The sequence below is a fragment of the Callithrix jacchus genome, chromosome 12 (genome assembly GCF_049354715.1).
Source record: "Callithrix jacchus isolate 240 chromosome 12, calJac240_pri, whole genome shotgun sequence".
Classification (NCBI taxonomy): Eukaryota; Metazoa; Chordata; class Mammalia; order Primates; family Cebidae; genus Callithrix; species Callithrix jacchus.
This window is the reverse complement of record NC_133513.1, coordinates 92260754-92549111: the sequence shown is the minus strand read 5'-3', so window position 1 is coordinate 92549111 and position 288358 is coordinate 92260754. Positions and strand designations below refer to the sequence as shown.

At 43.1% G+C, this 288358-nt stretch overlaps 5 protein-coding genes and 1 non-coding gene across 12 annotated transcripts; 2 read left to right on the top strand and 4 right to left on the bottom strand.

The window, feature by feature from the left end:
* Positions 1–25009: 25009 nt before the first annotated feature.
* On the bottom strand, positions 25010–25116 carry LOC118146470 (U6 spliceosomal RNA). Its single transcript, XR_004732332.1, has one exon. It is a non-coding gene; the product is annotated as a U6 spliceosomal RNA (small nuclear RNA).
* Positions 25117–61915: 36799 nt separating this feature from the next.
* Positions 61916–65492, bottom strand: NKX2-3 (NK2 homeobox 3). Its single transcript, XM_035268746.3, has 2 exons — positions 64945–65492; positions 61916–63454 (listed from the first exon to the last, which is right to left on the bottom strand). The coding sequence occupies exons 1-2, from the start codon at positions 65300–65302 to the stop codon at positions 62721–62723; spliced, it is 1092 nt and encodes a 363-aa protein (XP_035124637.1). The 5' UTR covers positions 65303–65492; the 3' UTR covers positions 61916–62720.
* Positions 65493–65652: 160 nt separating this feature from the next.
* On the top strand, positions 65653–74571 carry LOC118146363 (uncharacterized). The gene is made up of 4 exons (XM_035268747.3): positions 65653–66996; positions 67397–67496; positions 70176–70251; positions 70332–74571. Exons 1-4 carry the CDS (start codon positions 66956–66958, stop codon positions 70808–70810), a joined length of 696 nt encoding a protein of 231 aa, XP_035124638.1. The 5' UTR covers positions 65653–66955; the 3' UTR covers positions 70811–74571.
* Positions 74572–156062: 81491 nt separating this feature from the next.
* Positions 156063–162762, bottom strand: LOC128929323 (uncharacterized). The gene is made up of 4 exons (XM_078346860.1): positions 162719–162762; positions 162207–162574; positions 157897–158013; positions 156063–157820 (listed from the first exon to the last, which is right to left on the bottom strand). The coding sequence occupies exons 1-4, from the start codon at positions 162760–162762 to the stop codon at positions 157801–157803; spliced, it is 549 nt and encodes a 182-aa protein (XP_078202986.1). The 3' UTR covers positions 156063–157800.
* Positions 162763–162827: 65 nt separating this feature from the next.
* On the top strand, positions 162828–186671 carry GOT1 (glutamic-oxaloacetic transaminase 1). The gene is made up of 9 exons (XM_002756511.6): positions 162828–163004; positions 172274–172455; positions 177062–177185; positions 177660–177772; positions 178054–178158; positions 179986–180136; positions 180226–180391; positions 181126–181268; positions 185865–186671. Exons 1-9 carry the CDS (start codon positions 162887–162889, stop codon positions 186002–186004), a joined length of 1242 nt encoding a protein of 413 aa, XP_002756557.3. The 5' UTR covers positions 162828–162886; the 3' UTR covers positions 186005–186671.
* Positions 186672–189165: 2494 nt separating this feature from the next.
* Positions 189166–264039, bottom strand: CNNM1 (cyclin and CBS domain divalent metal cation transport mediator 1). 7 transcript variants are annotated; one of them, XM_035268744.3, is made up of 12 exons: positions 262437–264039; positions 226247–226390; positions 223496–223636; positions 221551–221720; positions 219554–219653; positions 219079–219126; positions 215693–215755; positions 204460–204623; positions 195134–195317; positions 194836–194985; positions 192982–193128; positions 189166–191993 (listed from the first exon to the last, which is right to left on the bottom strand). In XM_035268744.3, the coding sequence occupies exons 1-11, from the start codon at positions 264007–264009 to the stop codon at positions 193019–193021; spliced, it is 2847 nt and encodes a 948-aa protein (XP_035124635.1). In that variant the 5' UTR covers positions 264010–264039; the 3' UTR covers positions 189166–191993; positions 192982–193018. The 7 variants fall into 7 exon arrangements, with proteins under 7 accessions (XP_035124635.1, XP_003734555.1, XP_078202364.1 ...); XM_003734507.7 differs by having other exon boundaries at positions 193027–193128; XM_078346238.1 differs by lacking the exon at positions 194836–194985.
* Between the last annotated feature and the right edge of the window lie 24319 nt (positions 264040–288358).

The window sequence follows — 288358 nt, the reverse complement described above, 5'->3', positions numbered from 1 at the left end:
ACATCTCAGCCTCCCAAGTAGCTGAGAATACAGATGTGTGTCACTAGGCCCAGCTAATTTTGTATTTTTTTCTAGAGTCAGGGTTTCTCCATGTTGCCCAGGCTAGTCTCAAACTCCTGAGCTCAAGCAATCCTACTCACCTCAGCCTCCTAAAGTGCTGGGATTATAGGCATGAGCCACCGTGCCTGGTCTAACAAGATAATTTTTAAAAGGAGAAAAGTCCCTCCAGTCTACTGAAATGATGGGAGTAATCTAGAATATCACTTTTTGGTCTTGTTCCTGCACTCCAGGTATTTGTTGTGTGATAATGCACCAGATGCACTTTGTACCCTGCTTTCCTCCGGTTATGTTGTGAGCCTTTTTCACACTATCTGCCTGTCTTCTTGCCCCTCTGAGTTAATGGCTGGGTAATGGGGTTAATCGAGATGCAGAGTTTGCTTAATCCTTCTCCTTTTGCTGAACATTTATTTTTTTATTTTTCGAGATAGAGTCTTGCTTTGTCACCCAGGCTGCAGTGTCATCGTGCAAACTTGGTTCACTGCAACCTCCATCTGCTGGGTTCAAGTGATTCTCCTGCCTCATCCCCACAAGTAGCTGGGACTGCAGGTGTGCACCACCATGCCTTACTAATTTTTGTATTTTTAGCAGAGAGGGGGTTTCACCATGTTGGCCAGTCTGGTCTTGAACTACTGACTTCAGGTGATCCACCCACCTAGGCCTCCCAAAGTGCTGGGATTACAGGCGTGAGCCACCATGCCCTCTTTTTGCTGAACATTTAGATTGTTTCTAGTTATTTGCTATCATAAAGTCTGTTGTTATTGAGTTCTCCATGCATTTTATTTCCTTTCCCTGGTTTGGACTATTTCCCTAGCATTCCCACAAGTAGGATTACTGGGTCAAGGGTGTGAACATTCTTAAGACTCTTGATCCATAGTTATCAGACTGTTTTATGAAAAGATTGAACCAATTTTCATTATTTGGAAGCTTGCTACTTTCATGTGAAAAGTTCTGGGGAAAGACTTTGTTTAAGGCTTTTCTGCAGCTGCTGCTTAGTTGAAATCATTGCTTTAATTTTGTTGTTTCACAAGGCCTCTTTCAAGTCTGTTGACAATGTCTGACCATCTGATTACTGGGTGGAAGATTTATACTGGTCTCCCTGTCTCCAGTCTCTTCCTGCCTTCAGTCTGTTTTGCACCCGGCAGCAGATAAATTCCTCTGAAAACATCATTTGCCTTATGTCATTGCTCTGCTCAGAAGCTCATAGTGTCTCTCTATTTCTTCCAGAATCAAGTCCAAACTCCTCTACTAGGCCTTGAAGACCCTCCGTATTAGGCTCACCCACTTTCCAATTCAATCTCATCTCCTGCCGCCCTCAAAAGAAACCCTCAGCCACTCCCCTTTTAGTGCCCACATTATGCCCCATCTGTGTTCTCTTTTGCTTATTTTTTTCATCCACTTGGAAAGCTCCCACTTCCTTTCTACTTAGGCCAAATTTTCTGCTTTCAGGGTGGTTCTGTCCCACCCAGTTAGTGTGAGAATTCTGCAAACAATAGCCAAGGAAAGCAGAAAAAGACTTGGAATGGGAAATGCAGAGAGGAAGAAACAAAGGAGAGAACGCAGAGGGGGATGGCATGCATGTCACCAGGGCCAGGAGGACACGGCTGCACCAGAGTAAGGTCATGGATGGACTGGCAACAGAGATCAGAACCAAGGTATGGTTCTTTGTTGTCAATGACATTTAGGCTGCTTCTAATGGTGAAAAGAGGGGATCTGTGAGACAGTAGGATTGTGGGCCAGGACTAACAAAATAATGAGGAAAATAATAATTATAGTATATTAGTTGTGATTAGCTTCACTTTGAGAAACTAAGACCTGAAAAATAATGGCTTAAATATGAGGAAAAAAGTATATTTTATGAAAAGAAATCCCCTGGAAATTCAGGGCTGGAATGGCAGGTCCCTGCTTATCAAGGACCAAGCTCTTTAGCTGTCTGCAATGCCATCCACTGGCTGTGGTCCCCTTCCTCATGCTCCAAAAGAGCAGCTGGGGCACCAGCCATCACTTCCAGCATCCAGATCAATAACAGGCAAAGGATGATAGAGTGTCTTTTACATTTAGGGAGACTTTCTGGAAGTCTCATGCAATACTTTCGCTCAGAGCTCAATGGCCTCATCACATAGCTGCACCTAGCTGCAAGGAATTTCTACAACCAAAATAAGCATCAGTGTTCTTTAATGTAAAGAAAAAAAAGAATGGATTTGGGAGTATGTGTCTACCAGCCTGCTATCATTTATTGAGGTTCTGTGGTAATTAATTTATATCTATTATCTCTTTTCATTTTTATACCAGTTCTACGAGCTGGTACACATAGGAGAGAGCTGGACTCCTTTATTTTTCTTTTTACAATTCATGAAAAATAATTTTTCGGTGGGCGTGGTGGCTCACGCCTGTAATCCCAGCACTTTGGGAGGCCGAGGTGGGTGGATCACGAGGTCAAAAGATCAAGACCATCCTGGTCAACATGGTGAAACCCCGGCTCTACTAAAAACACAAAAAATTAGCTGGGCATGGTGGTGCGTGCCTGTAATCCCAGCTACTTGGGAGGCTGAGGCAGGAGAATTGTCTGAACCCAGGAGGCGGAGGTTGTGGTGAGCTGAGATGGTGCCATTGCACTCCAGCCTGGGTAACAAAAGCGAAACTCCGTCTCAAAAAAAAAAAGAAAAAGAATTTTTCATAATACAAAACACAAAATAATTGATGTCTCTTTTTATTGACAGCATGCATACACACACACATACACACACAGTTCACTTTTCTGAGACTCTTACACTTAGATACCGCACCGTGTGATACTCACTCAGGTCCCTCTAATATATGTTCAGTTAAATATTTTGCTATACTGTTGGTCTTATCTGTGAGGAACATATTTGACTTTCTCTATAGGTTGTAAAACAGAAGTAGTTAATAATATTGAAGTGAGGGTCTAAAGGGAAAAAAATAGCAATTTATTTTTAATGAGAGTATCTAAGGTCAAATAGTTTTCACAAGTGAAAGGTTAACTAAGAGTTGTGAATATGAAAGAGGGTGAGAAAGATGAAGTTCTTCATTCCTTAACTTGTACTTTGTGTAGTTACTCCAGTTTTTCCATAAAACAAATGAATAAAAAATTGCCACATTCAGGTTAAGTGTGGTGGCTCATGCCTGTAATCACAGTGCTTTGGGAGGCTGAGGCAGGAGGATCGTTTGAGGCCAGGAGTTTGAGACCAGCCTGGGCAACACAGTGAGACTCCATTTCTACCGAAAATTGAAAAGAGAAATTAGCCAAATGTGGTGGTGCACATCTGCACTTCTAGCTGCTTGGGAAGCAGAGGCAGAAGCATCACTTGAGCCCAGGAGCTCAAGGCTGCAGTGAGCTATAATTGCGCCACTGCCCTACTGCTTGGGTGACAGAGTGAGACCTTGTCTCTTAACTAAAAAAAAATTGCCACATAGAGAGGTTGGGTAGGTTTGGTAATGCTAATTGTAACTGGTATCTAATGCTAGGAAGTAAGCACTCTTGGTGGAGCTGGACAAGTATCATAAGCACAGTCAGAGAGGCAGGGTGAGGGTGAGGCAGGTTAATGGGAGCAGGGGGCATATTTGGTTTAAAAAGCAGAGCTGTTTAGAAAGGGGGTTTTGACTTATGTGGATTGCAGACAGTGAAGGAAGTCTAGGGCAGAGACTAGTTTAGAAAATACAGTGGGCATGGAAAAGGATTGTGGGTGCCAATTGGAGTGGAAGGATTTGCAGATAAGGCAGTTTCAGCTTTGAACCACTGGGTACCATCAGTTCCTCCCAAGGCCAAATTTTACCCAAGGATAGCTGCTAAAAAATGATCAGGCCAGGAGTGGTAGCTCACACCTATAATCCCAGCACTTTGGGAGGCCAAGGCGGGTGGATCACGTGAGGTCAGGAGTTCGAGACCAGCCTGACCAACATGGAGAAACCCAGTCTCTACTAAAAATACAAAATTGGCCGGGTGTAGTGGTGCATTCCTGTAATCCCAACTACTTGGGAGGCTGAGGCAGGAGAATCGCTTGAACCCAGGAGGTGGAGGTTGTGGTGAGCCGAGATCACACCATTGCACTCCAGCCTGGGCAACAAGAGTGAAACTCCATCTCAAAAAAAAGAACAGAAAAGAAAAAGAATGATCAGGACACAGTCACTTCCAACATCTTGCTATGTGCCCCGCCTTCTGTGACTGTGTATGCGTGGCCCTGAGCCATCAGCATGCTGCAGGAAAGGGGTTTCTGTACTCTGGAAGAATGAACAAGGTTGGATGTTGCAGAGGGAGGGAATCAGGAGAAAACCATAGTGAAAGACTAGTTCCTAGAATGCGAGCACCCAAGGGCAAGCCAGGTTAGTTTTGGAAGAAAGGAAGGAATTAAGGAGGAAGGAGGGAGGGAGGGAGGAATTAAGGAGGAAGGAGGGAGGGAGGGAGGGAGGAAGGAAGGAAGGGAGGAAGCAAGGAAGGAAGGAAGGATGGAAGGAAGGATAGAAGGAAGGACGGATGGACTGTGGCCCCTAAGGTCACAAGCTGAGAAGTATTCATAAGTACCTTCCTGTTGGCCCTTTAAGATAATTGGTTGAGAATGTCAGGAAACATTGCATGGGCAGCAGCCCTGGCCCATTCTCTGCATATTTCATAAGGGCAACAGGGTAAAAGTCAGGGACTGGTTATGGAAGCCTGGTGAGTCCCTGGTATAGGATCTTAATGGCAAAGACAAAAAAGTCATAGGGATTGGCTAAGGGGAGGACTTTGTCCTTTCTGTGTCTCTCTCTCTCTCTTTTTTTTTTTTAGAAAAGTTTCACTCTTGTTGCATAGGCTGGAGTGCAATGGCGCGATCTCAGCTCACTACAACCTCTGCCTCCTGGGTTCAAGCAATTCTCTCACCTCAGCCTCCCAAGTAGGTGGGATCACAGGCATGTACCATCACGCCTGGCTAATTTTGTATTTTTAGTAGAGACAGGGTTTCTCCATGTAGGTCAGGCTGGTCTCGAACTCCTGACCTCAGGTGATCCTCTTGCCTCAGCCTCCCAAAGTGCTGGGATTACAGGTGTGAGCCACTGCACCCGGCCCTTTTGTGTCTCTTTTTGCCCTCTTCTCACCATTTGGGGAGCCCTCACTATGCCCCAGGGCTTGTCCTGAAGTGCTGCACATGCACTGTTGCATTAACCTCCAGTAGGCCATTATCATTCCCATTTTCCAGATGAAGAAACTGGAAGTGAAAGAGGTTAAGGGGCCAGGTGCAGTGGCTCATGCCTGTAATCCCATCACTTTGGGAGGCAGAAGATGGGTGGATCTCTTGTGGTCAGGAGTTTGAGACTAGTCTGGCCAACATGGCAAAACCCCATCTCTACTAAACACACACACACACACACACACACACACACACACACACACACTTAGCTGGGAGTGGTGGTGGGCACCTATAATCCCAGCTACTCAGGAGGCTGAGGCAGGAGAATCGCTTGAACCTCGGGGAGGTGGAGGTTGCAGTGAGCCGAGATTGCACCATTGCACTCCAGCCTGGGCGACAGAGCAAGGCTCCATCTCGGAAAAAAAAAAAACAAGAAAGAAAGAGGTTAAGGAACCCTCCCAAGGTGTGACAGCTCTGAAGTGGGAAAGCAGGATGTCAGCCCAGTTGTCCCAACCCTAACTACTCCACTCCCCCCTCCGTCTGCTCTAAGCTGTACCTCCTATTCTCACTCACTCACTCACTCACCTGGTCACAAAACATGCTTTTTCTATCTACCTAATATTTTATTTGAAATAATTTCAGATGAACAGAAATTGTGTAAAAATAGTATTAAAAATTCCCATATACTCCTCATTCACATTCTCCACGTTGGCATTTTACTGATGGGAGTAAATATTTGATTACATTTTCCGACTACAGTTTTATATTCTTTTGGACTTACATTTTCATTTGTTTTTCACTGACCACAGAGATTTGCTGAGGGTGAGAAGTGATATGGCCCTGGCTGGTGGGCTGCAGGCTCCACTCACCATGTGGGAACCCCGAGCTACTGACACAGCTGTGCCAACTGCCAGCACTCCCCCAAAGGACAACATGGTCATCCACTAACTTGCCTCATGGGGAGGCTTCTGAAGAATGTCTCGGACACCCAGCCTTGCGAGATTCACTAGCTACAAAAGATGTCCGAAAGAGGGAGACATTAGCCACGGCTGACCCTCAGAAGAACTCTACCTCTTCCTCTCTTGTGCTGTCAACTCAGGGCAGAAAGACTCACTGTGACCCTACTATGTGTCAGGTGCTGGAGCAAGTGGTAATATTATCAATGATGCTGCCTCTATCAGAAAAACATGTGGGCTGACTAGAAAAGGTAAGAGTGTTGGTAGGAATTTCCCCACCAATAGTCAATCAGGGACCCTCATGTGGAGAAAGCACCTCACAAGTATTTTGGAAACAAAAGTTGGGAGAGGGAGGGAGGGAAGAGGGAGGGAGGGAGGCAGGAGAAGACGAGACAAGTTCTTTCATGAAAACAAGGCAATTCAGCTGTGTTTCCTTCCTCATGCTGGTGGTCTTTGGAAGGGGTGGGGTAGAGCTCCGGGGGAAGGAGGCCCTGTTAGGTGTGGCCCGGAAAGCAAGGGGCAGAACCCAACCACAACACAGGTAGAGCCCTAGTTCAACCCCGAAGCAAATCTACAGACTGCAGAGAAAAAGCAGGGATTTGGCTAATGCTTTGGGAACAATATTTGCACTCACAGCAGAGGAAAGAGCCGAGGGAGGTTGAGTAAGAGGCTCTGCACCTCCAGGATCAGTCATTGTGCCTCAAAGTCTTCCAGGTCCTTTTCCCTTGCAACGTTGTCTGTGCCTCGCTCTTGCCCAATATCATCCTACAGACTTTCACTGACCTAAAAAGCCCCCGTGGAGACCTGCGGAGGCTCTCAAGTTGGACCAATTTGGATTCAGGTCCACAACTCTGCTACTAACTAGCCGGCGACCACTTAGCCTCTCCTAGCTTCAGTGAAAAAATCACTTTCATGAGTTTGCGGCAATGATTCAAGAGAGTTACGCATGGAAAGTGCCCTGCATGGCTCCGGGAAGATGGTCCTCCTCTTGACTTCTCAGGCTGTGTTTCCCTCATACCTGCCTGCCCTGGAGCTCTGATACACTGGTAACCAGCGTGCTGCTCTCTCCTTCCCCATCTTTTCCAGATGATGGTGAAGACAGCTTTAGACCAAGGAGCCGAAGATCTGGGCTTGACTCCTTGTTCTGCCACTAAGGAACACTGTGACCTTGGACAAGTCACTTACCCTCTCTGAGACCCAGGTCCCCTACTTGCAAAATGGAAATTATACCTACCTTGAATGAGAAACAGTAGGAAAGCGCTTTGTGTTAAAGCACTTTATGAGAATCAGCTGATGTTTTGCAACGCTTCCTCCTCCTCTACCCATTCATCTCCTTCACCTGTCTCCCACCGAACGCAGCTAAGGTAGGGAGAGTGCTGGTCAGGGAGTTGGGAGCTCTGAGTTTGGTCCTAGCCCCTTCATTCATTCTGGGTCCTTAGGCAAATCGTTCTCCTCCCAGAGCCTCAGTTTCCTCATGCATAAACTGAAGTGTTTAAACAGAGTATCTTTCGTGGCCTTTTCCACTGTGAGGTTTCACACAGTCATTGTTGAAGGGGTCAGAAGTTTATTTTCCAACAGGAATACGGTTGAGCTTTGAAGACGTCACTGCCTCTGTTCTCAGATATGCTCTTGCTGCATTCTATTAATATGGCTGGGATCATGCGCTTCTCAGTCACAGAGCCTGTGGGTGTCTCCAATACTCGGTTTAGGGTAATTAGTCTTTTTGACCCTTAGCAGGGGAAATGTCTCCAGTTGGGGGAAATGAAGTTGTCAAACATAGTCCTTAAGGAGAGGAAGATTTATAGGGGATCACATACAAAAACGCAGGAATTAAACAAACAAACAGGGAAAGAGCACTTAAAAGCTCAGACCAAACAATATATATCGCACGCTATGTTCAGCAGGTCAACCAGTGGTCCTCGGTCTCCCCAAGCACCACCCAGGCATAACAAGCCTGGACAATTGTTCATCTTCCAAGAAGCCCTTCCCAGAAACCATAGGGTTGCAGGAAGGTAAAGCCCATGATTTCACCAAGGGGAAGAAACAGCAGCGGTCAGTCCAGTCCCTTGGAGACTATTTTATTTTTCAAACTTGTTTTTCTGTAGTCCAAGATGTGGGCCCTGCTCTATCTTTTATGCTCACGGCACTCCTGCTTCCTGACTATCCCAGGGACACTGCTCCTCATGTCCCTCCAGCCACTCCCCTACTTGGTCCTTTTGCAGGGTCCCAATAAAATATAGGACAATCAGTTACTTTGTTTTTTTTTGGAGACAGGGTCTCAGGGTCTCAATCCGTTACCCAGGCTGGAGTGCAGTGGCACTATCACACCTCACTGCAACCTCAACCTCCTGGGCTCAAACAATTCTCCCACTTCCTCAAGTAGCTGGGACTAAAGACTCACTACCACTCTCAGCTAATTTTTTTGGTATTTTTTTGTAGATACAGGGTTTCACCGTGTTACCCAGGTTGATAGTTAAATTTGAATGTCAACTAAACAACAAATCTTTTTAGTGTAACTATCCCATGCTGTATCTGGGATATGCTTGCACTAACAAATACTGATGGTTTAGCTGACATTTAAAGATAACTGAGCATTCTGTATTTTTATTTGCTAAACCAGCAACCTTGTTTCAGGGCATTTTTACTTGCTGCTACTCCTGCCCAGAAAATACCACCTCCACTTCCTTCCTTGGCCAGCTCCTTGTCACTCAGACTCTACTCAGCATCTCCTTTTCAGAGAGACACTCAATTGCCACCGCTTCCCAGCTTAAAGTAGCCATCCCTCCACGTAGTGCCTCTCTAGCACATTCCCTTGTCCTACTTTCTTACTCTGAAATGAGTTTGCTGTCTTGCTTACTGTCTGTTTCCTGAAGCCGGAATGACAGACTGTGCTGTTTTTCCCTGATCACTCTCCATCACCTGTGTATACCCGGCACACACCAGTTATTTAATAAATAATTGGTTGAATGAATTGAATGTATGTTTTAGAGCAGCACTTCACAAACTGTAATGAAAGCCCTAGAGATTTTGTTCAATTTTATTAAAATTCAGATTCTGATTCTGTGGGTTGGGCCTGAGCTGGAGATTTGCATTTCTGGCCAGCTCCCAGTGCTACTGATGCTACTGGTCCATGGACTGCACTTTAAGAGGCAATAGAATTCTCTGTGATGATGGAAATGTTCTACACCTGCATTGTTCAGTACAGCAACCACTAGTCATCTGCAGCTATTGAGCACTTGAAGTGTAGCTAGTGTGGCTGAGGAAGTGAATTTTTAATTTTAGTTGATTTTAATTAATCTAAGTTTAAATAGGCACTTGTGGCTAGTGGCTGCCATATGGGACAGCACAGCCCTAGAGCAGGGGTTCCCAGCCTTGGCAGCATGTTACAATCACCAGAAGCATACTTAAAAATACAGATGCCAGGCTGGGCATGGTGGCTCATGCCTGTAAACCCAGCATTTTGGGAGGCCGAGGCAGGTGGATCACTTCAGGTCAGGAGTTCAAACCCAGCCTGACCAACGTGGTGAAACCCCGTCTCTACTAAAAATACAAAATTAACTGGGCATGGTGGCACACGCCTGTAATCCCAGCTACTTGGGAGACTGAGGCAGGAGAATCGCTTGAATCCGGGAGGAAGAGGTTGCAGTGAGCCAAGATAGTGCCAGCCCACTCCGGCCTGGGCAACAAGAGCAAAACACCATATCAAAACAAAACAAACAAGCAAACAGAAAAAAACAAAACAAAAAATGCCTAGGACTCACTCTTGGCCTCAAATTAAATCAGAATCCCTGGGTTTGGGTCTTAGAGTGTTGGTTGTTGTGTGGCTGTTTTAAGCTCTCCTAGCTTGTCCCAAAGTACCTCCAGAATTGAGGATCCTGCCTTAGAGTTTTCAGAGCAGCAATACTTTCTTTTGTTCATTCAATCCTTACCATAACCTGGACAGCAGATAAGACAAGTGTGACTAAATAGCATCAATCCCATTTTGCTGAGGGTAAGTGAGGTTCATGAAGGTAAAGGAATTTGCCCCAGGTTATACAGATAGTAATTGAAGGAGCCAGGATCCTACACAGCCCTTACATTTCCCCATCCATCCAGTGCCTCAAGTCCTTTGTGAAGAGGCAGATCTGTCCTCTACTCAGTTGGGCAAGGCCATCCTCTCTCCACAGCTGCCTCCAGCTTCCATCTGCCTCTGATGCCCCCTTTCCCAAGCTGCTGTCCGGCCTCATCATTCCCTAGGAAGGAGAACTGAGTAGAATTCTTACCCCGTTTTCAACACTGATCAATTAAAAAAACAGGCCTCCCTCTAGCAGACAGGAAGGAAATCCAAGTGTGAGTAGAAGAAGGTAGCTCACCATGGAACTCAGCACTACAGGGGTGGGGCCTCCCAGTGGAATGGGCCAGCTCTTTACAGCCACCCTTGCCTTCAGTGTGCAGACTGAGGAGTATTAGTGAGAGGCAACAATGACGAGATGGTGACCTGGGAGACCCTCCACAAGTACGGACAGGGCTTGCCAGGGCTTCCCAGGGAGTGGTCTGGATACCACTCGTGATTTTAGGTAATTTGGGGGAAATTTTTAAATGTTTAATATCTATGTATTTTAATGTGTCTTAAGAAACACCCATCTGGGCCCGGTGGCTCATGCCTGTAATCTCAGTACTTTGGAAGGCTGAGGCAGGCAGATCACCTGAGGTCAGGGGTTCGAGATCAGCCTGACAACATTGAGAAACCCCATCTCTACTAAAATTACAAAATTAGCTGGGCATGATGGTTTGCACCTATAATCCCAGCTATTTGGGAGGCAGAGGTTGCAGTGAGCCAAGATCATGCTGTTGCACTCCAGCCTGGGTGACAAGAGTGAAACTCCATCTCAAAATAGAAAGAAAAAACAAAAGAAACATGTAGGTCATTAAATTTGTAATTCCATGGATATTACTGATATAATGTTTCTGTCAATATTAACTGACCGAAAGAAAAAGAAAGAAAGAGAGAAAGAGAGAGAGAAGAAAGGAAGGAAGGAAGAAAGGAAGGAAGGAAGGAAGGAAAAGAAAGAAAGAAAGAAAGAAAGAAGAAAGAAAGAAAGAAAGAAAGAAAGAAAAGGGACACCATTTAAAGCAAAATATTAAGGAACTATCAAGGAAATAACAGTACATCAGGACTCTGATATGCCAAACATGGTGAGGATGGCCTGGGTGTGCCCTTGAGGGCCGTGATGGGAGCAGGTGGACAGTATGCTTTGTACAAAAGGTCGGGGTGAAAGGGAAGGCTTATGTGAGACTATTTTTGTCCGAAGCACCTCTTTAAATAAGAAAGAATGACTGCTGCTGTAAGAAATCCGTTGTCTTGGAATAATGGCTAGGAATGAAGTAGCACAGCCTCATCCTCCCCAGGCCTACAGTAAGGTCCAGGGAAGGGACTAGCAGCTTCTCCAACCCTTTCAAGCCCAACAAGTCGGAGCCTCAGCTACTGTTACAAACTTCCCCCAGGTCTCAGGGCAGGTCCTAGAGGAGGCCAGAGAGCCTGGCTCCAGCTGTCCAGGGACAGGATGTCCTCAGCCTCACCAGCCCCTGCTTCTGCCCAGAGCACAGGGGGACTTCACTCAGAGTGGTAACTGCCTAAAGGGGCACATGGGTATCTATGGGCAAACCCCACATACACTCACTTTACACCTTTATTTGTCATTTAAGACTCAGAACTCCCTGGGGAATGGATGATCTGAGAACCTGGGATTGGGGAAAGATGTGTGGACAGTATAATTGCCTGGCAGTCACTCTGAGAGAATGAAATGGGGTTGCATCTAGTTGTTAGTTATGAGAGTTGCTAGCTCTAAAGTGTCCCAAGAGAACACTCCTGATCCATTCAAGGTGACCTGGGGATACCAGGGGGAGGGGAGGAGTTGGTGCTTCACTTCAGGGAGACCTAAGTCGATTGTAAATGTAACTGAGGAAGCTTAAACTGATTATATTTTATGGGGCTCTACTAAAAGAAAGTGCTTAGAACTGGGATAGTGCATATGAGGCAGCCATGAAGGCGTAGAGAGCGGTTTGCCATTGCATCTTCAGCGTGACATAGGGACAAAGTGCCCATGTTACTGGTGGAGGGTGTCCAGGTTTAGTGTCTTAAACAAAGAATTGGGCCTGGCACGGTGGCTCACTCCTATAATCTCAGCACTTTGGGTGGCAGAGGTACCCTGAGGTTAGGAGTTCGAGACCAGCCTGGCCAACATGGTGAAACCCTGTCTTTACTAAAAATAAACAAAGAATTGGATAAAATGCACAAACAAAGCAAGGAAGGAATTAAGGGGTTTACTGAAAATGGAAGTACACTCCACAGAGTGGGAGCGGCCCGAGCTTAGGGGCTCAAGTGCCCTGTTACAGAATTTTTGGGAGCTTAAATACCCTCTAGAGGATTCCATCCATTACTTTAATACCCTCTAGAGGATTCCATCATACGGCCTATGTACATGAAGCTGATGAAGTAAAGTTACAAAGTCATTTACTCAGCATATGTCCTATGGAAAGGATATTTCCTGTCATTGCTGAAGTCTGAATGGGTCTCATGTTCCCTGCCTCCAGACCCTATTTTCCTGTCTCACCCAGACCTACAATTTGGAGATGAGCTTTGGAGGCAGTAGCAATCAGTCACAATCATGACATCAGTGACTAACATTAATTGAATACTGAGTGCCAGGTACCATTTTAAAAGCATTTAATCCTGGCCGGCATGGTAGCTTGTACCTGTAATCCCAGCACTTTGGAAGGCTAAGGTGAGAGGATCTCTTGAATCCAGGAGTTCAATAACAGTCTGGGCAACATAGCGAGACCTTGTCTTTACTAAAAATAAAAGATTAGCCGGGTACAGTGGTCCACACTTGTGGTCTCAGTTACCTGGGAGACTGAGGCAGGACAATCGCTTAAGCCCAGGAGTTTGAGGCCACGATAGCACCACTGCATTCTAGCCTGGGTGACAGAGCAAGACCCTGTCTCAAAAAAAAAAGCATTTAGTTCTTAAATGAGGTAGGCACTAATATCACCCTCATTTTACAGATGAGGAAATGGAGGCAGGGAGAGAATAAGTGACCAACCCAAAGCCACATTTGGACCAGGGACATGGAGTTATCTGGGATTCAGGGCTGCATGAACTGCAATGATAGCAGCTTAAGTTCATGGTCATCAAGCTGTCCCCAGAGGCACTGCTGGTTATGAATCAGCCAAGTAGCTTTCAGATCTTGGCTCTGTCTCAATTAAAGTTCTTAACTGCTTTATGCCCCAGTCCCTCATCTTTACAATGCGGATAATACCACCTGCGCTGCTTAAGTATGAAGATGAAATGAGCGGATATACTCAAAGCAGGAAGCAGAGTGTGACACCAGGGAGCCTCAAGGTTACTCATGGCTACTAATCAGTTAGTCTCCCCTGCAGGTAAGTCTTCGGAAGCCTGATAACAACAATGGCCCCTGCCCTGTTTCCCGAGGGCTTCCCAAGGGCTGAGCAGCTTTGAGCCCATCCTTTCATCTGTAAGGCAGGCAGAGTTATCATCCTAATTCAAAACGCTTGAATCAAGGTTTATGCATTTGTTTCTTGTGAGTTTAATCATATTTCCCCAGAGGCAAATCTTTTCCAGGTTTAGAAACCAAATAGCACCTTCAACCCTGCAAAGCTGAAGCCCAACTCCCCAGGGATCCATCCCAGCCGGCTCCCTGAGACACCAACCACCGGCCACATGAAGTCACCTCTATAGGCTGCCACAGGATATACCTGGAACACCCTGAAGCTGCTAATCCTAACGTCAACACTGTGCTTTTCCTTGAAGGATTTCCTTTCCTTTAACAAAATTGGTATTGAATAATAGTAACTAACATAATCACAAACTATTAAAACACTGATGTCTGTTTCATGTCTGGCCTTTTAGGTATTTTCACATGTATATAGTGCTTTTTTAAAAGCAAAATGGGATTCTATTTTATGTACTGTTCTTGCTTGCTTGCTTTTTTTTCTTTTATTTTCTTTCTTTCTTTTATTTATTTAGAGAAAGGGTCTTGCTCTGTTGCCTAGGCTGGAGTGCAATGGCGCAATCATGGCTCACAGCAGACTTGATCTCCTCCCTCAAGCAATCCTTCTGCTTCATCTTCCCAAGTATCTGGGATACAGATGCACACCACCACATGCAGCAATTTTTTTTCAAGATGGAGTATTGGCCGGGTGCGGTGGCTCACGCCTGTAATCCCAGCACTTTGAGAGGTCGAGGCGGGTGGATCACGAGATCAAGAGATCGAGACCATCCTGGTCAATATGGTGAAACCCCGTCTCTACTAAAGATACAAAAAATTAGCTGGGCATGTGGTGCGTGCCTGTAATCCCAGCTACTCAGGAGGCTGAGGCAGGAGAATTGCCTGAACCCAGGAGGCAGAGGTTGCGGTGAGCCGAGATCGCGCCATTGCACTCCAGCCTGGGTAACAAGAGCGAAACTCTGTCTCAAAAAAAAAAAAAAAAAGGTGGAGTATTGCTCTGTCACCCAGGCTGGAGTGCAGTGGCATGACCTCAGCTCACTGCAACCTCTGCCTCCCAGGTTCAAGCAATTCTCGGGCCTCAGCCTCCCGAGTAGCTGGGATTACAGGTACCCACCACCACACCCAGCTAGTTTTCATATTTTTAGTAGAGATGGGGTTTCACCATATTGGCCAGGCTGCTCTTGAATTCCTGAACTTGTGATCCACCTGCCTTGGCCTCCCAAAGTGCTGGCATTACAGGTGTGAGCCACTGCTCCCGGCCACAATTTTTTTTTTAATGATTTTTAGAGATGGGATCTCTCTATGTTGCCCAGACTGGTCTTGAACTTCTGCGCTCAAGCAATTCTCCCACCTCAGCCTCCTAAAATGCTGGGATTATAGGCATGATGTTCTTACTTTCTAACTTAACAGAAAATAGAACTCTTCCCATGTCAGAATACATGGCTTTACATCATTTTTTAAAAGCCTGCATAGAATGCAGAATGATTTTTTTTCTTAACTGGTAATGGAAGATTGAATATTTTTCCTTTTTACTCACTTGTACTTTGTAATTCCTCACAATAGAGATATATTAGTCTGGGCATGGTAACTCTTGCCTGTAATCCTAGTACTCTGGGAGGCTGAGGTGGGACAATCACTTGAGCCCAGGAGGTTGAGGTTGCAGTGAGCCATGATTGTGCCACTGCACTCCAGTCTGGAAGACAGAGCAAGACCCTGTCTCAAAAAAAAAAAAAAAAAGAAAGAAAGAAAAGAAAAGAAAAAAGAAAGAAAGAAAGGAAAAAGTAGAAAAAAGATTTATTGCCTATGTAAAAAAAGAGATCATAAATGATTTTTAAACTGCTATTGAAAGGGAAAGGGTAATATAATAACACTGTAAAAGTAAATACAGCATTTCATTTTTGTTAATAACTTTCCTGTTCTTGTTCATATACAAAAACCACAGATATTTGTACCTACTTAAAAACCATGCTTAAATCCTCCCTTATCGCATCGTGTCTGAAACATCTGTCCATGTTTATACAGAGTTCTCTTAAAGGCTTGTCTAAAGGAGTGGAAGGCATGGGGTAGAGCAGGGAGCTAGGCTATTCCACTGGCAGTTTCTAGAACAGAGCTCTAGGGACAGACCTCTTAGTAGTCTGGTGGAGCCCCTGGACCCCTTCTCTTTTAACTGCATAAAATAAAATTTGTAGCATTACAAAAGAAACTAGTTACCTTGAAATACAGTTATCAAAATAAAAATATATAAAAAAGCAAAAATATATATACTTTGTACATAAAGTAACAAGGTTCTAACAGTGGATCTAATTTCTATCTTAAACTCAAAGTGACATTTCATGGTACCTACAACACAATAATGTGATTTGAAAATATCTGTGATTTCTTTTAGCGACAAGTCTCAGGTTCATTCATACAATTGTGTTGCTAACTGAAGGAAATGCTATACATTTCATTTGCAGTTAGTGAAGATATCATTTTTCTCTCTGCCCAAGTTCATAGACTTCCTGAATTCTACGTGGGTCAGTGGGTTCTAGGTCAACAGAGTCCCACTCCAGAGAATTTCTATGTGTATTATCCTGGGAAAGGTGAAGGCAGCAAATTATCTCCAAATCTCCTTTCCCCCTTTCACCTAAACCACTAGCTTCTCCTTCAGCTTCCATGACTATGGGATCATTCAGAATTAATTTTGGGGTTTCTCCCAACTCTAGCCATTTTCCCAGCCCCCAACCACTTCCACCACCTGGTTATTCTCTGCACATACATAGAAAGAAGTCCATTTTGCCAGCTTCCAACTCAGCACGCTTCATATTTGCACTAGATTTAACATACACACCCCTCCTTCCTTCCTGATAGTTATGAAGTCGTTGAACAAGTCCAGTCAGTTCTGAACAAAGGAAGCTGGATAATCCACCTACTTATTGGAGGCTGCCTAATCCAAATAGATGTTTTTCATCAGTGAAGGTATTTTCCAGGACTCTGCAAATCCAGAGGATCAGTCTCCTTCCTTCACACAAGCATTGGCCCTGGATTCATTTCTGAAATCACCGGCACCAATCAGGCTCTGGTTCTTGGCCGAGGCTTCAGAAATCTGAAATTGTACTCTTTTCCTTCCACCAATAATTATAAGCACATTGCATTTGTGTGGAACTTTATGCTTCTCAGAAGTAACGTTCACATGCAAAATACAGTTATCCCAGAGCCAGGATGTGGATACAGAGCCTGGATTCCTAACCCGACGTGTGTTTCATGATGCCACAAATCAATTTTTTACTACTTCCATTACAAAACAGGATTCCTTAAATGTAGCAAATTTATGTTCCCTTTAGCTAAACATAAAAATCTCATGCTCTCCTTTAATATTGTTTGAATATTTACAATACTTAAAATATTGTGGCTAAAACCAAATTGGATCAATGGGGATTTAAAGAAAACTCTTCATTTGATTTTTAATAATGACATTATTAAATGTCATTTTATAATGACACAGTGGCACACGCTTATAATCCCAACACTTTGGGAGGCGGAGGTGGGCAGATCACCTGAGGTTGAAAGTTTGAGACCAGCCTGACCAACATAGAGAAACCCTATCTCTACTAAAAATACAAAATTAGCTGGGCATGGTGGCACATACCTGTAATCCCAGCTACTCAGGAGGCTGAAGCAGGAGAATTCACTTGAACCTGGGAGGTGGAGGTTGTGGTGAGCTAAGATCACACCATTGCACTCCAGCCTGGGCAACAAGAGCAGAACTCTGTTTCAAAAATAATAACAATAATAATGACACATATTTAACTTCAATCATACAATATCCTGTAGTGATCAAGTTGTGTCAATTTGCCTGGGACAGTCCCCATTTTAAAACTTAAAATCCTGCATTCCACAAAATCCTCAGTCCCAGGAATCTGTCAGTCTTGGGCAAAGCCTCCCGTCTGGGGTAAAGGGGGATGGTTGGACATACTAGATGTCCGCATGAGCTTCCAGCTGGATTCATTGACACAATTTTCAAAAATCCTGCTGAGGGTCAAAGACAGAACACAGCATTTTGTGTTGATTCCTTTGCCACATCTGTGCTGCCCCCCAGAGATTTGAATCCTCCCGTCAGTGCTTTACTAAATGGTCACATTTAGCCAGATACCATAAAAAAATCAAATACCATTTCTCTAAATGATTTTAAAAATTAAATCAGACATTGAATGTATTTTTCTTTTTTGAGGTAGCTTGGGGACCTAACCATTATTTACAATAGAATTACTATGAAAAAATATGTTAAAGTGCTAAAAAGTTAGGCTTCATTGGTTGTAAACAATATAAACCGACTCACTCTAACTTAAGCAAAAATGGAATTTATCAGAAAAATATGGAGTAGCTCACAGAATCCAAGGAAATTTTGAAGAAGCACGCTTTGAAATAGGAACCAGGAGAGCTCCTGAGACCTAAGTAACAGGAATAAACTTTTTCTATAAAGGTCCAGATAGTAAATATTGTAGGTTTTATACGATAGACATTCTCTCTCATAACTACTCAATTTTGTCATTGTAGCACAAAAGCAGCCATAGACCATACATAAAAAAATGATGTGACTGTGTTCTGATAAAACTTTATTTACAAGGCCAGATACAGTGGTTTATGCCTGTAATCCCAGCACTTTGGGAGGCCAAGGTGGATGGATCATGAGGTCAGGAACTTGAGACCAGCCTGACCAACATGGTGAAACCCTGTCTCTACTAAAAATACAAAAATTAGCCAGGTGTGGTGGCGCATGCCTGTAATCCCAGCTCTTCAGGAGGCTGAGGTGGGAGAATCACTTGAACCTGAGAGGTGGAGGTTGCAGTGAGCCAAGATAATGCCACTGCACTCCAGCCTGTGCAACAGAGCAAGACTTATGTCTCAAAACAACAAACAAACAAAAACACCTTTATTTACAAAAAAGAACCAGAGGGCCAGAGTTCATCCACAACTATAGTTAGACGACTTCACTTTAGGGTATTTCCTTTGGCATGGATTTGCTCTATTTTCAATCCTCACATTACTTGGCTCAATTCAAATTCAAGGGAGAGAGCCTTTGGCTGTGTGTGTGTGTGTGTGTGTGTGTGTGTGTGTGTGTGTCTGTGTTTTGAGACAGAGTTGCACTCTGTTGCCCAGGCTGGAGTGCAAATGGCATGATCTTGGCTCACTACAACCTCTGCCTCCTGGGTTCAAGTGATTCTCCTTCCTCAGCCTCCTGAGTAGCTGAGATTGCACGTGCCCACCACCATGCCCAGTTAATCTTTGTATTTTGAGTAAAGATGAGGTTTCACCAGGTTGGCCAAGCTGGTCTCAAACTCCTAACCTCAAGTGATCCACCCACCTTGGCTTCCCAAAGTGCTGGGATTATAGGCATGAGCCACCCCTCTGAGCCGAATTTTTTTTTTAATATCTTAAATGTTTTAAAAAATGTCTGTGGGTACATAGTAGGTATATATATATATATATATATATATATATATATATATATATGGAATACATGTTTTGTTTGTTTATTTGTTTTTGAGACAGAGTTGCACTCTATTGCCCAGGCTGGAGTGCAACGGTGTGATCTTGGCTCACTGAAACCTCCACCTCCCAGGTTGAAGCAATCTTACCACCTCAGCCTCCTGAGTAGCTGGGATTATAGGCACCTGCCACCACACCCAGCTAATTTTTGTATTTTTAGTAGAGACAGGGTTTCACAATGTTGGCCAGGCTGGTCTCGAACTCCTGACCTCAGGTGATCTGCCTACCTTGGGCTCCCAAAGTGCCGGAATTACAGGCGTGAGACACCATGCCCAGGCACATGTGATATTTTGGTACAGGCATGCAATGCACAAAAAATCACATTATAAAAAATGGGGTATCCATCCCCTCAAGCATTTGTTCTTTGTGTTATAAACAATCCGATTATATCCTTTTAGTTACCTTAAAATGTACCATTAATTTATTATTGACTATAGTCACCCTGCTGTGCTATCAAATAATAGGCCTCATTCATTCTTTCTTACTATTTTTTGTACCCATTAACCATCCCCACCTCCCCCTAGCACTCCATTATTACCCTTCCCAGCCTCTGGTAACCTTCCTTCTACTCTGTATCTCCATGGGTTCAATTGTTTTGATTTTTAGATTTTACAAATGAGTGAGAATATGTGATGTTTGTCTTTTTGTGCCTGACTTATTTCACTTAACATAATAATTTCTGGCAGGGCACGGTGGCTATGCCTATAATCCCAGCACTTTGGGAGGCTGAGGCAGGCAGATCACCTGAGGTCAAGAGCTCGAGACCAGCCTGTCAACGTGATGAAACCCCATCTCTACTAAAAATACAAAAATTAGCTGGACGTGTAGCATGTGCCTGTAATCCCAGCTACTCAGGGGGATGAGGCTGGAAAATCACTTGAACCTGGGAAGTGGAGGTTGCAGTGAGCTGAGACTGGGTCACTGCACTCCAGCCTGGGCAATGGAGCAAGACTCTGTCTCAAAAACAAAAACAAAAACAAACACACACACAGACACACATAAACATAATAATTTCCAGTTCTATCCATGTTGTTGCAAATGACTGAACCTTATTTTTTTATGGCTGAGAAGTACTCCATTGTGTATAAGTACCACATATTCCTTATCCATTCATCTGTTGATGGACACTTAGGTTGTTTCCAAATCTTAGCTATTATAAATAGTGCTGCAACAAACATGGGAGTGCAGATATACTGATTTCCTTTGTTTTTCATATACACTCAGCAGTGGGATTGCTGGATCATATGGCAGCTCTGTTTTTAATTGTTTGAGGAACCTCCAAACTGTTCTCCATAGTGGCTGCATTAATTTACATGCCCACCATCAAGGGAGGGAGCATCTGATTGGCAGAAAGAACTTGGGGTGCTCAATCACTCTTTGGCCAGGGGAGGGTGGGATCCATTGACTGGCCAGATTTTCTCTAATCTAGGATTTGCTTTCCAAAGCCAAAACCAACGACAGTCACCAGAAGAGCGAATGGATGCAGGTGAAGCTGAAATACTGATGTTTACATCATCTTCTGACTTCCTCATATTGTTAGTTTCTACTACTTTATTCTCTAGGGAAGAAGTCAAAGAAAGCCCGCTGGTACTAGCATCAGAACCAGTGCTTTTTCCACCGATACTAAGTGAGCCTTGTATGCTATTACCCGATTTCTCTTGGTTTGGTGACTTGACCCACAAAGAATGTTGGCCAAATGATAAAGACTATCATCAAATTTAGTCTTTCATTTTACAGAGGAGAAGAAATGGACGTCTGGAGACAATATGGGTTCCCTATATTGCCACCTGCAAGGGGGCAAGTGGTTAGGATTCGGGGCTGTCACTGCTATAGCCTGGTCCTGGTCAGGGAAAACTTTCTTCTTTGGCTCTGCCTACCAATCTGCCCCGCGCCTTCACACCTTCCCTTTTGGCCACAGGCTCTCTCGCTTCTCCAATGCCCCAGCCACAACCCCTAGCAGCCTCCATGTCTCTGTGAGTGACATGTACTACTCCCTGAAGTTATGCAGGAAGGCTGACTTGGGGTACAGAGTTAGTTCTGGAAAGGAATGGAATGAGAACTTTGTCTTCTAACTTTCAGACCAGGCCTCTCTCCGTTGCATCATTAAATCAAATCTAATTAAGGCCCAAGGCCTTGACTTCTCCAACAGATAATTCTCCCTCTTCTCTCCTCCAACCAGCCAGGACTTGGTACTTTTGTCCTTGTGGATTTGGAGTCTGCGACGTACCTGGGCAGAGTAGGCACTGCTTTGGGGGTAGGATTTGAGACTTGCATGAGGCACTACCTCCCCAGTGATGTGTCCTCAGGCTACTACACTGCCTAAAGTTAGAATGATTCATGAGTGAGCAAATGAGTCCTGGGGAGACTACTCTCTCTCTCCCTCTGTGTGTGTGTGTGTGTGTATGTGTGTGCTTAATTCAGTCTCCAATGTCATGGAGACACTCTGCCTGTTTTTTCTTCTAGCCCTACTTTGACCCCCACCCCCACTCATCCTCTCCTAACATCCCCTCCCCTCACTCTTCTTGAGGATTGGGCGCTTTGATCTTGGCTCAGGTGGAAACCTGAGGAAATCCTAGATTAGGCTCTGATGGCCAAAGAATGACTCCCATTCCCGGGGAGGGGCACACAATTGGAAGGAGATAAGAGCATGGGTTTTAAGTTTAGAAAAAAACTTACATTTTGTGATATTTCTGTAAAACTTGACTTAGTCAATGTAGAAACTGAGTAGTATGATTTTGATAGAGGATAGAAGAAAACAAACACAGATTTTTTTTTTCCCAGAGTTTCACTCTCGATGCCCAGGCTAAAGTGCATTGTGTGATCTTGTCTCACCGCAACCTCTGCCTCCCAGGTTCAAGCAATTCTCCTGCTTCAGCCTCCCAAGTAGCTGAAATTACAGGCATGCGCCACCACGCCTGGCTATTTTTGTATTTTTAGTAGAGGTGGGGTTTCTCCATGTTGGTCAGGCTGGTCTTGAACTCCCGATCTCAGGTGATCTGCCCCTTTCGGCCTCCCAAAGTGCTGCAATTACAGGCATGAACCACTGAACCTGGCCACAGACACAGATTCTTAATCATTGCACATGACAATAGGGTTTAGGGTGACTAAACATCTTGATTTGCTCAGGACTTGGGACTTTCAGTGATAAAATGGGGAAAGTCTGGGAAAATGGGGATCAGATGGTCACACTAGGGGTAAATCATAAAAACGACAATCATAATTTACTATGTGTTAGGCACTGTTCTAAGCATTTTATATTCATTTACTTCCTGACCAATTCAATGAGAGAGGTTCTAGTTTTATTTCAGTTTTATAAATGAGGAACCTGAGAATCAGTAAGACAGTTAACCCACCCTGGGTCACACAGTCCTGAAGAGTGGAGGTGAGATTGCAGCCCAGGTCAGTCTGACACCCCAATCCATGTTCTTAAACATCATAATCTTTTTCCTTGAAATATATATGAAAGTAAACATATATTGGGACTGGTCTCTCAAAAATTCTTGTCTTGAATTGGGTGACTCCGGATAAGGCATATTTACAACCACTCCCCAAACTGGAAAGAGGTTTAGAAAATTCTTTATTATTATTATTATTATTATTCGAGATGGAGTCTCCTGAGTTCAGGCAATTCTCCTGCCTCAGCCTCCTGAGTAGCTGGGATTACAGGCACGCGCCACCATGCCCAGCTAATTTTTTGTATTTTTAGTAGAGACGGGGTTTCACCATGTTGACCAGGATGGTCTCGATCTCTTGACCTCGTGATCCACCTGCCTTGGCCTCCCAAAGTGTTGGGATTACAGGCTTGAGCCACTGCACCCGGCCAATTCTTTATTATTATTTGTTGACACATCATGTATAATCACTCTTATAAATGAAACAATGTTCAGAAATAGACACAAATACAAGTAGGAATTTCATTATTTGATAAAGACAATTTCAGGTAAGTGGGGGAAAGGTGAATTATTCGATAGATAGTGTTGGAACATTTAGGTAGTCAGCTGGAAAAAAATAAAGCTGGATCCCTATTCACACTTTACACTACAATAAATTCCAAATGGATCAAAGGTTTATTTCTGAGAATTAAACTAGAAATGGTTAATACTAAAAGGAAACATGAGAGTGAAGAAGATCTTTCTGAGAATGATACAAAATTCAGAAGCCGTTAAAAAACTGATGAATTCAAGTACATTAAAAAAAAATCTGCATGGCAAAACCAACAAAGTTAAAAAGATAAAACAAACTAGGGGCAGTATTTCCAAAGCTCACAAACCAAGAACTAATTTCCTTAATAGCTTAAGCATTTATACAAATCGTGAGAAAAAGACTAATCATAAAAAGTCTAATAACACAACAAAGAAATAACAGTCTTTGTAAACAGTCAGTTCACAGAAGAGATTGACTGTTAGCCATTTGAAAAGATGTTTAGCTCCACTGATAACAAGAGAAATGAAAATTAAAACTATAAGGCTGGGCGTGGTGCCTCACACCTGTAATCCAAGCACTTTGGGAGGATGAGATGGGAGGATTGCTTGACCCAAGGATTTTGGGACCAGCCTGGGCAACAGTGAGACCTTGTCTTTACAAAAAAATAAAACAACTAGCCAGGCATGGTGGTGCATGCCTGTAGTCCCAGCTACTTGGGTGGCTGAGGCAGAAGGATCACTTGAGCCTGGGAGATCAAGGCTACGATGAGCCATGATCATGCCATTTCACTCCACCCTGGGTAACAGAGTGAGACCCCATCAAAAGAAAAGAAAAGAAACTAAGACTACAATAGATCAGTGTCCTACCATTAGATTGGCAAAGATAAAAAAAGTTGATAACTCTTTATTGGTGGGGATGTAAATTGGTACAATTTCTTTAGAGAGTAATTGACAATATCTATCACAATTTAAAACAAATGATAATCTTTGACTTGACAATTCCACAGGAACACTCAGGCACATAGAAAAATGATCTGCAGTAACTTTTGTTGCAGCATTTTTGGTAATTGGAAGCAATCTACACATCCTTGTGTTATGTCTATATAGCAGAGTAGAATATTATGCAGCCATGGGAAAGAATGAGGAGACATTGTCTGCAGGGATAAGGAATTATCTCCAAGATATATTGTTAAGAAAACAAAATATAAAACAATGTGTAATGTATGATAGCATTTGTATGTGTGTGTCTGGAAGGAAGGTAATCTGGAGGCTGAGGTGGGACGATCACTTGAGTCTGAGAGGTTGAAGCTACAGTGAGCCATGATCGTGCCTTTGCACTGCAGCCTGGGTGATAGAGCAATTACCTGTCTCAAAAGAAAGGAAAAAAAAAATACATCAACTAGTAACAGTGGTACCTGTATGGAAAAGAGCTAGGGATTTATTTTTGTATCTTTTAAAATTTGTAATGTGTTAATGCCCTACCCCAATCAAACAATTGATAAACAAACAAATAGAAAATTTAAATGTAAGAGAGGCCTAGGACTGGCATGGTGGCATGGTAGATGTAGACTTGCAAAGGGCCCTGCTCTGGGCTTAATTCTTTTTTTTTTTTTTTTTTGAGACAGAGTCTCCTTCTGTCCCCCAGGCTGGGGTGCAGTGCTGTAATCTCGGCTCACTGCAACCTCTGCCTCCCAGGTTCACGCAATTCACTCTTCTGCCTCAGCCTCCTGAGTAGCTGGGACTACAGTCGCATACCACCATGCCTGGCTAATTTTTTGTATTTTTAGTAAAGATGGGGTTTCATCATGTTAGCCAGGATGGTCTCGATCCCCTGACCTCGTGATCTGCCCGCCTCAGCCTCCCAAAGTGGTGGGATTATAGGCATGAGCCTGAAATTCTTTTTTTTTTTTTTTTTTAATATGGAACGCTTCACGAATTTGCGTGTCATCCTTGCGCAGGGGCCATGCTAATCTTCTCTGTATCGTTCCAATTTTAGTATATGTGCTGCCGAAGCGAGCACGAGCCTGAAATTCTTAATAACTTTCAAACAAGGTGTTTTTCACTTTCATCTTGCATTGGATCCTGTAAATTATTTAGCTAGGGCCGGACGTGGTGGCTCACGCCTGTAATCCAAGCACTTTGGAGGCCAAGGCGGGCAGATCACCTGAGGTCGGGAGTTCAAGACCAGCCTGACCAACATGGTGAAACCCCATCTTTATTTAAAAAAAAAAAAATTATTTAGCCAGTTCCAGAGAGACTTTTGGTTTACAAGTGCCCTCCTGATTTAAAAGGATATACTTGTGGAGCTCAAACACATTTTCATTTTCTTGTGTCCATTAATGACTACAATTAAAAAATAAATATATAAGTAAATATTTGCAATTGCAGTGTGAGCAGGCAAAATCATCTCTATTTGCCTCATCAGTAAAAGCCACACATTTGCTGGCAGGAATATCAAATGATGAGTTGTACCCTGCCCACACTGTAACAGCTACTTATAACTCTCCAAAAACTACCTGACATTTCAGCTTTCTGTGAATGGAAGCTCTGCACAATAAAGATCTTATGTGGTGGCTGGGTGCAGTGGCTCAAGCCTATAATCTCAGTGCTTTGGGAGGCCAAGGTGGGCAGATCACTTGAGGTCAAGAGTTTGAGACCAGCCTGGCCAACATGGTGAAACCCCATCTCTACTTAAAAAAAAAAAAAATCAGCCAGGTATGGTGGTGTGCACCTATAATCCCAGCTATTCAGGTTGCTGAGGCACAAGAATGGCTTTAACCTGGGAGGCAGAGGTTGCAGTGATTGGAGATTGTGTCACTGCACTCTAGCCTGGGCGACAGAGAGACTCTGTCTCCAAAAAAAAAAAAAAAAATCTTATGTGGTTTCCACCTGCCTGCTAATTAGACTACACAAAATCACATTCCCATTAAAGAAATATGCATGAGGTATTTTGCTTTTTTGGAACTTTGTTATGATAACTTTGGGAGGCAAACACACACAGTAGCCCTAACTCCTTCCTACCTGGTCAAGGTTGCCTTGGTCTGGCCATCTCAAATCCAAATAGTTCTTTCAATCTGGGCAGTTGCAGCTAATGATGCTTATGCTCAACTGAATAGATCAAAGATATATTTTATTATATACCTAAAATAAGTGCTCAAACTACCACAGCAGAGTGAACCAAAGTCAACCCTCAAAGGATAAGAAGGTAAGAAAGATACAGCTTTCTTACACAACCGTGATACACATTTCTTGTGCATTTATCAGCTGTAAAAGTGTAAAACAGTTCCTGCTTCACAAAACCATGCCATGGATTAAGTGAGATAATTGCTGTGAGCATGCTCTGTACATTGTTAATTTCTAAGGTGGCATCATCTGTATTAATATGTGAGGATATTAATTTAAATGGGTATTTGTGTTTATACTGCTGGTGCTATCCTGAATGGGTAAAGACAGCCACATTTAGAAAAAACAAACACCTTTTTTTCAAAGTTACAAAATAATATGGGGCATCACGTTGTAAAATAAACAAACAGCCCAGAAGGACACAGGGTGAAAAATGGAAGTCCCCTTTCACCTGCTACAAATCCTACTCCTCTATGAACATAGTGTGAATTCTTCCAGAGGTTTTTTAAACAAACCAACCAACCAACCAACAAACAAACAAACAAAAAGAAACATATGGGTAATTTAAAGTAAAACCATTAGAACACTATGAGATACATCACAACCCCCTGCACTGGCTCCCCCCATAAACCTTAAAGAATGTCACTTGTGTCTCATGGGATAAGATCCTTACCACTAAACCCTTTGCAGAAGCAGAGATGCCTCTAACTCCTAATCCTGCTTCATTAAATTAGTTATCCAATGCAATCTGCTTATGAGCCATTGAGAATATTAACAAGCAGTCATTTTAATTGATATTTTTTAAGACAGGGTCTTGCTCTGTCGCCTAGGCTGGAGTATGGTGGCATGACCATGGCTCACTGCAGCCTTAAATTCCTGGGCTCAAGTGATCCTCCTGCGTCAGCCTCCAAAGTAGCTGTGATATGGTTTGACTGTGCCCCCTCACAAAATCTCATCTTGAATGGTAATCCCCATAATCCCTATGTGTCAAGGGAGAGCCAAGTGGAAGTAATTGAATCATAGGGATGGTTTCCCCCATGCTGTTCTCATGATAGTGAGTTCTCATGAGATCTGATAGTTTTATAAGGGGCTCTTTCCCTACCTTTGCTTAGCATGTCTTCCTGGTGCTTTGTGAAAAAGGTATCCTACTTCTTCTTTGCACTCTGCCATGATTGTAAGGTTCCTGAGGCTTTCCCAGCCATGCTGAAATGCAAGTCAGTTAAACCTCTTTCCTTTATAATTACCTAGTCTTGGGCAGTTCTTTATAACAATATGAAAATGGACTCATACACTGGGATTACAGACACAAACCACTGTGCCCCGCTAATTTTAATTTTTTTGTAATGATGAGGTCTCACTATGTTACCCAGGCTACAAGCAGTCATTTAAAAAAATAGGCTTTGGGTTTGGCATGATGGCTCACACCTGTAATCCCAGCATTTTGGGAGACTGAGGCAGGAGGACTGCTTGAGTGCAGGAGTTTGAGACAAGCCTGGGCATCATAGTGAGACCTTGTCTCTATTAAAAAAAAAATTAGCTGGGCATGGTGGCATGTGCCTGTAGTCCCAGCTACTTGGAAGGCTGAGGTGGGAGATCCGTTGAGCATGGGAAGTTGAAGCTACAGTGAGCTGCGATTGTGCCACTGCACTCCAGCCTGGATGAGACAGTGGGACCCTGTCTCGAAAAAAAAAAAAGTAGACACTGCAGTTAGTATAATCCTGGATGGATTACTGGTTATATTGTTAAAGCATAAAGTCTCAGGGAGCAAACAGTATATAACCCTAATCACTAAAGGAAGGCGTAATCTTGAGTCACCTGCTATAATAATTATATTTTTATTTTTATTTATTTATTTATTTTTGAGACGGAGTTTTGCTCTTGTTACCCAGGCTGGAGTGCAATGGCGCGATCTCGGCTCACCGCAACCTCCGCCTCCTGAGTTCAGGCAATTCTCCTGCCTCAGCCTCCTGAGTAGCTGGGATTACAGGCACACACCACCATGCCCAGCCAATTTTTTTTTTGGTATTTTTAGTAGAGACGGGGTTTCACCACATTGACCAGGATGGTCTCAATCTCTTGACCTCCTGATCCATCCGCCTCGGCCTCCCAAAGTGCTGGGATTACAGGCGTGAGCCGCCGCGCTCAGCCAATAATTATATTTTTAAAAAGCACTTTACATATATCACTTCTTCAATTTTCACAAAGACCCTACTAGGTAGGTAACTCTCAGTTCTACTTCAGAGATGAAGGATCAGAAGCACAGAGAGGCTCAGTGGCTTGTCACACACTGGAAGTGGCAGTCAGTCCTTTAAAGCCCATATGGTAGATGCTCCTCAAGCAGGGCTTGTAGAAAGTATAAACAGCTCCCATAACAGAAGGCTGATGTTTCTCCAAGATCACCTGCATCAAATCCCCCAGGGTCGTAAAAGTGCAGATTCCTGGGCCTTATCACAAACCTATGGAATTAGTAGTGTGGGATCTAGGAACCTACACTTGAATTTTTTTTTTTTTTTTACTTTCTACATTGTGGTAAAATACACAGAACATAAAAATGTACAATTTTAATTATTTCCTGGGTGCAATTCAGTGGCATTAAGTATATTCGCAATGCTGCAAAGACATCATCATCATCTATTGCTGGAATGTTTTCGTCTTCCCAGACTGAAACTGTGCACCCATTAAGCAGTAACTCCTCATTGCTCTGTCTCCCAGCCCTTGGTAATCATTATTCTACTTTCCTTCTTTATGAATTTGGCTCAAGTTCATAGGTACTTCAAAAAGTAGAATCATGGGCCCGGCACAGTGGCTCATGCCTGCAATCCCAACACTTGGGGAGCTGAGGTGGGAGGATCGTTTGAGGCCAGGAGTTTAAGACCAGCCTAGGCAACATAGCAAGACCCCCTACCATACCAAAACAAAAATTATCTGGGCGTAATGGTGTGTGCCTATAATCCTAGCTACTTGGGAGGCTGAGGCAGGAGGATCACTTGAGCCCAGGAGTTAAAGGCTGCAGTAAGCCACCATCATGCTGTACACTCCAGCTTGAATGACAGAGCAAGACCTTATCCCTAAAAATAAAAACAAAAACAAAAATTTAGAAATAAAAAAGTAGAATCATACAATATTTGTCCTTTTGAGTCTGGCTTACTTCACCTAGCATAATATTTTCAAGGTTCATTCATGGTGTAGCACATATTGGAATTCCATTCCTTTTCAAGGCTTAATAATATTCTATTGTATGCATGCACCACATTCTGCTTATCTGTCCAGTTGTTGGTAGACATTGGGTTGCTTCTGCCTTTTGGCTATTGTAAATAATGCTGCTATGAACACAGATATACAAATACCTGTTCAAGTCCCTTCCTTCCCGCCTTCCTGTCTTCCTTCCTCTCTCTCTTTCTTCCTTTCTCTCTCTTTCTTTATTGGACTCTCACTCTGTTGCCCGGGATGGAGTGCAGTAATGTAGTGGCATGATCTTGGCTCACTGCAACCTCTACCTTCCAGGTTTTCAAGCAGTTCTCCTGCCTCAGCCTCCCCAGTACCTGGCACTACAGGTGTGTGCCACCATGCCTGGATAATTTTTTGTATATATTTTTTTTTAGTAGAAATGGGGTTTCACCAGGATAGCCAGGATGGTGTTGATCTCCTGACCTTGTGATCTGTCTGTCTCAGCCTCCCAAAGTGCTGGGATTACAAGTGTGAGCCACTATGCCCAGCCTCAAGTTTCAATCCTTTTGGGTATATACCTAGAAATGGAATTGCTAGATCATATGGTGATTATGTTTGTTTGAGGAACCACCATACTGCTTTCCTCAGTGGCTGCATCATTTTACATTCCCATCAGCAATGCACGACAGTTCAATTTCTCTATACCCTAACCAATACTTGTTATTTTCTGTGTTTTTTCTTTTTTAAAATATACAGTAGCCATCCTGATGGGTATGAAGTGGCAGAATCTGCTCTTTTGACATAAACTCCCACATTATTCTTATTTATACTAAAATTTGAGAATTGTTACTCTTTAGAAGTCTTTGCAGGAAGAGAAGGAGTGGAGAGCCTTCTCCGTCTGAGAGGCAAAGCAAGGATTTGGCTACAAGTATCATCCATAGAGGACTGAGAAAGTTTGACATACACCCCACACCTCCAGATGAAAAGCTTTTAAAAAAGGAATGGTCTTAAACCACCAAAGTCAATGGTCTTAAGTCTACCAACTAGGAAGCTGGTAGATGGAGAAAGAGAAACAAGGAGATTGCTTCTGATGTTGGGAGCCACTTGGAGTTGGGTCAAAGCAAGGAAAACGGTCCTTCTAACCAAAGAGTTCTCCACAGCAGCCTGGTCAATAGTTTGAAACAACCAACACCATTTATCTGCACAGTCCACAAAGGAAAAAAAGAGTTATTTTCTGGAAATGTCTGGCTAAGTTTAGTGAAGCTCTGCTACCACAAGAGGGGTGAGCTCATGCCAGGTAAGACAGAGAGAAGGGAAGGAGGCAAGTGAAAGGAGGTCCATGAAAGGGTGGAACTGTGAGCCTGTGACCGTGGGCTTCTCTCCACCTGCAAGCTTCCCTTAGGTTTGGTGGGAAAATGAACTGGTAAGAAACCGGGGAAATGGTAGTTTAGGCATTCAAGTGATGAAAGTGTGCCCCCTAGTGGTTGTTCTCTACAATGTTCAAGTCATTAAGGATTCCCAGAAAAAGTGAGGTTATGGACAGGTGGAGGGGTCAGTGCTCAGCTCTTACTAATTCGTGACATTTGGCTAGAATACAGAGAATTTTGAAAATATTCGCATCAACCCTATTTCTCGTGATAATCTGGATGTTGGCAGTACTTTCCTTCACGAAGAGTGAGAGCTGCACTTCTTGAACGCTTACGTATCATACTGTGTTCCTCCGTACAACACTGACAATTAGGTTTTATTATCGTTGGTGTTATTATTACTATTCTCATTTAATGGGTGAAGGAATAGGGGCTCAGAGAAATTAAGTGACTTTTCCAAGGCCATGGGCTCTTAAACCGTAGTTCCTCTCAATATGTAAGCATATAATGACATAATGGAAAAGAAATAGTAAGATTATTGGAAAGAAAATTCCACACGATCTTACTTGAGTTCTCTGCAGCAAGCGGGAAGCTGAGATATATATTAAAAAATAAATAACTGTGGGGCCAGAATGGTGGCTCACACTTGTAATCCCTCTACTTTGGGAGGCTATGGTGGGAGGATCCCTTGAGGCCAGGAGTACAGGACCAGCCTGGGCAATATAGTGAGACCCCGACTGTACAAAAAATAAAAATAAAACAATTGGCTAGGCAGAGTGGAGCACATCTGTAATGCTCCCAGCTACTCAGGAGGCTGAGTTGAGAGGCTCACTGGGGCCCAGGAATTCAGGGCTGCTGTGAGCCATGATCTGGCCGCTACTGCACTTCAGCTTTGATGAAAGAGTGAGACTCTGTCTCAAAAATAAATAAATAAATAAAAATAAAGGGAAAAAAAGTAGATTCATGGTTGCCAGGAGGCTGGGGAAAGGGTGAATGGGGAGTAACTGTTAATGCATATGGGGTTTCTTTTTGGAGTTATGGAAATGTTCTGGGCTGGGCGTGGTGGCTCATACCTGTAATCCAACACTTTGGAAGCCCAAAGTAGGCAGATTGCTTGAGCTCAGGAGTTCAAGACCAGCCTGGCCAAAAGAATTTTTTGTAATTCTCTACAAAAAATTAGCTGGGTGTGGTGGTTCATGCCTGTGGTCTCTGCTACTCAAGAGGCTGCGTTGGGAGGATCACCTAAGTGTGGGAGGCAGAGGTTGCAGTGAGCTGAGATCGCACCACTGCATTCAGCCTGGGTGACAGAGTGAGACCTTGTCTTAAAAACAAAAGTCATAAAAGGAAATATTCTGAAATTATGTAGTAGTAATGGTTGTACAACTCTATAAATATACTAAAAATCACTGAATTACATAGTTTACACCCTTTTAAGGGTGAATTTTATGGTATGTAAACTGTATTTCGAAGATGTTTAAAGACAAAAAAAGAACTTTATAAATAATTCTGTTTAAGTTACACTTCAATAAAGATAATAAGAAAAGGGGAGAAGGCTTCATCAGCTTCCTCCTTGCCTCTGGAAAGCTAGTCAGGAAACACCTGTTTGCCTGGAGGATGAGACAAATTCCTACAAAGCCAGAGTCTCAGCTTCCAAAGCTGCCAGTGGGGAGACCTGTAGGGACTGGGGAGAGCCCATGTGACACCTCACGGCACCGGACACCCTAGGTCCTTCCTAAGGGAGCACAAATAGGGACACATGGATCCATGTTAACACACCTGGAGGGCTGTCGTAGGACAGAGGGACTGGGCTTCTGAGCGACCCCAGTGGGTAGAAGTAGGTCCTGTGAAGGAAGTGACAAGACAGCATAGTCTGGTCAATGAGAAGATAGAGTCTTGAGGGACTGGAGCCATCTAGATATGGTGTGTGTCACCCCCTGTGTGAGAGCCCAACCTGGGTTGCACTCAAACCACACCTGAGACCTTGTATGTTGATGCAGTCTCCTGGCAGGAGACTGGACCCTTCAACTCAGAGATCCTCAGAGACAACATGAAGGATGAAGGAGGAAACAAGGAATAAGAAACTGATGAGAAGGGAGAGTCCAGAGGGGACTGTTGGCAGAATCCGTGAGTGAGACATCTCCGTGGGCTTCCTCTCAGTGTAAAGATGGCTGTTTCTTAGCAGATGCGCCTTGAGATAGTGACAGTATAGCTATTAGCAGAGCTAGACTATAGACAAACCCTGAGGAGAAACATTACTCACATTTATGTTTATATTTATTTTAAACAGAGTCTTGCTTTGTCACCCAGGCTGGAGTGCAGTGGCATGATCTTGGCTCACAGCAACCTCCACCTCCTGGGTTCAAGTGATTCTTGTGCCTCAGCCTCCTGAGTAGCTGGGATTACAGGTGCCAGCCATCATGGCTGGCTAATTTTTGTATTATTTGCAGAGCCGGAGTTTCACCATGTTGGCCACACTGGTCTTGAACTCCTGACCTCAGGTGTTCCGCCTGCCTTGGCCTCCCAAGTGCTGGGATTATAGGAGTGAGCCACTGTGCCCAGCCTCAAATTTAAACCCTCAAATGCTCTCAGGCATTTGTAGTAGGTAGTGATTAAGCTAAAGGATCTGGGGTTTTGCCAGTCCTGGGTTCAAATGCTGACCCACTACTTAGAGGCTGTGTGATGCTTTATGATTTCTGAGCCACCTTTTCCCTGGTTAAAAAAAAAAAAAAAAGGATGGGTGTGGTGGCTAACACCTGTAATCCCAGCACTTTAGGAAGCCAAGGCAGGCAGATCACTTGAGGTCAGGAGTTTGAGACCAGCCTGGCCAACATAGTAGAACCGCATTTTTAGTAAAAATACAAAAATTAGCTGGCGCCTGTAGTCCCAGCTATTTGGGAGGCTGAGGCAAGAGAACTGCTTGAACCTGGGAGGCAGAGGGTGCAGTGAGCTGAGACTGTGCCACTGCACTCCAGCCTAGGCTCTCCAGTCCACGTTAAAAAAAAAAAATAAAGAATAATAAAAGGAACTACCTGACAGATTGGTTCTGATGATTAAATCAAATACTGTAAATAAAGCATTTAGCCTATCACATATTAATGGTAGTTGTTTTCAATTGAGCTAAACACATTTAATTATGTCCAAACCATTAGGTTAGTTTTGGTAGATACAGGTAGCCTGCAAACATTAGGGATTGTTGAAAGCTAGCTACTCCTCCTGCAACTTCACATCACACAAGTTTTGAGTCAAATTCTGCCACATCTTGGACATAAAAGACCCATTTTATCAGCCAATTTACACAAAAATAATGTTTTGAAAGCTGATTACAGCTCTGTCCTTCCAGCTGCTCTAAACCTGCCCTGCATGAAAGGTCGGCTTGAGGGGTACTCGACAATCTAGAGGCAGGATTAGGTTAACCTAAGGCTTTGGGCAACTTGACTCCCTTGACATCATGGCCGGACATAGAACCATTTCAGAATCTAGCCTCAGGTACTGCCCAGAAAGGTGAAATGGATACAGACCAGCAGATTCTTTTTACTTATCATGCAAGAACAGACAGTGACTGTAAACTATTCCAGCCAACCTACATATCTTGGGTACCACTGAGTTGTGGGGCTTTTTTTTTTTTCAGATGGAGTCTCACTCTGTCACCAGGCTGGAATGCAGTGGTGCAATCTTAGCTCACTGCAACCTCTGCTTCCAGGTTCAAGCAATTCTGCCTCAGCCTCCTGAGTAGCTGGGACTACAGGCAGGTGCCACCATGCCTGGCTAAGTTTTTGTATTTTTAGTAGAGATGGGGTTTCACTTTGTTAGCCAAGATGGTCTCGATCTCCTGACCCCATGATCCGCCCACCTTGGCTTCCCAAAGTGCTGGGGTTACAAGCATAAGCCACTGCACCCAGCCTGTTTGTTTTTGAGACAGGGCTTCACTCTGTCACCCAGGCTGAAGTGCAGTGACAAGACCACATTTCACTGCAGCCCCAACTTCCTGGGCTCATGTGATTCTTCCACTCTAGCCTCCCGAGGAGCTGGGACCACAAGTGTTCGCCACCATGCCCAGCTAGTTTTTAAATATTTTGTAGAGTCAGGATCTCACTATGTTGCTCAGGCTGGTCTCAAAATTTTGGGCTCAAGCAATCCTCTGACCTTGGCTTTCCAAAGTGCTGGGATTACAAGTGCGAGCTACCAGGCCCTGTCTGGATACCACTGATTTTAACAATGAGCACTCATTTCTAACTGGGCTTATTAACAAGCCACATCTTTTGCCCAGTGAATCCCTATTCAATATCTTTTTTTTTAAATTTTTTATTGCATTTTAGGTTTTGGGGTACATGTGCAGAACATGCAAGACAGTTGCATAGGTACACACATGGCAGTGTGTTTTGCTTCCTTTCTCCCCTTCACCCACATTTAGCATTTCTCCCCAGGATATCCCTCCCCACCTCCCCCTCCCACTGGCCCTCCCCTTTTCCCCCCAATAGACCCCGGTGTTTAGTACTCCCCTCTCTGTGTCCATGTGTTCTCATTTTTCATCACCCGCCTATGAGTGAGAATACGCGGTATTTCATTTTCTGTTCTTGTGTCAGTTTGCTGAGGATGATGTTCTCCAGATTCATCCATGTCCCTACAAACGACACAAACTCATCATTTCTGATTGCTGCATTATATTCCATGGTGTATATGTGCCACATTTTCCCAATCCAGTCTATCATCAATGGGCATTTGGGTTGATTCCAGGTCTTTGCTATTGTAAACAGTGCTGCAATGAACATTAGTGTGCATGTGTCCTTATAGTAGAATGATTTATAGTCCTTTGGATATATACCCAGTAATGGGATTGCTGGGTCAAATGGAATTTCTATTTCTAAGGCCTTGAGGAATCGCCACACTGTCTTCCACAATGGTTGAACTAATTTACACTCCCACCAACAGTGTAAAAGTGTTCCTTTTTCTCCACATCCTCTCCAGCATCTGTTGTCTCCAGATTTTTTAATGATCGCCATTCTAACTGGCGTGAGATGGTATCTCAATGTGGTTTTGATTTGCATCTCTCTGATGACCAGTGACGATGAGCATTTTTTCATATGATTGTTGGCCTCATATATGTCTTCTTTCGTAAAGTGTCTGTTCATATCCTTTGCCCAATTTTGAATGGGCTTGTTTTTTTCCTGTAAATCTGTTTGAGTTCTTTGTAAATTCTGGATATCAGCTCTTTGTCAGATGGGTAAACTGCACAAATTTTTTCCCATTCTGTTGGTTGCCGATTCACTCTAGTGACTGTTCCTTTTGCCGTACAGAAGCTGTGGAGTTTCATTAGGTCCCATTTGTCTATTTTGGCTTTTGTTGCCAATGCTTTTGGTGTTTTGGTCATGAAGTCCTTGCCTACTCCTATGTCCTGGATAGTTTTGCCTAGATTTTCTTCTAGGGTTTTTATGGTGCCAGGTCTTATGTTTAAGTCTTTAATCCATCTGGAGTTAATTTTAGTGTAAGGTGCCAGGAAGGGGTCCAGTTTCTGCTTTCTGCACATGGCTAGCCAGTTTTCCCAACACCATTTGTTAAATAGGGAATCCTTTCCCCATTGCTTGTTTTTGTCAGATTTATCAAAGATTGTATAGTTGTAGATATGTTGTGTTGCCTCCGGTGCCTCAGTTTTGTTCCATTGGTCTATATCTCTGTTTTGATACCAGTACCATGCTGTTTTGATTACTGTAGCCTTGTAGTATAGTTTGAAATCCAGTAGTGTGATGCCCCCCGCTGTGTTCTTTTTGCTTAGAATTGACTTGGCTATGCGGACTCTCTTTTGGTTCCATATGAAGTTCATGGTGGGTTTTTCCAGTTCTGTGAAGAAAGTCAATGGTAGCTTGATGGGGATAGCGTTGATTCTGTAAATTACTTTGGGCAGTATAGCCATTTTCATGATATTAATTCTTCCTAACCATGAACATGGAATGTTTCTCCATCTGTTTGTGTCCTCTCTGATTTCGTTGAGCAGTGGTTTGTAGTTTTCCTTGAAGAGGTCCCTTACGTTCCTTGTGAGTTGTATTCCAAGGTATTTTATTCTTTTTGTAGCAATTGTGAATGGCAGTTTGTTCTTGATTTGGCTTTCTTTAAGTCTGTTATTGGTGTAGACAAATGCCTGTGATTTTTGCATATTTATTTTATATCCTGAGACTTTGCTGAAGTTGCTTATCAGTTTTAGGAGTTTTTGGGCTGAGGCAATGGGGTCTTCTAGGTATACTATCATGTCGTCTGCAAATAGAGACAATTTGGCTTCCACCTTTCCTATTTGAATACCCTTTATTTCTTGTTCTTGCCTGATTGCTCTGGCTAGAACTTCCAGTACTATGTTGAATAGGAGTGGTGAGAGAGGGCATCCTTGTCTAGTGCTGGATTTCAAAGGGAATGCTTTCAGTTTTTGCCCATTCAGTATGATATTGGCTGTTCGTTTGTCATCAATAGCTTTTATTACTTTGAGATACGTTCCATCAATACCGAGTTTATTGAGGGTTTTTATCATAAAGGGCTGTTGAATATGGTCGAATGCCTTCTCTGCGTCAATTGAGATAATCATGTGGTTTTGTTTTGGTTCTGTTTATGTGGTGAATTACATTTATTGACTTGCGTATGTTGAACCAGCCCTGCATCCCTGGGCTGAATCCTACTTGATCATGATGGATAAGTTTTTTGATTTGCTGTTGCAATCGACTTGCCAATATTTTATTAAAGATTTTTGCATCTATGTTCATCATGGATATTGGCCTGAAGTTTTCTTTTCTTGTTGGGTCTCTGCCGGGTTTTGGTATCAGGATGATATTGGTCTCATAAAATGATTTGGGAAGGATTCCCTGTTTTTGGATTATTTGGAATAGTTTCAGAAGGAATGGTACCAGCTCCTCTTTGTGTGTCTGGTAGAATTCGGCTGTGAACCCATCTGGACCTGGGCTTTTTTTGTGTGGTAGGCTCTTAATTGTTGCCTCGACTTCTGATCTTGTTATTGGTCTATTCATAGTTTCAGCTTCCTCCTGGTTTAGGCTTGGGAGGACACAGGAGTCCAGGAATTTATCCATTTCTTCCAGGTTTACTAGTTTATGTGCATAGAGTTGTTTGTAATATTCTCGGATGATGGTTTGAATTTCTGTGGAATCTGTGGTGATTTCCCCTTTATCATTTTTTATTGCATCTATTTGGTTGTTCTCTCTTTTCTTTTTAATCAATCTGGCTAGTGGTCTGTCTATTTTGTTGATCTTTTCAAAAAACCAGCTCTTGGATTTATTGATTTTTTGAAGGGTTTTTCATGTCTCTATCTCCTTCAGTTCAGCTCTGATCTTAGTTATTTCTTGTCTTCTGCTGGGTTTTGAGTTTTTTTGATCTTGCTCCTCTAGCTGTTTCAATTTTGACAATAGGGTGTCAATTTTGGATCTCTCCATTCTCCTCATATGGGCACTTATTGCTATACATTTTCCTCTAGAGACTGCTTTAAATGTGTCCCAGAGATTCTGGCATGTTGTGTCTTCGTTCTCATTGGTTTCAAAGAACTTCTTTATTTCTGCCTTCATTTCATTGTTTATCCAGTCAACATTCAAGAGCCAGTTGTTCAGTTCCCATGAAGCTGTGCGGTTCTGGGTTGGTTTCTGAATTCTGAGTTCTAACTTGATTGCACTATGGTCTGAGAGACTGTTTGTTATGATTTCAGTTGTTTTGCATTTGCTGAGGAGTGCTTTACTTCCAATTATGTGGTCAATTTTAGAGTAGGTGTGATGTGGTGCTGAGAAGAATGTATATTCTGTGGATTTGGGGTGGAGAGTTCTGTAAATGTCTATCAGGTTTGCTTGCTCCAGGTCTGAGTTCAAGCCCTGGATATCCTTGTTAATTTTCTGTCTGGTTGATCTGTCTAATATTGACAGTGGAGTGTTAAAGTCTCCCACTATTATTGTGTGGGAGTCTAAGTCTCTTTGTAAGTCATTAAAAACTTGCCTTATGTATCTGGGGCTTTTGTATTGGGTCCATATATGTTTAGGATAGTTAGCTCTTCTTGTTTTATCGATCCTTTTACCATTATGTAATGGCCTTCTTTGTCTCTTTTGATCTTTATTGCTTTAAAGTCTATTTTATCAGAGATGAGAATTGCAACTCCTGCTTTTTTTTGCTCTCCATTTGCTTGGTAAATCTTCCTCCATCCCTTTATTTTGAGCCTTTGTGTATCCTTGCATGTGAGATGGGTTTCCTGGATACAGCACACTGATGGGTTTTGGCTTTTTATCCAATTTTCCAGTCTGTTTCTTTTGATTGGTGCATTTAGTCCATTTACATTTAGGGTTAATATTGTTATGTGTGAATTTGATACTGCCATTTTGATGCTAGCTGGCTGTTTTGCCCATTAGTTGTTGTAGATTCTTCATTATGTTGATGCTCTTTAGCATTCAGTGTGATTTTGGAATGGCTGGTACTGGTTGTTCCTTTCTATGTGTAGTGCCTCTTTCAGGAGCTCTTGTAAAGCAGGCCTGGTGGTGACAAAATCTCTGAGTACTTGCTTGTTCGCAAAGGCTTTTATTTTTCCTTCACTTCTGAAGCTCAGTTTGGCTGGATATGAAATTCTGGGTTGAAAGTTCTTTTCTTTAAGGATGTTGAATATTGGCCCCCACTCTCTTCTGGCTTGTAGGGTTTCTGCCGAGAGATCTGCTGTGAGTCTGATGGGCTTCCCTTTGTGGGTGACCCGACCTTTCTCTCTGGCTGCCCTTAGTATTTTCTCCTTTATTTCAACCTTGTTGAATCTGACGATTATGTGCCTTGGGGTTGCTCTTGTTGCGGAATATCTTTGTGGTGTTCTCTGTATTTCCTGCATTTGAGTGTTGGCCTGTCTTGCTAGGTGGGGGAAATTTTCCAGGATAATGTCCTGAAGAGTATTTTCCAGCTTGGATTCATTCTCTTCGTCACATTCTGGTACACCTATCAAACGTAGGTTAGGTCTCTTCACATAGTCCCACATTTCTTGGAGACTTTGTTCATTCCTTTTTGTGCTTTTTTCTCTGATCTTGGTTTCTTGTTTTATTTCATTGAGTTGATCTTCGACTTCTGATATTCTTTCTTCTGCTTGGTCAATTCGGCTGTTGAAACTTGTGCATGCTTCGCGAAGTTCTCGTATTGTGTTTTTCAGCTCCTTTAATTCATTCATATTTCTCTGTAAGGTATCCATTCTTGTTATCATTTCCTCAAATCTTTTTTCAAGGTTCTTAGTTTCTTTGCATTGATTTAAAACATGTTCTTTTAGCTCACAAAAGTTTCTCATTATCCACCTTCTGAAGTCTAAGTCCATTATTTCATCACAGTCATTCTCGGTCCAGTTTTGTTCCCTTGCCGGTGAGGAGTTTTGGTCCTTTCTAGGAGGCAAGGTGTTCTGGTTTTGGGTGTTTTCCTCCTTTTTGCGCTGGTTTCTTCCTATCTTTGTGGATTTATCCACCTGTCTTCTGTGTAGTTGCTGACTTTTCGATTGGGTCTCTGAGTGGACGCCCAGATTGTTGATGATGAAGTATTTCTGTTACTTGGTTTTCCTTCTACCAGTCTAGCCCCTCCACTGTACGACTGCTGAGGTCCACTCCAGGCCCTACTTGTCTGGGGTGCACCTATAGCAGCTGCAGAACAGTGAGGGATGCTACCAGTTTCTTTTTCTGCTATCTTTGTCCCAGAATGATGCCTGCCAAATGTCAGTGTTCTGGATATAGAGGGGTCAGGGAGCTGCTTGAGGAGATGGACTGTACTTTATAGGAGCTCAAGTGCTGAGCTGTGAGCCCTGTTGTTCATTCAGGGCTGTTAGGCTGCTACATTTAATTCTGCTGCAACAGAACTCATTAAAAAACCCTTTTTTTCTCAGATGCTCTGTCTCCAGGGGGTTGGGGCTTTCTTTGTGAGTGTTCATTGTGCTGTCCTGCCCAGCTAGGAGGCAGTCTAGTCACTATTTGTCTGCTGAGGCTCCGCCCTGCTGGTGTGAGGTTTGCCCTGTTGCTGCAGGCTCTGCCCTTCTGCTGCGGTCTCTGCCCTGCTGCCATGGGCTACGCCCTGTGGTGGAGTCTCTCTGTTGTAGCAGGTTGCCTCGGCAACAGCAGGCTGCGTCAGCAATGGGCGTGTACCTCAGTAGGGGTGGATTGCCTCAGTAATGGCAGACGACACTCCCCCACGGAGCTGCACTGCACTGGGTTCAGCTGTGCCCTAAGGGAACCTCTCCACCGGGAGCGTTTGGAATCTCTGTTTTGTTTGTCCCACTGCGCTACCCCAAACGCTGTTTTCCTGGAATCTTCTGTTCTGGCTCACTGTCCAAGTCCCATTCAGTCTCAAGTTAAGCCCTCTCAAGTCTCAGATTGCCGGTTCAACAGGGCACCCGGACCAGTGTGCTTTGTGCGGAGTGCTGTGCAGCGCCACTGTGCTACAGTGCCGGCTGCCGGCTTCACCGGCTACCGGCCGCACCAGCCAAAACCTCTGCCTGGCATCCCGCATCTCTTTTATACCTGGGAATTTCCCCATTCTGTGGGCAACAAAGATCCGTGTGGAAATGCGGCCCTGACTCACCCTCTCCGCGCATTCACCGAGAGCTTCAATCCTGGGTTGTTCTCACTGCGCCATCTTGAGTCCCTCCCTCTACTCTTACTAAATTTTACAGAGCAAAAACAAAATAAAGAAGTTGTAGATTCTAAGGCTCATGATAAAAAAATTACTATTCAAAGAATTAAACTAGATTACTAATCCAATTTCTAGACATCGATTCTTAAGCAATATAACCCTTCAAGACAACACAAAATATAGTTTCCAACAACCATTATTTAATGCTTTTTTTTTTTTTTTCGGAGACAGGGTCTTGCTCCTCAATATCTTTATTATGCTCATTACAATGCTCTGGTGCTAACGGGAGACAACAAAAACCCATGTAGTAGCAGTGAATGTTTGATTAAATGCCAGCTGATCATTTCTGTATTATATACAGTCTTAGATTACAGGGCTGACCTCCTCTAGAGCACAGTTTAAATGAACACATATTTGCTATTATACTGTAGACCACAGACATCTGAGAGCTGACTGCATTTCTCCAGTGCCTCATACTTCTCAAATAGAAACTTGCTTTTAGTCGGAGCAAAACACTTAGATTCAGAGTCCATTAACATTACAGAAGGCCTCCTATGAACCAGGCAATTTTTTAAATCCTTCAGCTCATTTCCGTCTCACCACAGCCCTTTGAGGTACAGAGTATGACTCACTTTATCAATGAGGAAACTGAGAGGTTAAGTTACTTGTCCAAAGCTGTAGGATATTAGGCAGAGGACAAGGAAAAAAAAAAGATTAAGAATTTCTCTATAAAAGTGGCATCTCACTAGGTGAGAATCAAAAAGGAGACTAAGTGTGGCCACCAAACCTGCCTCCCATTTCCTGCAGACAGCCTGCCCTTAGTAAGGAATGCATTTGTCCTCTGGTGTCATTTCAGTGCATCTAATTTACCTCCATTTGGGCATTAATTTCATGCTTTTGATTGACTGCAGAGAGGTACTCTTTTCGCTCAGTCCGGCTGAGGATTTCTAGGCCTGTTCATGCTTCCTGGGCCATGCCCAGTCCCAGGCCACCCCCATCTAGAGTTACAGTGAGCCAAGGGCTAGGGTTACTGCACTTAACACTGAAAGGCCCCCTCATTTCAGCCTTTTAGAGCCAGGAGGCTCATCACTCATCACTTGCCAGTTGGCCGTTGTATTTGGGGCTTGCTTTGTTTCTGCCAGAGCTGAAAACAAGCACTGGGCGAGGGGTCACTGAGAATGGAACAGGCTGAGCAGGGCTGGAGGATGTGAGTGACAGGGAATTAGGAGAGACGACATTCCCAGGGTGTTGATCTCGTGGACACATGCAAGGATTTCCACAGTCGACACTGTGCTTGTGACGAAGGACCTACAGGCACCATCCCCAAATGGGATGACTGAGGGCCTACTATGTGCAAAGCATTTTTAAATGGGAACTTCAACACAGACCCTGTCTTTCAGGGGAGGCTTACAGTAAGAGGATAGGGCAGATGTCCCCCAAATTTACCCCCAACACACACAAGCCATCTGTTCCTCCTCCTCTCCCCTTCACATATCTCCAGTCTCCATTTAAGACAGTTGCCTAAAGCTGTAGGGTATTTTGCAGAAAGGTGAAGAAAAAAGAATACGAATCTCTCTGTAAATGCGGCATTTCATTTTAGGTGAGGAACAAGTATGAGAACAAGTGTGGACACTAAGCCTGCCTCCCATCTGCAGAGAGCCTGCCCTTAGTAAGAAGATTCATTTATCCTCTCATGTCACTTACCTTCTCACCTAGTCCAGGAATCAGGGCATCATCCTAGTCTCCCCTCTCCTGCACCTCTTACATCTGATCAACTGCCACATCCTCCAAATGCTATCTCCGTTTCTTTCCCATTTCCATGACCCTGCTTCAGTGCTTCCTTGTCTCTTGCTTAGACTATTGCAATAGCTCCCCACTATTTTCCCTGATCCAGGATCAGCCCCTTAGCCTGCCCACCTCCACTGCAGCCACAGTGATCTCTCTAATGTGCACAGTTGCTGGGCATGGTGGCTGATGCCTCTAATCCTAGCACTTTGGGAGGCTGAGGTGGGCGGATCACCTGAGGTCAGGAGTTGGAGACCAGCCTGGCCAACATGGTGAAACCCCGTCTTTAAAAATAAAAAAATAAAAAATAAAATAAAGTGCACAGCTAAACACAGTGGAAATTCACCCGTAGCTTTCCCATCACCTACAGCATAAAGCCCAAGCTCCTCATTCATTCCGTCTCTCTCTCAGTAAGTATTTGATGAGCACGTTATCTGTCCTAGGATCAAGTATACTATGCCAGGATCCAGAATACAGGAGCGAAGGAAAGGGACAGAGTCTTTGTCCTCAGGAAGTTTTCAGTCTACCGAGGGAGACAAAACAAACAAGGAAACATAATATCAAGTTGTGACACAAGCTGCCAAGTAAAGGAACTGGGGGCTGGGATAGAGAATAACTGTGGATATTAGAATCCCAGATAGCTATGGGTGGGGCGGGGGGTGGAGAGACAGAGAGAGAGAGAGAAGGAGGAGGAGGAAGAAATAGAAGAAAAAGAAGAAAAGAGAAGAGGAGAGAAGAGAATGAATAATAGTGGGCACCTACTTATGACCAATACTCGGGGGGCATCTCTGAGAACTGAAGAATGAGTAGGAGGTGGCTGGAGGAAGAATGGGAGTAGCACAAAGGAGCTTAATGCATCTGAGAAGCGGAAGGCAGTGATGTGGCGGCACAGTGCTGAGCAGGGGGGAGGCACCGAGAGTGTGGGGGAGGGTAGATCAGGTTGGACAGTGCCTTGTAGGCCATGGTGAAGAGTCTGGATTTCATTGTAAGGACACGGGGAAGTCACTGAAGGCTTTTAAGCAGGTAAGTCACTCAATCCGACTTCTATTCTTAGCACATAACTTTGGTGACTGCCTGAAGATTGACTCAGAGGGATGCAAGAGTAGAAAGAAAGAAGTCACATTATGCGCTGAATTGAGTCCCCCAAAATTCATGTTTTAAAGTCCAAATGCCCAAAACCTTAGAATGTGACTGTATTTGAAGACAGTCTTTAAAAAGGCAATTAAGTCAAAGTTAGGTCATTAGGGTGGGCCCTGATTAATAGGACTGGTGTCCTTATAAGAAGAAGTAATGGGGACACAGACACACACAGAGGGAAGAGCACAGGGAAGACACAGGGAGAAGATGGCTGTCTAGAAAGTAAGGAGAGAGGCTTCAGGAGAAAGCAACCTGGCGGACACTTTGACCTTAGACATCTAGTCTCCAGATGGGTGAGAAAATAAATTTCTGTTGTTTCAGCCCCCCAGTCTGTGGCACTCTGTTATGGCAGCTCTGGCAAATGAACATCAGAGGGCCATCCAGTTAAGAGCCCACTGAAGGGGCGGGGCTGGGCTGGGGAAAAGATGAGAGTGGCCTTTTCTGGAGGAGAGGAAACGGAGATGGACTCCAGCAAGAGCAGAGAGTCCAATCTACAGCACTCAGTGACAGGCTAAGGTGAAGAGGATAGAAGGACTGAGGGAGATATCTGGGTTTCTAACCTGTGCGAAGCGGTGATGGTGGGGCCCTTCCCTGATGTGGCAGAGACTAGGGAGAAATAGGGATGGGAAGGGAAGGGAGACACCTGATCATGACCTCCATGGATTTCCATGTTTTCTATGACAACTGAGATAACTTCGGCTGTGCTCTAAAATAAATAAATAAATAAATTAACCCAACCTAAGGTTTTTTTTTTTTTTTTTAATTAACAGACTTTATTTTGGGGAACATTTTTAGATTCATCAAAAATTTAAGCAGAAAGTATGATAATTCTCTTTTTTCGACCTTATATATATTTTTTTATTTTTGAGACAGGGTCTCAGCTCTGTCACCCAGTCTGGAACGCTGTGGCACAATCACAGCTCACTGTAGCCTCAACCTTTCAGGCTCAAGTGATCCTCCCCACTCAGCCTCCTCAGTTCCTGGACTACAGGGGTGTGCCACCACATCTGGCTAATTTTTTAATTTTTGTAGAGACAGGGGTTCTGCTATGTTGCCCATGCTGGTCTACAACTCTTGGGCTCAAGCAGTCCACCCACATCAGCTTCCCAAAGTACTGGGATTACAGACGTGAGCCACTGCACTCAGCTGAGAATTCTTATATGCTCCTCTCCTGGGCATGATTTCCCTTATTATTCCAACATAAATTCTTTAAAATTATTTTTAATTGGCAAATAAAAATTGTGCATATTTATAGTGTACAACATGATGTTTTAATGTGTGTACACATTGTGCAACAGCTAAATCAAACTAATTAACAATCTGTTACCTCCCATACTTATAATTTATTTGTAGTAAGAATACTTAAAAGCTATCCTCTTAGCAATCTTTACGTGTACAATATATTGTTATTAACTATTATCATCATGTTGTATAACAGGTCTCTTGAATTTATTCCTCGTTTAGCTGAAATTTTGTAGCTTTGTGTATCCCCCCAACCCCCATCCACTGATAACCACTGTTGAACTCTCAGCTTCTGAGTTCAACCTTTTTAGACTTCACATGTAAGTGAGATCATATAGTAGTTGTGTTTCTGTCCAACACAAGTTTTTTTTGTTTTTTTAAGAGATGGAGTTTCTCTGTGTTGGCCAGGCTGGTCTCAAACTCCTGACCTTGTGATCCTCCCACCTCAGCCCCCCAAAGTCCTGGTATTACAGGCTTGAGCCACCACACTTGTCCTCATCCAACACAAGTTTTAAAGCCAAAGGAAATTGTTGTTAGGGTCAAAATAAAACATACGCATTTCTACCTGTTTCTCAACATGGACAGATGATGCCTATGTGGGAAGCTTGGTAGTGATGCAGCAAGTGAGGACAATTGCCCCCTATTTCCCCCTTCAAACCCCTCTCCTCTAACTTCCCACTTTCCCTTTTACAGAACAAGTTTTACTTTCCTTCACTCTGCCTGGCAAATGCCTTTCTATTTATGCCTCAAGTCTTGGCTCAAGTGTCATCTCCCTGACATCTGTCCTGACCCCTCCTATTGGACCAGTAATACCCTGTGCAACCCCCAGGTTATCACTTCTTTTTGCAGAGGGAGGGAGATGTTCTTTATGAGTCTCTTCTCCCTCCTACCCCACCATGAAACTGAACTCATGGGAGGGTGGGGAGCCTGGCTTATTCCTAGTGCTCAGCACAGTGCTTGGCTGTAGTCAATACCGCATAAATATTTTTCAACTGAACAGAAAGTGATGGGTGCCACTGAAAAAGAAAAAAAAAGGAAGGAAGAAAAAGCAAAATGCTCTGGGAATTTAGGACTTCACAAACTCAAAGTTAGTTGACAAGACTGCTTGCTAATTGCGAATCACAGCCTACCCGGGAAGAGGAGTCACGTGGCTTATTGCAGGAGAAGGTACTTAGAGGAGGTGGAAAGCTGCTAGCAACAGGAGCAGCTGTTTGCGGTGAGCTGTTGTCTGACATGTCAGTGAGCTAGGCCCTGGGTATATGCCAAGTGCTGAAAGGAAAACAGATCATCATCTATGTGGATGGCCCATATCCCTGACCCTCCATTAGCGTGACCTATTGTGTGCAAATGTAATTTGACATGTAATCTATAGACTTTTGGGTTAAATTTGATTTTGTCCACCTGGTAAATCAGTGTTGGTTCAATGATCTAGCTTCTCCCTGGAGGCAGTAAATTTCATTTAAGAGGTGACTGGGTCTTATTAAGCTGTGTGAATTCTTGTAGCTTCCAGAGAAGAGGATATTACATATCCCATGTCACATATTTGTTGTGTTCGACAAATAGGTTCTGCTGGAGGTTTTGCCATGAGTTGTCTGTGTGATTGAAATCATGTAACTATTCTAGACCTCCAGGGGATAGGTAAGGTAGGGGGAGAGCCTGGAAATAAAGCAAGGAGCTAGATTTGAAAATTTCCTTCCACATTCTGAGATCCAAAACCTTCCTTGATGCTGCTGTCCTGAGCAGGATTGATGCTCATCAGACAAGGCCCTCCCTGCAGGCTTGCCTCCTTCCTACAGGCATGCACCACAGTTTATTGTACAAATCATGGTGGGGGAGATTTTTCCTACAAAGATTACTGATGTGCAGAAAAGAGCACTTACAATTTATATACAAATAAAAAAGCCACTTAACATAGCTACTATTTTTGTGGGAGAATTATGACTGGTTCAAGTTGTCTAATTTTAAAATATAAATTACAGAATGTATAAAACTATTGAATATTCTTTTTTTTCCCCCCCAAAATGAAGTCTTGCTCTGTCGCCCAGAGCTGGAGTGCAATGGTGCCATCTCGGCTCACTGCAACCTCCACCTACCAGGTTCAAGCAATTCTTGTACCTCCACCTCCCAAGTAGCTGGGATTATAGGCATGCACCACCACGCCTGGTTAATTTTTGTATTTTTAGTAGAGATGGGGTTCCACCATATTGGCCAGGCTGGTCTCGAACTCCTGACCTTGTGATCCACCCATCTTGGCCTCCCAAAGTGTTGGGACTACAGGCATGAGCCACTGCGCCAGTCTATTTTTAAATTATTTTTTTATGTGCAGCTCAATGGTGTCATTCTCCTCCAACTCACTGACTTTATAATATGGAATTAAAGTAGTGGCACCAAGGTCACTGAGTGGTGAGCTGAGATCATGCCACTGCACGTGCAAGTGGCAAGACTCCATTTCCAAAAAAAAGGGGAAGGGAAAAGGAGAGAGACAGGGGAATGACAATCAGAGGTTTTCAGAGGAATACAGTTTCCAGAGGAATATGGATACACAGAAAGAAAAAAGGAGAGAAGAGAAGAGAGGGAGGAAAAAGAGGAAGAGGAAAATAGAGGAGCAGAGAGAAGTGGAAGGAGAAAGAGATTAATATCAGGGAGACAGAAAACAACAGAGTCTATAGTGTCCTGACAAGGTCAGGCGTGGTGGCTCACACCTGTAGACTTTGGGAGGCTGAAGCAGGAGGACTGCCTGAGTGAGGGACAACATGAGTGACATGGTGTAACCTGGTCTCCACAAAAGATAAAGAAATTAGTTGGACATGGTGGTGCATGCCTGTAGTCCCAGCTACTCAGGAGGCTGAGGGTGGGAGGATGGCTTGAGCCCAGGAAGTGTAGGTTGCAGTGAGCCAAGATTGTGCCATTACACCCCAGTCCAGACAACAGAGTGAGAACCTGTCTCAAAACAAACACAAATAAAATGTCCTGACAGAACTTGCTACTCACAGGACCATTGGTTTCCATCAGAGGGTCATTTATTCTCATTTGCCTTCAAAGTACAAGTCTTAAGTTCGTCATTGCCCACAATCACTGTAGGATTATGGTCAGTTACAGGAGGAATTCTTCTTTAGGCTCTAGGGCCAGTGACAAGAACACTGCCCCATGCCTGAGGAAATCAAGCAACCTGCAGTCAGAGGGCTGGGAATTTCCTCCCCCAGAGGCCATACCACCTAGTTATGGCTGACTTTTTCCTAATGTAATGACTTAGTGTCCTCTAAATGTGATCAGCATATCCATTTGGTTATTCAGGGAATAGAGAGAGGGATAAACAGATACCAGTGACATCAAAACCATGATGTTTGGTTGTGTGAGTTGTTCACTGAATGAGAACACCTGCCCTAAGAGAAACCCATTTCCATCCACCAAGCTGAGCACCTGGCAAAAGCCATGTCCACTCAGAGGAAATGACATCTTTCTCTAATCCGCCCAAAGGCACCAATGGTCCTGAGTAACCCAGCATCCAATCAGAGCAGTGAGCTTATTTATCTGGAGGAACACTGAGATGGTGGACAGCTCTGGAGAATTGGTCTGCACACAGGCTCCACTGCCCTGAGATGACAACGGAAGAGGAGGGGGAGCTACCTTAAACCCCACCCCATTTTACACTGGCTCTCTGGTTCCATCTGCATCATGTCCCTATAGGGTAGATGAGGCAAGAAGATTTTCATTCCCTTTTCAGATGAGGATGCCACTGCTCTGAGAGATTAAGAGACTGGCCCAAAGTCACATAAAATAAGTACATTTTGGAACTCATGACAATACCAGGCCTAGGTGTGCATCAGTAAACAAAGGGCTATGGAAGCTAAGAACAGACATCTGTTCTCTGGGCTCTGAGTCAGATGCTTTCACTGACTCCCTGAAAAGGAATTTGGGGCTATCACCAAGTCCCTTTCTTATTCAATTTTGGTCATTGTCAGGAATGGGTGGGTCTTCCTTAAATGACCAGCAGGAGTAGGGGAACCCAGAGAACCCAAGACTTCCCCCAAGGAACAGTCCAAGAGGGAAGCCTGGGAGACTTGAACCTTTCTGTAGCCTTAGCCTATGTGGGCTCTAGTCCCTGGCAACACCAGAAGGCACTGACAGGTCACTCAGAGACAGTGCCAGTAGGAGTTGTGCATCCCATAGTGATCACTAGAGGGCAGAGGTAGGGCACTTGACTGCCTCTCAGCACTCAGGAGATGCTAAACTGATGGGATCATTGATAGAGCCAAGGTATAGGTGCAGTTCTTGGCAGAGAGACATCACCAAGAGCAGCTATTGAGGAGAAAATAAACATCCACTTGAAGCAGCCAACAATTGGTCAATGTGTCTCCAAGAGTTTTCTGGAGAAGGCAAACAGATCAGCTTTATCTCCTGCTCTGATACTAGCTGTGTGACCTTGAGCAAGTTGCTTAACCTCTCTGAGTCCCTCAGTTTTCTCATCTGTAAAATGAAGTGACTATGATTTGGGTGTTTCATGTCCTTAAGGTGCCAATCATCTAGTGAGCAATGTAGGTGCCTCTCTTTAACACATTGTCTGAGAAGCTGAGATGGTGGTGTTAAGGATTAAATAGGAGGAAGAAGAAGAACCCTGGGCCTGTTTTGTTTCTCAAGTCCCTCAAGTTACTTTTGTTTGCTGAACTTGTACACAATTCCAACCAGACAATAAGTTCTGCCAGTGTTTATAACGTTAGCAATATTAAGAATAATATGCTTCATTTATATTGCATTTTATACTTTTCTAATCTTTTTTTCCTAAATTATTTCATTTATATCCATCTCTGTGAGTAACACAAAGGAAGCATAAAAACATGATCCTTGCCTTCAAGGACCTTATTTTCTAATTGAGAATGGAAATAATGAGACCATAAACAAGACTACTTTTTTTTTTAAAGAGATAGAGTCTCACTCTGCTGCCCAGGCTGGAGTGCAGTGGCACAATCATGGCTCACTGCAGCCTTGACCTCCTGGGCTCAGGTGATGCTCCTGGGCTCAGGTGATCAGGTGATGCTCCTAACTCAGCTTCCTGAGTAGCTGGGACTACAGGTGCATGACACCACTCCTGGCTAATTTTTTTTTTTTTTTTTTTTTAGAGATGGGGTTTTGCCATGCTGCCCAGGCTAGACTTGAACTCCTGTACTCAAGCCATCCACCTGTCTCAGCCTCCCAAAGTGCTGGGATTATAGACATGAGCCATTGCACTCGGTCACTATTTCATCTACATTCAGAAAATGTGCAATCACTGTGGGCTGTTCTGGCTGGAAAAGACTTCATAATTAAGAGGCATTTGACTTGAAGTTAGGAGGAGTTTTGGAAGAACTGAGAGGTTTCTCCAGGAATTAGCATGGTCAATAAAGGGGTGGGGGGAGCAGGATGGTAAAGAGATTGTGTAGATCATTAAAAAAATTTTTGGTTGACTAGGTAAAGTAATGGGAGTTCATTAGTGGTCTGTAGTATATATCTGATCATACACACAGTGAGGAGCCCTAGTGTGGTTGAAAAAATGTAGGTACTTTTGAGTAAGCGGCATTGGGGAAAATCAATCAGTGCCTGTATGAGGACCTCGTACATTGCCTGTATGAGGGTTTATCAACAATACACTCACACCAAGGGGCAAGTTAGGAGGTCATTTCAGTAAAGTGCTTAGCCTTTAAAATCAGATAGCCCTTGATTTGAACCCTGGATTCTGTCACTCTAGAGCTGGGTGTCATTGAACAAGGTTCAACATTCTCAAAGTTTGATTTCTTAATCCATAACATGAGGATAATGACACTTACTTTTCAGAATGGTTCTAGTATGAAATGGGTCAGCATGAAAGCCCAGTACCTGAAAGGCATTAGGTGCTCAGTCAATGTTAGGCCTCCCATTCCTTCTGCTTTCAGTGAAGAGAGACTTTTGGGGAAATCATTTGTTGACTGATTGTTTCCAAACAAAGAGAAGAAACAAGGGCAGGTGATGCCATTGGCAGAAGTTGAGATATGAGTACTTTTGGGGAGTGGTGATGAACTTGAGATGACAATGGGATGTACAAGTAGAATTATCCCCTAGCCATTTGGAAATATGATATTAGAGGGAATCCAAGGCTAAAGCTGTAGATTCAGGGGCCCTTAGTATAAAAGTGATAGTTGACACTGTACAATGACTAGCTTTAGGATCAAAAGAGTGTTGAAAAGCCACTAAGCCTTGGAAGGTTCCCTTAAGTGGGGCTGGAGAAGGAAGACTGAGGAGCTATGCTTTGTGCAAGGAAATAATCAGGTATGGTGTCAAAACTATGAGAAGACTTTCCAGGAAAATAATCTTTATGCCAAATGTTAAAGAGAAGTAATAAAGGACAACCCTGAAGAGAAGCCACTGGACCAATGCTGACCTCAAAGAGTGAGTCTCAGATAATTACAGGGAGTGGCAGGACAAAGACCCCTCAGGAATGCTGGAGAGTAGGCACAGGTATCTGGGAAGAGTTGAGCCAGGGGACCACAAAGGCAACTTCCAACCGGGCATCAGTGTCAAACATCAGTTTGGCTAGGGGAAAGGGAAGGAGCTGGTGAAAAAACAGGCAGAAACTACAGAAAAGGGGAGGAAAGATATTTAAGAAAGAGGCACTGGGCCGGGTGTGGTGGCTCACGCCTGTAATCCCAGCACTTTGGGAGGCCAAGACAGGTGGATCACAAGGTCAAGAGATCGAGACCATCCTGGTCAATATGGTGCAACCCCGTCTCTATTAAAAATACAAAAAATTAGCTGGGCATGGTGGCGTGTGCCTATAATCCCAGCTACTCAGGAGGCTGAGGCAGGAGAATTGCCTGAACCCAGGAGGCAGAGGTTGCGGTGAGCTGAGATCGTGCCATTGCACTCCAGCCTGGGTAACAAGAGCAAAACTCCATCTCAAAAAAAAAAAAAGAAAGAAAGAGGCACCAGTATTAAGAGAAGGTAATATGAGAGATGGCTACATGCTTGAGAGGGAAAGGAAGAAAGGTAGTGAATATTAGATTGCAGGGTGGTAGGACCTCAGAACTCAAAATTTAGAATTTCTTATTTCTCTTTTATTTTCTTTCCTCCTCCTCATCTTCTTCCTCCTCCTCCTCCCCTTCCTCCTTTTTCTCAAGACAGGATCTCACTCTGTCATCTAGGCTGGAACCAGGCAGTGGCACCATCTCAGCTCACTGCAGCCTCAGCTTCCCCAGGCTCAGGTGATCCTCCCACCTCAGTCTGCCTAGAAGCTGGGACTACTGGTATGCACCGTCATGCCTGGCTAATTTCTGTATTTTTTGTAGAGATGGGGTTTGGCCATGTTGCCCAGGCTGGTCTCAAACTCCTGGTCTCAAGCAATCCTCCTACTTCGGCCTCCCACAATGCTGGGATTACAGGCATGAGCAACCATGCCTGGCCTCAGAAGCATTATTTCTAGAAATAAGAAAGAAATGATTATCTAGACTTTAAGGGGAAGTGTTACTTATATGGAGAAGAATGGTACTTATTCCTCTGAAGACTAAGGAATAAAAACGGAATTTGAGGAGAGCTGCCCTGTTGTCCTCAGCCTTCTCAGCAGAGTGGGGGAGGATGCATAGATGTGTTAAAAGGCTTAGGAAGGGGGTCCCTGCTGTGGGGAGCACAGCAGAACAGCCCAGGCACAGAAGAAACAAGTGAGCTAGAGAATATCTACTGAAGAATGGCCAGGAGGCTGAGGACAGTCAAAGAAACTGAGGCTATTTACCAGGAGAAGAGAAGGTCTACACAGCATTCAATGGCTGGCTTTAAATATGTGAAGAGCTGACATGTAGAAGTAGATGTCTGTGAAAACAGGAGTTGCTGGTGATGGAAGTTGCAGGAAGGCAGATTCCATGTGAACATAAGACAGAATTTTGTCACACTTACTGAGTAGAGGGGCGAGTGGTTCTCCCATGGGTAGTGTCCAGGAGATATGGGATGGTGCCTTGCCTACGATGCTACAGGCAGAACTGGGCATCAGAAAAGAGTTGGACTTTGGTAATTCTTAGGTGAAATGTATAGCTGAATCTATAGACATATAATAAATTTTGTTTAAAGACTCTCAGGGCTGGAAGGGACTGGAAAGGTGAGATAATATAATAATCCTTTGACTCCTGAGCCCTCTCTGTGAGAGGCTCACCAAGTGATCAGGGAGTGTAAAATATAGCCAAGCTGAGCCTGAATCTACCAGTAGCCATGGGGACAATGGATTTCTAGTTACTCATGATCTGGATTGAGAACAAATCTGTGTACCTCCCAGATAATTCATTCTTAAGATCGTCCCAGTGAGACTTTGAAGATAACCCTTCTCAATGAACCAGGAAATAGGTATGAAATATTCATTAATCTTGCATATAATTTTAAGTTGTTCACTTTTTTATTATTTGAAACCCTCAACTTAAAAAAGAAATTCTCGATTATTACTCATATTTCAAAGGAATCCTTCACTTTACAAAATAATTCAGTTTGGGATACTTTTAAAGAACAAAGTTCAGTGATAAGTTTAAAATGTACTCAGTTTTTCTCCCTATCCATGGCAAAAAAGCTCTTTGCATACAACTTTCCAAGAACTCATTGTGTCACACAAAGTGAATTTCACTGGTATTTTAACATAGCAAACACTTTGCTTAATTTCCAACATATGGGTGGTCAATGGTCAGCTGAGGTCTATCCAAAAGGAGGTGTAATATAGGGCATCTAATTTGATCCAGAATTTCAAGATCTGCACTAGTCAGTTTACCCAGAGGAGAAAAGTAGAAAACAGAAATGTTCTTAGTGGCACTGGGTGAAAAGTCCTATTGAGGTTACTGCCACTGTTTACTTGCTATGGCCTTTTGGGAGAGTGACTTAACCTCTTTGAGCCTCAGTTTCTTCATGTGTAAATAAGGAAACCTCACATGGCTATTCTGAGGATTAAAGAGAATGTCTACAAAGCAACACACACACACACACACACACATACACACACAGCCTGACACATCCCTGACACACACACACTCCACACACACAGCCTGACACATCCCTGACACACACACACACACAGCCTGACACATCCCTGACACACACACAGCCGGACACATCCCTGACACACACACACACACAGCCTGACACATCCCTGACACACACACACACAGAGCCTGACACATCCCTGACACACACACACACAGCCTGACACATCCCTGACACACACGCACACTCCACACACACAGCCCTGTGGAGGCATCTCCCTGCTGCCTCCACAGGGTTGACTTTGCTTTACTTCTCAGAAAGCACACCCAAGGATTGTCTTTTGTTTTTGTTTTTGTTTTGAGACAGCCTCTCTGGGTTGCCCAGGCTGGAGTGCAGTGGCGTGATCTCAGCTCACTGCAACCTTTGCCTCCAGGATTTAAGCAATTCTCCTGCTGCAACCTCCCAAGTAGCTGGGACTACAGGCATGTGCCACCATGCCTGGCTAATTTTTTCTTCTTTTTTGTATTTTTAGGAGACACAGGGTTTCACCATATTGGCCAGGCTGGTCTCAACTCCTGACCTCAAGTGATCCTTCCACCTCAACCTCCCAAAGTGCTGAGGTTACAGGTGTAAGCCACTGTGCCTGGCCTGTTTTTGTTTTTGAGACAATCTCACCCTGTTGTCCCAGCTGGAGTGTAGTGGTGAGATCATAGCTTACTGCAGCCTCAACCTACTGAGCTCAATCAATCCTCCCACCTCAGCCTCCCTAGTAGCTGGGACCACAGGTACACACCACTGCACCCAGCTAATTTTTTTTAATTTTAATTTTTAGTAGAGACAATGTCTCACTGTGTTGCCCAGGCTCCTCTCAAATACCTGACCTCAAGTGATCCTCCCACCTCAGCCTTACAAAGTGCTCAGATTATAGGTGTGAGCCATCGCATCCAGCCCCAAGGATTGTTAATGCTGTTTTATACATGGCAAAGCCAAGCCACAAACTAAAACTGCAACCAGAACAAAACCTGGCTTCTCTACCCTGGTTGCAACCTGCCAAGCAAGCTCACCATCTCCTCTGGTGAGGCATTCTAATAAGTAACAGTAGAAGAGGGGACACTGATTTTGAGAAGGCGTTGAGTAACAAGAGTTATGGGAGATGGAGAACCTCCAGACACACAGTCCCTCCCTCATGTCCTGCTGATGCCTCAGGTCTAGTTCCTAAGGGAGAAGGCTGATGGAGTGGGAAGTCTGACTGCAGGTGGGGTCAGGAAAAGGATAAGCTTTAGACTCTCAGCCTCTCTCAGCCTCCAAGAAACCCCCAACCACCACCACCACCACCACCACCACCATCTTCTTCTTCGCTATGGTTACATGGCAATTTCACAATTTTACATAAAAGTGAACAAACGTGGCTGGGTGCACCTGTAATCTCAGCACTTTTGGAGGCTGAGGTGGGCAGATCACCTGAGGTTGGGCGTTTCAGACCAAACTGACCAACATGGAGAAAAATACCATCTCTACTAAAAATACAAAATTAGCCAGGCATGGTGTTGTGTACCTGTAATCTCAGCTACTCAGGAGGCCCAGGCAAGAGAAGTGCTTGAACCTGGGAGGTGGAGGTTGTGGTGAGCCAAGATTGCACTCCAGCCTGAGCAACAAGAGTGAAACTCACTCTCAAAAAAAAAGGGAACAAAAGCCTCTCTTAACTACATGCTCACCAGAAAGAGAAATGGAATAAAAAAAATACTAAGTATTGGGGACTATGTAGTTTTGACACTGGTAGGAGTGTAAATTGGTTTAACCAACGTAGAAAACTGCTTGGCAGAACCTATTAAGGCTGATATTTATATCTATGACATAGCAATTGCACTCCTAGGCATATACTGAATAGAAATATGTATTATGGTCACCAAAAGACAAGCTAGAACTGTCCTGTCCAATATAGCAGCCCTAGCTATGTTAGCTATTTACATTTAGATTAATTACAATTTAAGAAAATTAAAAATTCAGTTCCTCAGTCACACCTGTCACATTTTAAGTGCTCAAAAGTCACATGTCACTAGTGGGTATCACGTTGGATGGCACAGATATAGAACATTTTTACCATCGCAGAAAGTTTTACTGGACACTGTTCTAGAATATTGTAATGGTGCTATTCACAACAGCCTAAAACTAGAAAGACTCCAAATACCTATAAACAGCAGAATAGATACACCTAATTGTGGTATATTCATTCACACCATGAAACACTCTAAAGTCACTGAAATGAGCGACCCTCAAACACCCGCAGCCGTATGGATAAATCTCACCAACGAATGAAGCAGGCGCACAAGAGTGCCACCTACATGATTGCATTTAGATAGTGTTCCCAAACAGGCAAAACTAACCTGTGCTGTTAGAAGCCAGGACAGTGGTTACCCTTGGTGGCTCCAGGTAGTAATGACAAGAAGGGAGCTTGGGGGGAACTTTCTGGGGACTGATAATGTTCTGCTGTTTCTTCATCTGGGTGTTGGTAACTTGGAAGAGTTCCGTTTATAAGACAGAGCGAGCCGTAAGCTTGGGATTTTCAGAATGTATCTCTCACTCCAGTAAGAAGTTTACTAATCGCCCTTTTCTAAAGGGACGATTATTAGAAAACCTTAGCTGTTATTAATCTGTCATTTACAATCTAGGTGGGGTGGGGGCATATTGTAAAGGAAAGCAGACGTGGTTTAGAGATCAGTGCCCCTGCCTCAGACGCCTACGCAGGACTCCTTGCAGAGGCCTCCTGTCGCCCCCTAAGCCCCACCCAGGCCGTCCTACCTCCGCGAGCAGGTTGCGAACGTCAGGACTGCTGGCGCTTGCAGTTTAAGCTCTCGCCGCAGAGTCGGCTAGGCTCTCCCGGGGCTCGCCGGGGCATTCCTGGCCCAGCTGGCTCTGACCGCGCCGGGCCCGCCTGGGAAGCAGCTGCCGGCCCCTTGCGCCCCGCCACGCCCCGCGGCACCTGAGCTGCCCGCGGCGTTTCGAAGGATCCTTCCCTCTCGCGCGGGGCCAGACTGCGGCTGAGCACTGAACTCTTCTCCAGTCGCGGACAAATCAGCCCTTCCAGGGCTCGGGCCCCTGCAGTTGGGAGAAGGCGCCCGGGAAGTCCCCCATGGCGTCCTGAACCGGAAAGCGAGGTACTCGACGGCTGCGACTGGGGCCTCGGACCTCCAGGTCTCCCTCAGGCGTGAGTCTCCAGGGAAGCGCCCGCCCACCCGGCCCCACCCTGGCAGAGGCGCGGCCCGGAGTCACTCCAGCAGCGCCTGCGGACCGGGAAGAAGCCCTGTGAAGTGTTGGGTTTCCCCTCCTTACCCTTTCTTCCCTGCAGTGATGGGCTAGAGAGGATTTGTGCCTCCTCCTGGAAACGTCCTTTCACCTTCCCCTTCTGTCAAATGTCCCAGTAGCGCCGAAGTCGAAGCCCTTGTCTGGACAAGCAAGACCCCCCCCAGGCGCCACTTGTCCAGGGTATGCCCTATAAGACTCTGCCGGATCTCTGTGGAGAAGCGCTCCGCGGAGCTGGGGTTTTCGGTCCTAGTGACGTCCTGCTTCCCACTCCCCCAACCCTGTCTCCACCTCCTCACGCCGGGGACCTGGGAGTGCCTCAAGGGCAGAATGAAGTCCTAGACAACTTCCTAGAACCTCGATGCAGTGCCTGATCATCTCATTTAACTTTCAAAGCCAAAATGATTGATACATGAATGTTTACTATATAAACATTCACTGAGTTGTATACTTAACTACTTGCATGTTTTACTGTAGGCAAAAAAACCAAAACACACACACACTCACACATACACACACAGAGAGAGAGAAGAGAGAGAGAGAGAGAGAGAGAGAGAGAGAGAGAGAGAGAGAGAGAGAGAGAGGTGCTACAAGCATACCCATTTTATAGAGGAAGAAACGGATTCAGGGTACTTCTAACTTACTCACGGTCTCCACTGCTGGCTGTGGTGGTGCTGAGATAGAATGGATGCAGTCTGACTTTAGAGTTCATCTCTTGACTCCTCAAGGTCAGGCTTGGGGAAAAAGATCTAGCCACCTAAAATCTATCCTACTTCTTCCACCCACCCACCCCGAGCTTAGTGGGTGGGGAGGGGTTACACACTCATCCAAGGGCACCGAGGAGGGTTGAGCCTGAAGTGACCTCTGAAATCATATGGTTCACCCTTCTCTCCACCATAGATCTCAAAAACCAGAGCCCAGAAGAACAACTTACTTGGCCTGTTCCAAGTCTCATGGGTCATTAGGAGGCCTGTGTGGATTTTGATTCCTTCTGGCTCAAAGGACAATTTAATGAAGGAGGAGTTTGTCCTGTAAGGAGGAACTTTCCTCTGGAGATGAAGCCTAAGGAAGAGGTAGAGCATTGGTCAAGGGTTTTCAACCTCCGATGGCCTCGGCCCTGGAACCCTAGCAGTGAGCAGTAGGGAAATCCTCCAGTGAAGTGATGGGAGCTATTTATACCTGGAGACTGCAGGCTCCAGAGCAGGGTAGGGAGTGGACTGGTCTAGGCTGGCTTTAAATATCTAAAGACAAGGAAAGTTGCAGAAGCCAATCCACAGAACCAGTTCTGTTTCCTCTATGAGGATCACAAGCCACTTTTCCAGAACAAGAGGGAATGCAGACTGAAAGAAGACCAACACAGGGCAAGAGGAAGCCCAGCAAGGAAAATGGAGGTGTGGTGTGGGGAGCACTAAGAGGCCAAGGCCCAGGAGGATAGGGGACTGGAGACAAAGTAGTTGCTTACTCAGGAAACCCCCAATGGAGCAAGGTGCAGCTAGCTACTCTGAGAGCTGAGGTGCTGAAATCCCACCTGGGGAGTGAGCTCTCACAGGGCGCTGGCCCAGGTCTTGCTCACCTTTCATTCTCTGCACCTAGTGAACGTAGGGGAAGTTGAATTGGGTCCCAGATGTGGGTCCTGGGTTTCTTACACATCCTAGTTTTCCCCAGTCCCCAAACTTTGTGTCCTGGGGTTCAGGTCTTCACCAAGTTCTTAGCCCATATCCTAGGTATTGAGCTGTAGGGTGAGGTGCAATATTGTGGAGAGGGATGTCCTGAGGCAGCATCATGGGGTACAGAAGAAGGGGGGCCTGCTGCTGGGTTGGGGATGAGTTGCTAGGTGTCCTGCTACTGGGCCCAGGGAAGCCAATATTCCAGTTCCACATTTCCCTCAAAGCCAGCAGCCTAGGCCACAGCTCAACAGCACCAGGGCAATTCATGCACCTCTGGAGCACCGGGAAAGAGGTGTTGAAGGAGCCCCAAGGGCATCCCGCAGCCTCCTACTGTAGTACCTGTCCCAAAGGGAAAAGATGCCAACCTGGTCCTCTACAACCTCCTGGGGAGGGAGAGAGAGAAATAAATCTTTGCATGACACCATGTTAAAATATTGGAAAGTACCTAAGACTCTGGTGGCACAAATGTGAGAGTGATTGCCTCTACTTGGGTGGTTCAGGAAAGAAGCTTGGCCTTGAAGGAGAGGCAAGAGGTCACCAGAAAAATGGGGATGGAAGGGAATTCCAGCTGGACGGGAGGGCCTGTGCAGAGGCAGGGAGGCTGAGATAGCAAAGCACTGTTGGAATGACTTCCTTCTTGTTCTTCAGGTATTGACTTAAATGTAATCTCAACAGGCTTTCCCCATGCCTACTTCAAAGCACCCCTACTCCCAGCGTTTGGTTCTATTTCCTTTTTAGATTTCATCTACTGTTTTTGCATTGTTTGTTGTCTCCCCCTCCTTTCACCCATACCTGCACACCTGAAAATAAAATCCACCAGTCTAGGGACACTTTCTTTTTCATAGTTCCCGTCAACAGTGCTAGTGAATACATAGTAGGTTCTCAGTATACCTGATTGAATGGATGGATGAGTGAATGAATGAATGAAAGTCTGCAGCTGCAGGCTGTGAGAAGCAAGTGAGGAACCAAGAATTCCCTCTCCAGCCCTTTGCCTAAGCAATCCATGGGAAGGTAACGGCTCCAGAAGAGAGAGCGCGGTAGGGAGGAGGATTGGGGCGTCACCGTGGTGGGAGGCTGTGTCTCAGCTCGGGGGCGGCGTGAAAGAGGAGGGACCCGGCCTCGAGGGGCTGCGGAACGGCAGTCGGGCGCACTGGCTCACGCTGGGCTCCGGGGTCTTTCTGCCGCCTGAGAGGCGAGGGGAGGGGAGAGAAGGTCTTCGCCCACCAGCGCCGCTTCTCCAGCCTCCCGCCAGGCCCTTTCGGAAGTGTCCAAGTAGCATCCTGGGCGGTCAGAGGGCTTCGGAGGGCTCCCTTGCCTGCCTGCCTGCCTCCCTCCCTTCCTTCCCTCCTTCTTTTTCTTTCTCCTCCTCGCGTCTCACCAACCCCAGCCGGGCGGCCCCGCCGCAGCCTAGCAGCCCCACCCCCTCCTGTAAGGGAGAAATTGCTAAACTTGTAGCAATAATGACCCAGCATTCAGGCCGCCGACTCCCGCTGAACGTCTCAGCGCCCCGGCCGACCAGGCTTAATCAGTGCTCCCCTCCCTGCTGCCCGCCCAGCCCCCGTTCCCCTGTCCGCCCCCTCCCCCAGCGCACAAAAAGTGGGGAACAAAACCCCGGCGCATTTCTCCGTCCCTCTGTTGAGCAGACTGCTACACAAAGCCCCCGCTCTGAGAAGCAATGGGGAGCTCGGGGGGGACGTCAATCCGACGCGCTGGGGTTTTTGTTCGCGCAAGGGACCTCGCCTTCCTACCACACCTTTTGTTCGGGACTCCAATAAAAAGCCATTCTTTCCGCACCTTCCCGGCCCGGAGCCGCCTTTCAGCGAGGCCCGGCCCCACAATGGCGCGGCGCTCTGAGGCCTCCCCATTCACCCGCCTTGGCACGCTCACAATCGGCCGTGTGGCAGCACAGGCCTCGCACAGGCATTCTCCGCAAGTGACAAGGAGCCACATAAAGCCGAGGCAACCGGGGGAGAAGGGAGGGCGGCCGAGGGGGAGAGCTCGGCCATGGCGGGGCGCAGCGCAGCGTCCCGGGTCTCTCTGGGAGCTCCGGCTGCAGTCAGGGAAGGAGCAGCCTTCGCGCCGCCAATAGCTGGGCCTGGGGGCGAGGCTTCCTTTTTCCTCGCGACCCTTGAGGTGGGGCAGAGTCCAAGACTTGACTGAACGCAGGTCTATACAGCTAGTCCAAGCATCTGGGTAAAATTTGGGGGGACCGCAAAGTCTGGGACTTTAAATGGCCCTGAGCCTTCGACCTGTCCAGCCCGCAAGAGTAAACAGAAATTAATGAACAAAGCCACGAAGAGACCAGACTTGCAGCCTGGGGCCTGGCTCATGGGAGATCAGGCCTAGGATCTTCCAAGGAAGATAGCTTTCCCCCTCGCACCTTTTCCTCCCCTTCCCGCCCTGTCTAAAGGATTCTTCTCCACTCTTTGGGGCTAAGCAAATTCTGTAGCCGGCCAACGGTATGAAAATATTGCACCTTGTTTATTGACTCCTGTAGTGTGTGGCAGCGGGTGTGTATACGGCGTGTGGTTATAGTTATATAGATAGATAATATGTGCTGAATATAGAATACGAAACAGAAAGGAAACCCGGTAACACCTCCCGTGGGCCACCGGGTCCCATTATTTGTTCAGCCTCCCCGCCCCAGCCCCAACTTTTGATCTTATTTGGCTGGTTTTCCTCGAAGAGTCCTGAGTCCCCCGACAGTCCGACAATCCGGAGATCTGGACTGAGGTATCTGCTGCGGAGGGGAGGCAGCTGGGAAATGAAATCGACTGTGCTATGGCGCTCCAGGCCCGCAAAGGTGGCAGAGGTTAGGTAGGGTCTGGGATTTCTCAAGCCACGACCCCTATTTTTCTCTCCTTCATACTTTTAATTTGTTCTCTCCTTGGGCTCCCTGACAACGCTTCGCCAAGTCCGCAGAAAGGCGGAGGGAGAGAAGCCCTTCTCGCTTTGGAATAACCAAACGCGGCCAGGGTTCTAGCCTCCTGCACTCCCCTCGGTGCCAAGATCGGGGCCATCGTCTTCCCCGGCGCCCAGCCCGCGTTTCTGCCTGAGAGACAGTCCTGGCGAATAGACCCGGGCATTCTCCTCGCCCCCGAGCCCCCTTCACTAGGCCTCGAGTGAGCTGCAATCCGAAGTCCTGAGGAGCGAGAAGTATATATATATATTTTAACGAGGGGACCTGACCCTTAGGTCCGGCCCTTCTCGCCCTTCAGTCCCGCGGCGCCAGGCTGCGCTGGGGTGCCTGCCGCGTGACCGCTCAGTCCCTACCAGGCCCGGATGCCCTGCAAGGTGCCCTGAGCGCACGCGGCCCCAGCTGCAGCACCCTGGTGCAAAGGCTGTGCGCTACCGCCGCCGCCGAAGCCTCCTAGATTGCTCACGTTCACAAAGGGGCCGCCTCCGGCTGCGCTGCAGGCGGGCTGCATAGCAGTGCTCGCCGCGGAGGTCCCGCCGCCACCGCCGCCGCCCGCCGGGTACGCACAGCCGTAGCTGCCACTGTAGGCTGCGGCGGCCGCGGCGGCGGCAGCTGCGGCGGCAGCGGCCGCGGCCGAGTTCCCGTAGCCGTAGGCGGGGAAGCTGTTGTAGGAGTAGGCGCTTGCGCCCACGCTGTAGGGCGCGCCATAGGCCTGCGCGCTGGGCGTGACGCACGGCTTGCCGTCCCGCACCAGCACCGGAACCGCCACGCGGCGGGGCGGCGGCGGGGCCGCGTGTGCGCCCAGCTCCAGAGACTTGTCCTGCCGCTGTCTCTTGCACTTGTACCTGCGATTCTGGAACCAGATTTTCACCTGCGTGGACGTGAGCTTCAGGCTGCTGGCGAGGTGCTCGCGCTCGGGCGCCGACAGGTACCGCTGCTGCTTGAACCTGCGTTCCAGCTCGAAGACCTGGGCTTGCGAGAAGAGGACTCGAGGCTTCCGGCGGCTGCGTGGTTTCGGCCTTTCGCTCTCCTCCGCCGCTTTGCAGTCTCCGGCCGCCTCTAGAGGTTTCTTCAGCTGGCAGCTTTCTGCAGAAGAAGCAAACAACAGCGTACTTAACTGTTCCCGGCCGCACCGTGGCTCCTGTCCTGGAGCACTGCGGGCCCCTTTTGGTGGCTGCGCAGAGCGTTCGGTAGTAAATGCCTGGACTTTTTGGAACGTTTGTGGCTCCTGGTGCTGTGGGACCCTGCGACAGCCCCAGTACCCAAAGAACGCCCTCAGCCGGCGGAGGCACGTTTCGTGGGTAGGGGTAGTTAGTGCGTATTTATTTGGATCTTGAGCATCTGCAAGAGAAGAGATTACTCTGTATTAAATGTGCGACTCGACGTGCTAATGACTATTTTCAGGATGAAGGCTTGCAACTACATAGTAACTACAGTATTTGCAAACTCGTTTACCTTCTATTCCACAAGGATAGCTGAAGGTGTGAGTCGTGTTGGTATAAGTGGGGCGGTGTGCATAGATTGCATAAAAATCTGTTCCTAGTGTAACGCTTGTGCATGGCCCAGGGACTTTGTGTGTGTGTGTGTGTGTGCCTTATAAAAAACTACATGCAAGTGTGATAACAATGTCTGTATGCCCTTTGAAAATGAAGTTTGATTGACTAGTTATAGACAGTTTCATGCCGATTTTAGGCCTTGGAAACTGAGCATAGGCCTTGGCCTCTGCCACATTAAATTGCCTCTTGGGGAAAGACTGTGATTCTGTCCTCTCAAATACACTTCCTTGAGGACTTTATTCGATTATCCTATTTCCCTATCAATTCGCTTCCTGTCCGATGTGAGCAGCCAGGATCTAGGACTAAGTTCGGCGCGTTTTCTATTCCTTCCGCAGCCTGAGACACAAAGCAAAACGTTACGGATTTTCAAAAACGGCTGGCGCCTTAGGGGTGTGAGAGCTACGGCCCCTTGGAATAGGCAATGTTCCCACGCACTCTCTGACCGTCTCCTCTCTCTCTGTACTCGGTACCATGGGTTTAGGGAAGCTGAGTTCCAAGCCGAGAAGGGAGGAAACCACCCAGCTGGCCTCCACCAAAGTTCCTGCGCCCTGCGGATGCGAGACACACAGGCTGCTTGGGCTGTCTTTTCGGAGACGAAGGGGTGACTGCCGTGGGCTAAGAGAACTCATCTCACCCTAGACGGAAAGCGAAAAATGTCCAGGCTCCTGCCCTTTTTTGGGGGGGAAAGAGTCTGTTGAGGGGAGAAGAGCAAAAACACTACCAGTTACGAGGACCCAGGCGCTGAGCCAGCGTAGCCTCTCAGCATCAGGGCAGCAGTAACCACCTCCCCTTCCCTTTGGTGGAGAGCAGTTGTCAGGGTCACCTCATCCTTGTCTCTCCGCCCTGGGTCCCTTGCAGGTACCTGCGCTTTGTGGAGCTGTCGGTGACCAGGGCGGAGGCAAGGCCCCAGCCAAAGGGTAAAGGGGTGGGCAGCCGCGCTGGCAAGGTTTGTGGGCGCTTTGCGGGCACTCTGCCATTGTTCCAGGTGTGCGGGTGCGTTTCCTTTTCCCCTCTACTCACTTTGGCTCCGGTCCCTCACGACCTCGGGCTCCTCTTCATGTTCCTTGGGCCGGCTGCACGAGTCTCGCAGGACCGTGTGGACATAGCCCTGGGTACACAGCCCTGAATCCCTGTGGCCGTCGGCTGCAGCTAGTGAGTTCAAATAGGACAATTTCTCGCCCTCTTCTTCCTCGTCCTCCTCCCCTCCGTCAGAAAATTGTGTGCCCTCAGCTGCGGCCAGCATGCAGGGCGCTGAGTGGAAGTGGTGCTCCAAGTCTGCCTGCAAGTGCGCACCATGAAAGTGCTGCTGCTGTTGCTCCAGATTCAAAATGTCTTTGACTGAGAAAGGGGTGGAGGTGACCGGGCTTGGTAACATCATCAGGGCCACTTAATTGTCCAGTCCAAATAATAAATCCCGGCAGGGGCGGGGAGGCAGCGCGGCGGCTCCAGCTCTCCTCTTGGACTCCGCCGCTGCTGCTGAGTCGGGCTTTTGACAGACGCGGTCCCACTCCAGTCTAAATCGCCTCCATTGGCCGGGACCTGGGGGTCTGGGTTTTGTTACAGCCACTGCAGGGACTGGGGCCCGGGCGGCTAAGCCTCTGTCCGGGAGCCTTGCGTCATGTCGGGGGGCGGGGCCGGCGCCCCAGACTCCCTCCCCATTGGTTCCGGTTCATGGAACCACGCCCCCTGCTCTCACCAAATGGGTTGTTGCGGCCCTACCAGAAATTCGCAAGGACTAGTATAGAGTCCTGAAGTCCGAGACGCTGCGGACCGAGGCTGCATGGATCCGGTTCCTGAACCACTGATTCCCCCGTGGCTGCACCTTCCCGATTTAGGCCAGTTCTGGGAGGCTTGCTGTCCACAAACCAACGCCAGGGAAGGGTGCCCCAGGAGTGCGTTTTTTTCAGCTGCTGCGCGGGGCAGGAAAACTTCCTGGCGGGTAAATACCGGGCGCTGGATCCACGAGGAGACGGAGTGTTTTCTCTATCTACGGTGGGCGACACATCTGTTTCCACCTTGTTGACCTTGCTCAAGCTTTCTGTCCGCTTGGAACATCTTTCTTACCCGTATCCTCCACGAGTAAAAAGCTGTTCTCCAAGGAAGAGCTCCTAGATCGTCTAGCCGGAAGTCCCCTCTCTTCAGCCTCTGAACCTGCAGCTCGGGTTAACAAAGGACACGTGTGTCACTTCCCACTTAATTCTATAGCTGTACGTGCCTGTCTGGTCGCCTCCATTAGACTGTAAGCTCCATGAGGGCAGGGTCCCGGGGTTGATTTTGCCCTTGTATCTCTGGCAGCAACCGCACAGAGCAGTATGAAAAGGAAGACAGAATTGTGACTAAACTTTGGTATTCGACAGCTCTTGCTTGGCCTCGTCAGTGTGTATATCTTGGGCATTTCTAAGTCTCAGTTTCCTTATCTATACAACGAAAGCAATAATACCTTTTTCAGGGTTGTTGCTAGGGTTGAATGAGGCAAAACGGCCTCACACATGTTAAGCGCTCAGTACTTGTCAACTACTGCTTTTCTGTATGGGAGGTCAAGCAGTGTTTGTTGACTGCATTAGTGGTGCGTGGCTGGAGTGTGGAACACACTGGGTGGCTTCATACGGTGGTTTTGAGAGCAGGAACTGTCCTCACAAGGGAGGGGACCCAGCCTTGGCGGCCTTCTTTTCCGCCTATTGAAATCAGGAGCCTGAGTCTAGGCCTTGATTCTCCGACAGGCTTCTAAAATTTCTCTACCTACACGCCTTCTGGCACCTTCATGAGGCCCTGGTTGTTTTCTGGGGAAATCTATGCTGTCCCCATAGATTCTGGAAACTTCCGCGCTGGTAGGGACCATTTTCTTCCTGTGCAATAGGCATTTGCTCGCTGCTACCAGGCCTAGCCCAGTGAGGAGCAGTGGGCGCTGCTCTGAGGGCCATAGAAAGACCTGTGTGCAGCGCTAGCCTTGAAAACGTACGGACCGGTTCTAGCTCAACCTTGGCTCTCCTTATCCGGCCCCAGCCGCTCCAAGCATTTTTTGGCAGTCAGGATGGCGGAGCTGGAAGACAGCCGCCTCAGCTGGAAGGGCAGGTGAAAGGTGCAGGGAGGGTGGACATTGCCTCCGAGCGGCGTAAGACACCGTCTGGGAGTGGGTAAGAGGGTGAAGGGCTGCCATGCGGGGCCCGCAACGGCGACAGGAGTGGGTGCCCAAGGCTGAAGGGAGAAAGAACAGCCTGTCAGGAGCGGGGAGAGGCGGGGCTCTTCAGAAGGGAGCGGAAATGTTGTGGAGAGGCAGCCCCTAGGTCCGCGGGGGGCGAGCTGGGATGCCGCGCGGGCCACGTGCGCCCCGGAGTACTTAGGGTGGCGGCGGCCCGCAGGCGGTGGGGAGAGACCCTCTGTGGGCAGGGTCTTGCGCCGGAACCGCCATTCCTCAGCCACAGGGGCGCCCGGTGTCTTTCTGCTTTAAATCCTGAAAGTATTGATGCCTCAGGCGGAGGCCGGTGTCTGCAAACCAGGCGGTGAGTCTGCAGAGGGAGGAATGTGCCTGGTTTTGCCGTGGATCCCGAGCGCTCAGATGCAAAGATTCCGAGGTGGGGGCAGAGGGGTGCAAGGCACTGCAGGGTGGGGTGTTGGACCTCGAGTGTGAGTGCATTACGGTGGCAGCTGAGCACACAGGCAGGAAGCTGAGCTCTAGCCCCACTTCCCCACTCTACCTCCGGGGCAAAACCATTTTGGTGAAGTGTTTCTGCTCTCTTCTAGTCCCGTTTTTCTTCTCCTCTTGGGTGATTTCATGATTCTGGAAAAAGAAAAGGACAAAGGCTATCGAAACAATCTCTCTCACCCCAGTTTCCAACTGAAGCCTGCATTTCTCCTTGCCACATTCCCTTGCTTTTCAGCCTTGCTTCTCTCCTAGGCCTTACCTAAATCTGGCCCCAACAATCCAGGTCTTAGAACTGCGATCGGGACAAAGCGCCCCTCCAGCGCCTGATGGTCGATACATGCCCACAGACGCGCTGCACCCGCCGGAGCCCGTCAGGGCCCCTCTGTCAGGCCTACTCAAGCCTCTCTACCCAAAATTCCACCTCGGCGGCCCCGGGCCAGGCCCAAGCGGTTGTCTCTTGAGAACCCTGGGCAGGTAGGCCACCAGGGCCTGTGAGGACTCCCAGCGTGGGGAACCCAGGAAAAGGGGTCTAGCGGGTGGCATCTAGGCCTTATTGCAGCTTCCTTTCCCCATTTCCAGCCCTGTGCAGGGCTGATCCAGCATGCGGAAAACCTCTATCCGCTACCGCATCCCTAAGGTTGATCTGAGTTTTATGCCCAGAGCAGGGGTTTGGGTTGTCTCCAACTGCCCTCTCAGTGTTGTTCAGGCTTCCGTTAGTTGCTCTGGTTCCCCAGTGGCCAAGCTTCCCCGCAGGGATTCCCGCAAAGCCAGTGCCATCTAGGTGGCCGCCATTTCGCTCGCGCGAAGCCGGTACCCGCGACGGCCGCGGGCCTGAAAGGAGGAGAACTCGAGAGCAGTCGTTGTGCAGCCGCAGTCGCTCTGCACGAGTCACTTATCAGAGGGTGGGATCTGGTTCCAACGCCTATCCAGTTACGATTGCCTTCTGGGGCATTTGCATTCTCTTGTCTGAAAAGGAGATCTTTGAAATCCTCGAGCTGTGCTCTACTAATAATAGCTTTTCGTTCCAGACAGTTTAGCTAATTACTATCAGATAAAGTAAGTGTGGTTGCATCCATGGAAGCGTTTGATTTTATTTTAATCGAGTGTATCTACCTTCCTACTCTTTCATCACCTCATACATTTATACAAGCTCTCTCTCCCACCCTATGATTAAAGATCATCAGTAAATGGTGGCAAATTCCGTGAAGGGGAAGTGCTGTATAGATGCATAAACGTTTGTATCTTTTTTTATTTTTAAAGAAAAACTACATGCGAGCCATTACAATAAATGCATTATCAAATGAAAAATGTGACAATTTTTTGAAAGCTATAAAGTGTTCTCATAACTGTTATCTGCACAAAGATTGCTTAATTAATGTACCTATAAATATAGGCAGATAATGGATAATTTTAGTTATAAATGCCACTCCTTATCCCGTTGTCTCTCAACTATTCAAATAGTCATTTAATTATATAACCAATGCTACAAACAGGTTGAAAGTTATCGTGGTTTCTAATCGAAATGTAACAATGTAACACTATAATCAGAAGTGATTTTTCTATTAAAGCATGAAAAATTATACTGTGATGAACTCAGCCAAAACATTTCAGGTGAATCTTTTCACCATTTTTAATTGCTTTTCTAGAAGTTTCATTTTCAATGACAACTTTTGAGAGAGAAAGAGAGAGGAAAAGAGAGAAGGAGAGAGAGCCACTAAATTGGTTTTTGTTAATTTGTTGGTGGCAGTGGTGGTGGTGGTTGTGGGGTGTGTGTGTGTGTGTGTGTGTGCACACAAGCGCGTGTGTGCTTTGCTTTGGTTTTTAGTTAAGGAATGTTAGAAAGCTATCCAATATTTTTTTTTTTAAAGCAATTCAGAAGCAATAGCATTTTAATTGCCAGACGGGGTGAATACACTTTGCGCTTTTAAAGAAATGTCAACTGGGTTGGTGAGTCCTAGAAGGCATTAAACTGGTCTAATTTTTTGAGAGTTTTTTTCTTGTTGAAGGAATTTCTTAAGAGAGATTTTGAAATGCTGTTTTAAGTATTTAGTTTGTTTTGCATGTGTTTGTAGGAATACCAAATTTTCCTAGATTTTATTTGGAACTGAGTTTTTTAAATTAACCAGTATTTCTCTTTCCTGGGAGGAAATTTGTCCAAAATCAGTAATTTGTGTAGTTCTTTGTAAATTACAGGCCCTTGCTGAGAATGTGACTTTTGATTTCTCAAGGAGATAATTTTACAGCTGTCTTTGTGGATCTGCCCCCTCCAAAAATTTTAAAGATAAAAATGTAAATTACACTTTCTTTAACAAAGCCAGTTCTGTTAATGAAACAGTAATGTCGAAAACACTGTATCTTTGTTGAATGAAATCAATTCAAAATTTTTTCAAACAAAAACACATTTAAAAAAAGGACGCCTGTATACAGACATTTATTTGTACTATTTGCGTGTGCTATTTAGGCGTACAGTGAGCAGTTTTAACTTGAGGATTAAATTGGAATTCTGAATGCATTCCTTAACTTTTTTTTATTGTTGCTAGCGTGCATTTAGCTTTCTGTAGCGAAATTTCAATGTGTATAACCCTTTTAAAATGTAATCTGACTTCAGAAGAGTGGCTGCAGTCTTGGGCAAATTACTTCATTTGAACCAGAACTCCTGCCTGCTCCGTGCGGACTGCTGAGCAGTAAGTAGAGGGGAAAGAGAGATAGAGAAATGTGGTTTCGCGTTCCAAGAAGCAAGAGAGATTCTTTGTGTCTCTTCCAGCGCTATCTCCTCGAAACTGTCTGCTCTCAACCGAACACCCGCTCAGGATCTCGGCCTCCAAGGACATAGAAAGCTTCCTCCAAATTTCCTGGGGGTCACGTTGGCACAAATACCTTCAAACCGTTTGGGAACAAAAAAGACCTTTCTCACTTGGAAAGAAATATTTACTGCAGTCTTTTCTAAGTAACTTAAGTAACGTCTTATCCGGCCCTCACCGCGTCCAGCCTAGAGGTCTGGATCTTTGGTCGGCACTGGGAGAGCGATCTCCAAGGTTCGTCGAGACCTTCGCTGCGTCAGCGGATGGCCGGGTCTGCGGGCCTAACCCCTCATTGCCCTTGGTCCTGAAGTTGCAGGGACCCCCAGCCATCAGCACTGCCTCGGCGAAGTCCCGACTCGGCTCGCCTCACCCTGTGGATATGTGGGGGTTGGCTGGGGCCATGGGCTGCTGGCCTTGCTCAGAATCAGCCAGGGAACCGTAGCGAGGGCCGAGGCACAAAGCCGGCGCGGTGAGTCAGGACGCACGCACGCGACGGGGTCAGGAGTGGCGCGCCCTAGGAGCCAGGTCCAGGCTCTGGACCTCGCAGCCTCGCCTGGGTGTCAGGTTGGAGGTCCCTGGTTTGGTGGCTCCAGGTTGCAGGACTGTCAGGGCTTCAGCCCTCATTGTGCCCTGCCCGCCTCTGGCGCTGCGTCTCTAAGCCCGTGCACTTAGGGCCCGGCAGTGCTGGTCTTTTTCCTGGGCATCTCTCTCCATCCTCCCGCCAACGGCCCAGGGCCCTAGGGAAGAGGGCTAGGGAGACTCGGTTGGCCCGCACAAGCTGAGCCTTTATCCTAGAACGTGCCTCTAGGTTCTCCAACTTCCCTCTGCCTCCCTGTGCTCCTGCCAACCGGAGGCAAGGACCTTCTTACCTCTTAATGCTGGCCACATCCAGAGACCGCGCAAAGCCTCTGAGTCCGGGACCCTGAAACCACTCGTGGTCTTCCCCCTGCAGTCCTCCTCCTCTCCCTCCTGCCAGTCTTTTTCCCCTCGTGGCCCCTTCCTCTCTCACAATCCCATTTTACTCTGCCACCCATTTTCCCTTCTACCCTCCCCCACTTCCTTTCTTCCTCACCTCCTCCCCCATGTCCTCAGCTTCCTTTCTCACTGTCTTCACTCCTCCCCACCCGTTTTCCCTCTTACCCATTTTCTCACTCTTCCCTCATCTTGTTTCATTCCCCCTTTCCCTCCCTTGACCCCTCCACTCTGATGCTCTCAGTTTTTTGATCGTGACCCCTGTAGATGTTTGTTGTGAAGGAAATCAGGGCAGCACAGGAAGGCTGCAGGAGGTGGGGTGAGACTAACTAAACAAGACCCCACTCCTGAGCCCCACACTCCTTCCTCCATCCCACCCCTGTATTTCTGACTCTCAGGGGCTGCTCAGTAAAATGCCCATGCACCTCTGGGGCTGGTGAAAGGGAAGCTACTCTGTGCCCTGCTCCAACTGGTAAGACCTCTCCCACCTCCCAGGCCGTCACTCTCTCATAGCCTCAGCAGTGTGCCCTAGCTGGTCTGTGGGGCTCCAGGTGGTAGGCTTGGTGGCCTTCCCCATGGAAATCCCCACTCCAGGCAGATCATGAGGAGCCTCCGTTTCCTGCAATTGTGGCAGTCTGAAGAGAACCGGAGCAGAGCTGGAGGTGACTATGAGGCCTGGGCTCCAGGCATCCCCTGAGAGCAGATGGGGGCGCCCAGACCAGAATGCCCCACCACCACTACACCACACAGGCGAGAGCAAACTGACCTTCCCTTCTTTCCCCAACCCCACTTTAGACTAGGGGTTGTATCACCTTGAGATCAACCCAACTGGAAGGTGTTTCAGAGATTGCCTTAAAATGCAAGGGCCAAATCTAGAAGAGAGTGGTCCAGGCTTCTCACACCAGCCAAGGATTGAGCACTCTAGCTGCTCTGGGTTTGCCAATAATCTCCTACCTTCTCCCTAACTGGGGCCAGTTGTGGGGGGCACTGAGTCACTGGCCTCTTGAAAGGAGACTAAGTCTCATGCCTTCTCCTCTGGGAGCTGGGCTCCCCAGATGCATGGCAGGCAGTCAGCCACCCTCTACCCTTTACCTTCCAGCTGCAACCGTATTTTTGAGATTGGTGGCAGTTTCATCTCCTGAGAAAGACAGGTTTCCAGTAGGTAGATGGAGAGATGACATAGATGTTTCTATAGACTTGCCTTTCTCTTTGAGTGAGGAAGAAAGTGCTTTCCTGTGTGAACACATGAGTGAATGCACACGTGGATGGGCATGGGAAAGAAGGCACTCGGGACTCCCCATAAATGTAAACTCCACATTAGGGCTCTGATCTTCCATGATCTTTCAGATCATGTGGTCATTACAGCAGGGCTGACCAACACTCATTCTAAATTCCCTCCCTCCTTTTTTCCCCTCACAATAATGTGAATTGCTGGTAGTGACACAAGATGTGGAGATACATGATTATATGATCCAAGATGAAAATTAACTTCCATGACTGTCAGATGCACTATTTCTATAAGACAATTTATGGGATCATTACAATTAGCTTTGTACAAGGTGGTTTCATAAAGGCCTGTCTAAGCTGTAGTCAGAGAAGAGGGAATCGATTATTACCAGAGTTGTAATGACCGTGTGTGTTTTTGAAAGTAATAAAACTACATTGAAATATTCTGTGATTTAGACTTTTAAAAACTCCATGGGTCATGCCCTCAACACTAGTGTAGTAGAGAGGGTGGCCAATGTGTATATAAGTGTATGTATTGTGCCCCCACATGAGTGAGCAGATGTGAACATCTTATACCTCTCACAACCAGTAAGTCAGTAAGCATGTACATGAGTGGCTGTAGACAGACCTCCTGAGCATTCATGTACAAGGGTTGCCTTGGTGACACCCTCCTCTGCAAGGACAGCCCATAGATGAGGAGGTTGAGTTTGCCGTATGGGGTTCAGGGAGATGGTGTTTTCTCTAAGTCATAATCATACCTCATGCCTCTGTCTTGGGCTGGAGCACTGGCCCTGTAGTCCACCAGATCTAGGTGTGGAGTCCTGCTGTTTTTGTAGTCTTGTGACATTGAGCCAGTCCTTCAACCTCATTAAATGGCAGTTTTCTCACTTACAAAAGAAGATAATAACGGTGTGGACTTTTTAGGCCTGGCATAAGGATTAAGGAAATGATGGAAGAAAATCGCTTACAGAGCATTCCACACCTATGCGAGGAGAAATGGTTCTTGTGGTGGTGCTGGGGGTGTGCGTGGTGAGAGGCTATTGTTAGGCACAGAGGGGCCAAGCTTCTCCTCTAGCTGAGCAGAGACGGGAGAGTGAGGTTCCCAGGCACTCTTTTTTCACACTTAGAAAAGCATTAATTGTCCATCAAATTTTGTGCTTTTGTGAGGTCTTCAAACAAGGAGACTCATTCTCTTAATTATTAATTTTAGGAAATACTCTCAAAATGACCAGCAGCCTCCTTTCAGCCTCCCCACTCCCCAGTAGTCACTCTCCACCATCTGAAGCCAAAGAAGCTGCAAACAAAACTGGCGCTCCAGTCCAGCTTCCCACTCCCACAAATGCATCATTTTTAGCTGCTGTAAACAAATCCCTGGTCTCCTGTCATTGTTATCGTGTTGAGATAAAGATCTGCCCAATTAGCGTCCCTGCTGGAAAGCAAATAAATCAGCTGCTGGGGACCTACCCTTACGGTGGGCGGCCTTCTCTTACCCAGTCCTCGCCCTACACCAGGCTGTGCCCTCTTTCCTTTTCCCTCTGCGGTGGGTGAGAGCCTCTGGATTTGCTTGGTTTCTTATCTCTCTGCTTGGCCCCACACCTGCTGTGTGACTTTAGGCAAGTTACTTACCCTCTCTGAGCCTGTTTCCTTTCCATAAAGGAGTTAATGATGACTACCTTTTAGGGTTGTAGTGAGCGGCTATAACAATAGAAATAATATAGCTGACAACAATAACATTAACATTCCCACCACCAACAACCACATGGATAGTACTAGCCACTTTTCGTGGCTGTTCTACAAGCACCAATGGGCTCAGAGGTTAAGAGCCCCTCCTCCCCACCCAGCCCCCACAGAAGCTGGCAGACCATGGTCAAGAGACTTCTACTGGGCTAGGAGAGTTCCCTGACTCATTGGGTATGAAGATCCCAGAACATCGCCAGGCTGCTGCAAACTCTTGCTAAGTGTCCGCCATTGTTACTGCTTCTACTTCTTGCAACAGCTCTTGTGTTTGGCCCTATTAATATAACAATTTCAGAGGAGGGAACCGAGGCTCAGAAGGGTGAGGTAAATTGCCCAAGTTTTTAAAAATTCTTTGCCTTGAACACTCAGCTTCCTCTCTTCCCGCTTCTGCTTGTCCTGCGCGACGTAGGGACTGCCTGTCCAGACGCAGTTTTCTCTACTCTGCGAATTCCTCCTCCCTACTCGACAGCCCTCCCCTTCCTCAAATCTTCCTGCAGAGCCCAGACGGTGGTTCACAGCCCCCAAAAGGAATGTGCCCCTGTGACAGGATTGACTTGAAAATAAACACGACCGGACGGTGGGGCGGAGCCACCTCTAGCCCCCTCCCCTTCCCTCCTACGTGTACCCCCCACCTCCGCCCCCAAGAACAGTTTCCTTTCTCCCCACCTCGGTCCGGTCCTTCGCGTTCTATTCTGTCTGGGGCTGCCAGCCCTCGTCCCCGCATTCTGAGGTGCCTACTGTCAAGTTAACACTGATCATGATACTAAACGTTCCACCGGTGAACAAAGCATTCCACACAAAGGTCTCTTCCGATCGCTACATCCCTAGGAGACAAATATCGCCCCCGCCCCATGTTAGACTTTGAGGCCCCAGAATAAAAGCGTATGTCCAAGGTCACGAAGCAAGTAAGGAGTGGGTGCAGGACGCCTCTGCTCCATGCCTGGGTGGCAACGTCCCGCCCCAGTCAGACTCGGGGAACCATGACTCCCGGCTATCCGACCCCAAGGAGGCGGTTATCCAAGTGCCCCCAACCCCCATCCCGCGACCTCCTCGGGGCTGACCTACTGTCTCCGAGGCCTCGTTTGCCTTCTCCTGGGCGGCCTCTGCAACCCCGACGCAAAAGCAGGGCCCACTGGGATCCCACTGCTGGGTCCCTGGGAATAGGTCACAGGGCTTTCCGAGGAGGCTCCCCTCCTGCCTCTGTCCCGACCCCTCAGACCACTCTGTCCAGGCTCTAGGGACTTCCCACTGGAAAGCAACCCCCTGCAGCCCGGCGGGGCCGAGGATGCGCTGGAGCTAGGCTTCAGACCTCGGCAGCCAGGCACCCTGGAATCTGCGCAAGTGGCTGCATCTCGGGTAGGCACCGCGCGCTTCCTGAAGCAGAGTTGTGGATTCAAATTCTGTCTCCATGAGTCTCCAGGAAAATTTCGTTACCTCTCTGAGGTTTCTGCTTTTCTGATTTGTGGAACTGGGAATACTAGAAACATCTAGCTCTTAGGTCGCCTGATGATTCAAGGAAATTACACCTCTGTGAAGCACTTAGCGTGGTGCCCGGCACAAGAAGCGTCCAAATAAATGTTAATTATTTCGAAGCCCGGGAGAAGTAGAGGCTGACTTTTTCCGTTTGGGGTGTGAGCTCTGTGTTCCTGCGTGCACGGAGGCTGTGGATGTGACCAGGTGGCGCCCTTTAAGGCTGCGTCTGGCCACAGGGGAGCGAGAGTTTTTGAAGAGCCGGGCTCACCCCAGTTCCTCTGTTTGGGGCGGGCCCGGGCAGTTACGTTAATGCGAGCTGCGGCCGCGCGGCGACCTCACTGTGTGCGTCTGTCCTGAGCCGCGTTCGTGTCGCGGGGCCTGTGCGTGTTAGGAGCCGGGTCCCCGTTGACGCGCTTGAGGGGACCTCACCTGCGTTGGGTTTAGATTTCGGCCGGGACAAGAATCTCAGATTCACCTGACGGATGCGTGGCGTCCACGCTGTGTACACAAACCCCAGCGAGGCTGGAGTCCCGGGTTCTCGGCCTCTGGTTCATCAAACAATTTGCGCTATTAATGGTTATTTTATTTATATCGTTAGAATTGTTCCCCCTAGTCTGTTTACACCAAACGTCTGGCCGTTCCAGCCTCAGTGTTTGGACAGAGGATTATACTAATGGATAGCGAGCTAGGAGGGGAGAAGAAGGCGCGGCTGGAAATCGGGCTCCCGGACACCGCGCCGGGTGGGCCTGGAGGGAAGGCGGAGCGGGCCTCTCCCAGGCTCGACCTCTGACCTTAGAAGGGAAGGAAACTTGTCTGCCGCAATTGGAAACCTTGGCCTCCAGCGGGGTGGAGGCTGCCGCTCCCGGGACCCTTACCCCTCTTCTGGAAAGGCGGATACCAAACTCTAGGTCTTCTTGCTTGGGTGAGCACGCGTCAACAAGTAAACAAGACCAGGGGCTACCAGGATGGCGGCCACTTTGATTTCCTCGCTGTCGGCGGCGGGCGGCTTACTGTTTCGGCCTCCAAATCCGGATTAGGGCCAAGCCCCGGGCGCCTGGCGGCCGGCGGAGTTAGAACTGCCGTCAAAGGGCTGCCGCCCAGAAAGTGCGCACCTCAGGGAGCTGGAGAGGCTCTGCAGCGCCCGGCGCAGGATGCCCACACACGCACACACTGCTCGCCCTGGAACAAAACGCGTCCTGAGCATCCACCCAACGCAGTGGAAAGGCCGCCATCTGGCAATGGAAGAGTTGCCCACTGGCGCCCAGGACTAAAGTAGGGTTTCATGGATCTTGGCATCCTGCAGTTTGGAAAGACTAAGCCTGGAATTACTGACTTAGGAGACAAGTGTCTTTGCTACAGGGCTAGGGGCTGATGCGTGAATATAGATAATCATTTAGTTAGCATTTACTATGTGCCAGACACCGTGCCTAGCGCTTTTACTCCCCACAAAATCCTAGATACGATTATCCCTTTTTAACAGAAGAGAAAACAGGAGGCTTCGGTAATGAGCAAGATCTCACAGCTAGTAAGTAGTAGAGCCAGGATTCTAGCCATGTAGTCCGTCTACAGAGATAGGGTTCTCACTGTTTCGTAGTCTGAGCACTCGCTTGGGATCCTCTCCCCATAGGAGTGCGCATGGTACACGTGACCCTTTGCCAACAATTTCAGGGCTTTCAGGGAACCTCCTAGGTCGGGTTATACAACTCTCATTTGATTTCACGTTAATTTTGGACACAGATTAAGAAGGTAGTACTTTTTGTTTTACATCTGAAGGTTCCTGAAACTCAGAAGGGTGAAGTCACTTGCTCGAGATTACACTGATGGTAAACGTGGAGTTAGTCTTTCGAGTTTAGGAGAGGGTTTTGCTTTCGCGAGCACCACTTCTCCAGTCTCTCTAGACCCTGAAGTTCTTTTCCTTCCCGCTTGGCTTCCTATCGCCTCTCTGGCAGGAGGACGTGGGATCAGCCCTTGGGAGGATCTGAGCTTCTTGGGGGGCCTCTAGGAGGTGATCGGCTGGCGGGGGCTCAGCGCCAGACCCGGGTTGCCCTGTGCTCTGCGTACCGCGCTGCCACAACCCGCGCTCCGGTAAACGGTTTATCTAAAGACAACTTCTGTTTCTCGTTCGTGATCTGGAGTTGCCCTGCAGCCAGCAATGAAAAATGCTCCTTTTCCCGAGACTCTGGCGCTGGTGATTTATGTGGGAACCGTGCTGGCCCGCTAGGCCTGGGCTGAGTAGCTGAGTAGCTGAGTACCTACTCAGCCCAGGCCTAGCGTGTGGAGGGCGGGTGCGCCAGCCTGAAGGAGAATCTGGTGCCCCCGCCCTTCCAGAGCCCGCTTTTACGGCGCCCCCTTCCACCCCTACCCTCAGGACATTTTACAGCCGCTCCCCCAGGAAGCCCAGCGCTTTATCGCGGTAAAGTAAACACCATTATCGTAGGTCCATTAACACGGAGATTTTGGCTTTGTAAATAGACTGCGTGAGGGAGAAGGGCAGCCCCTGCGAACTCCCCTTGTAAAACGGTGAAGGTTCTCTAAGATTTATGGCCGCTGATTGGCCCCGCAACCTTCTAAGAAATCCCAGGCTTGCCCAAAGCCAGAAGATGGGGCATTCCCCCCTAACCTAGAAATCTCGCCCCGAGTGTTAGGACTGCGAGGGTAGGGGGTCCTCAGGACGTGTCTGGCCCAGTCATTAATTTTCTTTAAGTCACAAGCCTAGGAATGCCGATTCCTTTCCGGCTGTGGATGCAGAGATAAACTCTTAGCAGGAGCTGCCAGCCCAACCACCAGGATGCTTGTGTTCAGGCTTCTTTCTCATTTGTAAACTGGATAATGCTTTCAGCAGCTACTTGAGGAGTCTATAAAGTGGAGGGACTTGTAATTGGTGGGCACTGCCCAAACACCCATGAACCCAAGGCAGGCGTTTGGCAGGCTTGTTTGGCCTTACTTCTTTAGCCTCTCTTTCCAAAATGATATGGCCACCCTATTTATTCTTGGGCCAGCCTGTAAATATGAAATCAAGCAGGGATGATGGTGCTGGCACAAGAGTGGGCAGTCCTAGAGAAGAGTGAGCACTTCTCTGAGTTTCTATTTCTGAAGAGTATTTTGTGAATGGTTCCAGGAAGTTTCTGCTCATCTATAGAGTGGTTTTCTTAACCCCTCGAGTCAATACTGATATTAAACAGTGGATTTTCAACTAGAAAGGGTGGCTCAGTTTGATTGGGAAAACAAAGGGACAAGTTGTCCAGGCCCAGGGAAGCTACAGGAAAACCCAGCCCCTCCTAACCCTTGCCAAAATCATGTTCAGGACACAGTCCCTGCCTAGCGTGGCTCCCTCTTTATCTCTGAGAACTCTGTAATTCTGGTGCAGTCCACCACCTGGCTGAAAGGTTGGCTTTTAGGGAGAAACAACAGAAAGAAAACAGAGAGCAGGGTTGCCAGAAATTGTTTTCTGGCATAACTGGCCTAGAGCAGGACTCTTTAAACTTTTTTTTTTGTGTGTGTGTATGTGTGCCAAGGACCTCAGTTGGCAGTCTGGTGAAGCCTATTGACACCCCCTAGGATAGTATTTTTAAATGTATAAAATAAAATGCATAGATCAAAAAAGAAATTGATAATATTGAAGTACAATTATAAAAATATTTTTTAAAAAGATATGGTAATATACAAAGTTCTTTATTATTGATTAAATAACAAAATCTAGTAGCAAGTCTATCTAAACAACAACCATAATTTTAAAGCACTGATGAGTGTAAACAGAATTTCAAGGTATCTGCAGTAGCAGTAATGTGCTCTAACAGTGTCAATGATTTCTACTGGTGGCAGAGTCACAGGTACTACTAATACTACCGGGTTTGTTGCCTACATCAAAACACATTTAGAAGAAAGAAATGCTAGGCAGGGTGCAGTGGCTCATGCCACTGCATATAATCCCAGCATTTGGGGAGGCTGAGATGGGAGGATCCTTTGAGCCCAGGAGTTCAAGCCCAGCCTGGGCAACCTAGTAAGATACCATGTGTACAAAAAATAAAAATTAAAAAATTAGCTGGGCATGGTGGCATGTACCTGTTATCCCAGCAATTCAGCAGGCTGAGGTGAAAGGATCATTAGAGCTCAGGAGGTCAAGGCTACAGTGAGCTATGATCACTGCACTCCAGCCTGGGTGAAAGAGTGAGACCCTGTGTCAAAAAAAAAAAAAAAAAAAAGAAAGAAAGAAAGAAAAAAGGAAGGAAGGAAGAAAACAGAAGGAAGGAGGGAAGTAAGGAAGGAAATAAATGTTAACTTCTAGTTACAGCTAATAAAAATAGAAAAGATATACAGATAACCTCATTTTATTACACTTTGTTTTATTTTGCCTCACAGATAATGTGTTTTTAACAAATGGAAGGTTTGTGGCAACCCTGCATTGAGCGAGTCTATTGGTGGCATTTTTCCAAAAGTGTGTGCTTACTTCATGTCTCTGGGTCACATTTTGGTAATTCTTGCAATATTTCAAATCAATAAATGTTGTATGTATTCTGTCCAATCCACTGACAGGCCATTCTGCCCTCCCCTCCTCAAACCTCCCTATTCCCTGAGACACAGCACTATTTAAATTGGGCGAATGAGTAATCCTACCATTGGCCCATAAGTGTTCAAGTGAAAGGAAGAGTCCCATGTCTGTCTTTAAATAAAAAGCTTGAAATTGACTAAGCTTAGTGAGGAAAGCATGTCCAAAACTGAGATAGGCTAAAAGCTAGTCCTCTTGCCCCATTTAGCCGAGCTGTGAATGCAAAGGGAAAGTTCTTGAAGGAAATTAAAAGTGCTACATGACCATACAAATGACAAGAAAACAAACAGCCTTATTGCTGTACGGAGAAATTTTGAGTGGTCTGCATAGAAGATCAAACCAGCTACAACATTCCCTTAGGCCAAAGCCAAATTCAGAGTAAGGCTCTACCTCTTTAATTCCATGAAGGCAGAGAGATGAGGAAGCTGCAGAAGAAAAGTTGGATACTAGCAGAGGTTGGATCATGAGGTTTTTTGTTTGTTTGCTTTGTTTTGTTTTTTTGAGACAAGAGTTTCAGTCTTGTTGCCTAGGCTGAAATGCAGCGGTGTGATCTCAGCTCACTGCAACCTCCACCTGCTGGGTTCAAGCGATTCTTCTGCCTCAGTCTCCTGAGTAGCTGGGATTATAGACACATGCCACCATGTCCAGCTAATTTTTTGTATTTTTAGTAGAGACGGGGTTTCTCCATGTTTGTCAAACTGGTCTCGAACTCCTGACCTCAGGAAATCCACCTGCCTTGGCCTCAGTTGAGATCTGCTGCTCAGAAAAACAACAACAACAACAAAACACATTTCCAGATATTACTGCTCATTAACAGTGACCTCATCACCCAGAGCTCTTATGGAGAGGTACAAGGAGATTAATATTATTTTCATGCCTAACACAGTATCAATTCTGCAGCCCATGGATCAAAGAGTAATTTCCATTTTCAAGTCTTATTTAAGAAATACATTGACTGGGCGTGGTGGCTCATGCCTGTAATCCTAGCACTTTGGGAGGCTGGGGCAGGTGGATCACCTGAGGTCAGGAATTCGAGACCAGCCTGACCAAAATGGTGAAACCTCATCTCTACTAAAAATGCAAAAATTAGCTGGGCATGGTGGCACATGCCTGTAATCCCAACTACTCGGGAGGCTGAGGCAGGAGAATTGCCTGAACCTGGGAGGTGGAGGTTGCAGTGAGCCGAGATCACAACATTGTTCTCCAGCCTGGGCAACAAGAGCAAAATTCTGTCTTGAACAAAAGAAAGAAAGAAAGAAAGAAAAGAATAAATTGTATAAGTCTACAGCTGCCAATATATAGTGATTCCTCTGATGGATCAGAGCCAAGTCAATTGAAAACCTTCTGGAAGGATTCACCATTCTAGATGCTGTTTAAGACATTTGTGATTCATGGGAGGAGGTAAAAATATCAACATTAACAGAAGTTTGGGAGCGGCTGATTCCAAGTCTCATGGATTACTTTGACAGGTTCAAGACTTCAGTGAGGGAAATAACTAGATGTGGAGGAAACAACAAGAGAACTGGAATTAGAAGTGAAGTTATGACAGAACTGCTGCAATCTGAGGATAGAACTTGAATGGATGACAAGTTGGTTCTTATAGATGGGCAAAGGAAGTGGTTTCTTGGGATGAAATCTGTTCCTGGTGAAGATGCTGTGAACATTGTTCAAATGACAACAAAGGATTTAGAATATTCCATAAACTTATTTGACAAAGCAGTGGCAGGATTTGGGAGGACTGAGTCCAGTTTCGAAGGAAGTTACTATGGGTAAAATCTTATCAAACAGCATTGCAGGCTACAGAGAAATCTTTTGCGAGAGGAAGAGTGAATTGATATGGCAAACTTGATTGTTGTCTTCTTCTTCTTTTTTTTTTTTTTGACACGAAGTTTCGCTCTTGTTACCCAGGCTGGAGTGCAATGATGCGATCTCGGCTCACCACAATCTCCGCCTCCTGGGTTCAGGCAATTCTCCTGCTTCAGCCTCCTGAGTAGCTGGGATTACAGGCACGCGCCACCATGCCCAGCTAATTTTTTGTATTTTTAGTTGAGACGGGGTTTCACCATGTTGACCAGGATGGTCTCAATCTCTTGACCTCGTGATCCACCTGCCTCGGCCTCCCAAAGTGCTGGGATTACAGGCTTGAGCCACCGTACCCGGCCAGATTGTTGTCTTCTTTAAAGAAATCCCTACACCCATGCCAGCTTTCAGCAGCTACTGCCTTGATCGGTCAAAAGACCCATCAATGTCAAGGCAAAAGCCTCTTCCACCAAAAAGATTATGACTTGCTGAAGGCTCAGATGATTGTTAGCATTTTTTAAGCAATAAGGTATTTTAAAATTAAGGTATGTACAATCCTCTTGCACACTTAATAGTCTATAATATAATGTAAACATAACTTGTTTAACTCACTTTATTGCACCGTTAGTTTGATTGAAGTGGTCTGGAACAGAATATACAATATCTCTGAGGTATGCCTGTATTTTTTCCTTTTTAAGTTCATGGACTTAACTGAGGACCTGGATTTGGTCCTCTGATCCCTTGGGAATTCATAAACTGTCAGGTTAAGAACCTGTGGTCCAGGGTCAAAACCTAGATCACTTCATCTGAAAGAGTGATCTTTGGATCATCTACATCAGAATCTTCTACGCATGTTTGTTAGAAGATTCTAGAGTCCCTTCTCTTTCTAAGATCTACTCTGTGGGTAGATCCAGAAAGCTGCATTTTCATCTTAATGCTCAGAGGATGTCTTTCACACAAAAGCATAAGAATGCTTGTATCTGATCCTCAGTGATTAGCATCAACACGTTGGTTGGTTGTTTGGATGATGAAAGGAAGATCTCCTTGGAGAGCTGTGAGGTGGGTGGGAAAGCAGGGATTCTGGGCTTTTCTGTGGCATCTGCTTGGAGGTGGTGTACATGACCTTGGTGGGCACAGCAGGTGAGGCATGTGAGAACAGCAGGAAAAGAAGTAGAGATGGGGCATCTTGGTGAAGGTTCCCAAGTGCCGGCAAAGGCTCTGCAAAGACTTCAGAAGTTAACTGAAATTCATCCTGTATTTAATCTGAATCCCCTTTCCCACCTTGACCCTATATTTTACACACAAAAAGAGAAGGTCACATTGTTGGTGGAAGAGGTAGCCCACTAGACTTGTTTTAATTCTTACACTTGGTGGTAGTGAGTTTGGAGTGTAACCACATCAGTGGCAAGCTGGATATAACTTCTTCTTCTTCTTCTTTAAGCACTGTTCTGTGCTCCTTTACAGAGTCTTCCTGAGTTGGCACATTTGGAGCTTTCACTTAATGAGAAATTACTTGCCATGGACCAGGTGTTGACCTAGATGCAATGGAAGCTACAGAAATGAAGAAAAAAAAATGATCACTACTCTTCAGGGATTTTCACAGGTACCCTCTCCAATCCCTATCAGTTTTTGTTTGGATGTACACATCCAAACTATTTTGGATCTACTCTCTTAGCAGATTTCAAGTGTACAATACAGTACACACAGTACCTGACTTATATGATGGTTTAACTTAGGATTTTTCAACTTTATGATTTTTGAACTTAATGTGTACATTAATATTCATCTGGCCATTCTGTTTTTCACTTTCAGTACCATAGTCAATCAATTACATGAGATACTAAATACTTTATTATAAGATAGGCTTTGTGTTTGATGATTTTGCCCAACTGTAGGCTAATGTAAGTGTTCTGAGTGCGTTTAAGGTAGGCTAAGCTAAAGCTATGATGTTTGGTAGGTTAGGTGTATTAAATGCATTTCTGACATGGTATTTTCAATTTATGATGAGTTTATCAGGATGTAACAATATTGTAAGTTGACGAACATCTGTATTATTAACTATACTCATTATGCTGTACATTAAATCCCCAGAACTTATTTATCTTGTAACTAAAGTTCATTTCCTTTCACCAATATCTCCTCATTTCCCCTGGTCCCCAGCCCCTGGCCACCACCATTATTCTCTCTTTTTCTATGAGTTCAGCTTTTTTAGATTCCACATATAAGTGAGATCATACCATATTTGTCTTTCTCTGTCTGACTTATTTCACTTACTATAATGCCCTCAGAGTTCATCCATGTTGTTGCAAATGGCAGAATTTCCTTCTTTTTTAATGGCTGAATAATATTCTATCTATAAATCACAATTTAAAAATTCATTTACAAAATTTGTGTGGGTAAATAGGTGTGTATATTTATGGGACATAAGATATTTTGATACAGGTTCACAATGTGCAATAATCTCACATCAGGCTACATGGGGCATCACCTCCAACATTTATTCTTTTTTTTGTGTTATAAACATTCCAATTACAGTCTTTTAGTGATTTTACAATGTATAATAAATTGCTGTTGACTATAGTCACCCCATTGTGCTGTCAAACACTAGATCTTATTCACTCTATCTAACTATATTTTCCCCACTCCTCACATCTACCCACATACTCACTACTCTTCCCATCCTCTGGTAACCATCATTCTACTGTCTGCCTCCATGAGTTCAATTGTTTTAATTTTTAGTTCTCATAAATGAGTGAGAACATGAAAAGTTTGTCTTCCTGTTCCTGGCTTATTTCACTTAATGTAAGGACCTCCAGTTTCACCCATGTTGTTGTAAATGACAGGATCTCATTATTTTTCATGGCCAAATAGCACTTCATTGTGTATATGTATCACATTTTCTTTACCCATTGAATGTTGATGAGCATTTAGGTTGATGAGCATTTGGTATACTTAGCAGTAGAATTGCTAAATCGCATAATAGTTCTGATTTTTTGTTTTTTGAGTAATGTCCATACTGTTCTCCATAGTGGTTGTACTAATTTACATTCCCAACAACAGTGTACAAGGGTCCCCTTTCTCCACATCCTTGCCAGCATTTATTATTGCCTGTTTTTAGGATATAAGCCATTTTAACTGGGATGAAATTATATCTCATTATAGTTTTGGTTTGCATTTCTCTGATGATCAGTGAAGTTGAGCACCTTTTCATATGCCTGTTTTCTATTTGTTTGTCTTCTTTGAAGAATCCCAGCACTTTGGGAGGCCAAGGTGGGTGGATCACCTGAGGTCAGGAGTTCGTGATCAGCCTGGCCAATATGGTGAAAACCCATTTCTACTAAAAGTAAAAAAATTAGCTGGGTGTGGTGGCAGGCACCTGTAATCCTAGCTACTGAGGAGGCTGAGGCAGGAGAATCGCTTGAAACTAGGAGGCAAGCTTACTGAACCTTGCAGTAAGCTGAGATCGCACTATTGCAGTCAACCTGGGCAACAAGAGTGAAACTGTCTCAAAAAAACAAAATCTATTCAGACCTTTTGCCCATTAAAAAAATTAGTTGTTAAATATTTTCTGCTGAGTTGTTTGAGTTCCTTATATGTTCTGATTATTAATCCATTGTCAGACAGATATTTTGCAAATACTTTCTCCCATTCTGTGAGGTCTGTTCACTTTGTTGATCATTCTTTTGCTGTACAAAACACAATTTATTCAGCCTTTCATCTGTTGGAAATGCAATTTTTAATCTTACAATTCTGTAAGTCAGAAATCTGACAAAAATCTCACAAGGCTAAAATCAAGGTATAAGCTTTTCTGGATGCTCTAGGGAAGAATCCATTTCTTTGCATTTTCCAGATTCTAGAGGCTACCCATATTCCTTGGCTGGTAGCCTCCTGCCTCCATCTTCAAAGCCAGCCATGATGGGCCATGTTTTCATGCTGCCATCTCTGTGGTTCTCTCACTGACCCTTCTGTAGTCACATCTCTCTATGACCACAGATTGGAAAAGTTTGCTGCTTTTAAGAATTAATATGGCTGGACATGGTGGCTTATGCCTGTAATCCCAGCACTTTGGGAAGCTGAGGCAGGTGGATCACCTAAGGTCAGGAGTTTGAGACCAGTCTGGCCAACATGGTGAAACCCCATCTCTACTAAAAATACAAAAATTAGCTGAGCGTGGTGGCAGGCGCCTGTGATCCCAGCTAGTTGGGAGGCTGAGGCAGGAGAATTGCTTGAATCCAGCAGGCAGAAGTTGCAGTAAGCCAAGACTGTGCCACTGCACTTTAGCCTGGGAAACAGAGTAAGACTCCATCTCAGGAAAACAAACAAAAAGAATTGATGTGATTGAATTGAGTTCACTTGGGTAATCTAGGTTAATTTCCTCATATCAAGGTCAGTGCTCCTAATCACAGTGCACAATTTTGCTATGTAAGGTAAAACATTCACAGCTTCCAGAGATTAGGGTGTGGCATCTTTGGAAACCATTATTCTGCCTATTGGAGTGGGAGAGGGAGGTGGATGGCATGGAAGGATTTCTCTGATGTCTTTACCAGAAAAATGGGCTTCCAATAATTGAAAAGTTAAGAATTAAGAATGCAGCTAAAAGTCAACATTTTCTGGTAAACTAGATTTCACTCTGCTGCACAGTCAGCAGCTGACTACATAAGGCATGACACTCAAGGCACAAGTCAGTGCTATTAAGTTCTGTCCCCTTCTCATCCAGGAGCCCCTGCTACATGCAAGCTATCTCTGTGCAGGCAATCAGATCCATGTTAATTGCCCTTTAATCTTTGTTATATTTTCATGTTCCTATCTGATGTCAGATGTGCCCCAGGCCATGCAGTGGAATAGCTGAAGTTTGTCTTTGGTGCTACCCTTGTCTTCACCCTACTGCTAAGCGGACTCTTCTGTTTAAAGCACACACATAAGTATCTGAAGAGTTTTTTCTTTTTTCCTTTCCTTTTTCTTTTCTTTTCTTTTTTTCTTTTTCGAGATGAAGTTTTGCTCCTGTCACCTAGGATGGAGTGTAATGACACAATCTAGGCTCACTGCAACCTCTGCCTGCAGGGTTCAAGGGATTCTGCGGCCTCAGTCTTTCAGGTAGCTAGGATTATGGGTGCCTGCCACCATGTCTAGCCAATTTTTTGTATTTTTAGTAGAGATGGGGGTTTCACCATGTTGACCAGACTGGTCCTGAATTCCTGGCCTCAGGTATCTGCCTGCCTCCCAAAGTGCTGGGATTACAGGCATAAGCCGTGCCTGGCCTGTTTTCTTCTTTTTAAACGTGTGCATATGGGGAAAGACTGGAAGAGAGCACTCTAAAATGACAGTAATTGTTAGGTGGTGAAACTGTGGATTTCTTTCTTATTTCTCTTCTGAACATTATCTAATATTCTTTGTATTTATCAATAAAATATATATTCACAAGCATCAGCCATTTGATGGAGAATGGTTTCAATATGGAACTGAGAGTTGGAAGCCAAATCTTAGATTTTCTACTTTTATAGCTGAGGAGGGAGTGTTGCTCAGAAGTGAGAAATATGAGACTCATGTGTAGCTGAGTTGGAGTTCTAATTCCTCCAAGTACAACCTAGTTGACTCCAGGCAGATGACTTCATTTCATCAGCTGTAAAATGAGAAAGCTCAGTGTCTTTTACCTTCCAGTGTTAATGTAAGAACTAAATTACAGATGCATGAAAAGTTTTTGGGGCTGGTGTCTGGCATGTAATAGGCCATCAATAAACATAAATGTTATTTTTAGAGCTCAACCATTGCTTAACCCAGCCCTCAAAGCAAATATAAAATCCATTATCAGAGACAGCAGGAGTGGTCATACTTGTAGTTTCTGAATGTGGCAATCATGAACAAGCAGAATGTTTCCACTTGAGAACCTTCAATTTGAGTGAAAGCTCACAAATGACCTAATTATACAGGTAAACTATTTGCAATGCAGAATATTAACGCAAATAGAAAAACAGTCTTCTGAATTTATTTACTTATTAGTCATGGAGCACTTAGTATGTTCTAGCCCCTCTAGAAACAGGTTTTTATTTCTAGGAACTTATAGTATACTAGGAAGAAAAGAAATGAGTAGATAAAAAGCTATAAAAAGAGGCAAAGAGGCAGAGAAGCTGGCATGGCATGGTGGCTGACACCCATAATCCTGACTCTTTGGGAGGCCTAGGCAGGTGGATTGCTTGAGCCCAGGAGTTCGAGACTAGCCTGGTCAACATGGTGAAACCCCATGCTTACAAAAAAATACAAAAATTTGCTGGGCATAAAGGCACATGCTTGTAATCCCAGCTACACTGGAGGCTGAAGTAGGAGGAGCACCTGAACCCAGAAGGTGGAGGTTGCAGTGAGCCATGATCACACCACTGCACTCCAGCCTGGGAAACAGAGTGAAACTCTATCTCGAAACCACCCCCCTCACCCAGCAAAAAAAAAAAAAAAAAAAAAAAAAGCCCTCAGAATAGACAATAACTCTTGACTCTGGAAGATTAGAGGAGAAGGCTTCTCTGGAGGGGTCAGGGAATGATTCATGGAGGAGATGGGGTTTGAACTGGACCTTCGAGGAGGTGTATGGTTTTGACAGGTGATGAGGTGGTGGGAGGTCATTCTGAATTTTCCTGCAAGCATTTTCACATACAAGTTGTTACCAGCACAAAGATTCAGTCATGTCATTCCCAAGAGCTACACTCTTTGAAAGAGTTTCGGTGCAATATTACATGATTCCTAAAATGGTAAGTATGCAAAGAATTTAACATAAGATGCTTATGTTAAACAATCTCTCACAAAAGAATATGTCAAAAATGTAGGCACAGTATCATCTTAATCATGTATATCAAGTACACAGAAAAAAGATGAAAGGAAATACTTGAAAATGTTAACACCTGTGACTACGTATAAAGAGTATGGATTTTTTCTTCTGTTTAGTTATTGTGCATATGTGTGTACTAAATACTCAGAAAGGAGTATATAAAACATATGTTCAGTTTTAATAACAACGAGAATAAAAACACTTATGAACTCACCACCCAGGTAAAGAAACAAACAATTGCTGGGACTTAGAAATTTCCGTCTTTCATTGTGTGCTGCCTTTACCGCCAGATATTACTGTCTTGCCTGTTTCCTCAGAATTTTTCAATCTCTGTCTCCCTAAACACCCTACTGCTGAAGTTTTGGGGGGAAAACCTGAGTCTCAAGAATAAATCTAGCTGCCTATGAAAAAGACAATATTGCCACTCTTAGATGATGGCACTCAGGAGGAGATAAGGTGAACAGAGTCTCTGAGTCACAGTCCTACTGTAGCTTTCCTGAGAGTTTACCTCCACCACCTTGGACAAGACACTGGGCAAGACCCCTCTTCATGGGAACAAAACTGTTCTCCTAGGCTCTCCATCACTCTCTTCGGGACTGCCTTCACCCCTCTCTGATGCTGGTTCAACGTTTTCCTTTGTTCCATGTTCTTTTCATGATTACTGCCTTATTTTGTAGGAGCACTGCTTCCAAGAGCTTTTTGGAAAAGGGAGGATACATAGGATATTAAAAATCGAACACCTTAAATAGCTTAGCATTACTTTTATTCTACCCTCATCTTTAGTAGATGGATTGTCTAGATCTAGAATTTTTGTTTAGAAAATGATTTTTCTTCATTATTTGGAAAAGTTGTCTCCCCTCACCCCACTTTTTTTTTTTTTTTTGAGACAGAATCCTGCTCTGTCACCCAGACTGGAGTGTAGTGACACAATCTCAGCTCACTGCAACGTCTGCCTCCTGGGTTCAAGCGATTCTCATGCCTCAGTCTCCTGAGCAGCTGGGACTACAGGTGCACACCACCACACCTGGCTGATTTATTTTTTATTTTTCATTTTTAGAAGAGTTGGGGTTTCACCATGTTGGCCAGACCGGTCTCAAACTCCTGACTTTCAGTGACCTGCCCATCCTGTCTTGGTCTTCTAAAGTGCTGGGATTAGGGCATGAGCCACTGTGCCTGGCCTTTCCCCTTTTTAAATTATTTTATTTTATTTTTAGAGATAGGGTCTCACTATGTGGACCAGACTGGTCTCAAACTTCTGGCCTCAAGAGATCCTCCTGCCTCAGCCTCCCAAAGTACTGGGATTACAGGCTGAAAACATCGTTCCATGGTCTTTTAGCTTCCCATGTTAAGTGTTGGGAAGTCTTCATCCTCCCTAAATCGCCTTTGCTTTCTCTGGACTCTTGTAAAAGCTTTCTTTCCCCTCAATATTGTGAAATTCCACAATAATGTGCCATCCTGTGGGTCTATTTTTCATCTGTTTTGTTTAGTACTTGGTGGATCCTTTCTGCCTATCAATTCATGTCTCTCAGTTCGTGAAATGTTTTTGGGTTATTTTATTGATTTTTGTCCTCTCTTTTTTTCTTTTCCTCTTCAATTCAGATCTTGGGTCTTTTGGACTGGCCCTTTGTTTTTCTTATCTTGCCATTCTTTTTCACCTCTTTGACTTTTTGCTTAACTTTCTAGAAGACTTCCTATGTAGTATCCTTCTGTTCAATAGCTGAGTTTTTCATTGTTGCTTTCATGTTTTTAATTTTAGGAGCTCCTTTTTATTTTGTCCTCTGAATGCTACTTTGTTGAAACACAACATTCTGTTCTTGTTTTCTGGTTGTAGTATCTTCTTTCCCTGAAGGTAATATTGATACTTTTGTTTTCTTCTCTCTGCATAATTGCTGTAACTTTCAAGTTACATTTGACTTAAAAAAAAAAACAAAAAACTTTGTATTTCCTGATAATGGCGTTCCTTGAATGTCTAGTGATAATTAAATGTGTATGTAGACTCCTGATTAAGATCTGACGGGAACCTGGAAGAAGGGTGGGACTTTTGACTCTGAGCTTCACTGTTTGTGATTTGGGTGAGCTGTTTGCTGCATAACCTTCAATGTCAGAATCTGTAGGTATTTCCTCTTAGGCTGGTCAAATTCTCAGGGAGGAATCTTCCAGTCTCCTGCCTGATGCTGCTTGTTCTGAGACTTTGAGGATTCTATGATACACATTGGATTGGCTTTCAGCTTTCCCCATTACTAGTTTGGAATTCAGCTTCTTGATTCTATTACTTCTCCCTTTTCTTATAATTGGGAGGTGAAAAAAACTAAAAAACAAACGAAGGTAGGGGTATGGTGTGAAGTTAAATTCTGTATCCTAACATACAATTTTTATTTCAGGAAAGAGCCAGACCTGTGTAAGAAGATCCAAAAATAAAGGACATTATGTATGTCTAGTTGTTCAGCTAACTTTTCAGTCCTTGGGGTAATAGAGGAAATCCTGGATTTCTAGAACAGCAGAATGTCAGAATTGGAGGCACCTTGGGGCTAATCAAGCCTGACACATGTGCAGAAAAACCCCCAAGCCAATCAGCCTATATTTGCTCCAAATGGCATTCTCTGAGCTTTGTGTTTGCCTGGCCTAATGCACAGCTAGCCCCAGAGCCTTAAGGACACATCTCCCAAGAGAAGAGGGAGAGCCCAGAAGTCTAGCATCTAGAAGGAAAAGAAACATTAACAGATGATCTGCTCAATGGATTATGTACTCACAGAGGCACCAAAACAAACTGTATACAAGTTGCCCTCATCAGGTTTTGCCCTTTCTTTTTTCTCTTCTTTTCTTATTATTATTACTTTTTGAGATAAAATTTCACTCTTGTTGCCCAGGCTGGGGTGCAATGGCATGATCTCAGCTCACTGCAGCCTCTTGGGTTCACATTCTCCTACCTCAGCCTCCGGAGTGGCTGGGATTACAGGGGTACACCACCACACCCAGTTAATTTTTTGTATTTTTAGTACAGACAGGGTTTTACTATGTTGGCCAGACTGGTCTCGAACTCCTGACCTTGTGATCCACCCTCCTTTGCCTCCCCAAGTGCTGGAATTACAGGCATGAGCACTGTGCCTGGCCTTGGTTTTGCCCCTTTCAAAAAAGTTTTGAATGTTTAGAAAAGGCTTGGTCCTAAAGGGGAAAGTCAAAGCATGATTATAAGAAAAAATGATGGAGAAACCTTTCGTCTCCCATTGCTCTACCATGGTAATGCAAGGCTATGAACCCTGGTTTCCAAACCCATCATTAAAACCTGTGCCATGGGGGCAAGTAATAAAAACTATTGTTAAAATACTCTTAGTAGCATTAATTGGTAGAATCACAGTAAAAAAAAAAAAAAAAAAGAAGAAGGAACCAGAGGCTTTTAGGATGATCTTAGATGTCATTCTGGTGGTTCTTTCTCTTGGAATTGCTTTCATTTGGAAGCATACTGACTTGATGCCACATCCTCCCTTTTTTGTTTTGCCATATTTTCTATTTTTTTTTTTTTACTGGAAAATCTGCTAAACAAATTCTGAAAGAGCTGTAACCCATTTTCATATTTTGTATTTAGTTGTAGTTATGTTTATTTATATGAATGAGCATTAAATTCATGTTTTTCAAATTTCAAAAATGTATAGGTATCCTATTTTCCCAGGTATCCAGCCTCTAGTTTCCTTCTCTAGAGCCAACCAATGTCATCAGCTTTTAAAATGTATCTTTCAGAAACATTTTATGTGCATACAATAAGCACATATTCCTTTTTTCTTCCCTTTCACTTTTTGCACAGATGGTAGCATTTTACCCAGGTTTCTACACCTACCTCCCCAGCAAAAAGTACTTACTGTCGCTTAGCATATTTCTGCATAGTATTCCAGTGTGTGATAAACCATGGTGGATTTCCCCAGTCCCTTATTGATGACCTCCTGGGTTACTTCATTTCCACTTTTTATTGTTGGGGCTTTCTTTTCTTTCTTCTTTTATTTATTTCTGAAACATAAGACATAAACATTTAGAATTTTAATAGGTATTGCCAGTTTACTCACTAAAAAGGTTATAATAGTTTACATTCTCATCAAATAGGTGTGGAAGTGCCTGTTTTTTTTTTCATAACTTCACCAAGATTGGTTATCCTCGGTCTCTGAAATGTTCATCTTTCTAATAGATGTTATTTGTTGATTTTTGGATAGCATTTTCCACAAAAGGCAAATAATTATCAGATAAAAATTACAAAATAGGAAAAGCAAAATAAAATGATTTTTAAAATCACAATCCCACCCAGCAATAACAAAGTTATAATTTGGTGAATATTTACTGCCAGTGCTAAAATTTATATTCCTTTTCTTCCCCTTTTTTCTTTTTTTGGTACAAGTATGGTAACATACTCTATTTATTGTTTCATAGCTTATTTTAAAAGTTAATAGCATATGATGAATATTTTAATATTAACTACGTCTTTAATATATTCAATTTTTATTATAAAAATTTTGAAACATGTAAAAGTAGATAGATCATAATGAGCATCTACATATCCACTATCTAGATTTAAAAATTACTAACAGTTTTCATTTCATTTCATTTATTTCTTTTTCTTGCTGAGTATTTTAACATATTTTCCAGCTACTATGACATTTTGTTCTAAATATATTTATGTATATTTCTAGATTTTAGTAAACCACTACTCCTCAGTTCTCTTCATAATCTGGTACTATTACAAGTGATTACATACATATATATGTGATTATGTTATATAATATATAATTATGCATATATCTAATAGGTGTTTTTTGTTGTTTGTTTGTTTGTTTTTTGAGACGGAGTTTCACTCTTGTTACCCAGGCTGGAGTGCAATGGCGCGATCTCAGCTCACCGCAACCTCCGCCTCCTGGGTTCAGGCAATTCTCCTGCCTCAGCCTCCTGAGTAGCTGGGATTACAGGCACGCGCCACCATGCCCAGCTAATTTTTTTGTATTTTTTAGTAGAAACGGGGTTTCGCCATGTTGACCAGGATGGCCTTGATCTCTTGACCTCGTGATCCACCCACCTCGGCCTCCCAAAGTGCTGGGATTACAGGTTTGAGCCACCGCGCCGGCCATAGGTGTTATTTTTAAAGATAATCTTAGGTGTCATTCTAAGATGACATTACATATGTAATATATATTATATGAGATGTGTATTTTACAAGTACATGTACATATAATTATAGATATGTATTATATATACCTATAATTATGTGATAGAGTTACAGGGCTGTTCTGAGGCAAAAACCAGGCAGGCTCCTTATCCTTCAATACCCAGCACCCTTGCCCTTTCTCTTAGAGAACCAGCAAAACCATTTAAACAAAGTTGCTGAGGGCATAACCAAATAATACATATTGAAGAGCACATAGGTCTTTTAAAACTTCTCTTCAAAGCAACATCAGCTGTGAGGTAGCTAGGGAAGAATGAATATCCTTATTTTAAAGATGAGAAAACAAAGGTTCCATGAAGTTCAGGACTTGCCGAAAGGCCACACACTAAAGAACAGAGTTGGGATTCAAACGCTTCTTACTTTAAAAACATGTTCTTCCTCCTAAGAGTTTTGCATCTTAAAAGAAGACTGCAGGAGATGGTGGTACTTGACGCAATATGACGATTTGGTGATGTGGAACGCTTTGGAGGAAGATATTTGGGTAAGGAACTACCTTTTCAAAGACTCCAATCTCCCTGCCTACCCTACCAGGAGTTTGAGGTGAGCTGATGAGGATCTGCCTTGGAGAAAAACTGGTTGGGGAGATTTTGCAAAGAAAGAGCTATGGGATGAAGGGTTCTTACTGGACATTGGAAAAGGGGAAGAAGCATTGGGGAAGATGCCAAGGTTTGAGCTTGGATGAAAGGATAGTACCCATTCATTTTCACATGCTGCTGTTGGAAAAACCTTTAGATAGAGGTGTTGAGTAGTCATCTGGAGATGCAGGATTACAGTTCAGAAAAAAATATCATTATAATAGGATAATAGATAATATAATATTTTACCTATAATGCTACAGTTAGAACTAGAGCTAGAGGTGATGGTAGGTAGAGGCCATGGCAGGAGATGAATAGAGACAGAATTGAGAGTGAGATGTGGAGAGGCCAAGGATGAAATCTTAAAGTAGAGTCATGTTCAGGGTTATCAGGAGAAGGCAGTGACAAATGAAGGAGACAAAGAAGGAGAGAGAATGAGGATAGTGTAGTACCACCAAGTCAGATGAAGAGGCCCTCCAAAGAAGGCAGGGCTTGGTCAAAATACCAAAGGTTACAGTAGAACATCAAGGTGGATGACAACTGAAAAAAGGCCATTAGATGTGATGAGAGCTGAGAGCATGTTTTGCACTGAGTGGTTTTGGAGAAAATGAGGTTGAAGGATTATGAAAGGGGTGAAGTATGGATGAAATAATATATCATTCCATCACCTTACGTGCCTCAGAAGAGGTTATCAGCTCCTGACCATGGCAAAGCAGTGGGACATACACTTCTCTCTGCTGTTCCAAGCCCCAGCTTCCATTCTCTTGCAAGTTCATATTGCATCAAATCTGTTGTTGTTCCTTTAAACTATGTTCTTCCTAAATAAAAACATTGAAAAAGGCTATAAAACAATACTTTTGCCCTCTACCACTCAATTACCTAAATGACTGCATGATTCAAAATTTCATAAGGAAGTCCCTGGCAATAATGAGAAGGGAATGGAGAGGAGAAGGGAGAATGAGGGAGACTGTGTGTTTGTATGTTTAATTAAGATATACTGTGCACATATGGGAAAGTACATAAATCTCAAGTGCACAGCTAGATGAATTTTTTGCACAATATATACTGTATAACCAATATCCAGACCCTGATATAGAACATTTCTAGCATTCTAGAAGTTTCCCTCCATGCTCCTAGCTGTGATTATGGATAACTTATCCAACTCCTGAGAGGAGAACTGGATAAGTTCTCTCCCTATAGGGGAGAGAAAGAACGGGCAAGTATTGGGAGCAGCAGAGGAAATAATTTTTTGATATTCACACTCCTAGATAACATCTGCATCAGTTGTCCTGACTTTAATGTTTTGGCTGCTCCTGAGAAGCACTATAGCATGATGGTGGACACTGGGCTGCTACATGGGTTTGAATCTCAGTTTTACCACTTACTGGTTTTGTGACCATTCATAACTTATATAAATAACATACCTCAATTTTCTCATCCGTAAAATGGGGGCAGTAATACCTACTTGATAGGATGAGGGAGAAAACTGAATGAGACACCAAGAAAAGTGCCTGGCACACGGTCAGCACTCAGTAAATGTTAGCTCTTTTTAAACCATTAATGGGAATTCCAGGTGCACTACCAGAGCCAATGGGGCATATATGTTGTGGTGGGTCATGTTGACCCTTCAAATCTCATCCTCAGCTGTATCTATAATACTGCTTATAAGAAGCCGGGGTTTTCCACTACATCTCCCTTCTCTTACATGGGTACACACTCTTTTCAGGATTCAGTCTTTCCCTCACATCTCTGATCTAGCCTGTCCCTGAGCTCTGCACACACAGCTGAGGGAGTGGAAATGCCAAGCCGTGCTCTGGTGGTGACCTTATCAAGACCTTTCCAACATACTTGCTGGATCATCGGAAAGACTTGCTCACTGTGCAGTCCAGCCAGCTTCTAAGGAATTTATCAGTGTGCTGGAATTGAGGTGTGTGTGACCTTGGCTGCTCCCAGGGCTTGCCCCTTCCTTCTCCCCATCCTGACTTTGCTTCTGGAGTTGGACCAGTTCTTCACAATCACGGCCAGGGTGACAGCCAGGTGTGATGGATGGACGAGGAGCCACAGAGTGGCAGGGTGCTTGGTCAGAAACTCAAGGCTGTGTTTATGAGAAGGAAGAGGCTGTTTCCTGGAGCAAGCATAATGCAGCTCTAAAAAAGGCAGGGGAAATACATCATGCAAGGGAGCATAACCCTGGGAGGGCCGCTGGGAATCAGAGTACCAGAGGAGGCCTGGCAGGTCAAGGTGCCTTTGACAAGACCTTTTTTATAGGCCATTTGCGTGAGGGTTTGCTGCTGTTCCCTGCAGAGCTGACAGCCACTCAAGGTCTCAGTGGGAGCTTGGAAGCTAATCTTAGCTGTTGCTTTCCAGACCTTCTCCACTGGTCCTGCTGATGCATTTGGAAAAGAAATAACAAACTCTATTGCTGTAAAAAACTGCAAAAACGACCATTTTGGCTGTTGACTCTTGCATTGCTGCAAGTAGATTGGGATCATCAGCTCCTTCCTTTCCCTCCAAACCCAGGGCAAAAGAAAGTGTAACTGGATTCTCCCAATGGTTAAGAGAGGTACCAAAAGGTGTTTTCTCCAAAGAGTCTTAACAGCTCTGTTTATCCCTAAAGCATTCTCGCTCCCCGCCTTTCCTTGAAGATCCTGTTGTGCTATAAAGGAGCCTCTGGATAAAATGAGCACTCTGCGTTAGTTTCCTGTGGCTGATGTAACAAACGGCCACAAACTTAGCAGCTTTATACAACAGAAATTCATCCTCTTACAGTTCTGGAAATGCAAAGTCTAAATTGAGTGTTAGGAGGTTAAAATCCAGGTGCCAGTAGGGCTGGTTCCTTTTGGAGGCTCTGGGGAGAATCTGTTCCTTGCCTCTTTCAACCTCTTGTGGCTGCTGTTATTTCTTGGCTTGCAGCCCCTTTCTCCATCTTCAAAGCATAGCATCTTCTGTCTCTGAGTCTGCCTCTCTCAGCTTCTGTCATGTGTCTCTTTTGTAGTCTAATCATCCTCTGCCTCCCTCTTATAGGACACTTGGGATTAATTTAGGGCCCACCTGGATGATCCATAATAATTTCCTCATTTCAAGATCCTGCAAAGACCCCTTTGCCCATACAAGGAAATATTCACAGGTTGCATAGGGTGAGAAAGTAGATATCTTTGAGGGCTATGATTTTTTTTGTTTGTTTGATTTTTTTGAGATGGAGTCCCACACTGTCACCCAGGCTGTAGTGCAGTGGCACGATCTTGGCTTACTGCAATCTCCACCTCCTGGGTTCAAGCAATTCTTCTGCCTCAGCCTCCCAAGTAGCCGGAACTACAGGCGTGCTCCACCATGCCCAGCTAATTTTTTTGTATTTTTAGTAGAGATGGGGTTTCACCATGTTGGCCAGGATGGTCTCGATCTCCTGATCTCATGATCTGCCCACCTCGGCCTCCCAAAGTGCTGGGATTACAGGCATGAGCCACTGTGCCCAGCTTAGGGCTATGATGTTTAATGTTATGTGTTGACTTGATTGGGCTAAGGGATGCCCAGAGATCTGGGAAAACATTCTTTTGGATGTGTCTGTGAGGGTGTTTCTGGAATTGGTAGACTTAGGAAGGAAGACCCACCCTCCCCCATGTGGGTGTCCGTCTCCAAACTGTTGAGCACCTGAGTAGAACAAAAAGATGGAGGAAAGGGCAAATTTGCTCTCTTTCTGCTTAAACTGAAACCTCCATCTTCTCCTGCTCTTAGACACCAAATAAACTCTTGGTTCTCAGGCTTTAGGGCTCAGACGAGCACCTACACCATGAGCCACTCAATTCTCAGGCCAGATGGCAGATTATGGGACTTATTAGCCTCCACAGCTGCATGAGCCAATTCCTGCAATAAATCTCTCACGCTCTATCCTCATATATATATATATATATATATATATATATATATATATATGGCTTTGCCAACAAAGCATTTTAAAAATTGAATCAGATTTTTTTTTTAAGTTTAAGCATGTACTTTCAAGCTCACACTTCTCACACTCTATATTGGCATATTTCCAATGTATTCACTACTTATCCAGCCCCTGAAGGCATTTGAGTTTGCAATCTCTGGAATAAGGGCTTTTGGCATGTGATAGAGGCTGCCACATTTTCAGAATGAAAGCTGTTAAGATAAGGACAAGTATGCTTACAGCCGTATCCTATTATATAGGATAGCTACTGTATCTACATCTATATCATCTATATCTATCTCATCTATTGGTTTTGTTTCTCTGGATAACCTTGACTAATACAGGGGCCTTTAATTAGCCTACCATGCCCTCAAGTAACTATCAGAATTTATTAAACATTTACTGTGTGCTAAGTTATAGGATCCAGCCCTATAGGGTTCTGTGAGCCCCTCTCTGCTGGTGTGGAGACAAGAAACTGTAGAAATAGAAGACACAGATATAGAGAAAAGAGAGTTTGGGCTCCGGGGTCCACTGCCAACCAAAGCTCGGAGACCTGCAGTGGCCCTGAGTGCCTGAACACTCTGACTTTTATTGAGTACAAAGCAGTGGGCAGGGAAGGTAGGGTGAGGTAATGGTGGTCAGTGATAGGGTCAGGTAAATCTTGAAGGTAGAGGGCCCAAGACTTTCAAGTTGCTGAAAACCTAATGTGTCAGCGCTCTTCACATATTTGTCAGAAATATCAAGGACACTAAGATTATGGTACTGTGATCTGAGGGTCACCTGGGAGGTTAGTGGGTTTTTTTTCACTGCCTGGATATGTTCCTTTGCATTCAGTATTGCCCTTATATCCCCTTTGACACTAAACATTCTTGGAGGAGTAATATATTGTCACTAATACTGTTGTGGGAATAGGTTTATTGTTAATTGTTTTTTGAGATAGGGTCTTGCTCTGTCATCCAGGCTTGAGTGCAGTGGTGCAATCACAGCTCTCTGCAGCTTTAACCTCCTGAGCTCAAGTGATCCATGTACCTCAGCCTGGATGTAGCTGGGACTACAGGCATCTGTCACCACAACCGGCTAATGGTTTTGTTTTTGTGTAAAGACGGGGGTCTCACTATGTGGCCCAGGCTGGTCTCGAACTCCTGGGTTCAAGCGATCCTCCATTGCACTCCAACTTGGGAGACAGAGTGAGACTCCGCCTCAAAAAAAAACCAAACAAACAAAAAAATGGAATCAGATTTTTAAGTTTAAGCATGTATTTTCAAGCTCACTACACTTCTCACATTCTGTATCAGCATATTTCCAATTTATTCCTTACTTATTCAGCCCCTGCAGGCATTTGAGTTTGCAACCTTTGGGATAAGGTCTTTTGGCATGTGATAGAGGCTGCCAAACTTTCAGAGTGAAATTTGTTAAGCCAAGGAAAACTATGCCTACAACCATTCTGGTAACTCTAGAAGGTCATGCACCTGACCTTTTAGTCTCATTTGTCCACTAAGTGTACCCCATTAGAAGACCCATATGTCATAAATTTTACTGCCTCAAATTATAGGGTCAGATCATTTGCCACTTAGTTCTCCATCCTTGGCTGTCCTGGGAGGCTGAAGGTTGTTTCTCTTTCTGAGTACATGGGAAGTGTTTGTCTCAATGGATTTTAATGGGTGAGCAAGATTCACCTTTAGTCTTCACATGTACATGGGTTGTGTGGCTAGGAGGGTAGTTGGGTCAAGGACACTAAGATTATGTTACCAGAGGTGGCTGGCAAGGGCTGAGGTACCAACAACATGTCAGATGATTCTGCCAAAAGTGATTGTATGTCAGAGCCAGAAGAGAAAGCTTAGACTCATTCATTCATTCAACAAATATTTATTGAATGCTAGCATTTTGTTGGATGCACAGCAGTAAAAGACAAAGTTTCTGTCCTTGTGAAACTGACATTTATCTAATAATGCAGCTATGCAGAAATCATGTATGCAGTCCAGTGCCTTTAGCATATAGACAAGAAAATCAGATCATATGGGGCACATGAATTGCCTGAAGTCATACAGCTTGTAAGTGACAAAACAGGATTGAAAAAAGGTTTGACACGGATTGCTTGGTTTTTCTACTTCTTCCTGCCTTCTTACCTTCACATCTTTCTAAATGGTTTTTATCTGCTTTCATTTCCCACAGTGATCCATCCCAAACCATCCTGGTTCTGAAGTTGACCTTACTGAGGTCCCCTGAGCTTATCTATTGTTTCTCCTATCTTCCAGAATTGAGCATTTTCCCCTTATTTGTAGAGTAACTTCCCTCCTTCATATTATGTTCTTTTTTTCCCTTTAAGTTATATTCAAAGGCTTTACTACCTTCGGTAGTTATTATATTTCTACAAATGGGTTAAATCCTTAAATTTTTGTTTAAATGAACTTTTTTTTTCTTTGAGATAGAGTCTCACCCAGTTGCCCAGGCTAAAGTGCAGTGGCTCTATCTCAGCTCACTGCAAACTCCACCTCCCGGGTTCAAGCGATTTTCCTGCCCCAGCCTCCTGAGTAGCTGGGAATACAGGTGTGCACCACCACACCCAGCTAATTTTATACTTTTAGTGGAGACAGCATTTTACCGTGTTGGCCAGACTGGTCTTGAAGTCCTGACCTCAGGTGATCCACCCATCTTGGCTTCCCATATTGCTGGGATTACAGGTGTGAGCCATGGTACTTGACCTTAAATGGGTAATTTTTACAGAAGAGTACATGCTACATGACTCCATTTATATGAAATTCTTGGAAATGGAGATTCTAATTATATGAAATTCTAAACATTCTAGAAAAGGGAAATGTATCAGTAGTTGCCTAATGTCAGAGGTGGGAAATTACTGCAATGAGTCACAGTGGAAGTTTTTTGGGGACATAAATATCTTATTTTTTCAGTTTGGTGGTGGTTACATGTGTATATACATATGTCAAACTTGTCAAACCATATCTTAAAATGAATGTGTTTTATCGTTTATAGATTATACTTGAATAAACTTGATTTTTTGAAAAGGAAACTTCTGAAATAGGCTTGCCTCTCTGCAAAGAAGCAAGTAGGATCTGCCAACAATAGAGTTCAGACTTAAAGTGCAAAGAGTTAACTTCAGAGAGTGAGACTGGAGGGGCGAATCTGCTCGGCGCATTTGGTCTCATTTGCCATGTGCCTTGTCATGATGTAACATTTTGCAGCAAGGAACATGATTCTGGTATCTATCTATCTATCTATCTATTGATTGATCTAGCTATGTTATATAGATACATATTTTTGTGCGTTAGAGGAGGGGTTGGGGTGAGGAGTGGAGAACAACATGGTCTTTAAATATGAGCCAAATTCTCTACCTAGTACTCAATTTATAGAGCACTGCTCTTGTCCAGGAGAAAATAACTGGCTTTGGAGATGTCTTTAGAGAGGCATGTAAATATGGGCGCATCTATTCTACTTTAGGGCTGAATTATGGACTTTTCAAGCATAGTTTTTAATTTATGTATTTTTCACCATGTAAGCTGAGTTTACTACTTTACTATCCCTTGTTTAAAAATCAACTCCACTTTGTTTTCGGCATGATTGGGTTAAAGAACAGAACCAAATTCTAGGTCCCTCGCAGTCTAACTTCCCTCTGGGATATTTGATGGAATATTTTTCCTGGAGTCTTGACTCTGTTTATCAACCTTCAGCTAAGCCTGGCCAGCCTCTGACGTGTGTGTCCATGTGTGTGTGTGAGTATGTGCTTATGGTCAGTGGCTTTGTCTCTTCTATTGACTTAGAAGCATCTGCAAGCTCCTGGAAGTAAGAGGTTAAGTTCATTTTTACAATAATATGAGTCTGTGCAATGGTTTCTGTGGTTACCTGATAAATACTTGCATACCATTTGATTCTCTCTGCTTTTCTTATCTCCAGTTGTAATTGCAATTTCATGTTTAAGGTCTCAGTTAAACACCCTTAGTGTGCAAAACCAAATGCCCCCACAAAAGCACCACAGAGCTGGTGTAGCTATCCTGGGTGGCGGGGGGGGGGTCCATGCAATTAGTTCACTGAAGTTACCCAGGCTTTCTCTGGCCTCAACCTCATCTCTGGGTGATGGATATTCCATTTTGGGGAATGAATCATATAATATTTATTCCTGGTAATATTTTAGATTTGCTGTGCACTTTATGAATTTCATAGTACTTTCACATAATCCTTACAACAAGCCTGGGAAGTATATTGGACAGATATCCCTATTTCATTGATGAAAAACTGAGGCTCAGAGAAGATCTGAGATTTGCCCAAAGTCATATGGTGAATTAGCAGCAGAGTTGGAACAAGCACCAAGAGGTGTGGACAATTAACTAGACAAGGGCGGAATAGAAACCTTTAGAATTATCATGAAAGGCTTTATCAGCCAAATATATGAGGAAGGCAGCCACAATTCAATACCTACTATGTGTCAGGCATTAGGAGAAAAGCCTTACCTATATTACTGTCTTGAAGATCATAGAAAACGTGTGGAGTTGTGATTATGGAGGGGATGGCGAGATGTGGCTTTATTATTATCCCATTTTACAGAAAAGAAAATTAAAGCTCTGAAAGAATGAATAACTTGTTCAAAGTACTGGAAGGAAATCCAGTCGCCATTCCCTTTATTTTCTCTTATTTTTATTTATTTAATTGACAAAATAGTATGTATATGTGAAATGAAACACGATGTTTTGAAATATATATACATTGTATAATGGCTAAATCAAGTTTATTAACATATCAACTTCCTCATATAATTATAATTTTGTGTGTGTGTTAAGAACTCTTAGATTCTATTCACTAAGCAATTTTCAAATGTACAATACATTGTTGTTAACAGTAATTGCCATGATGTAAAACAGATCTCTCATTTCTCCTGCTAAAAGATCTCTCATTTCTCCTGATATTTTGATCAACATCTTCCCAATCCACCTCCTTCTTCCCCAGACCCTGGCAATAACCCCTGTTCCACTCTCTGCTTCTGTGAGTTCAACTCTTTCAGATTTCACAAATAAGTGAGATCATGTGGTATTTGTCTTTCTCTGCCTGGCTTGTTTTACTTAATATAATGACCTTCAGGTTTATCCATGTTGTTGCAAAAAACAGAATTTTCTTCTTTTTAAAAGCTTAACAGTGTTCCATTGGGTATATTTGCCACTCTTTCTTTCTGTCCTTCTTTCTTTTCTTTGTTTTTTCTTTCTCTCTTTTTTCCCTTCATTCCTTCCCTCTTTTCTTTTCCCTACCTTCCTCCCTCCCCTTTCTTCCTTCCTTCCTTCCTTCCTTCCTTCCTTCCTTCCTTCTTTCTCTCTCTCTTTCTTTCTTTCTTTCCTTCTTTCTTTCTTTCTTTCTTTCTTTCTTTCTTTCTTTCTTTCTTTCTTTCTTTCTTTCTTTCTTTCTTTCTTTCTTTCTTTCTTTCTTTCTTTGTTTTAGACAGGGTCTAGCTCTGTTGCCAGACTGGAGGGCAGTGACACAATTTCTGCTCACTTCAATCTCTGCCTCCTGGGTTCAAGCAATCCTCCCACCTTATCCTCCCCAGTAGCTGGGGCCACAGGTATGAACCACCATGCCTGGCTAATTTCTAAAATTTTGTAGAGAGGGAGTTTCACCATGTTGCCCAGGCTGGTCTTGAACTCTTGGGCTCAAGTGATCCACCCACCTTGGCCTCCCAAAATGCTAGAATTACAGGCATGAGCCACTGCCCCCAACCTGTACCACATTTTAAAAATCCATTCATCCGTTGATGGATGCTTAGGTTGATTCCATACTTTGGTTATGCTACAATGAACATGGGACTGCAGATATCTCTTTGACACACTGATTTCACTTCCTTTAAGTATATTCTCAGTAGTGGGATTGCGGAATCAAATGAAGTTCTATTTTTAGTTTTTTGAGGAATCTCCACAGTTTTCCATATGGCTACACTAATTTATATTCCTACCAACAGAGTATGAGTGTTCCCTTTTCTCCACATCCTCACCAACACATATCTTTTGTATTTTTGATAACAGACATTCTAACAGGTGTGAGGTGATACCCCAATGTGGTTTTCACCTGCATTTTCCTGGTGATTGGTGACACTGAGCATTCTTTTTCATATGCCTCTTGGCCATTTGTATGTCTTCTTTTGAGAAATGTCTATGCAAGTTCTTTGCCCATTTTTAAATTGGGTTACTTGTTTTCTTCCTATTGAGTTGTTTGAGTTCCTTGTATATTTTGGGTATTAACTCATATCAGATGTAGGATTTGCAAATACTTTCTCCCATTCCATAAGTTGTCTCTCTTCACTCTGCTGATCACTATCCCTTTTATCAGAATATCCAGAATACACAGATGATCAAGCCCCAGTCATTCCTTAACCTCAGCATCAGCCTCTACTTCCTCCTCTCAGTCTCCACCCTCATTATCAATCTTTATCTTCAAGTTTATTCTGAAGTTCAACCTTATTCTCCATTTTCATCTTCTTTGAATAATCAAAATCGGTCTCAATAAACAGTATTTGATGATAAGGAATTTCATGTTTCCTGAGTAACTGCACCTACTCTCCAACTTGCCAGCACCGTTTTCTGACATGCTATTTTTCTCCGGACAGTTGGTAGAGAATTGTTTTTATGTATTTCCATTGAATAAGTTTGTGTGTTGTTTTCTTCAGCAATTGGTAAGTCCCCAGGATAGGAATTGTGGCTTCACTTTAGGCTAAGAAGGTAGTATAGCTATATTTGCATTGTGGACAGTTAATATATGTTTGTTCCTAGTGATGACATGAGTACTCTCACTTTGAGTACACAAGATTTCTTCACCAATCATTTTTATCTGCTGTTTGTGTTGGATCTAGTTTATCACCCCTTCTCGTTTTCATGATACATTGTTCACTATTATCATTAGGTTTTACTCAGTGTGTATATATTGTGCTATGTAGCAGGAATAGAAAAAGAACAGACACAAAATCAACTCAGACTTTAAGTCTAGTGGCACCAGCTAAGTTTTTTTCTCACTCTCTTGCACAGGCTGGAGTGCAGTGGCTTGATCACGACTCACCGCATCCTCGACCTCCTGGGTTTAGGTGAATCTCACATGTCGATTTCCTGAGAAGCTGGGATTACAGGCACATGCCACCTTACCTGGCTAATTTTTTCTTTTTTCTTTTTCTTTTTGGTAGAAACAGCGTCTCTCTGTGTTGTCCAGGTTGGTCTCGAACTGCTGGGCTCAAGAGATCTGCCCACCTCAGCCACCCAAAGTGCTGGGGTTACAGACATGAGCCACTGTGCCTGGACTGTTTGTCTTATTTTTAAATGGATTTTATTTACTTTGGTTTCGTACTTGTTTTTAAAAAGTAATTCAACTTGAAAGAATAGCCATAATTTTGTAAAAAATTGTTGATTTCTTCTTGCAGGGACCAGGAGACAGAGCAGCTTTTGAGATGTAATTCTTTTCAATGATTCTTTAACCACAATATTGCTGAATTTGCTCTTATATTTGGCATGTTTTGCATTGTTCTAGCATTCAACCTGATTCCTCTATTTCCTTTTAATAAAGAGGAAACTCAGGTTTAGTAAAAGTGTCCCCCGCCCCCAAAGTAGTAAGATGCTAAAGAAAGATTAGGAACAATTGTACAGAAAGCAAAAAGGAGAACTTTTTGTGATTTGTAATCTTTGCCTTGGAAGGAGATTGATTTGTTATGTCGAATTACCCCAGCCACAGATAATTGCAAGAGTCCATACTTGGGGAGTAAGACAGGCTGGAGCTGTGGAGTTCTAGCCTGACTGAATCTTAGTGAAGGAGTGTGTAGAGACACATGCTGCCCTTTCCTCTCAGTATGCTGATTTAGAGCTGGAGTAGATCAGTGTGTGAAATAAAAGTACAGTACTTTTCCCTTTCCTAGAACCTTCTAGTTAGGAAGATACTTTGTCACGTCTTTTAGAAGGCAGCCAACATCATTTTGTTTCTCAGAGCAAAAAGAATGAATTCTAAGCCAGACACACTGGCTTGTGCCTGTAGTCCCAGCTACTCGAGAGACTGAAAGTGGAAGAATTGCTGGAGCCTGAGAGTTCAAATCCAGACTGGGCAGTATAGTGAGACCCCTATCTCTAAACAAACAAACAAGCTAAAACAAAAAACGAAACAAACAAAAAGAATAAATTTCAAAGTGTCCCCTTGTATTGATAGATATGTGATTTATCAATATAACTGATTATGTTATTACTGCTGTTTCAGTTTTCACTGTCTAATATAGTTTACTATGGTGGTTTCACAGTATAGACCAGAGTAGTAAATACTTCAGAAGAACGGGAGTTGGGGATATATTTTGTGGTACAGAGCAGGTGGGAAGGTTCACATCATTTGCCCGATATCTTTATCCTGTTCTACATCTTAATTTTTTTCTAGATCCTTCATAACCAGGGGCTCCCTTATCTCCCTAAACTTGTTTTCCATATGGTTCCTCAATCAAAACCCCTCTCACAGGTTAGGTCAAGTTTCCTTACTCTCCTCCCTCCCCCACAGGATACAGATCCCTCCCTCAGTTCCCCTTGGGAGAAATGCCTTTTCTGCCTTTCCCAATCCTTTCCTTCCTCCAAGGTCCACTTTAGACCAGCGTCCTCCATCAAGTCCTCCCTGACAGCTCCTGCCCAGCGCCCTCTTCCTTCTTGGACCTCCTAGCACACAATGGCATGTGATAATAATAGCCTCCATTGGCCCAGTGGTTGACAAAGCACTCCTCTCACTTTGGATTTTCACCAGCCACTGGGATTGGTAAGGAGAATAGTCTTGTCCCCTCAGAGAGAATGAAAAACCAGCCCAAGGCCATATTCCTAGTAAATGGCAAAACTGGGATGTCAGTCCAGGACCTTGAAGTCCAAAGCTTTATTACAACAGTACTTTGTCTCTAGCTCACACATCTATACCTCAACAGTGCCTAGCTTAGTGTCTCGAAAAATCAGATGCTCCAATAACTATTTGTGGATTGCTGTATTGATCTTAACAATATCATCCTATGTACCCCCTGCTCCCAACGCAAAGTGGCTACCTCTGTTTGTCATGAGCCATCAGTGTGCATGAGTGAGAGGCTGCAATGCACCAGAGGTGGAAGTTCTGCTCTTTCAGGCATCATCTGTGATGGAAGCTGTGGTTGAGGACTGGGGTCTCCAGGGGGGCTATCTGGGAGGGGCACAATCTCCCTTAAGGGAGAGGGAGGTGGAATACCTCTAAGGCAAGACAGAATGAGAACATGATTTCACTTGTTTATGAGGGGCTTTTCAAAATCAAAGAAAAGGAGTTTTTAAAAAACAAGCAGAGAAAATCTATCTCCTTTGGCTGAGTGACATTTCATGCCTGTTCATATCGTTATGTCAGTCTTTGAAAAATAAAGAACTAAAGCAGTCTTTTCTCACTAGACAAAAGGAAGAACTGGGTGTTTCCCCACGAGGAGACCCAGATGTGATGAGTGAAGCACTAGGATTGAAGTTGAGTCAGCTCGCCACTGGGGCTGGGGGGTGGGGTCAGAGCTTTCTCCTCAGCCTTCAAAGCCAGCAAATTTGCATAGGGCCATAGCCACACATACTTGCTTGCTGCAGCCAGTGCTGGTATTGTCAGCATCTGGGACATGGTTCAGGGAGAGTCTCCAGCTGTTCTTATTTATTTCAGAATGAATCTTCTCCAGATCAGGTGGGCTGGTGTTTTGTTAATGACCTAAAATATAATTTAAGAGTCACAAGAAGGTGCAAAATAGCACAGAGAATTCCTTTGTACTCCTCAGCCAGCTCTTCCCAGAGATAATATCTAACCATTATTCATTTATTTTTAATGCAGTATTTAAGAACCAATAATTTATTACTATCTCATGGTTCTGAATGTTGATGAGCTCTGCTGAGTGGTTCAGTTGCTATCACATGACAGCTGAGGCTAGACTCAGTCGAAAGTTTCTTCTCCTGTGTGAAGCTGATCTGGTCAGGCATCTCTTTCTCCATGCAGCCTCTCCAAGTGGGTAGCTCAGGCATTCTAACAGCAGAGTGGTGTCAGCGTGAAGATTTCTTCTATGATGGCTTCCTTGAGAGTGCTTGCTCCAAGAGGCCTGAGTGAAAGCTGCAAGGCTTCTTATGATCTAGTCTTGAAAGTCTCAGAACATTTTATTAGTCATGTTTTATTGGTCAAGCAAGTCACTAATGCCAGCCAGATTCAAAGGAAAGAGAAATTAGACTCCACATCCTGACAGAAGTAGCAATAAATAAATAAATAAATAAAAATAAAAAACTGGATGGCTATCTTCAATCAACTCTAAGTGCCCTGCAGTTTGGTGGTCACCATATGAGTGGATGAGCATGCCAAGGAGGAGATTCTTAGAACTGGTGTTACGGTCATCAGTAGGAGAAGTGCTTATGTCTGATTGGTGCTATGACAACTTTCATTCAGTCATGGTGTCACGACACCAGTAGGCGGTATTTGTTCAATAAATGTGTGACAGAGGCCAGGTGTGGTGGCTTATGTCTATAATCCCAGCACTTAGGGAGGCCGAGGCAAGAGGATTGCTTGAGCTCAGGAATTTGAGACCAGCCTAGGCAACACGGTGAGACTCCTGTCTCTACGAGATATAAAAAAAAAAAATTAGCTGGGCGAGGTGGCATTCATCCACGGTGCCAGCTACTCCTCAGGAGGCTAAGGTGGGAGGATCACTCGAACCTGAGAGTTCAAGGTTGCAGTGAGCTGTGTTCTCGCCACTGCAATCCAGCCTGGGTGACAGAGTGAGACCCTATCTCAAAAACAAACAAAAAAAGAGTGTGACAGAGCAGTTGAATCACCTTCTCAACCCACATGTAGTAAATGGAAACAAGTAGAAAAGTAGTGACTATCTCTGTGGACTTTAGGGTAAACCCTGGAATTGGCCTTGCACTGCTGTATCTCCTGTTCTCCAAATAAGCTGGAATCCATAGAATCCTTTTATCTATGCATCCATTACAAAGTAATCCACTTGGAAGAGATAAGGCACTGTGCTCGGAGTTCTGTGGGCTGCCAAGATGGCTTCAGTATGGCCTGCACTCTTCTGAACGTTGAGAACAATTCTTCCCCACCTTCTGCTGGGGTCTTAGTTTCCAGCCTGGGTGTTCACATAACTGGAAAATGGAGAGGACCTAGGTGGTAAGGGGAAAGGGCTAGGGCAAGCAAGTGGCACGATTGTTGTGATGGTTAAAACAGGTTTGCGTAGCTGTCCTAAGGGAATCAGCAGCTTACTTCTCAACAGCAGCCTCTCTCTGCCTCTTCTGCAGGAACTGCCCCTTCTGGCTCTCTCTTGGGCAGAAAGCAGGGAGTAGAGATTGGTATGCTGGATCTTGACATTTTTTCTAAGGAAAAAAAAAAAGTATCCTCTTCCATGCCCAGATGTCCAGTTATCCGGGGAACAATTCTATGAGCAGGTATTGTCTGAGTGGAAAGAATCTTTACTGAGGGGTAGGGAACATCCAGCCTCTGGTGAGTGGGGTTGGGGAAGCCTCTCAGGCAGGAGCAGAGGGAGCTTCCCAGGGGCTGGAGAAGGCAGGAGAGAGCTAAGAATGATCATGGGCTTCTTGAATTAGGGAAAAGGCTCAAAGTGAGCAACTCAACTGGTTTGTGTATTGAACACGCTTCCTGTGATCTTCTTCCTCAAATTAAGGATGATGATAGTTCCAGTCCAGGCGTTTGTTGGGGGAAAATTCAGTGGAGAGGAAATGAGGTAGGAAATGTAAAATGGGCGTGTAATAGCAGAAGAATGGAATGAAAGGGCTCCATCTGGAGGCCTTTTCTGGTGGCAGTAGCGGAAAAGTGGGGCCCAGGTGTGTCTGGGCAGTGGTCTTGGAGTCGGAAGAGAGGAGGAAGGTTCTCTGGCTAAGACTCCCTCATAAATGGCGTCAGATTGTGGAGTTCTGGAATGATGGAAGGGACTGGAAGAGAGCTGTGCACGTGTGGACTCTGGAGAGAGTGACGAAGCAGAGGGGGAAAGGCTGCCTTTACGGGGAGAAGCGGTGAGCTAAAGCCGAGGCCCAGGCTTATGGGGCGCACTGTCTGCGGTGGCGTGGCCAGTTCTCTGGAAGTGCGGTCTTCTTCCACACCTCCATGCCTTTACCCGTGCTGTGCTTTCTGCCTGGAGTGCTGTCCTCTCTTCTCGGGCCTGGATGATGCGAGGTCCGGGACCACAGAAGGGCCCTTTTTGATCACTCCAGTTTAAATTCGGGTCCCCTCTTCTGTGTCCTCTGTGACTTGGATCCCACTGGACATGAGTTCCATGGAGCTAGGGATTGTATCTGTCATGCTCACAGTAACATTCCTAGTGCCTAAAACTTGTACATTCTCAATAAATGCGTATTTACTGAATGAAATATCACTGTCATATGTCTGCCAGTATCAGTTATCATAGATATTGAAGTTGTGAGTGGACTTGTCTTTCTCACTACATTATGACCTTCCTGAGGGCAGGACCATGGCTAATGCATCTCGGTATACCCGGCACATTAGCTCAGAGTCTGGGAAATAGTGGCTTAGCTATTCATTTGTTGAATGAATGTTAAAAAGGAAGGGGGTAGTCTGGGAGCACAGGAAAGGTTAGTCAGTGATTATAAGCTCTGGCTCACAGTAGGATCACAAGGGGAACTTTATAAATACTGATGCCTAGGTTAGGCATGATGATTCACACTAATAATCCCAGCACTTTGGGAGGCCAAGTTTGGAGGATTGCTTGAGGCTGGAGTTTCAGACCAGCTTGGGCAACATAGTGAGACCCCATCTTTAAAAAAAAAAATTAGCCAGGCATGGTGGTGTGCATCTATTGTCCTAGCTACTTGGGAGGCTATGGCAGGAGGATTGTTTAAAGCCAGTAGTTCAAGGCTGCAGTGAGCTATAATTGCATCGCCACCCTCCAGCCTGAGCAACAGAACAAGATCCTGTCTCTAAAAACAAACAAACAAAACTGGTGCCTAGGCCTCACACCAGACAAATCAAAACAGAGTCTCTAGGCTGGGGCCCAGGCATCTGTATTTTTAAAAGCTCCATGGGTAATTTTAAGGTTGAGAATCTCTGGGGCTAGGCTCTAAAGAAACGTCAGAATTTTAGAGCAGTCAAGGGAACATTCCAGAACAGAGTCCCTGTCTGCTGGAATGGAAAGGGCTTTATTTCTTTTCTCAAACTGTGTAGGTACCAGAGCAGAAGAGAATAAGAAAGACTAGATTCCATCCTAACACTCAATGCATTTTCTCTGGGAGAAAAACTGAGGTAGTCAAACATGCTTTGTTTTTAAGAAATTAGGGCATTTCCAAGAACAACAGTCTTTGCCATCATTCCCAGAACCAGCAGAATCAGCATTACTTGGGAGCTTTTTAGAAATACAGAATCTCTTGGCTGGGCTTGATGACTCACAGCTGTAATTCAGCACTTTGGGAGACTGAAGTGGGAGGCTCAATTGAGCCCAGGAGTTTGAGATCAGTTTGGGAAACAAAACTGAAGCCCATCTCAACACCACCAACAACAAAGTGGAAAAAATTAGCTGGGCATGGTGTTGCATGCCTGTAGACCCAGCTACTTGGGAGCCTGAGGCTGATCACTTAAACCCAGGAGTTGAAGGTAGCCGTGATCCATCATAATGGCACCAACTACACTCCAGCCTGAGTGACAGAGGGGAGACCCTGTCTCAAAAAAAAAAAAAAAAAAAAAAAAAAGGCAGAATCTCAAGCCCATCCCAAACCTATTGAATCAGAATCCATTTACACAAGATCCACAGGTGATTCCTGTGCACTTAGAAGTCTGAGAAGCATTGCTTGAAGTAGTTGTCCTCAAAGTGTGATTGGGGCACCGGCATGGTTGGGGTAGGGGTGGGGGTGAAAGGTGGGCTGTGGTTCTCACATTCTGGCTATCTTCAGAATTATCTGAATTACTGATAACTGAGACAATTCCCAGTTCAAAGGGAAAGTGATTAACCATAAACCATCTCATTCAGTAAGTCTGGGGTGAGGTATAAAAATTTGCGTTTCTAACAACCTCCCAGGTGCTATTGATTCTGCTGATTCCGGATCTCGCTTTTGGGCTGTTACAAATAAGACTGTTATGACCATTCATGTATAATTCTTTGTACAACGACATGCTTTCATATCTTTTGGGTAAATACCTAGGAGTGATGTTGCTGGATCATAGGATAATTGTATTTAATTTTTTAAGAAACTCCCAAACTATTTTCCAAAGTAGTTGGACTATTTTATCTCCCACTAACAATGTATGAGAGTTCTAGTTCCTTCATATTTTCAACTCTTGAAATGGTCTATTTTAATGTAACCCATTCTGATAGATAAATGTGTGGTTTTAATTTGCATTTCTGTAATGACTAATGAAGTTATCTTTTCATGTGTTTTTTTGCCACCTATATGTCTGCTTTGGTGAAGTGCCTGTTCAAATCATTTGCCATTTTCTTACTGGGTGGGTTAATTGTTTATTATTGAATTTTTTTCTAATTAGGTTTTGAGTGTTCTTTATATATTCTAGCTACATGTTTTATTGTATATATGACTTGCAAATATTTTCTTCCAACTTTTGACTTGTCTTTATTCTCTCAGCAGGGTCTTTCAAAGAGAAGTTTGTAATTTTGATGAAATACAGTTTATCAATTTCTTTTTTATAAAATGTGCTTCAGTTGCAACAGAAGCCCATTTTTTTTAAGGGGATTGTTTCTGGCTTGTTGATTTAAGTTCCTTTCAAATTCTGGATATTAGACCTTTGTTGGATGTGTAGTTTGCTAATATTTTCTCTCATTCTATAGATTGTCTCTTTACTCTGTTGATAATTTCTTTTGCTGTGCAGAAGCTCTTTAGGTTAATTGGGTCCCACCTGTCAATTTTCATTTTTGTTGCAATTGCTTTTGGGGACTTAGCCAAAAATTCTTTGCCAAGGCTGATGTCAAGACAGGTATTTCCTAGGTCTTCTTTCAGGATTTTTATAGTTTGCAACTTTACATTTAAATCTTTAATCCATCTTGAGTTAATTTTTATATATGGTGAAAGGTAAGGGTCTAGTCTCATTCTTCTGTATATGGCTAGCCAGTTATCTCAGCAGAATGTACTGATTAGGGGGTCCTTTCCCCATTATTTTTGTTGGCCTTGTTGAAGATCAGATGGTTGTAGATGTGCGGCTTTATTTCTGAGTTTTCTATTCTGTTCTGTTGGTTGATGTGTCTGTTTTTGTATCAGTATCAGGCTGTTTTGGTTACTTGCAGCCTTATATAGAATAGTTTGAAGTTGGGTTAGTGAGATGCCTCTGGCTTTGTTCTTTTTGCTTAGGACTGCTTTGGATATTCAGGCTCTGTTTTGGTTCCATATGAATTTTAGAATGTTTTTTCTAATTCTGTGATGAATGACATTAGTAGTTTATTAGGAATAGCATTGAATTTGTAAATTGCTTTGGGCAGTATGGCCATTTTAATGATACTGATTCTTCCTTTGCATGAGAATGGAACATTTCCACATTCGTTTGTGTCATGTGATTTTTTTGAGCTGTGTTTTGTAATTCTCATTGTACCTCCCTGGTTAGCTGTTCCTAGGTATTTTATTTTCTTTGTGCCTATTGTAAATGGGATTGTGTTCTTGATTTGACTCTCATCCTGGACATCATTGGTGTATAGAAATGCTACTGATTTTTGTACATTGATTTTGGGATATGTTGTCTTGATTATTGTGGCTTTATAATAGTGTTAGTCCTTCTACTTTTCCTTTTTCAAAGTTGGACATTATTTTGCTTCAAAGTTCTTTGGATGTTGCATTTCCATATAAATTATAGACATAATTTTTCAAAATCTACTAAAAAGTTTGCTGGGATTTTTATTGAAATTGCATCGAATCTACAGATCAATTTGGGGAGAATCAAAACCTTAAAAATTGTGTTTTCAGAGTCATGAATATGGTATATCTCTCTATTTAGGTCTTTAATTTCTCTCAAGGTTGCTTTGAAGTTTTCTATGTACAATTCTTTCACATCTTTTGTCAGATTTATATATAAACATTTTGCATCTTTTAATACTCTTGTAAATAGTATTTTTAAATTTCAGTTTCCAATTGTTCATTGCCAGTGTCTAGAAATACCACTATTTGGCCAGTTGTGGTGGTTCACACCTGTAACCCCAGCACTTTGGGAGGCCAAAGCAGGCGGATCACAGGGTCAAGAGATTGAGACCATCGTGGCCAACATGGTGAAACCCCATCTCTACTAAAAATACAAGAATTAGCTGTGCATGGTGGTGCACATCTGTAGTCTCAGCTACTCAGGAGTCTGAAGCAGGAGAATCACTTGAATTGGGAGGCAGAGGTTGCAGTGAGCCGAGACTGCACCACTGCACTCCAGCCTGGCAACAGAGTGAGACTCTGTCTAAACAAACAAACAAACAAACAAACAAACAAAAGTAGTATCATTATTCTTTGCATATTGATCTTGTGTCATGCAACCTTGCTGAACTCATTCTAGGAGTTTTCTTGTAAATTCTGTAAGATTTCCTGCCTAGATGATCATGTCACCTGTGAACAGAGAGAGTTTTACTTCTTTCTTTCCCACTGGATGCTTTCATTTCCTTTTCTTTATTATTTCATTGTCTAGATTCTTAGTGCAGTGTTGCATTGGAGTAGTAAGAGTACATATTATTATCACGTTTCTGATCACAGGGAGAAAGCATTCAGTCTTTCATCATTAAGTATATTAGCTGTAGATTTTTTACAGATTAAAAAAATCAGGTTGAGGATGCTGTAAACTATTCCTAGTTTGTTAATTTAAAAAAAAATCAGAACTGTATGTTGGGTTTTATGAATAATGTCTCTGCATTTGTCGAGATGACTATATGGTTTTTAAAAATTTAATTAATTTTTAAAATTACACTGATGTAATTTTATTATAAATTTTATTATAAATTGGTGAATTACACTGATTTTCAAATGTTAAACCAACCTTATATTCCGGGGATAAACCCCACTTGGTCATGAAGTATTATCCTTTTTATATATAGCTGGATTCATTTTGACAATATTTTGTTTAGCACTTTAGCACCTACGTTCATAAGAGACATTGGTCTGTGGTTTCCTCGTAATGCCTTTATCTGGTTTTGGTATCAGGGTAATGCTGTCCTCATCAAATGAGTTGAAGAGTATTCCTACTTTTTCAATTTTCTAGTCGAGTTAATGTAGATTTGATATAATTTCTTCCTCAAATGTTTGGTAGAATTCACCAGTGAGGTCATCTGGGCCCGAAGTTTTCTTTGTAGAAAGGTTTTTAAATTACAAATTCAATTTCTTTAATAGATAAAGGGCTATTCAAGTCATCAATGTCCTCTTGAATGAACTTCAGTAGTTTGTGTTCCTTAAGGAATTTGTCCATTTCATGTAATTTGTTAAATTTACTGGCATTGATTTTTCATAATATTCCTTCATTATCTTTTAATATGTGTAGGATTGGTAGTGGTCACCTATCTCATTTCTTATATTAGTAATTTTTATTTCTTTTTTTCCTGATCAGTCTGGTTAGAGTTTTATTAATTTTATTGATATTTTCAAATAATCGACTTTTGGTTTCATTTTTTTCCTATTTTTCTCTTTTCTACTTTATCTCTATTTTGTCAAGTCTTCTATTTACTTTTAATTTAATTTGCTGTTTTTTCTAGTTTCTTGAGGGAGAAGCTGAGGTCCACCAATGATTCAGTTAATTGACTCGACATCTTTCTTCTTTTCTAATATAAACATTTAATGCTGTTAGATTCCCCCAAGCGGTATCCCACAACTTTTGATATGCCACTCCTCCTCCTCCTCCTTCTTCTTCTTTTAAGACAGAGTCTCATGCTGTTGCCCAGGCTGGAGTGTAGTAGTGTGATCTTGGCTCACTGCAATCTCTACTTCCTGGGTTCAAGCAATTTTCCTGCCTCAGCCACCCGAATAACTAGGATTACAGGTATGTACCACCACACACAGCTAATTTTTGTATTTTTAGTAGAGACGGGTTTTCACCATGTTGCCCAGGCTGGTCTCGAACTCCTGACCTCAGGGGATCCACCCGCTTCAACCTCCCAAAGTGCTGGGATTACAGGCCTGAGCCACCGCACCCAGCCTTAATTAATGTTTTCTAATCCCTCTTTTGATTTCTTATTTGATTCATGGGTAATTTAGAATTTGTCATTTAATTTCCAAATACTTGGGGATTTTCCAAAGACCTTTGTTTTCTGTGTCTACCTTAATTCCACTGTGGTTAGTGAACACACCTTTTATGACTTGAATTCTTTCAAATGTATTTAGACTAGTTTGTGGTCAAGTATCTTATTTATATCTTGGTAGAAGTTCCATGTGCACATAACAAGAACGTGGACTCTGCTTATGTTGCATAGCATGTTCTATAAATGACAGGTCAAGTTGATTGATTGTGTTGTTTAACTCTTCTCTACCCTGAATTTCTTTCCCCTTGTTTTATGAATAATTGAGGGAAGGGTATTTAAATGTCAAATTATAACTGTGGATTTGTCCACTTCCTTTTGCAGTTCTACCAGATTTTGCTTCCTGTATTTTGAAGTTCTGTTCTTAGGTGCCTAAAAGTTTTTGATTGTTATGTTCTTTCCTTCCTTCCTTCCTTCCTTCCTTCCTTCCTTCCTTCCTTCCTTCCTTCCTTCCTTCTTTTTTCTCTTTCTTTCTTTCTCTCTCTCCCTCCCCCTCTCCCTCCCCCTCCCCCTCCCCCTCCCCTCCCCTCCCCTCCCCTCCCCTCCCCTCCCCTTCCCTTCCCTTCCCCTTCCCCTTCCCCTTCCCCTTCCCTTTCATCTTCCCCTTCCCTTTCGTCTTCCCTTCCCCTTTTCCTTTTTTTAAAAACTTTTTTTTTGACATGGTCTTTTTTTTAAAGATGGGGTTTCACCATGTTGGTCAGGCTGGTCTTGAACTCCCGACCTCAGGTGATCCGCCCGCCTTGGCTGCCAAAGTGCTAGGATTACAGGCATGAGCCACCATGCCTGGCCCAACATGGTCTTAATCTGTTGCCCAGGCTGGAGTACAGTGACACAATCATGGCTCACTACACCATCCACCTCCCAGGCTCAGGCACTCTTCCTGCCTCAGCCTCCCAAATAGCTAGGACTACAGGCACATATCATCCAGCTGATTTTTAATTTAATTATATTTTTTGGAGAGATGGGATCTCACTTTGTTGAGATCTCATCTAGTCTTGGCCTCCCAAAGTACTGGGATTATAGGCATGAATCATCACACCTACCTGTTACGTTTTTTTGATGGCTTGACAACATCATCACTGACAATGCTCTTTGCTCTGAAATCTATACTGCCTTAACATAGCAACTCCAGATTTCGTTTGCTAAGTGTCGGCATGGAATATCTATTTCTGTCCCTTTACTTTTAACCCATTTGTGTCTTTAGATTTGAAGTACATTTCTTATAGATAGCATACAGTTGGTTCTTGCTTTAAAAAAAAATCTAATCTAACCATCTCTGATTTTGAATCATGGTAGACCATTTATATTTAATGTTTTTTATATGGCTAGGTTTAAATCTATCATCCTTTGCTCTGAGGACTTGACTGGTGGGGAAAATGGATAGGGGGAACCAATAAATCTATTATCTTGCTGCTTATTTCATCTGTTCTTCTACCCCTTTTCTCCTTTTCTGCCTTCTTTTGGATTAATTTTTTTATGATTCCATTGTATTTCCTTTGCTGACTCATTATCTATAACTGTTTTATTTTAGTGGTTGCTTTAGGGTTTATAGATACATGTCGAATATACTGCAGTTTACTTTCAAATGTAGTATTCCACTTTATATTTAGTATAAGAACCTTACAATAATATACTTTCATTTCTCCCCTCCTGACCTTTGCACTATTGTTGCCATACATTTTACTTTTACATATGTTATAAACTCCATGCTACATTGTTATTTTTGTTTAGACAGTAAATGGCCTTTCAAAGAGATTTAAGAAAGCATAATAAGACAGCTATTCGCCTATTTCCAGCTTTCTTATTCATTTGTGTAGATCCTTATTTCCTTTTGTTATAGTTGTGCCTCTGTTTGAAGGATTTCCTTTAATAATTCTTTTAATATGAGCCTGCTGGTGATAAATTCTTTCAGTGTTTGCTTTAGAAAGATATTTTTCACAAGATGTAGAATTTTTGGCTATTTTTGTTCTTTCAATATTTTAATGATGTTGCTTCCTTGTGTTCTCATTCATGTTGTTTCCAAAACCAAATCTGTTAACCTGTCTTTGTTCCTCTGTATGCGGTGTGTCTGTTTTTCTTTTTTCTGGCTACTTTAAATATTTTCTCTTTATCACTCATTTTGACTAATTTGTTTATGATGTGCCTTGGTGTTATTTTTCATTTGCCTTATACTTGGGGTTCACTGAGCTTCTTGGATCTATGGATTTTCATAATTTTTTAAAACATTTGGAAAATATATTTTCATCCCTTTTCTCCTTTTCTTGGAGGAATCCAATATGTATATTAGGCTTCTTAAGGAAATTACTATCTAGGTGCAGTGGCTGATACCTGTAATCCCAGCATTTTGAGAGGCTAAGTGAAGCAGGTGGATCGCTTAAGCCTAAGAATTCAAGACCAGCCTGGGCAACATGGCAAAACCTTATCTCTAAAAAAAAATTAAAAAAATTAGCCAAGTGTGGTGTCATGTGCCTGTAGTCTCAGCTACCCGGGGGGCTGAGGTGGGTGATCACTTGAACCCAGGAGGTTGAGGCTGAGTGAGCCGTGAGCTATGATCATCGTGCCATAGCACTCCTGCCTGGGTGACAGAGCAAGACCCTGTCTTAAAATGAAAATAAATAAATAAAGTACTGATTCTCTGTTACTTATTTATTTATTGATTGATTGATTTATTGGTCAGAAATAATGGTGGGATTTTAAAAAATACTATATATATATTTTTTTGTTTCATTTTGGATAGTCCTATTGCTGTATCTTCAATGTCACCAATCTTTTCTTGATTCATTTAATTTGCTACTAATATCATCCAGCATGTCTTTTATCTCACATATTGTTTTCTTGTCTACAAATGTGATTTAGATTTTTAAAATTATATATTCTTGCTGCAGCTGAACAACAAAAAAAATTTTAAACTCAGAAAAAAGTTGAAAAGACATTTCTCCAAAGATGATATGCAAATGGACAATTAGCATATTAAAAGATGCTAAACATCACTAATCATTGGGGAGATGCAAATGAAAAACACAGTTAGTTATTACCTCATACTCATGAGGATGGATACTAGCAGAAACACCTGAGTTTACGTATATCACAAACCTGCACATGTATTCTGAACCTAAAACTGAAAAAAAAAAAAGACCTCAACAAACAGAAAAAAAAAGTACTGATGAGGATGTGGAGAAACTGAAATGCTTATTTACTACTGGTGAGGCTGTACAATGATGTTGCCACTATAAAAATAGTATGGTTGTTTCTTAGAAATTAAAAATAGAATATCGATATGATAGTAATTCCTCCTCTGGGCATATATCCAAAATAGTCTAGGCCAAGCAATATCAAAAAGAGACATTTACACTCTCCTGTTAATAGGCAGCACTATTCACAATAGTCAAGAGGTATAAGCAACGCAAGTGTCCATTGATGGATAGGTAAAATGTGGTATATATACGCAATGGAACATTTTTCAACCTTAAAAAGAAAGGAAATTCTGACACATGCTACAACATGTATGAACCTTCAGGACATTATGCTAAGTGAAATAAGCCAGTCACAAAAACACAAATTTTGTGTGAGTCTACTTATATGAGGCATACAGTGTAGTTAAATTCATAAAAACAGGCTGGACACAGTGGCTCATGACTGTAATCCCAGCAGTTTGGGAGGCAAAGGCAGGTGGATCATCTAAGGGCAGGAGTTCAAGACCAACATGGTGAAACGCCATCTCTACTAAAAATACAAAAATTAGTCAGGTGTGGTGGCAGGCACCTGTAATTCCAGCTATTCAGGAGGCTGAGGCAGGAGAATTGCTTGAACGTGGGAGATGGAGGTTGCAGTGAGCCAAGATTGCACCATTGCACTCCAGCCTGGGAAACATGAGCAAAACTCTGCCTCAAAAAAAAAATTAATAAAAACAAAGTAGAATGGTAGTTTCCAGGGACCAGGGGTAGGGGAAAATGGAGAGCTATTATTTAATGGGTAGTTTCAGTTTTGCAAGATGAAAAAGATCTGGAGAGGGATTTTACAACAATGTGAATATATTTAATACTACTGAGTTGTATACTTAGAAATGGTTAAAATTTTATGTACATTTTATGCATTTTTTACCACAATAAAAAATCCTTAACAAATTATAAACAAGATAATAAATAAGAAGTCAATTAACATAATGCCAAATATTATAATAAACAAGAAGTCTATTAACATAATGCCAAAATATTTTTGGGAAAAGTAACATATTGTTTGTCCCTCTGTAAAGTCCATTTTTGAAACATGTCCTTTCCAACCACATAATTATAAATAAATGATTTTTTTTTTTTTTTTTTTTTTAAGAAAATTTATCTTCCATGTCTCTACTTAACTTCTGGAACCTAAGTAATACTTATAACTATTTTTAATGTCCTTCTCTGCTAAATTTAAATCTGTATCTGTTCTTTTTCAGTTTCAATTGTTTAATCTCCTTCCTATAGATTATACTTTCTTGCTATTTTGATGTGTGGCTTTTTTTTTTTACTGGATTCCAGGCATTAAAATTTTTTGTTTGGGGCTGGTTATTTCTGTATTCCAATATTGCTCTGGAGCTTTGTTCTAGAATTTGGATAGACTACTTGGAGATAGTTTGATCCTTTTGGCTCTTGTTTTTAGTCTTGTTAGATAGGACTGGAGCGGTGTTTGGCCTAGAACTAACTAGGTCTTACCACTAAGACAGCGCCCTTATGTGCACTCTCACGTACCTTACCATGAATCTTGAGGTTTTCGAGTCTGGCTGGTGAGAACAGATGTTATTCCTAGCATTTTGGGCCTTCCTGTCACTATTATCCTATTATCTCTATTTTTTCTTTCTTTTCCTTTTTTTTTTTTGAGAATCTCACTTTGCTGCCCAGGCTGGAGTGCAGTGCTAACTCAGCTCACTACAACCTCCACCTCCTGGGTTCAAGCAATTCTCCTGCCTCGGCCTCCAAGTAGCTGGGATTACAGGCTTGTGCCACCATGCCCAGCTAATTTTTGTATGTTTAATAGAGAGAGGTTTTCACCATGTTGGCCAGGCTGGTCTTGAACTCCTGACCTCAGGTGATCTGTCTGCCTCAGCCTCCCTAAGTGCTAAGATTACAGGCATGAGCCACTGTGGCTGGCCTCTTTTTCCTTCCCTCCCCTCCCCTCTCCTTCTCTCCTCCTTCCCTCTCTTTCTCTCTCTCCCCGCTTCCCTCCCTCCCTCCCTCCCTTCCTTCCTTCTTTCCTTCCTTCCTTCCTTCTCTTCCTCCCTCCTTCCCTTTCATTCTTTTTTTTTTTTTTGAGACATGCTCACGTAGGCTGGAGTGCAGTGGTGCAATCATAGCTCACTGCAGCTTTGAACTCCTGGGCTCAGGCCATCCCCCCACCTCAGCCTCCTGAGCAGCTGGGACTACAGGTGTACGCCACCATGCCTGGCCAACTTTTAAATTTTTAGTAGAGATAGGGTCTTGCTATGTTGCCCAGGCTGGTCTGAAACTCCTGGCCTCAAGCAATCCTCCTGCCTTGGGCTCCCAAAGATGTGGGATTACAGGCATGAGCCACTGTGTCCAGCCAGTTACCTCTAATTTTTTGGGTAGTTTTTTTTCTGGCATCTGATACTTTCCTTATGTGCATGTGCTGATCAGTCCTTGGCTGAATATTTGAGTGGGAACCCTCTGCAAACCTCAGGAATGTCCTCTCTCTGTGCGGTTCTCTCCTTTCTGGTACCCTGCCCTAAGAACTTTAGCAACCTTGGTCTCCCCCGACTCTGCTCTGTGTTCTCAATTCATGGAGTTTGTCTGGTTCTACCTGGGTTCTCCTTTCTTTGTGCTGTGGCTTGGAAACTCTCTCAAGGCAGTAAACCATGGCAATTACTTACTTCATTATATCTCTTGAGACCATTGTCCTTTTTTTGCCTGATATCCAGTGTCTTTCAAACTGTTGTTTCACATATTTGCCAATTTATTTGGTTGTTTCAGCTAGGAGAGTAAGCCAATCTTTGATATTCAATCTTGGCCAGAGTGGAAGTCTACATTTAAACTTCACGGTGTGCTTTTATCCTAATAGTGATTTATATATTTTACAGAATTAAAACTAATTGATTTATGTAGTTCTCAAATCGAGCCATAGTTTTGTTCACCTGAGAACAGTTCCTAACCAAGTGGATTGCCCTTTAATAGTAACCCCATTGCTCTCTCCAAGAAGTTAGAACAGAGCTGCATCTGAACATAAACCAAGCTGCACTAAATCACTATGTGTGTACTTCACAGTGACTGGTAAAACACAACTGGAGTTCTAGGTATAGCCACTTGAACTAGCGCAGCAGCGTTAAATCTTTGCCTCACTCAAGTATGGCCATTCTGTGGTTTGCTTTACAGTTGACACGTCAAAGGCATTATGAGGAACAAGACAAAACTCAAAGGTAAGATTTATAAACATACGCTCCCTGCTCTTAGATTAAGTGTCCCTGAAGACTTCAGCCTAAAGTGGATCTCTCTAAGTCAGAATCCTGATCATGCACATGCTGATGTCTTCTCTCTGGACGTCAGTGCGAACCCTTAAGTGTCTATGTAAATCTGACGACAGTGAAACACAACTATTTATTTGTTAATGTTGAATGGGAGGAGGTGCAAAATGTGAAGCAGTAACAAATGGAAACTTCCTGCAGACCTAGAGGAATGACAAGGATATTTCAGGCATGTACTGAGGTATTAAAATATAAGTGTACCATGGAAAGGATGCAGACTCTGCAGCCTGGATGCAGATCCTGTCTGTGACAATTATAGCTGTGTAACCATGGGAAGTCACTTAATCTTCCTGTCTTAGTTCCCACAGTACAACCTCCCAGGGTTATTGCAAGAATTAAATAAAATAATATGTGCAAAGCACTTAAAACAGTGCCTGGATATAGTGCACTCCACATAAATGGGAGCTCTTGGTATTATCACTGTCGTTATTATTATGGACAATTGCAAAGGCAGGAAGGGATGTAGAATGCATGGAGCATCAGCAGGGAAGGCCTCAAGAAGGTGGACTCTAAACTGGGCTTTGATACGTAGAAATTTTCAGGTGATGGAAATGGGCAGTGATTCTGGGTGTAGGGAACAGAATAAGCCAAAGTCCAAAGGAAAAAAGTTTTGAGATGTGTTTGGAGAAAAAGTAGGCAGTCTAGCTGGAGCTTATGATGTTGTTGGGATGTAGGTAGTGATAAGGCTGAAAGGGGAAAAATTACAGGGTTTGGTAACATTTTGATATGATAACTGAAGAAAACGGAGGTGTTTTGTATAACCCAAATATAAGCTGTACATCCACATAGCTCAGTGTCAAAGCAACACTGAACTAAAAAAAAGTCTATCAAAAGCATTTTAAAACTAATTTAACATGTTACTTGCCATTCTCTAAGAACTTTAAAAAGCATACAATTCATAGTTTAGTAACAATTCTTATACTTCCCTTTTCTGTCTTTAGTGCTTAGAACTCATCAGCTCTGGAGCTTCTCACTCTTCTAACCTCTTACTTTCCATTTCTTTTTCCTGGAAACGCTCTCAAAAGCCTCAGCCCATGAGGCGCTTGTCTTTTGTTCTTTTCTTTCCTTCCTTCTGCCTCTTCAGTCTTATCTTTGTTTATCCATTCTCTTGATTTTGAATCATGAAACTCAAGGGACCATCCTGAAAAAGGCAGAACTCTCCTAAGAGGGCAGGCTTAGCCAAGTTATCAGAGACAACATTCTCTTAGGGGCAGAGAGATTGAGAACATGTCCATATTAATACATTTAAAAATTCATCAAACAAAGATAACACTAAGATTTGGAGCCTTGGTGATAAGATAATGGAAGATATACCATCAAGAAATAAAAGCGCTTTGGGGGTAAGATGTTGAGTTTGGAACTGAACATGAATTGGAGGCCAGAACATCATCATTTAGATATAGATGGACAAAAGAAAGCTGGATGAATAAGTCATGGATTTAGACTGATTTGAGCATCATGCTCAAATAAGTGATAGTTAATGATGTAGGAGTGAATGAGACGAGAAATAGAGAAAAAAAATAGAAAGATGAGGGTTACAGACAGAATTTTAGACAATACCTGCATTTCAGAGAGAGGACTCATGAAAGGAGAGAGAGGTCTCATCCAGACCAATTCCATCAGAATCTCTGGAGCGGAATTCACGCATTGATGTTGTTTAAAGCTCCCCAAGTGATTCCATATGCAGCCAGTGTTGAAAACCATTGTTCTAGTGGCTTATGTAGTGCTTAATGGTTTTTAGGGTTTTACAAGGAAAGCAGCGGTTAAGGAATGAAGTTCTAGTTCATTGGATTTAAAATCCAGAAACTCTAACACTCTCATTTTGTTGAGGAACCTGAGGCTCCAAGAGATTGATTAATTTTGGACCTTAAACAAGACACTTAATGAATTTCCAGCTTACTGCTTTCCTCCACTGTCACTGATACAAATCCCTCTTTCTCCTCTTTTCTCGCTCCTGCCTTCCTCATCGTAGCCCAGGTCCTCTACCTCCCTTGTCCCGAAACTTCCTGTCCCTAGTTCTAAGGCTGGCCAGTCCTTCCACAGACTCTCAGTTCAGGTTTTAAAACACCAACAATCTGTCAGGCTCACTTGAGGTACTTTCAGCAGTGGCAGACCATGCTGCCAGAGGAAAGCTGTTTAAGGGGAATCTCTCATAACTTTGTGAGCCTGGACGGAAAGTTAACCTCTAGAAGAAAATGGGAGGGAGGGAGGCATCCTATATTTTGAGGTACTGGAGATGAAGATGCCCGACTTCTAGCATAGCCCCCTCCTGAGAGACGCCAGCAATGCCCTCCATACTGTTTATAAAGTGCGGCGAAGTCTGGGGCTGTGGTGGTGAGTCCTGCCAGAGCTGACGAGGACTCAGCATTTGTGGGAATTCTGTGACTCAAGAGGCAAAGGGTCAGTTTCTTTTCATTGACTGTGTTCTTGCTGCCCAAGAGTTTATCTCTGAGAATCTTGACTGGTTTCCAGGGTCAGGCTTCACCTCCATTGTTATCTGGAAACACAGGAACAGCCCTTTTGTCGTGCCAAAATGGGTGAGACAACCCCATTCCTTATGCACTGTAATCACGCTCTTCCCACACGAGTAAAGTTCCACACACTTCCAAAAGAGCTAGAGGAGGATTTTTTTTTTTAAAGTCACAAACCAGCTTGTGTTTCTCTTATATGCAGACATTTGTTCTTGATTTGTACCCTTCTCTATATTTCATTTTCTCTGTGGTTCCACAGAGTAACCAGGAATGTGTTCTAACAATGGGATGCACCCTGAAGCTTGAGGACACACCTGGAATCCCTTGCAAACACTAATCTTTCATTCGTCCTCGTGCACGAAAAGGATACACGCAGATAACCCCTGAACTCGCATGTGACTCCATCAGCCCACAGGCATGCTCAGCGTGGGTTCAGGTTACATGTGTGCTGCTTACATGTTGGTTCACGCAACCTCACCTGGAGGTTTATGTCCACAGGGCCTGTTTATTCCTAGCAGAGCCGGCATCAGTGTTCACTGTCACAGGAAAAATGTACCATTAGGTTTCCGAGAAACAAATGGCAACAGAGGAGAGCCATGGCAGCTGAAAAAGTGGAACTGCTCCTTCCTGCTCTGTCCTGAAGCAAAGCAATCAGACTGTTTTGGGTGACTTCAGTGTGCTGGGTTCCAGTGTGGACTCTCACAACAGACCCTGATTTAATTCCAAGGCCCTGAGCAGCAGTCTTCTCCCAAGTGATGTCTGTTGGGTTCCTCCAGCTGTCTCCAGGGCAGTTCTCCCCCAGTGCAAACTATTAGCATTTCCTGTTAAAACATTTCTAATAAATAAATGAATACATCATCTCCCCAACCCAAAACAGGTCTCAAAGCAGCCTTAGGAACTGCTCTGAGCTAAGGACCGACATGGACCACCCAGCACCAACCCACTGGCCCGGAGCCAATACTGCTTTTGTTTGAATTCCTGTATGAGTAACTGCTCAGGCTGACGCCAGCCAAACTCAGTGAAATATTATTTTTAATATTAAATAAATAGATGGTGGGGTGTGTTGATCTCTTTTATTTTCCTCAGTAAATTGCAGCATCACAACCTAGAAGTTGGCTCTCATGTCCAGATTTCCTCAGATAGCAGAAGGAAGGTTGACATTCTCTTTGACCTTCCTTATGGAGCACTTACCCCCCAAGAGACAGAAGAGTCCCAGTTGGTGTTGACAGGACCCCATTTGGAGTAAGCTGGAACTTTAAATGCTAACAAAGCATGTAAAAAATCATCAACTATTTTTGTTAATTTTTCTAATTTATTATTTCCTTTCAATACACAAAAACATATGCTCTTTATATAAAAATCAGAAAGCACAGATAAACAAGAGCAAGCTGAAATGAACTACCCCAGAAGCAATGATTACTGTCAAATTTTGGTGACTGTTCTTCCCAGCTTTCGAATATTTATATACATACGTCAGTCAGTGTATGATGATTTGACAGAAACTGAGTCACAATGGGTGTCCGTATGTTTGTTACAGAAAATTAATTTGGGGTATCTATTTTAAATACCATCCTAAAACTCTACTCTTCAGAGCTACCTGATTATCTGAATATGCTACAATATACTCAAACCATCTTCCATTGTTGGATATTAAGGTTGTTCCCAAGTTTTTGCTATTACAGAAAAATGCTCCAGTAAAGAATCCTTGTAGCTAACCCTGCTTCCATTCTTAATTGTTTTTTAGGCTAAAGTCCCCAAACAGAATTTCTTTTTTTTGATTTAGGGTCTCAATCTGTTGCCCAGGCTGGAGTGCAATGGTGTCATCACAGCTCACTGCCACCTCTACCTCCTGGGCTTAAGTGATTCTCCTACTTCAGCTTCCCAAGTAGCTGGGACTACAGGCATGCCCCACTATACCTGGCTAATTTTTCTCTTTTTTGTAAAGATGGGGTTTTGCTATGTTTCCTAGTCTTGTCTCAAATTCCTGAGGCAGAGAGATCCTCCTGCCTCAGCCTCTCAAAGTGCTGGGATTACAGGCATGAGCCACTGTGCCTGCCCCACCACTCAACAGAATTTTAAGGCTTTGGCTACATATTACCAAATTGCCTTTTACAATGATGTTACCAAATTACATTACTACCAGCAGGGAACCAAAATATTACCCTGCTGGTACCTCTGCCACACTGCATAGTATTCTTCAAAAATCATCTTTGACAATTTTTTAGAGAAGAAAAGAACAACCAAAATTAAATGTTAACACAAGAGGTGAGCAATACAGGACTTTTGCAAGTCTGAGTGGTAGGTGGCTGCATAGTGGGCAGTGAAGGCAGTTGACCAAAAGGGAGACCCTGGCTGTCATGGCCCTCAGCACGTAAGAAGACACTCTGACATCAGGCTTGGCTGGATGAAAGAAGTGCTCAGAAGCCCCAAAGTGAGGAAGACAAGAGGCTCTACCACAGAGATTCTCAATGAGATTCATTTCTTTGGAAGGAAAAAGACACTGAGGTCAGGAAGTCTGGGGAACACTGAGATAAGGCAAGCTAGACACTTTCTTCACAGCAGAATTTCTCAGAACCTGTGGAATGTGGATGCTCCAAGAGCCAAAATGGTCTGCACTGTTTCCTGAGGTTTTTGAACCACTGATGGACCTGCTTCAGACCCATCTTTTTTATTTTCAACAAAGCAACCTGTGGATCCAGTGCTTGGTGGAATACACTTTGGGAAACAGTCTGATGCCATAAAGGGAAAATGGTTTTCACAGAAGAAGCAGAGAATGGGAGACAGGACAGATGAGGGAGAGAAGAGAAAAGAAGAGAAAAAGCAGGATAAAACAAAGGGAAACTAGAAAAAAGGACAAGAGAGAAACCAAAGGAAACGAGAGAGACAGAGGGAGAAAACAATTGAAGAGAATAGGAAAAGAAACTGGGAGCAGGAAAAGTATAGAGAAGCTCCTTATTACTAACCACCTCCCCATTGCTTTTAGGAGAGACGTAGGTGCCTGCCATCTCTTCCAGGCACAGGGTCCCACAGGCCACCCCAAACCTCAACCTGTCACTCTTCAAGGTGATTTTCTCTGAAATGTTCTCATTTCACAGCTTTTCCCTCAATGGCTATTACCTAAAATGCAAGAGTGCACTGGCAAGGGAAGCTCAGATAGAAATAAATGGTAGGCCCGGCTGGGCATGGTGGCTCACGCCTGTATTCCCAGCACTTTGGGGGGTCCAAGGTGGGCAGATCACCTGAGGTCAGGAGTTCAAGACCAGCCTGGCCAACATGGAGAATCCCCATCTCTACTAAAAATATAAAAATTAGCTGGGCAAGATGATGCATGTCTTTAGTCCCAGCTTCTCAGAAGGCTGAGGCAGGAGAATTGCTTGAACCTGAGAGGCAGAGGTTGCAGTAGTGAGCCGAGATCATGCCACTGCACTCCAGCCTGGGTGACAGAGTGAGACTCTATCTCGAAAAAAAGAAATGGTAGGCCCTAACAAAACCCAGGAAAAGTAAAACAGAAGGAAATTCCAAAAATATGTAATCGTTACGTCTTTTATGGTTGTTGTGTAGCTTTATGTTGAAGCACAGTAGGACATGACCAAAATGAAACAAACGCCCTAGGGCTTCCCTGCTTAGAAAGCAGCCGACAAGGCAAATCAATGGCCTTTGAACACTAACTGGGCCTTTCATCCACGAGGGACTGCTTTCCAGCAAACTGAAAGCTTAAACGCAGTGCATGTACACAGTCCCATAAACCATTTAGAATCCCGCAACAAAAAGACAATGATTTCATAGAAACTGTTTGTAGTTTTTTTTCAAAAAAGTCTCAAGTAATGCATACTGAAATAGAAATAGGCATTTTGAAATAAACTCATGGTGCATTCATCCAAATCCAAAACCCCTAAAAATTTCAGAATTATAGGGTAGGATTTGAAGCAGTTACATTAAGATTGATGTCATATTTCATTAGAACAGTGATTCCTAGGCTCCTAATCACCAAGAGTTTATTTTTTAGCATTGTTCTCTGCAAGCAGTCACTTATCACAGGTCATCACTGTGTATTAAAGTCCACAATTGCTCGTGGATTCAATTCGCATGCTGGACTGTCAGGTGGACCAATAACTCCAGAAATTTCTGTGACTTCAACAATTGTCAATCATAGCAACTAGCATGAACACCATTAGTGAATGGAATAGATATTGTTCTACTCAAAAGGAAAGAACCTTGACAACCCTATCACAGAGAAGGAGTTGGGCCTCCATATTATCAAAAATAAGATGTAAGTCATTATTAATGATTTTGTAAATGCCGCACGAGTCAAGACCCCAAGGATGGAAGCACCTACATTTGAGATTTTTCTAAAAACCTCCCAGCTTTCAATAATTGTGACTTTTTAAATTTTACAACAGAGTTTCACTCTGTTCCCCCAGGCTGAAGTGCTGCAGTGGTGCGATCTTGGCTCACTGCAACCTCCGCCTCCCAGGTTCACATGGTTCTCCTGCCTCAGCCTCCTGAGTAGCTGGGATTATACAGGTGCCTGCCACCACGCCCAGATAATTTTTGTATTTTTAGTAGAGATAGGGTTTCACCATGTTGGCCAGGCTGGTCTCGAACTCCTGACTTCAACTGATCTGCCCTTCTTGGCTTCCCAAAGTGCTGGAATTACAGGCATAAGCCACTGCACCCATCCAACACTTTTCAGAGTTGACTTATCTTTAGCCTGTCAACCAAGGGCAGCTAGTGATGGCACAAATGTGGCTGTTCTTACTTCCCTGCCTGTGCAGACATCTCTAACCCATCTACGCTCTTTCCCATTGAATGGTTCTTCTCAATATAATGTCTATGCAATGAATGAACCAGAGCTGCTGCTGGAGATGGAACTCACTTGCCTTCCCGTATCTTAGGTGATTTGTTCATAAGGCAAGTATGAGGGATATAGGCTCGGAATCCCTTAAGTAGAGAAACTTGAGATACCATAATAAGGGTGGAAGATGTAGACATGAAGGAGACGAAGGGATGTAGAGATCACTGAAGAATAAAAATCTGTCCAGGTGCGGTGGCTCATGCCTGTATTCCTAGCACTTTAGGAGGCCGAGGTGGGTGGCTCATTTGAGGTCAGGAGTTAGAGATCAGCTTGGTCAACATGGTGAAACCCCATCTCTACTAAAAATACAAAGATTAGCCGGGCATGGTGGTGCATCCCTATAATCTCAGCTACTTGGGAGGCTGAGGTAGGAGAATTGCTTGAATCCAGGAGGCAGAGGTTGCAGTGAGCAGAGATCACACCACTGCACTCCAGCCTGGGTGGCAGAGCTAGACTTCATCTCAAAAATAAATAAAAGAATAAGAAACTGACTTCTCTTCCACCCCTATTGACAAGAGACTATAAATACAAATCCTTATTCTTTTTGCCTCCTGTGCTCTTCCAAGCACAGATTCAAGGGTTGGACAAAAAGGTATCAGAGTGAATAGGAACGGTTAGTTCAAGAACAAATTAGAGGAAACTTCCAAAGTATTCTTGGGAAAATACCCTACATGATGATAAGGTCAGGACTTCCTACTCTCCCAAGTCCTTTCACTCACATTAACTCCTTGGAGCTTGATGCTTCTGTGAGAAAGGGATAGAAAGTGTTGGTGTCATCCTCTTTTTTCCTCATGATGAAAGAGAAGCTTAAAGATGATGAGTAATCTTTCAAGATCAAGGCCAGGAAGGGATGGAATTGGAAAATAACTTAGATTTATAACTTTAGGTCCAGTCTTCTTTCTGATGCATGTGTGCTTCTCATATTGTGGTGTGAGTATCCGAGGGCAAGCCTGGTGGAACTAGGAAATTATCTCAAAGATTTGGGATAAAATGACCTTCTCAAAGGTTTTTAGGGAGACATTTTGATATAAAAAATATAAAGGCACATGATGAAGTAGAATACAGAAACCATATGACTTTTTATGATAAAAATTTTCAAAGATATTGGTACGGATGTTAATGGCCTTTCTGGCTGTGCCCCGTGACATCCTGATGATGTGCTTTCCACTGTTCTGGTGGAGATGAGTGAGAAGTACTACTCTTCACCACAGTGTCTCTCTTCTTTCCTTCTCCTCCTCTTCCTCCTCCTTGTTCCTCTTTTTTCTTCATTTATTTAGTTGATATTGCCACTCTGTCAGCACTCCACAGGCAGCTTGTTTGCAATATCATTTCAGGGGCACGAGGCTGCTGTCAGGACTGCAGTTGTGGGAGGAGCTGACTCTCCCAGGGGTGATGCAGAGAGAATTGGGAAGAGACTGAGTCATCCTCTAGGCTGAGTCACCTTCACTGAGTAAGTGTGGACCTGCAGTTGAACCACTGTGCTGGCAGCATATACCCTAACATACCTGTGTTAGTGTATTAGTCAGATTCGGCTGCCGTAACAAAATACCATAAACTGGGTGGCTTAAACAATGAAAACTTATCTTTTTTGCAGTTCTGGAGGCTGGACATCTGAGATCAGGGTGTCAGCATGGTCAAGTTCTGGTAAGGGCTCTCTTCCTGACTTGCAGATGGCTGCATTCTTGCTATGTTCTTATGTGGCGGGGGTGGGGATGGGCTCTCTAGTACCACTTCTTATAAGGAGGGTCCCATCCTCATCACCGCATCTAAATTTAATTACCTCTCAAAGTCCCAGTCTCCAAATACCATCACGTTGGAGGTTAAGTCTTCAGCATATGGATTGGTGGAGAGTGAAGGAGAACAACAATTAAATACATAGCAATCAGTGAGGATGATTTAAGTTGTAAGTAACAGAATACCCAATTCAAAGAAGCTTCAACAATGACAGGCATGTGTTGGCCCAGGAAACTGGAGGCAAGTCAGGTTGGCTGTCAGGAATAGTTGATGCTGAACAGGATCAGGAACAGCCTGAACCATGGAACTCTGGTGTCCATAGCACTGCCTTCATCCTAAGACAGTTTATTTTTTCAATGTTGAATATCTGAGACTTTGTGCTTGCTAGTTCACCTAAGTTGAAATTATGTCATGGGCTCATTCCCAAATCAATCGCTGTGGCTAGTTAAACCAATCAAAATTCATTCTGGGAGCTGAAGAGTCAACCCATTCAAATTCCACAACTATTTCACAATCTGAGAAAGGAACAGAGGTGGTAGGAGATGATTATGTTGCCCATTATAGTTTTCTCTTTAAAATTGTCCACTTTAAAGTTTTGACTGTGTCTGAGGCATGGTAAGTTCTCAGTAAATATAAGTAGTTTAACTTATGGCCTGCCTGCGTATAGTTCTTGTGAATGTCCAGGGAAGGGGTAATAATGAGATGGGCCCTACAGAAAGCATAAAGGGAAATGCTGTCAACACCTCTCTGAACTCTTATGTTGTGGCAACACAAAGAAATTCAAGAGAGGGGCAGAAGTTCGTGGCCGCAGAAGCTGCATTTGGGATTTCATTGATATCACATTGCATCTGTATGCATTTCCTCTTCCACATCTGGGGAGAGCCATTTTCATTATGGAAATTGACATTGGGTCAAGCCAGCCTGGTAGAATCTGAATTTTCACTTTACTTAAAACATTCACCTGAGGTCAGGAGTTCAAGACCAGCCTTGGCGACATAGTAAAACCCCATCTCTACTAAAAATACAAAAATTTATCCAGGCATGGTGGTGCATGCCTGTAGTCCCAGCGACTTGGGAGGCTGAGGCAGAAGCACTGCTTGAACCTGGGAAGCAGAGGTTGCAGTGAGCCAAGATCATGCCACTGCACTCCAGCCTGGGCGACAGAGCAAGACTCCATCTCAAAAATTAAAAAAATAATTTACTGTGAATTATATCCATATATCACATTGTAAATGACTTTGGAATATATCTAGTTAAAAAGCTGGGAGTCCATTATGCTAAATGAAATAAGTCAATCACAAAAGAGACAAATACTGCATGATTCCACCTATATGAGGTACGTAGGGTAGTCAAATTCATAGAGACAGAAAGTAGAATGGTGGTTTCCAGGGGGTAGGGGAAGGTAGGAATGGGGAGTTAGTGTTTAAGGGATACAGAGGTTCAGTTTTGCAACATGAAAAGAGTTCTGGAGATGGATGGTGGTGATGAATGTGAATGCACTTAATGCCACTGAACCCTACTCATAAAAGGGGTTAAGATGGTAAACTTACATGATGAATATTTTACTATAATTTTTTAAAATTAGGAGTTGTGTGGAATTTTCCTTTTTTCCTTTACCATCATTTTTTAAAAGCTCTTTTCTATTGCTATTTTAATCAACTTACTTGTATAGTCAGCAAACAAGATGATTTGTTTTTCTACCCCAGGCACCAAGATTTCTTTTTTAAGATTAAATTTAGACTTTCTAGTGAGGCACTCTAGGTTATTTTCTAGATTTATTATGTGTTACTTTTCTTCTAAAATTTTCCTTTCCATTTTTGCCCTTCCTGATAATGGAATTGTTTTGCAGCTACTTTTTCTCCTTTTCCTTTTCCCCAAGTTGTCTAACTTTAGTGGCTATTAGAGTTTACTGTCATCATACCTTTTCTTGGGAGGATCAGAACAGCTCAGCTAAGTTTTAGGCAGGATATAGCAGAAGCTGAATTCTCCCATGTATTGAGGCTGCAGCCTGAGTGTCACATCCTTCACCAGTTGCTCGACTGTCACCTGCTCTGCCAGGTCCCTTATAAATGCGATTTCACAGCTTTCCTGTGAGGTCTGTGCTTCATTGTCATTATACACCAGGACACTCAGCCAGGTTGAGTAACTTGTTCAAATCTCACAGCTGATGTCCTAGGCCCTGAAGCTTGATAAGATCTTTCTTTTTCTTCTCCATTGCCTCCATACAGTCATTTCTTCCTTCCCAAGGCATTAGGATAGCCCCATCTCTGACCTTCTGGGGCACTGTCTGCCTTTTGTGGGGAAGTGAAAAAGCCTGCTGGGAAGAGCTGGTGGTAGAATCCCCTGCAGTAAGAGATGAGTTATCTTGATTTTGGACTTGCCTCCCATCCTATGCCCTCTCCATCTGCCCAGCTCCTTCAGGTTCCCCCAGTTCTCCAGCTGCTGTCACCACATCTAACCCAAAGGACTCCTTGATCCTCTCTTGGAGCCCACATGGCTGTAGACAATCCCCTTCGTCTCTGTTTTCAGCAGAAACAAGATAGCACTTTTCACACGTAAAGGAATATTTTCTAAGAAAGAGTATGAAACCAAACTGCAAACAGCAAAGACAAAAGCATCCAAGTAGATGTACTGACAGTAGATGCGCTGCTCCTCTTGGTAATTTAACTGCAGTCCTTCCAGAGTGGCTAAGGGTTTGTTTCCCGTAAGTTATTGGGGTGCAGGTGGTATTTGATTACACCAGTAAGTTCTTCAGTGGTGATCTGAGAGATCCTGGTGCATTCGTCACCCAAGCAGTATATACTGCACCATATTTGTTGTCTTTTATCCCTTGCCCCTTTCCCGCTCTTCCCCCAAGTCCCCAAAGTCCACTGATTTAGCTGCAGTTCTACTCCTCAGTCCCCAAGGGGAAGCAGAATCCCAATTCTTTCTTCCTTCCTGGGCAACAATAGGTCTTAGTGGCTGGTGGACAACTGCCCTCGGGAGATGACATTCACATTTCTCCAGGGTTAAGGTTACATGACCAGTTTCCACACCTGGAACTTAGTGTCCTCCTCTCCTGATAAGGGAATGGGGAAACTGACATACTGAGAGGAACTTGACAGGAGTTTAATCCTCGAGGTCACTCCCACAAACAAGATACTGTAAAGAAGAGTTAAAGAGTGTGTTCAAATTCCAGCACTGCCCACTGCAAGCTGTGAGACCTCAAGCTGGGCAAATTGTTCAGCCCCTTTAAAGTCCCGCTCTCTCCCATGTAGGAGATCAGGGAGAATTGAAGAGGTTTGTACACACAGTGCTCAACAAACTCCCAAAACATTCAGTTTTATTAATGACCCTGGGAGCTGGATGTCAATACTCCAGTTTTACAGTTGAGGCAGGTCTGCTGAGGTCTGTTTCCCCAGAGCTGCCGCCCTCATCTGAGCACTTCCTCTCGTTCGGCCTTGCACCATTACCAGACTGTGCTTTTGCGGAGGCCGTAATAGCCCTAAGTAAATAACTGTTTGAATTAAATGCATGAATGCCTGTGTTAGTAAAAGGAGAGGAAATGATTTGAAATTGAGAGACAGCAAAAGTACTTATACCAGAGGCGAATAGATTAATTCATTTAGATAGTTAATGTTTACTGGGTATTCACAGGGTACCCAGCCTTATTCATGCTGATTCCACAATCTTGGATGCCTGGAGGGCATGGGGAAGGCAGGGTGGGGCCACTAAGTTGGTCTAAAAAAGTCTGAATTATAATTTTTAATATCCTTCTTTTCAGATAATTATAATCTTCAAGTTGGGTTAAAAAAGTATTGTTAGATTAAGTAAAAAATGATAATATCATTTGTAATAGCTATATTATTTATGGTTATAGGAAACATTTCTGCCTCTTCTATCCCCAAATCCTAGTTACATGAATACTTTGCATAATCTCACAAAGCTAGTAATTTAAAGTCTAAATTAGTATAGAGTCCAAGTGAAGGTTTTTATTGGACTGTTACTATGGGCAGAATGCATTTGAAAAGAAGACACCATGCCTGGGATCAGACAACAAGATGCTGGAGAGTAGGACCTCTGGTCTTGAAGATGGTTTATGATCCTTGACTTTGTCATTCATTTGATTTGAGAACAGGACAAGTAGCACAGGTGGGAATCCCAAAGGTCAGGGCCATCTCCAGTCAGTTTGGGGTAACATTGCCATTGCTACAAAGGCTTGTTGCAGTCAGGGTCATGGATAGATTGGTGAAGTGAGAGCAAGACATGGAGAATCCCTCAGTGTGGGCATCTGCAGGTTCAGTCAGGTAAGAGAACAGACAGGTTAAAGCAGATTGTATCACATATGACGTGGTGAGAAAAGACTCATAGGAGCAGCTCCCCAAACATGAGTTCTTGAAAGTAGTATTAAAATCAGGGTGAGATGAATCTGAGGACCTCAGTGCTCTTTCAGTCAATCTTGAGTCATTAAATGGATTTTGGATGATGCAAAAAGAGGACTTGTGAAGGCAGTCTAGTAATGTGCCTCCAAGCATACAGTATCTGAATCCCAGTCTGTCATAAGCTGACTGATAGTAGTAAAGTGCGTAATCTTTGGGCTTCCACTACCTCATTTGTAAAGTGGGAATGACAACAGTACTTGCTTCATTTGGATGTTATGAGGATCAAATAACTTGGCAAATGTCACGTGCTTAGAAGTACCCAGCACCTAGAAAGAGCTCAGTACCAGGCAGCAATGATTGTTAGAAATGTGTAGGACCTAGAGTTGCCACATTTGGTTTGTGAGTTCCTCAAGGGTAGGTTCTATGATTTTGTTTTTAAGTGCTCATCAAATTACTTAGTTCATCACCCTTATTGTCATTAATAAAATAACTCTCAGCTATTTTGAAACATGGCTTCTGCTTCCAATGTTGACTACTGTCTAATACCAAGCAACCTCTCTGTGGACCTGGAACCAACTCTTCCAGATTATTTCTACCAGCAAAGAGATAGCCAAGCCATGGCAATGCACTCAAGCTGTCACGTGAGTCATCTCTGTGCCCATCACATACTGCTACACTATTCCCTGGACCTCAGAGCCCAGTAAAGGAGACAGTAGGGAGTACTTCTGAAAGCAGGTGTAGAGAATTATGGACTCAGAGGGTTGGAAGAGATTTTGAAGGTCCTCCAGATCAATCACCACACACTAACAGTAAGAGTAATTAGAGTAATGACAAGCGGGAAATGGAGAGTAGTGAAGGGAGGATGGAAGGGAGCCCTCAAGAAAAGGAAACTGTAGGTTGGACATGGTAACTCACACCAGTAATCCCAGCACTTTGGGAGGCCGAGGCAGGCAGAGCACAAGGTCAGGAGTTCAAGACCAGCCTGACCAATGTGGTGAAACCCTGTCTCTACTAAACATGCAAAAATTACCCGGGTATGGTGGCGAGTGCCTATAATCTCAGCTACTAGGGAGGCTGAGGCAGAAGAGTCACTTGAACCCAGGAGGTGGAGGTTGCAGTGAGCTGAGATCATGCCACTGCACTCCAGCCTGAGCAACAGAGTGAGACCCTGTCTCAAAAAAAAAAAAAAAAAAAAAGAAAGAAAAAGAAAAAAGAAAAGGCAAGTGTAAAGGGCTTACAGTGGTTCAACAGAAACTTTGCTTCTAATTATGAGGTTATCAACTGTTTTACTTTAATTTGGGTGGTCTGGGACCCCTGGGGAATAGACAGGACATCTCTTTTCCAAATACTGAGATCTCTGGATGAGAATTACTTTTGCAAAGAGGCAGCACTCTTGTGGATGTTCTCATCAGATAATCTTATTCAGCTCCTTTAAAGTCCCACTCCCTCCCATGTAGATCAGGGAGAATTGAAGAGGTAAGAACTTACTGGTGTAAGTTCTTTTTTTTTTTCTGAGATGGAGTTTCGCTGTTGTTACCCAGACTGGAGTGCAATGGCACGATCTTGGCTCACTGCAACCTCCGCCTTCTGGGTTCAAGCAATTCTCCTGCCTCAGCCTCCCGAGTAGCTGGGACTATAGGCGCGCATCACCATGCCCAGCTAATTTTTGTATTTTTAGTAGAGACGGGGTTTCACCTTGTTGACCAGGATGGTCTCAATCTCTTGACCTTGTGATCCACCCACCTCAGCCTCCCAACGTGCTGGGATTATAGGCGTGAGCCACTGCACCCAGCCTGTAAGTTCTTAAATTATAGAGACTTCTATTTTTTTTTGCCCTAATTACTCTCTTTTGTATAGCCTTCTTAGTATGTAATGCATGTTGCCATCTTTCTTTCTTTGCAGTCTTTGAATGTTAAGTCTCTGTACATCTCTCATACATTCAGAGCAGAAACTTTTTTTAAAAAACTGCCTTCATTTTCTTGTTTTCTCTACTCTGTCTCTTCAATTCTTTATATTCTTCCCTTTTGCCATTCTCTGCTTTATTTTCTTTTCTGTCTTATTCTCTGTTCATCTTGCTCTAACACTGCATATGAGTTTCTATTCATATTCAGTGAAGGTTTTTACTGGACTATTGCTATGGGCAGAAAATAGAAAGTATCTTCAGCTCAAGATAACTCCATCAGTTTATAGGGAGGGAAAGCTGGAGGTTCAGTCCTGGACTGGAAACCAGGATTCTGATTCTGGCCCTTCCCTTATTGTGTGGCTCTGACATTCCCTTAGTGCTTTCAATTCTTAGGTACTAGAATTGAAAAGAGAATAAGCTGAGGCATTGCTTAGTAATGCTCTCCATGAATGACGTTTTTACTAAACTCTTAGAAGACACAGTTTCACCATTCAAGCTGCAAGATGTTCAGGGTCATATTATGCTCTCAGAGAACAGGGGTTCTGGCTAAAGCCAAGTCTCTGCTGCTCTATTGCTCACAGACATTGTGACACTTTGTAATTCTGGGTAGGCTTTGCTTTAGAATCAGAGACTTTGTGGGAAAGGTTCTTCAAAGTCATGCGGTCCATCTAGCCATCTAATGTCTGAATCCCTGAATCCATGGAAGGGAAACCCACTACTTCCCAAGGCAGCCCAATTCATCCCATAGCCAAATAATAAAGCTGAATTTTCAAAGAAAACATCTCTATGTGGTTGTTTGCTTAGCAGACACTCCTGCCATTAATCACAAGGTTATCAACTGTTCTCCTTTGATTTGAATGGTCTGAGACCCCTGGGGAATAGATAAGAGGTCTCTTCTCCAAATACTGAAGTCTCTGGCTGAGAATCATTTCTGCAAAGAGGCAGCCAGCACCTCTTGTGGATAATAGTTAGTTTTAATTTTCAGTAGCCGTGGCTCATTTCCTTTCTACTGAGGTTTTTGCTGGGTGCAGTGGTGCACACCTATAGTACCAGCTACTTGGAGGCTGAGCATAGGGTGGGAGGATCACTTGAGCCCAAGAGTTTGAGTCCAGCCTGTGTAATAAAGAAAGATCCCATGTCAAAAAAAAAAGAGACCAGGGCTTTAAAGTTATCAGAATACTGCATTATTTCTTTCTTGAATTTACAGATATGGAGGTAAAAGGTGTTCTAGTGCATGGATGCATGCTCGTCATCCTCATCACCATGTCAATGATAATAATAGCTAACACTTGTATGATAGCTTGCACTTCTATAGATGCTAATAGTTCTAGCACTGCTATGTGCTAGGCACCATTCTAAGCATTTTGCAAAATTAAATCAAGAAAACGTCATTTTTCTAAACAACTTGCCTTATTTGCTTCCCTATAGCGGCCCAGAGTATGATGCCAAATCAACAAAACAAAGAACCTAGATGTCATCTAGTCCAATACCAAGTGTTCAGATAAGTCTTGGGATATGTGCCTCACTGAAGGCCACACAGATATTAGGGGCAGTCAGATCTCCTGGCATCTGGGCCAGAAAATATCCTGAGCACTTCAAACATCTTAACAAGAACAAGCTGACAGTTCCTAGCCAGGATCAAGTAAGGCATCTTAGGAACCTGGAATTCCTTTATCATAAGAATAGGTCTCATTTTGCTCAACATGTGTGCAATACTCTTCCAGAAGATGCCAAAATTGCCTTTCTATTTTTCTGAATGTTTTATCTTTAAAAATAAGCCCATCTTTGAATTTCCCTTTAGCCACTTATATAATTTCTCTTTCCATTTCCCAGGCTTTTAAAAAACCTTCCTAATGTAGCCAAGGGAATTTTTATTCAAGTTAGGACAGGGTTTCTGGATTGGGAACAAAATAGTCATTCGAATTTCTCTACAATTGACTCTTATGAGAACTGACAAACATAGTTCAGTTGGCCTATTCAAGATCTGTTGGATCTTCCTCCTGCGTGACTTGTGGTGAAGGATGTAAGAGCAGTGGAGGCAGGTGGCAGAGAGAGGGAAACCCTGGGTAGAAGAGGGATAAGGATGACATCTTAGCTGGCTACATAATGAACAGAACACCTCCCCAGAGGGAGAGAAGAGCTGGCTCTCTGGCTGTTTGCTTCCATAGAAACCTATCTGATACCTGCTTCTAGGGCTGACCGGGAGCACCATATAGAAACTCCCTGACCAATTCTGTTTCTAAACATTTCCTCCCAAGAATCTCTGCCTGTGCTCTGTCCATATTTGGAACCAGGCCTGGCAACATCAATACAGAGGAAAGACTTTTGTTTTCTCAGAACATGGGGATATTCTAAGTCAACAGCAGCTTTTCAATAGTGGTTTGATGAATCAGTCTGTGGATTACATAGAATATTCTAAAAATCATGTTTGCCTGCAAGAAGCGATAGCTTTATAAACAGCATGGACATGGATGAATGAGTCAAATTCAATTTGAAACATATGCTAAGACCATATCAAAGTGATTTCATTGTATAAGATATTGTCCAGAATGTATTCATTGGGTTGTAGCTTCTTTTAATTTTACAAAGGAATTATTATAGCTATATTTGTTGGGGAAAAATACTGAAGATAGATTGGTTGATTTTTACTTACATTTTGAGCAAAACATGTGTTTTCTCTAATTATCTGAACTTTTCTCCACTTTAGTAACTAGCAAGATGGGATTTATGTGGGTTTTAGAGTCACACACACCTGGGACTTAAAATTGTAAGAGCTTGTTTATGTTACTTAACTCTCTGGGTCTCTGTCTCCTTACATGTGATAGTACTTATCTCACAAGCCATGGTCAGTTTCAAATAAGATATTGCACATAGAATAAGTTTGTATAGTACTAGGCATATAGATAGTCTATAAAGGTCTCTCTCTCTCTCTCTCTGTTGTGTTTGGAGAGAAGAGGAGGAACTGAGTTGATGAGTATGAATTGGAGGACCGTTCCAGAAATAAAGGATCTGTAAACATCATGAGTAACTAAGAACCAAATACAAAACCAGAAAGGAACACAGATGATAAATAGAAAAAAGAAGTTTGGAAAAATGCTGTCAACAACAAATATTTATTAAACACCTGCATTTAGGGTCATTTGTCAGGTAACCAATGTATGGGACTGAAGGATAGTTCTTGTCCTCGAGGAGTCTATGGTCCATTTGAGGATATAAGACTTATTCATGTGTGAAAGAATTAATTAAAATGCAAAGGAATCATTACTGTTGCAGTTGAGAGGAGAGCAATCTCTGTACTCATGATGTTTTTGGAGACCATAGAGAAGTTCAAAGATGCTGCAGGCAGAAGGAAATGGCAGATGGGAACATTTTGAACGCCCCAGCAATTTGAGTCTGATGACAAAGTCTCACAAATGTCTACACATTTAGTTTTGTTATAACAGCAGTGGTGAAAAATTATCTTAACAATCTTGGAAACAACAGAAAATCCCCAAACAAAGCTAAGTGGGGCCTGGTAGCCTTGCTGCACTTATGCCAAGGGGGAGGGGATGGGTGGACAAGCCGAAGATGTTCAGTGCATGCTCCTGGCTTCCTTATTCGGTCTAAGAGACACCGACACCGTTTGTAGAGTTATTTATCCAGATCCTCTTTAAGCTCCATTTTTTTTCTCTTCCCAGCAGATCCCTGGAGAGATGCCCTTTCAACCCTCCATCTCTGCTAAATGCCTGTTGGGTCCCAGCAGTACAGCCTGCTAGATGGTTGGATTTACTTAGAACAGACTATTATGAAGGTCTGTTAGGGCTGGTGAAAAGAATTCTAGACAAATCTTCCAGGTTAGAAGATAAATGACAGCTCCTTCCAAAGGTATTCCCATGAGAAAGCACAGCAACCATCCTACAGAGGGTTAATAACTACAACCCCCAACTTGCTGTCAGAGATCAGCTAATCTGATAATTACGGCAACAAACACAGTTTAGACAAACAAGACCTGACCCTGAGGGTTTGGAATGAAAACATTTACTCTTTCCCTCCCCAGAGAGACAGTGCCTGGAGCATACACACAGAGAGATACTGGGAAAATACCCTTGTGCTGGAGCAACAGGGTGAAAACATCTGTGTTCCTGAGCTGCTTAGGAAGATAAAGTTGATGGGGAGGCGGCTCGGGTGGGGGAGGCAGGAGGAGTGGGGAAGGGTGCAGTCCAAGGGTGTGCATGTTTGGAGCAGATGGAAAATGTACCCCTATAACTGGAGATGTAAGCAAATTGTAATTGGTTTTACAACAGAGACAGAGTGAAAGGAAAGGTACAAAGGAGACTGATGCAGGATTTCAGTGAAAATCTGGGGAGTGGCTAATAAAAGAGAAACAACTTAAAACACCAAAGTAGGATTTATTCCCGAGAGTGAGCGGGGAAAGATATTCACAGCGGTCCTGGTTCTAAGTGAATTTAATATCTGCCTGCCAGCGAGGAGACCCAAGCTCTAACAGTCTAAGCTGGCTGGTTATCCTCTTCCCATCCCCTAGTTTGGCTTCTAAACTGAACAACATGCCCCTTCCCCGTTCCTGCCTGACCTCAAAAATTATCAAGCCCTTTTTTCCCCTTTTACTTATAAAACACAGCTTCCTAGAAGAAATCTTTCCAGTTTGCTTAAAGCAGAGATTCTGACATGGGTCTGCCTCAACCTGGAATTCCAGCAGTTACTCCTTTCCCAACTCCACCCTGAAGTTTCCCGCATATCCACGTCCTAGTGGCCACACAGCATTTCATTTTTGCCCATGACTGAGGGCAAGTCAGCTGGCAAACACTCCTTGCCCCTTAGGATTCTCCAAATTAGATCTAGGCATCCACATCCTTGGGGCATTTGCAGGTCACATGTATGGATGCACCAAGCTAAGAGGATAACTGCTGTGATTGATGATAGGATCAAAATTTTAAATGAATTCGATAAACTGAAAGATGGTCTCAAATCAATAAGAGAGAATGCACCAGGAAAAAATGGAAAGCACTGCATTTAGGTCCAATCAATGGCACAAATATAGGATGGAAAACCAAATATAAACCTAGAAAACAACAGTGTATGAAAAAACACCAGTTTTGTTTGACAATTGGCTCAATATGAGACAGCAATGAATCTATCTGCTTAAATACTGAATGTAATCTCAGTAGACATTAATAAAAGTAATGTAATCACATTGATGGTTCCGTATGTTCTTAACAAGGGAAAGGTAGGGTAGGACTGAACAAATCTTCTTTTTTTCTTCTTCTTTTAGCTTTAGCTGTTGGCTGACCAAGTACATGGAGTCCTGTAGCCGTGCAGAGCCGTTTTGTTTTGTATTTTGATTTCAGGTTCAAGTCCCCTATTGCAATCTATACAGGGTCCACCTTGGCAATTGTGAGTGGCTCCCACATCCCGTTTATCTGGTTCCACTTGCTCTAGTGTTTTGAGGCTCACTTGACTGCTCCTCTGCTGGTCTGTTGGAGAGTCCCCTACTCCCATAGAGACACCTCTTCCCAGACAGAAAAGTCTTCTCACTGTTCCTCATACACACCACGGTCATTTGTTCATTCATATATCCATGGAACATCCACTATGTGCCAGGCACTGTTCCAGGAACTGGGGATTCAGTGGTGAACAGTAAAGACAGAGTCTTTGACCTCATCAAGCTTCCTTTCTCATGGAGGTAGGCAGACCCTAAACAAAACTTTAAAATGTCAGAAAATGAGAAGATATGAGAAGTTACCCAGTACTTGAAAAGCCTTCCACCTTCTGCCTAGACTTTTCAGAATGTTACTTCCTGCTTCCTAATTCAGCTCAAGTTCCACTTTCCCCGTGGAGGCAGAGATCTCCTCTGAGCCTGTCATCCCTGAACTGTTGCCCAGGGGCTTGTATCACATAATTTAGCACTTAACTGTGCTCTAATTGTTTCCCTAATGCCAATTTTGCTTCCCCAACAGACTGTAGGAGACGGTTAGCTCTTTGAGGTCATAGGATATGCCTTCAATTTAAACATATTCAGTGAAGCTCTAGCTAGGATGCTCTTTAGAGGGAAATGAAAAGCACAGTTCAAACATGACTTTAGGTTTTTAAGCCGATTCCCAGATAACAAGAGAACTTCTTCCTGTGCTCCCGAAATCCTCTAAAATAAGAATGTAAAGTTAGGACAATAGTTTGTTTATTTGCTGAACTTACATTCCCAAAGAGTCGTAGACTCTGTAAGGAAATCTTTAAAACAACAAACATACATTAAATTGTGTAACAGCAAGATTAGAGTGACCAGCAGGAGAGAAACAGCCAACAAGCTCAAAGAGGGAAGAAGGGTAAGTACAAAAAATGTCAAATTCCAAAAAATGCTTAGATCAGAGTTTAGCCCAAACAATATTCTTCTGGGCCCCCACACACTCTGTGAAATCAAAGCAGGCCAAGAAAACCCAGAAACAATAGTGAAAGCAGCCCTAGTAGGCATTAATAAAATGGTCATCAATAAAGGACTGGTTAAAGAAATAATGGCACCTCCATACTGAGGGCTGGTATGTGGAGAAAATAAAGTAGCTAAAGCTATATACACAGTCATACAAAGTTTGATTGTTATATAGTTTAAGAAGCAAGTCTCAGAGCAATATAAATAATAGAATCCTTTCAATTTAAAAATTAAATGTATATATATGTATATACCAAATTGTTTACCATGGATATTTCTGGTAATAGGGTTATAGGTAATAGGTTGGGGGAGACAGGCAGGGGAATTTAATAATTTATTTTTGTTGACCAGGCATGGTGGCTTACACCTGTAATCCCAGCACTTTGGGAGGTCCAGGCGGGCAGATCACCTGAGGTCAGGGATTCGAGACTAGCCTGGCCAACATGGCGAAACCCCATCTCTACGAAACACACGCACACACACAGACAAATTAGCTGGGCATGGTCGTGGGTGCCTGTAATCCCAGCTACTCGGTAGCCTGAGGCAGGAGAATTGCTTGAACCCGGGAGGCAGAGGTTACAGTGAGCTGTGATCACACCACTGCACTCCAGCCTGGGCAATAGAGCAAGACTCAAAAAAAAATTTATTTTTGCTTTATATATTTGTGAAATGTTATATATCCTATATTTATATTTTATTTAGAATGAGCATTTATTGTTTTGATAAAACAATAAACAATAGAAGCAACCAGAGCATTCATTAATCTTTCTTTTGGAAAAGACACACATGCTGTAAGGAACAAGATCATTACTACTGTTTGCTTTGCTCCTTGGAGAATTGTAGGTGCCTTGTGCACTGTGGGAGCACTTCTGGAGAGAAATTCTAAGAATTTGTCAATGGACTGTACATGGTTATCCCCTATGGGACATTCCTAGGGGGAACGAAAGCCTATCCAAAAAAGACATGGCAGGGCACACCAGGGAGAAATGTGGAGGCAGCTAGAGGCAAGTTTCACAAGTTTGCTTCCTTAATGCAACTCAAGGATGCACTGAATAAATGCCTTGACAATTTTTTTGTTGTATAAGTGAGTTCCTAGAAAAATATGTATAAGTAAAATTTTATATTGACTATAATTTTAAGCACTAAGGGAAAACTAAGAGATGTTGAGGTCAAGAGTATGGCTTTGGAATGTTAAAGATGTTTTGAATTCTAAGTTTGCCACTTACTAGCTTTGTGATTTGGGGCACATTGTCACCTCTCATGTCTTGGGGACTCTTCTCTTTCCATTCCTGGAATGTGTGCACATCCCAGGCTGCTGGCCAAGGCCCTCTTTGGTCTTTCCTGGATAATGTTATCTTCCCATAGCTTCAGTTCCCACTGTGTGCCCATGGCACACATTGGCTCAGACCAAATCTCCTCAGCTACATGCTTTGACTAATACCTAATGGATCTCCATAGACACACAGTAAAACCCTTCAGTGTGTTTTATAGGGTGCTTCTAAATCTGGGTCCAGTGTATCTTTTTTAAAATTGATGCAAAATATTTTACATATTTATGGGGTACATGTGATATTTTGTTACATGCATGGAATGTATAATAATAAGTCAGGAGCATTTATCATTTGCCAGTGTTGGCAACGTATCAAGTCCTGGTTTCCAGCTATTTTGAAGTGTATAATACATTGTTGCTAACTACAGTCACCCTACTCTGCAACTGAATATCAGGACTTATTTCTTCTAACTGTAAGTCTATATCCATTGACCAACTTCCCTTCATTCCTGCCATCCCATGCACCCTTCCCATCCAGTGTACCTTTTCAGTCTTATTGCTCAAACCTCTCTTTCCTCTCCACTCTAATCATATCAAATCACTTTTCAGTTCTTTGACTCTGGGGCTTTGGAACTGCTGTATCCTCAGCTGTGAGCCCCCTTTCTCCTACTTTTCTGTTGGCTAATTCATGCTCATATTTAGATCTCAGCTTAGACCTCACTTTTTCTGAGACACCCCTCTTGATCTTCCTTGTCTAGGCGAATGTGTTAGCATCTAACCCAGCATTTTCCTGGAACTGCTCTCTGCACACTGCACTGAATGGTTCATTTACACATTTGGATTGCTTACAAGATCATTAGCACCATGAAGGCCAGGACAGTTGTGAGTCCCTCGGTATCTGGGGGGAATTGGTTCCAGGACCCCTGCAGATACCAAAATCTGAAGATGCTCAAGGCTCTTATATAAAATGGCATAGTACTTACATGTAACCCATGCACATTCTCCCATATACTTTAATCATCTCTGCTTAATACAATGTAAATTCTATATAGATGGTTGCTATACTATATTGCTATACTGTATGTTTATACTGGTTGCTATACTGTATGTTTTATTGTAATTTTTAATTTTTTTCTCCCAGATATTTTCAGTCAGTAGTTGATTGAATTTGCAGGTGGGGAACCCGCAGATTGGGAAGACCAACTGTATTTGTCTTGTCACTGCATGCTTAGAGCATAACCCCTACTACTAGCACTTAACAGTCCCATAATAATTGTTGTATGAATTACTGTTATTATGAATATGAGCAAGGTGATATAATGGTTAAAAGTTGAACTCTGGTTTCAAATTTTAGTTCTGCTTAACAGCTGTGCAAACTTTGGCAAGTAAGTTAACTTCTCTGTGCCTCAGTTCTCCCATCTGTTAATTTCTCTGAAATGCTTATAACAGCTATAACAGCATCTGGCACTTAATGAAAATTTAATGAATATTAACTATTATTATCACTATAGTTTTTATAGTGGTAAAAGTAGTTCTAATTTAAAAAGTATGGATTTTGGAATACAGATTTTTTTAAATCACAGCGTATTTATATTTAGTAAGTCAGTCAGCCTAGTGGCTTTTCTAAGAAAGTATTTGAATGGTTGAGTGGAAATTTGTTGGGGTCATTAGGAGAGCCAGCAATTGTGTTTTGTGTTAATAATATTCTAGGTTTCCGTTTTTGCAATACCATGGTTAGACTTTAAAAATATTAGTGTTTATATGATTGTTGCTTTTGTTCTAGTCATCAGTTCTCTCTTTGGTGTATGTGATCTAGTTGCTTGTTAAACTACTGATAAGCAGCTTCAATCCCAGAGGTGGTTCTGGGATGGGGCCCAGGTCCATGGACTTGTACTAAGCTCTACTGGTGATTCTGATGCATGCTAAGCTTTGAGAACCTGGGAGCTAACAAAAAGTAATTGGCTAAAATCAGCAACTACTAATGACAAAGTCATGTGGCAGCATTGGTCTCAGTAGGGACTTTATTGGGAGTTCCCAGTAAAGGCTGGATGACCAGGCTTCGTGATGGTCATCTGAGAAGTTGGCACTGTGTGGTCTCTGGGAGATGCCTCTGCTTCAGGGAGTGGTCTCTGGGGACTGTTGTTATCTTCAGAAGAACCCTGAAGATGAACTGGCTGTACCTTTAACAGGAACAGCTGCTGAGAACCAACTCTGGGCTTGCCAGACAGTGGGGAGAGGAGCTGTCCCCAAGAGGTGCTGCTTGAGGGTGCTGTTAGGAACCCTGGCTGGAGGTGCTGCCCTGGGTAGCTGCAGGTAGTAGCAGTGCTTCTCAAAGGGGCCCCAGGATTATCTGCAGCCAGAGTCACCTAGAGAGTTTGTTAAAAATGCCTATTCCGTGGTCCTGCTCCAAATCTTCTGAACCAGGATCTGTATTTTTTAAAATATCATTTTAAAAGTCTGCCTCACAGATTTTTCTGAGACATGTTAAGGTTGGAGAACCACTGACAGGCTGAGTTGAGGAGACGGTGGGATACCGATGTGTCCCAGCTTCTGCCGTCTGGAGTGGAGAGGCATTTTTGTTTCATTACATTCCCCTTCCTGGCAATCCGGCAAAATTAGAGTCCCAGGCCCTCTGCATGGAACTTCAGGCTGACTTCTCAGATCTTAAATGGTTGCCAGCCCTCAATCAAGAGATGTTTGTAAATCAAAGTGTAACTTTCTTTGAATTATTAGGCATTATATTATATGTACTTTTCTGAGGAGAACTTGAATGAACATTTGGTTTGCAGGAACTGTCTGCTTAAAAATGATTTTCTTTTGTGAGAAATCTCAATTATGGTAGGTGAGCCTTGGTCTGGATTCTTCCTGTTGGGTCCTTTGAGGGCGACGGGGCCATCCTGGCACACTTGGTTCAGGTGAGTGAAACATTTTGTAGGTGACATCTACTCTCTGTATCTGTCAAACAAAGATGGATGAGCAGGGTCTCAGCTGCCGTGGGGGACATTACCACCTTGGTTTTCCCATCAAATTCTGTCAGGCTTTGTAACTTGAAGAAATGAAACAGGAGCTGAAGAAGGACAGTTCCTAATGAGCTGTCAGCAGGGCCGCCACGGGCTGTAAGCCTCCCTTTCTGTCGGTCTGCCTCAGCCCTGACTTTGTTCCAATGCCATTAGGGCAAAATCCTTGATTTTCTCCCAGAGGAAAAGAAGTGGCTGGGAGCTGAGAGGCACAGATTTATAAGTAGTTTCTCTCCTTATGCACTTCCAATGCTTAATCACCATTTCAAAGAGGACTTTGAGAATGTCTCCCTAGACCGGATGCAGATCCCTGCTCCAGCAGCTTAATCAGTGTACTTTTCTCACTTGCTTGAAAGGGAAGAGACCTGACTCTCAATGGGGCTGAGTTGTATGTAGATGGCTGTCTGTCCCCAGTGATTTTTAGGGCTGGGCTGAGGAAGGAATTCTTCATCAAGAGCCCGCTAGAAGTTCAGTGCTTGCGTGGGTGAGTTATCCAAGCAACCAGAGAGGCTGTTAGAGTCAATGCCAAGCATACCGTTGGATAGGGAGGGTATCCAGGGAAGTCAGGAAAACACAATTCCAGCCATCTCAGAGTCGAGAAGTCACAGGCTCCGTAACAAAAGCCCTGTGTGTCCTAGGAGCTTTTGTTTTGAGTTTATATTTAGATTTACTTTTTTTTTTTTTGGCAGCCACTATATTATTTATTATAAAATTATTCATTCAAAATTGTTATATTAAAATAATAGTTTAAATCATTTATTATCCAGTATTATAGATGGTATGACAGCCAACAGCCCAGGAATATGTTTTGAAAAGTTACGCAAGTAGTACATGAATATGTTTTTGTTGTAAAATGTTTAGAGGTTTACATAGCAAAATGTCCTTTCTTTCCCATTCCTATTCCCAGATGTAACCACTGTCAACAATTTGGTACATGTCCTTCAGCATTCTTTCTAGACATTTACATATATGTGCATGCATATATGCACATAGCTTTTACATAAATGAGATCATATATCACATATTGTTATGAAACTGTTTTGTTTTTCTTAATAGCATATATTTTGGAGATGTTTCCACAGCAGTACAAATAGGTCTGCCTCATTAATTTTAACAGTGCAGTATTATATCATATGGATGTGCCCTACTTATGTAATTAATTACTCACTAATTGGTGGACATTAAAATTGTTTCCATTATGTTTGTTATTACAAACCATGTTGCAACCAGCCTTCCGGCTCGTACATCCTTGTACACATATTTTGGCAGGATAGATTGCTGGAGGTAGACTTGCAGGGTCAGTGGCAAAGATCAAGCCATATTTTTCAAGCCATTTTTAGCTCTTTAGCATTTCTGTGTTTGCTTATTACACAAGGGATCAAACTCTGCTCATCTCATGACTCATCTGTATCAATGGTTTTCAACTCTGGCAGTATGTTAAATTCACTTGAGAAACTTAAAAATTATGCAAATCCAGGCTGTGCGCTGACCCACTGAATCAGTATCTTTTGGGAGTAGGGCTCAGGCTTTGGATTTTCAGAAAAATTTAGAAAAGTCTAATGTGTAGCAAGGATTGAGAATCATTGATCTAAACAAACAAAATAAAGCAGAACTGTAGAACATTTCGAGAAAATATTTAATATAACCAATTATGGAAATAAATAGTCATTGATTAATCTTTAATTGTTTATTCTAAAAAAAAGCTTGAATAAGTCAAATTGTTCAGGTGCAAATACATTTGATATTTAATAATTAATTGCACTTTTATCTTTTAAAAATGCTTTCTTTTTTAAAAAATAGTTTTTTTAAATCTCAGCGCATCTTCCCTTCAAAGCTGTGAGCTGGGTGGATCAGGAATGACCTTGTCCATTTTACAGTCCAGGAAGCTCATGGGGGTAAAATGATGTTTCTGAATTTGTTGTGCTTGGGAATAATCTGAGGATCATTTAAAATGCACATCTTGATTTAGTAGGCCTAGAGTGGGGCCTGAGATTTTGCATTTCTGACAAGCACCTGGGTGGCACTATGCTGCTGGTCTGAGGACCAATCTGATTAGAATACCTAAATAAGAGTCAGTGAGCTCAGTACAAGGGCAAAGGAAATTTCCTAGAAGAAACTACATGTCATGGAAATGATACATACTTGCCATAACAAAGGAGTGAAAAGAGAAGGAAAAACAGAATGGGGAAGGGAGGGAGACAAAGAGGCTCTTCCTCTACATCAGCTAAGCAAGGATGTTCTTCATCTTAGGGTCCCATGCCCTAAACAGAAGCATGTCCTGAATATGGCATTGAAGGCATTCTAAGCTGTTGGTTGTCAAACCATCTATCATTCTGGAGCTTTGCCAATATTGTTTCTTGCCTCTGACTATATATAACCTTTCCTTCTGGGGGATCCTGATGGAGCTCAAGGACCCTTTAGTTCTCATTGCACTGCTTTCCATGCCTCACTCACAGCCCAATCCTCCCTTCAGGAACCAGAGGCCCCAACTCGGAGCTTGACCTGTATCTGCCCATCACCTGCTCTTTTAATACGATGGTCTTCCTGAGGAGACCTTGGAGCTTAGGTCTGGACCCCATGCCCATCACACATGAAGGAGATGCTCCATGTCACTTGGTGACATCCACATAGTACCAATGACAGGGCTGTCCTCTTTGGGTGGTGCCAATATGTTTTTCTTTTAATTTTTAGAGATTCTTGTCCTATGTAGAATAAGAATAATAAACGCAAATAGATGTTTCTGGTTCTCCCTTCTCTTAATATTTGTGTCTTCCTTTAACTTAATAAAGATCTATGTTATTCTTACAGGAAATGTCTTATTCTTCACAGTTCCCAACAGAAACACAAAGATAAAAGTACTTGTATCTTACAAACACAAATCAGATTTTTAAAGCCATGTTTTTGCCATTTGGGAAAAAAGCTAGAAGTGATAATAAAATGACAAAACAATAAATTAAAAATATTATTTTTAATGGGCCATTTTCTCTTGAAAACATTGGCTGCCAAGTTGGACTCCATAACTTTGTCATATGTGCAAGCTGTAGGGTCTAAGAGGTACTGCTGGAGTAGGAATTAGAAGTGGGAATGCTGTCCGTGCTGGAGGGAAGATTCTGATGGGGATTAGTAATCACAGATTACTTAGTAATCACAGATTACTAAGATATGTAGCACTGAGACATGGCTATATTTTAGTAATCTTAGTATTTCCTTTGTGCAATACTCTTAGTATCTGTTTTCCCCATTAGGTTACAATCCTTGAGGAAAGGGATTTTGTCTTCTTGTTCATCGTGTTATTCTTAGCACCTAGTGCAATGCTGGTGCATAGTAGATGGTCAATAAATATTTATGGAATGAATGAATAAATGAATGAATGAATCATGAAAAAAGAAACACTGCTATTGTTATGGAGTTAAACTAAAGTTAAAACAAAACCTAGCCAGAAGGGTGGGTTGTGCTTGTAATCCCAGCTACTTGGGAGGATGAAGTGGAAGGATTGTTTTGCCTAGGAATTTGAGGCTGTGATGAGCTATGATCACTCCACTGCCTCCAGCCTGGCTACAGAGACTCCATCTAAACAAACAAACAAAACAAGCCTACAAAGCTTAGATACAGAAAAGAGATTCCTGATTGAAAAAGTTGGAGATGTATTGCTTTAGTCACGCAAAAGATTAAAACACACACACACAACCTTACCCCTTTAAATAATTTCGGCATTGTTATTTAACTCTCTGTAGCTCCTATGCCTCTTCCATTTCTAGAACTTGGAACTGTTGTCATGGAAATTAATATGATATCAAAAAGCAAATACAGTGACTTTATCATAGGAACAATGACCTCCCATATTCTTTTTAAACACAACTGGTAAACCAATAATACCCTAAAACATGATTTTAGAAATATGCTCTACCTCAAAGAGAAGTTGTGGGAATGATTTTCCAGCATGATTTGATATAAAATATTCTGAGCTCCGTGGAGTAAAAGCATAATTTGAAAAAAAATAACAATTTATTCATTCTTACATTCAGTAAGTTTTTACCATGTGGGATGCAATATGGCACAGTGGAGAATGAACCCTGGAGCCAGACTGTGTTCATATTCCCACCGTTGTCTAGCTGTGGCATCTTGGGCAAATTGCTTAATTGCTCTTTGCCTCAATTGCCTCATCTGTTAAATGGAATAATTATACCACTTACTTCAGTTAAACAACTTGAATGAGTTAGTGTTTGTAAAGAACTTAGAACAGTACCCAGCATATAATAAGCACTAGGTAAATTCTTTTAAATAAACCCTTGTGATGTGTTAGGCACGTGTAAGTAGTGAACTAGTATCTGTTAAACACTTGTTGCAGACCAAGTAATAATCATTAAGCAATTTTGCATCTATTCTTATAATAACTCGGGTGCAAATACTCTCATTCACTCCTTTAGCCAATATCTATTGTCTCTTGGATGTTAAGAGCTGTTCTAGGTCCTTGGATACAGAATTGTGGGATTCATTTTTTTCTTCAACTCTTAAGTTCAGGAGTACATGTGCAGGATGTGCACATTTGTTACACAGGTAAACGTGTGCCATGGTGGTTTGCTGCATAGTTCATCCCATCACCTACGTATTCAGCCAAGCATCCATTAGCTATTCTTCCTGATGCCCTCTCTCTCCTACTTCCACCCTGACAGAACATGCGGTATTTGGTTTTCTGTTCCTGTGTCTGTTTGCTATGGATAATGGGGATTCATATTTTTAAAAACCACTATTTTATTAACTAAGGAGCATCAATAGCTCCCCAGATTTCAGACCAACTCTAAACTGTAGCACACCACACTCTTATTTAAAAATACTTTCTCATAGTATCTGAAGTTTTAAGTTACTATATACATACATACATACATACATACATAGTCCTTTGGAGAATTACTTTTTCCTGTTTGTTCTACTTCATTATCATTGTTAGAAACTATATTAATTTTCTATTCCTGTGAAGTGTCTCTCAAGCCTGTTTTTTAAAAGTTTTATTTATTTTTGTTGATCAGCAGGTGTGTTGTTATACATGCCTTAGTGGATTCCAACTTCCATGACCACTCTCCTGCTTCAAACCTATTTTGTTTTCCGCTAAAACTTGATTTTTTTAGGTTACAAAAATAATACATGTGTTTACTCTTTTTCTATTAAAGCAAAGTTACAATGCATAACTGTATGTTTCCATACCTATCTTTAAAAACTTGCATAAATTTCTTTAGGATAGATTCCTAGAGGAGAAATTGCTTGGTCAAATGGAATGTGTATTTTAATTTTGACTGTTATTACCAAAATATACCCTAAGAAAAGGCTTTATTGATTGACAGTCTCCCATGCAATAGTGCACATCAGTGCTCTTTCCCCTCAACACTATTTTTTTAACATTTAAACAATGTTTGTCAATATGATGGGAAAACATTGGTAAATTGGAGTGGTCTCAATTTAATAATGAGGATGATTTGGGGTATGTTTATTGGTGTTATTTGTATTTATTCCTTTCTGAATGATTTCTTTACATCCTCTTCTTTCCATCAGTACAATGAAGCTCTGAGTAAATAACAGATGTGACTAATAAGCATGTTGCAAATATTCTTCCAGGTTATCACATCTTTATGGTGTCTACAGCCATGCAAAGTCAATTATTTTCTTAATAGCTTCTGAGATTGCGCTATGATTATAAAAGTCTATTCTACCCTAACGCTATATTTAAAAAATATTATTTTCCCTATATTGTTTAAAATATTTAAATCTTATATCATCTCGAATTTATTTTGTGCAAAGGAGAAAACCAATTTTTTAATATACCAAACAAATTTGACATAATTGACAATCATGACATCCGATGAAAATCTGTGCTTGAAAAGGTGCATTGTTTTTAAAAGCACATATCAAAAGTTAAATACAGTCTTGCCATTGTGAGAGTTCTGGAACTCTCTACAGCCAATGCACGGTCCTTTTCTGGGACAGTTTCCCTCTATACTCCAGGTCTCATATATACCTGCCAAATAAAAATGCTATTGTGATAGCAATAGTGATTAGAAATAATACTTCATTTTCAATAATCAACAAAAGTCAGATATCCTGAAAATCAAATAATTGGCAAGTGAGTTTATATTTTAACCTGATAATTTCCTTCTTATAAATGTTTAATTGTATGCTAGACATAAATCACTCATGGAAGCACTTTATAGTGGTACCTTCTTTTCTGGCATCCATTTTCAGGCTTACAGAAAATGGGTAGGCCAGACGCAGTCGCTCATGCCTGTAATCCCAGCACTTTGGGATGCTGAGGCAGGTGGATTACTTGTGGTCTGGAGTTTGAGGCCAGCCCTGGCCAACATGGTGAAACCCCACTTCTATCAAAAATACAAAAATTTGCCAGGGGTGGTGGCAGGAACATGTAATCCCAGCTACTTGGGAGGCTGAGGCAGCAGAATCACTTGAACCTGGGAGGCAGGGGTTGCAGTTAGTCAAGATGGTGCCATGGCACTTCCAGCCTGGGTGACAGAGCAAGACTCTGTCTCAAAAAAAAAAAAAAAAAAAGAATTCTGGATGAAAAGTTCTAGAGATGTGTTGCACAACAATGTGCATATAGTAAACACTAATATACAGTATACTTAAAAATGGATAAGATGGTAAATACATGTTTTTTACCACAATTTAAAAAAGAGTCAATTATGTCTTGTGGTTTATGTTTTTAATCAAATATTTGAGTACAGATACCTTGTTGTGGAGGATACCAAGAAGTGCAACTGATGGTTTCAATTCTCAAGGAACTAACTAGCAATCAAGTTGGGAGAAAATATTAAGTATACATCAAAGTTAATTAACAATCTCAGGCAATAGAATGATACCAAATAAGGAGAAGAGACATAAAGCCTTCTAGGCAGGAATCTCTTTGGGCTACAGTGATAGAAATATTTGTTAGGTACTTAAATGGCTTTCAAACCATTTTAATCTGTATTTTCTAAGTTGACCCTTTTAATAAATCTAGGAGGTATTATCTCCATTTAACGATGAAGAAATGAAAGCTCAGAGGTTGTAATTTGCCCAACTTCACATGGCAGAGCTGGGAACTAGACTCAATGTCTTCCAGTGCTTATTCCTAGTGGGATTTATTTAAATTGGCACTGAAGATTTGCTGCCAAAAAAGTTTTCAGGCTAAACAGAATTCAAATATGCTAGGATTACATAGTTTTTTATTTGCTAAAATTAGAATTACTCTGTCATCCTGATAAAAAGCAACAAGTAACTTTTGGTACAAAATAACAGATCATTTTTTCTTGCTATTTACTGGTTAGGAAAACTCAAATCATACTGTGACAGAATAAGGTTGAGCATACAAGCTTCAATTTCACTATTTATACACAGCCATTTAGTCAACTGCAGTCCCATGAAAGACATTCCTTATCCATCATGTCTGACACCATTCTTTAAAGTCATAATGCACATACTCTATTTGAGATAGTTCTGACCTGACCCAGGTATAACAGGGAGCAACACTAACACAGCAGAATAAAGGCAGTGAATAAGAATTTAGAAGCAGTTATGAGGGCTAAGACTATATGAGTTACACATTTTTTAAAACCACATCCTGCTATTTCAGTAGATTGACTTCTATCCAGAAAGAGCAGGAGCATTAAGTCTGTTCATACAATAACCCTATCTGATTACCCAGGGTCAAGCTACTGTTTATCTTTGCCAGACAGACCCCATATCCTGAGTTGGGGACCTCAAACGTTCCGTGTTTTTTTGCCAGTTACCTGGTGTTCCACTTCCAGGCAATCCAGGCTCTGACATTCTTTCTACATATCACCTAAACCATAACAAAAATACTCAATTTTTTAAAGTATATAGTAAAAGTAAATAGACAGAGGGGTCAGGAGCTTTGCCTTTATTTTCCTTCTCAAGAGTGCGCGACATTTTGCAAATGAAGGGCAGTGCTGCCCTCTACTGCTGAATGTTGAAATGTTTTTAATACACTTCGAGGTTCCTAGTAGCTTTGTATAATAGATAACGACAATCTATTACATTGTTTTAAAAAAACCCTTTAAGAATGATTTAAAAGACTGTGTTCTTAGCAAACACATTGAATTTGTTTCCTTCATTATCTCTTCATCTTCCTTCATCTTGTACCAAAGAGTAGGATTTTAGGACATGACCCAACCAAAAGAAGGACATTACAACTTAGGGGAAAAAGCTGAACAGGGCCCTAGAAGTAAGAGACTGTAGTGGTGACGATTTGAAGGAGAAACAGGGCAAGAAGAGGAAATTTTCTTCTGACTTCAAGGTCTGTGGCCTTCCCATTCTTCTGTTATTTGGAGTGTCTTCATTTGTCTTTTGCTAAGGTAATCCATTTCCTTCTTTATGTTTCTTCATAGAAGCCTGCTGCCCCAGGATGTGGAGAGAATAGTGTTTCTAAAACATTTTCCATTCTTCTGAAAAAGATAATATAGCTATACAAAGGGCTATTGTTAACATTTACATTTTAATTAATTAATAAAATTGTCTTACCTTTAAATTGTCTTGAGATTTTATAGATTACTACAGACATCTTGGAGGGCTCTAGATATTTTGAAAACTGTGTTCTCTGCTTTCTTTTCCATTTGAAAAATATTTCAGAGTACATGCCTGCAAGAGGCCAGATCAGACAGACTTCAAAGAGAGTTTGCCTAACCACTACCACCCTACAGCAACCCAGGGACTAATTTCATCATATCTATGACAATAGTAATAATAATAGTTTCTATAACTGTGTTAAATGTGTGCATATCAACACAAAGCAAAATTCTTTTTAAAAATAATTTACAGTTAAGAATATTAAAACTCAGGCATATCAAGAAATTTGCTAAAAGTTTCAAAACCAGTAAGAGGCAAAGCTAGAATCTGATTCCAGGCCCAAGCCCATGTATTATTCTACTATGCTGCTTATAATTTAATAAAAAAAAAAAGCTAAACAAATCCCAAAGGCAAGTGCTTGTAAACAACATCTGTAATGATAATGATGGTCCCAGTTAATAGCTGAGTACTAAGTGTCAAGTACAATTCAGAGTTCATTTAATCCTCATAGCAACTGATGAGATAGAACTATTATTATTCCCAGATGAGGAAACTGAGGCATACAGAGGAAATCTAGTTCCAGAGGCCATGTGTTTAATCATTATGCTATACTGCTTCTTAAGCAATGTACAAAAACTATACAGCACAATTTCTAAATGGTGCCATGGAACTGAATCACATTCAACAAGTAGATAAAACCATTAGTAGTTTTCAGTCTTACTGATCTATCAGCTATACAAAGATTTCAGCAGCTTTAAATAAAGTTCATATGTGGGTACCCACTTCAGGAACTAACCTTAGACCCTGTCCACTCTATGCCCTTCTATGAGGAAGCAGAAAAATACCCTCATTTGGTTCAATCCATGTGTGCAGATTAGGGGAGGAGTCATATATAAGGGAGGGAAAGAGAACTGAGGGAAGAGAAGAAGACATGGTTCCATGAAGGCACACTCAGGAAACAAGCCAGTTAATTTGAGAGGAGAGGTTGATCAATAATCACTTTCCTTAGAAAGAAGAGTTAAACTCATTACAGTGGGAAGACGGTACCACCTCAGGAGCCCTATACTTATTGCACACTATTTAGCCACACTGTGACTCTAGAACAGATCTCCTCATACAGCTTTGGTTTTTAAAGAAATATTTGCTCAGCACCTAACTCAGCTTCCAAATAATATCCTACCCTTAGTGCCAGCACACACCCAAATATGACAATTCCAAAGCACTTTGTGCTTCAGTGCAAAGAATGATAAACTTGTCCTTCCCCTGACTTGTTCCTAAGTTTAGACCTTCTGGGTACTCAGGGGCAAGACTGAGTAAAATAAACATGTGTGGCCAGGTGCAGTGGCTCATGCCTATAATCCCAGCATTTTGGAAGACCGAGGCAGGCTGATGGCTTGAGCCCAGGAGTTTGAGACTAGCATGACCAACATGGCGAAACCCTGTCTCTACAATTAGCTGCACATGTTGGTGCATGCCTGTGGTCCTAGCTACTTAGGAGGCTTAGGTGGGACAATCACCCGAGCCCTGGAGGCGAAGGCTGCAGTGAGCTGAGATGGTGCCACAGCACTCAAGCCTAGGCAACAGAGTAAGACTCTGTCTCAAAAAAAACAGAAACAAAAAACAAAAAACCAACCACGTGTAGATTTGCTTAGGTTCATGCAGTGTGCACTGCTCTTCTTGCCTGTCCAGCCTGCAGGCTTCAGATTTCTAAGACAGTACGTTCTAAAGGAATTCATTCCAGGTGATGCTCTTGCTGTATGGGTTCCCAGTTCCTCTTTTCCAATTCTTTTGAAGAAAAGGTTTCAGGGAAGGGAGCAGGGGAAGGCAGAAGGTAGATTCTAGGGGGACTCCTGAACAGACGGTCATAAGGAAGGCAGGAGGCAGTGAGAATATCTGCCTCTTTCTCTGACCCTTACTGCCCTTACCCTGGGCACTCACTTTTTCTGGTTGCCTACTTGTTTGGGCAGTAGCCAGCTGAATTATCCATTCAGCAAGGAGATAGCCTTGAGTCAATTCTAAGCCAAAGTGTTAAAATTAGCGATGACCTGAAAAGCATTCTGTTTCTTTCAGTACTGGCATTAAATTAGAGAGGCAGCCCACAGAGCTCAAGACAGAAAGGTACTGCACTTAATCTCCAAGAACCTCACACGCCCTAGGAAAGCAGTTTGAGACTTAGATCTTAATATTATAGGCTTCCTTCTCCCCCAGTAATTGCCTTTTTAAAAATTTAGAGCAAATATTGTGGGGACATGGAGAAAACCTGCACCTGGCACCTTTTGTCCCTATTAGCATTGGCTTGATTATGGAGCTGCTTAGGATGTTAATAAATATTTGGTCTTAGCCAACAGTGTTTAGGCAACCTAGGGTTGTTTTCCTTCCAGGGAATGACGTAGGGAGTGACCATGATGATATTGCTGGCCAACGCAATATCATCCTTTTAAATCAAATCCCACAAGGCCCCTCTCAGCAGTTGCCCCTGCTTTTGGAAACACTGAAAGTTCATTGTCATTTGACCTTCAGTGTTGAACCTGCAATGCTTAAAGTGTTATTAGTGAAACACTATGGGCAGTTACCTTTAAAACCAGAGGCAATGTTTCTGAAAGAAGTAGATGACACAAAAAGTTGACAGATGTTACACAAAGTTCTTTTGCTTGTGTTTATTACTCTGAATGAAAATTCATTTTGAGATTTATAGTATTATCCAATGAATAGACGCTGTGATATTGTTTCCTTCTGAAATGTCAAGAGAATTGACTCTTTCTTCTACCATTTGTTGAAGGCTTGGTAAATAGAAGAAATGTAGGGAGACTTACAGGTCCCTAGCCAAAAGAAGCTACATGGCCAACAAGCATATAAAATACTCAGCATCACTAGAGAAATGCAAATCAAAACTATAATGAGATACCATTTTACACTAGTCAGAATGGGTATTATTAAAAAGTCAAGAAATAATAGATGCTGGTGAGGTTGTGGGGAAAGGGGAATGCTTATACAATGCTAGTGGGAACGTAAATTATTTCAGTAACGTGGAAAGCAGTATAGCGATTTCTCAAAGAACTTAAAACAGAATTACCATTCGACCCATTAATCCCAGTATTGGGTCTATACCCAAAAGAATATAAATCGTTCTACCATAAAGACACATGTACTTGTATGTTCATGGCAGCACTATTCACAATTGTAAAGACATGGAATCAACCTAAATTCCCATTACCAGCAAACTGGATAAAGAAAATATGGTACATATACACCACAGAATACTATGCAACCATAAAAAAGAAAGAGAGCATGTCTTTTGTAGCAACATGGATGGAGGTAGAGGGCATTATCCTAAGTGAACTAATTCGAAAGAGAAAACAAAATATCCCATGTTCTGCCTTATAAATGGGAGCTAAACACTGAGAACACATGGACACAAGAGAACAACAGACCTACTTGCGGGTAGAGGGTGGGAGGAGGGAGAGGATCAGAAAAAAAACCTGCCAAGTACTATACTTACTATCTGGGTGACAAAATAATTTGTATGCCAACCCCTCCCCCACCATGATATGCAATTTACCTATAAAACAAATCTGTACATGCACCCCTGAACCTAAAAGTTAAAAAAAAAAATAGTTCGCTATCTATGAAGGATGTGGCAGATATGCAATGACAACAATAGCTGACATTTAGAGAGTGCTTCTAATATGCAACTAACCACTTCGTCTATGTATTAACTCACAAAATCCTCACAACAACCCTGAGGACATACTGTTACTTCCACAGAGCAGGAACCTCCAGGGAGAGGTTAACATAACGTGACTAAACCTGTCCAAGTTCGTAAGCGGCAGCCAGAATCTAAACCTAGATAGTCTGCTCCTGGAGCTAGGTTCTTAACCACAAAGACATTTTCTAACATTGTTAAAATACAGAAGCACAGAAAAGAGACATTTTGACCAGAATAAGGGTTAAGGGAAGGCTTCATGGATGAAGTGGCATTCGCTCTGGATCTTGAAGGTCAACAGATGGAGAAGGGTTCTGGGGAGGAAGGACTCTAACGGGGAAGGAACCGCCTGACGAAGAGGCACTTTGGGTACCAGCCAGCTGCCCACAGCAAGATCTGGTCCGCTGCGAGCAGGAAGAAGCTGGGAAGGGACGCAGCGCCCAGATCCCAAAGGTCCTTAAGCACCAGGCCTCTCTGCAAGGAACCGGGAAGGAAAATCTCAAACTATTAATAGAAGAGCGGCAGAAAGGAACTCGTGGGCACCCCTCCCTGTTGGTAGGACCTTCCCTGCCAGAGACCAAGGCTGGCAGCACAGCCACATTTCCCTCCGGGGGAAACAGCCGACCAAGGTGGTCAAGGTCGCCAGCGCGGGCTCCGGAGCTGCACGTCCCGGCCGAACACTCGCGTCCCGAGCACAGACGCTGGGGATTTGGCTGCCAGCCCGGGGCCGCCAGGTCGAGCCTGGCAGCGTCAACTGCTCGGCAGGAACACGAAGACCTGTCCTCGGGAACCGCCTCCGGCCACCTCCCTGAATCCTCCGGACCCTCGAAGGTCAAAGAGGCGGCCTCTCTGGGACTACCCCGGCTCGTTCGGCTCCTCCCCTCAGTCGGCAGACCCAAGGAATAATAGCCTCTGCGATAGGAGAACACCCTGCCAATCAATCGTAGTCCCCGCCCACGCCGCAGCCGGTGTAAATTGCATTGGTTGCATCCTTCACGGCCGCCGATAAGATTATTTCCTTGGATTGGCTAATAGCTTTCCCTCCCTCCTGTCTTTTCTTCGTCAGAAGCTGACGATTGGTTAATCGCGTTGCCAAGCTCTGGACGCGGCTCGACCATTGGAGGCCGCGGGCCCGCCCCCGCCGGCTAGGTGAAGGTGAGAGTCTCCTCCAGTCGCAGAGGCCAGACCTGACCTGGCAGCTTTGGGTGCGCGGTGAAACCTCTCGATTTCTGCTCTCTCGATATGGCGTCTCCATCAGTCTTTGCCGAGGTTCCGCAGGCCCAGCCTGTCCTGGTCTTCAAGCTCACTGCCGACTTCCGGGAGGATCCGGACCCCCGCAAGGTCAACCTGGGAGTGGGAGGTAAGGACGCAGTGCCCTGGAGTGTGAGGAGCTCGGGAAGTGGAGCGGACCCTACGAGGGTCGTGGAGACTGGGGGAGAAGCTGAGGCCAGCGTGGCGCTGCCTAGAGAGGGCGGTGCAGGAGAGGAGGGAGGATCCACAAAGGCTTCCTAAAACCTACCCATTTTATAGATGTGGGTGTGGAGTCCCTGGAAAGAGGAGATGTGTCCAAGGCCGCACAAACCAGGGTAGCAGCCAAGACACAAACTCAGTCTTTCTGATTTCCCATTCTGTGTTCTTTATACTATATAAATGGGGCTGCCGGAGCTTGTAGAGAAAGGGAGAAAAATAAGAAGGCGGATAGGTTTAGGGTTCTGGTTGCTGGGAAAGGAAGTTCTGTTCTGGGTCGGTAAATATTTGAGTGACCACAGAGTATCAATCAGGTACCTTATTAAGCTTTGGTCGGAGGAGACTGAGGCTTGATTTTGCCCTTAAGGATTAAAAAATCTGCTGGTGTTACACAATGCTTTGAGACAGGTTAATGCTGCCCCCGGCGTGTGGGCGCGGGCGGGTCTGGGAAGATGGTTCTGGCCCTCACAGATGTGGTAGGAAAGGGTAGAGATGGTGGAAAGGAGTGGAGAGAAATACGGATAGTAGAAGCTTACTTTCCACACATCCTGTCTTCATTTCTTGATTGAAGTGATTCCCATCTGGACCTTGTACAGCTCAGAGCATGTGCCTCAGTTTCCCCTTCTGATAAGAATGAGATTTGTATTGGAGTGCCTCTTAAATTTCTTTCACCCCAACCCTCTCTGATGAATTTATTATTCCTCTCAGTGTCATTTGGATGTTTGAAGCCCCATAGACACTTTCTGCATTTGGATACTGCCACGTTCAAAGATCAGCCAGAGACATGAAAGATCAAGTCTTATGCTGGGGAACAGACTTAGAATAAAAGGTCTAGAAATTGTGGAAAGAGAAGATGGAATCATTTTGTAGCAGAGTGTGACATGAAGGACATTCAGTATCAGGTTTCTCATAGATAATGTTTTGTCAGTGCATAGCATTTGTTAAGAAAAAAGAAAAAGGTCTCCACTAAGGAGTATGGGGAAGGATAAGGAAAAATCTATTAAAAAGTGATGGTTTGTTGAAGCTGGTAAGTTGTTGAAGCTGGGTGATGGGTATATGGGCATATGTTATATTATTCTCAGCTTTTGTAAAGATTTGACATTTTTCATAATAAAGCTCTTAAAATCAATCAGTACTACATAGTTTGACCCACTGAGGGAAAAGGATGTTTTTAGCAGGCAGCAGAGTTAGAAATATTGAAAGATTGCCTCAAATTGAATTTGAATGGACACCATTTGGTCTCTTAATTTAAATCCAGTCCAAAACTTCCAAGTATTTCTTTGCAGCCAGATATATACAAAGAACTAGTATCACTGTCAATCTAAATACATTATTTTAAAACATCAGATTTGGCTGGGCATGGTGGCTCAAACCTGTAATCCCAGCACTTTAGGAGGCCATGGTGGGTGCATCACCTGAAGTCAGGAGTTTGAGACCAGCCTGGCTTACATGGTGAAACCCCATCTTTACTAAAAATACAAAAATTAGCCAGGCATGGTGGTGCACACCTGTAGTCCCAGCTACTCGGGAGGCTGAGGCAGGAGAACTGCTTGAACCTGGGAGGCGGTGGTTGCAGTGAGCCAAAATCCCGTCATTGTACTCCATCCTGGGTGACAGAGTGAGACTCAGTCTCAAGAAAAAAAGAAAAAAAAAAACACAAAAAAATGTCAGATTTAATTAACTCAATTACCTTTGCACTATCTTACAGAGTTTCTGTGAGGATTAAGTACATTTGAAGTGTTTAGAGCTGTGTCTGGCACATAAGTAGGATTTATGTAAGTGTTAGCTATTAGTGTTGTTGTTTTGGCATTTCTTGGAGTCATTCTCATAAAAGATGTTGAATAAAAATTTGAAGCTCAAGAACTGCAAAATGAACTAATTTATGACACTGGGTTATAAATAAACTGCTCATGCAGAGAAAAAGCACCCTGACAGCAGAGGCCAGAAGCTATGGACTGGGGATTATAGTTATTACCTCAGCTGTGATGTTGCCTTTTTCTGTTTTCCAGGAACATCAGTTCCTTACCATGAGCAAATGGTTTATACATGTAATCTCATTTAATGCTCACAACTCTGGAGGGGGGTTTATTACTATTATTGTTCAGAGGCAAGGGAGCTGAAGACTGAAGAGATGAAGCAGTTTGCCCTAGGTCATTTGACACTAGGTGGTAGAGCTGGCAATCCAGGCCAGGTCTCTCAGGCCCCAGGGTCTTGTCCATGCCTCTGTTTCAGGTACCTTCAGGTGGTCCAGGGACAGCCAGTACACTGTAGTGGGAAGAGCCAAGAGACCTGGGTACAGGCCCAGCACTGTGGTCCAGCGATGTGAACTTGGAAGGGTTATTTAACATCCCTGGGGCTCAGTCTGTTAAATGAGGAGCCAAGACCTCTCTCTCAAATTCTGCTCTTAAGATTCTACTCTACTAAAAGTCTACTCCACAATTCACTAGCACATTCTCTGACTATAATGTGGAATAATAATTTTACTGCCTCATCAGTTGTCTGAGGGTTAAATGAATAATTATTTGTGAAATGTGATATGTCAATGAAAAGTGTTATATATAAATGTTATATTTGATCATCACTGTGACCCATCTTTTTGTGGATAGCAGGTATTTGGATAAGGGTCTAAATAGAGTAGAATAAAAGATCTCCTTCTAGCTGTTATATGTCCCAGCCTGATTTATACACATCCCCAAATATACCCTTTGTGAAGAAAATGTAGTTAATCACTGACCTTAGGGAAGATACTTTTTCCCTCAAGTTAAGAAAAATCCTAATGGAGGTTATCTAGTTAATGTTCTGGTGATTTTGGACATGTTTAGAATAAACTGCAACTGTAATTGCAGATAGTTCCTACTTGCAGCTAGTTTCCCCGGAGGTTTTCTTCTTGCTGTGATGATTTAAATAATTTCCTTATAGGTAAACAGGGGAGAGTATCACATTTTCCGCTGCTAAGCACAATGCTTTCTAAGTTGAATATTTTAGTGCTTCTCAAAGCTTCAGACTGAAGTGGCTTTAAGGACATGGGAGATGGATCCAACCTGATGCAACCTGTAGCCGGAAGTTTCTTCAAAGACTTCAGTCCATTTATTCATGTGAGCCTAGTTTTCTTTTGGCCCAGATAAACTCTGTTAGCTTTAATATTTGTTGTTGTTTTCAACGTGGTTTCCTAGCATCTTCAAATAAAATAGTTGGAAAGATAGGCTTTATCAGGTGTTTCTGAGTACTCCTGGCCGCCTCCCCAGTATCCTAGGTAGGCTCTTAAGTGGGGAAGGGTGAGGGAAGTGGAGATCTTAGGAGGAAGATGAGGGTGATGGTTTGACCATTTAAATTTCTGTGTTCTTTCTTCCTTTTCTTCTGCAAAGCAAGACTGTGGGGCCCACCTGTAGACTGTTTGTGACTCCCCTAGAAGGGCTTATACCCAGGAAGAAGAGCAGTGCCGCATGGAGCTGGGAAGCATGCTGATAAAAAGGCAGTCCCAGGGGCTGCTTAATTCAGGCTTTCTCTAGACATCTCTTGCTTTTAAAAAAGCACATGGATCCGTGAACTTTAAAGTTGACAAGTCTAGCTCTTGTTATCTTTGTGATCTTGGGCAAATGATTGGACTTTTCTGGCCACAGTGGTCAGATCCTTAAAATAGACATCACAATGTCTATTTTGTGGGTTATACAAATTAAATGAGAGTAAAGAAATGTATTTAGCGTAGTACCTTGTATGTCCAAATTATTTAGTAAATACTTGTTGTTATTACTATGGCCTCAGGTTCTGTCAGTGTCTTTATTTCCCAGACCCTATGTCTGAATGCCAGGCCTGTAGTGGACACATCCTCCAACTCCCTCAAATTTAGCATGTTCAAAGCACAACTCATCGTTTCCACCTTCCCCTTGATCTTTTCTTTTCATTTCCCTTGTGTTCTAGATCTTGGTTGACCCCACCACCACCACCCACTCGTTATCCAGACTTGAGGGAGACCTTGGAGTCATCAGCAACCGTTTCCCCAATCCCCTGTCTATGTGGTCAATAGGTTCTGTCTTTTCTACCTCAAATCTATTTCCAGTGGCACTCCTTTTCTTTATCCTTGCTGCCATTGCCTGAATTCAAGGCTTCATTATTTCCCTCCTGGAATATTGCAGTAGCCTTCTAATGCTTCTACTTGTAGTAACTCACCCTTCTTAACTACTGCCTTTGTCCTTCTCTCCAGTTTATTTTCTGTGCTGTCACTCAGATGATCCTGTTAAAATGTACAGCTGTTCATGTCACTCTGTTGCTTAAATGCTTTCAGTGGTTACCCATTGAAACTGAAGTTCCTTAGAAGAGACTCCAGGATTCTTTTAGCCACTTCCTGCTAATCCTTAAGGAATTCCCCATCAGAGCCCTGAAAATGCAGATTCTCTGACATGGTGGCTCACGCCTGTAATTCCAGCACTTTGGGAGGCCGAGACGGGTGGATCACAAGGTCAAGAGATCGAGACCATCCTGGTCAACATAGTGAAACCCCGTCTCTACTAAAAATACAAAAAATTAGCTGGGCATGGTGGCACGTGCCTATAATCCCAGCTACTGAGGAGGCTGAGGCAGGAGAATTGCCTGAACCCAGGAGGCAGAGGTTGCGGTGAGCCCAGATAGCGCCATTGCACTCCAGCCTGGGTAACAAGAGCGAAACTCCGTCTTAAAAAAAAAAAAAAAGAAAAGAAAATGCAGATTCTCAAAGACATCATGCTCCCCAGGCCTCTTGGGCCTTGCACAGATATGCCCTCTGGCATGTCCTTCTTCTCTTGTTTGCCTTTTAAACTCTTATTCATCTTTCATACTTCATTCTCTGTAAAATCTTCCCTGACACCTCAAAGTAGAATTAAAGGCTCTATCTATTTTTTACGTTTCTTGGAGGGCAGATGGGATCTTATTTTATCAATCTCCGTAGTTTCTACTAGCCAGTGCCTGCCTCCTGGTAAGGCTTGGTAAGTACTTGTTTCATGAGTGAGTGATGGAAAGAATGAATGAGAAACTCAAGGGTCCAACAAACAGGCATAAAAATTCTTAGGGAGAGCAGGAATAGTGGTTGTTGATAATGCATGACCTCACTGCTCCAGTCACCCAAGAGGAATCTGGCTCTGCTTTATTAGGTCAGTTAGGAGAGGCATTGGGAACAAATCTGGAACTCAACCTAAGATAAACTGGGCAGTGGAGAAAGAAGGGGAGTTGTAAATTGGACAGTCTTTTTTTAGTCATATTATAGGCACAATGCCTCTCCTGTCATCCCCAACCCAAGTAGTAGTATAGGATTTTTTTAGAGTTTCATAGAGTATTTAGTAATGGTAAGAACAGCAGTATTTCAGTCTTTCCTTTCTCTTTCATATTTTAATTTATTTATAACACATTATTTATGAAGACATATTATCTTAAATATAAATACATAGCGTAATAATATTATAGAATAGATATAACACCCAAACACAAAACTGAAACATAACAGAACTGGTTTTTCTATAAGCATCCAAGTTTTTCTACATCTAAATAGTATCCTTTGTAGGTAGTTGATACATGCTTTTCTCGTTCAAAGATTTCTGGAAGCCTCTTTTCGATTGACTGTGGAAGCATGTAGGACCCACACAAGAGACCATTTTTAAAAATAATTGTTCTCCATGAGTTTTACTCAGTTTATTCACTCACTCTCTTCAATGGAGATGATGCAAATACTGTTTCTGAAAAACAAATTGACTTTAGAAAGACAAAGATTTGGTGCTACTGAGGATATTCAAAATAAAGAGATGTTGCCTCTAAAAACAATTGCAAAAGAGGTTTCAAGAATATTTTGACCAATGGTAGCATTGTGATCATAGATAGTTTGATGCGCTTTTGGGACAACTCTTGAAAGTAGTTATTTTGGTACATCTTTAGAAAAACCAGACCAAACCCCAGTGGGCAAAGGAGACTTTTTGAACTTGTTGAGAAGTTTGGTGGACTAAGGAGTATACTATGAATGGCATGGAGAGTATTGTCAGTTTGGCCAGGCGTGGTGGCTCATACCCGTAATCCCAGCACTTTGGAAGTCTGAGGCTGGAGGATTGCTTCAGCCCAGGAGTTTGAGACCAGCCTAGGCAACAAAGTGAGGCCCTGTCTCTATAAAATATATATATATTTATTAGCTTGTCATGGGGGTGAATGACTCAGCTACATGGGAAGCTGAGGCAAAAGGATTGCATGAGCCTGGGACGTTGAAGCTGCAGTGAGCTGTGTTCATGCCACTGCACTCTAGCCTGGGCAACAGAGTGAGACCCTGTCTCAAAAAAAAAGAAAAAAATACTGTGAGTTAGATTCACCAGAGCCAGAGGGTAGACTATGAGTGGTATGAGAGTATTGTTTGATTCGCCTACCCAGAGGCATTTGGTTCGTGGCTCTGTCAGTCTGTAGCTGTCCACATTTCTGTTACTAGCTTGAAATGTTTCTCAGATTTGCAGATGACACTTCACTGGAGGGTAGAGTTAGCTGATAGAAGACAGACAAAAGATTCAAAATGATCTTATAAAATCTTTTATTTGCTGTATATCCTGCGACCTAATAAATTAACATTTAGATATTTTTCCTAAGAAAACACTCATGAATATGCATAATATAAGCATTTATTGCAATGTTTATAATAGCAAATAATTTAAAACAACGCAGTTAATAAATTATATATAAAAAGAAAAATCTAACGACTAAAATGATGTTGTAAATGGCTCATATGTATGAAGAATACCCAGTTGCCTTCATAATAAGAGAAATGCAAATTAAAACTACTTGATATATTATCATATTGGCAAAAATCCACTCAGCGGGTAAGGCTGTGTGGAAACAAACACTCTTATACAGTGCTGGTGGAAATGTAAATTGATATAATTCCTATATCAATTCAATTTGGAAATATTTGTCAAAACTACAAAAACACATACTTGTTAGCCCACTCTTTTGTTTTCTACCTGGCATCTTACAGATATATTTGCATACATGTGAGGTGATGTATATACAGGGTTGCTCACTGAAGTATTGTTTTAATAGCCAAAGATTGTAAACAACTCAAATATCCATCAACAGGAGACTGGCAAAGTAAAATATGGTACATTCATCAGTTAAGCAGCTGTAAAAAACAACAAAGACTCTCTATGCACAAATGTAAAATGATCTTCAAGTGGAAAAAGCAAGGAACACAAAACAGTGTATGGTACGTTTTATGCTACCTTTTGTGTAAAAGGGCATATGTAAGAAGCTGTATTTGCTTGTGTAGGCATAGGGAAATGCTGGAAGGATATGTAAGAATCTAACAGTTGTTATTTATGGAGAGAGGGATTTGGGAACTAGGTAGATAGAGGATAAGAATGGTATAGGGACAGGCAAACATGTCACCTACTAGAAGAATAGTTAATGATGATGATAAATTCACAATATATATTTAAATGGAAAAAAGCATGTTGAAATTCTATATACAGTATGATCCATATTTTATAAAAGAATATGCCTATCGAAAATAAAGCTTAGAAGGTTGTACACCAAAATTTTCATACTGCTTGTCTCTGAGTACTGGGATTGCATATTATGTTGTGTTCTTACACTGCTATAAAGAACTACCTGAGACTGGGTAATTTATAAAGAAAAGAGGTTTCATGAACTCATGGTTCCACAGGCTGTATAAGAAACACAGTTGGGAAGGCTGCAGGAAACTTAAAATTATGGAAGGGGGCGAAGGGGAAGCAAGCATCTTTACATGGTGAATGAGAAGAGAGAGCAAAGGGGGAGGTGCTACACACTTTTAAACCACCAGATGTAGTGAGAATTCACTCACCGTCACAAGAACAGCAAGGGAGAAATCCCCCCCATGGTCCATCAACATGAAATTTGGGTGGGGACACAGAGCCAAACCCTATCATTCCACCCCTGGCCTCACACCCAAATCTCATGTCCTTCTCACATTTCAAAACATAATCACACATTAATTATAATGTTGATTTTGTTTTTTTTTTAACCTTCTTGGCTTTTCCCAATTTTCCACAATCAATGTGTTGTTCAGTAACGATAACAACCACCCCTAAAATGTGATTTTTTTATTTTAAAGTCAGGGAGTGATGTTGGGCAGAAATCAAGAAAATAAAAATCAGAATCATTCTAAAATTCTGTTTCCATTTCAAAATCACTTGTGTATAGGATTATTGAGGATCTAAACATTCAAGAAGAAAGACAAATGACCCCTGCCAGGAATCCTACTTGGAGAGATTATTGGCATGGGTACAAGGCTAAAGCAGCTGCCCTGTAAAGCTCTAATCTGAACATAATCGTAGAATAGTGTAGGGAAAAAAAATTGGTGATGGATAACTCAGAATGACCTAAAAATACTTATAGGGGAAGACAGAATGCTCAGAGGTTTACTGTAGAGCAAGATTAAATATTGTGAAATAGATCAATTTAGATCAATGAAAGGGTAAGGCAGATGAAGTGGGATGAAGTTAGAAGGGTAAACGCTGGGGCTGGGGTCAAAATACAGAGAGAGGATAAAGATGTGTTTTAAGTGGGTGATTGGGTGATTGCATCACCAATAGTTGAAATCTTCAGTCGCAGGGCATTTGCTTACTATTCATCTTATTTCTGCTCTTCTAGGATAAGAGGAGTGATAGGCCTCCTTCCACTCCTTTTCCATGTTTGTGTTTAAGGTGCCAAGTTCATGTGGAAGTAGCACCTAGGCTTTTTCTGGAAGTCTCCTGGGGAGATGCAGAAGGAAGAAGACTGCTGGGCCAATGGCCTAGAGACCAGCCCTCAGTGCACTAGCAATATTGACATGACATTTGCGAGATGCTTTTCACTTTGCAGAGTGCTTTTCTATGTGCTCTCTCATGTGACCAGGCTCTGTGATGTCCCAGTTTTATTTCAGCATTCTCCTTTTTGGAGGCTACATAGTTAAGAGCTGTAAGTTCCACAAGGATGGGGACCACATCTGTCTTTCTGTTTGCCCAGCACCTAGCCCAGTGCTTGGCTCAAATTAGGTACTCAATAAGTGAACAAACTTTTCTCAAATTTCCTTTACTATTCTGTTTTGACTGGAAGGTGGTAGGATTCTCCCAGTTCACAGTTACAGACTCTTTGCTTGGACACAGCCTGAGCCTTCTCTATGTTTAACTCTTTTCCATTCTTCAGCGTATCGCACAGAAGAATGCCAGCCCTGGGTTTTGCCAGTAGTGAGGAAAGTAGAGCAGAAGATTGCTAATGACAATAGCCTAAACCACGAGTATCTGCCAATCCTGGGCCTGCCTGAGTTCCGGAGCTGTGCTTCTCGTCTTGCCCTTGGGGATGACAGTCCAGCTTTCAAGGAGAAGCGGGTAAGTTTTGGGTGAGGATGTATTTTCTCTTTAGCAATGGAAGGTAAAAAGAGGTTGAGAATACAGTTTGTTTAAAGTGTTATGTCTATTGAACTGCCAACGAATAAGGGTTTCAGTAGTGCGAGTTCAGGAACCTGATAGTGCAGATAATGTGGCCATGCACCCAGTATGGCCTCTTTCCTTGTTCCATTTTGCTCAGTAGATCATCAGATTTTAGCTACTGCATTTAAAGCCATCAATGGCGATGCCAAGTAGAGAGAATTTAATGGAATGATAAAAAGACCAGGGTTCTAGATCCAACTCTGCCACTACTTTTGATCATTGGCAAGTCATTTAGCCCTCTGGCCTCACATAGACATGTTAGAGAAAGACCACATAGTGCGAGCCTATGATCCCATAAGGAGCACTTGGATAGGGAGTTGCTTAAGGGGCCTCTGAGTCCCCTGAAATTATATGCAGAATTTTGTGTGTGCTTATTTCTGGGGAGAAGGTGCATAGCTTTTTATAAGGTTTTCAGAAGGTGTCTGAGGCCCCCAAGGGTACAGAAGCCACTAGTAGATGCTGTCTGAAGTCCCTGCCAGTTCTAATATTCTTTAATACTTCTACTGTTGATCTCAGCATCTATCATTTAAGTGCTTCCTGGTATATATTCTAGTGTAACTAGAGACATGTGAAGGAAGAACACATTTGGAAGTAGTCACAGCGAGATAGGCTGTATGTGGCAGGAAGTGGTATGGAACAGATTCTCAGTGTTGTAGGAATTCGGAGGGGAGGGATACCTCTGAGGGCTGGAGATGGCACTTGAGCTGAACCTGAGAGAATGTGTGAATGAGGCCAGGACACTGGTTCTTAACTCTGGCTATATATCTTAGTATTACTTGAGGAGTTTTTAAAAACAGTATGTGACTGGACCCCGTGAACCCCATGCCAGGTCAGTTAAGTCAGAATTTGGAGGGCACCACCTTTTTCCCCTCTCTATCACCCCCTTTCTTCTCCCCCATGGGCATATTTTTTTAAATGCTCCCCAGGTGTTTCCAAAGTATAGCCAGGTTTGAGAATTGCAAAATATGGAAGAGGGGCAAGAGGAAGCATATCCATCTTTTTTTTTTGAGATGGAGTTTCGCTCTTGTTACCCAGGCTGCTGGAGTGCAATGGCATGATCTCGGCTCACCACAACCTCTGCCTCCTGGGTTCAGGCAATTCTCCTGCCTCAGCCTCCTGAGTAGCTGGGATTACAGGCACGTGCCACCACGCCAGCTAATTTTTTGTATTTTTAGTAGAGACGGGGTTTCACCACGTTGACCAGGTTGGTCTCGATCTCTTGGCCTTGTGATCTGCCCGCCTCGGCCTCCCAAAGTGCTGGGATTACAGGCTTGAGCCACCACGCCCCACCCATCTTGAGTGGTAGGAGTCCAGGGACAGAGGTAAGAGCTAAGCATGTCTAGGTTGTAAAGAGACCTACCTGATTAGAGCTGGGAACATGTTGGACAGGTTAGGCAGGCTGATTCTGGCAGCCAGGGCAGAAGCCAACTGAAGGTTTGAGCAGCGGAGTTTCCTAATAAAAGTGTTGTTTGAAGAAGATAAGCCTGATTGGGTGGGTGGGAAAGGGAAGAGCTCAGGTATTTGCACTAGTCCAGTTGGGAATGGTGCAGTTTAAATCAGCGGCCCTTATTGTTTTCCCTGGTCAGTGTTGTGTTGTAGCCTGCAGTTCATGCATTGAGGGGACCGAATCTTGGAGTCATCTGACTTATTCGCCACATGCTGTGTCTGGTAGGTTTTTCTTTTGTATATCATGTTACCCAGATGCCCTGATAATCAGAATGGCAGAGTACAATGAAGGTTGCCCACACGTACGTTTGTACATGTACTAAAAAGCAGAGAAGGCCCTGGTGAAGGTCTTGGGACTCAGATCCATGATTAGGCAAGTAATGAATTTGATTAAGGTTTTGTCTGGATTGGAATGAGAGACTATGATTTGCCTCAAGGAACTGAAGGCATATGGTTAGAATGAATTTGCTTTCTGTAGTGGGAGAGAAAGGGTAGAGTTAAAAGTTAGCACAGGAAATAAAAAATTATGCCTGGGAATGTTTCCACTGGTATCCGTATGCATCTGCCATGTTTCCAGAAGTTAAAACCACGTTCAAGGGAAGTCTTGCTCATTTGCTTAGGAAGTATTAGAACTCAAGAGTGGCTTAGGTATCTGAAATGTGAAGTCATGTATGAAATTGACATTCAACTTAGCTGGAGAACAAATCCATAAAAAACAAATGCACATTTGTGTTGTATCATCTTGGTAGCAGTCTGCATAAAGAATTCAGGTAGACCACATGTCGGGGCAAAACTTAAAGTAATAGCAAGGTATAGGTGCTCAGCGACGGTCACTGTAAAGAACAGAGAAGTTAGCACACCAAATCTGACATACACTGACCATTTTTACCCCAGTGCACTGCCTTTGCTTCTCTCTGTAATGTGCAGCTGTGTTTAGTTGTGCATCTCCTTGAATGTCAACTTTGCTTATGTTTCACATTTCAGATAGTATTCTTTCAACAGATGCTCACCCCATCTATACAAATAGAACATTGGTGAATAATAGTGGCAATAATTGGTATCATTGCCTTGTTCCTGGCTTAAATGGGATTTCTGCTATTTTTTTTTTTGTGAGATGGAGTCTTGCTCTGTCGCCCAGGCTGTAGTACCGTGGAACAATCTCGCTCATGGCATCCTCCACCGCTGGGGTTCAGGCGATTCTCCTGCCTCAGACTCCTGAGCAGCTGAGACTACAGACGTATGCCACCACACCTGGCTAATTATTTTGTATTTTAGTAGAGATGGGGTTTCACCATGTTGGCCAGGATGGTCTCCATCTCCTGACCTTGTGATCTGCCCGCCTCGGCCTCCCAAATTGCTGGGATTACAGGCATGAGCCACCGCACCTGGCCGATTCATTGTTTTTAAGCAGACTATGGGTTAAATGAATTTTTTCAGTCGTTTTCAGGAAGTATCCATTGTTTCCTGTTTTACTAAGTATTTATCTCAGGAATAGCTAAGCTTTTCTTATTAGTTGTGACAATCATTTGGGTTTTCTCTATCTAGCAGCTTGACAAATTTTATATCTTTTATAATCCATTCTTGGAATGACTCTCAATCAAGGTGGTAATTTTAATGTACTGCTGGATTAATACTGTTCATTAATGTTTACTTGGGAAATTAGTAAACATCTTTAGGAAGTATTGGCACTCGCGAGTGGCTTAGATACCAAGATACTTGAATGAGCTAGTCTCTCATTCTGCTTTTTTCCCTTTTGTTGTCTTTTAGCATCAATGTTATGTTAGGTTCTTAAAAAGATTTAGGAAGCTTTTCTTCTCTAAGGAGTTTTAAAACCTTCTTATTATAGAACATTTCAAATCTATGTGAAAGTAGAGAAAACAGTATGAAGAATGAATCCCTATATATCCATCACCTAGCTTCAACAATTATCTGTATATGGTCAATCCTGTATATTTCCCTCTACCCACTCCCAGCCTCCCTGCCCTCTGTCAAAGCCGGATTATTTTATAGTAAATCCCAGACATCTAAATAGGTGTTTTAAATTTTGTAAAATTGTATGACTAATACATGAATACATTCATTTTATTTTTAAAAAAACAACTTATAGATTAGGCCAAAGTCCCTTTCGACCACTATTTCTACATCCTTGGATCCTTCCCCAGAGGTTGCCACTGTTAGGAGATTGGTGTGTGTCCCTCCTTGTATTTATTCATTTATTTGAGACAGAGTTTTACTCTATTGCTCAGGCTGGAGGGCAGTGGTGAGATCTCAGCTCACTGCAACCTCCACCTCCCAGGTTCAAATAATTCTCATGCCTCAGCCTCCTGAATAGCTGGGATTACAGGTGTGTACCACCATGCCTGGCTAATTTTTTGCAGAATCGCTTGAACCTGGGAGGTGGAGGTTGCCCACCACTGCACTCCAGCCTGGGCAACAGAGCGAGACTCCATCTCAACAACAACAACAAAAAAAATGAGAGGAAGCCAAGGAGAGGAAGGAAGGTAGTATTGGTGCATCATCTCTGTTTTGTTAGATCCTACTTCTAAGGATGAATAAGCCTGAATTCTAGAGATGAGTAGCACAGGTTGATGTCAGTGACAAGTTAGGAACACTGTTTTAGAGACTTATGCTAGAGGGAAAGTTTGATCTTAAGATGGGTGCTGAAGAGATGGGTTTGCCTTTTAAGGCATGTGTGCGCACACACACGCGCGCACACACACACGCACTAATGTGGCCTCATTGTGTCCTCTATGTCTTTGTTCAGAAGGGAAGCTCCCTCTAGTGTCAGACCTCCTGGTTTGAAGACCAGTGCTCCGGCTCAGTAGCTGGTAACTTTCAGCAAGGTTCTTCACCTCTCTCAGTCTTGGTTTCCTCAGTTGTAGTCATGGGCAAAGCATAGTACCTTTTTCATGTAGTTGCTTTAAGGTTTTGATGAGATAATACAATTAAAGGGCTTAGCACAGAGCACACACAAAGTAAGTGTTCATTATTACCTATTTTTGCAAATATTATCTGGCCTTACCATTATCAGCCTGTGACCCTATTTCTTCTCTTTCAGGTAGGTGGCGTGCAGTGTTTGGGGGGAACAGGTGCGCTTCGGATTGGAGCTGAGTTCTTAGCGCGGTGGTACAATGGAACAAACAACAAGGACACACCCGTCTATGTGTCCTCACCAACCTGGGGTGAGTCTTTTTGCTGAAGTGAGAGGAAAAACAGAAACCAGACAGAATTATCCTTATGACTGTCCCTGGTTACGCAGAAAATGTAATCAAGCCCTGGAACAATTGGCCTTTGGGAATGGCTTGCTTGAACAGTGTGTATGGCAATGCATGAGAGACCTGCTAATCATCAAATTAAGTATATTCTTTCTGAAGAGTTTCGGTAGACTTGTATCTGCCAAGGCTATGTTGAAATTCCCCAGAGGAGGCATAGAATGTTGATTCAGGAAGTATCATTGTAGCAGGATACAAGTCTGGCATTAATGTGACTGGTTGAATTTGTTCTTGGTTACAATCATTCTACATCTTAACCCTCAGCCTTGATGATGCCCAATGACCTTGGGCCTGGGAGGGCCCTGAAAGCTGACTTGCTTCCTTTCCACTTGTGCCTCCTAGTGTTTGTAAAAGTGTTTTAACTTTCTACTCCTTTGCTTGCAGAGAATCACAATGGTGTATTTTCTGCTGCTGGTTTTAAAGACATTCGGGCCTATCGCTACTGGGATGCAGAGAAGAGAGGACTGGACCTCCAGGGCTTCCTGAATGATCTGGAGGTGGGTGCTTTAGAGGAAAAAGGAAAGAGAATTGCATGGTGTTAGGAACAGCAGGCAAAGTCTTTGGACCAGTTGCTAAGTGAGAGTCTGAGACACCTTCCCCACACCAGATGGTGGTTTCTGACATACCATGTAAGAGAAAGGGCACAAAGGAGACATGACATGAAAGAGTGATGTGAATATGGTTGCCCTGTGTTGTCCATCACTGACCAGTCTGCTGCTGACTGTGTCTCCCAATATTCCCATCAGTGTCAGAGCTGACATAGCTTCCTTCTCCTCAGAATGCTCCTGAATTCTCCATCTTTGTCCTCCATGCCTGTGCACACAACCCAACTGGGACCGACCCAACTCCGGAGCAGTGGAAGCAGATTGCGTCTGTCATGAAGGTAACTGCCCCTTCAGAGTATCTCTTAAAAAATAGTGTGTATTCTTATTTAATATATTCAGAAGCAATACCTGTTTGTTGTTTGCTGAGGAATTTGGAAAATGGAGAAAAATCCAAAGAAGAAAATAAATATTAACTGGAAAGTTTATTACCTAAAGAAAGACAGTGTTAATGTTTTGGTAGATAAAATATCAGACTTCATGTGTGTGTGTGTGTGTACATGTCAGTTTTGTGTATATGTTTTATGTTTTACAAAGATGAAATCATTTTGTCTTTACTGTTTTTGTAACACAATTTATTTTTCATTTGTACTTCTTTATATACATGTCATTGAATATTTTGCAACATCATTTTTTGTAGCTATATTATATTCTTTTCATGGATCTGTCATCTTAGGGATTGGATAAATCAACTGATGAATATTTAGGTTTACTTCAGATTGCTTGATTTGATGAACAATTATGTAACAAAACTTCTTTTTATCATTTATTTGGCATAACTTTCTAGATGGGAATTCCTAGCTGAAAGTGTGCATATTCTTCATTAATGAGGCACTATGGGAATATAGTGGTGAACAGAGCAGATGCAGTCCCTACCCTCAGAGACAGGCTGTTTGGGGAGATGGACTAATACTAAGGCAGCTGCAATACTGCGAGATAGCTGTGTTGACGGTGTTATATGGGGCTACATAGCCCAGACTTTGGGCAGGGTACATGTGGGGGCTGGTGGAGGGGGTGGCAGGAGCCTTCCTGGAAGAAGTGGTATCCATGTTGAGTCCTGTAGGATGGGAAGGAGTTAAAGTATTGTTGGCAGGGAAGGGATGTGCTCTACAGGGGGCAGGGCATAGTCAGAAGCCCCAGGCAGAGATCATGGGGAGTGTGTGAGTGATGAGGCTAGAGTGAATAGGGGCGGGTCCTGCGCTGAGGCTTGGACTTTATTCTCAGGGCAGTGGAAAGCCACTGAAATCTTGGATTTTGGAGTGGCATGATCGGATATGCATGGTCTTAAGGTTACCCTGATATCATAGCAGGGAATAGATCAGAGAGAGGCAAGACTAGACTGGCTGTGGGAGTGGTTAGGAGGCTGTTGCCATAGTCCAGGTAGGAGTTGATAGTGATGACCTGGAGGAAGTAGGTGGCATTGGGGACAAGGAGATGCAAAAGAATTTGGGGGCTCTGAAGAGACAGACTGATAGGACTTGGGGCATGCCAGGATGTGGGTGATAAGCTGCAGAGGTAGGAGTCCAGATACCCCCCAATCCCATCCAGTCAAGATAGACCCAAGAGATGGGAATCAATGTACAACCAAAGGCTTGGACAGTTCTGTGGAGGGAAGTGGTGTCCACTCAGAGAGAGCCCAGCAGTAGAAGCAGGTTTCCTGTGGAGAGCTCTTTGAGGAGATGAGTGACAAGAATAGAGGCTACTCTCTGTTCCCTTCCTCTTGAGTACCTAATGGAATAGCCCCGAGGTTGTGAGGAGCCCTGGGGTTACCAATCCTACGCTTGACTAAGGTTCTCACACCAGGAATTCAAGGAGGAGAATCCACCAGCATAGAACATTGCCTCCTTGCGTCAAAAGTAAACCCCGTTAGCAAAGCTGAATCAGGACACTCTAGGACAATGTACTTTTAAAAAGTAAAGTTTACAGAAAAGGTTGTTGGTTGTAGAGAGAAACGGATGTAAAGTAGTGTTTGGGTGTATATAGTCAAGAAATAGGAGAAATGGACAGTGTTCGAAATTCCCCCCAGGCATCAGCTGGGGAAGTAAGGCCGGTGTCTGAGGTTGGTGCCAGAAGGACTTCCTGCCCTGACTCACTTTCCTTCCTCGCAGCACCGGTTTCTGTTCCCCTTCTTTGACTCAGCCTATCAGGGCTTCGCATCTGGAAACCTAGAGAGAGATGCCTGGGCCATTCGCTATTTTGTGTCTGAAGGCTTCGAGCTCTTCTGTGCCCAGTCCTTCTCCAAGAACTTCGGGCTCTACAGTGAGTGCTCTCCCGAGGAGTTACAGCCCCACCTCCCCACATCACTCCCTGCTTCCGCAGCCACAGCTGATTCTGGTCCCTCTCTTTAGATGAGCGAGTTGGGAATCTGACTGTGGTTGGAAAAGAACCTGAGAGCATCCTGCGAGTCCTTTCCCAGATGGAGAAGATTGTGCGGGTTACTTGGTCCAATCCCCCTGCCCAGGGAGCACGAATCGTAGCCTGTACCCTTTCTAACCCTGAGCTCTTTAAGGAATGGTAAGAGGCTCCCAGCCTGGTGGGCCGGGGATTGGGGAGTACAGAACAGTAATTGTCCCAGTACATTTAACTGGGTCTCTTCCTTTCATTTTGGCAGAAGCAGGATAAAATTACTTTAACCTCTTTGACTCTCAGATATTTGTAAAACAGGGGTTGATACCTACCTCACATGTGCATAACACAACACTGGGAACAGAGGAGGGAGCACTCGGTGAATGGTAGTTTTCCCCCATTTCCCCTCCACCCAGCCTTCCTCCCCATAAAGTTGGAAAACCTAGAAAGGTATTCCCAACAGAATAGAATATCCAATGTCAAGGCAGTTTAACAGTTTGAGAGCTCTTGGTTTTTATCCGTAATTTACATACATTTTATCTTATTTTAGAACGGAGTTATTTTTATATAATTGCTAAATCTGCAATCTCTATTTAATAAGACCTGATACAACATATTACCCTATTAATATCTGTATCAGCACCTTGGTAAAACCTGAGTTGAAACATGAGTGTATTATAGCCAGTATACCCAAGACTAGCACTCCACTCCACTAGTAATACAGTCTTTTCCTTCTAAGTCTCTGGTATGTTCATCCACTCATCCAGACATCAACACACTGTAATAGTCAGGTTGTGATCCCATTGTCAGCTGTAGTTTACATTATGTTTTTTAAACCTATGTATTTTCGGGTACTATCTGTCATGTCTGGATTGGTATTTACGTTGCTGTCCATGCTTTAGGACAGGTAATGTGAAGATAATGGCTGACCGGATTCTGACCATGAGAGCTGAACTCAGAGCACGACTAGAAGCCCTCAAAACCCCTGGGACCTGGAACCACATCACTGAGCAAATTGGCATGTTCAGCTTCACCGGGTTGAACCGTAAGTGCCCCCCGCCCCCCGACTTCCAACGCATGTGTGCATGTAGACACACAACATTCCTTTTGGTTGCTGGCCTTGAGCTCACCTTCATGGCCTTTGCCTAACTGGGTAGCCATTGCTTTGGACCAGGACAGGTTAGGTATTCTTAGGGTGTCTCACCAACTCATAAACTCTTTGGGTCTCAGAAGAGTATTGTTGTGGTCTGCCCTGCTGACCCACAGCCAAGATATTCCCATTTTTGTGAGCTGGGAAGTGGCTCAGAGCCAGCTAGGAGGTAATAGGCTTGGTAGCTGGGAACCTTAATTTATGAAAAGTTCTATAAATGCTCAGGTATATTTTGGCTTTGCCTTAATCCTGAATATAAATATGTATGATTATTCAGAGATCTGATTTCTTAACAGATCTTTCCTATTTCTAGGTATTATCCTCAAAAAGAGGTTACAAAGTTATCTCTGCATTTCATAAACAAGAACCTAGATTGGTGGTTGGAATTAAAAGCTGATTGAAAATCTGGTAGGCAGTCAGGCATGATCTTCGTCAGTTGTCAGTAGGGCATATCTGCCATCTACATCCCATCTGATGACAGAAGAATCATTTCTTCTTTTTTTAAATTTTTAAAAAAATTTTTGAGGTGGAGTCTCGCTCTGTTGCTCAGGCTGGAGTGCAGTGGTGCGATCTCGACTCACTGAAACCTCCGCCTCCTGGATTCAGGTGATTCTCCTGCCTCAGCCTCCCGAGTAGCTGGGTATACAGGAGTCATTTCTTTGGAATGTCATTCTACAGGAATTACTTACTGTAATTCCCTCAGTGCAGATGTGGCCACTCACCTTTGTGTCCCAGTGACTCTGGGGAGGGGGATATATGGCTGGGTTGGTTTGTAGGTAGAACATCAGAGGCCTTGGGGAGGTATTGAACTAGGGCCATCACAGTGCCAGTGTGAAGTGGGTTCAGAAAAAGCCAAAGGAAATAAAAATAAATGAGAGTTAATAGAGATTGTGTTGTGGTCCCTTGAAAATACTTTGGAGTAAAATGAGGCTACCTACAAAAGTAAAGAAATAGCTCAGTTAGCTGTAGGTGTCCTCATGACTGTGGAATGGAGAATTAGTTCACTCACCATTATGAAAATATAAGGTGTAACAGAAATATTAATAGTCTTTAGTAGTAATATTCTAAAAGCTCACAATATGGGAATGTCTCCCCATAAAATATCCATATCTTCCCATTATCCACAGGAGAAAATTAGTTTTATTAATATTATGAATTGGAAAAATGAGAATAGAACTGTGCTTATAACATAAAAGTTGTATTTTTAGCACTTGACATCATTTGCTCTTATTAAAAACAGGAGTTTTGTTTTCCTCCCAGCTTTTTTTTTCTTTTTGAGACAGAGTCTTGCTCTATTGCTCAGGCTGGAGTGCAGTGGCACAATCTTGGCTCACTGCAACCTCTGCCTCCTGGGTACAAGCGTTTCTCCTGCCTCAGCCTCTCAAGTAGTTGGGGGCTACAGGCATGAGCCACCACACCTGGCTAATTTTTGTATTTTTTAGCAGAGACAGGATTTTGACATGTTGGCCAGGCTGGTCCTGGACTCCTGACCTCAAGTGATCCACCTGCCTTAGCCTCCCAAAGTGCTGGGATTATAAGCGTGAGCCACCACACCTGGCCTTTTTTTATTTTATTTTTTTTGAGATAGGATCTTGCTCTATCACCCAAAGTGGAGTGCAGTGGTGCAGTCTGGGGTTACTGCAACCTCGCCCCCTGGGCTCAGGTGATCGTTCAGGTGGAAGGTCAGCCTCTGAGTGGCTGGGACCACAGGCATGAACCACCATGCCCGGCTAAATTTTTGTAGAAATGGGGTTTCGCCATGCTCAGGCTGGTCTCAAACTCCTGAGCTTAAGTGATCCGCCCACCTCAGTCTCCCAAGGTGCTAGGATTACAGGTGTGAGCCACCACACCTGGCTGGAAAAATTTTAAACATACAGAAAAGTTGGAGGAATTGTACAGTGAACCCCCATATACCTGCCACCTAGTTTCTACAATTCTACATTACAGTTTTTCCTTTGTTTCTTTTCTTTGTCAGAATGGGGCTTTTAACCTGGAGTCCCTGGATGTACTTTAGGAGAACTGTGAAGCCCCTGAAATTATGTTTTAAAAATTGTATATTTGTATTTTGGCCTTACCCTAGGGAAAGAGTCCATAACTTCTACTAGCTTTTCAAACTGTGACACTTCCCTCCTTCCAAAAAGTAGAAAGGCCTAATTTTTATTAAAACAAAACCGGGATAGGAGCCCTTTAATCACTGCCTCAGGGCATAGGCTTTTAGAAACAATGGTGCACCCAGGGCTGTGTTGGCTTGAGGCTCTGTCCCCTCAGGTAAGCAATTCACACAGGTAAACCACTTCTGAAGCTTGCTTTATTTGTTCATTCATTCGTTGCTTTGTTTGAAGGGGTCAAAGGAAAACTTCTCCTTTGCTCTCTGAAAGTTCGTTGGAAATGAACTAACAAAAGCAGATTAATAGGAGAAAAGGCATACAAATTTATTTATTTATTTTTGAGACAGTCTCACTTTGTTGCCCAGGCTGGAGTGCAGTAGCATGATCATGGCTCACTGTAGGCTTGACCTCCTAGGCCCAAGCAATCCACTCACCTCAGCCTTTCTAGTACCTGGGACCACAGGCATGTGTCATCACGCCCGGCTAATTTTTAAGATTTTTGTGTAGAGACAAGGTCTCCTTATCATGCAGTCCTCCCTCATCGACTTCCCTAAGTACTTGGATTATAGGCATGAGCCAGTGTGCCTGGCCAGCATGCAAATTTATTAACCTGCAGAGATGTCTTATAAAGTGGAACTCAAATAAATGGCCAGATAATTGATGCTTTTATACCATCTTGGGGTTACAGAAAAATGGGAGCTTGGAGCTTGGCGAAACAGGTTATGGCAGGCAGAGAAGAGCAGACCTGGCTAGCAAAGGTGGTCTTGTTATGTTGTGTAGATAAGTCACAGGTAGCAGCCCTCACAGAAAATAGCTGGTAAAGGTCTGTTCCTTTTAGACCTTTAAAGGCATCAGACTCTCAGTTAATCTCCCCTAGATCTGGACAAGGGAGGGCCTCAGAGAAAGCCTAGCTACAGCCATGCAGATTTTCTCTACAAATACAAATCTCTCCCACAAAAAACAGTTTTGCAGGGCTACTTCTGTATGTGGGGCCTCTGAACGGCCATCTCAAAATATGTCCAAGAATATTTTGGGGTGAACTATTTTGGTTTCCTTCAAAGAGCATGTAGGCAGCACTGAGTCCAGAGTCCAGATTTTTCACTTCTGTAGAGAGGCAGTATAGCGTTATGGTGTACAGCCTGGACTTAAAATCCTGCCTTAAAATCCCACATCCACCACTGACCAGCTGTGTGTCCTTGGAAGGCCATTTAACATCTCTAAGGCCTATCTGTAAAACAGGCATGATAAAAGTTATCAGGATGAACTAAGATGCAGTGCTTAGAGCACTGCCTGGTACATAGTGTTTGCTCCTCTGATTTTGATGATTTTATGATTATTATTCCATTTCCTCAAGCTGGTGGTATCTTAAAGGTACTGATTACTTGGGCAAAAATTCACTAAAATTCTTTTTTTTGTTTGTTTGAGATAGAGTCTCATTCTGTCACCCAGGCTGGAGTGTAGTGGTGTGATCTCGGCTCACTGCAACTTCCTCCTGTCGAGTTTCAAGCAATTCTCTTGCCTCAGCCTCCAGAGAGTAGCTGGGACCATAGGTGCACACCACCACTCCTGGCTAATTTTTGTATTTTTAGTAGAGACTGGGTCTTGCCATGTTGGCCAGGCTGGTCTTGAACTTCTGACCTCAGGTGATCCGCCCACCTCGACCTCCCAAAGTGCTGGGATCACAAGCGTGAGCCAGATTCACTAAAAGTCTGTAAATGGGTTTGCCAAAAAGCACAACTGCTCTAGAGACTATTTTGTATAAAGGAAGTACAGGTGGTCTCTTCTTACTCATATGTGATGCATTTCTGCAAGCATGGAAAAACCGTACTATATCTGAGAGAGAGTTGAGAAATGAACAGCAGTCTGATGGTGCCAGGTTGGAGAGGTCTGTGTTGTTTCTCAGCTACATGGACAAGGCCCCACTGATCAGGTACCTCAGGCATGGAGCCTTGTCCAATGTATTGTAAAAATGAAAAAAAGGGAAGCTGCCACAGGTGCTCAGTGCAAGTCCATGTTAAGGAAGAACTAAAGAGCCTTTCAGAGCCAGCGTTTTATATTGCTGGAGGGGTCTTACATCTGATGGTTGTTTTTATTGATAGGGGTGTCCTGGTGGATGTAATGTATAAGGTAATCTCAGATTAAAATTCCCATCAGTAGTAGCTATATTGAATTTTCTGGGGATTCGAAGGTGAACTAATAAGAGTACTTTCCAGAATCTAGTGAGTATATTTTTCTGCTTGTCCAGTTGGACAAAATAGCACCTTTTGTTTTGCTTCTTTCTGTTAAGGGTAAAGAATGAAAGCTGAAATTGTCATGTAATTGCTCAACCTCTACTGCTTTAAGGATCCCCTTGCTCTGATTGTCTTCTTTTGGTTTTCCACAGCCAAGCAGGTTGAGTATCTGGTCAATGAAAAGCACATCTACCTGCTGCCAAGTGGTCGAATCAACATGTGTGGCTTAACCACCAAAAATCTAGATTACGTGGCCACCTCCATCCATGAAGCAGTTACCAAAATCCAGTGAAGAAAAACTACCCGTCCAGTACACCAAAGTAGTTCTCTGTCATGTGTGTTCCCGCCTGCACAAGCCTACATGTACATATCACAGATCAGAGACTCCGGCAGGACTGAAAGGCTGTTCTGGTAAGGCAGCCTCTGTTTAAACCGGCCCCACGTGAAGTGAACATCCCTTGAGACGAATTTGGATGCTGGGATTAGAGCCTTTGGAGGTCAAAGCAAATTCTTTATTTAAGAATAAAAGAGTACTTTGATCATGAGACATAGGTATCTTGTCCCCCTCGCTAAGAAGCTGTAGTGTTGCGTGTGGTCACATGCTTCTACGTGGTGTTTGTACAAAGTCTGGTCCCAAAGATCAAGTCGTCTGAAGGAGCCAAAGTACAGATGTGGGTGTTGGCTGTGGCATTAAACTCATCATCTCAACCCAGAGTGTCTGTCTCCCTGCTCTTTCTGCATGGTTGTGTCCCTAGTCCTGTGCTTTGGCTCTTTAGGGTGACTGTGGAAAGAAAGATATTTAATCATGACATGCACAGACACACACATATTTAACAGAAACAGAAGTTTCACCAAACAGTATTTACTTGTGCTGTGTGTAGTGCAGTCTGATATTTTTGAATCCATTCTATTGTGTTCTACTTCATCTAAAAAAATAAAATAAAAATGCTGATCAAGACCCATGGAGTTGATTTTGTGACCACTAAGGGTTGTGATCCACACTTTAAAATGAATGGTTTAGATGGTTTTACTAGGGGCTGAAGGAAAAACTACAATGTAATTACAATGTAGCTTCCTTCAGTGAACTCACCATATCATAATTCCGTGGCCATTTTGCGGGCTTGTTACTTGGAAGCCAGCCACTTCTTCATATGTTACTTAAAAAACTGGACTTCTCGGACTTGTGAGAAGGGATGACATCACTCAGGGTGGTTCTGAAACACCAGCCCGTCCCCTGCGGTCAAAGTCCCTCCTGGATTATTGAAGCAGTTAGAACCAGATCAACATAGATCACAATTTCCAGAGTCCAAGGGCTGTTCCAAGCGGCTGTTTTGTAGAATTTAATGAGGCTGGATGTTACCTAAAACAAGTTGTCTATTATTTGGAGTTTTTAATATTTAGTTCTTGTGATTTTAATAGGATCTGCCGCTTTCTAGGACTTGTTTGGGTTGTTACAAAATCCTACAGTCCTGAAGGATGGCTGTAGTCTTAGAAGTCATCAAGTCCTGCCTCTCCCCCAGTGAAATAGTCTCTCCCATATTGTCTCTGACTCATCAATTTAAACTGATGGTGTGGTGGTGGTGATGGGTTCTTTAAATGCTTGGTGAGGCATCCCATTCTGCTGGTGGAGCCTCTTAATTAAAAAAAGAGGTTCATTTATCTTTAACTCATGGTAAAAGTTCATCTATATTGAACCAGAATTTGATCTTTGTCCCACTCCCCTGCGCCTCCTTCCTTCCTTTAAATGACAGCTAGTAAATCTACTGGCACTTCTAATCTACCACCTTTCACATATTTGAAAGTAGCCGTTGTTATTCCTTGTTTACATTTTTCCATGTGAACTGCCTCTCCCCCACCATTTTTGTTTCTGCACAGGATGTGGTTTCTAGATCCTTCCCTGTCTGGCTTGAGCCCCGGGAGTCCTTCCGAGGGCACTCTCTGCAAGTGTGTGGTGGGCTGCTGGAAGTTAATGAGTGAATGTGATTAGATGCCCTCCCACCCATCTCTTCATAGCCTTCTGAACAAATCAGTCTTTTGTTCTTCCAATGTTAAAGATCCTTGTCGTTAATAAGGGAAGGCAGCCAATATGGAAGTTGAATGATTCTACTTTCTGTCAATCTGCCATTCTCTCCAGATACTTTAAACCACTCATTCTCCATGGGACGATACTGCCTCCATGGGGACAAAAATTGGTTCTTTGGGGGCAAAAGAAGCCTGAAATACTAAAATGTTTATAGCCTCCCAAAGTGCAACACTACCTGACAATCTTATTTCTCAGTATTTATCTTGCTAGGGAACCATTAAAGATAAACAGATGTCTAAACCTAAGTGACAATACCAAAGTGCTAAAACGTTTTTAGCACTTGAAAAAAGCCCATCTCAATGGGAATCTGGCCTTCTTAGTTCTCTTCTGACTTGGTCAGTGTGGCCCCACTGTGTTCACTTGAAAAAGCGTTCTGTGTGAGTTTGGTAAGCTGGCAGGACTCCTCAGGGCCTCTAACATGCCAGTGAACTTCAGAGGTGGGATTGTTTCACAAATTTTGCCCAGTCAGGAGCAGGACACTTGGACCTCCAGGCTCTGCCAGTTCCCAGGTGTGTGACCTAGAGCAAGTCACCCCAACCCCACCTCGCAGACAGTAACCCCTCCTCCACAGGGCGTGAGAAAGAAATGAGCTAATGGGTACTTAGCACAATACTTGAAACATAAAGCCCTTGGCAAAATAGTTGTTTCCATCATTTATTATTACCGTTAGTGAAATGAATAGTCTCTGCTGAGGTTCCTAAGAACCTTAAGAGGTCCTGGCATAGGCCCCTAATCCTGTGTGCTTTGAGAAATTAGTAGTAGGTGTCAGATTTTGGCCTTCCTTCCACACAGGCATTAAACGCCCAAACACATCTTCCCACCTGCCTGGCTGTTCCCTTCCTCCAGCATCGGCTTAAAATTGACGAACAGCCCTGGCCCATTCTTGTGTTCCATTCCCTAGCCTTTGGTTGTAAACCGTGAGTCATGCCACTTGTACTCCTTTCCGAAGGGTCTGCAGAAGTGAGCTAGTGTAACCAGCATATTTTCTCAAGGACTCATCTGGGTTTAGCTCTCAAGACCTTGAATTTGGATGGCACCGAGCACAGCACCTCACCCATCACATGGGTTCAACAAATGCCAACCCTCCTCACTGTCGTCTTAGTGCTCCTTGCCTTTATGCACACTGGCTTCTCGTTTGGCTTTTACTTCTCATTTCTGTCATTCACTCTTGCAAAATCTTACCATCTGGCCTCCCAGAGTATCTGCCAAGGCTTCCCTGTGATCTCACTGCAGCCTCACACCAGGCCTGGAGTGGCATGCCTCTTCAGGCAGGTGGTCCACAGGTCAGATCATTACACGTGGGCATCACTCTACCTGCATCTCAAATGAAGCCACTTCAGAAGATTCCAGGGGCAAAGAAAACAGCCACATTTCAGGAAAGGCATTTTCATTTTATTTAAAAATTATTTACAATTTATTGAGCCTTCATAAATGCTTTTTTTTAAACTTTTTTTTTTAACCTGAAGAAAGTCTTTGTGGGGTGAGGGTGTAGAGGGAGGGGAGTTGGTGACAGGCTTCTTAGGGATTTTGCAAAGGGATGGGTGTAATGCAACAGCAGTGGCTTGAGCCTGGTGGCCTCGGGTGATGAAGACCAGCCGGGCAGGCACCCCCAGGGCCAGTGGCCAGCTGGGCAGGAAGCCTGCATGATGGTCGTTCTTGCTCAGAACTCACCATTTATTGGTTTGGGTCTAGATACCCAACACTGAGGGCTGACACTTCACCTATTCCTACCAGGCAAGAGCAGGTGTTGGGACTGGATGGCTGTGAAGTTATCTATGAGAAGTCATGCACTGCTGGAGCCTCAGGCTGGATCGGGCAAGGAGTGTGCTGAAGTCAATAATCATTGCTGAAAAAGGCATCTCTAGCTCCAAAGTCTTTACTTCCACATGCTGTGGCCCTCCTGTCTGCAACACCTGCTCTGGGTTGTTGGGGAAGAGGAGACAAACTTTATGTGGGGGGGGGGGTGGGTGTAGGTTGTACAATACTCTAGGGTGTGCCAAGAATTTCTGAGGACTTCCACTTCTTGGTGGGTGCCAGCCTTCCCCACCAATTGATGGACACTTGAGAAGACCACTTAAAATTAAAAACCTGTCTCAAACTGCCCAGTATCCACTTCATTCTACATTGCAGAAACCCTGGGCTGAAAGTTCCACTATTTAAAATAGTGGGTTTTTTTTAAACTTTGTAGGTCTGAGACCTTTAGAACCTTATGAAAGCTTTGATGCTCTGGAAAAAACATACAAGAATACATATATTAAATTCTGATAATTTTAGGGGTTTCATAGACCCTCTGCAGTCCAGCTATGGACCCCCTGGGGTGATGGACCCCAAATTAAGAACCCCTGAGTTAAAGGTTCCTGTGGGTAAGCATTTTCTTTTGAGATGCAGATAACCCAGAGGAATGATCAATCTCCCTCCTCCCTGTGAATGATTGAATGGGTGTGGGGAGGTGGGAGTGAGGGTTTTGGAGGAAGGGGAGGGAAGCTGGATGGTATACCACAGGGAAAAAGGTTTGGGAATGGTTTGGAGATTCAGCAGACAGCTCAACAAGTACCTGACTGACATCTAAAGGGTAGGAGATAAATCAGAAAGGGAGAGAAGTATTCCGAAGACAAACTTCACTAATTCTAAGTTTTCCCTAAGGCTGGCTGTGGTGTTTTTTTTTTTTTTTAAGCCTCGCTCTGTTGCCCAGGATGAAGTGCAGTAGTGTATTCTCAGCTCACTGCAACCTCTGCCTCCCAGGTTCAAGCAATTCTCCTGCCTCAGCCTCCTGAATAGCTGGGACTACAGGCATGTGCCACCATGCCTCGCTAGTATTTTTAGTAGAAGTGGGGTTTCACCACTTTGCCCAGGCTGGTCTTGAACTCCTGACCTCAAGTGATCCACCTGCCTCAGCGTTCCAAAGTGTTGGGATTACAGGCGTGAGCCACTGCACCGGGCCTTGTGGTTGCTTTTCAGAGCTATTTTATTCTTGGAAGCTGGTATGTGCATTCACTCTGCCATCTGGTGGTAATGCTTGGGATTGCACCTGCCCCAACTTCCAGGAGAAAAACCAGTAAGTTCTTAGAATAAAGCACACTCAGCTGATCTGCTAGGGTGTAGTAAGGGGTCGGAGAGGGACAAATGCATGAAAAAGAAGAATGATTCTTCAACATTCCTGTGTAACTCCCTGAAGTCCATGAGATAATGTATCTTTCTTGGCTGAGCTGGGCACTCTTTGGTTTGTCATGGCTAAACTTGCTTTCAGCACTTAAAATTTTTCCGTGTAAGTTTTGTTTTTTGCTTTGATTTGCATTTAAGACCTGAAGTTCCATCTCTGGCTCCCAATTGGGTCTCTCTGCTCCCTGTTCCTTCTCTTCCAGAGCAGATTTATTGATGAATTGATGACTGCTGATTGGGAACCAAAACAGATGTGTCCCTGGGAAAAACAGTGAATTGAGGTTCCATCTCACATTCTTTCCATTCCAGCTGAGACACACTTCCCCAGGCTGTTGGAACCCTTATCTAACAGGAAACCAGTCACTAACAGCTTTCTGTGCTGTAATGTCAATCACATGCCAACATGGCTGAGTCCCACTACTTTAAAGCTCTGGGGAGATTCTTGGTCCCATCCCCTGAACTAATAATCTTCAGACCTCCTGCTCCAGCCTCCCATGTGCCTGTCTGCCAATGGTACCTTCTGAGCCAAACTAAGCATGAACTATGTTAGAAAGTTAACATTTTGTTCTGGAGGAAAGAATGGCGAGTTCCAAGACAATAGGTCTCCTATGGCATCGGGGGATCCCAAAGAACAAAGAACATCAGGGGTCCCAGAGTGGCATTGTCAGCTTGCAGTCAGACATCTCTTCTCCAGTCTCAGACTATACTGTGGAAAAGACCACTTCTAGCGTGTTCTATTAGAGGCACCTCCTTCTGTTAGGGCCATGTCAAGGCTCTGAGTCAAACTGGAGGCAACAAGGGAAAATCTGCCAAACTGGCAGCTAGGGGCGAAGAGATGGAAGGGAAGGCAGAATGTTCTGTCACCTGTGGGAGGCCTTGAGGGAAGCAGATGAGGAGAGGGTGGGTTCTCCCCCAAAGCTCTGGAATTTCATACACCCGGTGAATGCTGACTTGCCCTGTCATGTGATCAGAGGTGTTAAATTGGAGTTTTCCTCAGAGGTTCTCTCTCCTTCTGGTGATCTCTTCCTTTTTCGGCCACCTGAAAAAAAAAAAACAGATTGCAAGTATCAGCCTGTAACACTGGAGGAATATTCATAATCGCTTGGCAGTCTGAGTTCTTTTCAAAACAGAAGCAGAAATGGGGACAGAGCGCTTGACTAGAACTTGGCTTGGTTAGAATTAACCTGCACTGTATGCTGGTGCTGATACTGGCATATTTACATCTTGAAAGATTAGGCCATACTTTCCACATAAGATGCCATCTCTGAAAAGTCACAAACCCAGGCTGGTGCCTGGAATTTAGACTTCCAGAGGAGACTGAGTAAAGCCCATATAACACCTCAGGCTCATGCCTCCAGCACCCCTGGAGGGCCAGCCCCACTGACTGCCAGACACCCTCAGAGAGGACCAATCTCATAGACTTTGATGTCCCATGAGCCAGGGTTGGTGGCTGTAGCTGGGAGCCATTTCCAGGGACCTGCAGTCTCTAGCTCTGAAGCAACCTCCCCTCAGCATTGGGGCAGGCGGGTATAATTACATAGTTGTCCTCAAGGATGAGAGAGCAATCTGTTCCCAGGTCTGTTTTTAGGAAGGAATGCCTTCACCTTGCTCTCTCCACCATGGACTTCCATCTGTGAAGGAGACTGTTCTCCTCCTATTGAGTCTCCTGGACACCAATTCTTTAATGGACTAGATAGTTAGTATTAGAGGCCTGTGGGGCATATGGTCTCTGTCACAATTACTCAACTCTGCCATTGTTGTCATAGATAACAAATGTATCTGTCTATGATCCAATAAGTTCTTATTTACAAAAAAAAGTGGAGGAGGGAGGTCAGAATTGACCTGTGGGCATGGTGCGCAGACTCCTATCCTAGAGGACAAACAACTGAATGGGATAGATCCCCAAACTGGTGCAATGCTAACCCAACCCCTTGTGTGGATTTCCACAACTGTCTCTCATTAGTTTCTAAGAGGATTCCCTTGCTCCTCCCACAGGAAGAAGATGCTAACATGCTTTTCCTACTAACCAACGACAGGGTAGCTTTCATCTGGGTGAAGAACTAGCTACTCACTCAAGGTTCTGAGCAGCTTCTTGCCCACGTTTTCCTCAAAATCGCTACTGCAGGGGCTGGTCTCTGTATCCAGGTTGATGTTACAACATTCACTATCTGATGCTGAGAAAGGAAAGAAGAGGGAACTCAAGTTGTCTCAACCTACATGCTCAGGAATTAAGACAGGGTGATTCTGGGTGACATCCATCAGCAGGTGATGTTTAAGACATAAGCCAAGGCTAGGAGCATGTAACAAGGGAGGGATGCCCAGGAAACTGCTGGGTCTCATTAGTTAGCAAGAGGCATTTTAGCACCACAAAAGGAACAAAAAAGATGGAGAACAGGAGCAGGAATTCAACAATCCATGCAAAGTCAGAAATCATTCCTTCTCCTCAAACACTGGTGGCAAGAGAGAGGCGTTAGAGAACAATATGTTCTCCACTCAGTCTATTTGCCAGACTAAAAGCACATGTGAGGCCAGGTGGAGGTCTCCTTGGTTTATCTGCACAACCCTGGAAAGCCACAGGGTTCAACAACAACCACAATGCCCTGTCTTCTCCCACAGGACTCAATGGGAATTCAAAAAGTTACAGAGTCTGAGAGCCCAGAATGGGGCCTAGCTAACACCAATGCAAATAAAAACCTAAACAGAAGGCAGAGTGGTGTACTGGAAACCGCACTGCACTAAAGCCATGATATGAGGCTGAGCCTGCTTCTGAAGCAGTTTTTGGACTTGAGCAAGTTATTCCCCTTCTCTAGGCCTCCAGGGTCCTCATGTGTCACAGGGCGAGGTTGGACTAGATGATCTCCAAGTCTACTCCATTGCCTTCATTCTTACTCCTTTGTTACATGTTCTTGCTACATGCTTTAGCTACTGGACTTGGTGTTGGGGCAGAAAAAGAACATCAATTCTAAATTCAGGTCCTGGAACAATGACTATGCATGGCCCAGATTTTCTGGGTCAGCCATAAGTTCAAACATATTGTCTTGCTGATTTTAAAAATCTTGGGAGCACTTTTTCAGGTCACTGCTCTGGACTTGAGGGGTCATATACTATGAACTGGGGTAGGTCTGAAAGGTTGGGTAGGGGAACTGCTGGTCTGGGTACAGGCATAGGGGGCTGCTGAAAACTTGGGGAAGTACATCTTAGTTAGGCAAACACAGAAGCATCTCGGGACTGCTGGGACTCTGGGAGCTCAGAGCAACACCACTGTCAAGGCAGAAGTGTTCAGTGTCTCAGATGGAGGTGATGTGATCTGAGATCTCAGGAAAAGTCCTATAGACTACACCTTCGGTCAAAGCCACAGCTAGTTACAATGGTGGCTGACTTCAGTTTCCTGATCTATAAGGTAGGCCTAACAATAGCTACCTAACATTTATAGAGCATGGTACTGAACACTGTGATACACCTTTTATGTATGTTATCTCATTTATACTCAAAGCTACTTTATGAGATAGCTGTTATAATATATATCTATTAACATAAGGATACTTATCTATTTAGATAAAGAAACTGAGTCTTAGGTTCAATAACTTGCCTAAAATTGCATAGCTCCTAACTCAAGGAGTCAGGGTCTGAATCCAGGCAGAAACCCAACTCCTTATACTGCCCTACACAGTTTTCCTGGGAGAATGAATCAGACAGGGCCTGATGATGCATGGTGTAGGTGCTCAGTAAATGTTTCCCTTCCCTGGCTGTGTAAGGAGGTTGGAGGTTTAACGCAGGGTCTGGGGTCCCAGGGCTCCCCTCAACCAGCTTTCCCTGGGCCATCCCAATGCCCAAAGGCGATGATCCCCCTTGCTCCACTGGGCCCAGTTGGCCTCCCTGACCTGCTCTTGTGGGAACAGCTGCAGTAGATAGCGTGAGCTGCTGTGTGCTGTGCTCTCCGAAGTCAGTCATTTCTTCCTGGGTGAAGGCCAGCTCCTCCATCCTCAGGTATACCACCTCGCTGGGGCTTCTCAGCCCGTCTGAGTGGCTGCCTGGGGAGGATGGTGAGTGCATCACCTCTCTGCTTTGGAGAAGACCCAGGGCTCAAGGGGTGTGAGCCCTGGGCAGGGCTGGAAGAGGAGGGCAGGGCCGTCCTCACCCTACACCAGCCCGGCCTGCCCGTCCGCCCAGCAGACTTACACGGCAGGCTGTTCCTGTTGTTCAGGAGCATGGTGACAGGGTCATCCTTAGGGGTCTGGGGTGTGCCCCGGGTCGTGGGGGCCTTGGTGGAGTCCCCATCAGTGAAGGCCTCCATGTCAGGGGACTGTGGCGAGCTGTCCATGTGGCAGGCGGTGAGTGCGTTCTGATACTGCTGCCGTGTGATCTGCAAGGAAGAGGCAGGAGCTTAGAAGCAGTTAGGCAAAGCCCTCCTGCATGCAGCCAGTCTTCCAGGCTCAGGGGCATCCTTGCTCTGGTGCTTGGAACCCTCGGCCACTGAGGCCTGAGATCCAAAAACAGGGGCCTTACTCATGCTGTAGCAGTCCAGCAGGGACAGTGAGGTCCCTTTGCTGGTCTGCTACCCCATTACCCACTGTTCATTTTTATGGTACCCAGAAGAGCCAAACCTTCCAAGACCCTGGAGAGGATGGAGAGCATCTTCAGTGAGCAGGGTGGTTGCCCATGGAGAAGTTTAAAACACACATTTATACTATTGCCAAAGGCCCAAAGGGTACATCGGGGGTGACTTGATGAGAATAAGGTAGGACTCTGGCAGGGAAGCTCTTGTCCCCAAGGTCTTAGTATCTGGAAGCTGGAGGCTAAGGCCTGAGAGAGCACAGGCATTTCTGACTTGGACTAAGCCCATCCCTGGTTGTAAGGTCATGCTCCTATGTTGGCAGGGAACACAGGAGGAAAGTCTCCTAGCTGTCTCTTCAAATCACAGAGTCAGCCTTGTGACTTTCCTGATGGGTCAAACCTCACCCACAAGTGAAGGTATCTGGAAAGTCAGACTGCAGCTAGACCAGACAGGAGTCTTCAAGATTCCAGGTGGGAAAAATAGGAATAAAATATTTTCCTTCTAAAAGGCAGGAAGCTGTCTCTGTCACCCTTGTTCTCTGGGTGTACATCACAGACTGGCACTGTGAATCCTTGCTAGCAGTGCGAACAGGTTAGGTTGTGTGCCACTCAGCACAGGAATGTAAAACTGCTAATCAGTGACTGGCACTGGGGGAAGAATGGAAATGGCACATGGCACAACATCCTTCCCAATCACAGCATCTCCTAAAGCCTTTTCATCCCTCCTTCCCAGCATTAGCACTAGAGAACGGACAAAACCAGAAATTCTGCTCATTTTTCCTTCTCTTTCCTTTAGGGGCAGAATTGGTATTGCATGTTGACTCAGAAAAGATGTCCACTGGAAACAGGAGAGGGGATGGTCAAGGCTTACACAGTGGGACAGAGAATAGGCTTGAAGTTGGCTTTGTATCTGGCAAGCTCTCAACAGAGGCCCTGTGTTAACTACTGACAAGACCCATTATTTTACTAGACATATCAATCCTTTCTTTAACAAACTTCAGGATATTTGCAAGGAAATTCTAAGCAAAACTAATCTAATCACAAAACACCAGTTAAGAATGCATGCCTTTTTGCAGCATGTATGGGACACACACATGCAGATTCCAGGCTTCTAATCTTACTACTGCCCATCTGAGCAGGCAAATAGTGTTTTCTCTTGATGGCTTAAATCAGTGATTCTCAAACCTCGGCATCAGAATTATCTGAAGGACTTGTTAAAACAAGATTGTTGGGCTTAACTCTGAGTTTCTAATTTGCTAGGTCTGGGGTGGAGACTGAGAATTTGCATTTTTAGTAAGTTACTGGTGCTGCTAGTCTGGAGATCACACTTTGAGAACTGCTGACTTAAGATTTAGTTAAAATCAGACATGGGTACTACTCAGGTGTTGGTTTTTTCCTTCTAAAGGATTTTAAAGGATAAAGCAGCGAAGTGTTAACAACTGGCTTTGATATTTTTCAGGTCAAAATGGTATGTTCTACGCTTTATGGCATGGAACCACAGGTCTCCACTTAGCATTTATCCAAAGTCTTCCATCAATTCAATGTTCTTGTTGAGCACAGCTGACTTTTGCAGCCCCCTCTGTTGGTAAGTGAAACGTCAGGTTCCAAAATTTCCCCCAAAGATGAGGATATTTGGCTCTAACAGCAAAGGACAGGAAAATTCCCTAAATGATGCTTGATAAGCCCAGCAAAGCAGTTGATTTTACTCTGTTTGGGTTCTTCAGTTTTATTTAAATTTGGCTTCTAGTTTTGTCAAAGGCCAAGTGTCCCTTCACCTAGGAAATATGGCGGGAAACACATTGCCTGCTAAGAACTAAGGTTCGAGTCCCAATTTTTCTGCTAAGAACTAAGGTTTGAGTCCCAATTTTCAAGCTGGGTAACCTTGGCCAAATACATATACATTTTTAATCAGCCAATGGGCAAATGAATGCACTGGCCGCATTGTTAACCTCTCCGAGCTTATAAAAGAGGACCAGAGATAATGAGGTAACACGTGAATCCACCATACAAAACTGTTAGGAATGGTTGTTTAAAACATGCCCACATGCATGTCTCACCATTTGACTTTATAATGGGTATACATTTCAAAGACGACTGTCGAACTTACCATCTCATTATGTCTAAATTGGCCATGGTGCGCACAGGGTGGAGGTGGGGGAAGGAGCAGTGTCCCCTCCACCCCCAGAGTCAGTGTGACTGGAGGTACTATGAAAGCAAGACTAGGTCTTGGAAAAATAAATCCTTAATTAAGAAAATAAAGCAAAATAAAGCAAAAAGGAAAGTAGGGGAAGGAAGGCAATTCCAAGTATGGACAGTGGAGAAGGAAAGGGACAGAGAGTGATGAAATGGAGGAGGAAGAGTGAAGGAAGAGGCAGTGTTTCAGTTGGCTTTGAAATGGATTTGCTGGCCCTGGGCCCTATGAGTTGGTAGACTGGCTGCGTCCCCCAAGCTGGAAGTCTCTTGGGAATGACTACTGTGCAAAATGCTCTATATTATTTAACTAATTAATTTTTGGGAAAGTTCTGCCCAGATTTTATCTTTAGTGAGTTGTACTACTCTTTTTGAAAAAAATTTGAATTTGAATTTTTTTTTTTTTTTTTTGAGACAAGAGTCTCGCTCTGTCTTGCCTAGTCTGGAGTACAGTGGCACAATCTCTGCCTCCCGGGTTCAAGCAATTCTCCTGTTTTAGCCCCCTGAGTAGATGGGACTACAGGTGCACACCATGATGCCCAGCTAATTTTTTTGTATTTTTAGTAGAGACAGGGTTTCACCATATTGGTCAGGCTGGTCTTGAACTCCTAAACTCAGGTGATCCACCCTCCTTGGCCTCCCAAAGTGCTGGGAGTACAGGTGTGAACTACTGCTCTTGGCCGCTTTTTGTTTTTACGAAACAATGATATGCCCCTCTTGTTACCTGGAATCAAGGATCCAGGAACTCTAACCCTCTCTTTAAACACTGTTGAGGGGAAAGGATGGGAAGCAAGTATTTTTGGTAACGATACTGAGTGAATGGAACCTGCTTCCTTGTAAGGTACCGAGTTCCTCATCACTGGAGGCATTCACACAGATGTTAAACCACCACTTGTCAGTGATGCCAAAGAGAAGATTCAGACAGCCACAGCGAGGGTCTTACATTGGTGGGAAGAAGCATGGCAGTGTGTGGCCGTGAGGGTGGGGAGGGGTAGGGACTGGAGAGGGTCTGCACTGTTGGTGGGTTTTTATGTAAGAGGAAAGGTACCATCCAATGACTAAATCCTCTGTGTGTCTCACAGCCTTAACGGCCTTGCTTTCACACATCTCCCTATTAAAAAAATTAAAAAAAATTCTGAACTTTTGCCATGTCAATGTGTTGCCTCAAAATAAATTATTGACAAGGTCCTAATATATCCAGGGAAGCAACTCTGCTCTGCTTCTCCCAGCAGCATTTCTAGATTCGGGTATCACTTGTCAGTTCCTTCCCCTTGTTCAACAACTTATGACAACTTCTTTTGATCTAGCATAATACTGTTGAAGAGAAATATAATGTGAGTCCCATGGGTAATTCAAAGTTTTCTAGTAGTCACATTTTAACAAGTAAAAACAGGTAAAGTTAATTTTAATACTACATTTCATTTAACCCAATATATCCAAAATAATGTCACATCATCATGTGATTAGTATAAAATGATTAGTGAGGAATTTTATATTCTTTTCTTGTACTGGTCTTGAAATACAGTGTGTATTTTGCACCTACAGCACATCAGTTTGAAAGAGTCACACTTCATGCATTCAATAGCCACATATACTGAATGGCTGCATTTATCACATGGCTACTGGCTACTGGACTGGATGTGGAAGGTTTAGTGGATCACCTAAATGGCTGTGCCCAGTTTCCATGACCCAACCTTGCAGGGCCAGCAGCATTCCCACTACTCACCAGGACAGAACCACTGGTCCTGCCCAGCTCCTCTCTCTTACCAGTCCCTTGAATGCACCATGTCTACTTGCCTTCCATACCTGTTCACAGGTGTCCCTTTGCATGGCATTGCCTTAACTCTCCTCTTGTTCTTTCCCATTTCCTAAAGGCTCAGTACATTCTCAGCCAATTAGTGCTTAAAAGAATGCCACATAATTTTGTAACGAATTAGATAGTACCCTGCATTGGTCACTGTTATTTAATTTAAATTAAGCTTCCTCTCTCTAACTAGGTCTTAATCTACTTATAAGGCAGAGAATATATATATATATATATATATATATATATATATATATATATATATATATATAGAGAGAGAGAGAGAGAGAGAGAGAGAGAGAGAGAGAGAGAGAGAGATGGAGTTTCGCTCTTGTTACCCAGGCTGGAGTGCAATGGCGTGATCTCGGCTCACCGCAACCTCTGCCTCCTGGGTTCAGGCAATTCTCCCGCCTCAGCCTCCCGAGTAGCTGGGACTACAGAAATGCACCACCATGCCCAGCTAATTTTTTGTATTTTTAGTAGAGATGGGGTTTCACCATGTTGACCAGGATGGTCTCCATCTCTTGACCTCGTGATCCACCCGCCTCGGTCTTCCAAAGTGCTGGGATTCTGTATTATAGCTCAGGGTACCCAGAAACATTGTTAATGCTTAACAAATACTTATAAATTAGTTGATTGAGGGAGTCAAGCCACTTTTTGACAGACTCCACGTTTTTGTTTCCTCTTCATTGCAGTAGATAAAAGAATTTATTAGCAACAGCTTTAGTTCAAACTGTCTTCTCCTATAGAGTGGCCAGTTTAGAATCCAAGCACCCTCTAAGCTACAAAGGAAGTGGAGGTCTATTTATTCTTAAACTAGCGAAAAGCATGGGTGCCTTTCTGGACATTTTGACTTAGCAGCCAAGGTGTCCAGAAGTTAATCTTTAGTCTAACATGATGTCTCCTGTCATTTTATTTTATTTTAGAGACTGGGTCTCGCTCTGTTGTACAGCCTGGAGTGCAGTGGCATGATCACAGCTCACTGTAACTTTGAACTCCTAGATTTAAGCAATCTTCCTGCCTCAGCCTCCTGAGTAGCTGGGACTACAAGTACATGCCACCATGCCTGGCTAATTTAAACATTTCTTTTTGTAGAGATGGGGTCTCACTTTGTTGCCCAGGCTGGTCTCATACTCCTGGCCTCAAGTGATTCTCCTGTCTCAGCCTCCCAAAGTGGTGGGATTACAGGTGTGAGCCACTGCACCTGGTCTCCTATCATTGTACGATGTTCTGTTTTCACTTTCAAGGTGTTTATTCATCCCTGAAAACACAATGCTGCAATCTAGGGATTTGGCCACCAGATGGTAAAGAGGATCTTGGTCAAGGTTATACAGTCCAGACTGTAAGACATCTGCCAAGTATTCTCAGCTTAATGATGACACAGAGCACATTTCAAAAAACCTTCATAAGAATTCTTTGGTACCTTCATACAACTTATTAACTACTATTAACCATGGCTTTGTTTAACACCTTTCCCAGATGACCATTAGATGAACCTTTCTATCTCATTTTGTAACTTATCTTGAAGTTATTCTCAACTTATTCTGAAGTTACAAAATAAGATAGAAAGGTGCATCTAGTGCAACTGAGGCAGGAAGATCACTTGAAGTTCAATTACTCCTGGACTTACTTCTGGACCTTCAGTCTGTTGGACATGAAAAGCCCTTAAAAAACTTCTAGCAGCCAACCACAGGGGCTTTGACCTGTGAAAACCTCTTGCTCTGTTGCCAGGCTCCAGTGCTGTGGTGCAATCTCAGCTCACTATAACCGCCGCCTCCTGGGTTCAAGTGATTTTCCTGCCTTAGCCTCCCGAGTAGCTAGGATTATAGATGCCTGCCACCACGCCCAGCTAATTTTTGCACTTTTAGTAGAGATGGGGTTTCACCATGTTGGCCAGGCTGGTCTCGAAATCCTGACCTCAGGTGATCTGCCCATCTCGGCCTCCCAAAGTGCTGGGATTACAGACGTGAGCCACCACACTTGGCCCATCGGCAAGTTTTAAGAAACTCCTTACAAACTTAATGCTAGGTAATCATCTTAGCACATTCCTCTGAGGAGTTGCCAAATACATCTCCTGAAAGTACTATCCAATCTGTAAAGCCCATTGAATATGACTTTTCAAAATCTCCTTCACTTTTCTACTCCAAGCAGCAAACCAAATCTTCATACTGATTTTCTCAACTTCTGATATAAACGGTTATGGACTGAAGTTTGTGTCCACTCAATATTCATATGTTGAAATCCTAACCCTTAATGTGGTGGTATTAGCAGGTGGGGGCTTTGGGAGGTGATTAGGATATAAGGTGAATTACTCATGAATGGGATTAGTGCCCTTCTAAGAAGAGAGCTTTTCAGCACTTTGGGAGGTCAAGACAGGAGCATCACTTGAGGCTAAGAGTTTAAGATCAGCCTAGTCAACATAGTGAGACCCTGTCTCAATTTAAGAAAAAAAAAATAAAGGAGAGAATTTACTTCCTTTCTTTGTTCTCCACCATGTAAGAATACAATAAGAGGTAATCTGCAAACTAGGTAGTCAGTCCTCATCAGATGCTGGCTCTGCTGGCGCCTTGATATTGGACTTCCCAGCCTCCAGAACAGTGAGAAATAAATGTCTGTTGTTTAAGCCACATAGTCTATGGTAATTTGTTAAAGTAGCTAAAACTGACTAATACAAATGAAAAGAGAAACAAACTTAAAAATTCTGGCTGGGTGCTGTGGCTCATACCTGTAATTGCATCACTTTGGGAAACAGTGAGAGCCCTGTCTCTATCAAAAAAAAAAAAAAAAAAAAAGGAAATGAAAAAAGAAAAAAAAATTCCCAACACACTTAAAATATAATCCAAATTACTTACTCTGGCCTAAAGATCCCAAATGATACCACCTTTGATGCCCCATTTTCATGGAGCCTCTGCCTTTGCACACCATGGGTCTGAGTGCTCAGACCCTTAAACTACCAAGCTCCTTCCTGCCTCTGTTGTTTGTATCTTGAACATTCTCCTCGTCCCCTTTCAACTCTCAGCAAAAATGTCCTTTCTCAGCCTGTCTGATAACCATTTCAAGAGCAGTCCCCTTGACTTCTCTGCCCAATCACTCTTTCTTTGCCCAATCCCAACGACCTGTTTGTTTCCTTCATGGCTCTTATTACTACCTGAAGTTACCTAGTTTATGTATGTGCTTATTTGTTTGTCATCTTTCTCCTTCATTAGCCTGTAAGCTCCCAAAAGGCAGCAGCTTGCTGTCTTCACCACAGTATCTCAACAATGTCAAGAACAAAGAAGGCCTCCATTAAATATTTGTTGAATCACACACTCATATTTTGACTTTCCATTTCTTTTCCCACAGATCGCATGTCCAACATGAAAACCAATCAGAGTTAACATACTGGAGTTTCTCTTTTCCCACTTTCCCCTACCTCCCTTCTGGGGAAGGTCTACATTAGCAATGAGGAGGCTTTAGGCATGGAAGCTATGAGGAGGAGAATCATGGGCTACGGTTTTCTAAGGTTTAACCTCCTTGTCACATTAGACTTAAGTGTCCACAGTCATATTCACCCATGAGTATTGCATGGTCAGCTTGTAAAGACACTTCTCTTGGGTTCCTTTAGCTCCGATGTCCTACCACTTGCTCTAAAGCCCACTGAGTTTAGGGCTTGGATTCTGGAGGCAGAAAGAACCAACTCTGAAGCTTGGCTCTGCCATTTACTAGCCATGTGACTGTATAGTCCTCAAACTTCAACTCTTCATCTATAAAATGGGAATGACAGTAATTCCTACCTCATAGGGTGGCTGTGAGATTAAATGGATAATTCAAACAAAGGACTCAGTAAAGTGCCTTGCACGGTTTACTGCAAAAATAATTATTGTCTCACCCCATCCCCCAGGTTTTGTCACTCCCTCTGGCAACATCCCTTGATTACTTTTCAAGGTTTCTTTTATAGGCTGATGTCAGTTTTAACTCAGGGCTGTCCAGAAAGTCCTGAAACACAGAAAGCCGGCCAGCACACACCGCTCTCCAAATACTGAAGGCGTGTGTCTGGGAAGAACGACCTTCTTCCACCCTTGTGACTTCAATGCACCTCTCATGACCCAGCCCACAGCTGGGACAGCAGCTACCAAGTGAACTCACTGGGTGTTTTGCTGGCCTGGGATAAATGGGGCTCTAGCCAGATGTCAGGCCAAAGTTTGTAATGGTTTGCAGAATACTAGAAAACAAAACAAATAGAACCGATGGAAACAAGAGAAAAGGGGAAAATGTTAAAGGCTTATGTGATGCCAATCCCAACGAGGGGTATGAAGAAACAGCTCCCCTCTCCTCTTTAATTATGAGGCCATGAGCTCTGCTACGTCTCTCCTGGGCAATTGCACATGGTTTCTCTTCATTTAGCTTAGTAATTTTCAGGGGGTCCTTCTAGTGACTACAAGGATTTTCAGTTAACACACAGGTCATGTTTTAGACATTAAATATTAAAGTATAAAAATGTATTAACATATGTGAAAGTATAGCATGGTTTCTTCTTACTAACCAACAGACAGGCAGATGTATAGCATGGTTTCTTCTATACATCACTTGGTTTATTAATCACCCTCAAACTTATCTTATAAAAATCTTATCTTAAAAAAAAATCAATGAACAAAATCAAACTGAAGCCAATGGTAGGGGATCCAAAGGAAGCGATTCTGGCAGCAACTTGTGTCAGGCAAGCTAATCTAATACTTTGTGGTTCATTTTCCCCACATGAAAAATGGGGGTCAGGAGATGTTAAAAGAGTGACAAATAATGGATAGTCATTATAAAAGCTATCCTTTTATACAGCCAGGAGCAGTTACCACCCAGCACCGCATTGGAACACATGGAAATGGTGCACACATCCTGCCTAGGGATGGGAGTCTCCTTGTCCCGCTCACCCTGCCAATGCTGCCCACTGGGAGAGAGGGGATCACCTTCCTGGGGGAGTTACCTTCACAAACTGCACATCGCTGAGGATGTGGACTGAGTAGTCCGGCGTGTAGAGGTTGTTGTTGCTGCTGTACAGCTGGGTGTTGCTGCCCCCAAAGTCACTACGCTCTCTGTTTGGAGACTCAGAGCGATTCAACCCACTGCAGCGAGAAGGGGACCGGTTTACTGCAGATAGTGAGAGATGGAGAAAAGACAAGGAGGGATGGGTAGGGAGGAATAAGGGAAAAGGAGGCAAGGAGAGAGGGAGGAGAGACAGGCTTTGTTTACTGAAGTCCCATATGACTTTTAGGCAATGGTAACACTGAGTGGTGGCAATGGGCCTTGCCCTTCCCATCAGAACCCGGGAAGGAGCTGAGCTGCTTTGTTGATGTTTATTCCTATGAGGAACAAATACCTAAGACAAACTCATGGCTCCCTTCCACTCGGGCTGCTCCCCACAACCTCTCCCAGTGAGGAGCTGGAGCATCTGTTTCCCCCAGACAGGGGGCAGATAGTTCATACCTTCCTTGATTCTTGTCTTCAGGTTAGGTGCACAAGGACCCCGAACAAGATGAAGTCAGTACTATGAGCGTGGCTTGCTACTCTAGACCATGAGCCCCTTTACCATGGGGACATATTTACATAAACTCCAATCACAAACCTTGTTTTAGAAAGGCCGAGGCCTTGGGTTTGCCCTCAAAACCATCTATCACAGCACAGGCAACCAATCCTCATATGGCCATACAGTTTAGTGGGGAGAACTCAGGCCTGCCCCTATGTTGGCAGGGCCTGGGACAAATGGAAGCCCACAAACCACAAGGATAAATATTTTTAAGTTAGAAGTCACATTAATAAATGGTAAAAATAGGCTTTATCCTCTTCTTTGACAAATGTTCATAGCAACCATGCCAGAAAACAGGTGTGGGTGGAGACCCAGCCTTGGCCCTAGGGCTTCTGGACCCTGGTCCTCTAGGACTGTTTGGGTGGGGGAATTCCAGGATCCTGGATAACTGAAATGTGGTTTAGAAGGGAGGACACGGGCTCTACCTCATATAGATGGGCTGGACTGAGAAGGACCAAGGTGTGTGCCTAGGGCTGGGCTCCCTCTTGCATAGGCCTAAGGGGGCACTGGAATAATCTGCAGGCCTTCTGTCAAAGATCTCCTGAATGCTTAGCCAGGTTCTTTTCACATTTTTAAGAAATACTTCTTAGAAAAGATCAATTAAGACCATGTCCCTTGATTTTATGTGAGCTGCCCTCCCCAGGAACAACAGAAAAGAGGATACCAAAGGTGACTCCAACATTGTCTCAACTGTGGAATCACCCCGTGGTAGACTGCAAAGAAAGCTCCCGGCATCCTTCTGCTTCCCAAATGATGCCGCTCTGCATTTCTTCCAAAAAAGGGGATGAGGAGGCTGTCAGCTTCTCTTAACACAGATTTAGCTCAGAGGGCTCAAATGAAGAAGCAGATTCTTTATAGATTCTGCTCTTTCAGGGTAGAACCTTGGAAATTTAATCCTGTCTCTTGAGATAATGCTACCATCAATCAAAATATTTGATTAGCATTTATTTGGAGTGAGTCATGGAAGGTTGATGATCTATTTAGCTGCCAAGCTGTTGTCTCAGAAACAATGTAGCAGAAAGAGTAAAATAACAATAGGTTGAATCATTTTCTCATTAGAACCATAATCATGGCAGCCTTGATCTGACTATAGAATTAAGGAGTCCACTTCTAGTCTTCCTCCTTCTCAGTAAGTATCATCCACTCTATGCAGTTCCTGAAACCAGAGACTCCAGGATCACCCTCGACTCCTGCCACTTCCTCAGCCCCACATGGAGCCCTGCTATCTATCGACTCTGATAACGAGCCCATTGGTCCTGCCTCTGTCTCCACTCAAATCCCAGATACCTCAGCTTTGCCTGGACCACAGTCTCCCCTCTTAGAATCTTATAGTCTGTTTTCACCTTAGCTAACAGAATCATTTTAAAACAAATCAGCTTCCTATTGTGTCTGAATAAAATCCAAATTCCTTGCTGTGACCTGGCCCCTGCTTTCCTGTGTGATCTTATCTTGGAGCCTCCTTTCCCTTCTCTTGCTTTGTTCTAGTCACTGGCCTCCTTGGGCGTCCTTAACCACGCAGGCTTTCCCCACCTCCATGAATGCCATTTCCTCTCCCCACCCCACCTCCCACCTTAGCTAATGGCTGCCCGCTCAGCTGAGGCACCACTTTCCCTGAAGACCTTGTCTGGTCATCCTAAGAAGATTCCTCCTGTTCTCCTATATCATGACCCCATCCATCCTTTCAGAGCACTTTTGCAAGTATAATTACACATTGTAATTGTTACATCTACTTAATTCAACTTTTAATTTCACAAGGGCATAGACCTTGTCTTTGGTTATCTTCATTGTACGCCCAGCACCTAGCACAGTGCCTGGCCTAGAGAAGGTACTCAAGGAAAACGTGTAGAATACATGAATCAGCATGCCAGGGTCCCATAGGGTGATATGGTGACTCTTGATGTTTATCATCTAAATTTTGTTTTAAAAAACAGTTTCAGAGCTCTTAAATCATCCTGGAATCACAAAGCCTTTCTTTGGCAACCTAAAGTCATTCTGGGGAAGCTTACTTCTCGAAGAAGCGAGGGTAGGAGCAGGACATTCCAGAAGTGTGTCTGGATAGAATAAAGTAGTGTGCAACTAGAACCAAAGGGCACCAAGAAGGCTCAGGCCTTGGCCCAGTAGCTTGAGGAAGAGGCCACATGGAGCAGCAGGACTGTTTGTTTAATAAGGGCATGTGAAACAGGGGGTCCTGGAGTCAGTTGCCTAGAGACCTACCCATCCACTGGGACCAGACCCTTCTCCTGACGACTAAGAACTGACAGGGACAAGCATAGTGATGGTGCCCTACAGAGCAACATGAAGCACCAAGGTGATTGTAAAAAGCAGTAGTGCGGGCAGAAAAAGTACATTTCATTTCTGGGCCTGATCCCTTGAAAACAAACTAATGAGTTCTTAAAAATAGAACTACCATTCAAGCTAGCAATCCCACACTGGATATCTACCCAAGGGAAAAGAAATTACATAATAAAGATACCTGTATGTGTATGTTTATTACAGCCTATTCACAAATAGCAAAGATACAGAATCAACCCAAGGGTCCATCAATGGATGACTGGATAAAGAAACTGTGATTTTGTGTGTGTACACACACACACACACACACACACACACACACACACACACACATACACACACACACACAGAAATGAAATAGTCTTCAGCCTTAAAAAGAATGAAATTATGTCTCTTGCAGCAACGTGGATGGAAATAGAGGCAATTATCTTAAGTGAAATAACTCAGAAAGTCAAATACTGCATTATTTCCCTTATAAGTGGGAGCTAAATGAGCTAAATAATATGTACAAGTGCACATACTGAAATAGTAGACATTGAGGACCCAGAAGGGTGGGAGAGGGAGAGGGACAGAAATTACCTAATGGGTACAACACACACTATTTGGGTGATGGCCAAACTAAAAGTCCAGACTTCACCACTAGGCAATATACCCATGTAACAAAATGCACTGTACCCCTAAAATCTATAAAAAGAGAGAATACAAACTGGTGAGTTCTGGTTTGATGAGATCCATTTGTGGCTGTTTTAGGGTGGTACCTGGCTAAGTCTGTGTTCTTTCCTCCAGGCTAGTTGTTGCAGAAAAGGGAAGCAGAGAGTCCTGCCCAAGAGTAGCTTCTTTGGCCACAGAACGGCATCTGGAAAACCATACCTTGACCTGGCGGGTTTGGGCCTCAACTCAGTTTGGATGTAACCAAGGGAAGAGAGTGTGAACAGGGACTGTGGTTTCAGCTGCCCTGAGAATCACCACCGTTCCTTAATCATCCTCTACTTTCCTGGCCAGACATGGGCTTCACATACCTCACACTGGTTGGTTGTTCCACATCCTCATCTCTATGCCACAATTCAAGATATGTTCAGGGAGGACAACAGGGAAATAGCCCTATTTTATCTACTAAACTCCTTCCATCTGTGGAAGCTTACCCAGAGGCAACAACTACATCCCAGTTCCCTCCAAAGCTCTCACTGTTTCACTGGCACCCAGTGCAGATGACACCCACAGAGACTCACATTTCAAACCCAAGGTACATCACCTTTGTGCTGGGAGGAAAACATGTCTTTTTTTTTTTTAAGTAAAAACAATGCTATTGAAAGTATATTTATAAAATCATGAAGAATTCCCAACACCAAATGATACAACTATCTTACAAAGGTCGAGTCTATAAAAACAATTTTTAAAAGAAAAAAGAACTCTTACTCTGTGACAAAGTCCCAGCTCCTCTGAGTATTGTATGAGATCAATGTTTTTATGTCCTAGAGTCTGACATTCCTCAATAGGTGGGATGCTGATGACTTGGCATTTTGGTGATTGTGCACATACACTCAGAAATTTCTGAGTAAGGGAAATGGGAATGATTTTAATTAAAAAAAAAAAAACAAAACAAAAGAAATCAGTAACAGACGAGTGTCCTAGCAGCATGGCAAACTAGTTCAAGTTGTATAATTCCCCTTGGCATCTCCTAAGAGCACAGAGGCACAGCTTGGGGGAGTGAAGTGAGGAGGAAAATCCTAAGTATAGTGCGAGGAGGTCTGGAAGGAGACAGATCAAACAGTGATGGGTAATACATACCATGAGACCTGTCAACAGGCAGCTGGCCAAGCAGCCAACCCATCCCTTGCTCACTCTTGCTCTTACATCAGACCCTCAGGTTGGCTCAGGTGTGACTGGGTATTGGGGAGCAGGGTTTTCTGCCCTATGAAAGTGTGGCAGACCTCATTCCTGCAGCCTTTGACTGGTCAGTCTGCAAGACATATGTGTCCTGTGTTGGCTACTTGGATTACTGAGCTTTGGGTAGAGAAGGCACTAGGGTAAAATTGGGGGCAAGGTGGCGATGGGTATGGAAGAGGACTTCACACTGTAACTGAGGCCAGATGGAATCTCCTCTCCTTCTGCAGCAATAGTCAGGGGCCCTGAAAATCTATACACAGCAGCTCTGGGACTCTTGCTTTATTTGTGACACCTGTATCCAGGGAGCCTTCACAACCTTATCCCGGAAGCAGACCCCAAGATACAGAAGTAGAATGCTATGCTCCCATTTTCCTTATGGGGATTTGAGGAAAAAGGAGGGTTCAGGGGTTGCCTGCCAACATCTTTTGTAGTATCAGTGAAGGATGAGGGAGAATGGCCTACTTTGGTCTGACCATGATTGTGCCATTGGCCCTCTCGTTTCTTCAAAATGGATAAGGAAGCTTAATTACATAGACCTGTAAGAGTACAAACTAGGATTATTAAAATTCATTATACTGGGGTAATATTTAGCATCAGACAACCAAACACCAAAGCCAGCTGTCTGTCAAAACTGCAATGTGAACACAAAGTCAGCCCAAGATAGGATCCCAGCTGAACTCACTCACTTTACATGGAGCTTTAATGGTGCCCAAATGTTCATCACACAAGAGCCAACCCAAAGGAATATTTCCACTTACCACATTTTGCAAAATAGAAATATTATTTTTAGGGATTCCCTGTATATTTGAGGAGAAAACTGTGTCATTATTGATCTCAATGCATATTACAGATGGATAACCAAGCAATGAAAAAGAACCCTTGGTTCTGAGGAGAATGATCCAAGATGGCCAATCGATAACAGCTCGGGATTGCAGCTCTCAGTCAAAGTGCAGAGAACTAGAGGACGCCACACTTTCAGACAAATTCTGGTCACTCATGGAGCAGAAGATCCCGAGTGGAGCAACCACACAAGTCGCCAGCGCGACTCTTAGTGGCTGGCGCAGCGGTTTCGCTGGCACCTCGGCACAGCAGCTCTCAGAGCAGAGTAAACAGGGCTGGCTCCCCTTCTGACTGAGGCTTGGAGGACCCACACGGGTCCCCAGCACGACTCCTGAGACTGGTGCAGCGGCTGTGATGGCACCTCAGCGTGGCAGCTCTCGGCGCAGAGTAAACGAGACTGGTTCCCCTTCTGACCGAGGTTTGGAGTCCGGGGAAGGCAGAGTCGCCCATTACGGACACAAGAAGGAAGCCAGACACGAGAATCCTGGGCAGAAAAGCACCATCAGTCTTAACGCCGCTGTTCTGGCCCTGGGAACTAACAACTTGGACGTCCAATCAAGAGACCTAATCTGAAAGTTGGTAATTTCAAAGACGACAGGAGGATAAATTTACAATGATGGGAAGAAACCAGCGTAAAAAGGCTGAGAATACTCAAAATCAGAACGCCTCTCCCTCTAAAGATGATCACAGTTCCACATCAACAATGGAACAAGGTTTGATGGAGAATGAGCGCATCCCAATAACAGAATCACGCTTCAAGGAATGGATAATAAGAAACTTCTATGAGTTAAAAGAACATGTTGTAGCCCAATGTAAAGAAACTAGGAACTTTGAAAAAAGGTTTGATGAAATCCTACTGAGAATAGACAACTTAGAGAGGAATATAAGTGAATTAATGGAACTGAAGAATACAATACAGGAACTCCGAGAAGTATGCACAGGTTTAAACACTCGAATTGTTCAAGCAGAAGAAAGGATAATAGAGGTCAAAGTCCAACTTAATGAAAGAAAACAAGAAGACAAGATCAGAGAAAAAAGGATAAAAAGGAATGAGCAAAGTCTCCAAGAAATGTGGGACTATGTGAAAAGACCAAATTTACATTTGATAGGTGTACCTGAATGCGACGGAGAGAATGAATCCAAGCTGGAAAATACCCTTCAGGATATTATTCAGAAAAATTTTCCTGAACTAGCAAAGCAGGTCAATATTCAACCCCAGGTAATACAGAGAACACCACAAAGATATTCCTCAAGAGAAACCCTAAGGCACATAATCGTTAGATTCACCAGGGTTGAAACGAAGGAGAAAATACTAAGGGCAGCCAGAGAGAAAGGTCAGGTTACCCACAAAGGCAAGCCTATCAGACTTACAGCAGATCTCTCAGCAGAAACTCTACAAGCCAGAAGAGAGTGGGGGCCAATATTCAACATCCTCAAAGAACAGAACCTTCAGCCCAGAATTTCATATCCAGCCAAACTAAGCTTCACAACTGAAGGAAACATAAAATCTTTTATGAACAAGCAAGTACTCAGAGATTTTATTACCACCAGGCGTGCTTTACAAGAGCTTCTGAAAGAGGCATTACACACAGAAAGAAACAACCAGTATTAGCCTTACTAAAAATATACCAAAAAGTAAAGAGCACCAACATAAAGAAGAATTTTCATTAACGAATGGATCAAACAGCCAGTTAACATCAAATGGCAGTAACCCTAAATTTAAATCTACTAAATCCCCCAATCAAAAGACACAGCCAAAACCCAACGGCACATTACATCCAGACCTGTTTCACATGCAAGGATACACAAAGACTCAAAACAAAGGAATGAAGAAAGATTTACCAACCAAATGGAGAGCAAAAATAAATAAATAAATAAAAAGCAGGAGTTGCAATTCTCCTAGCGGATAAAATAGATTTTAAAGCAACAAAGATATAGTGGTAAAAGGATCAATACAACAACAAGAGCTAACGATCCTAACGCCCAGATACATAGAGACTTAGATTCAATGAGACAGAAAATTAATAAGGATATCAAGGACTCGAACTCAGATCCGGAACAAGTAAACTTAATAAATATTTATAGAGCTCTCCACTTCAAATACACAAAATATACATTCTTGTCAATAACACATCACACCTACTCATAGGTTTAAATGAAACATTGATTGGCCATTATTAATACCCATTTTTTTTCAGAATAAAGCAATATTTCCATTCACCCTCCCTCCCTCTCTTCCTCTTTCTGTCTCTCCTTTACTCATTTTTTTTTTTCTTTCTTTCTCTCAGAAAAAGAAATCAACTTGTAAACCTCTAGATCCAGGTCGGCAATGTCTCTCTCATTGCTTGAATTCCTTCCTTCCCTCCCTTCCTCCCTCCCTCCCCCGCTTTCCTCCCTTCCTTCCTTCATCCCTTCCTTCCTCCTTCCCTCCCAAAAAAAAAAAAAAAAAAAAAAAAAAGAACCCTTGGTTCCAAAGTCTCTGTCTCTGTGCTTTTGTGGATTTGAAAGGACTGTCATGGGGAATTCAAAATTATCTCCACCACCAGGAGAAGAAAGGAGGAGGAATCTGGGGAAAGAGAATGATAACTGGAGTGGGGCTGTGTACTTATAACCCCCCACCCACCAGAAATTTCATTTTTAAATGAAAGCACCTGCCAAGTTGGTTAAGCACCACACTCTGGAGGTAATCTGAAAACCACTGCTCTAATTTCAAACTAAGGCTCAAAGAGAAAGATACTCCCTATGGATAATGAAGGCAATATTTGGTGCAGAGACCCTGACCTCAATCTAATGTGAGCAACAGATTTGTTATTAGCATTGCTTTCAAAATGCAAATAAATCACTGCCCTCTAGGGGGCACAAAATGTCTATATTCAGAGGTACAGCAAGGTCCTGGGCAGTAAGTGGAGAACAGGATCTAAGACTTAGTTTTAGTCCTTGTCCCTTTACCTACTTACTACACAGACAACACTGACTGACTTTCTCAAAGCCTGATTTTTTATCTGTTGTTTTTCAATGACAATTTCTGCCTATCTTACAAAGTGATTGTGGGGAGTCAAATAAGACAATGACAGTTCTTTTTTAGACTTAAAGGCCCTACTAATTTCTAGGATTTATCCCCCAGCCCCCCATATAAGGTAGGGTTGAGACTTAGCCTATATGTAACTTAATGTATCTGGATCAGAAATCAATAGTTCCACTTAGCATATTTTGCAAAGTAAAAGATTTTTTTTTAGATACTCCTGGTATATTCTAGGAAAAAATGGCATCATTATTGCTTTCAGTGCACATTATGAATCGACAATTGAGCACTGAAAAAGAACACTTCGTTCCAAAGTCTCTGTGCTTACAGGGACCAGAAGTTACCTGGAACTTCTTTCTACAAAATCCCAGACCTCTGAGGCTACTTTTTTTTTTTTTTTTGAGATGGAGTCTCGCTCTGTCACCCAGGCCGGAGGGCAGTGGCGGGATCTCAGCTCCCTGCAACCTTCGTCTCTCAGGTTCAAGCTATTTTCCTGCCTCAGCCCCCTGAGTACCTGAGTAGCTGGGATTACAGGCATACACCACTACGCCCAGCTAATTTTTGTATTTTTAGTAGAGACAGGGTTTCACCATGTTGGTCACACTGGTCTTGAACTTCTGACCTGGTGATCTGCCTGCCTTGGCCTCCCAAAGTGCTGGGATTACAAGTGTGAGCCACTGTGTCTGGCCTGAGGCTACTTCTTTTAATGATATGGAACAAAAGCAAGAGTGACAGAGGAAGTACTGCAGAATAGGTCTGTGGATGTCACCTGATCACTGGGAAGGCACGGTGATTAGTTATAGATAGAGACCAGACATAAGGTGGAGAGGAATGAGCCAAAGGAGAAGCTAGGCACTCCCTACTTCTAGTTTTCTCCCACTGTACCCACCATTGTTTCACCTTGCAGAGTTAAACCAAGGGTGGGAATAAGCTCACCTCTTTATGGGTAGGGTTGCCATTGTGTTGACCCTAATCTCCTGTTGGGCTGATACCCACAGTCATGGAAAGGGGGGGGGGAAGTTGAAAATGCTCTCAGGGGCACATGACACCAGCCAGAGTGGGATCAGAAGTCTCAGCACTTCCTGGGGGTTCTGCACAGCAGGAAGGAGTCACTTTAATCTCTGTCTGACACTGGGTTATCATGAACTTTATCATAATCAATACAGATGAACTAGAATTAACCTTCCTTTAACTGGGAAGTTACAATTAACTAGGTCATCTGGTTAACTGAAGTTAATTAAAAAGGAAAATACACCCCTGCTTTAATCTTTTTGGTTGAAAGTCTTTTAAAATGTGCATCTTCCCTTTCCACTGAACCTTCACAGCACACTCTTGGCATTCACCAAGATTCACTGCATGTGAAGAAACTTGAAGGTCCATCATGTGGTCATTTCTAATTTTGCTGGCATGTAGGAGTAGACCATTTAGCTGATGAGGGCACCAGATTGGCATCTCATATTGACTGTCCGATCCTGTAGTCATCATGAAGGCATGAGCTCTCACACAGCAAGAAAAACTATTTCTTAGTGGAAAATCACCATCGAGAGAGAGAAAAAAAACTTCAGTGAAATTTGAGAAGGTGGGTTAACTTATCTTGTATAGATAAACATGGGAACCAGATGGTTTTTGATGAAAAAAAATGTGATTTGGGGAAAAAATAGAAGTCAACATAAATAATTCTGAGGTTGCAAAGAGGTTTCTCAGAACATAGCCTTTTTTTTTTTAAATGTTGAGGGTCTACTATACAGACAGAGAAACATAAGTGGTTTCTGGATGACTGAGGATATGGTGGGGTCTTAGTATCATTACCCCAGCAATGTGATAAGGGATACAGATTTAGAGAGTTGAGAAAATTGGACTGTGTTCTAACTGCAGGGCAACTTAACAAATAAATTCCCGGTTTAGTCATTACTTGCCCTGTGAGTCCAACAGAACAACCTCTGAGTTGAGGTTGATTGATTAAAAACAAACAGTTGATTGATCATTCAGATTTATTGCATTCCATTTAGTCACTGAATTATTGTCTAGCTCTATGAGGAGTGGTTACCTCATTAAAAAGAAACTCAGTGACTACGTCACTTGTTAACAAAAGAGTTTAAACCTAATGAAAAGTTGTTTTGAAAGTTTTATGTATAGCATCCTTTGTATGAGCAGAGGTAGTGAGAATATGATCATCATATAGTAAACATTACTAGGAAGATGAGGACATGGAAGGAAAGAAGAGTAGAAAGAAAATAGGTAGAAATAAAGCATAGTATTCCACAATTTCAATTTCATTCCTGCTGTACTTCTCATCCCTCCATTCTGTTGTCAGACAAATGAGGAAAAACTCACACTGTCCTTCACTCCTACCATTTTTCCATGTGCACATACATATACATTCCTGGGAGGTCAATTCACAAATGACACCACTGAACCAGCAACACCTGGCCAGTATGTGCAAATGAGTGCTATTTGTGCAAAGTGCTCAGCCTTAGTCACAGGAGTGCCTGCTGGAGAGATCAGTTCTCATGCAGGAAAGTGACAGAGGCCAAAGGATTATTGCAAACCCCTCTGGATCTACAGAGACCCAAGACACACATGCATGTTTACCTGGGGAGCCTGCCAGAGAGTCCCCTCTGCTGACAGCGAAGGTACGAGACACAGAGACGGGCACTAAAGAGTCAGGGGCCAAGGATTTGTGAGTTGCAAAAGGAAAGATATAAACACAAAAGGAAAGAGACAAAGAACAAAGTGGGTGAGACTGTTCCTGGATCTTCACAACATCACATTTCTCTGCAAAAAGGAATCTTGACTCTGAAAACACAGGAATCGCATCCTCTTACAAAGCCACTCTCTAGAAAGACAAGAAAATAAAATGGACTTTGCTGAAAGTGATCTGAAAAGATGTGCAACACATCTTAGAGAGAATCAGAGATGCACAAGCACAAGCTGAGCCCTGTGGGGAACATGTAGGCAGCATTCATTTTGAGCCAGCAAACATGCTGGGAACCCAGCACTGCGTTCCCACCAAGCTCTCCCATCTGCCATGGAACTCAACTGCCGAGGGCACCTGCATAGGCATGCAGAGTCCTGAAAGGAAAGTGTGTACTCCTGTTAGGGGCATCCTTGAGGAAGCAAGATCCTTTCTCTGATTCCTAGGAGCTCCCTCTGGTCACAGTGTTGGCAAGGAATTGTGCATTGCTAGGGGATAGGGAAACAGTTAGAACACTATATCTAGCAGTGTTAATGTGAATCGACTTGATGAATTAAATCATAGCCACTTCATAGTAAGTACCAGTGGTCCAAAGCATCCCTCTATTCCCTTTTCCTTCTCTTTCCCCACAGAGTGTGAAACGGTGCTGGCTAACACTTGGGGGCCTGGGTGGAGTAGCGTGTGTTGTAACAGTCCAGTCCCTCCCCCATCAAGTGGTGTCTGGGCACGGGAACCATGGGAACCTGTCTTCATCTCTCTTATCTGATCGTTCCCAGAGTCCTTTTAAGGAGCTAAATGAAACCAGACTGTGGATGATAGCATACTGAAACAGGCAGCTTCTGCAGTTTTATTTGCTACACCAAATGATTTTATTTGAAATTACCTACTTGATAATCCTTTACTCTGACATGAGATGTTAATGAATATTAGAATGGGCCTCTAATGTTATGAGACACACTGGAGTTAAGAAACCCACTATTCTCAAGAAGAATCATAGTTCTAAATGTATAAATGTATGTACCAAACTGTATACATTGTATACAATGTATCATACAATGTATAAACGTATACATCAAACAGATAGGAGACTTGTTTTCTCTACATCTGTACACTTGTGTGTACACCTATTCCAGCTACCGTGGGTTCCTAGCAATCAGAACCAAGAAGAAGACAGTGTAGATTATGTTCCCTTCACCTCATTTAGGAAAGCCAGAGACTACTTTGTAGCCTCAAGTTCAACTTTGAAGCATAGGTCATAGTGCCAGTATTCTAGCAAACTCATCATCTTACTCCTCATCCTCAAAGACTGATTAAGCTACAGGCTAGTGAGTTTCAGAGGCAACTCAAGACCCTACAAGATTTTATTGCCGTTTAGCTTAGACTGAAGTTCTCCCTCAACCTATATATAGGCTGAGGTTCTTGGCAAGTGAAAGATGCTGGGTGGCTTGACCATGGGCTGAGCATTCACTGGGGATAACTGTGGGGTATGGCTGGCCTTGGAAGTTACTTCACACTTCACCACACTAAGTATGGATTTGGGGAGGATGGACAATGTCTTTTTACCCCTATTGGCTAAGAATATTTCTTTTTCCTTTGGAAGGTTTACAAAGATGCTCAGTAACATGGTGAAAGAAAGGGAAAGAGTGTTATGCTTCTTTTTAGTTAACTATTTTTAAAGGAGAAATCAATGTTGCAACTTTATTTCTCTCACTGATACAACTGAAAACTTTGGAAAGAACTCGAGACAGGAAGGTAGGAAAGGAAGAAATCAGATAACATCTTCCTTCTACTTAAAACAATTTTTTTTTTTTTAAGAAACAAGGTCATATAAATTGGATGGGCTAGGAAGCCATATGTAGGTCTTTTTTTTTTTCTCTCAGAATTTCCACCTCTTTTGGTCTTCTGGAAGAAATCACAGACATTTCTAGGTAACATATTAGAATCCCAGGAATGGTTGCTAAAGTGATGGATGATGGAGATTTCCTTTAGAGAACTAAGGTTTGCCCAAGTCCTGTAGCCCGTCCCTCACCTACCCAGAGTTTTACTGAGCACCGATGCTTCCTTCATCAACCTTGATTGAGATTTGTTGGCTTAAGTATAACAATGTGCCAGGGTCTTTTCAATTTTACAGATATCCTACAACTTAAGCTCTGCCACTCTTCAGCCTGGGCAGGTACTTCATTTCAGCCACTGGCTGGGCTATTACACTGTAACAATTACACTGTAAATTGTGCCACTATTTCCACTTAGAAATTGTATTCCAGAATATGATGGATCTAAAATCTGTATTTTATTGTGCTGTGTGAAGTGGCCAGGACACCAGGAAGCATCTTGGCAGGTCACCAACTTACAGGGCGATTTGAAGCAAGTCATTTCCTTAGTTTCATCCATCTTGCCATGTTCCAGGGACTATGAGATCAAGCTCTGGGACCCTCTGATAATTCCCGTAATTATCAGAGGATTTATGGAAAATCCTTTTTTATGATGAAAGACCCTAATTGGCATTGAAGGGGCCACTGTAAGCACTAACAGCTGAAAGCAATGCAAAATTCAACTCTGTGAATCAGAAAGAATAAATCTAGAGAAATAATTCTTTCTGGATCACACTTTTAATCACAAGAAATGCCATGCCCTTTAAACACAAGTGCAGTAACTACACAGGAAACAGCAAGAAGGCACAGCACAGAAGGGGCAGAGCAAACCAGCCATCAGCCTTGTGCCAGCCCCCACCAACAGCATGCACGGCCAGCTGGCAAATACCTCTCAACGAACTGAGAGGTAGAGAACAAGGAAAGAGAAGCAGATAAGCAATGTATTGCCCAAGGGTGGAAATTATATCCCCAAATCTTGCAGTCACTTCTTATTGAGGACAAACCCCACAGATGCAATAATAGCTTCTGAGAACTTTCGAGTAAATGCTATAATTAGTGAATTATCATTGCACCGAAGGAAAAGCTGAACCTCTGCCAAATCACCTGCCTGCATTTCCTGGTGGGTGGCAATAAGTAGTGCCTCCCCTCATAACCCCTGCATCCCCCAACCATTCATCATTTGCATGTGAGCAGAGAAGCCACAGAAAACATTCCAGACACATAGAACCTAAGCTCCCATGGTCTGCGGGTACCTGGCAGGAAGCAGTGTTCCTGGCAGAATATTACAAAGAGGTTGCCAGCATTTGTCTTAGCCCCAGCCCAGGCTCAAAGTGATCGCAGTCCAGGTCCCAGAGTGGGCTGAGGCAGGACCACGATGGGGAGGATGAGGAAAGGGGTTGAGAGATACATACGAAAGACAGAAGATCCAGCCAGACTTCCAACCTTCCGCACGTCATTATCTATGGATAGAAGGATGCAGTGGGTTTCAGAGGCAACTCAGAAAACACATTTCTTATGGGGATCTTCCTTCTTCTGTCTACCCCCAGCACCAATTAACCCTGTGAAAACTAGGCAATTAAATGGAACAAGTATAAAAAGCAAAATAAACTTGTCTTTTCATACTGAAATCTGTCACCCTAGATTTGTCACTAACAATAATATTACTGCTTTTTACAGTTCAATTTTTTGTCACTTTTTTTTAAGCACTAACTGAATGAAAAGTGATTCATACACCCATCTTGCAGAGGAAGCAATTAAAGCCAAGGAAGTTAAATGGCTTGTCCAGGGTGATTAACAAGAGTCAAAAGAGGAGTCAAGACTTGAACCCCTATGCTTTTTCTACCATATCCCATTACTTCCCCAATAAACAAATGGAAATTAGAATACCTGAGCAAGCAGTGGTCATGATGGCTGGGACGCCATAATAGGTAAAGGCTCCATTCTCAAAGCGAAGGCCTTCCTTACCAACTTCCACCTCTACTTTACCCTGGGGGGAAAAAAAACCAGAAATGTATTATGAATGTGTATGAGCATTTCCAGTTCTACTATGACCAGAACCCTAAGCGTTTCTGCTTGGATAATAACTGGACTAGACCCATGTTCTTATCACAAAGGAATGTTAATTCTTTTATTTATTTATTTATTTATTATTGCATTTTAGGTTTTAGGGTACATGTGAAGAACAGGTAAGATTGTTGAATAGGTACACACATGGCAGTGTCGTTTACTGCCTTCCTCCTCCTCATCTAAATCTGGCATTTCTCCCTATGTTATCCATCCCCGACTCCCCACCCCCCAGGAATGTTAATTCTTAATTCTGTCCAGATTTACCTTTCAAAAAGCACCTGCAACTTTAGTAGCTCTTTGCAGTAAATTCAGTGCTTCACTGTTCATAAAACAGCATCCAGTCATGAATAGCCAAGCTCTCCTTGTGTACTGTAATGGCCCTTCCGTGATGCAAGCCAAAGCACCAGCTAATCCAGGGCCTCATAAACTATCCCACTGGTTTAGTCTGAGATTGCAGCATTTTTAAGTCAGGTCAAGAGAAAATCTAATTCTGTGTGAAGCTTGTTTAATTCATTGCCAATAACAGTGATAGCTAATGTGTAATGTATAGCATGCATGGATATGACACTGTGTTATATGCACTGTGTAGATTCTCATGCATAATTAGCTCATGCACAACCCCATGAGACCCATACCATTTTTATCCCCAGTTTACAGGGGACTCAGTTTTGAGGCTCAGAGAGGTTGAATAACTTGGTCAAGGTTAGTTAGGAAATGTCAATAATGGAATTTTAAAGCCACATTTTTCAAATTTCTGAGCCTACACTCTTTCTACTACATTTTATTCCCTCCATGTTTTATTTGAAAACTGTTAAGTTTATTTTAAGCATAAGACATGAGACTATGTCATCATGATATTATACAATGTAACAGGATTATTGTTGATTTCCAACAGTGAAGCACATGACTCCACTTTTTGGAGAAGAGAGGTCATTTTATTAAGAACATTAGGAAGGATATATGTGAGGCAAATTAGTGTCAGAGCAGAGAGGCTGGAGGTGGACTGTAACAAAGAGACCATTTCTAAGTTCATGTGAGCTTAATCAAGACTTTAAAATACAATCACTGTATTTAGGAACCACAACATTATGTTAGGAAGGGACGGGGAATCAGAGTTAATGGTGAAGCCAGACAGGGCACCAGTAGTGTTACAAGCTGCAATCATGTCTGACACTTATCTAAGACAGGCCTATCCAGGTATCCAGAGCAGAAGGTGATCATACTTATGTGAGCACTGGGAAGTTGTTGCACTTCTTTGAACAGGTCATTTCCCCCCTTCCTGGTCCTCTCAAGGGTGAGAAGTTTCCAGGAACTGCGAAGGCTAAAATGCAGCTGATAGAATGAATGTGTCCCATGCGCCTCCAGAGAGCAGAGCAAGGACCAATTTGGAAGTCAGAGATGGTGAGATTTCTGCTAAACATAGAAGAGTTTATAGAAGAGTTGTCTAAAGTTTAAGAGGCAGTGGGCAGTTTCATTTCAGGGGATGTTCAAGCAGAGATGAGAAGGTATTATAGCTTCTGCAGAGCAGCAGCTCTGGAAGTTTAGAAGCAGAGCCCCTCTATTGGAGAGGTATTCACCCCACCCCAAACATCGCTGAGTTGTCAGACTAAATGTCAAAGATCCCATAACTCCCAGGACATTAGTCTTCTATGTCTAGGCCCCTCCTGTGGGTCATGAAGAAATGTCCACTCATCTGGCCTTGTCCCTGAGGCAGCCAGCCAAGTCTTGGAACTTGGTGCTGAAGGAGACATGCTATTTATTCACCCTGGATATGCTGTCTTCTGGCTCTTAAGAGATTCCCTGGCTTTCCTACTCACCTGCAGAAGCAGCACAAAGTAGTCCACAGGGCGGTTGCGCTGGTAGAGGTAGTGTTCTGGGGCCTTCTTGTTTTTCTCATCAAACTTCAATTCCTGGATCACGTTGGGATGTTTCAGGAGCCGGAGCAGGATCTTCTCCGAAAGGTACAGAGACTTAAATGGCTCCACTTCTAGAGGAGAGTAAGTGGGGAAGGTGGATTCAGCAACAGCTGTGTCCCACCCATTCCAGCAGTGGCAGCTGGGAGGAGTCAGAGTGGGCACAACTAGGGCCCCCTATGCATGTACCTGGGCACCAGGCTGGCAGGGCTTCTGCAGTTCCTTTGGAGTGGAGGATCCTAATCTCAAGTGTGCATCTCAGGGCCTTACTCATGTCCTCTGGAGAGTGTGTCCCTGCACTGGCATCTCAGGAGAAACAGGTCTCCATTTTGGAAATGGCTGTTTTGTTATTAATTTTCTTTGATTTTATTTAAAATTGGGCATGGATAACTAAGTCACATAAATAACAAAGACTTTAATGCTATAATTGAATGAAATGCAGAGAATTTAATCTGGCTTATTTGTATGACATACATCTGCTGAATGAAATGAAATCCCAGGTTAATAGAGACAGGCAATTATTTAATAAGTTGTCAATAATATAAAGCATCATTGCATCATATTTATATATTAGAGATATTATTTATATTACATATAGTATGTTAAATAGAGCTGCTTTGCTCTGGAAAATCAGAGAGCCAGTAGTTAAATCTGTATTCAGAACTAGAAATTCTACCTTAAAGAAGCTCCAATTTAAAATTTTTTGCTCTTTAGCACCTAAAACAGGGCTAGCACTCATTATATACTCAATAAAATGTTAGATTAATTAAATATTGAACTTAGTGACAGATATGATCATTCTAGATCAGCAAATTAATAAGGCATTGTTGGTCAGAGAGTTCAAAGAGAAACTTTACCTTTTTCACAAGAAGGAGTTTACCCTTGGATTTTCTCACTTCTTTTCTTTCTAAAGATTCCAAGATTCACAATCCACTTCCGTATTTTAACAATTCATAGCTCACAGGCTTCTATGACCCCTGGAGGCTACTGGACCCTAGGGTCTTGTTGTTGGGTGGGACACAGCCTTTCCCTCCCCTACAAATACTCCGGGGAACCCAAGTCTAACAGCAAAACAGCCTCAGGCTTCAGCCAGGAAGTGAAAAGAGAAAAGTACAGCAATGGTTTCTTTAGCTCTTTTCTCTGACAGAAGAGTTGAGTTATACTTATTTCTTCCCCTATAAAATCAGACCTGGGGCTCAATCTGACAGTAGGTGGCATCCCTTACCCTATCTAAGGCAACCTTCTTGCTAGAACAGTGGTTCTCAATCCTGGCAGCACATAGGAATCAGGCTGGAAGGTATTAACAAGGATTGGTGCCTGGGTTCCACCCTAAAGATTCTGTTTAGGCTTCTCTGGAGTGGAGACTTGAGTAGGCAGTGTAAGGCCGGTTGCCTAGGAGCTCAGACACGCCCATCCCTCTCCCCACCTGAAAATTACGTCACCAGAATACGCCCATCATCTAGTTCCGTCTTGGAAATCCCCTCTGCACTCAGCACTAAGCTCTGCACCTGGTACCTAGCCCGCCTTGAAAAATCCCCTCTGCACTCAACACTAAGCTCTGCACTCAGCAACTAGCCTGCTCACCGGAAATCCCGCCTACCTACCAATAGCAGCGTGCCACATCCATGTCCTGTTTCTCCATAGCCAATCAGAACGCCTTCCCTCCCTATAAAACCCCAGCCTGAGAGGCTCAGAGCATGACTTCTCTGGCCTCTTTCCCCGGGGATAGAACCTCGCCCAGGAGCCGAATAAATTGGCCTCTAATTGTTCTCATGCAGGCCTCAGTTTCCTCATTTTAAACTCAGCAATAAGCCTCACAAGACAATAACCCTTACAGGCAGAGTCTTACCTGTGGCCATGAAGCGGTGTGTGGCCAGCAGGAGCTGTGGTGAGATCTTCACCCGCATCTCTGTGTCCGAAAGCTTAAACAAGGAGAAGTCATGCCGCTTCCGTTCCCGGTGCGGGACCCTCTGCTTTTTCCGATTATCAGCTGTGGGGTCACAGAGGGCAGATTGCAGCTATCTCAGAATCACCGTTGGTCTTTGAAATTTTTCCCAGAATCACAGGGGACAGATAGAACATTTCTGCAGTGTCAACTATGGGTGACATCACAACATCACCCAGCAAGTAGAAGGATGTTGGTAAGGGATAGACAATGAGAGATTGCCATCCTTGTTTCAGTGTTTTCCGCACTTAAGGGGTGTCTAATAGAAAAAGCGGAAGGCTGGCTTGGGGTACGCAAGTCTGGGGTTCTGGTGCTTGTCCCCTTAATAACCGTGCAACCCCTCTAAGCATCAGAGTTTTTGTTTAATCTGTACAAGGAGGCTAATATTTAATACAGCTCTTGTATTCATCTTGTACAATTATTATGAGACTCCAACTGGAAACTCCCTGTGAGAATGCTTTTACACAAAGTCATACAAACACAAGGGACCTGCATTCTTAGTATCCAGAAGGTTGCAGGGGCCCAGGGAATTTCTGACTCTGTCCCTCTCCTTTCCCCTGAACTGGCTTTACCTAGTTTCCTGCTGCTTATCTGAACCATGCTCTGAGTGACACCTGAAGCATGCCACACAAGGGAGGAGGGTGGCCATTACCTCTTATCTCACAATTTCCCTGCTTCAACCCCAGTCCCTTCACTGGGAGAAAAGGAGAAAATATAAGGAAGAAGAGAGGAGAAGAAATTGAGATTGGAACTATAATCTCTAAAGGTGGGCTTTCTGGGTGGGGGCCTCAGGCAGGGTCTGGTACCTCCCAAGAGCCTATATATATCAGGCATGTAATTATTGGTTGAAAAAATTTGCTTTTCCCAATTTAATTTGTTCATATATTCTTTTTAAAGCTTGTCTAAATATATCTACTTTTTTTTTTCTTTTTCTTTTTGGTAAAGAGAATGTTTTCTTTGGTCGTTTCTCTTTTGCTTTCTGAGTTTTGAGTAAAATTTTGAAACTGCTAACCCATCTTATCTGCACTAAGGGGAACAGGGAAAAGGGATTTGGATTTTCTTCAAACTTGGCCTAAAGAGAAACAGGGCTGTGAGGGAACTTATGGTGCCGGCTGAGTGGATGCAGTGGGAATGAAAGGGAATGAACCCTTGTGGCAGGAAAAAAAGGCCCCAGAATCTGGCTCCCTGGTATACCCCCTCTCCTTTTGGGGCTTGCTTTTGGGTTTCCTTCTAGAAGGGACAAAGTGCCCTCCTGCTGGCGCAGCTCTTCTGTGGCCTGCTCGGACTCCGGGCCTTTGCAGTCATCTGGTCCCTGCTTTGACACTCCTTTTGCTCAAGTCACAATGGGGAGACCCAGACCCAGGTGTCCAGATCACGTAAGACGACGGAGTCATGCAAGAAGAAAGACAGTATCACTGGCTTCTTGGCCTTTTCACAGCTCTTAAAGAATCATGCCAGTAGCTGATTTATAAGGTAGAAAGACCCTAACCTCCTCCTGTAGAAAGAGGATTGCTCAGCAAAAGAGTAGCAAATATAGGTATTGGCCCAGGTCTTTTCACTCTGGAACTAGTGATCAACTTTCTGATTTGTATGAGTTTGCCTAAATAGCTCCCCTTTACCCCATCAGATTGCCACTAAACATGGCATCATTAGGGAATCATTCCTCTGATTTCCCCCTTTATTCCTTAGATTTGAATAGTGTATGTTTGAAGGCTTAAGGTTGTTCAAACAAGTGCCCTGGGGGGAGCTTACTCATGTATCAGCACCTAACACCTTGGTGTGAAGGTCTTCACTCATTTATTTGAGACACTTGGAATTCTTCTTTTTTTGAGAGTCTTGCTCTGTCACCTAGGCTCCTAGGCTTAAGTGCAGTGGCACAACCTCAGCTCACTGCAGCCACAACCTCCCAGGCTCAGGCGATCCTCCCACCTCAGCCTAAGAAGTAGCTGGGACTACAGGCATGTGCCACCATGCCCGGCTAACTTTTGTATCTTTTTGTAGAGATGGGGTTTCACCATGTTGCCTAGGCGACTCCTGAGAATTCTAAATGAAGAGTGGCTGGCAGAGGTGGGGGAGGGAGAGAATATTTCCAACCTCAGTCCCTACCTGAGGAAGACAGGCCCAGTAGGGGCAAGCACAGCAGTACCAGGCACCATGACTCTACTGTTCATCTTTTTGTCAAGGCCTGGCACACCTTTAGGGTTGATCTCTTCTTAGTGCAAAAGAAAGGCACTCTTTCTGCACTGCTGACTGCCTTATGGTATCAAAGCTCTTTCTACCAGGAGCCAGTTTTTGAAAGGCTGCATCTCACCAACTAAGGACAGAAGTCTGAAATGAGTTCTCTGAGAGGAAGAAAAGGATGGCTATCCCATGAGATGAAATTCTGAAGAGGAAATACTTTCCGGCCTAGGGAATCCCATGGACTTGTATAACATTCCAATCCTAGAGACAAAGCATGCCTTTGTAATGTTTGCAAGCAAAACTTTGATAAAGTTCAGTAACCCGAAGTCATCACATCTGGATAGAAAAGTCCATATTGTTCCTGAGTGAGGGCGTTAGGAGGGGGAGTAGATCAGAAAGAAGGAAGCAGAGACAAGAGCAGGGATCCTGGCGGCTGGGGGAGAACAGAAGCCCAGGCCCAGGCCATGCACTTACTGTAGAGATCAGTTTCATCCAGGATCTCTGACTTGATGATCTCCTCTATGATATCCTCCAGTGTGACAATGCCCATCACCTCATAGAAAGGGTCCCCTTCTCCCTCATTATTCACCCGCTGGACAATGGCCAGGTGAGATTTTCCTAGAGAACAAATGAAATCACAGTTAAGTATCTGGGACATTTTCAGAGATCTTTCTTTGTGAGAAAAATGATACAAAGTTGCTGTCTTACCAATATCAGGATTGTACTCATCCCAGGACCTACTTAAAATATGACATTTTAATGCAAGTGCTTATAAAAACAAGCGCCTATAAATGCAAACCTTATTCTTTTAGATTTGTGTTTCTATTTAGGGAAGGAAGTTACCTAATATACTCAAAACCAGTTAAATTTTTCTTTGAACTTTTATGTATTAGAAAGTATGTGTTAGCTGATCTAATATATACTAATTGAAAGAGCAAGAATTTACAGTCAGAATTATGGTAGAAGTCATTCTCCTCCTCTAAGTCCTTTTCCCCGCTAACTATTCCAGTTACTATTCCTTGGCAAATCATTTAATCTCCACTGAATTACAATCTCTCATCTAGAATCAGGAAATAATGCCAGTGTGTGATTTTAAAACATGGCCCCGTAGTATGCCTCCCACGGAGAGGTGTGGTCTACAGCCCTTTGCCGTGAATCTGGGCGGGCTTGTGACTACTTCAACAAAAAGAGAATGGGAAATGAATGTCTGTTATAGGACTTCTGAGGCTAGGTCATAAAGGCATGTAGCTTTTGCTGCAAGAACACTGTAAGAAGTCTGACTACTACCCAGGAGGCCACATGTAGGTGCTTAGGTGCCAGTCCCAGCTGAGCCCACCCTTCCAGCCTTCCCACCAAAGTGCCAGGCAGCTTGGCAGAAGAAACCATCTTGGAAGTGGGTCTGCCAGTCTCAGCTGATCCAGCCCCTTGTTTCACTCCCAAGCCTTTCAAGCAGCTTCCACCTGTGGACCCAGACACTGAGAAGCAGAAATAAGCCATTCCCACTATACTTCTTTGGAATTCCTGACTCATAGAATCTGCGAGCATAACCAAATAGTTGTTGTTTTATGGCTGTAAGTTTTGGGGTAGTTTGTGAACAGCAACAGTAGCTAGAATAATCAATACGTATAAGGTGACTGTGGAGTTCAAATGACATAGTGGATATGTGAAAAGACTATAAACTACAATGTGTCACTGGCAGAGACTTCATAGCCTTCATTTTTATTGCCCGATGACTGAATAATAATAGTTTATATTTATTGAGCTGTTACTATGTGCCAGGCATTATTCAGATAACTCTATATTTGTCTATTTAATTCTCATAACAACCACTGAGGTGAGTACTATTCTCCACATTTTACAGATAACAGAACTGAGGCACAGATTGGTTAAGTAGCACGCCTAAAGTTACACAGACTATAAGGGCAGAGCTGGATTGCAAATCGAGGTAACTAGGCTCAGTACAAACCTGGGGACTGAAGTTTTATTTGACAGTCTAGCTTCGTATCAGTTTATTTTCTTCTGCTGTATAGACACATTTCCTAGCCCTTTTTCTGAAATGCAAATCTGTGTGGTTCTTTTTTCGTGGCTCAGAGACATTTAAGGAGAAAATCTAGGGTACTGACTCAGATGTTATTCTTGAAAACAACAACAAAAAGCAAGTTCATGTTTTATTAGTACCCTTTATAAGTTCTTGCTTTGCCATTGCTAAAAATATCAGTCAAGATGAGTCATCGGTTTGCTGGAGGCATAATTAACCACTAAAATGTAAATGAACTTCTATACCAAATATCTGAAATCACAAGATAGCTACCCCTTGGAGTTTTTAAACTGAAATGAAATTGGAAAGATGGCATTTGTATCACCCAAGAATGGGCTCTAATTTTTTGCCCACCTTCAACCTAACCTTCAGTCTACTTATATACTGATCTGGTCATGCCACAGCCCTCCTTGAAAACCCTCTATAGCTCCCTACTGCTTACAGAATCAAGTCCAGGCTCATTAATTTGGTATTATATTATCAAGATTCCACAATGTGGCTCTTCCCTGCCTAACTGTATGCCCTGCTCTATCCTCTATTCACTCTATACTCCAGACATACCAGGTTATAACCACTTCCTCAAGTTCTCTTTCCCATCACCGCGATCCCCACCATGGCGGGGTGGGGGCTCTAACCCAGGTAGCAGCTCTCCAAGAAAGCTCTTCCAGATCTGCTCCATTCTGAATCTGAACTAATCTCTCTATTACAGCATTTATCACAATTGGCTACTTCTTGTAATTAGCAATGTGTGTGACCTATACTAGACAGCATTTCTTCCTGAGATCATGAACTATTTTAGGACAAAGGATCATATACTTAAATAAGGTTCCCTCCATATATCGGACAGCCAATCAGTGCCTGATGAACAGAAGACTAAATAAAAACTCATAGTTTATACAATAGGTGATATTAAACCCAGATACTAAATAAAGCCTTTATTTTTTGATAAAGTATAATAGTATGTTTAAATTAAAATTTAAACCTTTCATCAGTGGTTCTAAAATCATCCTTCTTGGAAACAACTATATCCTACCCAATTGGGCCAAAGTACTTTGTAGCTTAAATTAGATTATGTTAATTGTTAGAATGTGCTCAATTTAAAGTTTTTCATTTGTAACACATTTTTCTTAACTTATGGCACCTATTCTCACTTTTCTGCTAACATGTGCTAGCAGATGACAAAACAAATGACTAGTATAATGAGAAGCCTTGGAACAGTGATTTCTTAAAATTTTTTTCTACAATTTTTTTTTGGTAATGTGAACCCTAGAATAAATATACTACAGCCATACTCCCTACCACTAAGATGAATTGTTCATATGATGACATTAAATTGACCGTTTTTGATATTTTATAAAGAGTACTATAATTTCCATGTTAAAAAGCCACCACTGCTCTATATTTTGAAACTTCAGTTTGAGGACACACTATGCTATCACCAAGGAATAGAGATTTTAAGTCCTAATTATATAACATTTAAGATAATGTACCTAGGCAATCTATTTAGAAACACTTTATAGTTTACCCTTAGCCTCTAAGCTTCCCTCCAAAGCCTACAAAAAAATGAAGGAAACCATTTCTTCTTAAGGACAGACTGGGATGGGAATTGTCAATCACAATCCTTATTCTGAGTTGACGCTCACAGGGATAAGGAAACCAACTGTTTCCATGGCACAAAGACCTGAGGTCCTCCCTCTCATGAAAGGTTGGTCTTCATAAACCCTATGCCTGCCCCTCTCCCACTCCCTTTCTGGGCGCTAGAGGTGCTGGGGGTGGCCCTACATGAAGCCAATCTTGAGACATGAGCAAGTCACTCTCTCCTGCCACAGCACTTTGTACATATCTCTCTATTGGCATTTATAATAACAACAATAATAGCTGTTATTATTATTATTGAAGCCATCTTTTGCTATGTACACTCTATGGGCCAGGCACAATGTCAGGCACTGCACACACATTATTTCACCCTGGTTTTCTTCTATTTATATGATCCCCACTCCCTCCAGTGAAGGTCAGCTCCCTGAGAGGCAACAGGTATGCTATGTCCTATTTAATTCTGTTTCCTCAGAATCTAGAGTAGCATCTGGCATATTATCACTAAGGAAATACAAATCAAAATCTTACATCTCATAAAAAGACAACTCTAAAAGTGAGCAAAAGATTCGAGTAGATATTTCTCCAAGGAAGACAAACAATTGGTCAATGCATATGAAAAGATGCTTAACATTGAAAAGTCAACAAACAGTAGCTGATAACCGGATATCCACATACAAAAAAAAAAATGAAGTTGGATGCCTACCTCACACTATACATAAGAATGAACTAACAAGGGATCAAGCACCTACATATAAGAATAAAAACTATAAAACTCTTAGGAAAAAAATAAGATAAAATCTTTGTGACATTAGAGTAGACAAAAAGTGGTTTCTTAGGACACACAAAACGCAATCAAACAAACATACCAAATGGACTTCACCAAAATTAGAAACATCTGTGTAAAATGTGCTACCAAGAAAGGTAAAAGACAATTCACAGAACGGGAGAAAATATTTGCAAATCATTAGATGAAGGACTTATATCCAGAATATATAATGAAATATTACAACACACAGAAAACTAACTCAAAAAGTGAGCAAAGAATTTGAACCAATATTTCTCAAAAGAAGTTATACAATTGGTTAACAAGCAAATGAAAAGATGCTTAACATTGTCATCATGAAGAAAATTCAAATCAAGATGCTAATGAAATACTTTATACTCACAAGATGGCTATAATAAAAAGACAGTAATAACAAATGTTGGTTAGGATACAGAAAAATTAAACCTCTCAGATGTTGCTGGTGGGATTATAAAATAATTCACTCAATTTAAAAATAGTCTGGTGATTCCTCAAGATGTTAAACACAAAATTATCAAATGACCCAGCAATTCTACTTTTAGGGAAATGAAAATATATGTCCACACAAAAACTTGTACACAAATGTTCAGAGCAGTATTATTCCTAACAGTTTAAAAGTGAAAACAATCCAAATGTTTCCAAACAAATAAACAAAATGTGGTAAATCAATACAATGGGATATTAACCTGCCATAAAAAGGAATGAAGTACATGCTACAACGTGGATGACCCTTGAAAGCATTATGCTAAGTGAAAGAAGCCAGCCACAAAAGGCCATATGTTGTCTGATTCCATTTATGTAAAATCTCCAGAATTGACTAATTTACAGATGAATAAAGTAGATAATGGTTGCCAGAAGCTGGGCAAAGGACAGTATTGGGCATGGCTACTAGTGAGTAAGAGTTTCTTTTGGGGTGGTGAAATGTTCTGGAATTAGATTCTTAGGGGTGCTTGCACAACTCTGAATATACTAAAATGCATTAAGTGTGCACTTTAAAAGGATGAGTTTTATGGTATATGAATCTTATCTGAATGAAGCTATTATTTTTTAAAAAGAAAGTCAATTGAAAAAAATAATAACCCATGCCTGAATGAGCAGGAAGTTGGTACGGCTGAGAGTTACAACCTACAACACAAGTTGAGTAAATGTAGGGACGGCTTCATAAAGAGAATGGGTTGAAATGAGAGAAATGCTGGTTTGCACCTGGGTAATAATTTAAAGCCACATTATTATTTTGTGCTCTAGGATGTGTGGAGAGTAAAAATGGTCTCCCGCAGATGAAGCCACTGGGAGACCAGAAATAGGGGAGAAGGCACCATATTATGAGTTCTGTGCAGGTGGAAATGGTGAACAGGGATGAGGGCTTGAACACAGATGGGAGGGGGAAAATATGAGAACAAAGAGCTACTGGCCTGGGACATAGCAGGTTCACATCTTTCAGAAACCTCATCAACTCTCAGGGAGGACTTGTGAATATTACAACTCCTAAACTGGGTCCAACTGGTGCAGTGGGGGCTCAAATATCCCAAGCATTTCCATCTTTCTCTGGGCAAATGCTAGTGTCTAGACATTATTTCTCCTCTCTACCTGTTCACCATTTCTACATTTACTTCCTAATGGCATATGTAGCAGAGTGGCTTAAGTTTTTGCATTTCTCTTCCACCTTCCTACGAGATTCTGTGAATGGGAACTGTGACCCTTACTGTTGAGCCATCCCTCTACAGACTAGCAAAAATTCTCAAATGCTTTCTCACAACTGTTAGTCCAATCTTGGTCTCCTTCCAACTTTCTAGAAAAGTGAGATGCCTGTGAAATAATTTAGGCTAATAATGTATCTTGAGTATACTACTGTACCATTGAACATCAATAGATAAGAAATCTCTGGGCTGAGTTGAACAGTGGGCTTTATGAAAATGCACTTGCTAAAAATGAAAGCTACATCTGTCTCTGAGGTGTAAAAAACATATTTAACTCTGGACTCGCTGGTGTCTCACTGGATCTGGTGTCTCACTTCAGATCTGGTGATTACAAACTCTCTGGCCTCTGGCTTGAATTTCTGCCCTGTTCCTGGTGATCAGCCTCAACAGGAGCCCAGCACTGTCCTGATGGTCTGTTGACAGTTGCCTTTCCTGATTTCTACCAGCTGTGAATTCCTCAAGCCTTGGTTTGCTTCCTTCAAGCCTTGACTACTTCCTCCTTGCCCAGCCTACAATTTACAATCTCTGGCTCCAATCCTGCCCACATCTTGATGAGACACAACAAAGATGATCTGTACCTGACCTGAACTTTGTTTGTACTACAGTGTTAGGAGGCATTTGGGTGAAACAGGGGAAATAATCCTCAATGAAGCCTCAGGGATTGGAGGCATACTTCTCTAGGATTAGCTGATTTTTATTAGCGATCTATTTTTCCTCTATTAAACGGGGCCACCTGGTAAGACCCTCCACTCTCAATGCTTTGGAATGCATTTCACCTAGTTCAGTGGTTTTCAATGCTGGCTGTGCATTAGAATTATTTGAGAAGCTTTAAGTATATTCCATTAATGTAACTGGATCTCACACCTGGAAATTCTGATTTCATTGGTGAGGGGATGGCATCAGACCCTGAGGGAATCTGTGGGGATAGCTCCCGTGTGAGGCCCCCTGGGAAGCCCGGACACAGATCCCCGGTTTGGGGAGTTGAGCTGAGGGAAAGCAGGAACCGAGAGAGGGACTATGTTATTCTAAATAATTAACAGACATTACTTTATGGATATGAGGACTTGGAGGCAATGTGTCCACTTTCAGCTCCTTATGGTTTATTGCTTGATTGTGTTCATTTTGGACCCTTGTTACCTTCATTGTAAAATATTAACTTAAGTATTTACACTTGGTAACTTACTTATTGTAACTTACTGGGCGTAACTGTAACTTACTTACCTTGACCTATTGGGCGTAACCTACTTACTGGGCGTAACCTACTTACTGGACTTAACTCACTCACTGGGCGTAACTTAGTGGGCGTAACTTGCTTACTGTAACTTAAGTACGTTGATCTGGCGTAAACAACTTTGACTTCAGAAAAGTATATAATGAAACGTATTGCAAAAATAAAATTGCTGCTTGGACACAGCCTAAGCCAGCCCTCCAGACTCCGCTTTCCTTTATTCTTTCACTTTCGCGCACTCTGGTTGAACGAGACATCTACGTTGGCGGTCTCGGGGACTCCTGCAGGTCGGTAGTCCCCCGGCAGATGTGCCGGACCCCAACAAGACCCCCAGGTGAGTCTTAACATTTAGCCAAAGTTGAGGACTACTATCTTGGCTTGTGACATTGGTTCTCAAAGTGTGATTCCTGGACCACCAGCATCAACATCACTTGAACTAATTAAATATGCAAATTCTGGCTGGGTGTCGTGGTTCATGACTGTAATCCCAGCACTTTGGGAGGTTGATGCAGGAGGATTGCTTGAGCCCAGAAGTCTGAGACCAGCCTGGGCAACATGGGGAAACCCTGTCTCTATGAAAAATACAAAAATTAGCTGGGCATGGTCGCATGTGCCTATAGTCCCAGTTATTAGAGAGGATGAGGTGGGCAGATCACCTGAACCTGGAAAGTTGAGGGTGCAGCGAAGTGTGATCGTACCACTGCACTCCAGCATGGGCAGCAGAGAAGATTCTTTCTCAAAAAATAAATTTTAAAAAATGCAAATTCTCAGGCTCAGCCCTAGACCTAGTGAATCAGAATCCCTGGGGTCATAGCCCAGTGATCTGTGGTTTAATAAGCTTTACAGGTAGTTTTGATACAGGCTAAAGTTTGAAAACCACTGGTTTATGGGTAATTTGTCACTCTGATTATGATGAAGAGAAATAAGTACCGAGATGTCAAGTAAATCCTGGTCCCTTTGGTGTACCTAGCTTAAGGGTCCAAAGATAAAAAAAAAGTCACAAGATGCTAAGTACTCATGAAAAGAACCTCCCAAAACAAAGGGTGGCTGTAGTGGCAAGATGATTAATGCTATCTCTTATATAGTGTGAGTGGTTATAGTATTTCGTTGACATGGGCAAAAAGTAGTAATTGACTATTCAACACTGGGTTTGGGAAAGGGTCTCTTTGTAGCTTCTGTACCAATCTCCTCTGAGACAGGCTTGAGATACCACATTACCTATTAGGCTCTTTCACATCTGAGGTCAGTAAAATTACCCATTACTGAAGGTCAAATTGGAGTTTTCCATTGCCCCAAGAATCCAAAGGGCAGTCCTAGTACTAGTTACTGGCAGTGCTCTGCCTAAGGTTTTATCACTACCTTGTATCAACATACCCAAACTACAAGTCAGATTTCTTTGAAGATGATGAGGTTTTCAGGCATTACTTTTAAAGCAGTGGTTCTCAAACGGAGGTGATTTTGACCCCCAGGGAACATTTGGCCATGTATGGAGATAATTTTGGTTGTCACAACTTGGGGCAGGGAATGCTACTGGCATTTGGTAGGTAGAGGCCAGGGATGAAGCTAAACATCCTTCAATGCACAGAACAGTCTCCCATCACAAAGAATTACCTGGCACCAAACATCAAAACTACTGAGGTCAAAAACCCTGGCCTGTTGTGTGGGTGGGGTGGGGGAAGAGAGAACACTAGGAAAAACAGCTAATGCATGCTGGGCTTAATACCTAAGTGATGGGTTGATAGGTGCAGAAAACTACCATGGCATACGTTTACCTATGTAGCAAAACTACATCCTGCACATATACCCCAGAACTTGACATAAATATTTGAAAATGTACAGAAAGGCAGTGGAAGCAACATCACAACTATATTTTGATATTTGAAGAAGCTAAAATAGCCTCTAAAAGTCTCTGATAAATATAGCCTAATCTGTTCTACATGGTTTAGGCACATCCATAGACAGGAACTCTCAAGGACCCTGTTAGCATACCTCCAGTGCCTTGGGGGAACAAAAAAGCAAATAATCAATTTGCTTCCTCCCTTCTTCAAAAATAGCTACAGCACTTCGGTAACTGTTCCCAAGATAAAATATAAAAGCTAGGAGGAAAGTATATTGCTTGGAAATAGAGAACTAAGCAAAATTGTTTTGTGGTTTCTGCCTCACTTATGACCTTCACCTTATAAAATATAGTAGCTTTTGCTAAGTTCTTCTTCCTGGTGTGCTTGCAGCATCCTTTATTTGTTTGGTAGGCAGCACTGTGTGTCTCCTCTTTCTTAATTTGGTCTTGGTGACTCAGTATCAATGGAAATGTATTTTTTGGAGCAGCAGCATGAACACTACCTGGGCCTTTGTTCAAAATGCAAGATCTGAGGTCCCATCTCTGCCCTACAGAATCAGGATCTTGCAGGGTGGGGTAGGGCCCAGACAGCTGTTTCAATGAGCTCTCCAGGTGATTCCTAGGCATACTAAAGTTTGAGAAGCACTGCTCTTAACATGTACTACTCAACGTGTGGTCCTTGGATTGGAAACATTGGTATCACTTATGAGAGCTTATGAGAGAAGGGGAAATTCAGGCCTGCCTGTTAGCTTTCTGAATCAGAATTTGCATTTCCTCCAGACCTCCAGGTGATTCTCATGCACATTTGAGTATGAGAAAACCTGGGCAAGACTACCCTAGTTCTCTTCCCACCCTTATGACTGGTACTTTTCTGTTTGCATTGTGGATTCCTTTTTTTTTAAATCCTCATCTACAGATAAATATATCTTAAAGACTTGGAGTCAGTGATTCTCAACCCTGGCTACACGTTGGAGTCACCTACTGATGACTATGTCCCACCCACAGAAAGTCTGATCTAATTGATCATGGATGAGGCTGGGACACCGGCATGTTTAAAACTTTTTCAGGTGATTCTAATGAGCGCTTCAAGTTAACTTCTGCTCTGAAGGCAAGTGATTTCAGCATTTCCAACTGAGGTACCCTGTTCATCTCATTGGGACTGGTTAGACAGTGGGTGCAATCCACAGAAGGCGAGCCAAAGCAGGGTGGTGCATTGCCTCATCTGGGAAGTGCAAGGGTTGGGGAGCTCCATCCCCTAGCCAAGGGAGGCCATGAGGGACTGTGCCATGAGGAATGGGGCACCCCGGCCCAGATACTACACTTTTCCCATAGTCTTTGCACCCCACAGATGAGGATATTCCCTAGGGTACCTACCTGCCTGGGCCCTGGGTTTCAAGCACAGCACTGGGTGCCATTTGAGCAGACACTGAGTTAGCTGCAGGAGGTTTTTTTTTTTTTTTTGTACTCCAATGATACCTGAAATGCCAGCAAGACAACCGTTCATTACCCTGAAAAGGGGGCTGAAGCCAGGGAGCCAAGTGGCCTAACTCAGTGGATCCCATCCCCATGGAGACCAGCAAGCTAAGATCCACTGGCTTGAAATTCTTGCTGCCAGCACAGCAGTTTGATGCTTGAGCTTGGTTGGGGGAGGGGGGTTCGCCATTACTGAGGCTTGGGTAGGTGGTTTTCCTCTCACAGTGTAAATAAAGCTGCAGGGAAGTTCCGACTGGGTGGATCCCTCCACAGCTCAGCAAAGCCACTGTAGCCAGACTGCCTCTCTAGATTCCTTCTCTCTGGGCGGGGCATTTCTGAAAAAAGGCAGCAGCCCCAGTCAGGAGCTTATAGATAAAACTCCCATCTCCCTGGGACAGAGCACCTTGGGGAAGGGGCGGCTAAGGGCACCGCTTCAGCAGACTTAAACCTCCCTGCCTGCCAGCTCTGTGCAGCGGATATCCCAGCACAGCACTCAAGCTCTGCTAAGGGTCAGACTGCCTCCTCAAGTGGGTCCCTGACCCCCATGTATCCTGACTGGGAGACACCTCCCAGTAGGGTCTGACAGACACCTAATACAGGAAAGCTCTGGCTGGCATCTGGTGGGTGTCCCTTCAGGATGAAGTTTTCAGAAGAAGGAACAGGCAGCAATCTTTACTGTTCTGCAGCCTCTGCTGGTGACACCAAGGCAAACAGGGTCTGGAGTGGACCTCCAGCAAACTCCAGCAGACCTGTAGCAGAGGGGCTTGACAGGTAGAAGGAAAACGAACATACAAAGAAATAGCATTAACATCAACAAAAAGAACCCCATCCGAAGGTCACTAACATCAAAGACCAAAGGTAGAAAAATCCATGAAGATGGGGAGAAACCAATGCAAAAAAGCTGAAAATTCTAAAAACCAGAATCCCTCTTCTCCTCCAAAAGATCACAACTCCTTGCCAGCAAGGAAACACAACTGGATGGAGAATGAATTTGGCAAATTGACAGAAATAGGCTTTAGAAGGTGGGTAATAACAAACTCCTCTGAGCTAAAGGAGCATGTTTTAACCCAATACAAGGAAGCTAAGAAACTTGAAAAATGGTTAGAGGAATTGCTAACTAGAATAACCAGTTTAGAGAAGAACATAAATGAACTGATGGAGCTGAAAAATACAGCACGAGAACTTCATGAAGCATATATAAGTATCAATAGCCGAATCAATAAAGCAGAAAAAAGGATATCAGAGATTGAAGATCAACTTAATAAAATAAAGCATGGAGACAAGATTAGAGAAAAAAGAATAAAAAGGAATGAACAGAGCCTCCAAAAAATATGGAACTATGTGAAAAGACCACACCTATGTTTGATTGGTGTACCTGAAAGTGACAGGGAGGATGGAACCAAGTTGGAAAACACTCTTCAGGATATTATGCAGGAGAACTTCCCCAACCTAGCAAAGCAGGCCAACATTCAAATTCAGGAAATACAGAGAACACAAAGATACTCCTTGAGAAGAGCAATCCCAAGACACATAATTGTCAGATTCACCAAGGTTGAAATGAAGGAAAAAATGTTAAGGGCAGCCAGAGAGGAAGGTAGGGTTACCCACAAAGGGAAGCCTATCAGACTCACAGTGTATCTCTCTGCAGAAACCCTACTAGCCAGAAGAGAGTGGGGCCAATATTCAACATTCTTAAAGAAAAGAACTTGCAACCCAGAATCTCATATCCAGCCAAACTAAGCTTCATAAGTGAAGGAGAAATAAAATCCTTTATGGACAAGCAATTGCTGAGAGATTTTGTCACCACCAGACCTGCCTTCCTTACACCTTATACAAAAATTAACTAAAGATGGATTAACGACTTAAATGTAAGACCTAAAACCATAAAAACCCTAGAAGAAAACCTAGGCATTACCATTCAGGACATAGGCATGGGCAAAGACTTCATGACTAAAATAAAAAAAGCAATGGCAACAAAAACCAAAATTGACAAATGGGACCTAAGTAAATTAAAGAACTTATGTATAGCAAAAGAAACTATCATCAGAGTGAACAGGCAACCTACAGAAGGGGAAAAATTTTTCAATCTATCCATCTGACAAAGGGCTAATATCCAGAATCTACAAAGAACTTAAATAAATTTACAAGAAAAAAACAACCCTATCAAAAAGTAGGCAAATGATATGAACAGACACTTCTTAAAAGAAGAAGTTTATGTAGCCAACAAACATGAAAAAATGCTCATCATTACTGGTCATTAGAGAAATGCAAATCAAAACCACAATGAGATACCATCTCACACCAGTTATAGTGGTGATCATTAAAATGTCAGAAACAACAGATGCTGGAGAGGATGTGAAGAAATAGAAACACTTTTACACTGTTGGTGGGAGTGCAAATTAGTTCAACCATGGTGGAAGACAGTGTAGTGATTCCTCAAGGATCTAGAGCCAGAAATATCATTTGACCCAGCAATCCCATTACTAGGTATATAGCCAAAGGATTATAAATCATTCCACTATAAAGACACATGCACAGGTATGTTTATTGTGGCAATGTTCACAATAGCAAAGACTTGGAACCAACCCAAATGCCCATCAATGATTAAAGAAAATGTGGCACATATACACCATGGAATACTAAAGGATGAGTTTATGTCCTTTGAAGGGACATGGATAAAGCTGGAAATCATCATTCCCAGCAAACTAATGCAAGAACAGAAATCCAAACACCACATGTTCTCACTCATAAGTGGGAGTTGAACAATGAGAACCCATGGACACAGGGAGGGGAACATCACACACCAGAGCCTGTTGGGGGTGAGGGCCTAGGGGAAGGATAGCATTAGGAGAAATATCTAATGTAGATAATGGGTTGATGGGTGCAGCAAACCACCATGGCATGTGTATACCTATGTAACAAACCTGCATGTTCTGCACATGTGCCCTAGAACTTAAAGTATTAAAAAAAAAAAAAAAAAACTTCTTCTCCAGTCCTCGATCTTCTGCTCATCTCTCCTGTTGATTAAAGATCCCAGCTAAGGCTGGGCATGGTGGCTCACGCCTGTTATCCCAGCACTTTGCGAGGCTGAGGCAGGTAGATGACGAGGTCAAGAGATCGAGAACATCCTGGCCAACATGGTGAAACCCCATCTCTACTAAAATTACAAAAATTAGCCGGGCATTTGGCATGTGCCTGTAGTCCCAGCTACTTGGGAGGCCGAGGCGGAAGAATCGCTTAAACCTGGGAGGTGGAGGTTGCAGTGAGGTTTATTAAAAGAAAAAACCACATAATTTCAATTCTTCTTTCTTTATTCTTTCAACAAGTACTTACTGAATGACTACCAGGTGCTGAGCACTTTTCTAGGCACTTGAAATGCAGCAATGAACACAATACACAAAATCATTTTCCTCCTGCAGCTTACACTCTTTTAAGTAGAGATAAGAGATAATAACGCAAATACATATGTAAAATATACAGCATAAGGCTGGGCACTGTGACTCATGTCTGTTATCCCAACACTTTAGGAGGCTGAGGTGGGAGGACTGCTTGGGCCCAGGTGTTTGTGACTAGTCTGGGCAATGAATCAAAACTTCGTATTTGCAAAATATTTTTTTTAATTAGCCAGGTGGGGTGGTGCATGGCTGTAGTCCCAGCTGCTTGGGAGACTGAGGCAGGAGGATTGTTTGAGCCTAGGCATTTGAGTCTGCAGAAGATCATAATTCCACCACTGCACAGGCTCATGCCTATAATCCCAGCAGTTTGGGAGGCCAAGACAGGTAAATCATGAGGTCAGGAGTTTGAGACCAGCCTGACCAACATGGTGAAACCCTGTATCTACCAAAAATACAAAAATTAGCAGGGTGTGGTGGTGTGCACCTGTAATCCCAGCTACATAGGAGGCTCAGACAGGAGAATCTCTTGAACCCAGGAGGTGGAGATTGCAGTGAGCCGAGATTGTTCCACTGCACTCCAGCCTGGGTGACAGAGGGAGACTTCATTTAAAAAAAAAAAAGGCAACATTCATGCAACAAATATTTGAGCATCTGTTGTGGGTAGGCACTGTGCCAGGTGCTGAAGATACATCAGTGGATATGATGTAGGCAGAACCAGTAAAGGAGACTGAGGAGGAGTGTACATATGTAATGAAGTCTAAGAGATTTATTTTCTTCTTCTAATTCAAAGTGTCCTTAATTTCTATGCCCTTATCCAATCTTGGACAACTGCACCAATATCCTAACAAATCATCCTTTTGTTTTTTCTAGCTCTAATACATCTTATACACTAAAACCAGATTAACGATCCCCCAAATACTGGATTTATGAGGTTACTCTCCACCTCAATAACATGTTGGAGAATCATTTAAGACTTAGGAGGATCATTTCTGAGTTTTTCTTCCTCTCATTAAAGGCTCCCATGAATTTTTGGTATATTATTTGCCTTCTTTTTATTACTATGTCAAAATTTATTATGCTATTCTCCATTCATAAAATAACTAGTTCAGAGGCAATCCAGAGCCAAGGGTGGGGTCTCATAATCCCAGCACTTTGGGAGGCAGAAGCGGGAGGATCACTTGAGGCTGTGAGTTTGAGACCACCCTGGGCAACATGGTAAGACGGTGTCTTTAAAAATTTTTTTTTAATTAAAAAATGTAAAAGAAAACAACAATAAAATAACTGGTCCAAGAATACTCAGCTAATAAATGGTGAAGCCAAAATTGGATCCTGGCTAGGATTTGGGGAAAGCTTCGAGACTCAACTAGAAAAGTTTGGATACATTAAGCTCAGGCCTCTCAGATACAGACTTGGTCTTGGAGACTGCCTGGGTGGCCAGTTTGACTCTCTTTCTCTACACATTCAGACTAACCATACCCAGGATCCCCTGCTTAAAAATCACTGTGGTGACCCAGAGTGATTTGGCTAAGGTTTGGTAAATGGTGTCATTCTCAGGCCACAAACCAACCTCAGAGATGAGGATGATATATTGAAAGGCAAATAGGGCCAACTGTAGTCATCACCTAGTTCTGAGCCAGCCAGGGAGTGTGGTGAAGTGAGGCTAGTCCCCAGGAGAAGAGAGACTTGTAGACTCTCAGAGGCATTATTTGAAGTAAACTAGACACCTGAGATGACCTTAGAATCCATGCTTTTGAAGGTTCTCATTGCAGCTGAAGACAGCCTACAGATTCTTCAGTGTTCTCTACATCATTTTGATCTAAACCAAGCTGACTCCTGAGAACATGGGTCAACATTCACTCCATTTTCTAGTTTTTGCCATAGTAGTTTCTGCAATACCTACGGTACAATTGGTGCATATGTTACCTCTGGTCTTCATACTATCTCTGCAAAAGGGGGATTGTTATTACTAATATGTAGATGAGAAAACTGAGACTTGGAAAAATAAAGTGACTTATCTAAGGACAAATATTAGTATGTGATGGAGCCATGAATAACTTCAGGTCTGTCTGCCTCCTGAGCCTGTGTTCTTTCCAATACAATGCAGACTCCACATTCCAGGCCAAATCTCAGGTTTACTGTCTCTGATGTATTAAGAGAAATGGGCACACATTCTGCAAATGCTGAGAGGCTGCAGGAAGGCATGCTGACCTAATGCCCAGTACCTCCCTAGTGATCAGCAAGGGAGGAGAACGACTTTGAACTGGGAAGGGGAAAGGAGTCACAGTCCTACCTCCTCACTATACTTCTGCCTTCAAGTCCAAGCCTTCCTATGTTTAGCCTGATATTTTATTTTAGTAGACTGCTTGGAGCTTTGAGGAGTTTTGTTTATATGGCTGTGATATTTGTTTAGATGGTCGGGTTTTGTTATTTGCCTGAAATGTCTGAGGAAGGGCAGAGTGATGGGGGAGGAAACTGAATTCTAACTGATGACAGGATAAAAGAAATTGAAGGAACTACCACAGAAGGAACCTACCACAGCCCAATTTTCATACCCTGGACCCTAACCAAAGTAAACAGCTTTCAATTTTATTTTCTTATTATATACAGTTTCACATGGAATGGATCAGAGAAAGAAAGGACTTGTTATACAAGATGACTAACTGTATACAGTTCATTTAACTAGATTAGGGAGGTAAGAGACAAATGGTGGAGTCTCTTCAGGGCTATGCAGGAATTATCTTCAGCCTTCACAGTAAACTCACAATGTAGTATCACTATTCTGCCCCCTTCCCCCTCCCCCTGCTTTATTGAGATGGAGTAGCACTCTATCCTTCAGGCTGGAGTGCAATGGCACGACCTCAGCTCACTGCAACCTTTGCCTCCCCAGTTCAAGCAATTCTTCTGCCTCCCGAATAGCTGGGATTACAGGCACCTGCCATCATGCCTGGCTAATTTTTCTACTTTTGTAGAGATGAAGTTTCATCATGTTGGCCAGGCTGGTTTTGAACTCTTGACCTCAGATGATTTGACCGCTTTGGCCTCCCAAAGTGCTGGGATTACAGGCATGAGCCACCATGCCCAGCCTATTTCCCTTTTAAGAAGAAGGAAGATAGGGTTGAGGACTCAAGACGGCACTGTGAGAACAACCCAGGATTGGAGCTCTCGTTGAATCCACAAAGAGGTGAGTCGGAGTGGCATTTCCAGACTGATCTTTGTTGCCCACAGAATGGGGAAACTCCCAAGTATAAAAAAGACATGGAACGCCAGGCAGTATGTCTGCCTGGTGAAGCCGGCAGCCGGGGCGGCGGCGGCCAGCCCTACCCAGCAATCCCCACAGGGCGCGGTTGTCCGGGTGCCCTGTTGAACCGGCAACCTGAGACTTGAGAGGGCTGGACTTGAGACTGAACGAGACTTGGACAGTAGGCCAGCCCAGGGGATTGCAGGGACAGAACGTTAGGGGTACCCAGTGGGATGAACAAAACCGCGATTTCAAACTATACCGAGCAGACGGTCCGAGACGCTCTGTGGGGGAGGGGCGTCCACCACTACGGAGGCAACCCGCCCCAACTGAGATACACGCCCACTGCTGACGCAGCCTGCCGTTGCCGAGGCAACCCGTCCCTACTGAGATACACACCCACTGCTGACGCAGCCTGCCATTGCCGAGGCAACATGCTACAAAGAAGAGACTCCACCACAGGGCGTGGCGGAGACCACAGCAGAGCCTGCAGGAACAGGGCGAATCACACAACAGCAGGGCGGAGCCTCGGCAGGCAAATGGTGGCTAGTCTGCCTTCTAACTGGGCAGGACACCTCAACGGACATCGAAAAATAAAGCCCGAACCCCCCAACACAGAGCATTTGAGAAAAAAAGGGTTTTTTTAATGAGCTCTGTTGCAGCAGAATCAAACATAGCAGCCTAACCGCCCTGAATGAACAACAGAGCTCACAGCTCAGCAATTGAGCTCCAAAAAAGTACAGACTGTCTCCTCAAACAGCTCCCTGACCCCTCTATATCCAAAAGACTGACATTTGGCAGGCATCATCCTGGGACAAAGATAGCAGAAAAAGAAACTGGTAGCACCCCTCACTGTGCCACAGCTGCTAGAGGTGCACCCCAGACAAGCAGGGCCTGGAGTGGACCTCAGCAGTCGTACAGCGAAGGGGATAGGCTGGTAGAAGGAAAACCAAGTAACAGAAATACTTCATCATCAACAATCTTGGTGTCCACTCAGAGACCCAATCGAAAAGTCAGCAACTACGCAGACGACAAGCAGATAAACCCACAAAGATGGGAAGAAACCAGAGAAAAAAGGAGGAAAACACCTGAAACCAGAACACCTCGCCTCCTAGAAAGGACCAAAACTCCTCACCAGCAAGGGAACAAAGCTGGACAGAGAATGACTGTGACGAAATGACGGAATTAGACTTCAGAAGGTGGATAATGAGAAACTTTTGTGAGCTAAAAGAACATGTATTAAATCAATGCAAAGAAACTAAGGAACTTAAAAAAAGATATGAGGAAATGATAACAAGAATGGATAACTTAGAGAGGAATATGAATGAATTAAAGGAGCTGAAAAACACAATACGAGAAGTTCACGAAGCATGCACAAGTTTCAATAGCCGAATTGACCAAGCAGAAGAAAGAATATCTGAAGTCGAAGACCAACTCAATGAAATTAAATGAGAAACCAAGATTAGAGAAAAAAGCGCAAAAAGGAATGAACAAAGTCTCCAAGAAATGTGGGACTATGTGAAAAGACCTAACCTATGTTTGATAGGTGTACCAGAAGGGGACGAAGAGAATGAATCCAAGCTGGAAAATACTCTTCAGGACATCATCCAGGAAAACATCCCCCCCTTGCAAGACAGGCCAACACTCAAATGCTGGAAATACAGAGAACACCACAAAGATATTCTGCAAGAAGAGCAACCCCAAGGCACATAATCGTCAGATTCAACAAGGTTGAAATAAATGAGAAAATACTAAGGGCAGCCAGAGAGAAAGGTCGAGTTACCCACAAAAAAAAGCCCATCAGACTCACAGCAGATCTCTCTGCAGAAACACTACAAGCCAGAAGAGAGTGGGGGCCAATATTCAACATCCTTAAAGAAAAGAACTTTCAACCCAAAATTTCATATCCAGCCAAACTGAGCTGCAGAAGTGAAGGAAAAATAAAATCCTTTGCGAACAAGCAAGTACTCACAGATTTTGTCTCCACCAGGCCTGCTTTACAAGAGCTCCTAAAAGAGGCACTACACATAGAAAGGAACAACCAGTACCAGCCATTCCAAAATCACACTAAATGCTAAAGAGCATCAACATAATGAAGAATCTACAACAACTAACAGGCAAAACAGCCACTTAGCATCAAAAGGCAGTATCAAATTCACACATAACAATATTAACCCTAAATGTAAATGGACTAAATGCACCAATCAAAAGACACAGACTGGCAAATTGGATAAAAAGCCAAAACACATCAGTGTGCTGTATCCAGGAAACCCATCTCACATGCAAGGATACACAAAGGCTCAAAATAAAGGGATGGAGGCAGATTTACCAAGCAAATGGAGAGCAAAAAAAAGCAGGAGTTGCAATACTCGTCTCTGATGAAATAGACTTTAAAGCAACAAAGATCAAAAGAGACAAAGAAGGCCATTACATAATGCTAAAAGGATCGACAAAACAAGAAGAGCTAACAATCCTGAACATATATGGACCCAATGCAGGAGCACAAAGATACATAAGGCAAGTTCTTAATGACTTACAAGGAGACTTAGACTCCCACACAATAATAGTGGGAGACTTTAACACTCCACTGTCAATATTAGACAGATCAACCAGACAGAAAATCAACAAGGATATCCAGGGCTTGAACTCAGACCTGGAGCAAGCAAACCTGATAGACATTTACAGAACTCTCCACCCCAAATCCACAGAATATACATTCTTCTCAGCACCACATCACACCTACTCAAAAATTGACCACATAATTGGAAGTAAAGCACTGCTCAACAAATGCAAAACAACTGAAATCATAACAAACAGCGTCTCAGACCTTAGTGCAATCAAGTTAGAACTCAGAATACAGAAACCAACCCAGAACCGCACAGCTTCATGGGAACTGAACAACTGGCTCTTGAATGTTGACTGGGTAAACAATGAAATGAAGGCAGAAATAAAGAAGTTCTTCGAAACCAATGAGAATGAAGACACAACATGCCAGAACCTCTGGGACACATTTAAAGCAGTCTCTAGAGGAAAATATATAGCAATAAGTGCCCATATGAGGAGAATGGAGAGATCCAAAATTGACACCCTATCATCAAAATTGAAAGAGCTAGAGGAGCAAGATCAAAAATACTCAAAACCCAGCAGAAGACAAGAAATAACTAAGATCAGAGCTGAACTGAAGGAGATTGAGACGCGAAAAACCCTTCAAAAAATCAATAAATCCAAGAACTGGTTTTTTGAAAAGATCAACAAAATAGACAGACCACTAGCCATATTGATTAAAAAGAAAAGAGAGAACAACCAAATAGATGCAATAAAAAATGATAAAGGGGAAATCATCACAGACTCCACAGAAATTCAAACCATCATCAGAGAATATTACAAACAACTCTATGCATATAAACTAGTAAACCTGGAAGAAATGGATAAATTCCTGGACTCCTGTGTCCTCCCAAGCCTAAACCAGGAGGAAGCTGAAACTATGAATAGACCAATAACAAGGTCAGAAGTCGAGGCAGCAATTAAGAGCCTACCACACAGGCCCGGCGCGGTGGCTCAAGCCTGTAATCCCAGCACTTTGGGAGGCCGAGGCGGGTGGATCACGAGGTCAAGAGATCGAGACCATCCTGGTCAACATGGTGAAACCCCGTCTCTACTAAAAATTACAAAAAATTAGCTGGGCATGGTGGCGCGTGCCTGTAATCCCAGCTACTCAGGAGGCTGAGGCAGGAGAATTGCCTGAACCCAGGGGGCGGAGGTTGCGGTGAGCCGAGATTGCGCCATTGCACTCCAGCCTGGGTAACAAGAGCGAAACTCCGTCTCAAAAAAAAAAAAAAAAAAAAAAAGAGCCTACCACACAAAAAAAGCCCAGGTCCAGACGGGTTCACAGCCGAATTCTACCAGACACACAAAGAGGAGCTGGTACCATTCCTTCTAAAACTATTTCAAACAATCCAAAAAGAGGGAATACTTCCCAAATCATTTTACGAGACCAACATCATTCTGATACCAAAACCCAGCAGAGACCCAACAAGAAAAGAAAACTTCAGGCCAATATCCATGATGAACATAGATGCAAAAATCTTCAATAAAATATTGGCAAGCCGAATGCAACAGCAAATGAAAAAACTTATTCACCATGATCAATCAGGATTCATCCCGGGGATGCAAGGCTGGTTCAACATATGCAAGTCTATAAATGTAATTCACCACATAAACAGAACCAAAAACAAAAACCACATGATTATCTCAATTGACGCAGAGAAGGCATTTGACAAAATTCAACAGCCCTTTATGATAAAAACCCTCAATAAACTCGGTATCGATGAAACGTATCTCATAGTAATAAAAGCTATTTATGACAAACCAACAGCCAATATCATACTGAATGGGCAAAAACTGGAAGCATTCCCTTTGAAATCTGGCACTAGACAAGGATGCCCTCTTTCACCACTCCTATTCAATATAGTTCTGGAAGTTCTAGCCAGAGCAATCAGGCAAGAAAAAGAAATAAAGGGTATTCAAATAGAAAAGGTGGAAGCCAAATTGTCTCTATTTGCAGACGACATGATAGTATACCTAGAAGACCCCATCACCTCAGCCCAAAAACTCCTGAAACTGATAAGCAACTTCAGCAAAGTCTCAGGATATAAAATCAATGTGCAAAAATCACAAGCATTCGTCTACACCAATAACAGACTTAAAGAAAGCCAAATCAAGAACGAACTGCCATTCACAATTGCTACAAAATGAATAAAATACCTTGGAATACAACTCACAAGGAACGTAAGGGACCTCTTCAAGGAGAACTACAAACCACTGCTCAATGAAATCAGAGAGGACACAAACAGATGGAGAAACATTCCATGTTCATGGTTAGGAAGAATTAATATTGTGAAAATGGCTATACTGCCCAAAGTAATTTACAGAATCAATGCTATCCCCATCAAGCTACCATTGACTTTCTTCACAGAACTGGAAAAAATCACCATGAACTTCATATGGAACCAAAAGAGAGCCCGCATAGCCAAGTCAATTCTAAGCAAAAAGAACACAGCAGGGGGCATCACACTACCGGATTTCAAACTATACTACAAAGCTACAGTAATCAAAACAGCATGGTACTGGTACCAAAACAGAGATATAGACCAATGGAACAAAACAGAGGCACCGGAGGCAACACAACATATCTACAACTACACAATATTTGATAAACCTGACAAAAACAAGCAAGGGGGAAAGGATTCCTTGTTTATCAAATGGTGTTGGGAAAACTGGCTAGCCATGTGCAGAAAGCAGAAACCGGATCCCTTCCTGACACCTTGCACTAAAATTAACTCCAGATGGATTAAAGACTTAAACATAAGACTTGGCACGATAATAACCCTAGAAGGAAATCTAGGCAAAACTATCCAGGACATAGGAGTAGGCAAGGACTTCATGAACAAAACACCAAAAGCATTGGCAACAAAAGCCAAAATAGACAAATGGGACCTAATGAAACTCCACAGCTTCTGCATGCAAAAGAAACAGTCACTAGAGTGGATCAGCAACCAACAGAATGGGAAAAAATGTTTGCAGTTTACCCATCTGACAAAGGGCTGATATCCAGAATTTACAAAGAACTCAAACGGATTTACAGGAAAAAAACAAACAAGCCCATTCAAAAGTGGGCAAAGGATATGAACAGACACTTTACGAAAGAAGACATATATGAGGCCAACAATCATGTGAAAAAATGCTCATCGTCACTGGTCATCAGAGAGATGCAAATCAAAACCACATTGAGATACCATCTCACGCCAGTTAGAATGGCGATCATTAAAAAATCTGGAGACAACAGATGCTGGAGAGGATGTGGAGAAAAAGGAACACTTTTACACTGTTGGTGGGAGTGTAAATTAGTTCAACCATTGTGGAAGACAGTGTGGCGATTCCTCAAGGCCTTAGAAATAGAAATTCCATTTGACCCAGCAATCCCATTACTGGGTATATATCCAAAAGACTATAAATCGTTCTACTATAAGGACACATGTACACGAATGTTCATTGCAGCACTGTTTACAATAGCAAAGACCTGGAATCAACCAAAATGCCCATTGATAATAGACTGGATTGGAAAAATGTGGCACATATACACCATGGAATATAATGCAGCAATCAGAAATGATGAGTTTGTGTCGTTTGTAGGGACATGGATGAATCTGGAGAACGTCATCCTCAGCAAACTGACACAAGAACAGAAAATGAAACACCGCATATTCTCACTCATAGGCGGGTGATGAAAAATGAGAACACATGGACACAGAAAGGGGAGTGCTAAACACTGGGGTCTATTGGGGGGAAAAGGGGAGGGCTCGTGGGAGGGGGAGGTGGGGAGGGATAGCCTGGGGAGAAATGCCAAATGTGGGTGAAGGGGAGAAGGAAAGAAAAGCACACTGCCATGTGTGTTCCTACGCAACTGTCTTGCATGCTCTGCTCATGTACCCCAAAACCTAAAATCCAATAAAAAATTAAAAAAAAAAAAAAAGATTTCCACCCTGCTGGGATGAAATCCCTGAAAAAAAAAAAAAAAAAAAAAAAAAGAAGAAGGAAGATAGACCAGGTGTTGTGGCTCACTTAAAAAAAATAAGTTGGGCATGGTGGCAGGTGCCTGTAATCTCAGCGACTCAGGAGGTGGAGGCAGAAGAACTGCTTGAACCCAGAAGGCGGAGGTTGCAGTGAGCTGAGACCATGCCACTGGACTCCAACCTGGGCAGCAGAGGGAGACTTCATCTCAAAACAAAAAACAAAAAAGAAGGAAGATAAGTCTCAGAGTGATATAGTGACCTGCCCCAGTCACAGTTAGTCAATGGAGATGCTAGGATCTGAGTTCTGGCCTCTGGGACCCTCTGTCTATGTCCATGGCTCCATGGTCTGAGGTGGCAAATCAGACATGTGAGTCCTGGTTCCACCTCTGTCACTAACATTGAGCAGGACACTTCTGTCTTTAGATCTCAGGTGCTGCATATACAAAATGGTGATAAGAAATGCTGACCTCACATTTATGGTGAGCACAAAACGAATTATCAAACTGGAAATTTTGTTTATATGGCTGTGATATTTGTTTATATGGCCATAAAAATTGCCAATAAATAAATGTAAAGCTTTTGCCACTATAAGGGATTATCATTGCTCTTTTAGTATTTGTCCTTTCTGTGCCTCAGTTTTCTCAATCATAAAAGATGGGACCAGGCGATCACCAAGGTTCCTTTTCTGGCTCTAAAATTCTATGCTTTTATAAGTCTAAACAGCCCTGGGCTACAAAACAGTTTGGTTTTACAGGATACTTCTTTGCAATGAAATATACTAGAATTTTAATAGTGCTAAATGTTAGAGCCTCTTGTGTTTATAAAGGGCTCTGAGCTCCTAATGTTTGTATCTTAATATTTGAAGAACTCCTTTGGAATGAGATAAGAAACAGCTACCTTGACACATGCTAGGTTTTTTTTTCTTTAATCTATACAATCAAGTGAAAGCATTCTCTACCAAATCAGGAAGAGAAACATAATGTTATTCTACCAATCCTGCAGCAACCACCTTGATTTAGAAAAACAAAACTGTCCCTTTCTCTAGCTTAAAAAAAAGGCTGTACTTTGTGGTAATTATCCTGCTCTACTTTGTCAGAAATAATCAACCCCTTTATCACAAAATAACTTCTTGAGCCACTAAAACACAATTATAAAAAAGCCAACCATATCATCCAGAGCACCATGGTAACCAACATCACTAGGGCATGAAAAAAATAGTCGTTCGTCACTAGAATCTAAGCCAGTTGGTGGTTTGGCTTGCTAAGCAACACTGTAAAAATAGCAGAGTAACAACCCATTATCTGGAGGTCTGACTTCACATTGTTTTGAATACCGTCCCAGAAAGAACTGTCCCAGGTCTCTCCATCAATTCCATACCCTAGGCTTACAGTCAAAACCTGATTAATGATTTAACCAACAAGTATGTATTGAAGCATATTGTATATCAGACACATGATTCTCAACATGGTATTCACTTAGTTTATCAGTGAAACAGAAACTGTAAGTGAGATGAACACAGCAAGAATGGTTTTGTGAAGAGAATGATGGGGCAGGGATTTGCTGGAGGCAGATTCAAAGAGAACTAACATCTGTCAGCCAGAGGACAGAGAAAAATTTTAAAAATAGAGAACTGCTTTATAATACAGCATAAAATAACTACACTCTCATGATCATGATTATGCATCATCAAGAAAAGATTAAGTTATATTTAGAATCCTTTGTTAAGGAAGGCAGGAATGGGTATAAAATCTTTTAGAAATATCTCCATGAAAAATGGTTAAAACATACAGTTTGAGCATTTGAAGGAAACAAAATTATGTTTGACAAATATTTCCTGCTGCCTAGCTCCCCATTTTGCTGGAAGAAAAACAGCATTATGATAATGGATTTCCCAGCATTCAGATGCAGTGTCAGCGACCTCTCTGCCCTTCTTTTTCAGCTCAAACTCTTGCCTCAGCTGGAAAGCTCTTTCCCTTCATAATTGCTTAGCAGAGTTCTTCTTTCAAGGCTGAACTGAAATTCCACTTTTTCAGAAAAGTTTTCTCAGATCATCCAGGGACTATTTCTCTCTTCCCTTTTCACCCATAGATGTTTTCTGGATTCCCTTGCCTGTACCCCAGGCTTCCTTGTATCATCATTTCCATCATGACCCTTCCTCCTTTTGCATTCTGGAGGGCAGGGTCAGCCCTGCATTTATGTCCATGTCTATCTGCCGAGCCCTGGTACTCAGTACATGCTACTGAACTGACCTGCCCAGACGATGTTGAGAGTCACTGGGGGACAGGGGGAGGGTGGCTGGAAGAGGTGGTACTTTCCCTCCTGGATGTTACACAGTCCTAGAGCCTGGCATGGCACCTATGCTGGCTCTCCTTCCTCAGGGTCTTTGCATGTCTGTTTCTGTCTCCTGGGAAGCTCTTCTTCTGATGAACTCCTTCTCACTGCCCTTTAGGATTCAGCTCAAATACCACTTGGTGAGGGGAACATCTATCTTTACCCATAAGACCAAGTCTATCTTTACCCATAAGACCAAGTCTATCTTTACCCATAAGACCAAGTCTATCTTTACCCATAACAAGTCTATGTATTATATGTTCACAGCTCCCTATACTCTTTGTTCAACTCACTTATGACAATTTGTAATTATTAATTGCTTGGTGTCTCTCCTACTCGAATGCAAGCCCTAGAAGGGCAGGAACGGTGTCTGTCTCATCCACACTGCATCCTCACACTGGGGGAGCCTAACACAGGCCTGAAAGAGAAGAATACCCATTCAATATGTGAAAGAAAGAAAAGAAGAAAGGACATAAAGAATTGAGGAGAATCTCGTTTTGAAAAGGAACATAACAGCAGCAAATATAAAGAAAATTTAGAGTTGTTATTGAAGGTCCCAGAATCCCCAAACATGGGCCTAGAAGTAACTCAGTTTAAAAGAGTACTACTAGGAAAACCCACAGACCTTCCTTGGAGACACTCAAATGCTTTAAGGGAGCAAGAAACACAATCAAATGTATTTGGTAGCAAAAAATTGGAATTGAGATGAGCTATGATGTTCTTCAAATAAAAGAATACTCACAAAGGATGATAAAAAAAAAGTGAAATTTAACTGCAGCCTGTGGGATTTAGATTAGATAAAAAGTTAAGTCTGACAATGAAGGTTGGTATGGCCTGGAAAAAAGTAACTGAATCTGAAAAAATGTAAATAAGATTCTCTCACAGTTTTTTTAGTGCCCCTTCCTGTTCAGATTCTGTTGTTACCTGGCATTTCTTTTGCCAGGCTGATAAAAAGAGTATTGCATAATAACATTATAACAATCACAATGAAAATGTTTAAAGGAAAAAACCCACAAGCTTATTATCTTGAATAGTAATTATTTTCACTTTTTTGTTTCCCTTCATTCTTTCTCCCCATACACAATGGATTATGCTTTGGTTATTGTTTGTGCATCTCATGATAAATTTTACTAATTATTATTTCACAACATTTAACACATTTTAAAGCACAATACATCGATTTATACCAGTGAAATGTAACAGTGAATGAAGAATTTTATTTTCTTTTATGGACAACAAAGAATATAGTACTAATGTTTTGGGAGGTTTTTATAGAATTAAGCAATGGAATGGTTACTCTTCCTGCAAAAATAGATAAGGTCAGCATTTGGAGTATAAAGTAAAACACTGGCTTTTTGGACTAGATTATTCTGTAGTGAAAAGGTCACATTGTGTGTCTGGTCCAGGAGCACTTACTGGCTGGTTGGACAGGCTATAGGCCAGAGGTCCACAACCTTTTTGGCACCAGGGACGGGTTCTGTGGAAGACAATTTTTCCATGAACTGGGGTGGGAGGGGTGATGGTTTGGGGATGAAACTGTTCACCTCAGATCATCAGGCATTAGATTCTCATAAGGAGCATGCAACCTACATCCCTTGCATGTGCAGTTTACGGTAGGGTTTGCACTCCTATGAGACTCTAATGCCCCAACTGATCTGACAGGAGGTGGGGCTCAGATGGTAACGCTTGCCCACTGCTCACCTCCCACTGTGCAACCCAGTTCCTACAGGCCAGGAACTGGTATCAGTCTGCAGTCTGGGGGTTGGGGCCTCTACGTTAGACAACAGACCACTTGCAGAAAGACCAAAGGCGGAAGAGGATATTTTTAGCTTTATAATGTCTGCCTAGCTCACCACTGTATTCCTAGAGTCTAGTATAATGCCTGGCCCAAAGCAGGAGTTCAAAAAATGTTTACTGAATGAATCAATGCATACTCGAAGACTGAGTATGGATTGTGCAGTAGGCCACGTTACAGCCATGCTAGTGTACAGGTAGAGCAGCCCAGCATATGTGGGTTGTGCTGTCTTTTGTTTGCAAAGATGGTGTTACTAGCCCAGCAAAGCTAAGCTGTTTAATTGAATTAAATATTAGTACTGCATTGCCAGGAAGCCTTTGACTTTGGAACAAAGCTTTATTCCTTTCCCCTACTCTATTATTGGATTGCTTTTAAGTTTCTCCTAAAAGCAATCAAATAATAGAGTAGTAAATTTAAGAAGCATAAGTCTCTACAGCTCCATTTTTAAAATTAGTCTTCCCAAATTATCGAACTCAACCCTGAGGAAACTATGGCAAAAATAATATTAACCTATAAGAAAATAATTCTTAGGATTAGAATGGGACATTTGATTTGTGGTTGATGGCAGGACAATGAATTTTTTCTTTTGTTTTCTTTTTAAGAATTGCATTAAGATTGTTATATGTGCAACATATTTCAATATGAAAAAATATTTCAGGACAGGGGGATGATTAGCCTCATATGATTTTCATAATTCTTTTTTCTACTATTCTATATTTAACTTTTTTCTATATAAATTATAGAAACATAAACTTCAATAAAAAATTTATATATGCAAATATGGCTTGGTGCAGTGGCTCACACCTATAATCGTAGCACTTTGGGAGGCCGAGGCAGGTGGACTGCCTGAGCTCAAGAGTTCACCCTGAGCAACATGGTGAAACCCTGTCTCTACTAAAATACAAAACTTTAGCTGGATGTGGTGGCACATGCCTGTTGTCCCAGCCACGCAGGAGGCTGAGGCAGGAGACTCACTTGTACCTGGGAGGTGAGATCATGCCACTGCACTCCAGCTGGGCAACAGAGTGAGACTCCATCTCAAAAAAAAAAAAAAAAAAGCCACCTAGTCATAGTTATTGTATCCTCCATGTTCCCATTGCATTTTTGCATTTCTATTATAGCACTTCTGTTTCAATGCTTTATGTAACAAGGTCTGTCTTACGCATATACTGTACTTAGATACTGAGACATAACTTGTAAATTCAAGGTCACTGGAAGCCATGGGAAAGGTGAGTGTCCAGCTTTGCAAAGGGAAGTACTGTTCATCCACTATACTCTAGGCTCTTTGGGAACAGAGTTTTTATCTCATACCCCTAACTCTTAGCACAGTGCTTTACATGTGAAAAGAAATTGTAATAAATATTGATAGATGTACCTAAAGAAGCAGAGAAAGAACGTATGCAACACTTTTCTTCTAACACTAACAAACCTCTAAGTTTCATTTGCTACATAGTCCAAAATGATTTAATTCATTTACCGGAGCTCTGCAGCTCTCTTCCATTATATTAAAGTTTAACTCCTTAAGTCATTCAGTCTTTAAACAAACATTTATTGAAAATTTACTATGTGCCATATGCATTGTTAGCTGCTGGAGCTACAAAGATTAAGTTAGATAGGGTGGCACATGCTTGTAATCCCAGCACTTTGGGATGCCGAGGCAGGTGGATTGCCTGAGCTCAGGAGTTTGAGACCACCCTGGGCAACATGGTGAAATTTCGTCTCTACCAAAAAAAAAAAAATTAGCTGGGTGTGGTGGTGGGCACCTGTAGTCTCAGGTACTTGGGAGGCTGAGGCAGGAGAATTGCTTGAACCCAGAAAGCAGAGGTTGCAGCAAGCCAAGATTGTACCACTGCACTCCAGCCTGGACAACAGAGGGAGACCCTGTCGAAAGATAGATAAGACAGTCTTGCCCTGGAGGTGCTCATTATATGGGCAGGAGGCACTTATAAACAAACACTTGAGTACAGCTTCTTAGTTCAATGATTGAGATATGCACATAGAACAATGAAGCTGGCCCCAAACTGGGGTTTACAGAAGTTTCCCAGAGGAGATGGCCCCTGAGCTGAGTGTTAAAGAGCTGGCGATGAATTAGTCAGGCAAAGCATATTCCTGACAGAAGTGCAGTGTGAATAAAGGGACAAAGACAAGAATAGCACAGTGCACCACAGAGTTCAGCATTGCTGGAGGGTAAAGCTGTGGCAGGGAGTGGTGAGTGATGAGGCTGGAGGGGAGGGCAGGAAGCAGGTCATGAGTGTATTGCTGGCTGCCTTACCAGCTTAGACTCTCTCTCGTGGGCAGCGGGGAGCTGCAGAAGGGTTTTAAGCAGTGGGTGACATTACTGGAGGTGATGATGATGATGATTATTATTTTGAGATGGAGTCTTGCTCTGTCACCAGGCTGGAGTGCAGTGGTGCAATCTCGGCTCACTGTAACCTCTGTCTCTGGTTTCAAGCGATTCTTCCACCTCAGCCACCTGAGTAGCTGGGACCACAGGTGTGTGCCACCATGCCCGGCTAATTTTTGTAGTTTTAGTAGAGATGGGGTTTCACCATGGCCAGGATGGTCTCTATCTCTTGACCTCACGATCTGCCTGCCTCAGCCTCCCAAACTGGAGATTATTTTAGTGGCATTGGAAAGAATAAATTTGAGGGAGACAAAAATATGAAAAAGTGCAACTTCTTAGGAGGCATTTGCATAAATGAATAATAGATTGTGTTTAATAATCATTGCTAACACCTACTTAGTACTTAAATGAGAGGTAGTAAGTAAGCATAATGCAATAGTCACAATATTTCACACAATCTTATGAGTAAATCTTAGTATTATTTTCATTTTATAGATAATGAAAAAGACATAAACAGTTAAGTGATTTGCCCAGGGCCAGTATCAACCCAGTCATTCTGGTAAATCTTATTCTTTCTTTTTTTTTTTTTTTTTTTTTTGAGATGGGGTCTCACTCTGTTGCCCCAGACTGGAGTTCAGTGGTGCAGTCTCTGCTCACTGCAACCTCTGCTTCCCAGGATCAAGTGAGTCTCCTGCCTCAGCCTCCCGAGTAGCCAGGATTACAGATGTGAGCCACTACTGCCAGCTAAGTTTTGTATTGTTAGTAGAGATGGGGTTCACCATGTTGGCCAGGCTGGTCTCAAACTCCTGACCTCAAACGATCCACCTGCCTTGGCCTCCCAAAGTGCTGGATTACAGGTGTGAGCCACAGCACCTGGCCAAATCTTATGTTCTTAATACCATCCTGTTTGTTTAATTTCTGTGTCCTGTATTAGAATGAAGCTCTATGCAGACAAGGACTATGTTGGTGATGCTTTCCACTGTGCCAACACAACTATTTGTTGAATAAAATTAGTGAATAACCTAAGAGGAAGAAACTATGTACAGATTTAAGAAATCATGCACTGCTCAACTATGGAGACACTCTCTGATAAATTTATTGCTAGGCAATTTCATGGTTGTGTGAACATCATATAATCTACTTACACAAAACCTAGAGGATATAGTGTACCGCACATATAGGCTACCTGTTATAACCTGCTGCTCCTAGGCTACAAAGCTGTGTAGCATGCTACTGTACTGAATACTGTAGGTAATTGTAACACAATGGTAAGTATTTGCGTATCTAAATATAGTAAAGGTAATGTGTTGCCTTACGATGATGTTAGATGTTGACTGCTAGGATATCACCAGGTGATATGAATTTTTCAGCTCCAATGTAATCTTATGGGACCACCATTGTATACGCAGTCCATCATTGACCAAAATGACACATGACTGCTGTTGGATGCAATATTGGCATCCAATTATTTGGCCAACTTGGTGTTATGGACTGAATATTTGTCTTCCCACAAAATTTGTATGTTGAAGCCTAACAACTCCCAGAGAGGCCTCTAAGGAAGTACAGTAGTTACGATTAAATGAGGGAATAAGGGCAGGCCCTAATTCAACAGAATTGGTATCTTTCTAAGAAGAGAGGACCTGAGCCTATTGCTCTCTATGGACATGCACTGAGGAAATACCACGGACAGAAGGCAGCCATCTGCAAGCCAGGAAGAGCATCATCACCAGAAACTGAGTTGGCCAGAACCTTGATCTTGGATGTCAAAGCCTTGGATTGTGAGAAAATAAATTTCTGTTGTTTAAGTCACCAGTCTATGGTATTTTGTAATGACAGCCTGTGCAGACTAAGACGATGATTAATAGAATGAGGTGTATGCGAAGGAGAGCTTTCTAGCCTGGGAGACTAAAGAAACAAGTGGCCCCACTTACTGGGGATAGAAGCCCATGAAGAAGAGTAGAGATTTGTTGTGATCAAGGAGTAACATTAATTACTCTGTACTTAGGGTTCACCTCGCTCAAACATAGAAATAAAGAAGTTAGGTATTTAAAACCATTTATTCAACATGTTTATACATCCCCTAGCCATGGTAGTCATTGTACTTGTCCTGAGAATACAAAGTGAGTAAGATTCATTCTCTCCCCTCAGGGAACTTATAGTCCAGTGGTAAGAAATACTGTTCCCTTTTGTAAACCTAGCACTCTAGCGTGAAAGACCATTTTCCTTTTTCCCACTTCTAAAGACTTGCAACTCATAAGAAGTAAAAAGATAAAATCCCATATGGACCAAGTGCTCTGGAGTCACATGACCTGGATCTGAATCTGGGCCATGGAATAAACTAGTGGAATGATGATTTTAGGGTGGCCAAATAACCCTTCTGGGTCTTAGAGTCATCACCTGTGACTACAGAGCTGTTTAAGATTGGATAAGAGAAGGTATATAGAAATGTTTTGTTAAGTGCAATATGCATGTTGGCAATTACTGTAATTATAAAGCTACATTACTAACCTGCAGGCACCAGTGGTGAATCAGCCATGGGCAGCAATCAGAGGTGAAAAGGCTACCTTTGAACCCTGTGGGTGGCAGGAATTCCCAGATGGAGGAAGAAATAAGACGGGTGTAGCAGGGAAAGAACAGGCTTTGGGGTCCTACAGATATAGTTCACATCACAATTCAGTCAGTTACCAGCTATGGAAAGTTGTGCAAGTCATGTTATTGATCTTAGCTTTAGTTTCTTCATCTGTAAAATGGAGTTAATAACATCTACCCAGGAGTGTTGGTCTGAATATGTAAAGGGCCTGGCATGGTGCCTAGAAGAACTGTTGGTGCTCAATTAATGGTAACTGGTTCCTATTAGTATCATCATTTTCCTCTTCTACCTTCTAAGGGGTTTGTTGGTGGTAAGTTACTTGAGATGCAAGGACGTAAGGAAAATGGAAGAGCTATTAAAGATCTACTTAAAAAGTTATTTTAAAAATTATTTATTTTTTTTTATTTGTTTTTGAAACAGAGTCTCTGTCACCCAGGCTGAAGTGCAGTGGCACGATCTTGGCTCACTGCAACCTTCACTTCCTGGGTTCAAGTGATTCTCCTGCCTCAGTTTCCTGAGTAGCTGGGACTATAGGCGCAAGCCACCATGCCCCGCTAATTTTTTGTATTTTTAGTAGAGACAAGGTTTCACCATGTTAGCCAGGATGGTCTCAATCTCCTGACCTCATGATCCGCCCACCTTGACCTCCCAAAGTGCTGGGATTAAAAGCATGAGCCACCCCTCCTGGCCTTACTTATTTATTTATTTTGGAGACAGAGTCTTGCTCTGTCACCCAGGCTGGAGTACAGTGGCGTGATCTTGGCTCAGTGCAACTCTACCTTCCAGGTTCAAGCAATTCTCCTGTCTCAGCCTCCCGATTAGCTGGGATTATAAGTGCGTGCCACCACACCTGGCTAATTTTTGTATTTTTAGTGGACATGGGGTTTCACCATGTTGGCCAGGCTGTTCACAAACTCCTGACCTCAGGTGATCTGCCCACCTCAGCCTCCCGAAGTGCTGGGATTACAGGTAAGAGCCACCATACCCAGCCAAAAAAGGTTATTTTTTAAGGGTAAAGAAAATCATTTTAACCCAGCCTTTCTCTCGTAACCTATGGTGCAAATGTATAACTCCTAAAGAAAATGACCACTATGTTACATGGCTTGCAGCCTGACAATATCCACCTTGTTCATTATGTCAGTAGATCTACCAAGCACTATTAATAAGGGATCTCTGAAGGTATGCTTCTCAAACTTTCATGCCACAGAGGAGCCACCTGGAGGCTTGCTAAAGTGTGGATTTTCATTCAGTGGATTTAGGGTGAGGCATGAAATTCTGCATTTCTAATAAGCTCCCAGGTGAGACTCATGCTACTGTCTCATGGATCATACTTTGAGGAAGTAGCAAGGCTATGAAAGGAAGTGGAAATATCTTCCTTGGCATGGTATTCTCTGTAATGGCCTGCTTCTCTTTAGTGATCTACCTAAATACAAAATAGCTATTAATAGAACACTAAAGGAGCTTTTGTTCAGACCAGGTTTAGAAATTCTGCACAGGGATTCATTTCAGATCAATATCAACATTTTGGAACAGCTTACTATGTACAAGACACTGTGTAAGATACTGGGGATACAAGAGTTAATATGACAATTCCTACTTCAAAAGACTGCTCACTATGCCTTGTATATTGCTAACCAACTGAGGACAGTCTTCTTGTCTCCCCTGTTGCCTAGAACTGTATAGATGTTTAAAAAATACTAAATGAGGCCAGGTGCAGTGGCTCACGCCTGTAATCCCAGCACTTTGGTAGGCTGAGGCAGGTGGATCACCTGAGGTCAGGAGTTCGAGACCAGCCTGGCCAAAATGGTGAAACCTGTCTCTACTAAAAATACAAAAGTTAGCTGGGCATGGTGGCACACACCTGGGAGGCAGAGGCAGGAGGATCACTTGAACCCAAGAGGCAGAGGTTGCAGTGAGCTAAGATGGCGCTACTGCATTCCAGCCTGGGTGATATTGACAGAGGGAGACTCTGCCTCAAAATAAATAAATAAATAATGAATAAATGAATGAGTTCATAGGAGTTTCATTTAAAATGTCTTCTGTCAGCACTTGACAATGAGGCTACATTTTAATATTTAATATGATTTCAAAATATTGTGGCAGGAAGACCCCAGATTTGTTTGTATTCAAAGTCCTAAAAATTACTTATGATGCTAAAGTAATGAGATTGAATTTTCTTCTTTCTTTCTTTTTTGAGACAGGGTCTTGCTCTGTTACCCAGGCTAGAGTTCAGTGGCACAATCATAGTCTACTGCAGCCTCAGGCTCAAATTATCATGAGATTAAATTTTTGACAAAACAATTTATACAAAATGCCGTCAAATAAGAGTACTGCTAGCCACAAGGAAGCGATATTTGAAGGCTGAATCTAAAGTCAATGCATTGATTTTTTGGTTTTTGTTTTTAATAAACATTCCAACTCATATCAGATGAGTGCCTACTTCAAAGTAGTTATTCTGGAAAGTTCTACACTTATTCTAATTATGTCCCTGTTTCCAAATTATGATGTCTCTAGTTGCTTTCAGGATTTGTGAGATAGTCTTTTGAATGCTCTTAATGTTGACTCCTGAAAGTAGATTTGATTTTAAAAAATAGTCAAGCGTTCTGGGCCAAATCTGGTGAACTAGGGGAGAGTCAAACTGTGTAATGCAAAGAGGGGTGACTCTAATGTGTCCAGGCTGATTTTTTTTCAGTTAATTTGTAGTCACCAGAAGGCACTTTCTGAAGACAAACTCAGACATAAAATAAACATGTTATAAGCATGACATCAGACTTGAGTTTGGGGAGGAGAGTTGGAGGATGGTGGCTGTGCTGAAGGAAACCCCACTCATTTGGATGTGCAAGTTTTCTAGGATCTCCTCTACCCAGAGTATTTCCTCAGATCTATCCTATTTCACAGGCCCACAGTTCCTAGAATTACAAGGATCCTACTGCCTCAGTCAACTTTTAACCCCCAACCTGAGCACACCCCACTCCTTACCAGGGTCTTGCTGTTGTGTACGGTGGTGGGATTACAGCTCACTGCAGCTTTGAACTCCTGGGCTCAAGTGATCCTCCCACGTGGGCTTCCCAAAGTGCTGGGATTTCAAGCATGAGCTACCGCACCCGACCTGAACCTGAGTACTTGATATGTGTGCAATCAATACCTGATGGGAAGTTAAATATGGGGAAGAAGATCTAAGGTATTTGGGCTTGGTCTACATGATTCAAAAGGCAGAACTAGGAGGATCTGGAGACAAAAACTTCTCTGTTTAAGGAAGACATTGTCAGCCACTGGAGCTGTCCAGCAACGGAATTAGTTTGCTCTGTAAATAGTGAGCTTTCAACCCTGGGAGGAGTTTAAAGCAAAGGCTGCTTGTATGGGAACCTGTAGAGGTGCCTCCTGTAATAGGTGGAGAGCTATGCAATGACCTTCAAGGCTATCACCGACCTACACAATACCTGACACTTGGTAGGCCTTGGAAAAACACTGGGGGAATGGAATAAATAAGGAATATGGTGAATCTTGTGAGTCAAGTAGAGTGGAAGAGGCCTGGGGCTCACTCTGGAGCAAGAAGTGAGGTAGAAGTGAGATGAAAATGGCCAGGGAGCCAAGGGGTAAAGTCTTCCTTGGGTTTTTCATACCAGAGGAGAGAAATTGCTTTGGGTATCTAGAGCCTCACCTGGTCACGAAAGGATAATACCTTTGAGGGGGACTGGAGTTGGGAGAGAAGACAGACTACTGCTCACCCTTCTTAAACTCCTCCAGTACCGTGTCCAGTCGGGTGTCATTGAAGACGCAGTGCAGGGGACGGTTGTAGAAGCGGGTGACGGTGAGGAGCGGGGTGCAGTCGTCGGGATCCACGAAGGCCAAGTCTTTGACAAATAAAATGTCGACAATGTTGTGCCGCTGGTCGCCCTCGTACACTGGGATACGAGTGTAGCCGCTGCGCAGGATCTCGGAGACAGTGGCGAAGTCGAGCACCGCGTCTGAGCGCAGCATGAAGCAGTCTCCCAGGGGGGTCAGGACCTCTTCCACCACCTTGGTGCGCAGCTCCAGGGCACCCTGTATGATATTGAGCTCCTCCTTCACCAGGTCGCTGTAGGGGTCTGCGGCCCGCAATGTCTCCAGCAGCTTCTCCCGCGTGTAGAAGGTGCTGATCTCCTGGCGCAGCGCCCAGTCGAGCAGGCGGCCCAAGGGGTAGCACACGGGGAAGGCGGCTGCCATCAGAAGGCGGGTCAGGCACACGCTGTGCGAGGCGATGGCCAGCCCATGCCGCGAACACACCGAGTAGGGGCAGATCTCGGCGCCCAGGAATACCGCGCCAGTGCACACGAGCGCCGGCAGCCAAGGGAAGTGGATCCCCTCTTCGCTATAGTCTTCCCCGGCTCCTCCGACGCCCGGTGGCAGCGAGGCGTACAGCCAGCCAGCGAGTGCCGCGTTGGCTCCGGCTTGGCCCAGGAGCAGGGTGCAGAGCAGATGGGTCCCTCTGCCGCGAACGGCCTGCACACGGCGCGCCTGCTCCTGCTCGGCTGCCGAGCCGCTGTTCCGCAGCACCCGTAACTCCACCGGGTCCAGCGACAGTAGGCTTAGACGCAGGCCGCTGAACAGGGCCGACAAGGCTAGTAGCAGGAGCGCCCCGAGCGCCCGCAGCCACGCAGGGGGCAGCAGGTCCCCGCCTGGGCCGTACAACCGCGGGCGGACGCGCAGCAGGAAGCCGCCGGCGGCGCCGTGGTGGTGCCAAGCGCGCCCATCCCAGGCGCAGAGTGAAAAGAGCTTCCCGCCACCGCCCGCGCCACCCCTCTCCGCCTCGCCCTTGCGCAGCTCCCGCACCCGCACCTGGACCAAGGCTGAGCCTGCCACGCCCCCGGGACGCAAGGGCCCCAGGACCTCCACGTCCGATGCCCAGTCGCTCTGCTCCCGGCAGCGCTGCGGTCCCGGGGGCCGCGTGGGGACCGCGCTGGGGGCCACGCCGCTACCGCCCGGGGGCTCCTCGATGAACACGAGCCGCGGAGCCCAGTCGCTTGTGCCATTCTCCCCGGAGGAGAGGGTCGGTGCGGGCATCCTTGCGGCGGTGGCCGGCGGTCCTGGCTGGAAATAGACACGCAGGAGGAAGCTGGTGCCTTCGGCGGCTCGCAGGGTGCCCCCCTCCAGGGACACGCGGCCTCCAGCAGTGTCCTCGGGCCGCAGGCCCAGCAGCCAGGCGGCGGCGGCCGGGGGCCGAGGAGACAGGGAAAAGAAGAGCAGGAGCACAGCGCCTCGGCTGCAGCAGTCCCGGAGCCTGGCACCCACCGCTGCTGCCGCCGCCGCGGCCGCCGCCATCCTGCACCCGGCGCGGCTGCACGTGATACTGCAGAAAGCCGAGCTAGAGCTGGAGGGAGGAGGAGCCGGAGCTGGGAACCCAGCAGCAGGCAGGTCACCACGTGTACGCCCACTGCGCGCGTGGGCTGGTGGCAGTGGGCATTCAGACTCCGCCTGGGCAGGGTGTCCCCGCGGGAGGCTGGAGGTGACCAGGCATCACTGCACGGTGCGTAGCTGGTACACACTTCGGTGTATCTGAGCTGCAGCCTGGGAAGCCTCTGCTTGGAGCACAGCCTCCTACTCTAAAAGTAAGGTGCCCCTCTGCGAACTCCTACCCGGCAGTAATTCCCTGCCCGCTTCCCCGCTTCCCCATTGGCCGGGGAAATTTCCCAGCTTTTTGATTCTCCTGCCACTTGCATTCCCTCTTCTGGTCAAAAGAATATTCTGGAGTCAAGTCTTTAATATGTGAAAACTTTTAGTCCCAACTGCAGCCGACCTTAGGTATTGTACAAATTTCTGAATTATTTAAGTTCAATTTTTAGTTAAGATCCGAATGTCCATCAATAGGAAACTGTTGAAATAAATGATGATACCACTGTGCAATGGAATACTATGCAGCAAGAAAAAATAAGGAGGTGGATCCATTGTATATGTGACATGGAAAAAATATCCAAAGTAATCATAGGAAAAAAGCAAGGTGCAGAACAGCAAGTATAATATGCTAACATTTGTGTTAAAAGTATTTATGTATAAATTTATACACACACACATTTATATGAGATTTATTTATTTATTTATCTATCTATCTTGAGATGGAGTCTTGCTCTGTCGCCCAGCATGAAATGCAATGGCACAATCTTGGCTCACTGCAACCTCTGCCTCCCAGGTTCAAGCAATTTTCCTACGTCAGCCTCCTGAGTAGCTGGGATTATAGGTGTGCACCATCACACCCAGCTAATATTTGCATTTTTAGTAGAGATGGAGGTCTCACCATGTTCGAGACCAGCTTGGCCAACATGGTGAAATGCAGTCTTTACTAAAAAAAAAAAAAGAAAAAAAAAAATAGTTGAGCATGGTGGTGGGTGCCTGTAATCCCAGCTACTGGGGAGGTGGGCCATATTGGCCAAGCTGGTCTCAAACTCATGACCTCAAATGATCTATCTGCTTCAGCCTCTCAAAGTGCTGGGATTACAGGCATGAGCCACCATGACTGACTGGTTACATCCTTTTTTTTTTGAGATTGAGTTACTGAAGTGCAATGGTGCAATCTTGGCTGACTGCAACCTTCACCTCTCAGGTTCAAGTGATTCTCCTGCCTTAGCCTTCCCAGTAGCTGGGATTACAGGCACCTGCCACCATGCCTGGCTATTTTTTGTATTTTTTTTTTTTTTTAGAAAAGACTGGGTTTCACCATGTTGGCCAGGCTGGTCTCGAACTCCTGACCAAAGTGATCTGCCTGTCTCGGCCTCCCAAAGTGCTAGGATTACAGGCATGAGCCACCACGCCTGGCTGGTTACATCTTAACTATAGTACATTATCAAAAGCAGGAAGTTGATATTGGTGTAATGTGTATAGTTCTCTATCATTTTATCACGTGTATGGATGTATGTGACCAGCACTGCAATCAAAATACAGATCTATTATCACAAAGACCTGGGAGGGAGACTTTCTTGTTAAATTCCTTGTATTGTTTGGATTTACCCTGGGAGTATATTATTTTTATGCATTTGTTTTTAAACTTTAGATAGTAAAATTTCCTTTTTGGTGTACTGTTCTATGAATTTTGACAAATGCATATATATGTAACCATCACAATCAAAAGTAACTCCATCACCCCCCAAAATTCTCTTACTGTCCTATTGTAGTCAACCCCTCCCTTCATCTTATCCTCTGGGAACTACTGATCTGTTCTCCCCTATAGTTTTCTTTTCCAGTATGTCATATAAATGGAGAATACAGTCTGTAGCCTTTTTGGGTCTCGCTTCCTTTGCTAAGTTAGCATAATGCATTTAAGATTCATGTATGTTGTTGCGATTTTCAATAGTTCATCCTTTTGTATGGATAAGTAGTACTCCATTATATGGCTGTGTCACAGTTTCTTTATTCATTCAATGAAGAATATTTGATTTATTTCCAGTTTTTAGCTATTATTTTAGTTATTATTAATAAAAGTGGCTATAAACATTCGTGTGAAGGTTTTTGTGAGAACATAAATTTTTATTTCTCTTGGGTAAATTTATCATAGTCTGTATTACATTTTAAAATATAGTAAACCCAGCTACTTGGGATTCTATAGTAAATAGATTTATATATAATCTATAGTATATAGATTTATATATTTTAAAATATAGTAAACCCAGCTACTTGGCAGGCTGGGAGAATCTCTTGAGGCCAGGAGTTAGAGATCAGCCAGAGCAATATAGGAAGACCGTGTCTCTAAAAAATTAAAAATTAAAAACATTAGCCAGGCATGGTGACATATGTCTCTAGTTTCATCTACTTTGGAGGCTGAGGGAAGAGAATCACTTGAGCCCAGGAATTTGAAGCTGAAGTGAGCTATGATTGCATCATTGCTGTCCTGCCTCGGCAACAGCATAAAACCCTGTCTCTAAAAATAATTACTAAATTAAAAAGAAACAATAATTTTACATACTACCCTTGGCACCTCTGATTAATGTCAAAAATCATCCCTATGTGTGAAATCTCATTTTCCATGGCTGTGATATGCTATTGTCTCAAAATATACTAGATCCTGTCCACTATAAGCTCCTTCTTGCATGGGCTACTTAAGAGACAGAAAGGAGGTTTAATCTTAAGAGGAAATATTGAGGCATTTATTGGAAGTATAGGGGAAGGAGAGAACTGGGGTCAACCATATGATCGTTTTCCTTTCCTTTTTTTTTTTTTTCTCATTGTTCAGGCTGGAGTGCAGTGGTGCAATTTTGGCTTACTGCACCTCTGCCTCCTGGGTTCAAGCAATTCTCCTGTCTCAGCCTCCCACATAGCTGGGATTACAGATGCATGCCACCATGCCTGGCAAATTTTTGTATTTTTAATAGGGATGGGGTTTCACCATGTTGGCCAGGCTGGTCTTTGACTCCTGACCTTGGGTGATCTGCCTGCCTCGGCCTCCCAAAGTGCTGGGATTACAGGCGTGAGCCACCTCACCCAGCTGATTGCTTTCCTTAAGCGCAAAATAGCTCTTGCTTCTCTTCTGACAGTAGACTTTGTTCCCTTCCCAACCTAAACTCCTCAGCACAAAGATACCTGTTATCCTAAGGATTTTCCCATCTCTTATAGGTCACAGACCATTATCATCATTATAATACCACTTAACATCTTTATCAAGCTTTAGAGTTATGAAGGAATTTCATATTTATTATTCCGTATACACAAGAGCCCTGGGAAGTAGGTATGATCATACCCATTTTATAGATTAGGTTAAATGACTGGTAGAACTTCTTTGGACCCTAGGTTGATGTGCCCTTCACCTGGTGGAGCTGACCAAAATAAAACCTTTAACAAATATTAGAGCAGGAATTAAAAAACTGAAATTTCTCATTGTGAAATATTATATGCTTATTAACAACAAATTTTAATACAGAAAAACATAAATAAAAATATACTATGACCTACCAACAAGGGATAAACACTGTTAACATATTTATACTCCTTTTTACATTTTCTACATAGATGAGTAACTGAGAAATATATACACATAAACACATATGTGCTCTCCATATTGTTATATATTTTATAATTGAATATGTATTATATATGTAATTCTAGTCAGCTCATGTTACTTAACACATCAAGAGCTTTTCCCCCAATGTAATAAAAAATCTTTCATAAATGTAATTTAAATAAATCAAATATATTTTATATGTATTACATATATATTGAGAAAGAGAGAACTGTAAGAATGAGCCTATTCCCGAATGCACCAGCTCTATTATTAACAAGCATTAGGCTTGAAAAATCAATTCATTTTTCTAGGCTCATTTCCTCATTTGTGAAATGAAAGTTTTAAGCTCTCTACCCTTTCATGAGTCAGTGAGTAAGGGCTAATGTACATTGGGTGAAGATAATCTAGAGAGACTGAGTACTTTTCCTTTTACTGAACAAGAGGTTCTGGAAAAGTACTGGCTTTCCAGAGCACTGCTGTAACTGAAAGGATTCCTGGGGACAGGTTCAGGCAGTGTGATTCTCCTAAGGAAGAGCTGCCAAAAATAGCTCCCCAGAATCTGAATGTTTACTGTCTTCTTAGCTTACAAGTTGGGCACTTCCTCATTTCTCAGAGAGATGGAGGAAATAATACCTCTAATATTATGACTATGCTATTTCGGAATGTGCATGTTAAAATGCTTTTGCTTATTTCATTTCTTGTTTATCCATTCCATAAATGTTTGTTAATTAACAAAGTGCTAGGCCTTGTGCTAGATATTGAGCATATCCGACACCTTCTTTGTCATCTTGGAGCTTAGATTCTCCTGAGGAAGACAGACACAAACCAGAAATTGCCTGCCTACCTAATTAATTACTCCCATAAAGGAGCTGTTCAAAGTACCCAGAGGATGTATGGAACCCATCATCTAGAGAAGAGGGTCTGGTAACTCTATCCACAAAAATTAGATGTTATAAAAATAGAAGAATTTTTGGGAGGCCGAGGCGGGTGGATCACGAGGTCAAGAGATTGAGACCGTCCTGGTCAATATGGTGAAACCCCATCTCTACTGAAAATACAAAAAATTAGCTGGGCATGGTGGCGCGTGCCTGTAATCCCAGCTACTCAGGAGGCTGAAGCAGGAGAACTGCCTGAACCCAGGAGGCGGAGGTTGTGGTGAGCATAGATCACGCCATTGCACTCCAGCCTGGGTAATAAGAGCAAAACTCCGTCTCAAAAAAAGAGAAGAAGAAGATGAAGAAGAATGTATACATTAGAAAGAACATAAAATTATTAAATTTTGTATCTTCTATTCCTTTTTTTGTACTTTAAAACTATGATAGCATGTTAGTACTATTCCCAATAATATAATCTGTTAGGTTTTTTTTTTTTGAGACAGAGTCTTACCCTGTCGCCCAGGCTGGAGTATAGTGGGCGAGATCTCGGCTCACTTCAACCTCCGCCTCCCAGGTTCCAGAGATTCTCATGTCTCAGCCTTCCGAGAAGCTAGGATTAAAGGTGTGCACCATCATGCCTGGCTAATTTTTTTTTTTTTTTAATTTTAGTAGAGATGGGGTTTCGCCATGCTGGTCAGGCTGGTCTTGAACTTCCGACCTCAAGTGATCTGCCTGCCTCAGCCTCCCAAAGTGCTGGGATTACAGGTGTGAGCCACTGTGCCCAGCCAGCTGCACTTATGATGTTCTTACCATTGTAGTATTCTAATTTTTTTATTCCTCATTACAGCACATTTCCCCTCATTATACTATAATATGCTTTTCCTTTTTTCTTCCCTCCTTCCACTCTCAGTTGTTGTTGTTGGTGTGTGTTTGTTGGTTTTATCATAGGCACAGAAGATTGAGTCTTCCTCAGTTGATAGTTGATGGTGCACTAGCATCATTGGCTATAAAAATCCTCTTTTACTCCATTCTAATCCCCAATCTCATCCCTTCCCCCTTTAGATAGCCACTCCAATATTGACTGATACATCCTTAAGTATGTATATATCCTTGTAAAATACTTAGTATTGGTTTGTGTGTGTTTTTCTTTTATTGAGATATAATTTACATACCATAAAATTCCCCCTTTTATTTTTATTTTTATGTTTTTTAGAGACAGGGTCTTGTTCTGTCACCTAACCTGGAGTGCAGTGGCATGAACATAGCTCACTGCCCTCTTGACCTCCTGGCCTCAACTGATCTTCTTGAGTAGCTGGGACTACAATGCACACCACCATGTCCAGCTAATTTTGTTAAAAATAAAAAACCAACTTTCGTAGAGAGGGAGTCTCTCCATGTTACCTAGGCTGGTCTCAAACCTCTGGGCTCAAGTGATCGTTCTACCTTGGCCTCCCAAAATTCTGGGATTACAGATTTGAGCCACTGCACTCAGCCGAATTGACCCCTCTAAAGTGTACAATTCAGTAATTTTTTTTTAAAAAAGAATACTCACAAAGTGTTGTTCAACAATCACCACAATCTATTTCCAGAATATTTTAATCACGCCTAACATAAATCCTGTACCCATTCACAGTTTCTCTCCATTCTCTGCCCCAAGCCTCCAGCAACCATTAATCTACACTCTGCCTGTATTTGTGTTTTTAATTTTCATAAAATGTACTATAGAACTTGTCCTGTTTCTCACATTTTCACGTAACAGTCTTTGTGTAATATCTGTTCATGTTGCTGAATATATATGTGGTTTGGAATTCTAAATGCTGCATGGTGTTCCATAGTGGATAGCCAGAACATGATTTTTATTCATTCCTTTGGGATAGACACTTAGGTTACTTACCACAACTACAAATAGAGCCACAGTGAAATCCTTGACTATGATCCTACTGGATCTGTGAGGCAATTCCTTTAGGATGTAGCTGCTATGGGACTGTCGGGCCACAGTATATGGATTCACTCAGAATTGGTTTCCCACTGGTAACTCCAAAGGTTTTCTATTTTCCTACATTATAGCCTACATTTGGTATTGTTCTCTCTCCAGTTTGGCTAAGCTGATGGACATGAAGTGTTATCTCATTCTTTTTTTTTTTATTGCATTTTAGGTTTTGGGGTACATGTGCAGAACATGCAAGACAGTTGCATAGGTACACACATGGCAGTGTGTTTTGCTTCCTTTCTCCCCTTCACCCACATTTGGCATTTCTCCCCAGGCTATCCCTCACCAGCTCCCCCACCCCCCACTGGCCCTCCCCTTTTCCCCCCAATACACCCCAGTGTTTAGTACTCCCCTCCCTGTGTCCATGTGTTCTCATTTTTCATCACCCTCCTATGAGTGAGAATATGCGGTATTTCATTTTCTGTTCTTGTGTCCGTTTGCTGAGAATGATGTTCTCCAGATTCATCCATGTCCCTACAAACGACACGAACTCATCATTTCTGATTGCTGCATAATATTCCATGGTGTTCATTCTTTAAATTTGAATGTCTTTAATTCCTAGCAACCTTATTCCTGTCTTCATATATCTGTTAGCCTTTCAGGTGTAAAATTGGGGGCTAAAATTTTGAACTGGCATTTAAAATACATCTGTTCTCTTTTATAGGCCATTCCACATTTTACAGAGCTTCACATATGAAAACATGAACCTATGCTTTACTGTGCTTGAATCTCTGGACCCAACTTAGAAAGAAGCCAAGAGATACAGCTTCCATGCCACAGCATAGAGCTGGCTGCCTCTACATCTGCCAGTAGAGCAGGTACAAGGCAATCTAGACTTGTACATTCCCACAATAAATGATTAATTTTGTGTACAGAATTTCTGAGATAAGCTGTTTCTATCAGTTAATAAGAGAAGCTGCTTAGGCTAGGGAGGTTTTTGTTTTACCAAAGAGGTTAAGAAGTTTTTCTGGAGGGAATGAGTAATCCCAGCATTGGGGCAGTCAGAAGGTCAATCCTACCTTGGCTACCAGTTTATTCAACACCTGAATCAGGGTGGGGTATCAGGCTAGGTCACAGAGAGCCAGAAGCAGAGGTGGTAAATTCTAATGAAACAGAAAAAGATTGAAGATATTTTCTTTACCAAGAGGAGATGAAATAATGGAAAGTTGTACATATGTAATTGGCTTTGAGCATTGTGTGTCAGGATAATCAGGATCTTAGCTGGATAGGGGAACAAGGTCTCTCTGATTGAGACAGTCTTTAGCACAGTTAAACATTCATTCTTTTTCTTTATGGAGCAATGATTCTCAAATTTTATTGTGCATAAACATAATATAAATCACCTGGGGAGTCGTTTTTTCTTTGCTCTTTTGTTATTTTTCAAATAAAAAAAATACACAGAAAACTGGTAACAGTGGTTGCTTCTCTGAAAAGAAACCGATAGCTAGGGAACAGGGATAGGAGACTTTTTTGACCTTTTAAATTTTGTACAATTAACATACTTATCCCAGTCAAAATTGACATTCCTATCTCCATTTCCATTCTGTATATCTAGAATAGGACCCAAAAATCTGCATTTTACTGAGAATCCCATGTGATTCCAATAGAGCTGACTGTTGGCTCAGTCTTTGGGAAACAGTGGTATAAAACGATGGTTCTTAACCTTTTTGCAGTTTACACACTCCCATGAGATTCTTTTGTGTGTGCATGAGACAGTCTCACTCTGCCATTGAGGCTGGAGTGCAGTGGTGCCATCTCAGCTTACTACAACCTCCGCCTCTGAGTTCAAGTGATTCTCCTGCCTCAGCCTCCTGAGTAGCTGGACTTACAGGTGTGTGCCACCATGCCCAGGTGATTTTTTGTATTTCTAGTAGACATGGGTTTTGCCATGTTGGCCAGGCTGGTCTTGAAGTCCTGACTTCAAGTGATCCACCCGCCTTGGCTTCCCAAAGTTCTGAGATTACAGGCGTGAGCCATCATGCCCAGCCACCCCCGACCCCCGCCAACTCCCCGCCATGAGATTCTAATGAAATCTACTGGCCTTTTCCCTAGAAAACTGCATATCTACTCAAGGACACAACAATATAACCATATTGTGGATACAATCACAGGGGTGCATGGGAACCCCAGTGCGCCATCGTGTCTGTGATCCCCATGTTAGGGATCCCTGATATAGATGGTTTGTTCATGTCAAGGACTGTGTGTGTGTGTGTGTGTGTGTGTGTGTGTGTGTGTGTAAGAAAAGAGTAGAGACAAATTCTACTTTTGATGAATGGGCTCTTTCTCCATTTCTAGAACCAACACCTAACTAATAAAGGAACAGAAGATGAGTCCCTCAGCACTTCCCTTCTAGCTACATCCTGTTCACAAACATGTTAATGAAAATTTCAGATGACCCTAAAAGAAGTCATGTTGCAAACACCAGGAAAGCCAAATAAATTATTTAAAACATTAACAATATGGCAGAGGGAATGACACTCAACTTGGAAAGATTTCAAGCAGAAGCATCTGGGGAAAAATAATTGAAAAGAATTTTTTTTGTGAGGCGGGCAACACCTGGAAAATAGTAATAGCTGTAAGAGGCCCTAGGGTGACGCTAAACAGCAAATTAGATACATGTCTGTTGTATAATATTGTGAGAAAAATATGACATTGGTCTCTTGTCATAAAGCAGGGAGATAATAGCTCTTTCTGTTTGGCCCTAGTGAGATAGCACCTGGGATGCTGCTTTTAATTTTGGACACTTCATTAGCAGAAAATTGTTGATTAGCATTTGGGAATTTGGAGGTAAGAAACAAGAACAATTAAAAGCATTTATTTGATATGACTCAACCATTTAAAACTAATGGCACAAAGGGAAAAAGAAATAATAAAGGTCTGTTAAGTACATTGTGTTGTTGAGAAATCAAAGGTCTCTTCAATTTCAGCATAGAACCACTGATTGTTTAGAACAGGAGGAACTATGGAGATGAATTTTCATGAACTTTAAGTTCCTGAGCCATACTAAAATTTTGTTAGCTGAGCAGGTTGCTTGGGACAAGGTATTTCAGAGATGTAGAAAGGGTCTTCTTAAAACATAAACTGATATTATTTACCTGCTTCAGTGTCTTCTCATGACATTGAAAATAAATCCAGCCTCTTAATAGGATATACATGATTCTGCTGAATTTGGCCTTCACCTAAATTTTGGCTTTAGCTTCACTCTCCCCTGAGCTCACCAATCGTCAGCCACACTGGCCTCTTATTTCAAGAAGTCTCCAAGTTCTTTCCATCCTTATGGTCTTCGCATTTGCTGCTTATTTCTCCAGCTCCTTGCATAGTTGATTCCCTCTCATCTTTCCTCTGTCCAAGACCATCTTACCTAAAGTCTTCATCCTCACTCCGTTGTTCTCTTCATAACGTTATCACACTCTGTAGTTATCTTTATTTACTTGTACTGTCTTCCCCCTCATTAGAATATGAAGTCCAGGAGAGCAAGGATCTTTTCTATCTCACTCATTGCTATATTCCCAGTGCCTAGCATACAGTAATAGCCAACACTTATTGAGTTCCTGACCCTGTTCAGTATTTAATATATATCAACTCACTTAAGCCTCACAGTAATCCTATGAGACAGGACTATTATCTCTACCTTACAGAGGGGAAAGTGAAATGAAAAGAGGCTAAGTATAACTTGCCTAAGGTCACAAAGCAAGTGGTTGAGCCAGGATTGGCATCTCAGCAGTATGACTTTCCCAGGGTCTAGAGAACAGGCAATGGATCAATTACTTGGATAGTTATGCACTATTATCTTTTTTCCTATGAGAAATTCTGGTAAATAAGAATTTGCCTCCATATTTGAGAATGTGTGATCTTGAGTCATTTCTTTTGAGGGATAATGAGGGAAAGAGACAGTTTAGAAGAGGAAAAGGGAAAAAAACAGGAGAGAAAACATAGGGAAGAACAAGATTTGAGCTTTTTGTGATACAGTCTTGGGAGAGGCAAAGGAAGCTAAGAGGAAGTAAAGCAAGGAGTTGTTTTCTGGTCTATTAAGAGGCAGGGAATTGGGCTGGTGTAAGGAGAGTAGAGGGCATGTGCCTTGTCATGAACTTACGTATCATGGACTGAAACAAGACCTATAACCCTGTATTCTGGTTAGAGGATTGAGAAATACAGGTTTAGCTAGGCAAAACAGACTAACCAAAGGTTTCTGAAAGCCTTTCTGTATTGAGTAAACAAGTGACTGTCTCTGTGAACCTGTGGGACCCAGGATAATGGGAGTCAAAGACAACCCTGTGTTATAAAATCAGAAAGACTTATTTGGATGGAGGACTCAATAGGGACATCTTCTTAGTTTGCAAAACAATTTTCCAATCATCTTGTCAAAACTGATAAGTTTTTGGAAAGCAAGGGATGATATATTGAAATTATTTGGACACACTGCTATTATTCATGTAGGTGAATGTTAACATTAACAGCCTTTGCTGTTTTATTAGTAGAAATGAAAACATATCTATAAGGGATTTCATTGGTTCACTCATGGTGGCCTTGGCTTCTTCAAGCCTATTTTTCCTGACTCTAGTCTTGTTTCTCTCCTCCATTCTTTAGAATGCAGAGAGCAATAAATGCAGAGATTTATATACACTATAAATCTAATTATGTTAATCCCCTGCTTAAAACCTTCCAGTGGTGCTCTATTGTTCTTAGGGTACATTATAAACCCCTTAATATGGCCTACCAAAGTCCTTCACAATAATTATTTATAATTATATAAATATATAAAAATTATAAATATGTTATTAAATTATATAATATATAAACCAAATATATAATTATATAAAATTATATAAAATAATTATATATTTTAAAAAATATATAAATATAATTACATATAAGATTATTTCATACTCTTATAATTTAATTATATAATTACAAATGTCAGAAGCATCCCTGTGTTCCCACAGATTCTTGTTCTTCTCCTTGCATTTATAATATAATGGATAATAACTTTTTATAAAAAATATTTATTATACATTAAGTTCTGGGGCACAGGGGCGGATCGTGCAGGTTTGTTACGTAGGTATACACATGCCATGGTGGTGGTTTGCTGCATCCATCTCACCATCTTCTACATGATATAATAGCTTATTTTTATTTAATGGTAAGTAAACTAGCCAGTAATAGCAAGTTTTATTTATTGGCAGGAATATGGATTCTGTCATTTCAAGGTCTGGAATCGTCATATGTATCATTATATTTCCAGTATCTACTACACAGAAGAGCTGAGAATATATTGTTTGTATAAACAAACAGAAAATTTAAAAATCCAGAGTAGGGCGTTCTACCACTCTGGGAGTTTTTAGAAAGTTCATGCTAGGTGGCCAGGAGAGGTGGCTCACGCCTGTAATCCCAGCACCTTTGGGAGGCGGAGGTGGGCGGATCACCTGAAGTCAGGAGTTCGAGAGCAGCCTGGCCAACATGGTGAAACCCCGTCTCTATTAAAATACAAAAATTAGCCGCAGTTGGTGGTGCGCGCCTGTAATCCCAGCTACTTGGGAGGCTGAGGCAGGAAAATCGCTTCAACCCAGGAGTTGGAGGTTGCAGTGAGCAGAGATGGCTCCACTGCACTCCAGCCTGGACAATAGAGGGAGACTCCATCTCAGAAAAAAGGAAAGAAAGATAAAAGAAAGAAAGAAAGGAAAAAGAAAGGAAGGAAGGAAAGAAAGAAAAAGCAAGCAAGGCAAGCCAGCCAGCCAGCCAGCTAGCTGGGCCGGGTGGCTCACGCTTGTAATCCCAGCATTTTGGGAGGCCAAGATGGGCAGATCACGAGGTCAGGTGTTCAAGACCAGTCTGGCCAACATAGTGAAAACTCCTTCTCTACTAAATAATAGAAAAAAATTAGCCGAGGGTGGTAGGCGGCGCCTGTAATCCCAGCTACTCTGTAGGCTGAGGCAGGAGAATCGAGTGAACCCGGAAGGCGGAGGTTTCAGTCAGCCGAGATCGCGCCATTGCACTCCAGCCTAGGCAACAGTGCGAGATTCCATCCTGCCCTCCAAAAAAAGGCCAGGCTGGGGTTGGGAAAGGCATAATGTAGTTATTTTCTTGTTTGGCTTTGAGGGGGCGGGGGAAGTTACTCTGGGACAAATAGAATCCGATGCTGTTTTGCTCCAAGGGCTTTCCCCTCAATGGCCCTTCTCTGCGGTGAATTAGTATTTTGGCTGAGTGGGGCTGAGACTGCAGGTGAGAGGCTGCGGCCACACAGTCCCTGTGTGAGCCCAGGGCCTACTGCTCGCCCTCAGCCAGACCCGCTATGGAGGAGCCTCCTCATAGCCTCGAATGAGTGCTTCGAGGGTCGTGGAAAGTTCGAGAGCTTCCTCATAGGCCATGACTGTGCAGCGACCCTTCAACACGTGTTTTATCTCTGCCCTGACATTCTGTGGCTTGAAGGCCGAGAACAGCTGACTCAAGTTGACGGAGCCCGCGGAAGAATGGTGGTCTCTGGAGCCGACCTCCTGAGAGGAAAAGGCCCCCAAGCGCACAAGAACCGGCCTGAGCCCCAGCGAAATGGCGTCGAGAGCAGCCAATCGGTGCCTGGCGGGAGCTTGTGCCCTCTGAGGGGCAGACCGCGGAGAGTCCAAGAAAACCGACGATTAATGTCAAAGGGGTGAGAAGTCTCTACTTCCAAAGAAGAAGGAGCCGGAGGATTATTTTCCGAGGCCAGCAATGGTGAAACGCCCGCGGGTTGGTGGACAGAGGAGGCTGACCATAGCGTGGAGCCGCAGGTATCCGCCCGTGGGCAGAGGGACCCGGAGCTGAGGGGCCCGGAGCTGAGGAACTCGGAACTGAAGGATGTTGAGTGGAGGGACCCGGAGCTGAGGAACTCGGAGCTGAAGGATGTTGAGTGGAGGGACCCGGAGCTGAGGAACTCGGAGCTGAAGGATGTTGAGTGGAGGGACCCGGAGCTGAGGAACTCGGAGCTGAAGGATGTTGAGTGGAGGGACCCGGAGCTGAGGAACTCGGAGCTGAAGGATGTTGAGTGGAGGGATCCGGAGCTGAGGGACCCGGAACTGAGGTACTCGGAGCTGACAAACTCAAAGCTGACGAACTCGGGGCTGAGGAACCCGGACCTGAGGAACCTGTACCCGAGGAACCTGGGCCGGAGCTGAGGAACTCAGAGCTGAGGGACGCGTACCAGAGCTGAGGAACTCAGAGCTGAGTTACCCGGACTGGAGCTGAGGGACCCGGACCAGAGCTGAGGAACTCAGAGCTGAGTTACCCGGACTGGAGCTGAGGGACCCGGACCAGAGCTGAGGAACTCAGAGCTGAGGAACTTTCTCAGAGCTAAGGAACTCTCAGAGCTGAGGAACTCAGAGCTGAGTTACCCGGACTGGAGCTGAGGAACTCAGAGCTGAGGGACCCAGACCTGAGGGACCTTGAGCTGAGGGACCTGGAGCGGAGGGACTCGGAGCTGACGAACTCGGGGCTGAGGAACCCGGACCTGAGGAACCTGTACCTGAGGAACCTGGGCCGGAGCTGAGGAACTCAGAGCTGAGGGACGCGTACCAGAGCTGAGGAACTCAGAGCTGAGTTACCCGGACTGGAGCTGAGGGACCCGGACCAGAGCTGAGGAACTCAGAGCTGAGGAACTTTCTCAGAGCTAAGGAACTCTCAGAGCTGAGGAACTCAGAGCTGAGTTACCCGGACTGGAGCTGAGGAACTCAGAGCTGAGGGACCCAGACCTGAGGGACCTTGAGCTGAGGGACCTGGAGCGGAGGGACTCGGAGCTGAGGGACCCGGAGCTGAGGGTCTGAGAGCAACAGGTGGCAGCTGAGAAAAAAGGTGAGCACCCCCCTCTTTGAGGACTTCTAGAGGGACTAATGGGGAGGGAGTATCCCAAGAAAATATGAACTCCTTGTTAATGCAGGGCACAAGATTTGGGGTGTGTCTGTGAAGATGCCGTTGGGGAAGACGGCTGCAAATCCTGGTTGAATTGGGACTTGCAGTTCTGCAGCTGGGTGACTCTATTTACGGAACTGAGGAAGAGATGAGTGGGTAGGAATCAGCCAAAGAACCTAGTTGTTATAAAATGTTAATATAAAATCATCACACGCTGCCTGTGAATCTGCAAGCCCAGAGACGGAATTGGATTTCCTTCTTGCTTGTCTTCATTCTATCCATTGTCCCTGTCTCCCCTTTTCTTCTCCTCCCTTTTCACCTCTCCCCTGACTGCTTCTCTTCATTATCACTCCATTAGTCCTTTCATTATTAAACCAGGAATTCTTAACCCTAGAATTCTGGTCGTCTGTGAACGAGGGTGGAAAGAAAAGAACATCTTTGTTTTGTCTAATATCTGAGTAAATGTTAGCATCTTTTTCAAGTATGAAAACAATCACAAAGCACGATAATATTAGCAGTACCTGTGACTGTCACCAAAAGAAATCACAGGAGTGTTAACAGTACCTGTACCTTGTGGCATGTAGAGATATTTTTGCTCACGACTGTGAAATTATGAGGTATTTGACTTGCTGTGTGATCTTTTACTTAATGCGTCAATGTGAAAGCATATTTAATACTATGTCCCTAGTTTTAAAACAATATCTTGATAACTATACTTAAATAAAATTAGTGTTCTTTGTATACTTCTCATCCATTCCTACTCTTGCTAAGGTGCATGGAAGGAAAGTTGGTGCTGGTCCTGAAGTGATTGACTCAAATCTTTGAGCAACAAATCTTTTTCAGTTTAGGTGGTTTCTTTCTTTCAACAAAACTGAAGAAAGACCTAATGTAGCTATTAACCAATAGATAATTAAACATAATTTTAAATCATAGATCACCATGGGATATTTGGCATATAATTCTGAGGAGATCAAAGGATTTTGTGACATTGGCATTAAGGAAATGGTCACTTTTCCTATCTACTTATTTATGTAAACAAGCTTTCTCAGAGCTTATATTTAAAAATAAAATAAAAAAGGATTGATTTTATTCATTGACTATTATAAGTGCATAGATTTGTAAAATAAAAGCCATGTTCATCTTATTAAGAGATACAGGCATGACTTAGGGATATCGCGGATTTTGTTCCAGACTAACACCTTGAAGTAAGTCACACAAAGTTTTTGGTTTCCCAGTGCATATGAAAGTTATGCTTACACCATATTCTAGTCTATTAAGTGTGTAATAGCATTGTGTCTTTAAAAAAAGTGTAGATATCTTAATTTAAAATATTTAGGCCAGGCGCAGTGGCTTATGCCTATAATTCCAGCACTTTGGGAGGCTGAGGTAGGAGGATCGTCTGAGCTCATGAGTTGGAGACCAGCCTGGGCAATATGATGAAACCCTGTTTCTACAAAAATTAGCCAGTTGTGGTGGCCTATGTCTGTAGTCCCAACTACTTGGGAGGCTGAGGTGGGAGGATGGCTTGAGGTCAGGAGGCAGAGGTTGCAGTGAGCTGATGGTGCCACTGTACTTCAGCCTGCGTTGCAGAGGCAAACCTTGTTTAAAAAAAAAAAAAAAAAAAAAAACCCAAAACCCAAAATAAAACTTTAATGCTGAAAAATGATAAAGCTCATCTGAGCCTTCAGCAAGTTATATAATCTTTTTGTTGGTGGAGATTCTTGCCCTGATGTTGATGGTTGCTAACTGATCAGGGTAGTGGCTGCTGAAGGTTGGGGTGGCTGTGAAAATTTCCTAAAATAGGATGACAATAAATTTTGCTTCTATTGACTCACAAAGATTTCTCTGTAGCATGTGATGTTATTTGATATCATCTTACCTACAGTAGAACTCCTTTAAAAATTAGAGTCAGTCAGCTGGGCACGGTGACTCACGCCTGTAATCCCAGCATGTTGGGAAGCTGAGGCGGGTGGATCATGAGGTCAAGAGATCGAGACCATCCTGGCAAACATCATGAAGCCCTGTCTCTACTAAAAATACAAAAATTAGCTGGGTGTGGTGGTGCACGTCTGTAGTCCTAGCTACTTGGGAGGTTGAGGTAGGGGAACTGCTCAAATCCAGGAGGTGGAGGTTGCTGTGCTCCAGCCTGGTGACAGAATGAGATGCCGTGTCAAAAAAAAAAAAAAAAAAAAAAAAAAAAATAGTCAATCCTCTCAAACCCTGCTGCTGCTTTATAACTAAGAGTATGGAATATTCTAAATCCTTTGTTTTCATTTCAATAATATTTACTGCATCTTTACCAGGAATAGATTTCATCTCAAGAAATCGCTTTCTTTGCTCATCCGTTAGAAGCAACTCTTTATCCCTTCAAATTTTATCATGAGATTGCAGCAATTCAGTCACATCTTCAGGCTTCACTTCTATTTCAGTTCTCTTGCTATTCCCACATCTGCAGTGGTGGGAATCTCCACTGAATTCTGGCACCTCTCAAAGTCATTCATAAGCATTGAAATCAGCTTCTAAATTCCTGTTTATGTGGATATGTAGTCCACCCTTGATTCACAAATGCTCTTAGACTGGGTAATTTTTTTTTCTTTCATTGGTCTTTTTTATTTTTACATTTGATCTTCACAGGAGTCTCTCAAAGAATGTGGTGTCACCATCTCCATTTTATATATGAGGACAGCAACATGGGCAAAAGGCTAAAGGCACCTCACAACTGTCTCAAAGCTTTTTTTTTTGTTATTCTCTGAATTATTTCCCACAACTGGTCAGTTTTACAGTTAATCTGAGCCCTCTCATTTTTCATAAAATGTTATGTAAAAGTCACATGTATAAGATCTCTCACATAAATTCTTCTTACACACACATCCACCACTCAGGCACAAATAGTCACAAATGTCCATCTTGGAGCAATTCAAATGCCTTATTGATTCTTTCAAAAGGCAACTTATGGGTTATAAGTGGGTTTTTGTTTTATTTATTTATTTATTTTGGTATGTGGTCAGTTATCAGTTTAGTAATACAGTCTCTGGTTTTAAACTCTGTAGAAAGAAAGGTCACCAATAACAGGACCTGAAAAATACCAAAACCAACCACAGAATCCAATGAACTTTTCATTCATGAAGTTGGCAAAAGCATTCATGGCAGATGGTAAATTATTCACCTTGTGATCCTTTTCCCCATCATCATCGGTGAGGCAATTAGCAGAATCCAGTTGCTGTTCAGGAGCATTAAAACCACCCAGTGTCATAGATGAGCCCTGCATACATGAGCCTAGTGGGACTGTCAGAGCATACCCAACACTGTCATGATCACAGCCCATCAGCCTGCAGCTTTCTATGTCTTCAGGGCACTAACAATTTTTTGTCGCAGCATACTTTCCCCTGGTCTGATCTGAGTTACTGCATTCTCCCTTTTTCTTCTAGACGTATCTGCTTCACAAACCTCACATTTCAACCTCAGGAATGATTCTCTTTAGTTCTGTAGCAGTGTTGTAGAGAGTGGCGAGGTGGAATAGTTGTAGTAGATGCTGGCAGCACCCCACCAAGATATCATTTATTATTATTAATTTTTTATTGGCATGGGATTTTTTTTATTGCATTTTAGGTTTTGGGGTACATGTGAAGAACATGCAAGATTGTTGCATAGGTACACACATGGCAGTGTGATGTGCTGCCTTCCTCCCCATTATCTATATGTGGCATTTCTCCCTATGCTATCTCTCCCCAACTTCCCACCCCCCACTGTCCCTCCTCTGTTTCCTCCCAACAGACCCCAGTGTGTGATGCTCCCCTCTCTGTGTCCATGTGTCCTCATTGTTCAACACCCACCTATTAGTGAGAACATGTGGTGTTTGATTTTCTGTTCTTATGACAGTTTGCTGAGAATGATGGTTTCCAGGTTTATCCATGTTGCTACAAAGGACACAAACCCATCGTTTTTTATGGCTGTATAGTATTCCATGGTGTGTATGTGTCACATTTTCCCTGTTCAGTCTATCATCGATGGGCATTTGGGTTGGTTCCCGGTCTTTACTTTTGTAAACAGTGCTGCAATGAACATTCGTGTGCACGTGTCCTTATCGTAGAACGATTTATAGTCCTTTGGATATATACCCAGTAATGGGATTGTTGGGTCAAATGGAATTTCTATTTCTAAGGCCTTGAGGAATCGCCACACTGTCTTCCACAATGGTTGAACTAATTTGCACTTCCACCAACAGTGTAAAAGTGTTCCTATTTCTTCACATCCTCTCCAGCATCTGTTGTCTCTGGATTTTTTAATGATCGCCATTCTAACTGGCATGAGATGGTATCTCAATCTAGTTTTGATTTGCATTTCTCTAATGACCAGTGATGATCAACATTTTTTTCATATGTTTGTTGGCCTCATGTGTGTCTTCTTTTGTAAAGTGTCTGTTCATATCCTTAGCCCACTTTTGAATGGGCTTGTTTGTTTTTTTTCTTGTAAATCTGTTTTAGTTCTTTGCAGAGTCTGGATATCAGCCCTTTGTCAGATGGGTAGATTGCAAAAATTTTTTCCCATTCTGTTGGTTGCCTATTCACTCTAATGACTTTCTTTTGCTGTGCAGAAGCTTTGGAGTTTGATTAGGTCCCATTTATCTATTTTGGCCTTTGTTGCCAATGCTTTTGGTGTTTCAGTCATGAAGTCCTTGCCTATGCCTCTGTCCTGAATGGCTTTGCCTAGATTTTCTTCTAGGGTTTTTATGGTGTTAGGTCTTTTGTTTAAGTCTTTAATCCATCTGGAGTTAATTTTAGTGTAAGGTGTCAGGAAGGGGTCCAGTTTCTGCTTTCTGCACATGGCTAGCCAGTTTTCCCAACATCATTTATTAAACAGGGAATCTTTCCCCATTGCTTGTTTTTGTCAGGTTTGTCAAAGATCAGATGGTTGTAGATGTGTGGCGTTGCCTCTGAGGCCTCTGATCTGTTCCATTGGTCTATATCTCTGTTTTGGTACCACTACCATGCTGTTTTGATTACTGTAGCCTTGTAGTATAGTTTGAAGTCAGGTAGTGTGATGCCTCCAGCTTTGTTCTTTTTGCTTAGAATTGACTTGGCTATGCGGGCTCTCTTTTGGTTTCATATGAAGTTTAAGGGTTTTTTTCCAATTCTGTGAAGAAGGTCATTGCTGGCTTGATGGGGATAGCATTGAATCTGTAAATTACTTTTGGCAGTATGGCCATTTTCATAATATTGCTTCTTCCTAACCATGAGCATGGAATGTTTTTCCATCTGTTTGTGTCTTCTCTTATTTTGTTGAGCACTGGTTTGTAGTTCTCCTTGAAGCGGTCCTTTATGTTCTTTGTTAGTTGTATTCCTACGTATTTTATTCGCTTTGTAGCAATTATGAATGGCAGTTCATTCTTGATTGGCTCTCTTTAAGTCTGTTATTGGTGTATAGGAATACTTTTGATTTTTGCACACTGATTTTGTATCCTGAGACTTTGAAGTTGCTTATCAGTTTCAGGAGATTTTGGGCTGAGATGATGGAGTCTTCTAAATATACAATTATGTCATCTGCAAATAGAGACAATTTGACTTCCTCCTTGCCTATTTGTATACCCTTTACTTTTTTCTTGCCTGATTGCTCTGGCTAGAACTTCTAATAGTATATTGAGTAGGAGTGGTGAGAGAGGGCATCCTTGTCTAGTGCCAGATTTCAAAGGGAATGCTTCCAGGTTTTGCCCATTCAGTATGATATCGGCTGTTGGTTTGTTGTAAATAGCTTTTATTATTTTGAGATACGTTTCATCAATACCTAGTTTATTGAGGGTTATTAGCATAAAGGGCTGTTGAATTTTGTCAAAGGCCTTCTCTGCATCAATTGAGATCATCATGTGTTTTTTGTCATTGGTTCTGTTTATGTAGTGAATTACGTTGATAGACTTGCGTATGTTGAACCAGCCTTGCATCCACAGGGTGAAGCCTACTTGATCATGGTGGATAAGCTTTTTGATGTGCTGTTGCAATCAGTTTGCCAGTATTTTATTGAAGATGTTTGCATCTATGTTCATTATGAATATTGGCCTGAAGTTTTCTTTTCTTTCTGAGTCTCTGCCGGGTTTTGGTATCAGGATGATGTTGGTCTCATAAAATGATTTGGGAAGGATTCCCTCTTTCAGGATTGTTTGGAATAGTTTCAGAAGGAATGGTATCAGCTTCTCTTTGTGTGTCTGGTAGAATTCGGCTGTGAACCCATCTGGACCTGGGCTTTTTTTTGGATGGTAGCTATTAATTGCTGCCTCAACTTCTGCCTTTGTTATTGGTCTATTCAGGATTTTGACTTCTTCCTGGTTTAGGCTTGGGAGGATGCAAGTGTCAAGGAATTTATCCATTTCTTCCAGGTTTACTGGTTTATGTGCATAGAGTTGTTTGTAATAATCTCTGATGATAGTTTATATTTCTGTGGAATCTGTGGTGATATCCCTTTTATTGTTTTTTATTGCATCTATTTGATTATTCTCTCTTTTTTATTAATCTGGCTAGTAGTCTGTCTATTTTGTTGATCTTTTTGAAAAAATAGCTCCTGGATTTATTGATTTTTTGAAGTGTTTTGTGTCTCTATCCCTTCAGTGCTGCTCTGATCTTAGTTATTTCTTGTCTTCTGCTAGGTTTTGAGCTTTTATCATCTCGCTCCTCCAGCTCTTTCAATTTTGATGATAGGGTGTCGATTTTAGATCTTTCCTTGCTTCTCATATGGGCATTTATTGCTATATATTTTCCTCTATACACTGCTTTAAATGTGTCCCAGAGATTCTGGCATATTGTGTTCATTCTCGTTGGTTTCGAAGAACATCTTTATTTCTGCCTTCATTTCATTGTTTATCCAGTCAGCATTCAAGAGCCAGTTGTTCAGTTTCCATAAAGCTGTGTGGTCCTGAGTTAGTTTCTAAATTCTGAGTTCTAACTTGATTGCACTGTGGTCTGAGAGACTGTTTGTTATGATTTCTGTTCTTTTGCATTTGCTGAGGAGTGATTTACTTCCAATTATATGGTCAATTTTAGAGTAGGTGTGATGTAATGCTGAGAAGAATGTATATTCTGTGGATTTGGGGTGGAGAGTTCTGTAAATGTCTATCAGGTTTGCTTGTTGGTCTGAGTTCAAGTCCTGGATATCCTTGTTAATTTTCTTTCTGGTTGATCTGTCTAATATTGACAGTGGAGTGTTAAAGTCTCCCACTATTATTGTGTGGGAGTCTAAGTCTCTTTCTAAGTCATTATGAACTTGCTTTATGTATCTGCATGCTCCTGTATTGGGTGTGTATATATTTAGGATTGTTAGCTCTTCTTGTTGCATTGATCCTTTTATCATTATGTAATGTCCTTCTTTGTCTCTTTTGATCTTTGTTGCTTTAAAGTCTATTTTGTCAGAGACGAGAATTGCTTTTTTTTTGCTCTCCATTTGCTTGGCAAATCTTCCTCCATCCCTTTATTTTGAGCCTTTGTGTATCCTTGCCTGTGAGATGGGTTTCCTGGATACAGCACATTGATAGGTTTTGGCTTTTTATCCAATTGCCAGTCCGTGTCTTTTGATTGGTGCATTTAGCCCATTTACATTTAGGGTTAATATTGTTATGTGTGAATTTGATCCTGCTATTTTTGATGCTAGCTGGCTGTTTTGCCTGTTAGTTGATGCAGTTTCTTCATTGTATTGATGATCTTTACCATTTGGTATGTTTTTGAAGTAGCTGTTAGTGGTTGTTCCCTTCTGTGTTTAGTGCTTCTTTCAGGAGCTCTTGTAAAGCAGGCCTGGTGGTGATGAAATCTCTGAGTACTTGCTTGTTCACAAAGGATTTTATTTTTTCTTCACTTGTGAAGCTTAGTTTGGCTGGATATGAAATTTTGGGTTGAAAGTTCTTTTCTTTAAGGATGTTGAATATTGGCCCCCACTGTCTTCTGGCTTGTAGGGTTTCTGCAGAGAGATCTGCTGTGAGTCTGATGGGCTTCCCTTTGTGGGTAACCCGACCTTCTCTCTGGCTGCCCTTAGCATTTTCTCCTCATTTGAACCCTGATGAATCTGAAGATGATGTACCTTGGGGTTGCTCTTCTTGAGGAATATCTTTGTGGTGTTCTATGTATTTCCTGGACTTGAATATTGGCCTGCCTTGCTAGGTTGGGAAGTTTTCCTGGATAATATCCTGAAGAGTATTTTCCAGCTTGGTTTCATTCTCTCCATCACATTCAGGTACATCTATCAAATGTAGATTAGGTCTTTTCACATAGTCCCATATTCCTTGGAGACTTTGTTCATTCCTTTTTACCCTTTTTCTTCTAATATTGCCTTCTCATTTTATTTCATTGAGTTGATCTTTGAACACCGATATCCTTTCTTTTGCTTGGTCAATTCAGCTGTTGAAACTTGTGTATGCTTCATGAAATTCTCGTGTTGTGTTTTTCAGCCCCATCAATTAACTTATATTCCTCTCTGAGTTGTTTATTCTCATTAGCATTTTGTCAAATCTTTTTTCAACGTTCTTAGTTTCTTTGCATTGGGTTAGAACATGTTCTTTTAGCTCAGCAACTTTTCTTATTACCCACCTTCTGAAGCCTGTTTCTATCAATTCATCATACTCATTCTCCATCCAGCCTTGTTTTCTTGCTGGTGAGGAGTTGTGATCCCTTGGAGGAGGAGAAGTGTTCTGGTTTGCACTGGTTTCTTCCCATCTTTGTGGATTTATCCTCCTGTCGTCTTTGTAGTTGTTGGCTTTCAGATTGGGCCTGTGAGTAGACATCCAGTTTGTTGATTATGAAGTTATTTCTTTCTGTTTCTTAGTTTTCCTTCTAACATTCAGGTCCCTCTGCTATAGGACTGCTGAGGTCCACTCCAGGCCCTACTTGCCTGGGAATCACCTGCAGCGGCCTCCACACTTTTGCTGGGAGCTGCAATCCTGAGCTGCTCCTAATTGGCCATCTTGGATCTGTTGCCAGACTGGGCAATTTATAAAGAAATGAGGTTTACCTGATTTAAAGTCTGCACAGTTTTGATGGCTTTACTAGAAGCCTCATACTGGCATCTGATCAGCTTCTGGAGAGGGGTCAGAAAGCTTACAATCACGGCAGAAGGTGAAGTGGAAAAGGGATTGTCATGTGGTGAGAGCAGGGGCAAGAAGGGGTGCTACACACTTTTAAATGACCAGATCTCATGAGAACTCACTGACTATCATGAGAACAGCATCAAGGAGATGATTCTGAGCCATTCATGAGAAACCCACCTCCATGATCCAATCACCTCCCACCTGGCTCTACCTCCAATATTAGAGATTGCAATTCAACTTGAGGTTTACATCTAGAATAATAAATCATTTGCAGAAGCTTTCCAACTGACTTTGCCCAGACCTGCTGGATGAATCACAGTCATAGCCATATGAAATGTATTTCTTAAATGATAACTCAGAATTAGAAATTATTTCTTCATCCATGGGCTACAGAATGGATGATGTGTTGGCAGGTATGAGAACAACATTAATTTCCTTGTACATCTCCATCAGAGCTCTTGGGTAACCAGCTACATTATCAATGAGCAGTAATATTTTGAAAGGAATCTATTTTTTCTGAGCAGTAGATCTCAACAATGGGTTTAAAATATTCAGTAAACCTTGCTATAAACAGATGTGCTGTCATCCAGGCTTTGTGATAACAAAATGAAACATAATTTATACAACACAGACAAAGTAGATTTAGTATTCTTAAGGGCCCTAGGATTTTTGGAATGGTAAATGAGCATTGGCTTCAGCCTAAAGCCACCAGCTGTATTACCCCTTAATAAGAAAGTCAGCCTATCTTTTGAAGCTTTTAGGGCAGGCATTGACCTCTCTTAGCTATGAAAGTTCTAGGTGACAGCTGCTTCCAAGAGAAGAATGTTTGGTCTACACTGAAAATCTGTTGATTAGTGTAGCCAACTGTCATCAATTCTTTTAGCTTG

Bases quoted from the DNA above. Each gene is read 5' to 3' on its own strand.
- GOT1 (XM_002756511.6), top strand. From the start codon at position 162,887: ATGGCGTCTCCATCAGTCTTTGCCGAGGTTCCGCAGGCCCAGCCTGTC. The intron at 172,456-177,061 runs GTAAGTTTTGGG...CTTCTCTTTCAG, and splicing joins CAGCTTTCAAGGAGAAGCGG to GTAGGTGGCGTGCAGTGTTT. The intron at 180,392-181,125 runs GTAAGAGGCTCC...TCCATGCTTTAG, and splicing joins CCTGAGCTCTTTAAGGAATG to GACAGGTAATGTGAAGATAA.
- CNNM1 (XM_003734507.7), bottom strand. From the start codon at position 264,009: ATGGCGGCGGCCGCGGCGGCGGCAGCAGCGGTGGGTGCCAGGCTCCGG. The intron at 219,127-219,553 runs GTATTCTAATTT...TTCTATCCATAG, and splicing joins CATGACCACTGCTTGCTCAG to ATAATGACGTGCGGAAGGTT. The intron at 194,986-195,133 runs GTAAGTCTGCTG...CATCCTCCCCAG, and splicing joins CAACAGGAACAGCCTGCCGT to GCAGCCACTCAGACGGGCTG.
- LOC128929323 (XM_078346860.1), bottom strand. From the start codon at position 162,762: ATGGTCGAGCCGCGTCCAGAGCTTGGCAACGCGATTAACCAATC. The intron at 162,575-162,718 runs GTCAGCTTCTGA...ATTGATTGGCAG, and splicing joins GGCAACGCGATTAACCAATC to GGTGTTCTCCTATCGCAGAG. The intron at 158,014-162,206 runs GTCCTACCAACA...GGCCTCTTGCAG, and splicing joins CTTGGTCTCTGGCAGGGAAG to GCATGTACTCTGAAATATTT.
- NKX2-3 (XM_035268746.3), bottom strand. From the start codon at position 65,302: ATGATGTTACCAAGCCCGGTCACCTCCACCCCTTTCTCAGTCAAAGAC. The intron at 63,455-64,944 runs GTGAGTAGAGGG...CTTCTTCTGCAG, and splicing joins CGTGAGGGACCGGAGCCAAA to AAAGCTGCCAGCTGAAGAAA.
- LOC118146363 (XM_035268747.3), top strand. From the start codon at position 66,956: ATGGCGGAGCTGGAAGACAGCCGCCTCAGCTGGAAGGGCAG. The intron at 66,997-67,396 runs GTGAAAGGTGCA...TTGATGCCTCAG, and splicing joins CGCCTCAGCTGGAAGGGCAG to GCGGAGGCCGGTGTCTGCAA. The intron at 67,497-70,175 runs GTGGGGGCAGAG...ATCTGACTTCAG, and splicing joins TCAGATGCAAAGATTCCGAG to AAGAGTGGCTGCAGTCTTGG.